The 288,358-nt window shown below is 44.4% G+C and overlaps 2 protein-coding genes across 3 annotated transcripts; both read right to left on the bottom strand.

Annotated features, from left to right (window-relative positions):
• Nucleotides 1-92,115: 92,115 nt before the first annotated feature.
• CAV1 (caveolin 1) lies at nt 92,116-175,301 on the bottom strand. 2 transcript variants are annotated; one of them, XM_073573342.1, is made up of 4 exons: nt 175,146-175,301; nt 144,190-144,351; nt 108,724-108,757; nt 93,646-93,876 (listed from the first exon to the last, which is right to left on the bottom strand). In XM_073573342.1, exons 1-4 carry the CDS (start codon nt 175,173-175,175, stop codon nt 93,872-93,874), a joined length of 231 nt encoding a protein of 76 aa, XP_073429443.1. In that variant the 5' UTR covers nt 175,176-175,301; the 3' UTR covers nt 93,646-93,871. The 2 variants fall into 2 exon arrangements, with proteins under 2 accessions (XP_073429441.1, XP_073429443.1); XM_073573340.1 differs by lacking the exon at nt 108,724-108,757 and having other exon boundaries at nt 92,116-93,876; nt 175,146-175,300.
• Nucleotides 175,302-184,693: 9,392 nt separating this feature from the next.
• On the bottom strand, nt 184,694-199,822 carry CAV2 (caveolin 2). Its single transcript, XM_073573339.1, has 3 exons — nt 199,538-199,822; nt 189,118-189,305; nt 184,694-185,941 (listed from the first exon to the last, which is right to left on the bottom strand). Exons 1-3 carry the CDS (start codon nt 199,679-199,681, stop codon nt 185,788-185,790), a joined length of 486 nt encoding a protein of 161 aa, XP_073429440.1. The 5' UTR covers nt 199,682-199,822; the 3' UTR covers nt 184,694-185,787.
• Between the last annotated feature and the right edge of the window lie 88,536 nt (nt 199,823-288,358).

Here is a 288,358-nt window from a genome sequence, read left to right as displayed (position 1 = left end):
CATTCCTGTCTATGAGTGTTTAGTTGCTAGATTTGTATGCTGTTCATAAAGTTAGAACAAAAAAAAAAAACACCCAGAGGCTCACACAGGGAGAGTATGTAACTGTTTTTCCTGTTTTCCTGTGTCTGTGCATGAGAGAAGCAGCCTGCTGTAGATGCTGCACAGATAGACACACAAATGATTTATTCCTGATCCATTAAGCTTATCATATATTGTTCCTGTTTGTTCCTGAATAAAGAAGCTCTGTTGTCACACGCTTGGAATAATCCGCTGCCAACAATATGGCCCTTCTTCACACCACAGACATAAAAAAAGAAGTTTCTACTCACCTTCTCTTTGCTCCCTAACAGTGTGACATCCTGTTCTAATGTCAGCCGCTGACTTAAGCATGAAAGCAGCATGTGACATCACTGCCATGCTCCCCCATATGCCGAGGTCAGCTGCAGGAATGTTCATTGCTCCCCATGCCTAGGATTAGGGGCGTGGGGAGCAAGGAATATTCATTTTCCTTAATAGCGAACATATGTGATCGCCCAGCAGCGGTCGAAAGTTAGCGGCTGCGGCTAACACATGTGCCAGCTATTAAAGAGAATGAATATTCACTGCTCCACATGCCCACAGCCGGTACTGGCTTCAGTGCATAGAGGTGGGAGGGATTATGGGCATGTGGAGCAATGAATATTCATTTTCTTTAATAGCAGGCACACTGTTAGCCGGAGCCGCCAGCTCCTGCCTCCAGTGATCCTGCTCCTCCTCTTCTGCCATCACTGCTTCCCTTCCATCCTACAGCCAAGCAAAATACAGTATCTTTTTTTGCCCCAAACACCTGAAGTTGCGCAAAACTTTTGCGACAGTTGGTATTTTCACGCCGTTTTCAGGCAGCTCCACCAAAACAAGCAGAGCTAGAATGCAGCTGGTGGGGCAGGTTGTGGCATCGACCACCCTACAACTCACTAAATATAATTGCCTTCATCGTGCCAGAAATGTCACTCCAATCCCTGACTGGCACTACAGTTCGGGCAAAGCACACAGAGGCGCATGCCACTGAGAAGATGTGCAATTCATTAAGTAGCATGCCTATCATTAAAGCTAGTTTCACACTAGCATTTGGCAGAGCTGCGGAGGGCTGCATAGTTCCTCCGTGAAGCTCCACCCACTGCCACACCTCCTCCGTTCAACTCTGACTACGTCTGCATGCAGTCTGCATACCTATCTTTAACATTGGGTACGCAGGCCATGCGGATGCATGCGGATGTGTACGCATGCATCGTTTTGATGGTGCGGCGACCTGCATCGAACGCAACAAGTTGCATTTTCTTGCGGTCGCTGCAGCATCAAAATTATACATTTGGACGCATCCGCATATATCCGCATGGCCTGCATACCCAATGTTAAAGATAGGTACGCAGGCCGCATGCAGATGTAGGCGGAGCTGAAGGAAGAGGAGCAGCAGTGGGCGGAGCTTCACGGAGGAACTCCGCAGCTCTGCAGAATGCTAATATGAAACTAGCCTAAGACTGCTAGTAAGCTTTAAACTAAAAAATATATTCTGTGGACATGATGCTATAGAGAAGGACAAGCTAAATGATGTAAAGATTTGTTGGAAAATATTCAGTATGAGCTAATTGCCTTATTATACATTTTTGTGGGAAAAGATTAACTATCACGTGTATTTTATTAATTTTAATCCCTTTATACAACTGTATGCACTGCTGTCTTTAATTGCTTGGCAGTGAAAATATCCTTTGTGCATGCGCCACTTCCCTGTCACATTCATCTTGACCATGCATATGCAATGATCGTTTATACAACTTCATTAATCAAATTTGTTTGCACATGAACAGTGCATGCCTTAGAATCAACTTTATTGATGAAGCAGGTCTGTGCAAGTGTATTGTATGTCTTTGAACAAAACTTTATCGACATAGCAAGTTTGCCCCTGCGGAATGCTGATTTTGAAGCAACTCCATTAATGATACTCCGCTTTTGTTACAATATACAGCCTATTGGCTTTTTAAGTTTTTTTAATCAATGCTGGGATCGATGCTTTGTTTAGTTAAATAAAGGTGTTTATATGGTGATCACATGGCATTTGCATACTTCTTTCTCTATGTAATCGGAATTGTCTGATATGAGGAATGCAAGCGCTCGGAAATTGATTCCAAAAGTAGTAAGTTTTGTGACAACATAAACCAAACAGGAGTTATTCTGTATTCATGCAGAAAATAAAAGAATAAGAATCAGTATCAAACTTAGAAGAACATATCATGAAAAGAAATAGAATTCAATTTCAAAATGATTTCAGTGTTTATTCTTCAAAATAAGTATATGAATGGATAAGGTGGGACAAATCACCAAGTCAATGGTGAAATGTAATTATCCCAATGAAAAATCTGCATCCAAATTACTTGTCTGTTTCCATAGATATGGATTCATCACATGTGATTCTCAATGGCTCCGATTCAAATATTTTTAAACCACATAACAATTCCATGTATTATAGGAGAAAAACCCAAAGCCATGAACTGGGATATAAACTGGTGTGCATGCAGCGTGTAAGCACACGTTCACACTGGCCACTGAACAGAAAAAAACAAAGACAGAAACAGAATGATAACATACCCTGCAGTAAATAAATAAATTGCATAGTGCATGAGTATAATATACTGTACTTAGTTAGGCCGGTTTCACATTTGCGTTACAGGCCGCAGCGCCGGCCTGTGCACGGCCGCCGCTAAGCTGCACCCCCTGCCGCACCTCCAGCGGTAGCTCAGCCTCTGGGCACATGACGCTGCATGTGTCATGCGTCCCCTATCTTTATTACTGAGGACGCAGGCCGTGCGCAGTATGCGTTTGGCGGCTCCTGCGTCCTTTTGACGGTGCGCCGACCAGCGCCAAACGCAACTTGTTGCAATTTGGTTGCGCTCGGCGCAACGTCAAAAGGACGCAGGCACCACCAAACGCATACTGCGCACAGCTTGCGTCCTCAGTGATAAAGATAGGGGACGCATGACACATGCAGCGTCATGCGTCCGGAGGCGGAGCTACTGCCGGAGGCATGGCAGGGGTGGAGCTTAGCGGCGGCCGTGCGCAGGCCGGCGCTGCGGCCTGTAACGCAAATGTGAAACCGGCCCTAACATGTTTTTTCATCAAAAAATGCAAAAGCCATCCCACCTCTTCACAGTGACCATAATTGGGACAGTCCTGACTCCAACATTATAAACCTTACCGTTTGTCAAGTGAAATGCATGTGAATAAGGGCTGAGAAAGATTGAGCCCAACTAGTGAACACATAGACATAAGAGCCCACATCAGTATGACGCCCAGCTCAAGGAAAGGCAGGCCACACCTTTATGTGCACATGATGCAAACAGACAGAAAAAAATTATATTATGGGTGAAGTAGAAATCGCAGGTTCACAAGAATTGCAAGAGGCGCATAGGAAATACATCAGGAATGACGACCTGCCACTAGGAAATGATAGAAGTAAGAACAGTACTGTTGATGTTTTGAATATTTCTACCAGAACTGTATTACCACGCGCCCATGATCCAAAACTAACAGCACTTTAAAAGAAGAGCATGTTCGCTGCGTCCAAAGTGTTGCCGCCTATTGAATGCAGGTGAGCACATGCGGATTTACCACATTCAATAAATTCTATTGGTGAAAGATCTTGATAGGCGTGCCGCATGTCAGTCTCTGCGGATGATCTACAGGTGACTATGGTCACATAGTGAACATCGGATTTCATGAAATCCCATCCACTATGCTGTAACATCTGTCCGTTACGGGTTTGACGCTGCATAAGTACTCAGCGTCCAACCCGCAGCGTTTACTGACCGTGGGAACATACCTTACATGTGACCAGATTGAAGTCTTATTTTATGGCTTGAATTTTGTACCTGTTGATATCCATATTGAACATTGATAGATTCATGAGAAATGCTACTGTCAAAAGAAATTTTTGGACTCGGGTTCAATTAACACAAGTGAATGATGCTTTTTTTCTAAAAAATTTTCTATAAATGGAAATTTTAAAATGTGACTAAATAAAATTTAGATTGTTATTCAAGGAGCTGTAACAAGCTTTATCTATTTGCATATAAGGCTACATTCCCACGATGCGCTTTTGGTGAGTTTTTGAAGTTTTCAGGTTATCTGCACCATTTATGCACCTATTAACTAAATTAGGTTCCGTGCGTTTTTTTCTTTGTGTTTTTGTGTACACTTTTTTTATATGTGTTGCTGCTTTTTTTTATACTACCTGTTACTTAGCTTTCAAAAAACTTTATAAGTATAGTCATGTGCAAATTATATGGTTTTTTTAATGCTTTTTTTGCCACGGAAACACCCTAAAAATGCATGGGTGTTTTTACCTGCGGATTTTCTGCATCTAATGCAAGTCTAGGGGAAAAAAACTCATCGTACCCTCAAGAGAAGTTGACGTGAAACCTGCACCGCAGGTGAGTTTATGCTGATTAAAAAAAGCACTCCCTCCTTGGCTGAAAAAAATTAGAACTTCAACTTAATATTATTCCATAGCCCATTTATTGTAAAATGATGACGCACCTTCGGTAGTGATGGAGGTTTCAGAGATAGCAAGAATTGGCTCATATTCCACTGCCTTACACAAAACCATTGTAGCGGAACATCGTCTTCGTTTCTTTGTGAAAATTGTTCTGAAAGACATTTCTAGATCTATTTCTGTGAAAAACTATTTTGTAATTGTAAATTGTTTTTAGCATCCTACTTAGATAAAACATCCGCATATAGCGTTTGCAATGGAGTCCATGGACATCAAGCTACACCCCAACACACACAAAAGCACTGACAAATTCTTAAGATAATTTGCAATATTTTTTTAAATCTAATTAAGTAAAACTTGCTAGAATAGCAGTGCAATAGTTGTTAATTAATATAATGTATATACATATATATGTATAGATTATATATAGATAGATAGATACAGTCTTTCACAAAGTGAGTACACCCCTCACATTTTTGTAAATATTTTGTTATATTTGTTCATGGGACAACACTGAAGATCTGACATTTTGATACAATGTACAGTAGTCAGGGTACAGCTTGTACAACAATGTAAATTTGCTGTGTCCTCTAAATAACTCAACTCACAGCCATTAAGTCTAAAACCGCTGGCAACAAAAGTGAGTACACCTCTAAGTGAAAATGGCCAAATTGTGCCCAAAGTGTCAATATTTTGTGTGGCCACCATTATTTTCCAGCACTCTCTTAACTCCCTTAGGCAAGAAGTTCACAGATTGCCACTGGAATCTTCTTCCCCTCCTTCATGACAACATCATGGTGCTGTTGGATGTTAGAGACCTTGAGCTCCTCTACCTCCTGTGTAGGTCTGAACATATGCTTGGCCAGCCCAGCACCTTTACCCTCAATGGATTTTCATCCATTCTTCCTTGGAAAATTCTTCCAGTTCTGTGAGGTTCCTGGGTCGTCTTGTATCCTCTCCTATTTTGAGGTCTAGCCACAGATTTTCAATGATGTTCAGATTAGGGGACAATGAGAGCCATTGTAAAATCTTCAGATTGCGCCTTTTGAGGTAGTCTAATGTGGATTTTGATGTGTGTTTAGGATCATTATCCATTTGTAGAAGCCATCCTCTAATTAACTTCAGCTTTTTTACAGATGGTGCTTGCTTCAAGAATTTGTTAAAATTTCATTGAATATATTGTACCTCAACCTGTGAACATGCCCCCTGCCATTGCTTGCAACACTACCCCAAAGCATGATTGATACACCCACATGCTTAATGGTTGGCGAGTTGTTCTTTTCCTGAAATTCTGTGCCCTTTTTTCTCCATTTGTAGCTTTCATCATTGTGACCAAAGAGTTCTATCGTAACCTCATTGGTCCACAGGACTTGTTTCCACATGGCATAAAGCTTATTTAGATTTTCTCTTGAATACTTCTGATAATGAATTTTATGGTGAGGACACAGAAGAGGTTTTCTTCTGATGACTCTTCCATGAAGGCCATATTCATGCAGGTGTCTCTGAACAGTCTTTTGCAGTTAAGCACAGGTTCTTATTTTCCTCTCTAGCAATCCTACGAGCATCTCTCAATGAAATTTTGCTTTGTCCTTCAGACCTTATCTTGACCTCCAACGTTCCTTTTAACTGCCATTTTTTTAGTTACATTTTGAACTGAGGAAAGGGCAACTTGAAAAGGCTTTGCTATCTTCTTATAGCCTTCTCCTGCTTTTTGGGCCTCCACCATTTTCAATTTCAGAGTGCTAGACAGTTGCTTATTAGAAGCCATGTGTGCTGATTTTTGACACAAGCTAAGAGGAGGCAGGGTTTTTATAAAGCTGGGAAATTTGCATCACCTGGCCCTTCCTAATGATGATCTTGAACAAGACATAACCCTAACAGGCTAATTAAGGTTAGAAACCTTGGTCAAGGTTATATGAGCACACAATTCTTCAAGGATGTCCAAACTTTTGCATGTTTACCATTTTCCTTTTTGTAAATTTTAAATGCAAAAAAGAAATATATATATATATATATATATATATATATATATATATTTGCCTAAAATGCAAAGTAGATTTCTCATCATTAACTTTAGTCCTTTTAGAGATCATTTCATCTTCAACTTCCTTAACTGTTCACAATGGCAGAAATTTTGACCAGGGGTGCACAACTTTTACATGTCACTGTATGTATTAAGCATGATATAAAATGTACATTAAATAAAAGGTTAATAAGTTTACATGCCATAATTGTAACAAATTGTATATGCTTTGTTGCATATAGGATAAAAAATAACAAAATAAAATAGTATTTTACAATAATATCCAGTAGATGGCAGTAGATGCATTACATTGAATTTAAACTTGCGCTTTAGAAGCATGGAGCAGATGCTGGGTATTGTATAGAGGCTACATAGCGGCTTACTATCATACAGTATATTTACATATATAACATAATGAAGTTATTGAAATGGGGTTTAGAACAAGTATGAGTTTTGTAAAACACAACCAATAATTACTTGTTATTTACAATCTACGAATAAAAAGACAAAACCAGTGTAAACAGGGAAGTCTGAGGAGCCAGTCTTGTACAATGCCTTTCTACTTAAAGGTAATTTATCTGTAGAAGCTTTTGGGTTCCATGCTCTAAACAGTAATATCTCATAGGAAACAAACCCTTGAAGCTGCCAACCACCAATAGTGAAAAGGTGACATTCCGATACATTTCTAGACTCTGATTCACAGAGGGTCATAGACTTCTTGTATGATATCTACAGTATATACTGTAATAGGGCAATTTAGCACAATTGCCAGAGTGACTCCCAATCTATTGGAATCTTCTCCATCATGTTATACTTATTGGCCTATTTTAATGAATGGTCATCAAATAAACTATTCATACTACCAAAATAACGCAATTTCCCTCTGGCAAAAACAGCTGATCACCAAGGGTTTCAGTAGCATGATGTGCTAAGCCCGATTGATTAAGAGGTCTGCTGCTTTCTTCCTTCTCTTGCCTTCATAATAAACTTTGCTATTTTTATGTAACTATACAGAAAAGAGCATCCACCTCCAAAAAAGTGTTAAAATCCAGCAAAATCACATCTAAAACTACTCCTATCCTCCCTAAAACTACCTTGAGTTTGCATCCTACATAGGCTCAAACCGGCCATCGGTTGAACAGGTGAATCCCCCGGCAGGCCCCTTTGTAGAAGTGGCCCCCTGTTATGATTGGGTCACCGAGGAGGAGAGCAAGACCAAGCTAAGCCACAGAAAACCAGAGAGGTTGGTAACTAAGCAGATTGCAGACCCCTGATCCTATCCACACAACTAGCAGTAGCCGTGGAGCGTACCTACGATGATCCTAGATGCCTCGACACAGCCGGAGAGCTAAATAAGCCTAAAGCAAGAAAGGGAAAATCTAAACTGCCCCAGAGCAGACCCCAAAGGAATAGATAGCCCCCAAGCATATATTGTCGGTGAGACAAGATGAAAACACAAACGCAGGTAGGAAAATAGACTGAGCAAATTATGGGGCCCACACTAACTAGACAGGACAGGAAAAGAAAGACACTGCAATCACGCAAAAAACCCCGCAAAAAATGTCCTACACGTCTGATAGAAAATTACTGAAGTCGCACGAGAGGTAGGCCAGAAAGCGAATTCACAACAGCCCCCATCCACCTACAGGAGCAGTAATTGGCACAATGCATTTGATTCACTATGTCATGACAAAGGCAGCATCTCATTAGACATTTAGTAATCAACCCAGCTTATTCATATATAGAAGCATAGTTAAATTTGTGAAGGTAATGTAATATTTGCATGTAGCTGAACAGTAGGCCCCAAGAAGCAATGTACCGACACTGATCCTGCCCCTGAGTTATCTTGAGTGCTGGAATCTATTAACTCTGTTTCTGACGGGATTGAGATTACGGCTCTGTGGAGGCCAATCTAGTTCATTTACAATCACTCTTTTAAGGAAGGATCTTACTTTTTGCATTGAGGCTTAGTCAGTCTGTAAAATAAAATAGTGCTCCCTATACTGATCCCACATAGTTGGAAGTATAAAATTAGTTAAAATGCCTTAATGTATTGGAGCATTAAGAACTAAGAGGCCTAGTTCAACTCTTGAAAAATCTATACCATTATTCCAGGCATGTAACATTCTCCTGGCATTCACCAAACCCAGACTTGTCCATCAGAGTTCCATATAGAGAAACACAATTCATCATTCTACAAAACGCTTCTCCAATGCTCAAGAGTCCAGTGGCAGCATGCTTTCCACTACTGTATCTGACGCTTGATGCTTGGTGATGTAAGGCTTATAAGCAGCTTGTTGGCCACAGAAAACCCATTGGCAGCACCCACATAGTATTAGAATAAATTAAACTGAGAGTTACCTGCGCTACTAGTATTTTATCCAAAAAAGGAGTCCAAATCAACAGAGGATATGAGTGCGTTTCATTCTCTATATGTTTCGAATTATTCTTACTTGTTCTTCATGAGAACCACAGAGATTGATGTAATGGCAGATGACATGGCTAGGTACTTTATTTTATACAGAATTGTGCAGCAACCACTCTGACTATACGTGAATTCACTATCGATGCTCTTTTATACTGTCGCCAAAATATAGAAATGGTCTACAAGTCTGTTTTATGTGAAAGGGGAGAGGAGAAGGTTTGTTGTGATGCCTCTTAGCACATTGTGACAACCCCTCTGATCTGTGTCCACAGAATACAGGATCCTTTTGGCAAGATGAGTTGCTTTTGGGGATCTCATTTATTACTGAATTAGTCATGCTTTTAAGGGGAATATGTCACCTCATTTTTGGTCTATGAGATGCGGCCACTGCCATCAGGGGCTTATCTACAGCATTCTGTAATGCTGTAGATAAGCCCCCGATTTAACCTGAAAGATAAGAAAAACAAGTTAGATTATACTCACCCGGGGGTCCGGTCCGGTTCGATGGGTGTCGCGGTCTGGTCCGGTGCCTCCCATCTTCTAGCGATGACGTCCTCCTTCTTACTTCTGCCGCGGCTCCTGCGCAGTCATACTTTATCTGCCCGTACTTTATCTGCCCTGTTGAGGGCAGAGTAAAGTACTGCAGTGCGCAGGCACCGGACGTCTCTGACCTTTCCCTACGCACTGCAGTACTCTGCTTTGCCCTCAACAGGGCAGATATAGTACGCCTGTGCAGGAGCAAGAAGGAGGAAGTCATCGCTAGAAGATGGGAGGCGCCGGACCGGACCGTGACACCCATGGGACTGGACCGGAACCCCGGGTGAGTATAATCTAATTCATTTTTCTTATCTTTCAGGTTACATCGGGGGTTTATCTACAGCATTACAGAATGCTGTAGATAAGCCCCTGATGGCGGTGGCTGCATCTCATAGGCCAAAAATGAGGTGACAGATTCCCTTTAAAGGGATCGATTCAGGTAAGAGATTTAAAGTATTAGAAAAGTGTTAAGAAAGTTATTTCAAAGATGGAGGTTTGCTTTAAGAATTTAATGGCTGTATAAGTCTTAGAAATCTTGATGTGACACATTATAGCACAGAGGTAGTAGGAATACAAATGATACCTTCTATTATTATTATAATCCGCATGCACCAGCACATATACATAACCCATTATACTTACAGCATCATACTGACACCCATCAATATCATATATGCTCAATGCCATTCTGTAAAATCTCTCGTGCTTCAAAATATAGGTCACTCTTTGTAAAGATTTTATATAGCAGAAAATAATAATGGCCAGTATTATCATTCTCTTTTATGTCAGGATCTTATTTTTTTGTACAGAAGAATACTGGTTATTCATGGCCAGGTTTCCTTTGAATTTGACCCATATAAGTATGGCTTTTTTGAAAGAGTTACTGAATATGTCTGTATGATATTTCAATAAAATGGTTTTAAAATAAATACTACAATCCTCAAGTCTGGATAAACATTGAGGTTTTATTCTGACATGAACACGTGTTTGGGGAACAGAAGGTTTCTGCCTTTGAGGATTTCTTTTAAACCTGCACTTGTGGTGAGACACGGCATGAACACGGCTAAGTACCATTGATTTAGGAGCTTTAACATATGATCGCTTCACTATTCCCACATTATTTTCCAGCCCGGTATGATGTCTCATGCAGCGAAGATTTCCGCGCTTAAAAAAAGATTTAACATGAAATATGCTGTTCTAGTGTTGTGTGCTCAGCCGGCATCAAGGAAAATCAATGGGCGGCTCACAGAGTCAATGTCATGCTAGTTGTTTATGGAAACTAAAAATATGTTCACATAAAAAAGGAGACATATGAAAAATAAAGGGAAATTGTAAAATATATTATGATTTGTGGCAGAAATTTATATGAAAACAAGTTTCTGTATAAATATTTGGCACTTTGTATATAATTATATGTTATTTGTATTAAGCGTAAATTTATGTTCAGTTGGTCATGTGTTATAAAAATTATGGAGTTATGATTAGAGATGAGCGGATTATTCGGAGGAGCATTGAGCTTGAGGCAAATTTGCTGAAGTTCTTTGTTTCACACGATTTCAAATTTAAATTTGCTGTTAACGAAAAAAATTGCCCGACACCATTTCCCACTCTGCTGAAGCATCAGAGAGCAGCTAATGTCTTTTTGTGTTGCTGCGATGGCCTCCCCATAATGCCCTGCAGCTATGACATCTTTTGGATTTTCATACCTTGTACAGTGGTGGTCAGTACCTGGGCCATCACAGGTCAGCAGTTCGTGGTGGAGCACAGTTTGTACGGCAGAGTCATTTTCCATCTCCCTGAGTAAGTAAATCTCTTCTGTAGAGTGTAAGCTCTTATGGTCAGTAGGGTCTCCTCTTTCTCTCTCTTGTGTAGAGTGTAAGGTCTTATGGTCAGCAAGATCCTCTCTCATTCTCTCCTGTAAAGTGCCAGCAGGGTCCTCTCTTACCCACATAAAGTGTGAGTGCTTATGACAAGTGGGGTCCTGTCTCTCTCTTTTCTGTAGATTGTCAACTCTTATGGTTAGCAGGTTTCTGCCTCTCTTTCCTGTAGAGTGTAAGCTCTTATAGTCAGTGGTGTCCGCTCTTTCTCTCGCTTGTAAGTGTAAGCTCTTATGGTCAACAGGATCCTCTCTCTCACCTGTAAAGTGTAAGCTCATAAATTCAGTTGCGTCTCTTCTGTAGTATGCAATTTCTTATGGTTTGCGAGAACCTCTACCATCTGCAGAGTGTAAGCTCTTATGGTCAGCGGGGTTGTCTCTCTCTCCTTCTTACGTCTATGAAGTGTAAGCTCTTATTATCAGTGGGATTATCTCTCTATTACTGTTAGCGATGCCCTGTCTCTCCTTCTCTCTCTACTGTACATCTCTGAACTAATCTCCCGATACCTTCCCTCACGTAATCTCCGGTCCTCCCAAGACCTCCTTCTCTCCTCCACACTTATTCGCTCCTCACCCAACCACCTCCAAGACTTCTCCCAAATAGCCCCCATCCTCTGGAATTCCCTGCCCCAACACATCCGGCTATCAACCACACTCGGATCCTTCAGACGGAAACTGAAAACCCACCTCTTCAGGAAAGCCTACAGCCTGCAATGATCCCCACTGCCTACTCACCACTACTGGAGCTACCGCCTCACCTACTGTCTCCTTCCACACCATCCTGTAGCATGTAAGCCCAAAAGGGCAGGGTCCTCTCCCCTCTGTATCAGTCTGTCATTGTTAGTTTGTTTACTGTAAGTGATATCTGTAATTTGTATGTAACCCCCCTTCTCATTTACAGCACCATGGAGCCAATGGTGCTTTATAAATAAATAAATAATAATAATAATACTTTAGAGTATAAACATGTATGGGCACTGGGATCCTGTCTCTTTCTCTCTTGTAGAGTGTAAGCTCCGATGGTCAACGGGGTCTTGTCTCCTGCCCGTAAAGTGTAAGCTTATATGATGAGTTGGCTCTTTTCTCTCTCACTTCTGTAGTATGTACGATCTCATGGTCAGCGGGGTTCCTCTCTCTTTCTTTTGTAAAGTGTAGCCTCTTATTGTCAAGCAGGGTTCTATATTTCTCTCTCGTGTCTCACTTGTATGTACTTTCTTAGCAAGTACAAGCTTGCCAGTATTGAGATTGGTGCAAATGTATTTGCCCCCCAAACATTTGCCAAAGTCAGTGTATTTGAATTTCAAAAGATCCTGTCTTCTCTAGTTATAACCATGAGTATTTTCATAGAACCCTTTTCAATAGGTTTATCTGTATAGCATACCAAAGAGGATCAACCCTTTTATGCCAGAGCCTGTTTTCACTCTTGTGACCAGGCCAATTTTTTTCAATTCTGACCAGTGTCACTTTATGAGATAATAACACTGGAACACTTCAACATATTACACTGACTCTGAGACTGTTTTTCCATGAAATATTGTACTTTATGAAAGTGGTAACAATTGCTCAATATAACTTGCATTTATTTCTGAAAATATCAAAAATTTAGGGAAAATTTAGCAATTTTTAAACTTTTAATTTTTATGCCCTTAAACCAGAGAGCTATGTCAAACAAAATCTCTATATATAAATCTGCATGTGTGTGTGTATCACCAACCAATCACGAAGCAGCAGAGTGGGACACCAACCAATCACGAAGCAGCAGAGTGGGACGTGGTTAAAGAGCAGGGCTGAGGATGGATACAGCAGGACAGTGCATGGAGAGTGGGGCTGTGAGGAAGACAGTCTTCAGGACAGGGGCCGAATAGTGCCGGCACCCTCCCAGCCCTGTCTCGGCTCAGTCGGCGCTCCCCGTCGCCAACTGTGTTATCCCCCCTCTCCCCTGCAGCTTCCCAGCCTAAATTTAGTCCCCGGCTTCTACTGCGGCCTACTACAGCGCTAGGTCACACCCCCGCAGGCCGCTCAATCACACGCGCCCACTCCACCCAGCTCTGCCCACTCTGGCCGAATGAACAATCTGCACACCTCTCTCCTGGTCCCAGCGTCACCGCGTGTGGTGCATGGAGAGCGGGGCTGTGGAGGAAGGAAGACAGCATCGCTGTAAGCAGGGGTGTCAAACACGTGGCCCGCGGTCCGCATTTGGCCCCTGAGGCAGGCATCTGAGGCCCGCGGTGCACCACATGTCTCTCTCCCTGAGGCAGGGGGAAGGCACGCATTCAGGAGCGGCGATGGCATTGGCTGTTCTGTGTGCACACACTGCACAGGACCTGTGATGAGGTCACAGGAGGGGGAGAAGTCAGGGGTCACATGATTAGGGGCCTCAGTGTGTGCAGGACGGACGCAGCTGTCTGTGTGCTGGTTTTCATGGTACTGGATGAAGGTTAGTTTATGCGTGGGGTCAGGAGGGGGTTTACAGGGTGGATGGAGCAGAGCCCTGTGTGTTCGAGGTGTACGGAGCGGAGCCGTGTGTGTTCGAGGTGTAAGGAGTGGAGCCCTGTGTGTACAAGGTGTAAGGAGCGGCGCCCTGTGTGTACGAGGTGTATGGACCACTGTGTGTATGAGGTGTGCAGAACGGAGCCCTGTGTGAACGAGGTGTACGGAGCGGAGCCCTGTGTGTATGAGGTGTATGGAGCCCTGGAGCTGGGGGGCCGCATTCCTTTCAAACTTAATACACACCGTACACACAGGGCTCCGCTTCGTACACCTGGTAAACACAGGGCTCTGCTCTGTACGCCTCGAACACACAGGGCTCTGCTCCGTACACCTCGAACACACAGGGCTCCGCTTCATACACCTCATACACACAGGGCTCCGTACACCTCGTACACACACGGCTCCGCTCCATACACCTCGTACACACAGGGCTCTGCTCCGCACACCTCATACACACAGGGCACCGTACACCTTGTACACATGTATATGGAGTATAGAGGTATGTGGTGTGTGGAGGTGTATGGAGCCGTGTGTGTACGAGGTGTACGGTGCCCTGTGTGTATGAGGTGTGTGGAGCAGAGCCCTGTGTGTACGAGGTGTATGGAGCGGAGCCGTGTGTGTACGAGGTGTACGGAGCCCTGTGTGTATGAGGTGTATGAAGCGGAGCCCTGTGTGTTCGAGGTGTACGGAGCAGAGCCCTGTGTGTTCGAGGCGTACAGAGCAGAGCCCTGTGTTTACCAGGTGTACGAAGCGGAGCCCTGTGTGTACGGGGTGTATTAAGTTTGAAAGGAATGCGGACCCCCAGCTCAAATTTTTTTTTATGTGCAGCCCATTTACTCTGCTGAGTTTGAGACACCTGCTGTAGAGGGAGAGCGTGGGAGAGCAGGGCTGTGAAGGAAGAGAACGGGGCTGTGGATGGAGAGAGCGGGAGAGCAGGGCTGTGAAGGAAGAGAACGGGGCTGTGGACAGGGAGAGCAGGGCTGTGAAGGAAGAGAACGGGGCTGTGGACGGAGAGAGCGGGAGAGCAGGGCTGTGAAGGAAGAGAACGGGGCTGTGGACGGGGAGAGCAGGGCTGTGAAAGAAGAGAACGGGGCTGTGGAGGGAGAGAGCGGGAGAGCAGGGCTGTGGATAAAGAGACCGGGTTGTGGAAGAAGAGAGCGGGGCTGTGGAGGGACACCAGGACATGGATGTAGAGCGCGGCTGCGGAGGGATAGAACGGGACAGCGGGAGGAGAGCGAGGATGTTAAGGAAGACAGCGGGACCCACAGTTAGGTACTATGTCCGGGCAACGCCAGGGTCTTCAGCTAGTAGTTAATAAACAGTTCTCACATGTCTACTTTACATCAGCACATTGCTATAAACATATATATTTTTTTAGTTATAAGGGTTAAATGTTGATCAGCAGTTTCTCATTTTTACAACAAAATTTACAAAACTATTTTTTTTACGGGCCACCTCCATTTAAACTGAGGTTGGGGGGTCAAAATGACAGAAAATACCCAAAAGTGACACCATTCTAAAAACTGCACCCCTTAAGGTGCGCAAAACCACATTCAAGAAGTTATTAACCCGTCAGATGCTTCACAGTAGTTAATGGAATGTGGAAAGAAAAAGTGAAAGTTTTACTTTTTCCCACAAAAATGTTAGTTTAGCCCCAAATTGGCCACTGACCACCCCTTTTGGAACTTTTCGTTGACCAATGATTGTTGAATTTCCTGGTGGTTTCTATTAATGGTCCTGTAAGGATCGTGGATTCTGACTGATAAATTGGGACACAAATACATTTTTTTTGCAGGACAGTATGCTCTAGCAAGCTATCAAACAAATTTAAAAAATTAATTGATCCAAAATCTTCTACTTCCACATTTATACCAGAAATGGCATTCAAATCAGGGATGAATGGAGTAGCTGAATACAAAGCCTCCCATCTGAGAACTGCTACATCAAGTGGCAAAACCATACATTGGCATTCACCAATTTATTAGTGCCCAGAACAGCGCTTGTACTGGACATTGTTCCCTGATTTGCAGATGTTTCTCTAGAAGCGCTATTTACCCATCTTGATTTACTGGTCCTTGTATTTGAGGATGAAGCAGAGTCACTGCTCATTTCTGAGTTATCACTGTCGCCGCTACTACAGCCCTCAAAATCCACATTGCCATCTGACATTGCACTTTCTTCACTGTTAGAACATAAAAGAGCATACACCTCCTCTGCAGTGTATGACTGGTGGGCCATTTTAGTAGTTTTTTTTTTTCCAGAACTAATAGAAAACTCAACAGTATTCGTTATATTTTAGTACAAAGTTCCTATCAAATTATGTATAATTACCTATATTATTTAATTAACAAACTAATTGATGTGACTAATTGACGTGACTAACTGACATGACTACTATCAAATTATTGGTAAAAAATTTACGAACAAGCCTAACTCTAACTTAAAACCTAACCTTAGCCTAACTAAGGACCATCATTCTATCACTCCTCAACATTGAAATTGCAACACCAAGAAGAAAAAGTTGTGTAATTATGGAAATCACATATTAGACTTATTAATTTTCTGCACACCTTGATTTATTCAATATGGAGTATGATCCTCATTTGCGTACTTTCATGCCTTCATATGCTAACAGTGAAGTTATGGTTGTCTGAGGAATGTCACTTGGGTACAGAAATCATCAAGATCTGGTCCTTGCAGATCCCTTTGCAAATGCTAACCAGTAATGTCCTAGATGTGCGTTATGAGAGCCAAGGGACTCTGTAGGTCACTGTAGCATGTTGAGGCCACGAACGCTGCTCACGGTAGCACAAACCTCATGAGGCTTGGTCTTGTCTTGAAAAATGGCTCTAGGAACACATTCATGAGCAGGGGGTTGGACCAGATGGCCCAGGAGGTCCCTTCCAACTCTACGATTCTATGATTCTATGTTCCCTTATGAAGGCCACTTTATGGCATTAGTCACATAGTCACCAGACCAATCTCAAGGATTATGAAATATGAAATTGAGGCAGTTATATTAGCCTCCAAATTTACAGAAAAGGACAATGACCCACTTTCATTTGAGAAAAAACTAAGATGGAGACATAAAATTTACTAAGGGAAGCATTACTTACCTAAACCAACATAAAATCTGGGTGTGTGAATAGTATGAGGAGATCTGGTTTGTCTAGGTGAGAGACTTTAGACCGGGATCCAAAGCGTTATGCTTCTCCTTGTGGAGACTGATGTGCCTATCCTGGATTGCAAATGTGAGGAAGCTGTTAAGCCTTGCAATGCTCCTCTGAGAAATTTAATATGCAAATTGTCTCTTCAGAGAGGAAGCGTATTAAGGCCCCGTCACACACAGCGATATCTCCAGCGAGATCACTGATTTTGTGACGCCACAGCGATCTCACCAGCGACATCGTTGTGTGTGACATGGATCAGTGACTGGCCCCACTGCCGGGTATCGCTGATCGCGCTCGAACGTCCTGGGCCATTTTTTGATCGTTGGTCTCCCGCTGGCCAGCGCGCATAGCTGCGTGTGGCAGCGAGAGACCAGCAATCAGCGACGCTGGGAGCTGGTTTCCAATGTAAACAGCAGGTATCTAAGAGCTGCGCGGCTCTTAGATACCCGCTGTTTACATTGGAAACCAGCTTGCTCGTTGGTCCTGATCGCTGTGTGATATTTTAGGAAGAACTCCCGGAGTGGACCCGCTGGACCGTGGCAACGAACCTCCCACGGGCGAGCTGACCAGGTGGACCACCCTCTATACAGGGAGTGTTAGGGGCAGGCCCGCAGGTAACTATCACCATGGCAGCTGGTACCCTGGGAAGGACACAGGAGTCACGACTGGAGGTCGGAGAGGCTGGCGGGGGATCTCCCCAGAACAGGAGCACAAATGGCGGTCAGGACTGGAATGACGGCAAAGCGGCAGGGACCGGACACGGACTGGAGGACACAGGGACCAGACACGGACTGGAAGACACAGGGACCGGACACGGACTGGAAGACAGCACAGGGTGGAGTGGAGCCCCGGAGTACCAGGACCTAGAAGAGAGAACAGCGGAGAGCACGGGTAAGATATAGGCAGGAGAGCGGGAGCTGCAGGCAGAGGAACGAACGGAGGGACGAGGGGCCAGAATCACTAGATAGGCAAAAGTGATCACCAGGCACTGCCAGGAGGAAGAGGCGGCCTGATATAGGGAGTGTGCCTGGAAATTCTGGGTCATGACCTCCTCCCAGAGCAGAGAGAAGAGGAGGGTGCGCGCCTGCAGGGGGAATGGCGCGTGTGAACGCTCCTGAGCACAGTGTGCGTCCGAGGAGCAGGAAGCCAGGCAGGGGCGCGCGCCCGACAGAGAGCAGGGGACTGAGCGGGAGCACGTGCTGGGTGAGTGCGCCGGGGAGCTGAGAGCTGCGGTGAGGGCCGAGGTGGGCGCGGCAGCGGTGTGGGAGCCGTGAGTGAGTGGGACGGCTGGAGCGGCGGTGAGGGAGCCGGCGGGGACCGCGGCAGCAGCCGCAGCAGGGGCGTGACACGCTGGAGGGTCTGTCTATGTGACAGCTCACCAGTGATCAGCTAACCATTTCCTTGCAATCCCATCCACGTCGGATCGTTGGTGGGATCGCTGGGACATTGCTACATGTAACGGGGCCCTTAGACTCTAGTGCCACCAATTGGAAGAAGCAATCCTAAAAGTCAATATAGACTTGCTGCTTCCAAAAGTTTGCACTGGAATAGATAGGCAGATGAGGTCTGGTTCAACCACAACAAGAGTTACCAACCCTTATGCAAATAGACTAAAGGGGCCTTTACACAAAGCGATATCGCTAGCGATATTGCTAAAGCGTCACCGATTTTGTGATGCAGCAGCGATATCGCTAGCGATATCGCTATGTGTGATACTTACCTCCGACCGGCTCCCCTGCTGTCTGTCGCTGATCGCGTGAGATCGTGCAGCTCCATTTCTCATTGGGAGCTTCCTGCTGGCGCCGACAAGCGACGCGTGGACGCAGGCGGGAGGACGTCAGGATCGCCGCGTCTGAAAGGTAAGTAACAACCGCTGCTGTGTCGCTACATCGCTGTGAGATCTGCCTGCGTGACAGCTCACTAGCGACCATTTAGCGATGCACCAGCGATCCTGACCGGGTCGTATCGTTGTCGGGATCGCTGGTGCATCCCTAAATGTAAAGGGGCCTTTAATCTTTGATGACTTCCCAAACAAAAAGACCTCATCATTGATCTTAGAGAAGCTATTGTTGCTCTACATCAATGTAGAAAGTGTTACAGTTGTGGCCAAAAGTATTGACACCCCTGCAATTCTGTCAGGTAATACTCAGTTTCTTCCTGAAAATGATTGCAAACACAAATTCTTTGGTATTATTATCGTCATTTAATTTGTCTTAAATAAAAAACACAAAAGAGAATGAAGCAAAAAGCAAAACATTGATCATGTCACACAAAACTCCAAAAATGGGCCAGACAAAAGTATTGGCACCCTCAGCCTAATACTTGGTTGCACAACCTTTAGCCAAAATAACTGCGACCAACTGCTTCCAGTAACCATCAATGAGTTTCTTACAGTGCTCTGCTGGAATTTTAGACCATTCTTCTTTGGCAAACTGCTCCAGGTCCCTGATATTTGAAGAGTGCCTTCTCCAAACTGCAATTTTTAGATCTCTCCACAGGTGTTCTATGGGATTCAGGTCTGGACTCATTGCTGGCCACCTTAGAAGTCTCCAGTGCTTTCTCTCAAACCATTTTCTAGTGCTTTTTGAAGTGTGTTTTGGGTCATTGTCCTGCTGGAAGACCCATGACCTCTGAGGGAGACCCAGCTTTCTGACACTGGGCCCTACATTATGCTGCAAAATTTGTTGGTAGTCTTCAGACTTCATAATGCCATACACACGGTCAAGCAGTCCAGTGCCAGAGGCAGCAAAACCCCAAAACATCAGGGAACCTCCGCCATGTTTGACTGTAGGGACCGTGTTTTTTTCTTTGAATGCCTCTTTTTTTCTCCTGTAAACTCTATGTTGATGCCTTTGCCCAAAAAGCTCTACTTTTGTCTCATCTGACCAGAGAGCATTCTTCCAAAATGTTTTAGGCTTTTTCAGGTAAGTTTTGGCAAACTCCAGCCTGGCTTTTTTATGTCTCGGGGTAAGAAGTGGGGTCTCCCTGGGTCTCCTACCATACAGTCCCTTTTCATTCAGACACCGACGGATAGTACGGGTTGACACTGTTGTAGCCTTGGACTGCAGGACAGCTTGAACTTGTTTGGATGTTAGTCGAGGTTCTTTATCCAACATCCGCACAATCTTGCGTTGAAATCTCTTGTCAATTTTTCTTTTCCGCCCACATCTAGGGAGGTTAGCCACAGTGCCATGGGCTTTAAACTTCTTGATGACACTGCGTACAATAGACACGGGAACATTCAGGTCTTTGGAGATGGACTTGTAGCCTTGAGATTGCTCATGCTTCCTCACAATTTGGTTTCTCAAGTCCTCAGACAGTTCTTTGGACTTCTTTTTTTCTCCATGCTCAATGTGGTACACACCAGGGCAGAGGTTGAGTCAACTTTAATCCATGTCATCTGGCTGCAAGTGTGATTTAGTTATTGCCAACACCTGTTAGGTGCCACAGGTAAGTTACAGGTGCTGTTAATTACACAAATTAGAGAAGCATCACATGATTTTTCGAACAGTGCCAATACTTTTGTCCACCCTCTTTTTTATGTTTGGTGTGGAATTATATCCAATATGGCTTTAGGACATTTCTTTTTGTGTTTTTTCATTTAAGACAAATTAAATGAAGATAATAATACCAAAGAATTTGTGTTTGCAATCATTTTCAGGAAGAATCTGAGTATTATCTGACAGAACTGCAGAGGTGTCAATACTTTTGGCCACAACTGTATAAGACTATTTCCAAACATTCTGAGGAAAGATAAATTATTCACAACTAGAAAACAATCAAGACAGTTGACAATCTTTTCAGAAGTGGTCGTCCCAGCAAATTTACCCCAAATGCAGAACATGCAATGCTTAGAACAGGGCTGCACAATCATTTTTGGTCTATGGGCCACATTGTACTACTGAGCTAATCAAGGGGATGCACTAAAGATTAAAGGGACTTTACCCTTTGTAACATTTATGGCATATCGTGAGTATACGAGTATATTATACAATACATGTCTGATAGATTTAAATTCTACTTATAGGACCTTTAACTCTACCAATCAGCACTCTCATGGTACGTTCAGAATTTTTGACAAGGTTTTAAAAATAGGTTCTACGCCTAAATCCATATAAAAAATATGTCAAATACTCTTTGAATAAGTTTCCGACACATTGTAATGGGAAAAGCTACTATAGTGCAGTCTTTGCTTTATTTTTCCACATTATTTTGAACATTTTTCTCACTAAAACCAATAGAACGATTATTCAGAATATTTGAAGCAATTTTTATGTAGATTTTGTAGAAAATTCATATTTAAAACCTCGTAAAAAAGTGTCTGAATTTACCATAAAGAGACGTCATGCATGCACATGGCTCTCTACAGTAGGTTATGGGCTTTGTACTTACTGCCTTATGTTTCAGAACTCCACTAAACTACAATGGAGCCACAGACACTGAAGGCCACCTGTCTAATTCCTACTATTTTCTAAAGTGCAAAAATGGTCTAGAGACCATATTGTCATGTGCGAGGTATCCAGAGATGTCTACACAGGGCACCATTAGCCCTTACCAATCCCTGCTTCCACATTTTTCTATCCATATAGTAGGGGGCTGCACAGAATGGCATCGCGGGCCGCAAGTTATGGTTGAGATAAATTCCAAAAACTCAAGCGTTAGACTCTAAAGGCCTCAGTTAACAAGTTAAATGTTTAAGTTCATGACAGTACAATTAGAAAAAAGACTGAACAAGTATGGTTTGTTTGGAAAGGTTGACTCCTCTTTCCAAAAATAGCATGCCTTGTTGTGCCTGAATAATCTACAAGTTTTATGGAACAATGTTCTTTTCATAGATTAGACCAATGTGGAGATGCTTGGAAATTATGCTCTTCTCCACATTTAGCAAAAATCAAACACAGCATATTAGCACAAACACCTCAAAACAACTGGAGGGGAGATGACATGGTCATGTTTTGGAACTACAGTTCATGGGCACCTTGCAGTCATTGAATCAACCATGAATTCCTCTGTATATCAAAGTATCAGAGGCGTAGTTAGGGGTTTGGTTCAGGGGAGGGGGCGAATCTTCTGAGTGGGCCCCCAATCTGGTATCCCTGATTACAACTATGGTGGCGCACCCTAATAATAGATGCTGGAGAACCTCAGCAGATAACGGCACTGTTTCTAAAAAAAAAACTCTATACAAAGATCAACACTGATATTACTATAGTGACCATATAGTGGTAGATACCAGTGCTGTCGGACATAAAAAAGATTACAGTGTAGTTATAGATGACTTACAGCTGTCATTTTTCTTTGTGGAGTCATTCACTTTTCCCGTGTTTTCCATCTGGCCCAAACTGACATGGCAACTTCTTCCAACCAGGACTCGGCTGTAGAGACTACAACAAAGACACATATGACTTGTAACATTTCCAGCACCGTCCCCATCTATCCTCAACCTGCACATACTGCTTATCTTGCTGAGTTGCAGCATGGTGTCCCTATTACTGCACATATTGGGCGGTATGGTGTGCCTTCTAATTTTCCTTCGACTGGAGCCCTAGATTCCTCTTTCATTGCACTCATTAAGTATGATGTCTACAATGTGTCCACAAACTCTGTGAGATGCCTCAATGGTGAATTCCTACACAGTACCTTCCACACGCACAGTATGATGTCCTTACTGCACCCCACCCCTTTCTGCACCCCTCAAAAGTATGTGGACTCCTGCACAGTATGATCCCCCAACTGTAACCCCCAAACAGCTCCCCATGGTCCTCCATATAGTATAGTGCACACCCCATAGTCCTCCATATAGTATACTGCACATCCCATAGTCCTCCATATAGTATACTGCACTCCGCATAGTTCTCCATATAGTATAATGCTCTCCACAAAGTCTTCCATATAGTATAATGTCCTTCATTTATTATAATTCACTCCCCATAGTCCTCCATATAGTATATTGCGCACCCTTTAGTCCTTCATATAGTATAATGCACCAATTAGTCTTCCATGTAGTATGATGCACCCCATTTTCCTCCATATAGTATAATGTACTCCCCATAGTTCTTCAAATAGTATAATTTACTACCCATAGTCCTCCATATAGTATAATGCACTCCCCATAGTCCTCTACACAGAATAATGCACTCTCCATAATGCTGCATAGTCCAATCCTCCCGAATATGCACTCCTATAAATGAGTGGTTCTGCAGGGGGTGACCACAGACCATTTCTCTGTTCTCATCTTTTTTGGCTGTTGTTTTAGTCATTTTTGCATCTTGTCATTGCTTTCAAAGGTACTGTACAGTAGCAGGAGTCAGTGTCTACAACTCAAAATTTGCTCAAGTAGTGCAGCTAATTAATCCAGGATGACACATCAATGTGAGCTGTGGCAAGAAGGGTAGCTGTGTCTGTCAGCACAGTGTCCAGAGCATGGAGCAAATACCAGGTTACAGGCCATTACACCAGGAGACATGGAGGGGGCTGTAGGAGGGCAAAAACCGAGCAGCAGGACAGCTACCTCCTCCTTTATACATGGAAGAACAGAAGGAGCACTGCCAGAGCCCTTCAAAATGACCTCGAGCAGGCCACTAACATCCACGTGTTTGCTCAAACTGTCAGAAACAGGCTCCATAAGTGTGGTATAAGGGCCCAACGTCCACAAGTGGGTGTTGTGCTTACAGTCTAACACCTGCAGGGCGATTGGCATTTGTCAGAGAACACCAAGATTGGCAGATTCGACATTGGCGCCCTGTGCTCTTCACAGATGAAAGCAGGTTCACACTGATCCAAGAAAAGTAGTGATTTCAAGTAAAAAAAATCTTGTTTTTTCAACACATTAAAATTTGGGAAATCAGTGCCACGCCTTCATTTCTTTTCTTTGATTCCTGATGATATTGTACGTCTGGGGTGCTGCACCTGTATCCGTGACCCCAAAGCGCTACCAGCTTGCCGTGGATCCAACAAGTATGCACACTGTGTTTAGAGTCTCTGTGCTTGTTTTCAGCAGGTTCAGACTGAGCACATGTGACAGAGATAACAGTGTCTGAAGACGCATTGGAGAACGTTCTGCTACCTGCAACATAATCCAGCATGACTGTTTTGGTAGTGGGTCAGTACTGGTGTAGTGAGATATTTCTTTGGAGGGCCACACAGCCCTCCATGTGCTAGCCAGAGGTACCATGACTGCCATTAGGTACCGGAATGAGATCCTCAGTCCCATTGTGAGGCCGTATGTCAGTGGGCTCTGGATTCCTTCTAATGCATGACAAGGCTAAGCCTCATGTGGCTGAAGTGTGTCAGCAGTTCATGCATGATGAAGAAAACGCCCTAATTCAGGATACTATAAGTAAGCTATAAAAATATCACCAGCCAGATTCCCTTTAAGGCAGGCATCACACACAACTTATAAAAAATCGGTCCATTTTACATGGCCGAGAATCACAGAAATTTTCCCTGAACAGTTCTGTATGTCACCCGTGTGCAATGCGAGAATGCAATTTTCTCACATCTAAGCAATCATGTGACATCTGTGTGATATCTGTATGGCGTCCGTATGGATATCTGTATGGCGTCCGTATGGCGAGATTTTCTCACCGGCTTGCAAAATGGACATATAATGGATCCATGTCCTCAAATATTTTTGAAAACATATATACAGTATATATATATATATATATATAGATATATATATATATATATATATATAAACAACGACAAAGCAAAGTCCAGCAATAACGTGAGCAATCGAGGATGCTGTTAAAAAAAATTTTCAGTCCTATCTGCACGACTTTCCTGCATTATTGCTGTTTTGAACTGCTTGGATCATTGCATTTTAATGGATTTATGAATAAAAAGAAAAAAAATTTTAACAGCATCCTGGATTGCTCACGTTATTGCTGGACTTTGCTTTGTCATTGTTCACATTTGTATGGATGGAATCCTACATCCAGATCCGGGCACAGCGGAGTTAACCAGGTCAGCTGAGGTTCCAGGTGGTTCACAGGAGTGAGCTGGTCTACATTGTTGGATTTATATGTATATATACATATATATTGTGATGCAGTGACTGCTGTGACAGCTAGGGGGCGCTGTCTGGGTCATGCACACAGGCATCTCCATTATTGTGATGGAGAAAGGATGGTAAATGACTGTTATGTATCCCAGGGTGGGTGGCCCTGGGATGGAAGCTGAAATATGTGGTAATCAGCAGAGGTAATGCAGAGTGTTTGTTACTATGTATCAGGGAAGGCTTTCAGGTGGCTTGGTGAGATTGGCGGGACCAGTCACCTACAAACCCACCCTGGGCATGTGTCTGAATGCCCAAATATATGTCTGTATGTATGGTTGGGTGTCTGAAAAGGACCTACAATGAGGTCATAGCCATGTGATCACCTGTGGGTGTGGCTATGGACCATATAATGTGCCTGAAATAGGTCACATAGTGAGAGAGTGTGTACCTGAATGGTTCAGGGTGGAAGGTCCTGGAGGGTCTAGGTGTTGGAAGGTGTGTTGCCTTCCTGAATAGCACCTGATGCGACCTTGGACCTGGTGAGGCCAGTGTGTTGGGAGTCCCTGGGAGTAGGGACGGATCCCTGAATAGCACCCAGTGAAGCGTGAGTGTTGGACGGTCTCAGGAGGGGACGGACGTCCTGAGTAGCACCCGCTGAGGCCCTGGACCTGGTGAGAACGGTGTGTTGGGAGACCCAGGGAGTAGGGTCGGATGCCTGAATAGCACCCGGACAGGCCACGTGTGTGAGCAGAGTCTGTGACGGCCTGCATTTGGGGAAGCCACTGCCGGCTGTGGTTCTGGAACTGTGAGGTGGCCTAGTGAACAAGGCACTGTCCGGAATGGTGAGCTCAGTGCGGCCACTTCCCCGAAAGAAAGGACCAACCAAGAGTCAGCGTCTGGAGCAGGAGCTCCTCAGAGGTAACCTGGACATGGGGAAATAACTGTGTTGAGGCTATAGAACCTGTTACTGGACATGGCACAGCCTGTGTGGCCTCAGAACTGAGAGAGCAGAGCTCTAATGTGAACACTGATCTATCTGATAGAAGACTGTTTTCTTTGCGTTGCCTTATATGGTTTATGCCGTTCAATAAACCACATAGACTGTTTAGCCGAAAGTGTTCCTGTGTGATGTGAATGCGCTGCCAAGTGAGTGTCCCCCAATACACTCGGTGAGCGCTGCCTTACAATATATATATATATATATGTATACATATATATATATATATATGTCAGTGAGACATATATATATATTTATGTTTCATACAGAGCTAGATAGCAGAATAGCCGATAACTCAGTTGTCGGCTTCTGTGAAAATCATTACAGAACCCATCAGGATATGAGACATACAGTAAACCATTACAGATTCATTAGATTTATACAGTTGTGGCCAAAAGTATTGACACCCCTGCAATTCTGTCAGATAATACTCAGTTTCTTCCTGAAAATGATTGCAAACACAAATTCATTGGTATTATTATCTTCATTTAATTTGTCTTAAATAAAAAACACAAAAGAGAATGAAGCAAAAAGCAAAACATTGATCATGTCACACAAAACTCAAAAAATGGGCCAGACAAAAGTATTGGCACCCTCAGCCTAATACTTGGTTGCACAACCTTTAGCCAAAATAACTGCGACCAACCGCTTCCAGTAACCATCAATGAGTTTCTTACAGTGCTCTGCTGGAATTTTAGACCATTCTTTTTTGGCAAACTGCTCCAGGTCTCTGATATTTGAAGGGTGCCTTCTCCAAACTGCCATTTTTAGATCTCTCCACAGGTGTTCTATGGGATTCAGGTCTGGACTCATTGCTGGCCACCTTAGAAGTCTCCAGTGCTTTCTGTCAAACCATTTTCTAGTGCTTTTTGAAGTGTGTTTTGGGTCATTGTCCTGCTGGAAGACCCATGACCTCTGAGAGAGACCCAGCTTTCTGACACTGGGCCCTACATTATGCTGCAAAATTTGTTGGTAGTCTTCAGACTTCATAATGCCATGCACACGGTCAAGCAGTCCAGTGCCAGAGGCAGCAAAGCAGCAACAAAACATCAGGGAACCTCCGCCATGTTTGACTTTGGGGACCGTGTTTTTTCTTTGAATGCCTCTTTTTTTCTCCTGTAAACTCTATGTTGATGCCTTTGCCCAAAAAGCTCTACTTTTGTCTCATCTGACCAGAGAACATTCTTCCAAAACGTTTTAGGCTTTTTCAGGTAAGTTTTGGCAAACTCCAGCCTGGCTTTTTTATGTCTCGGGGTAAGTAGTGGGGTCTTCCTGGGTCTCCTACCATACAGTCCCTTTTCATTCAGACACCGATGGATAGTATGGGTTGACAGACACTGTTGTACCCTCGGACTGCAGGGCAGCTTGAACTTGTTTGGATGTTAGTCGAGGTTCTTTATCTAACATCCGCACAATCTTGCGTTGAAATCTCTTGTCAATTTTTCTTTTCCGTCCACATCTAGGGAGGTTAGCCACAATGCCATGGGCTTTAAACTTCTTGATGACACTGCGCACTGTAGACACAGGAACATTCAGGTCTTTGGAGATGGACTTGTAGCCTTGAGATTGCTCATGCTTCCTCACAATTTGGTTTCTCAAGACCTCAGACAGTTCTTTGGTCTTCTTTCTTTTCTCCATGCTCAATGTGGTACCCACAAGGACACAGGACAGAGGTTGAGTCAACTTTAATCTATGTCATCTGGCTGCAAGTGTGATTTAGTTATTGCCAACACCTGTTAGGTGCCACAGGTAAGTTACAGGTGCTGTTAATTACACAAATTAAAGAAGCATCACATGTTTTTTCGAACAGTACCAATACTTTTGTCCACCCTCTTTTTTATGTTTGGTGTGGAATTATATCCAATTTGGCTTTAGGACAATTCTTTTTGTGTTTTTTCATTTAAGACAAATTAAATGAAGATAATAATACCAAAGAATTTGTGTTTGCAATCATTTTCAGGAAGAAACTGAGTATTATCTGACAGAATTGCAGGGGTGTCAATACTTTTGGCCACAACTGTATATGCCCTCACTAAAAATATTATTAGTGTGTGTGTAAAATTTTGGAGCTATAGGTGTTAAATTAAAGGATTAAATCACAGAAAAAACCTGGTGTGGGCTCCGGCGCAATTTTCTCCACTCGAGAGGGAAAGCCAGTGACTGAGGGCAGATATTAATAGCCTAGTGACTACCGCTGACGTCACTTAGGCAGTGCAGACTCCCCGCCTGACCTGAGGTGAACTTGACAGCGTGAGAAAAAGTTCAGAAACTTTCCCACGCTAATGAGTTCATGTGTAGTCAGGCGGGGAGGCTGCGCAGGCAGCTTTTCATTCATTACACAATGGTTTGCGACCGAGGCGGTAGCATTAGCACCGCTCCCGGTTGTAAACTATTTAACCCCTTGAGATCGATTGCAGCGTGGGACTTGACTGTACGGCGGATAGGTATGGGATATTGATGCTTTTTTATTTTTGATTTTTTACAGGAGAACAAGGACTTTGTTTGGATTGGGAGTTTAATAAAGATGGCAAAAATGTGTGTTAAATTATTTAATTAAAAGTCTTTATTTAGTGTGGGTTTTTTTTTAACCCTTAAAGTACATACTATTGGATTAATAATGGATAAGTGACTTATTGACACCTCTCCATTATTAACCCGTCTTAATGTCACCTTACAATAGGAAGATGACATTAACCCCTTATTACCCATATGCCACCCGCTGCAGGGCAATGGGAAGAGAGAGGCTAAGTGCCGCAATTGGCGCATCTTACTAATGCGCCTTTTCTGGGGTGGCTGGGGGCAGATGTTTTTAGCCGGGGGGCAATAACCATGGTCCTTCTCTAGTCTATTAATATCTGCCCTCAGTCACTCAGTCACAGAGAAAATTGCCCAGGAGCCCTTGCCAGTTTTTTCCATGATTCAATTCTTTAACTTTACACCTACAGCTCCATAATTTAACACACACACAGTAATAACATGAGGGACATATATAAATCTAACAGATATGCTATGGTTTACTGTATGTAAACCATGTCTCATATTGTCGGGTTTTGTAATGATTTTACAGAAGCCGATAATTGAATTATCACCTATTCTGCTATCTATATCTCTATGAAATATAAACATTAGTGATGAGCGAATGTGCTGGCCGCACATCATCATCAGGGCTATAAGAGACTGGATGCATTCAGCTACGGATTTAGATAGTGTAGGGAGAGCTGCTGCTGAGATAGGGTCAGATTTGGGGTTTTATTAGTCAGTGTGGGGTCTACCATCGTAAACTACTCAAATCCAGCTAAACAAACAGTTGTTCTAAAGACTAATTCCAGAGTATATAGGTTTCAGTGTTAGGTAGGCAGGGTAGTGTACGTTGCTCTATACACATCAGTGCAAGGCCTGCAGGCTCTGTATGTGTATATATGCATATCATTGCATACATCAAGAGGGTTCATTCCCTTCCTGTGTTCTGGTGTTGCTGCTGCTACCTGTAAGATATATTGGCCGTATATACCTAGCACCAGGTGTAATTGGCTTTGAAAAATTTTTCGACCAGGGCTAATAGAGCATTTTTTATTGCAAAGCAATCCAGAGCCCTTTTTTCCTCCATTTGCTTTTTGACAGTGCACAATACAGCCAGATACCTTTCCTAGCACAGCATGATAATCCAGCAGTTTTAAAGGGGTGCCAAATGTCCCTTTTGAGTGCACAGAGAAATATTTAATTTTTATGTGGTACGGTTGAGTAGATTTTTTTTGAGTGTCTTACACAATTTCTTCAGGTAAAGATTAAGACGATCATAAAGGAGCGCCAGCCGTGTGTGGTTAGGGCGGTACAATGCAGCTCCAGCCGGGTGCCTCAGATGAGGAAAGGTAGTTAAGGAGCTAAGTAGAACCCAGTCAGCAGGAGCGCAAAGACAGGAGAGAAAGTATTGGAAATTCTTCTTTTTATTATTGTATAATCCACAACGCGTTTCGACAGATGATCCTGTCTTTCTCAGGTGGCAGTACACAAGATTACAAAGGGGGCAGGTATTTAAAGGGGCAGTGACCAATAGGAAGTGATAGGTAATTAATTACATCATAATCAATTAAAAACATGGTGAAATAAAATTATAAAAATGTTTACATGACAGATAAAAAAGCAAGCAATCACAATATAATTAAGAAACGCAAAATGAAAACTGTTTAAAAGCAAAAATAAATAAATAAAGAGTACTTCATAAAAGATGCAAAAACAAACGGACCTCAATAAGCTTTCTCAATTGTGAGATTTAACCCCTCTGGTGGCAGTGTGCCCAGTTTAAAAATCCAAAAAGTCTCTCTCCTAATTAAATTCTCATAACGGTTTGTCACGTCATCCCGGATTTGTTCTATGATAGTGAGTTTTAGCGAACTTGGATTTTTAATATGTACAAGCAGAAAATGTTCAGATAAACCATGCAACAAAAACCCGTTTTTGATGTTTTGACGGTGTTTATTAAGTTTATTGTGCATAGACTGGATCGTCCTGCCCACGTATTGTAACCCACAATCACATTCAATTAAATAAATGACATAGCTTGACTGGCAGGTGACTTGGCAATTAATTTTAAAAGTCGTACCAGTGGTACAAGATTTAAAATGTTGCACCCCATTCGAAATGGATGTGCAACAAAGGCATTTAGGGGTTCTACATGCAAAACCCTCTGGGTTATGCGAACCCTGGGTGGTAGGTGGGGGTGAATGTCTGGCGGATGTGTTGCTCGGAGCCACAAACTTACGAAGGGTTTGTTTTTTCCTGAAGATTGTCATAGGTTGTTCCGGTATATGGGCCGACAGAACAGGATCACCATTTAAAATAAACCAGTACTTTTTAATTAGGTTACGTATGGAGGCATGAGATTGATTGAAGGTAGTAATTAGGCTCCATTTCACCAAATCTGAAGGTTCATCCTTCTTTTGAGAATCAGTTTTATTTTTACTTCTGTTTTTAATTTTCTCAAAGCAACTTTTTTGTGAAAAATTGTTAGCCCTAGTGAAAGCATCCTTCAATAATTTTTTAGGATAACCCTTACCTATGAATCGATCCTCCAGGATTTTGGCCTCTTTAAAAAATCAATATCATTGGTACAATTATTGCGGAATCTCCAATATTGCCCATAGGGAATGTTTAAAATCCATTTAGGGAGATGGCCGCTAGAAAAGTTAAGATAGCTGTTAACATCTACTTTCTTGAAGTGAGTTGATGTTGAGATTTTACCATGATGATCAACATTGATCATAAGGTTCAAAAATTGGATTCCTGTGGTGGATGTATTGGAGGAAAACTTGAGACCCCAAGTGTTCAGATTCAAGGACTGGGTGAATTCATGTGCTTCTGACTCCGAACAGGTCAATATTATAAAAAGATCGCCGATGAAGCGTCGATACAGGGCTATCCTGCCAACCGCCAGCGGGGACTGCACAAAGAAAACGGACTCGAATGCCCCCATAAACAGATTGGCGTAACTAGGGGCAAATCTCGTCCCCATCGCGCAGCCCCTCACTTGATGGTAGCAAGTGTTCTCAAAAGAAAAAACATTATTATTGAGAACAAACAGAACAGCCTTTTTTAAAAAATCTTTCTGTAGGAAAGGTAAAAGATCATCGGTCGAGAGAAAATGTTGGATCGCCTCCAACCCCAAATTTTGGGGGATATTAGTGTACAGGGCCTGAACATCAAGAGTTATCAAGAGACAATTAGCCAAAGTAGGCAAGGAGAGTAGAAGGTCGATCAAGTGAGAAGAGTCCTTGAGATATGAGAGTAGATTTAAAACATACTTTTGTAAAAACAAATCTATATAGTGGGAAAGATTGCAGGTAATGGACTTAATCCCTGAAATAATGGGATGACCGGGATTGTTTATGGGGTCTTTGTGGATCTTGGGTAGAAAATAAAAAATGGTAATTTAAATTTAGAGATATTAAGGAATCTATACTCCTTCAAGTTTAAAATCCCAAGTGACCTGGCATCTTTAATGAATGTGGTATATTCTGAAAAAATGGAAGGTGATGGGTCATATGCAAGTTTATCACAGTGTTCTGAATCACTTAATAATCTGAAACCCTCACAATTATAACTGTGTCTGTCCATAATAACCACCCCACTCCCTTTGTCCGCATTTCTTATAATTATGCCCTTGTTAGCTTTAAGTGAATGTAGCGTTATTTTTTAAGCAGGACGTAAATTAGAGGGTTTTTTTAAAAACGGAGGAAAAGGGGCGCAAATCTTTCAATATGAGTTGTTGTAATGTTTCTATGTGTGGGCCTTTGTGGTGGACAGGGTAGAAATTACCCAAACTAGTTTTTGTGTTAACATAAGTGTACAGGTCATGGATGGTTCGTCACATGGGGTTCAGGGGCTGATTTCTTATTTGCCTCAATGAGAAAGTGCCGCTGCACCTTTATTTTTCTAAAAAACTCGTTTAGATCAAGGTAAAGATTAAAAGTGTTCAAAGGTGCATCTGGGCAGAAGGATAAACCCCATTCAAGCAGTGATGCTTCAGAGTCAGAGAGTGCATATTCTGATAACTTAAAAATATTGGATTTTACTGATTCGCCTCCTAGGTCAATGCTGATTTTTTTTAATTATTTTTGGATTTGGTGTTAGACTTCGTTTTTCCCCTTCCTCTACATCCTCTCCTTCTTTTTTCCTTTTTATTTTTGATGAGTGGCCCGGGGTCACCTGAAGAAACTGAGTGATCTTATTTTTATTGTTATTTCCCAAGGTGGCCAGGGAGGTGGAAGGGACCTGGGTCGGTTTGGGGGATTTCAAAGAAAGGAAGATATTATTAATACATGATGAATCCCCCAGATTGTTAATCAGTAGCCCTGTGGCTTCAATTGTCTCGATAATCCTCGATAATCGGTAATGGGGGCGTGGGAGAGAGGGTCCCCGCCGAGAGTCCGGGTCGGAACCAAAGGGACCGTCACCCAGGTTCCGGGGGAAACTGTTTCCGGGGGACAGAGTTCAGGGATGACTGGTAAGAATGACAGACGGGCTGGGAGAGGAGCCGGTATAAAAGGGCGGGGAATGAGAGTCAGAGTGAGTCAGCAGAACGGGACAGAAGGAGCAGGAGACCGTGGGAGCGACTGAGAGCCAGAGATACTCACCGGAGCCAGGAAGGAGGCCAGAGGCAGTAGAGACACATCAGTGGGATGGTGCCGAGATGACCGTCCGAGAACCGCTGTCCCGCATCGACCAGCGGCCGCTGCCGCCTTACTCCTGTCCGCAGCTGCGGCCTGCCCGCGATCACCAGCAGCCCAGCAGCCGCCTTCCTCCAGCCCGTGGCTGCGGCCTGCCCGCGGTCACTCGCGGCCGTTGCCGCCTCGCTCCCGCCTGCGGCTGCGGCCTGCCCGCGGGTCCCAGCGGCCGATGCCGCCTCACGTCAGCCCGCGGCTGCGGCCTGTCCCCTGTCTACCCATCTACCCGTGGCCGTGGCTAGTTCAGTGCCGTCAACGGCCACCACTGTCCTGCTCCAGTCCGCGGCAAGGGCCGGGCCATTGCTCGCCGCGGGTCCTCCGTTGCAGTCGCTGGCTGCGCAGTTGGCCTGCCAGCTGCCACCCCCCCTTGCCGCTGTTTGCCCCGATCCGGGGGCTGCGGCCCATCTGTCCAATGACTCCTCCGGGGCCTGTCGTGCCCCTGCTTCACCGGAGCGTCGGAATGCTCGAAGTCTGCGACAGATCTTCAGCGGCTGGGCCCAGTGGCTGCTACGCCGAAGAACCAACGTCCGGGATGCCGAGGGATGTCGATCCGGTTAAGTGACACTATATAGTTAAGGACCCGTAGACTAGTCAGCCATACCGCGGCCCTATAGTGACCGGCTTTGCCGGACGTAGCCATGTTCTTATATTTCCATGTTTGCTTGTATTGAGTCCCTGCGAGGACAATTCCTGTTATTTTGTTTGGTTGCTTAGACTATCCCTGCGGATAGTTACCTATAAACCTATAAAAGTTGTTACCAAAAACACAAGACCGTCTCGTCACTGCATCTTGCGTACCTGCTAGTACCACATTTGGCATAGTTGGCAGGATGCAGTCTCCGAGCGCAGACAACGGTACTCCCGACCAAAGTGGGGCCGCAGGCACCGCCGATAATGGGGGCCCCCGGTCCAGCATTTTTTTTAGAGGCTATGCTAAGCAACGTGCCTCGGTTTTCCGGCTCCAATACCCTGTTGTGGAGCTGGACAGAGCACAAGCGGGGGCTTTTCCGCATGCATCCAATGACCCATGATTTAGAAGCGGAGGTAGCTCTCATGGCGTTAGATGGGGAAGCCCGGAATTCAGTAATGTTGAGACCCCCGGGACACTGCAACACCTTTGCTAGAGTCTTGCAGATTCTGGAAGAAACTCATGGGGATCCAGCAAACGTGGGAGAGTTGAGGACCCGGTTGTTCAGTCAAGTGCAGGGAGAGGGGGAGACCATCACCCAGTATATGAATGTCCTCCAGGAGTTATACACAGCCAACAGCCAACGAGCGGAAGGATGGAGTAGGGGTAGGACCTATCGATATTACCCTACATGACCTGTTAGTGACTGGACTCCGGGACCTGTTAATAAAACAGGCATTGCGGGAGCAGATCCGAGTGAACCCACGTATAGCTTTCTCTGAGGTGGGGAGTCAGGCCCGGGTACGAGAGCTGGAGCAGGGGATGATGGTCCCCATGGGGAAGGCCTGGGGCATGGAGGCATCCGTGAATGCTGCCAGAGAGCCCCAGTGGATTGAGGAAGTGAGACAGGAGCTGAAGAGTATCCGAGGCAAGCTAGCCGAAGTAAAGAAGAGACCTGAGCCCACGCCTGGGCAGCCTGGCTTCAATGCCCAGGGCGGCTGGGCCTCACAGTCCCGGTGTTATGAGTGCAGAGAACCGGGCCACTTCGCATGAGAGTGTCCACGGCGTGGGAGATACCCACCCCAATAGACATTAAACTAGAGGGCTCTGGGCAGGGGGGACGCCGCTCGGAGCTGGAAGCCACAACAAGGGGTGGTGGAAGTCCCGAAGATCTGGTCGCCAAGTGCCCAGTAGTATGGGCAGAAGTCAAGGGCTGCGCTGTACGGTGCCTAGTGGACATGGGGTCGCAAGTAGCGACCATGCCTGCAACCTACTTTCGGCAGCATTTCCCGGAGGCAGCAAGGCCCCAGTGGGGGTCCATGATAAAGCTGGTAGCCGCAAACCAACTGCCAGTTCCTGTCGCCAGAGTGGTATGGCTCCAAATGACGCTGTGTGGTAAACCCCTCGGCCGCTGGGGAGTGGTCCTGACCCAAGGAGAAACTAACGACCGCCATCCAGTTATCTTGGGTATGAACATATTACGGGAGTTCGGCAATATACTCCTCAACGACCCCACGCTAGAGACCCTGAGCCAGTGGGGTTCCCGCACAGCCCAACGGCAGGTCTTCCAGCAGTTGGTGCGGGAGGCGCGAGTGCTCCAGGATTGCCAGGAGGGCGAGGCGCTGGGCAAAGTCATCGCGCCAGCGGCTCCCCTGCTCGTGCTACCCCCAGGGCAGATGGTGGTGGCCCTGTCGATCCGCGCCCCAATGCCATTGGAGGGCGTGGAGATGCAGGTGGAGCCATGCTGCTCAGAGCACCTGCACCCTGGCATACTGGTAGCTCGCTCCCTGGCCACGGTGCGGGATGGGACCGTCCTGGTGCGTTGCATCAACCTGGAAGACCAAGATAGATATCATCTTGAAGCCCCAAGCCGAAATGGCCAAACTAGTAAGGCCTTTGGAGGAGATGCTGCCAGCCCCCCCGGTCCAGTTGAAGATACAGCCCAAGGATCCTTGGGCAGTAACTATACGGACCCTGCAGACTGCCGAGTCCTCGACCCAGGAGAAAGGTCGAACCGTCCTGGAGAGAATGCGGGCCAAGCTCTCTGGCCTAACACCAGCCCAACTTCTCCAGGTAGAGACACTTCTCGGACAGTATTACAGTGTCTTCGCTAGCCACGAGGACGACTTTGGATGCACCACGGCCATGACGCATGGAATCCCCACGGCAGGAGCGGCCCCCATCCGGGAAAGATATCGGCAAATCCCTCCACAGCTATACCAAGAGGTGAAAACCCTACTAGCCCAAATGCTCCGGAAGGGAGTCATACGAGAAAGCCAGAGCCCCTGGCGGCTCCCATTGTGTTGGTATGCAAAAAAGACAGCACCCTGCGCTTTTGTGTGGACTATCGGAAGTTGAACACCTGCACCATCAAGGATTCGTATCCACTGCCCCGCATAGGAGAGTCTCTGTGTTACGCTACAGGAGATGTGAGCAAGAGTGGACCCACTGGACCGTGACGTCGAACCCTCCCTGAGCGAGCGCACCAGGTGGACCGACCCCTATACAGGGATCGTTTGGGAGCAGGCTCAAGAAGTTCAAACGTCACGGCAGCCAGGACCAGGGGTCGGCTCAAGAGGATGAGCTGCAGGGAAGCGGTGGAGGACCGGCGAGATTTCCGGAATAACCAGGGTCCGGGAGCAGAGACAGCGGAGCGGGCGGACAAGGAAGAGAGAGAGCAGGACCTGGGCGGAGGCAGGAGTACACCGTACTGCAAAAGAAAGACACAGGAAGGGTTAGCAGGGAAGCAGGCAGGCAAGGCACAGGAGCAGGGAGGGCGCGGGCTGGAGCAGACAGCGAGCAGCAGCGCGCACGGCCTAGACTAAGCGAGGAAACTCGACAGTCAGGCGCCTCCCCTAAGGGAGGGCGGCCTGAAGTACCTGCGGGTGGCCACCGATTGGCCAGGTGATGAAACCGGGTCAGGGCATGGTGATAGACGTCCGTGCTGAAGGGACGCGCGGTCTGACCCCCCGGCGCGTGCACGGAGGCAACGTGCGCGCGGCAGAAGGCAGAGGAGGAGCGCGCCGGGAAGCCGCCCGTCGGAAGGGGGGGAAGATTGGAGGCGCGCGCCGGAGCTGGCAGGCAAGAGGGACCCGGAGCGGAAGCAGACGGCGCTGCGGGACCAGCGGTAAGTATGGAGGCGATGGGAGCAGCGGTGCTGACAGTACCCCCTCTCTTACATCCCCCTCTACTGTGTCTGGCAAAAAACCTCTTAAGGATGAGTGGAGCATTGACGTTTTCCCTCGGCTCCCAAGATCTCTCCTCGGGACCAAAACCTTTCCAATCGATGAGAAAAAACGTTTTACCCCTTACCCTTTTAGAGGCCAAAATGTCTCTTACCTCAAAAACATTATCAGCGCTGACTGGTGGGGGAGAGGGTTTCGGAAGCGGGTGGAAACGATTCAGGACAACTGGCTTAAGGAGAGAGACATGGAAGGTGTTGGAGACTCGGAGCGAGGCAGGCAACTCCAACCGGTAGGACACGTTGTTGATACGTTTGAGAATCTTAAAAGGCCCAATGTAGCGAGGTCCCAGCTTGTACGAGGGGAGCTTCAACCTAATATACTTGGCAGAGAGCCAAACTTGTTGTCCCGGCAGATAAGTAGGAGAGTCCAAGCGTCTCTTGTCCGCATGTCTCTTCATGCGCTCTCCGGATCTCTTGAGAGCTTCTTTAGTCTCGGACCAGACCTTGGAGAATTCCATGGCCAAGGAATCTGCTGCCGGCACCCCGGAGGTAGTGGCAACCGGTAACGGGATCCCAGGATGCATCCCAAACACTACAAAAAATGGAGACTTGGCCGAGGACTCGCTGGAATGATTATTGTAAGAAAATTCTGCCCAGGGGAGGAGATGGGCCCAGTTATCTTGGTGGGCGTTAGAGAATAGACGTAGATATGACGCTAGTACCTGATTGACGCGTTCCACTTGCCCGTTGGACTGAGGGTGGTATGCGGAAGAAAAGTCTAATTTGACCTCCAGAAGTTGACATAGGGCTCTCCAAAACCGAGAAGTGAATTGTACCCCACGATCAGAAACAATATGCTGCGGGAAACCGTGAAGGCGGAACATCTGCTGGATAAAAATCTTCGCCAATTCAGGAGCCGAGGGTAGTGCTGGCAGAGGAATAAAATGGGCCATCTTAGAGAAGCGATCGACTGCTACCAGGATAGTCGTGCATCCGGACGAGTTGGGCAAATCGGTGACGAAATCCAAGGCTATATGCTGCCATGGAACCGAAGGGACGGGCAGCGGCAGCAGAAGACCGGAGGGTGGCCGTCTGGGAACTTTGACCTTGGCACAGGACGAGCAAGATGCCGTGAAGTCAATCACATCCTGGCGAAGTGTAGGCCACCAATAGAAACGAGTAATGAGATCCAGCGTTTTCCTGATTCCCACATGCCCCGAAAGTTTAGAGGAATGACCCCAGCGCAGCACCTCTGTCCTATCTGCCTCAGAGACGTAGGTCTTGCCTGGAGGAGGAGTGATGAGATTCACTGGAGCCACTGTAATGATCTTGGCCGGATCGATGATATGAGCCGGTTCCTCCACCAGATCTGGAGATTGCAGAGACCGGGACAATGCGTCAGCCTTGACGTTTTTAGGTCCGGGGCGAAAACGTATCTCGAAATCGAACCGTCCAAAAAAGAGAGACCATCTGGCTTGCCGGGGGTTCAGTCTATGGGCTGTCTGGAGGTACGCTAGATTTTTGTGATCGGTAAAGATGGTAAATGGGTGGACCGACCCCTCCAGAAGATAGCGCCACTCCTCCATTGCCAATTTTATGGCTAACAACTCGCGGTCCCCGATGGAGTAATTACATTCGGCGGGAGAGAACGCCTTTGAGAAGAACCCACAGGTAGCCAGTCGCCCGGACGAGGATCTTTGAGAGAGAACAGCACCAGCTCCTGTGGATGAGGCATCTACTTCCAAAACGAAGGGTTTGTTAACTTGGGGACGGTGGAGCACAGGTGCTGTCGCAAAGGCCTGTTTCAAACTGGAAAAAGCCTCTTCAGCCTCTGGTGGCCAGAGCGAGGGATCGGTACCCCTGCGAGTAAGGCTGGAAAGGGGTTTGATGAGAGATGAAAAATGTGGCACAAATTGACGATAATAATTGGCGAAGCTGAGGAACCGTTGAATTGCCTTGGTACCCACCGGGCGAGGCCATTGGAGAATTGCCGACAATTTCTCAGGATCCATCTCTAGTCCAGAATCCGACACCACGTAACCCAAGAAGGGCAATGAAGATTGCTCAAAGAGACACTTCTCAAGCTTCGCGTAGAGATGATTTTCCCGCAGACGCTGTAGTACCTGACGAACACTCCTTCTGTGCGATGCCAGATCCGGGGAAAAAATAAGGATGTCATCTAGGTATACTACCACGCAGGAGTATAGCAGGTCTCGGAAGATGTCATTAACGAATTCCTGAAACACCGCGGGAGCATTGCAGAGGCCGAAGGGCATGACAAGATATTCATAGTGCCCGTCCCGGGTGTTAAAGGCCGTTTTCCACTCGTCGCCGGAGCGGATGCGAACGAGGTTATAGGCTCCGCGCAGGTCCAGCTTAGAAAAGATGCGGGCTCCACGTAAACGGTCGAAGAGTTCAGGAATAAGCGGCAAGGGATACTTATTCTTGATCGTAATGTTGTTTAATCCCCGGAAATCAATACAAGGACGAAGTGAACCGTCCTTCTTCTTCACAAAGAAAAACCCGGCACCGGCAGGCGAAGAGGACTTTCGGATGAACCCTCTGGCTAAATTATCCCGGATGTATTCGGACATGGCCGCGGTTTCAGCTAGAGACAGGGGATAAATTCGCCCTCTGGGCGGTGTGGTTCCGGGTCGTAGGTCGATAGGACAATCGTACGGCCGATGTGGGGGTAGGGTCTCTGCCTCTTTCTTGTCAAAGACATCCGAAAACGACCAGTATGCAGCAGGTAAGCCCGCAGGGCCCGAGGAGACAGGAGAAGGAATAGCCGGAAGAACGGATCCTAGACACCTCTCTTGGCAAGGATGCCCCCAGCGGAGAACCTCCCCAGAACGCCAATCCAACATGGGTTCATGTGTCCTAAGCCAGGGAAGCCCAAGTAGCAGAGCGTGGGACAGGTTGGGTAGAACGTAGAATGCGATCAGCTCCTGGTGCAAGGCCCCGACTTGCAGACGGACCTCCTCCGTAACCTGGGACACCGATACCTGCAGAGGTCTCCCATCCACAGAGGCGATAACACGTGGAGTCTTTAGGGTAATTACGGGAATCCGGTACTTCCTCGCCTCTCTTAACCGGATGAAATTTCCCGCCGCGCCCGAGTCCACATAGGCCACCTCCGAAGCACGTCTCTGACCAAAAACCAGCTGCACTGAAAAAGTAAGAGGATGAGAGGAGTGGGACACACCTAGGGCGGCCTCTCTTACCTGACCTAGGTGGAGGAGTTTCCCGGTCTCTCAGGACAAGATCGTAGAAAGTGAGACGCGCTGCCACAATACAGGCACAATCCCTCCATCAGTCTCTCCCTCCGGCGCTGTTCCGCCAACTTGACCCGATCTACTTGCATCGGTTCTGGCGCCGAACTGGAAGATGGCCCAAGTGGACGTGGAATAGAGGGCCTATGGAGAGAAGAAGAAGAAGATCTCAGCAGTCTCCTCTCCCTAGCGGCCTCGCGGTTGCGCTCCTGGAACCGGAGGTCGATCCTGGTGGCCAAGGAAATGAGATCCTCTAAGTTAGGCGGGGTATCTCGTCCCGCCAGTTCGTCCTTAATCCTGCCCGAGAGACCACGCCAGAAGGCCCCAACCAAAGCCTCATTATTCCACTCCAACTCAGAGGCCAAGGTACGGAATCGGATGGCGTATTGTCCGACCGTGAGCGAACCCTGAGTGAGGCAGAAAAGGGACTCAGTTGCGGAAGCCAACCGACCGGGCTCGTCAAAAACTTTACGGAAAGTGTCCGTGAAGGTCTGGAGGTTACAAACTATAGGGTCATCCCGTTCCCACAGGGGATTCACCCAGGAGAGGGCCTCTCCCTCCAAATGGGACACAATGAAGGCTACTTTTGCCCGGTCAGTGGGATACTGCTGAGGCAGAAGTTCAAAGTGCAACCGGCACTGATTCAAAAAACCCCTGCATAATTTTGGGTCGCCGCCATACCGTGGCGGTTTACCAAGCCTAGGGGATGGGGCATGTACAGGATCTGGAGTACGAGACGAGTCTCGTGCGGCTGCGGACTGGAGGGAGAGCAGCCGATCATCGACCGAAGCCATATAGGAGAGGATATGAGCCTGGGTATCTCGTTGTTGACCCAGCTCCTGCTGAAGACTGGCCAATTGGGAGGCGTTGCTGGGATCTGCGGCCTGTAGGGCCGACAGGCGGGAGTCCATGGTCTTCATAAAAGACATTATGCGGGTTTGGTTCTCCCGTAAGAATACTAGCTCTTTCTGGGCAGCGGTCCCAGCGGGGTCCATGGCCTGACTGTTCTGTTACGCTACAGGAGATGTGAGCAAGAGTGGACCCACTGGACCGTGACGTCGAACCCTCCCTGAGCGAGCGCACCAGGTGGACCGACCCCTATACAGGGATCGTTTGGGAGCAGGCTCAAGAAGTTCAAACGTCACGGCAGCCAGGACCAGGGGTCGGCTCAAGAGGATGAGCTGCAGGGAAGCGGTGGAGGACCGGCGAGATTTCCAGAATAACCAGGGTCCGGGAGCAGAGACAGCGGAGCGGGCGGACAAGGAAGAGAGAGAGCAGGACCTGGGCGGAGGCAGGAGTACACCGTACTGCAAAAGAAAGACACAGGAAGGGTTAGCAGGGAAGCAGGCAGGCAAGGCACAGGAGCAGGGAGGGCGCGGGCTGGAGCAGACAGTGAGCAGCAGCGCGCACGGCCTAGACTAAGCGAGGAAACTCGACAGTCAGGCGCCTCCCCTAAGGGAGGGCGGCCTGAAGTACCTGCGGGTGGCCACCGATTGGCCAGGTGATGAAACCGGGTCAGGGCATGGTGATAGACGTCCGTGCTGAAGGGACGCGCGGTCTGACCCCCCGGCGCGTGCACGGAGGCAACGTGCGCGCGGCAGAAGGCAGTGGAGGAGCGCGCCGGGAAGCCACCCGTTGGAAGGGGGGGAAGATTGTAGGCGCGCGCCGGAGCTGGCAGGCAAGAGGGACCCAGAGCGGAAGCAGACGGCGCTGCGGGACCAGCGGTAAGTATGGAGGCGATGGGAGCAGCGGTGCTGACACTCTGTCCACCTTAGGAAATGCAACATACTTCTCAACTCTAGACCTGGCCAGTGGGTACTGGCAGGTGCCAATGTCGGAAGAAGATAGAGCCAAGACGGCATTTATTCTTCCCATGAGGCTGTTTGAGTTCAATCGTATGCCGCTCGGTCTGGCCAATGCCCCAGGAACCTTCCAATGGTTGACGGAGCGGTGTCTAGGAGATCTCAACTTTGAAGCCACGCTGATATACCTGGATGATATCATCATCTATGCCACCACGTTCGAGGACCACCTGCAGCGGTTGAGGCAGGTGTTCGGCCGGCTGCAAAAGTACGGGTTGAAGGTAAAGCCCCAGGAAAACCTCCTGTTCCGCAACCAGATCGAATATCTGGGGCATGTCGTCTCGGCAGAGGGTGTTAGACCATGCCTGGAAAAGGTTGCTGCCATCCAGGGGTGGCCTACCCCTGAGATGGTGAAGGACGTGCGAGCCTTCCTGGGGTGGGCCGGCTACTACCGTCGGTTCGTGAAGAATTTTGCACGCCAAGCCCGAGCCCTGCAGGACCTGCTAAAAGGGGCTCCTGCCTGGGCGAATAGGCGGAAGATCCAGTGGCAGCAACTGCAAGAGGACGCGTTCCAAGATCTTAAGGCTGCACTCTCGGAAGCCCCGGTGTTGGCGCATGCGGACTTCTCGCAACCATTCATACTGCATACCGACGGGAGTCTCCAGGGATTAGGGGCTGTGTTGTCACAGGTTCAAGACGGCTGAGAAAAAGTGATCGCCTACGGTAGCCGGTCGCTGCATGACTCCGAATGCAACCCTGACAATTACAGCTCCTTTAACCTCGAGCTCCTTGCGGTAGTGTGGGCAATGACGGAGCGATTCGCAGAGTATCTGGTGGGCTCTGAAGTAGTGGTGCGGACTGACAACAACCCGCTAGCCCATTTGGAGAATGCCAAACTGGGGGTTCTAGAGCAGCGGTGGGTGGCTCGGATGGCTAAGTTCAACTATATGATCATCTATAAGAGAGGGGCTGAAAACGTGCACGCTGACGCCCTCTCCAGGATCCGACACACCACCCCAGGGAAAAATCGAGACGACGAATTGGAAGGAGAAGAGACGCTGTTCGCCCTCACCACCGCCGCGCTTACAGCTGCCGTGCAGGGAGTGCCCCATTCGGGACCCCCCCAGGGGATGCTGGAACAGCCATGAGACAGGTGGATCCAACAGCAGCAGGAAGATGGAGAAATTGGACTCCTGCGCCGATGGGTGGCCACCGGCAAATTGCCCACTGGTTCGCAGAGACAGACTTTGACCCAGGACATATTGCTGATGTTGCGCCAATGGGAAAAACTAGTAATCAGAAAGGGGCTGTTATATCGGAAGGCTGTGTCCCGGACGACGTCTGCTACAGCGTGGCAGGTGGTCGTGCCTGGAGCCCACCTAGGCAAACTGGCGCATGAAGCCCACGAAAAAGGGGCTCACTTCGGTGCTCAAAAGACTTTGCAATGGTTACAACAGATAGTCTACCACCCGCGCTTACACGCCGCTGTGGAGGAAGTTTGCCGAACCTGCCGCCCATGCGAGCTTGCTAAACCACCCGCACAAGGAGCCCCGGTGCAAACAATCGTAACATCAGCTCCCCTTGAGCTCCTCATGGTGGACTATCTGACCATAGTTCCCTCATACCAGAGGTATGAACATTGTCTCGTTATGGTGGATCATTTCACCAAATTCGCCGTGGTCACCCCCACCCGAGACCAAACTGCAGAGTCGGCCGCCTATGCGATTTGTAAAAACTTCATCCAAGTGTACGGCTGCCCGCAACGAATACATTCGGATCAGGGAGCGTGCTTCCTAGGAAGAGTCATGGAAGAACTACATCATCTCTACGGTATCGATAAGTCTCGGACTACACCAAATCACCCGCAGGGGAACGGAGCCTGCGAACGATTTAATCAGACACTAATACAAATGCTGCGTACCCTGAAAAGCTAGCCTGAGTATGTCCCTGAACTGGTGTGGGTTTACAACAACCGAGTGCACCGGGTGACCGGTTATACCCCCTATTCGCTGCTGTTTGGACGAGAAGGCAAAGGGATCACAGAAGTGGAGTTACACCTGGAGGAACCTCATCCCTGGACTGGAGTATCCTCTTGGGTCCGGAGCCACCGGCACCGACTACAAACCCTCTATCAAATCGTCCATACAAAGCTCCAGGACCTAGAACACCAGGAGGGAGCGCTACCGCCACCTATTGACTTTCAAACTGGGAATCGGGTACTCGTGCTAGATCAATGCCCCCCAAAACAAGTTAGAGCTATGGTGGGAGGAAAACCCGTACCGAGTGTTGCACCGAATAAGCCTCGATGGGCCTGTGTATGAAATACAATCCGAAGAAAATGGCGTGCCTGTCACTCGTGTTGTACACCGTAACATGCTACGGCCCTGTGTATCCACTGATCCCCTGCGATCAGAGTCGACCCCTCAGGTCCCCGACCCCCATCAGAGGTCTGGGACCTGGATGATGAGGAGGACTCCCCAGCCTCGTCCGCGGGCCATCCAAGTAGTGATATTGCAGTGGACCCAGCCACTCCACCAGAATCAACCAACCTACCACCTGTCATGATCCAATATGGATCTGACAGTTTAAATGGATAAGTGAACTTTTTTCCTTTGGCTTGGTGCCAAAGTGGGTTGATTGCCCCCGGTGGCCATTAGAATTATTACAAGTGGTGTTGTTCATTCTAAGTTGCCCGGTGGTGGTGAGTGGTATCGCACCTTAGTTTTAGGGTTAATGTGTACGCAGTTACAAATCAGGTGTTAGGCTCTATAAAAGGGAGCCAGGTGGGTTCAATCACTGTGGGTGATATTGATTGTGTGTTAGTCATTCACAAGGAAGCCTGGGTGAATGAAGGAGCTGAACATGAGTCCTGCGCAGAACAGCCAGAGGGGACGAGTGGCAGCTAGGTGGTCTGCAAGAAGGGCTGGCATGGTGTGGTGGAGTCACAGTTTATGGTGTCGGCAGGAGGTGTTTGCATGGCTTTGTGGAGTGGCGTCGATGGTGAGAGTTGCACTCACCATGCTGGACCTGGTTGCTGAGAGCTGGACTCAAGCATGCTTGACTTTTTGGGCAGAAGCTGAACTCATCATTGGGACTCTGTTACTGGACTGCTGCAATTGGTGGTGGACTCTGCTCCAAGGCTGCACTATGGTGATGGATCCGATTATGGTGATGGATCTGGGTGGAGGAGAAGATGCACACAGGTGGTGGGCTCTGTTGCTAGGAGCGTATGCAACAGAGCAAAGCTAAGTGGTGTTTCCCCTGTTTAGTCATCTTTCCTCATGTGTGTTTTAGTGCAGTGGTGGGATTAGTTTCCGCACTGACCAGTTCCCTAGTGAGGGTTTAGGTCAGGACGAGCTAGGGTTTTTAGGTTCCTGTTGCGTGCCCGGTGCGGAACCGGCATAGGGAACATTAGGAGTGCAGGGACACTGGTCAGTGGAGCTCAAGAGGTCTCCACTTCCCTATTCCCTATCGCAGGGCCCACCATTGTTAATGTTTCTCATGTTTCCCTTATTGTTTAAATTCGCCTTACTGGAGGCGGGGTTTCCAGACTTGTATATACGTGTAATGTCTAAATTCGCCAGTTGGAGGCGGTGTATCCAGCTGCACGTGTTTATTATTTAAATTCTCCCCACTGGAGGCGGTGTATCCAGGGTCACGTGCGTCACATGTGTTCGCCTTGCGGTACTCGCTGCGTCCAGACACACGTGACCATGACACCACCATCCACCACCCCAGAAAACTCCACCACAACTGAACTTAGATGCTCCGAGCGGTCAACAACTGGCAAACCCCCTGAACGCTACAAACAGGACCAGTTCGTATGGCAACAAGAACTGTCATCTGAAAAGACTATCTCGAGTCTACTAAAGCCCTCGCCCGAGGACTGGCGAGCATACAGGGTGGGGGAGTGTGGGAGAGAGGGTCCCTGCCGAGTGTCCAGGTCGGGACCAAGGGGACCGTCACCTAGGTTCCGGGGGTAACTGTTTCCGGGGGACAGAGTTCAGGGACGGACTGGTAAGACTGACAGATGGGCTGGGGGAGGAGCTGGTATAAAAGGGGCGGGGAATGAGAGTCAGAGTGAGTCAGCAGAACGGGACAGAAGGAGCAGGAGACCTTGGGAGCGACTGAGAGCCAGAGCTACTCACCGGAGCCAGGAAGGAGGCCAGAGGCAGGAGAGACACTCCCCCTGGACATCAGTGGGACGGTGCCGAGACGACCGTCCGAGAACCGCTGCCCCGCGTCGACCAGCGGCCACTGTCGCCTTACTCCAGCCCGTGGCTGCGGCCTGCCCGCGGTCACCAGCTGCCGCTGTCACCCTCCTCCAGCCCGTGGCTGCGGCCTGCCCGCGGTCACTCGCGGCCGTTGCCGCCTCGCTCCTGCCCGCTGCCCGCCAGCGGGTCCCAGCAGCCGTTGCCGCCTCACGTCAACCTGCGGCTGTGGCCTGTCCCCCGCCACCTGCAGCCGCCTGCTTCTACCCGTGACCACAGCTAGTTCAGTGCCATCGACGGCCACCACTGTCCCGCTCCAGTCCTCGACAAGGGCTGGGCTGTGCAGGTGGCCTGCCAGCTGCCACCCCTCATCACCACTGTTTGCCCCGATCCGGGAGCTGCGGCCCATCTGTCCAAGGACTCCTCCGGGCCCTGTCGTGCCCCTGCTTCACCGGAGCGTCGGAACGCTCAAAGTCTGCGACAGATCTTCAGTGGCTGGGCCCAGCGGCTGCTATGCCAAAGAACCAACGTCCGGGACGCCGAGGGACGTCGATCCAGTTAAGTGACACTATATAGTTAAGGACCCGTAGTCAGCCATACCGCGGCTCTATAGTGACCGGCTTGGTGAACTGAGAGATTCCCCCCTAGATCATCAATCAATGGACCCTGGTCAAGGTTGCACATCCCATGAAATAATTAAGGAGGGTCAATATTTATGGAGGAATCTGGAATGGATTCAACGATATGGGGGTCCTCCGGTACTCCGCCCGGTTTGTCCACCACTGAAGGTGCTATGACAACAGTGGGAGTCATAGGATCCAAGGTGGGAATGGAGGCTTTACTTAGATTAGGCCCTGCAGAGTTAGTACACCCCTTGAGGGAGTCCTTCTGCTGTTGATAATATAGGTTCTGTTGCTTATTTCTAAAATTAACTTCTTTGTTTGCTTTAATGGGGGCCCTCATGGTATTGTGGGTGTGTGTAGGAGAATTGTTGGCCAACTCCATAGGGTCTGCAATTACAGCTAGTGTGTCAACCAAAATGGCCGCCCTATCCCTCAAAAGTTTACCAACCTTTTTTTAATCAAATATTCCTCAAATTTCATTAATTTATTATACAGTTTATCGTCTAAATCCTGAAAATACATAGACGTGGAATAACACTGCAACTTATGTTTAAGGGTGTCTAGTTCAGATAGTGCAATGTGTGCTAAAGATTTCTGTTTAGAAATTAATAATTCCATTAATGCAATGGAGCATTTTAAGCGTATGTTATCCCATGAGTTAGTGAACTCGGGGTCATTTAAGAAGGATGACTGCTGGGCAATCACTAACCCTTTAGGGACCAGGTCCTCTGAAATGTATTGCTGTAAAAAGAGCACATCAATATGGTTAGTGATTTCCACCTTACTAGAATTCTCAAAGGCAGAAAGTAATTTGATGAGGTTTTTTTCTATCCTCATCATCTAATCAGGGTTTTAATGGGGTAGGGGGCACAAGTCCAGATCGTGTCCCTAAAGCCTGTGCAATCCTCTCAATCCTAGAGGACTCAGACCTTGAGTTGACATAATTCATATAGAAAAAAGTAATAAAAGTAAAATATTAAAAATATTGAAAATATTAAAAAACTCCTCAGATACAGACAGGCTAAATAGGGAATTGCATAAACAAAGTTGTGTTTAACAAGAATCATTATGATAGTCCAATTATTTTAGTCCAGCGATGGCTAATGAATTATCACAAGAGGTTACTCCTGGAGTTAGAGTTCTGGGTTGCAGTCTTCATTAGGTGTGGTTAGTTGGTTAGTATGGCCTCAATAATGGGGAGACAAAAAGAAAAAGGCAACACCAATTGAACAGTACCCGGTAAAAGGATATACCAGAAGGGGAGATCATAAACTAACCTTTAATGGTTATGCATATGCGTAACAATGTAAAAAGGCAACAGGAGCTGCACAGTGAAGCTCAATCCACGAAACTTCAATGGTAGTTTTATATCCACACACAGCATGTAGTTGAGCTGCCGTCTCAGTGGTGGCCAATCCGTGGATAAAGCAGAGGGGGACAAAAGCAGACACAGACGCCTAATTGAGCAGTACCTTAGGGTGAAGTCCTGGGGCAAAAAGGGTTTAAAACTACTAACTTTTAAGGGGTTATGCAGCATGCATAACACTGTTAAGGGCGCCAAGGAAACGTTGCCACGATGGGTTAATCTTAGGTCCAATGGGTGGTGGTCCAGGAGAGGACCGGGTCCAATAGTGGAGGAAGCGCCAGTCGGCGTTTGTAGAGACCGTGGTGGTAAGGGAGACTTGTCCAGGAACATGAGTCCAGAGGTGAGCCGGAGCCCAACAGTGAGGGAACGCCAGCCGGCGTGAGGGAAGAGGCTAATTCCAAGGCGCTCGTCGGGTATCACGTGATCGCAGGACCTGCGGGACGTGTGACAGAAGGTCCTTCAGCGTGAGGGAGATGCTGTTCTCCTGGAGCTCATGCCGTCAACCTCCAAAGAGGAAAGTAAAGTTCAGGTAAAGATGAAGATTGTCATAAAGGAGCGCCAGCCGTGCGTGGTTAGGGCAGTACAATGCAGCTCCAGCCGGATGCCTCAGATGAGGAAAGGTAGTTAAGGAGCTAAGTAGAACCCGGTCAGCAGGAGCGCAAAGACAGGAGATAAAGTATTGGAAATTCTTCTTTTTATTATTGTATAATCCACAACGCGTTTCGACAGATGATCCTGTCTTCCTCAGGTGGCAGTACACAAGATTACAAAGGGGGCAGGTATTTAAAGGGGCAGTGACCAATAGGAAGTGATAGGTAATTAATTACATCATAATCAATTAAAAACATGGTGAAATAAAACTATAAAAATGGTTACATGACAGATAAAAAAGCAAGCAATCACAATATAATTAAGGAATGCAAAATAAAAACTGTTTAAAAGCAAAAATAAATAAACAGAGTGCTTCATAAAAGATACAAAAACAAACCGACCTCAAGAAGCTTTCTCAATTGTGAGATTTAACCCCTCTGGTGGCAGTGTGCCCAGTTTAAAAATCCAAAAAATCTCTCCGAATTAAATTCTCATAACGGTTTGTCACGTCATCCCGGATATGTTCTATGATAGTGAGTTTTAGCGAACTTGGATTTTTAATATGTACAAGCAGAAAATGTTTAGATAAACCATGCAACAAAAACCCGTTTTTGATGTTTTGACGGTGTTTATTAAGTTTATTGTGCATAGACTGGATCATCCTGCCCACGTATTGTAACCCACAATCACATTCAATTAAATAAATGACATAGCTTGACTGGCAGGTGACTTGGCAATTAATTTTAAAAGTCGTACCAGTGGTACAAGATTTAAAATGTTGCACCCCATTCGAAATGGGTGTGCAAAAAGGCATTTAGGAGTTCTACATGCAAATCACCCTGGGTTATGCGAACCCTGGGTGGTAGGTGGGGGTGAATGTCTGGCGGATGTGTTGCTCGGAGCCACAAAGTTCCTCAGGGGAAGCCTACGCGAAACGCGCATTGGGGTTGCTGTACACGTGGTACATAAGACCTATTTGGGTGAGAGTTTCCCCTTTTTGTTTGTGCACTTTCATCATTTTTGGTATATGTCACCTGGGGTTTTTGCATTGGACTTTTCTATTGACCAATGGTATTTGTGCACATGCTTCACTGAATTTACACTTATTTTTAATACAAAAAAAATTTTTTGGTGGTTATTTATTGTATAATTCTGCACATTTTATATTTTATATTTTATTTGCACTTATTTACAGACAAAGAATTTTTTGGTGTTCACTTATTGTATATATTGGGGTTATGATGGACCCGGTCTTCTAATTAATATTCTGTACCACTTTACGCACCACTGTTTATTTCCTTTGCAACAATCCCCTTTGTAATCTTGTGTACTGCCACCTGAGGAAGACAGAATAAAAAAAGAGAGAAGCCAGCGCTGCTTGTGGTTAGAACGCATAACATGAGGTGCATATGCACATATTAACATCTAACTGTATTCAAAATGAGACATTTGGCAAAATATTGATCAATAAATTGAGCCACCCCGCCGCGCCAAGGCAATCTCATGTGGGGGGTCCTACTCTACATTTTTATTATTCACTGTGCCATTACGGCCTCCTAGATATTTTAAAAGCAAGACCATATCGAATGCAATCCGTACCTGAGGCATATCTGCATCACTCCCGTGCAGCCAGATGAAGCAAGTGCAGATAAAGGCCAACCAGGTCTGAACATAGACATCTCAGGTTTGACCTCCACACATTGCCTGACCAGCAAACACAGATGAAGGGTGATGCAGGCTCAGACACAGATGCACAAATTAAACAAAGCCTGGGGCAGGGCGGGGCTGCTGTGTGTGTGCACAGCAGCCTAGATCCATCACAATGAACACAGCAAAAATGGCGAACGTAACCCAGCACGCACAGCAACAGTGGTGGTCAACCACAAACCAATATGCAACAAAAAAAGAGAGAAGCCAGTGCTGCTTGTGGTTAGAACGCATAACATGAGGTGCATATGCACATATTAACATCTAACTGTATTCAAAATGAGACATTTGGCAAAATATTGATCAATAAATTGAGCCACCCCACCGTGCCAAGGCAATCTCATGTGGGGGGTCCTACTCTACATTTTTATTATTCACTCTGCCATTACGGCCTCCTAGATATTTTGAATACAGTTACATGTTAATATGTGCATATGCACCTCATGTTATGCATTCTAACCACAGCAGCGCTGGCTTCTCTCTCTTTTTTTGAGGAAGACAGAATCATCTGTCGAAACGTGTTGTGGATTATACAATAATAAAAAGAAGAATTTCCAATACTTTATCTCCTGTCTGCGCTCCTGCTGACCCGGTTCTACTTAGCTCCTTTACACAATTTCTTGACACTATTTTGCTGAACCCCCCAAAAAATACATACATGCCACATATTTTACAGTGTGGTATATCTGTGACACAACTCATCCATCCGTCTGTTAAAATTTTTGGTCTTTTTAGCCCTAAATTCAATTTATTTTTGCTGTCTGTCACTGTACTTATATACAGCACTATTTAGCCAAAAAAAAAAATACAGGCCACACATTTGTCGTAGTGGTATCTCTGTGTCAGCTCATATCTGTGCATGCTCAAAGTTTGGCCAGTTTACGGCGGTTTTCTGTTTTTGTCCTGGGTGTCACTGTCCTTATATACAGCACTATTTAGCAAAAAAATAAAAAAAATACAGGCCATACATTTTTTGGTGTGGTATCTCCGTGCCAGCTCATATCTGTGCGTGCTCAAAGTTTGGCCAGTTTAGGGCAGTTTTCCTTTTTGGTCTTGGGTCTCACAGTACTTATATACAGCACTAGTTAGCCCAAGAATAAAAAAACAGGCCACATTTGTCGTGGTGGTACCGCCGTGCCTGCGCATATCTGTGTGTGCTCAAAGTTTGGCCAGTTTAGGCCGGTTTTCCTTTTTGTCCTGGGTGTCACTGTACTTATATACAGCACTATTTAGCAAAAAATTAAAAAATACAGGACACACAATTTTCGTTGTGGTATCTCTGTGCCAGCTCCTAAACAAAAACTAATTCTAAAATTTACAAATATTTTATTGAAATATATTAAAACCATAAACATACAAGAACACCACGCAAATTATTTGCTGATCCGAATTGTGACCCTGGGCACACATATGAATAGGGTAGGGGGATAAACGGCCTTTTTACCCCTATATGGCCCTTTTCTTCCCCCTGCCTAACAGCGGAGGTTGGCACCCTCTTGAAGCGCAAATGGTGCACCCGCTCCACGAAGGCTATCCCTGTTCACCCTATTAAGTGCTATTCTTCAGGGCAAAAATCATCAAGGTACAGAAATAAGACAAAGAAAATCTGGTCAACAAACAAACATAGTCCTTTAAAGATAATTCCAATAGTCCTAAATCATCCCAAAACAATAAATACTATAAGGACAAGGGTGATGGGTATGCAACCAGTAACCGATAAGCAGACTTGTTTAAATTTATGGGAAAAGACATAGAATTTTGCCTAAATTCCCTATTTTCATCATTCCCTGCCTACCAGCGGAGCTTTTTCACCCTACTTTATACTGGTGCCCCCGCACCACTTCGACTATCCCTCACTTACCCTATATATCTCATATAATGTACAAATCAAATCATAGGGAAATGGGACACGGTACTAAAAGGACTGTTTGACCAGTTTAACTCATATTCATCTCAGATATCTAAATGAGGATCACAATCTATGTAAGGGCTGCAAACCTCCAAATCAGGAAAAATTCCTTTAGTATGTATAAAGGTTACTAGTCACAAAGGCACCAACAGTAAATACACATAGGGGTTAATAACCATAAAGGCACCGAAAACAATTCAAAAACAAATTCACAGTCACTCCCCTATATCTATACATATACTGAGATGATGCTCTTATTGCCATACGCCCTTAAATTGCACAATGCATAAAACCTCCAGATCAGCCAATATATACATCAGATACACTTAGCTTATTGCTGATTTCAATTTCATCTCGCCTCGCCTCGACGCGTTTCTCTCCAATCCTGGGAGTTCCTCAAGAGGCACATAATGATTTTTTTATGCTCACACTGAACATAAGGTATGGCGCCTGGTTGCAGGTATCAATAGGAATGTGGTTACCAGTGGTTTTTTATAGTTCCCACACCATATACATGCGTTTCCAGAGTAGAATAATTTAATACCATTTACCATTTCATGTCCCCATCTCTAGTACTGCGTCTGCTCAACAATACAGACACTAGAGGTCTTCCAATCAAGACCCCTCTGTTTCCTGTTTGTGAGCACAGTGCCTGTGTAATTCCCTCCCACGACCTATTGCACATGTCCCGAGATGTCATAGCAGGCGCTGCCCTACCGCCTATATTAAGCCACAGGTATCCATTCTGCGCATGCCCGGGACCTCACAGAACGCGCGTTCATAGATCACACGGCGCCTGTGACAGGATAGGTCATCTATATCAGACCCACCCACCTATGTCGGGCCGCTAATGCATGCCCGTCTATCAGACTGCGCATGCTCGGGAAGTACTCTATAGCAACAGAGGGGAACAAAACACCCTCACCATATCATACATATCCCATCAATGCTATATTAGGGAAATAACATATGGTATTCTGTGCCACTAGATTAATATCCTGCATATAAGGGATTCAACGTTAGTATATTAAACGCTATTAAATGTCAATCATGACAACCAACACCATGGCTGAGAACTACAAAACCATTTTAAGCATGCGCAAGGAAAACATTTATCTATTTAATGCCATTAAGCCCCAAACATTAACCTCACCCATATACAAGCCCCACGAGGGGGAGGGGTGGGAAAGAAAGAGGGAGACTCTCATATATACAATACAAATCCCTGCACATAAAACCATTTAGGGGGAACAAAAGTGTAACACAACCCATAAAAGCCTATTTCTCACATTCCTAAGTATATCCTATATGGTACCTAATAGAAAAAATAATAGTTTACAAGGGCCTGATAAAACATTCCCCCACAGATTAGCATAGATCACCTCTTAGACCTATGATAGGCTAAAAGGCTCTACTGTATTCACATAAAATGAGGCAAAGTATATATAGAGCTGTCTTAACCTGTACCCATCAGATGAAACAACCATACGTTAATTGATCATTCAAACCCCTAGGGGCCATAGACTCCATTTTAAAGATCCAGCGTGTCTCCTTTTGTAGGATCAAATTATTACAATCCCCCTGTCTTACACTTTGTTTTATAACCTCCAAGACGCAAAAGGAAAGGGCCTCTACATTACCCCCATGTTTCTCCCATACATGCCGAGCCACAGGAGTATCTTGTTTGCTTCTTATATCATCCAAATGCTCGCTTATTCTTTTCCTAAACTCTCTTTTGGTTTTTGCGATGTAATTTTTTGGGCAAGTGCAGGTTGCCATATAGACCACTCCAATAGTCTTACAGTTAGCAAAGTCCCTTGAAAAGAACTTTTTTCCCATTGGATGCACTCATGAAGTTCTTTCCTGGTCTCACATAATTACAGAATGAACAGTTTCCACATCTGAAGGTGCCACAGACCTTCCTGTCCAGTCACGTCCCTTCCTGTCTAGCTCTTTTATAGTGGCTATGAACCAGTCTGTCTCTGATGGAACGGCCCTTCCGAAAGGTGATTGCTGGTTTCCTGGAAACCGAATCTACCAACTGTTCATCCGCCTGCAAGATACTCTAATGTTTATTCAGAATCCTGAATTTTTGATCCACCTGATTATCATATGTACCTATTATCCTCACAGTATTAGTCTCCTCTCTTGGGGTATTTGACTTTAGGAGTGACACCCTCTCGCTTCCCAGTGCATTTCTAAAAGCTGGATTCAGGACATTGTCAGGGTATCCTCGCTAAATCTTTCTCGAAGCTCAAAGGCTTGAGTTCTAAACATCTCTGGGTTTGAGCAGTTCCTCTTAACTCTGAGGTATTGTCCTCGAGGAATACCCCTCTTGAGACGGACAGGATGACAACTCTCCCACCTCAAGAGGGCATTTGTTGCTGTTGGCTTGCAATACACACTCGTCCCCAGGGTCCCCTGGGCGTCTTTTGTTATTCTTACATCAAGGAAAGCCAGCTCCATCTCACTTAGCTCTGAGGTAAGTCTTAGGCCAATAGGGTTTATATTCAGTTCCTGTACGAATTTACCAAATTCATCCTTTGACTCCCCCAGATGATAAACACGTCGTCTATATACCGGTACCAGGTAACAACTTTATCTACCCACCATTCCTCAGCACCAGTAAAGACCATGGTTTCCTCTCACCAGCCCAGGAGGAGATTCAACAAAAAAACAGGCCACAAATTTGTCATAGTGGTAACTCCCTAACAGGCCTCATTTATCACTACCAAAAGTTTGTCCATTTTAGGCCTACACACTGTATGTTTTTTGCAGTCTGTTAATGTACGTATTAAATCTGATAAGGCAAAACACATTTTTACATTATGTCCAGATAGGTAAAAGTGTGGTTTTCCAGCACGCGAATCACATAAAAGTTGCCTCCCAAATCACCCTTTTGTAGTGAACGTGTATAACATTATAGTCCATTTACAATGGGCAAGGCACGTGGCAAGGGCTGGGGAAGTGGAGGTGATGGTGCAGGCCGAGGCCATGGGCAAGCTGAAATTGGCCCACCAAATACACCCACATCTTCTCGCTGGACCTTAGTGTCTGAAGTCCTAGGGGACCGCGGCCCGAGCAGTGTGAAAAGGTTGTTGGTTGGATAGTGGATAATACTTCCAGTTATTTATCCACCAGCACCCTGTCTTCAACACGGTCAAGTCACAGTAGCCGTGAATCTGGACCGCAAATTCCTTACCCTGAACCTCCTTCCTCCCACCATGCTGAGTGCCCTGAGACAAATGATCCCACACTCGGACACTCTGAAGAGCTGTTGAGTTTTCCATTTGGAGATTCATGCCTCTCGCCCGGTTCACTTGAAGCGGGGCAAAATGGTATTCCATGTAGTGATGCACAAATCTTTGAGCAGCCACGGTCACAAGAGGTGGACGATGATGAAACACAATTTCTGGAAAGTCAGGAGGAGGACCAGGGTGGGGAAGTGGAAGATGAGGTGGTGGATGATCTAGTGACAGACCCAACCTGGAAGGAGGACATGCAGAGCGAGGACAGCAGCACACAGGGGGAGGTAGGCGTCACACCACTTCAGGCAGAAAGAAGCAATGTGGTGGCTGCAGACAGAAGACATGCAACCGTTCCCTGTAACACCAACCTGACGGAAGTTGCCAGTCCAACTGTTAGGTCTTCCCAAGTCTGGTTATTTTTTAAAGACTCTACCGATAACTCGAAACAGGCCATTTGCAACACCTGTCATGCCAGCATCAGCAGGGGTAGCAAAACTACCAGCCTTACAACCACCAGCATGATCAGGCACATGGCAGCAAAGAACCCAACTTTGTGGGCACAACCCCATGCTGCAGGAACAGTGTCTGTGGGTGACACCACAGCTTCTTCCAGTGTTGTGCGTGCAAGCCAATCCCCTGTCCACGGTGCATGCAAAGATGCCTCCTGCCCTGTACCTGCCATTGTCCACAATCAAATAGCACCATCATCAAGCAGGTCCACGTCCTCGTCCCAGCGCAGCCTTCAGTTGTCCATACCCTAGTCATTGGAACATAAGCGTAAATACGCAGCCAATGCCCCACAGGCCACAGTACTCAATACTCATATTTCTCATCTGCTTGCGGTTGAAATGCTGCCTTTTAAGATCGTGGAGACGGAAGCTTTCCGCAACCTGATGGCGGCGGCCGTCCCAAGGTACTCGGTCCCCAGCCGCCACTATCTCTCCCACTGTGCCGTCCTGGCATTACACAAGCACGTGTCCCACAACATTACCCCTGCCCTCAACAATGCAGTTACTGGGAAAGTACACTTAACCACGGACACGTGGACAAGTGCTTGTGGCCAGGTACGGCTTACTGGGTTAACGTAGTGGAAGCCGGGACCCAGTCAGACCTTGGGATGGAACACGTCCTCCTGACGCCAAGGAATGTGGGCCCTACGTCAATCAGGGTTGCCCCCACTGTGTACAGCTCCTGCACCTCCTCCTCCTCTTCAGCCTCCATATCGGAAATGAGCACATCAGTCACAAGCTGGCAGCAATGCAGCACTGCCAGAGCAAAGAGGCAACAGGCAGTGTTGAAGCTAATTTGCTTATGTGACAACCGCACAATGCCGAAGAGTTGTTGACAGCTCTGAAACAGCAGGCAGATATGTGGCTGACACCACTGAATCTCCAACCAGGCATGGTTGTGTGTGACAATGGCAGGAACCTGATGGCGGCTCTGAGGCGAGGCGAACTGACACACGTACCATGCCTGGCCCATGTGCTGAACCTCGTTGTACCACGTTTTTGAAAAGCTAACCGGAGCTGCCAGATCTGCTGGTTTAAAGTACGCCGCCTGTGTGCACATTTTAGAAATTCAGCTACAGCTTCAGCCGCCCTTGCCGTGCTTCAGCATCGATTGGATATTCCAGCTCACTGACTGGTGTGTGATGTCCCCATGCGATGGAACTCTACACTGCATATGTTAGAAAGGATTTGTGAGCAGAAGCCGGCAGTTGTTGAATACCAGCATCAACAAGGCCGTCGTTTTTCAGGTTTGACTCGACACATAAGATCTCAGGAGTGGACATGGATGTCAGACATATGTAGCATCCTCCAAAACTTTGAGGAGTCCACCAAGATGGTGAGCGGCGATGACGCCATAATTAGCGTCACCATCCCGCTCATCTGCTTTCTGAAAAGCTCTGTGCTCACAATGAAAGAGGATGCATTGCAGGCGGAGCATGAGGACATGGATCAAGGAACCATACAGGGTGATTACACACAGGCCAGCCTCATGTCATCCCAACGTGGATTGATTGACAATGAGGAAGAGGAGGAGAAAGAACAGGAGCTACTTTCATGCGCTATAGACGAGACTACAACCACAACTGTCACACCGTCTGTTCAGCGTGGATGGCCTGAGGACAGGGAAGAAGAGGAAGAGGAGGAGGACACCTTGGTCAGTCGTACTCTTGGTGAGGACATGGAAGGCTTGCCTTTTACCAGTCTGGCATGCTTGGCAGACTTTATGTTGCACTGCCTTTCCCGTGACCCTCGTATTGTCAAAATATTGGGTATCAGTCATTACTGGCTAGTGACACTTTTAGACCCACGCTAAAAGGATAACTTTCAATCTCTTGTTCCAGAGGCAGACAGGTGTACCAAAATGGTGCAGTAGCATAGGGCCATTGATGCAGAATTATTAAAAAAAATTCCCATCTCAAAATGCTGGTGGCAGAGATAACAGTTCATTGGCCAACCAAGAAGGACAGGCGAGAGAGACACAAGTTCACTCCAGCAGAGGCAGTGGAACACTGGCAAAGTTCTGGGACAGTTTTCTAAGATCCTCCCATCGCCCTGGCACTGAGGCACGGGGTAATCTCATGGGTCGCCCCGTCCCAGGGCTGTGGGGTACTCGGTACCGGGCCGGTGTCAGTGGGATGTGTCACAGCAGCAGTGACCCAGTCCGTGGCCCTGGGCGCCCAAGTAATGGGGATTTGTAATGGTGTAATGGAATAGTTCGTGACGCCACCTGTGGTATTTGGCAAGCAAGATGTTAAGCCAACACTGCGTGCAGATCCTCTGGGGCTGATGGTGTGTTGCAGCATAGATGGTGTAGCTCCCCACAGGTGAAGCTGTAACCCCAGGGCAGTGTATAGGCACAGGCGGTGTGAGGAATGTTGGTACCCAGATGTAGCAGTGCTGACGGCGTTGGCACACAAGTGAATGGAAGACACCATGGCTTGTAGTTCCAAAGCTTTACTTACAGTTCGTGGTACACACTGGTGCCTGCCTCCGTGCCGTGTCCTCTGGGGCAGAGACTCAATCAACCTCCCGGGCAAGTCAGGATTCTCCTCTCCAACACCCCACCAACATGTACCTCTCCTGAGCGACTCCTCTATTGCGCCTTGTAGTGTGAAGAGCTCCAGTACCGTGGTACTCTGAAGTTCCTCCTGTCAGATGTTCCTAACAACTCTCCTTGTCCGACAGACAGCTGTAGCCTACTTCGGGGGCTCCCTTTATCCTGAGTCCCAGATCTCTATACAGATGCTGTTGTGCCCCAAGTCTTGGATGGGAGTAGTGCATTTACAGCCAACTACTCCACCAGTGTCTGCTGTAGAACCATAAGTGTCCATACAACCTCAGGGACCGGGCCCCGGCCTTGCGCTGAGAACCTATAGGCAGGGTTCCTCGTCCAACCCACAACTCCTCTCTGTTCTCCTACTCCTTCATTCCGCGCTGTTCCTTCTCTCTCTTATGGAAGCTTAGGTTGCAGTTCTACGTCTTTCTCCTTCTGTTCCTTTCCCGTGCCAGCTGGCTCAGATCACTGAGGCAGCTGCAGCACTCCATGGGTCTCTCTCGGACCCATCCTCAGTTTCTCCTGACTGACTGTCCTTCTCCCGCCTGACCTCCCGTCAGACTGACCTGTCATTCTAAACCTTCCCAACTCTTTATATATCTCAACTCCACCCACCTCCCAGCACATCTCGTGTTATGAAGCAAGGACCCACGAAAGGTGCTCTGCTATCCTCTAAGCATGGAGCCACAATCTGGTCCATTGCTGAACTATCCTGTGTGTGGGTGCAGGTGCTGGAGTGTGGAAAGGAGTTCCCAGCTTACCTAGTTGGTGGGGCACTACACCTTAGGAGAAGGTGCAGTACCTCTGTGGCGACCGAGCCTGAGGGGCGCCACACTCACAAGGAATGCAATTTTATCTAAGATGCTGATGGAGTACCTTGCTAACCATACCAACGTCCTCCGTGATTCCTCTGTGCCTTTTAATTATTGGGTATCCAAGCTGGACACGTGGCATGAGCTTGCTCTCTATGCCTTGGAAGTCCTGCCCTGCCCTGCCTCTAGCGTTTTGTCAGAGAAGGTTTTTAGTGCTGCTGGTGGCATTATCACAGATAAGCGCATTCACCTTTCAACGGAAAATTCAGACAGGCTGACTCTTATAAAAATGAACAAGGGATGGATTGGGCTTGACTTCTCAATACCACCAAATGAGGACAGCGAAGCATAAACTCCAATGTAGTGTTTTTTTTGAGGTGTATTCCCATGCACCTATTCACAACTAAACATGGGTATACGCTGCCTGATTTTGGCTATTTGGTGTCTTCCTCCTCACCGTCCACCACCATTTGAACACCAGGGTGAATGTATACAGTCATGCTGCGGCCACTCTATGTTTTGGCAAGGTTGTCATCCACCGCCACTAAATCAAAAGGGTTTACATTTTCCATGCAGCTACAGCCAGTGTCGAATTATTAATAAGCGTGGGTGGTTATGCTGTGCATAAACTACTTGTTCTGAAAAAGGTTGAGGTGTACCCCACAGGAGAAATGTTTGCCAGGCCATACACTAAGTGTATAGACATTCCAAGTCTATGAGACCCACTCCTAGAAATTGGGCCTATTTTTTAATCAGGCCTTCCTCCACGCCTCATCATCCATCCCCACTAGATCAACAGGGTTAACGTGTTCCGTGCTGCTACAGCCAGGGTGGAATTCCTAACAAGGGTGAGTGGTTATGCTGTGTGTAAAATACTTGTTCTGAAAAAGGTTGTGGTATACCTCACAGGGGAAATGATTACCAGCTCATATACTTAGTGTATGGGCGTTCCAAGTCTATGAGACCCGCTCCAAGAAAATGGGCCTATTTTTTTAATCAGACCTTCCTCCAAGTCTCATCATCCACCGCCACTGGATCAAAAGGGTTTACGTGTTCCGTGCAGCTACAGCCAGTGTCGAATTATTAACAAGGGTGGGTGGTTATGCTAAAATACTACTGAAAAAGGTTGAGGTGTACCCCACAGGGGAAAGGTTTGACAGCCCATACACTAAGTGTATGGGCATTCCAAGTCTAGGAGACCCGCTCCTTTAAATTGGGCATAGTTTTTAATCAGGTTTTCCTCCACGTCTCATTATCCGAAGCCACTAGATCACCAGCGTTAACGTGTTCCGTGCTGCTACAGCCAGGGTCGAATTCCGAACAACGGTGGGGTTTTTGCTGGGCGTTAAATAGTTGTTATGGAAAAGGTTGAGGTGTACCCCACAGGTGAAAATGTTTGACAGCCAACAAACTTAGTGTATGGGCATTACAAGTCTATGAGACCCGCTCCTAGAAATTGGGCCTATTTGTTAATCAGGCTTTCCTCCACGTCTCATCATCTGCCGCCACTAGAGCACCAGTGTTAACGTGTTTCGTACTGTTACAGCCAGTGTCGAAATCCTAACAAGGGTGGGTTTTTTTTCTGGGTGTTACAGTGCTGTGCAAATTTATTGGGACAAAATATTTTTTTAAGTAAAATCGTAAGTTTATTACCAGTCAGTGATTCAAACCAGTTTTAACTGCTTTGAACAGGTGTGAGTGCCTGTTCAAAGCAGTTAAATCTGGTTTGAATCACAGACTGGTAGCCAACTTAAGATTTTACTTAGAAAATGCTTTGTCCCAATTAATTTGCACAGCACTGTAAATACTTGTTGGGAAAGGTTGAGATGTACCCCACAGAGGAAAATGTTTGTCAGTCCAAAACACTTAGTGCATGGCCATTACAAGTCTAGGAGACCCGCTCCTTTTTAATGGGACATTTTTTATTAAGAGGCCCTCCTCCATGTTTCCTCCAAGGGGGATTGGGGTTATTGGGGTGCATATGACTTGGTAGCAGGGAAGGCCTTGCAGTCAATGCATAAAAAAAACAGAATGGGACTACAAAATGAATAATGTGAAGTGGATTTTCCTGTGCCCATCCAGTACCTGGGTTCAAAGGCATATTGGATTGCAGATTACTTGGCAGCATGGCAGGCCTTGCTGTCAATGCTAAAGAAAACAGAATGGGAGTACAAAATGCATAATGTGAAGTGGATTTTCCTGTGCCCATCCAGTACCTGGGTTCAAAGGCATATTGGGGTGCAGATGACTTGGCAGCAAGGCAGGCTGTTATGAATGAGTCACCGTAGGAGGCAAAAACAGAAATACTAGCTAAGTCCAGAAAACCAGAGAAGTTGGCAGCTATCGGATTGCAGACCCCTGAACCTATCAACAACAACTAGCAGTAGCCGTGGGGGGTTCCTACGGTGCCCTAGACCCCTCGATCACAGCCGGAGAACTAAATAGCCTAAAGACAGAAAGGGAAATCTAAACTGCCCCAGAGCAGACCCCAAAGCAATAGGCAGCCCCCAACATATAATGACGGTGAAGCAAGATGAAAAAACACTCACACAGATAGAAAGATAGGCTGAGCAAATGATGGGGCCCAAGCTAACTAAATAGGACAGGATAGAAAAGCTGCTGTCTGCAATCCGCCAAGACCCTATCAAAACAAGAGCCAACAGACTGATAGGGAAAAAAGCCCTGAAGACGCTAGGCTTCAAAAAGACTATATCAGTACTCAGGTATTTTCTGAAGACAGAGCAAAAAGGAATTCAGCTCACCCCAGCAGGGAATGGCAGAAATCCATTTTGAGGAGCAGGAATCAGACTGGTCTCCTAGAATCCCTCAGGGAAATCACCAGCAAGGCAGAAGGGCGTCGGCTGCCTTATATCCAGTCAGCAATTCCCGTCACCCAGTCATCATCATCCAGCTCAGGTGCTTGGTAATCAGCCTCACTACCTTCCTTCACCAGAAGAGGGAGTTCATCAGACCTCAATGGTGAAGGAGAAAATGAACTCACAACAGCAGGCCTTGCTTTCAATGCATAAGAAAAGAGTATGGGAGTACAAAATGAATAATGTGAAGTGGATTTTCCTGTGCCCATCCAGTATGTGGGTTTAACCCCTTTCTGACATCAGAAGTACTATCCCATCCATGGGACCCGGGCCCCTATGCCCATGGACGGGATAGTACGTCTAGCGCGATCAGCTGCGCTCACGGGAGGAGCGCAGCTGATCGCGGCCGGGTTTCAGCTGGTTATCACAGCTGACACCCGGCACTATGTGTCAGGGGTGGTCACGGACCGCCCCCGACACGTTAAGCCCTTGCACACCGCGATCAAATACGATCGCGGTGTACCGGGGGTTAAAGGGAAGCATCGGCAGGGAGGGGGCTCCCTACGTGCTTCCCTGAGCCCCCCACAGCAGAGCAATGTGCAGCGCTGCTGCGGGGGTCTCCTTCCCTGCTGGTCCCCGGATCCAAGATGGCGACAGGGACCTTCGGGGGCCTGCAGTGAGCTGGTTTTCTCATGCCTGCAAAGCGCAGGCAAGGAGGAAGCCTTCTGCACTGCCTGTGACAGATTGCTGATCTGTCACAGTGATCTGTGATGTGACAGATCAGCGATCTGTCACATGACAGCTATGTCCCCCCTGGGACAATGTAATAAAGTTAAAACAAAAAAATGTAAAAATAATTTTAAAAAAATCGCTAAATAAATAAAAAAAAAATTCCCTAATAAATTCATTTTTTGGAAATAAAAAAAAACAATAAAAGTGCACATATTTGGTATCGCCGCATCCGTAACGACCCGCCATATAAAAATGTCCCATTAGTTAACCCCTTTAGCGAACCGCTTAAAAAATAAAAATAAAAAACGAAGCAAAAAATAATAATTTATTATCATACCGCCGAACAAAAAGTGCAATAACGCGCGATCAAAAAGATGCATATAAATATCCATGATACCGCTGAAAACATCATCTTGTCCCGCAAAAAACGAGCCATGATACAGCATCATCAGCGAAAAAATAAAAAAGTTATAGCTCGCAGAATAAAGCGATGCAAGAATAATTATTTTTTATAAAAAAATGTTTTCATTGCATAAAAGAGCCAAAACATAAAAAAAGACATAAATGAGGTATCGCTGTAACCGTACTGACCCGAAGAATAAAACTGCCTTATCAATTTTAACTGCTCGCGGAACGGTGTAAACGCACTCCCCAAAAGAAATTCTTGAAATGCTGTTTTTTGTTCATTCTGCATCACAAAAATCGGAATAAATAGCGATCAAAAAATGTCACACGCCCGAAAATGGTATCAATAAAAACGACAACTCGTCCCGCAAAAAATAAGACCTCAAATAACTCTGTAGGTCAAAATACGGAAAAATTATAGGTCTCAAAATGTGGTGATGCAAAAACTATTTTTACAATAAAAAGCGTCTTTTAGCGTGCGACAGCTGCCAAACATAAAAACCGCCATAAATAGTAAATCAAACCCCCCGTTATCATCCCCTTAGTTAGGGAAAAATAATAAAAATTTTAAAAAAATGTATTTATTTCCATTTTTCCATTAGGGTTAGGGTTAGTGCTAGGGTTAGGGCTAGGGTTAGGGCTAGTGGTGTGTTGGGGTTAGGGTTGGAGTTAGAATTGGGGGGTTTCCACTGTTTGGGTACATCAGGTGCTCTCCAAACACAACATGGCGTCTGATCTCAATTCCAGCCAATTCTGCGTTGAAAAAGTCAGATGGTGCTCCTTTCCTTCCAACCTGTGCCATGCGCCCAAACAGTGGTTTACCCCCACATATGGGGTATCAGCCTACTCAGGACAAATTGCAAAACAACTTTTGGGGTCCAATTTCTCCTGTTACCCTTAGGAAAATAAAAAACTGGGGACAAAAATATCATTTTTGTGGAAAAAAATATGATTTTTTTATTTTCACGCCCGGATGTTATAAACTTCAGTGAAGCACTTGGGGGTTCAAAGTGCTCACCACACATCTAGATAAGTTCCGTGCGGGGTCTAGTTTCCAAAATGGGGTCACTTGTGGGGAGTTTCAACAGTTTAGGCACATCAGAAGCTCCCCAAATGTGACATGACACCCGCAAACCATTCCATCAAAGTCTGCATTCCAAAACGTCACTACTTCCCTTACGAGCCCCGACGTGTGCCCATACAGTAGTTTTCTCCCACATATGGGGTATCAGGGTACTCAGGACAAATTGGACAACAATTTTTGGGGTCCAATTTCTCCTGTTACCCTTGTTAAAATAAAAAAATTGGGGACTAAAAGATTATGTTTGTGGAAAAAATAGGATTTTTTTATTATCATGCCTGGGCGTTATAAGCTTCTATGAAGCACTGGGGGGTTCAATGTGCTCACCACACATCTAGATAGGTTCCTTAGGGGGCCTAGTTTCCAAAATGGTGTCATTTGTGGGGGGTTTCCACTGTTTAGGCACATCAGGGGCTTTCCAAACGCGGCATGGCGTGCAATCCCAATTCCAGCCAAAAATGTCAAATGGCGCTGCTTCCCTTCCGAGCTCTGCCATGCGCCTAAATAGTGGTTTACCCTCACATATGGGGTATCAGCGTTCTCAGGACAAATTGCACAATAACTTTTGGGGTCCTGTTACCCTTGGAAAAATAAAAATTGAGGGTGAAAAGATCATTTTTGTGGAAAAAATGTGATTTTTTAATTGTACATCTGTACGTTATAAACTTCTGTGAAGCCCTTGGGGGTTCAAAGTTCTCACCACACATCTAGATAAGTTCCTTGGGGGGTCTAGTTTCCAAAATGATGCCACTTGTGGGGAGTTTCCACTGTTTAGGTACATCAGGTGCTCTCCAAACGTGACATGGCGTCTGATCTGAATTCCAGCCAATTTTGCATTGAAAAAGTCAAACGGCGCTCCTTCTCTTCTGAGCTCTGCCATGCGCCGAAACAGTGGTTTACCCTCACATATGGGGTATCAGCGTACTCAGGACAAATTGCACAATAACTTTTGGGGTCCTGTTACCCTTGGAAAAATAAAAATTGAGGGTGAAAAGATCATTTTTGTGGAAAAAATGTGATTTTTTAATTGTACATCTGTACGTTATAAACTTCTGTGAAGCCCTTGGGGGTTCAAAGTTCTCACCACACATCTAGATAAGTTCCTTGGGGGGTCTAGTTTCCAAAATGATGTCACTTGTGGGGAGTTTCCACTGTTTAGGTACATCAGGTGCTCTCCAAACGTGACATGGCGTCTGATCTGAATTCCAGCCAATTTTGCATTGAAAAAGTCAAACGGCGCTCCTTCCCTTCTGAGCTCTGCCATGCGCCGAAACAGTGGTTCCCCCCCACATATCAGGTATCAGCGTACTCAGGACAAATTGCACAATAGCTTTTGCAGTCTAATTTCTCCTGTTACCCTTGGTAAAATAAACAAAATTGGACCTGAAGTAATTTTTTTTGTGAAAAAAAGTTAAATGTTCATTTATTTTTAAACATTCAAAAATTTCCTGTGAAGCACCTGAAGGGTTAATAAACTTCCTGAATGTGATTTTGAGCACCTTGAGGGGTGCAGTTTTTAGAATGGTGTTACTTTTGGGGATTTTCTACCATATAGACCCCTCAAAGTGACTTCAAATGTGATGTGGTCTGTAAAAATAAAATGGTGTTGCAAAAATGAGAAATCGCTGGTTAACTTTTAACCCTTATAACTTCCTAACAAACAAAAATTTTGGTTCCAAAATTGTGCTGATGTAAAGTAAACATGTGGGAAATGTTACTTATTAAGTTTTTTGTGTGCTATATCTCTGTGATTTAAGGACATAAAAATTCAAAGTTGGAAAATTGCAAAATTTTCAAAATTTTTGCCAAATTTCCATTTTTATCACAAATAAACGCAAGTTATTTGAATGAAATTTTGACACTACCATGAAGTACAATATGTCCCGAGAAAACAATGTCAGAATTACCAGGATCCATGGAAGCGTTTCAGAGTTATTACCTCATAAAGGGACAGTGGTCAGAATTGTAAAAATTGGCCCGGTCATGAACGTGCAAACTACCCTTGGGGGTAAAGGAGTTAAAGGCTTATTGGGGTGCATATGACTTGATAGCAGGGCAGGCCTTGTAGTAAATGCATAAGAAAACAGTATGGGAGTACAAAATGCATAATGTGAAGTGGATTTTCCTGTGCCCATCCAGTACCTGGGTTCAAAGGCATATTGGGGTGCAGATGACTTGTCAGCAAGGCAGGGCTTGCTTTCAATGCATAAGAAAAGAGTATGGGAGTACAAAATGAATAATGTGAAGTGGATTTTCCTGTGCCCATCCAGTACCTTGGTTCAAAGGCATATTGGGGTGCAGATGACTTGGCAGCAGGGCAGCTCTTGCTGCCATTGCATAAGAAAAGAGTATGGGAGTACAAAATGAATAATGTGAAGTGGATAATCCTGTGCCCATCCAGTACATGGCATGAAAAGTTTATTGGCAAGCCAGGCCTTGCATTCAATGCAACATTTTTTCTGGAAGCTCTCCTGTACCTCTCGTGAGAGGGGTATTGTGGTGCGTCATAATTCTTGGCAGCCCATCCACTCAATGCATAGGCAATAACAGTTTAGGAGACCCACTGTTTAATAATGGCCCTTTAAGAAGATTAATGCCGCCTGATGCCCCGGTAAAAATAGGCTTTAAGAGTCCCTCCTTAATAAAAGAAACAAGATGTGTCTGCTTATGTGTCACACACCACATGGCCAGCTAGGGTTGTTAAATGTTACAATGACATTTCCCAGTGAATGCATTTGTATTGGTTGAAAGCAATGTTAAAGTGGAAAAACGCTTCAAAAACGCTGCGTCTGAACATAGCCAAAGTGGGGGAGGAACATTTTGGTCTGGGGTTAATTATTTTGCCTTATATACAAGTTATTAACCCGGAAAGTATGTACCTTAACATATTTCACAATAGCAAAATCTATTTTGGTTTCGTTTCGGTATGTTTTTTGGTGCACTGGTAAAAATGGCATGAAACTCTGACAACATTGTTTAAAGCTGTGAATTAGGAGTCAGAAATGCTTCCAGGGGTGATCCCCATGATGTCCCTGTGTCATTTGAGCAGTGTTTCCATCATTTTCAGACATTTTTAGACCTTAAAAGGACTCCCGGGGGGATCGCCGTAAAAATGGGCGGGGGTCTCCCATAGACTTACATTGGGCTCGTTGTTCTGTCCGAGTACCCGAGTATTCCAATTTGCTCGACCTGAGCATTGAGCACTCGATCATTTTAGTGCTCGCTCTTCACTAATAAATATATACACTGCTCCAAAAAAATAAAGGGAACACTTAAACAACAGAATATAACTCCAAGTAAATCAAACCTCTGTGAAATCAAACTGTCCACTTAGGAAGCAACACTGATTGACAATCAATTTCACATGCTGTTGTGCAAATGAAATAGACAACAGATGGAAATTATTGGCAATTATCAAGACACACTCAATAAAGGAGTGGTTCTGCTGAGGGGGACCACAGACCACATCTCTGTACTATTGCTTTCTGGCTGATGTTTTGGTCACTTTTGAATGTTGGTTGTGCTTTCACACATGTGGTAGCATACAATGGACTCTACAACCCACACAAGTGGCTCAGGTAGGGCAGCTCATCCAGGATGGCATATCAATGCAAGCTGTGGCAAGAAGGTTTGCTGTGTCTGTTAGTGTAGTGTCCAGAGGCTGGATGCACCACTAGGAGACATGGAGGGGGCTGTAGGAGGGCAACAACCCAGCAGCAGGACCGCTACCACCGCCTTTGTGCAAGAAGGAACATGAGGAGCACTGCCAGAGCCCTGCAAAATGACCTCCAGCAGGCCACAAATGTGCATGTGTCTGCACAAACGGTTAGAAACCGACTCCATGAGGATGGTCTGAGTGCCTGTCGTCCACAGATGGGAGTTGTTTTCAAAGCCCAACACCGTGCAAATGCTGGGTCGGTTGTCCCTGGGTTCCTCCTAATGCATGATAATGCCAGACCTCATGTGGCTGGAGTGTGTCAGCAGTCCAGATGAAGGCATTGAAGCTATGGACTGGCCTGCCCGTTCCCCAGACCTCAGACCTCAATCCGATTGAACACATCTCGGACATCATGTCTCGCTCCATCCACCGTCACGTTGCACCACAGACTGTCCAGGAGTTGGCGGATGCTTTAGTCCAGGTCTGGGAGGAGATCCTTCAGGAGACCAGCCGCCACCTCATCAGGAGCATGCCCAGGCATTGTTGGGAGGTCATACAGGCACGTGGAGGACACACACACTACTGAGCATCTTTTCCTTGTCACGAGGCATTTCCACTGAAGTTGAATCAGCCTGTAATTTGATTTTTCACTTTGATTTTGAGTATCATTCCAAATCCATACCTCTATGGGATATATGCATTTTGATTTACATTGATAATTTTTATGTTTTATTGTTCTGAACACATTCCACTATGCAATGAATAAAAATGTGCAACTGGAATATTTCATTCAGAGATATCTAGGATGTGGTATTTTAGTGTTCCCTTTATTTTTTTGAGCAGTGTATATACAGTATGTGTGTCAATGACATATATATCTATAATATCACGGGCTAATCGTCACTCTGTCAGAAGCCTTTATAGACTGCGCAAGCGCGATGCACCTGCGCAGTCTGGCTCCAGACAGAATGAGGCATCCAGCAGTGAGGAGTGTGTATGGCGTCGGAGATGGCAGTACACGTACACACTGCATACCGCGATCTCGGGTGCCATACTTACATACTTACCTGAACGGGAGGAGCGTTTCCGTGGTGCTTCTCTTCGGCCGGAGACCGGGGCAGAAGTGTGGCTGGAATCGCGCATGCACATAGCGCGATCCGGCACCATTTTACTGAAGACACATTTGCAGTGTGTCTTCAGCAATATGGCGCCGGACAGCGCTATGGGCATAAGCGTACTCTGGCGCCAGACTTCTCCCCCGGCCTCCAGCAGAACGTGACAGCGCTGGAGCACAGGATAGAAGGGTGAGTATAAATGGGTTTTTTTGTATGTGTGTAGTTTAATAGGGGTGAGGGGGACCATGCATACCAGGAAAGGGGGGTGAGGGGACCATGCATACCACAAAAGGGGTGTGAGGGGACCATGCATACCATGAAAGTGGGGTGAGAGGACCACGCATACCATGAAAGGGGAGTGAGGGGACCACGCTTACCAGGAAAGGGGGTGAGGGGACCACACATACCAGGATAGGGGGATGAGGGGACCATGCATACCAGGAAAGGGGGGTGAGGGGACCATGCATACCACGAAAGGAGGGTGAGGGGACCATGCATACCACAAAAGGGGAGTGAGGGGACCATGCATACCACGAAAGGAGGGTGAAGGGACCATGCATACCATGAAAGGGGAGTGAGGGGACCATGCATACCACGAAAGGGGAGTGAGGGGACCATGAATACCACAAAAGGAGGTGAGGGGACCATGCATACCATGAAAGGGGGGTGAGGGGACCATGCATACCATGCAAGGGGGGGGTGAGGGGACCATGTATACCAGGATTGGGGGGTGAGGGGACCATGCATGCCAGGATTGGGGGGTGAGAGGACCGTGCATACCAGGATTGGGGGGTGAGGGGTAGCATGCATACCAGGATAGGGGGGTGAGATGACCATGCATACCAGGATAGGGGGGTGAGAAGACTATGCATACCAGGATAGGGGGGTGAGAAGACCATGCATACCAGGATAGGGGGGTGAGAGGACCATGCATACCAGGATAAGGGGGTGAGGGGACCATGCATACCAGGATTGGGGGGTGAGGGGGCCATGCATACCAGGATAGGGGGTGAGGGGACCATGCATACCAGGATGAGGAATAGGGTGCCATGCTTACCAGGATTGGGGGGGTGAGGGTACCATGCATACCAGGATAGGGATGAGGGGTGCCATGCACACCAGGATAGGAGGGGGGCAGCACATACCAGGATGGGAGACCATATACCAATAAAAATGCTTGCCACCCGGGCGTAGAACGGGTTCATAGCTAGTATATATATACTGTATATATGTATACGTATACATATATATATACCTATACTATGTGCATACATGTATTCTCTCTCTTCTATTTTAACCTGTCAGTGTGATTTTACATTATAGTGCACTGAATTGCCGGCTTTTCTAAAGGACACCGGTGCATTTTTCTCGCAAGTCACACGCATGGTCCATGTGTAATTCATTTTTTTCTCGCACCCATAGACTTGCATTGGCAAGTCTCAGCCATAATATGGTGCAAATTGCAGCATGCTGCGATTTCTCTAGCATGTATAATACAGGCGAGAAAAAAACGGATGATGGGTGCTGCCCCATAGATTAACATTGTTCCGAGTGCTATGTGATTTTTTATCGCATAGCACTCGTCCGTATTTCCCTCTAGTGTGACTACGGCCAAAACTAGCTGCGTTCTTAAGGGGTTAATAAATGGTAAGTGCAGTGTATTTATATACAAAAATTACAGCAAAGGAATAAAACAGCATCCTATAAATGAATATCCATGTACATACGCTGTTTGAATAATGGACAACTACGGACCCGTGGTAATATAACATAAAGGAGAGGTGTGGAAAACCACACAAAACACGACGTCCAGATTCAAATTATCAGCAAAAATTACTTTATTAGAAAACATGGACAGAACAGGGAAAATGGGGGAGCAAGTGCAGGGGACAATAAAGTGCAACAGTGCTGAAAGACACGCCTAAACTGGCAAGACTCGCACAATATCAAAATAGAAACACAGCAATGTAGAATTAGATTAACAAGTGCCGCCTCAATCAGACCTGTAATGGTCTCCACATATGTATGCACAGACATGTGCGGTACCCATAGTACACATGCATAGGGATAGAATGAATTGACTCACATAACCTTTAAACCCTGGAACTCCCCCTTTCTGTGTGCCTGATATAATTGGGTGACACCTGTGAAAGTATAAAGCACCCAAATGTTTTATTGATACTGCACAGGGCTTAACGATGAGAGGGTAATATAATTATCACCACTCACAGACCTAGCTGCCATAATGTCCATTGTCCCTAGTGAACTCAAGAACATGCCAAATATGAGTGTATGGCTATATGTGCCCAGTGGACATCCCCCACTAGCGAAAGTACCGTAAACTCTCGCAGAACATCCCCAAAAAGAGGAGGGGGAAGAAAAGGGAGAGGAGAGCAAATCTCAATAGTTACCTGTGTGGGTACTGGTGCGGTCAGGCAAGTTGGCAGCGCGTCTCCCCGACACGCGTTTCGGAGCGAGGCTCCTTCGTCAGGGGGCGTGGTAGTGAGGGAAGGGTGCAGATAAAAATACCGCTGACGCATACCGGAAGTGACGCGAGCGTCACCATAGCTACCCAGGACGCAGGGTGCACGCCACGTCATGCAATGGGAGGCGCCGGAAAAATACCGGTGTCCACCCCATGCATAGAGACGCCGCGGTCGCCATACACGCCTAGGGTATGGTGCGCATGCGTACAGGGACTCGTACAGGGACACAGTCATGGTATGTAAATCATTGCCTCTGAGAGGACCGCGATGTGGAATAGATAATGAGGGTATAAACCCCATGAGTGCCTCATAATAGGGAACCATTGCAGTAATTATCAGACATGTTATTATATATGCGATATCAGAAACATTATTAGATGGCATATTACAAAAAAGAGGCAGCATGTTATAATATACAGTATACATAGTAGACAATATATTGAAAACATTGTTAGATGGCATATTACAGAAAAGAAAAACACATTATTATTGAGATACAACTAACTATATCACCTACAAGGCATCCATATCTCACCTGTTAGCAAACAAATAGGACATGCATGCTTCAACAAAATGATAGAAAAAGCTCATAATGTGAAAAGCTAATGGGGATAAACAAGACTCATCAGCCCCATAGGTTCCCGATAGAAAAGGACCATTACAAAATAACAAGTCCTTCACATGAGCTGAAAGGTGGTATTAATTGTCTCCAAAAAAAATAGATATAAATGTCTTCTGTATAGTCCATATTCCAAGAACATCTTTAGAGAAATTCAAAGGTCTTCCAATCCCGAGGGGAAACAGGCTGGAGAATCACAATCACCAGGTCCAGTACAAGTGCAAAACATCAATCCAAAAATAATTAAGAAAACAATGAAAGTTAAAAGTTAAATGATTAAAACCAATGACAGCTCTGCGGCACATATGTCCACCACAACATTGCCCCACAGAGGAAAAGATATCACAAGAATGGAACATAAGACAAATTTTCATTCAGCCCATGTGGATGAACCGTATTGAGGGCCCAAATCCAACATTTGGGTGCCTTATACTTTCACAGGTGTCACCCAATTATATCAGGCACACAGAAAGGGTGAGTTCCAGGGTTTAAAGCTTATGTGAGTCAATTCATTCTATCCCTATGCATGTGTACTATGGGTACCTCACATGTCTGTGCATACATATGTGGAGACCATGACAGGTCTGATTGAGGCGGCACTTGTTAATCTAATTCTACATTGCTGTGTTTCTATTTTGATATTGTGCGAGTCTTGCCAGTTTTTCAGCACTGTTGCACTTTATTGTCCCCTGCATTTGCTCCTCCATTTTCCCTGTTCTGTCCATGTTTTCTAATAAAGTAATTTTTGCTGATAATTTGGATCTGGACGTCGTGTTTTGTGTGGTTTTCCACACCTCTCCTTTACAGTATATATATATACAGTAGAGCTTTCCATTCAAATTGCTACCCACAAAATAAAAAAGGCAATATATCAAATTAATCCAAATTTAAAACTGTAAGGAAAAATTACATTTTATTAAATTACAGAGAACCTGATACTTTAGATTTTACTGTGCTGTATAGTTTTGCAAAACTGACAAAATGAAGTAAAGTTTCACCACATTGTTTGTCACTCCCAAACTAGCATCTCAGCAAGTAAAGTGGCATTGTCTTTTTGCTAAAACATGCTGACAGAACGACTGTGGGTTGTCAGACTCTGAAAAGTTCATTCTGAAATGACAACCAATATGTTGGCACTTCTCATTGTTACTTCTCAGAAAGAGCCACAACTGAACAGAAAAATGGCAATATTTAGGTAGTAAAACAAATATACAGTAATTACTATGCGTGACACTGGTAGCTGAGCTTAGGAGAGACAATTGGCGCACACTTACTGCAAATAAAAAAATATTTTGGAAGTTTACAAAATCTTTTGGAAATACACGTTATTCTGATTTTATTGGCTAAGACCAAGTGTTCATATGATCGTTCTGTTCCCGTATATCATGAATGCTATTGGCTGTGCATCAGGGCAAAATGCTGCTGATGATGTAGCTTTTTATGCCTGCAGAAACAATTGAAAATAGCCACCAAACGAGCATTTTTCTTTTTTTGTTTGTTGACTGGTGACTAGTGTTGAGCATTCCGATACCGCAAGTATCGGGTATCGGCCGATACTTGCTGTATCGGAATTCCGATACCGACTTCCGATATTTTTTCAATATCGGAATTCGGCATCGGAATCGGAAGTTCAGTTGATTGACAGCCTGACGTCATCATGATGCGCGGTGTGTGCGCATCATGATGCGCCGTCATTTCGGGCCTTCCGGGGGTCTCTGCCGGCCTGCCGGGGGGCTGTGCCGGCCTGCCGGGGGGCTGTGTGGACTGCCCGGGGTCTGTACCGGCCTGCCGGGGGGCTGTGCCGGCCTGCCGGTGGTCTGTGCACCCTGTGGGGGTCTGTACCGGCCTGCCGGGGGGCTGTGCCGGCCTGCCGGTGGTCTGTGCACCCTGTGGGGGTCTGTACCGGCCTGCCGGGGGGCTGTGCCGGCCTGCCGGTGGTCTGTGCACCCTGTGGGGGTCTGTACCGGCCTGCCGGGGGGCTGTGCCGGCCTGCCGGTGGTCTGTGCACCCTGTGGGGGTCTGTACCGGCCTGCCGGGGGGCTGTGCCGGCCTGCCAGGGGGCTGTGCTGATGTCCGGGGGTCTGTGCAAGCATCGTCCGATGGGACTACAAGTCCCATCTGGCGATGCCTGCTACCATGACAGTGATTGACACATTAGCCAATGATGGGACAGTAGTAGTCCCATCATCCGGCTAATGTGTTAAATGTTAAAAAAAAAAAATACTACATACATACTACATGCTACATACATACTACATGCTACATACATACTACATATATACTACATACATACTACATACATGCTACATACATGCTACATACATGCTGCATGCTACATACATACTACATACATACTACATACATACTACATGCATGCTACATGCATGCTACATACATACATGCATGCTACATACATACTACATGCATGCTACATACATACTACATGCATGCTACATACATACTACATGCTACATACATACCACATACATACTACATACATACTACATACTACATATATACTACATGCATGCTACATACATACTACATGCTACATACATACCACATACATGCTACATACATACTACATATATACTACATACATACTACATACATACTACATACATACTACATGCATACTACATACATACTACATGCATGCTACATACATACTGCATGCATGCTACATGCTACATACATACCACATACATACTACATACATACTACATACTACATATATACTACATGCATGCTACATACATACTACATGCTACATACATACTACATGCTACATACATACCACATACATGCTACATACATACTACATATATACTACATACATACTACATACATACTACATGCATGCTACATACATACTACATGCTACATACATACCACATACATACTACATACATACTACATACATACTACATGCTACATACATACTACATATATACTACATGCATGCTACATACATACTACATGCTACATACATACCACATACATACCACATACATGTTACATACATACTACATGCATACTACATGCATACTACATACATACTACATGCATGCTACATACATACTACATGCTACATACATACCACATACATACTACATACATACTACATACATACTACATGCTACATACATACTACATATATACTACATGCATGCTACATACATACTACATGCTACATACATACCACATACATACTACATACATGCTACATACATACTACATATATACTACATGCATGCTACATACATACTACATATATACTACATGCATGCTACATACATACTGCATGCTACATGCATGCTACATACATACTACATACATACTACATGCTACATACATACCACATATATACTACATACATACAATACATTCATACAATACATACATAGACATACAGTACATATAACATAGAGTAACATACTTACCAAGGAATCCAATGACGGAAGGTAGGTTTCCCACACAGCAATGGCATAAAGTGAGACTAGGGACTTTTTTTTTTTTTAAGTGGCGGAGGAATACAGTGCGGAAGGATACCTACCTTCCGTCATTGGATTCCTGCAGCCCGTAGAGAATGGCAGCATCAGCTGATGCTGCAGTTCTCTACCCAAGATCGTCGTGGGACACACTCGTGGACTGCTTCGGATCGTGGGTGAGTATTTTTGTGGTTTGTTATGTTAATATTTATTCCGGAAAAGACAATGGCTTCGGGGAACAATGTGACAAGTATTGGTAAGTATGTTACTCTATGTTATATGTACTGTATGTCTATGTATGTATTGTATGAATGTATTGTATGTATGTAGTATATATGTGGTATGTATGTAGCATGTAGTATGTATGTAGTATGTATGTAGCATGCACGTAGCATGCAGTATGTATGTAGCATGCATGTAGTATATATGTAGTATGTATGTAGCATGCATGTAGTATATATGTATGAATGTATGTAGCATGTAGTATGTATGTAGTATGTATGTGGTATGTATGTAGCATGTAGTATGCATGTAGTATGCATGTAGTATGTATGTAGTATGTATGTAGTATATATGTAGTATGTATGTAGCATGTAGTATGTATGTAGCATGCATGTAGTATATATGTAGTATATATGTAGCATGTAGCATGTATGTAGTATGTATGTGGTATGTATGTAGCATGTAGTATGTATGTAGCATGCATGTAGTATATACGTAGTATGTATGTAGCATGTATTATGTATGTAGCATGCATGTAGTATATATGTAGTATGTATGTAGCATGTAGTATGTATGTAGCATACATGTAGTATATATGTAGTATGTATGTAGCATGTAGTATGTATGTAGCATGCATGTAGTATATATGTAGTATGTAGCATGTAGTATGTATGTAGCATGCATGTAGTATATATGTAGTATGTAGCATGTAGTATGTATGTAGCATGCATGTAGCATGTACTATGTATGTAGCATGCATGTAGTATATATGTGTTATGTATGTAGCATGTAGCATGCATGTAGCATGCATGTAGTATGTATGTAGTATGTATGTAGTATATATGTGGTATGTATGTAGCATGTAGTATGTATGTAGCATGTAGTATGTATGTAGCATGCAGTATGTATGTAGCATGCATGTAGTATATATGTAGTATGTATGTAGTATATATGTAGTATGTATGTTGCATGTAGTATTTATGTAGTATGAATGTAGCATGTATGTAGCATGTATGTAGTATGTAGTATGAATGTAGCATGTATGTAGTATGCATGTTGTATGTATGTAGCATGTAATTTTTTTTTTTTTTTTTACATTCAACACATTAGCCGGATGATAGGACTATTACTGTCCCATCATTGGCTAATGTGTCAATCACTGTCATGGTAGCAGGCATCGCCCGATGGGACTTGTAGTCCCATCGGACGATGCCTGCACAGACCCCCGAAGCCTGCACAGACCACCGGCAGGCCGGCACAGCCCCCCGGCAGGCCGGCACAGCCCCCCGGAGCCTGCACAGCCCCCCGGCAGGCCGGCACAGCCCCCCGGCAGGCCGGCACAGCCCCCCGGAGCCTGCACAGCCCCCCGGCAGGCCGGCACAGCCCCCCGGCAGGCCGGCACAGCCCACCGGAGCCTGCACAGACCACCGGCAGGCCGGCACAGCCCCCCGGCAGGCCGGCACAGACCACCGGAGCCTGCACAGACCCCCTGGCAGGCTGGCACAGCCCCCCGAAAGGCCCGTACAGACCCCAGAGAGGCTGTACAAGGGCAGGAAAGGGTTTTTCTTATTCCGATACCGGAAGTCCCATAGACTTGAATGGGACTTCCGGTATCGGAATCGGCGATACCAATACTTTTTTTAAAGATCGGCCGATACCATCCGATACGATACTTTGAAGTATCGGACGGTATCGCTCAACTCTACTGGTGACATGTTTACATACCCTTACAATCTGTAACTAGATCTCTTATGAATGCTTGTTCACTGATTATGGACAGTACCATTACCGTTGTTTTACATTTTTTTTTCATAAGTCAATAGTATACATGAAGATACAAATCTCAGTAATAGATCTTATCAGACAAATCTGCTTCTTTCTCCTTCTGTGCTGATCTTTCAATATCAATTCATGAGTAAAATCTGTCAAATCTGTGTTGAGTGAAGACAGATTTTACCCCAGAATTGAGAATTTTGAGAATGAATGATCAGTCCTGGCAGAGAAAGAAGTAATCAGGCTCCTTGCATCTTCTCGCCCTACCACTTGCAACAGTGACCCCATCCCACCACATCTCCTCCAGTCCCTTTCCCCTGATGTCACCACTCACCTAACAAAAATATTCAACCTCTCACTCTCTTCTGGTATCTTTCCTTCCTCATTTAAGCATGCCATTATACAGCCATTACTTAAAAACCATCCCTTGACCAAAACTGTGCCGTGAACTATAGACCTGTCTCTAATCTTCCCTTCATCTCTAAACTCCTGGAACGCCTGGTCCACACCCGTCTTATCCGCTATCTCTCAGAAAACTCTCTCCTCGACCCTCTCCAATCTGGTTTCTGCTCTTTACACTCTACTGAAACTGCCCTCACTAAAGTCTCTAATGATCTTCTAACAGCTAAAGCTAATGGTCACTACTCCATGCTAATTCTCTTGGATCTCTCTGCAGCATTCGACACTGTGGATCTTCAGCTCCTCCTCACTATGCTTCGTTCCATTGGCCTCAAGGACACGTTCTCTCCTGGTTCTCCTCCTATCTCTCTGACCGCTCCTTTACTGTATCTTTTGCTGGCTCCTCCTCCTCTCATCTTTCCCTTACTGTTGGGGTTCCTCAAGGATCGGTTCTAGGCCCCTTCCTCTTCTCTTTGTATACTGGCCCTATTGGTCAAGCAATCAGTAGATTTGGGTTCCAGTACCATCTCTATGCCGATGACACCCAATTATACCCTTCTTCTCCTGATATCACGCCTGCCTTTTTGGAAAACACCAGTGATTGTCTTACTGCTGTCTCTAACATCATGTCCTCCCTCTATCTGAAACTGAACCTGTAAAAAACTGAACTCCTTGTGTTTCCTCCCTCTATTAACCTACCTATGCACAACATTGCCATTTCCGTGTGTGGTTCCACCATTACTCCCCAGCAACATGCCTGCTGTCTTGGGGTCATACTTGATTCAGAGTTTTCATTCACCCCCCACATCCGATCACTGGCTCACTCTTGTTATCTGCACCTCAAAAACATTTCTAGAATTCGACCCTTTCTTACTTTTGACTCTGCATAAACTCTTACTGTTTCTCTTATTCTTCTCCTCTGGACTATTGTAACTGTCTACTAATCGGTCTCCCTCTTAACAAACTCTCCCCTCTCCAATCCGTCCTGAATGCAGCAGCTAGGATCATATTCCTCACCAATCATTATACCGATGCCTCTACCTTGTGCCAGTCCTTGCACTGGCTACCCATCCACTCCAGAATTCAGTATAAACTTATTACCCTCACCCACAAAGCCCTCCATGGCTCAGCACCACCCTATATCTCCTCCCTTGTCTCAGCCTACCACCCTACCCGTGCCCTCCGTTCTGCTAATGACCTGAGGTTAACATCCTCATTAATCAGAACCTCCCACTCCCATCTCCAAGACTTTTCACGAGCCGCGCCAATTCTTTGGAATGCACTACCCAGGCTAGTACGATTAATCCCCAAACCCCACAGATTTAAGCGTGCCTTAAAAACTCATATGTTCATACTGGCCTATCACCTCAACACATTAATGTAAATATCCCTGTGTGGCTCATTTCTAAATTTTTTACCATAACCAGGTTACTCGCATCATGTTCTCACATGCTTTATGCATTTAATAGCCCTCTGTGTCTGTACTGTTACATATGTAGACTGTTAACTGGTTCATGCAGCAACAGGAACACCCGATTCTTACACTAGGGAAGGGACAAACCATAAAAACAATAAAAGCAATTGTTATCATCCACCTTTCGTGTCTCCCCTTTTCCCTTATAGATTGTAAGCTTGCGAGCAGGGCCCTCATTCCACTTGGTATCTGTTTTGATCTATGTGTTTATTGCTATGCTATGCTGTAATGTCTATTGTCTGTACAAGTCCCCTCTATAATGTAATAAGTGCTGCGGAATATGTTGGCACTATAGAAATAAAATTATTATTATTATTTCTCTGATAAGATATATTACAAGCTTCTTATTTTAATCTCTTCCCGACCTTGAGATTTTCCGTTTTTTGTTTTCATTTTTTCCTTCTTCCAACAGCCATACCTTTTTTTATTTTTTCATTCATATAGCCGTATGAGGTCTTCTTTTTTTGTGGGATGAGTTGTTCTATTGAATGACATCATTCATTTTATCTTGTGATGCACTGGAAAGCGGGAAAAAAATTCAATTGCATTGAATTTGCTAAAAAATTACAATTTCACAATTTTTTTTGTTTATTAATTTACCATGTTCGCCTGGAAATATGATTGTCTAGGTCAGTATGATTGATTACGCAGATACCAAACATGTATAGTTTTTTTTATTATTTAAGTGGTGAAAAGTGCATGAATTTGTGATAAAAAAAAATGTCGCCACTTTCCGAGACCCGTAAGGTTTTCATTTTCTGGGATATGGGATTGTGTGAGGGCTTATTTTTTGCACCCTGAGCAGAGGTTTTTACTGAAATCATTTTGGGGTAGATACGATGTTTTGATCTCCTCACTGCATTTTATTGCAATGTTGTGGCGGCCCAAAAAATGCAATTCTGGAGTTGTTTTTCATTACGACTTTTACTAATTGGGTTAATTTATTTAATATTTTGATAGATCGGACATTTTTGAAAGTAGCAATGCCAAATATTTGTAGTTTTACTTTTTTTTAATTGTTTTATTTTCAATGGGGCAAAAGGGTGGTGGCTTGAACTTTTTGTTAAAAGCTTTTAAATGTATTTAATAGTACTTGAAGCATTGATCACATGATTGCTCGGGCTATACGTAGTAATGCATCAGTGTAGGCCGGGACTCAAGCCCAGAAATTCCTGTACATCAGGCAGGAAATCTCAAACTTGTGCTATTGACCTATCTGGATAATTCATTTCTAATTCAGATACCAGTACCTGTGTTGTCCCTGAGTGGCTCCAGAGCATTACTGCCCTTACTGGCGTATGGGGCTCGGAGAGCAGAGGGGGCCTAGATCAGGCGCCCTCTCTTCTGCTCATCAGGCTCCAGTGGCACGATTCTGCTGCTTGAGTAATTGATCGTGCGCCCTCTAACGCACATTCAGTTAAAATCTATTGCCACGCAGGAGGTTCCTCCCGCACGGCAACAGTTAGCAGCCAGTCAGTCACAGGCCGGCAGCAGATGTCAGCGCTCACGTCGCCGGCGTATGACGTAACTGCCATATGCCGGAACGACTGTCCGCACCTCAGATATATTGAGCAGAGGACACCACTAGACCTTGGCCAGGTAAGGAGAAACTTTTTTTTTTGGTAAAGCCGCACTATGGGGTGCATTATACTATTTTGGGGGCATTATACTGCTATGGGGGTACAATATACTGCTATGGCGGGCATATACTGCTATGGGGGTGATTATACTACTATGAGGGTGCATTATACTGCTATGGGGGTGCATTATACTATGGGGCTGCATTATACTACTATAGGGATGCATTATACTACTATGGGGCTGCATTATACTTCTATGAGGGTGCATTATACTGCTATGGGGGTATTATACTGCTATCGGGTGCATTATAATACTATGGGGGTGCATTACACTATTATGGATGACTATGTGGTGCATTATACTACAATGGATGACTATGGGAGCAATATGGAGGGCCATGTGGACAATATGTTGGGGGTATGGGGCAGTATGGATAGACATGAGGCAAAATGAGAGGACACTTGGGGTCCAGAAAGGGAGGACACATGGGGTCCAGAATGTGGGATATTATTACTGTAGGGGCTAATTAAAGGGTATTATTTTTGAGGATATTGTTTTCAGTATAGGGGAGGAGAGGTCCTGATACTGTGAAGGGGGACATAGTTGCTTTTTTTCTTCATCTGGTGTAATGTAGATGTTGGGGAAAAATTGGGGAATATGCTCTAGATAACTCTGTGATTTTCTGCAGAGACGAGTCCTGCCTGGTAAAAGTGATGGTCGTGTGTGCTGGATGAAGATGAAGGATTTCAATTAGAGCCATCACTGGTGAGTCAGTGTGTTACCTGTACACTGACACTATACACTGTGTACTATATACAGAGGTCCAAAGTATAATATCATAAGCTCAATGTGGACAAATCTGAGATAATTATCTTTCCTCCATCTCACATACCTTCCCTACCTGATCTATCTATCACAATAAATCGAATCACACTTTCCTCTGTTCCGGAAATCCGTTGCCTCGGGGTAACCCTTGACTCTGCCATGTCCTTCAAACTGTACATCCAAGCTCTCGCCATCTCCTGTCACCTTCAGCTCAAAAATATTTCCAGAATCCGTCCTTTCCTCAACCCACACTCTACCAAAATGCTTGTACATGCCCTAATCATCTCCCACCTCGACTAATGCAGCATCCTCCTCTGTGGCCTACCTTCTAACACTCGCATACCACCAGTCCGTCCTTAACTCTGCTGCCCGACTATTTAATCTCTCTCTCTCCTCGCTGCACTCCTGCTTCTCCTCTGTGTAAATCCCTTCAATGGCTCCCAATTTCCCAGCATATCCAGTTTAAACTACTAAGGCTATGTGCACACGTAGTTTTTAGTCTCTGCGGATTTTGTAGAGAAAACCGCAGGAAATCCGCAGGACAAAGTGCTGCGGTTTTTCTGCGGTTTATCTGCGGATTATCTGCGTTTTTTCTGTGGTTTTGCCCTGCGGTTTTACACCTCATAATGGATGAGGTGTAAAACCGCAGCGTTTCTGCACCAAACAATTGACATGCTGCGGATTGTAAACCGCAGCAAAACCGCGCGGAAAAAAATGCAGCATGTGCACAGCTATTTTTTATTTCCATAGGAAATAAAGGTACTGTACAACGCAGCAAAATCTGCTGCGTTTCTGCAGAGCCAAAAACGCTGCGGAAACGCAGCAGAATCCGCAGCGTGTGCACATACCCTAACACTGACCTGCAAAGCCATTCATTACCTTCCTCCTCCGTATATTTCCAAACTAATCTCTCAATATCTTCCCTCACGTAACCTCCGGTCCTTCCAAGACCTCCTTCTCTCCTCCACACTTATTGGCTCCTCACCCAATCGCCTCCAAGAGTTCTCCCGAATATCCCCCATCTGGAATTCTGAGCCTTAACACGTCCGGTTATCCACCACATTTGGATGCTTCAGACAGGACCTGAAACCCATCTCTTCAAAAAAGCTTACAACCTGTAATGACCACGCAGCCACCTCAACACCATCGGAGCTACTGCAACTCCCGACCTACTGTCTCCTTCCTCATAATCCTGTAGAATGTAAGCCTGCATGTACAGCACCATGGAATTAATGGTGCTATATAAATAAATAATAGTAATAATCGGTGATCACTGTACTACCTGTACACGATCACACATCCTTCATCTCATATTCCCATGCCCATATACCCATCATATATATCCTCCATCCCATAGTCCCGTGCCCATATACCCGTCATACATATTCTCCATCCCATAGTCCAGTGCCCATATACCCATAACACATCCTCCATCCCATAGTCCCGTGCCCATATACATATCCGCCATCCCATAGTCCCGTGCCCATATACCCATCACACATCCTCCATCCCATAGGCCCGTGTCCATATACCCTTCATACATATCCTCTATCCCATAGTTCCATGCCCATATACCCATCATACATATCTCCCCCATCACATAGTCCTGTGCCCATATACCCATCATACATATCCGCCATCCCATAGTCCCGTGCCCATATACCCATCACACATCCTTCATCTCATAGTCCCATGCCCATATACCCATCATACATATCCTCCATCCCATAGTCCCGTGCCCATATACCCATCATACATATCCGCCATCCCATAGTCCCGTGCCCATATACCCATCATACATATCCTCCATCCCATAGTCCAGTGCCCATATACCCATCACACATCCTCCATCCCATAGTTTCGTGCCCACATACATATCCACCATCCCATAGTCCCGTGCCCATATACCCATCACACATCCTCCATCCCATAGGCCCGTGCCCATATACCCATCATACATATCCTCCATCCCATAGTCCCATGCCCATATACCCATCATACATGTCCTCCATCCCATAGTCCCATGCCCATATACCCATCATACATATTCGCCATCCCATAGTCGAGTGCCCATATACCCATCACACATCCTTCATCTCATAGTCCCATGCCCATATACCCATCATACATATCCTCCATCCCATAGTCCTGTGCCCATATACCCATCACACATCCTCCATCCCATAGGCCCGTGCCCATATACCCATCATACATATCCTCCATCCCATAGTCCCATGCCCATATACCCATCATACATATCCTCCATCCCATAGTCCCATGCCCATATACCCATCATACATATTCGCCATCCCATAGTCGAGTGCCCATATACCCATCACACATCCTTCATCTCATAGTCCCATGCCCATATACCCATCATACATATCCTCCATCCCATAGTCCCATGCCCATATACCATCATACATATCCACCATCCCATAGTCCCGTGCCCATATACCCATCATACATATCCTCCATCCCATAGTCCAGTGCCCATATACCCATCCCACATCCTCCATCCCATAGTCCCGTGCCCATATACATATCCTCCATCCCGTAGTCCCGTGCCCATATACCCATCACACATCCTCCATCCCATAGGCCCGTGCTCATATACCCATCATACATATCCTCCATCCCATAGTCCCATGCCCATATACCCATTTATCAACACCATAAATATTATCCTACTTGCCGCCACACCAGGCCAAGTGGGAACATCCGTGCAAAGCACCAGAATTGGTGTATCTTATAAGTGCGCCTTTTCTGGGGTAGCTGCGGGCTTCTATTTCTAGACTGGGGGGCCTATATCCATGGCCTCTTACCAGTCTGAGAATACCGGCCCCCAGCTGTTTGCTTTAGCTTGGCTGGTTGTCAAAAATGGTAGGGGACTCTATGCCTTTTTTTAATTATTTATTGAAATAATTTTAAAAAAGGCACGTAACCTCTCTATTCTTGATAATCAGCTATGATAACGCTGACAGCTGAGGGTTTCAGCCCTCAGCTGTCAGTTTTGCCTGTGCTGGTTATCAAAAATAGAAGAGACCCCACGTCATTTAAAAAAAAAAAAGCGTACGGTATTTATTTATAGTGCACAGGCACCAGCTGATGAATGCTTCCATCAGTGTTGCCTGCTCTTGATGTTATCAGTGATAGCAGGCGTAGGCTGATGGGAATAGCACTCTTTCATCAGCCAACGCCTGTGACCAGAGGTAACCTTTTTACCACTGGTGACAGCTGCTTGCTCACGATTACATGTGAAGGGTGGGAACCACAGCTCTCTGACCGACGGTAATGATCTTACCGCTGGTCAGAGCTGCCGGTATATCTCGTGCTGTCATACACATGACAGCGTGGCAAACAACGAATGTTTGGGCCCCCCATAATAAAATTTTGGCCTAATAATATACAGCATCATTCTGCTAGCCAGAACATTTTTTTAGTTGATTATATGAGAACCTTAGCCATTATCCTCTATACATGGGACCACTGGCACCTCCAACCATCCTGAGAATTGTGATTATGAAAATCCCAGTGTGAAGGGAGCAGTGGTAGATCATGCGAACCTATATTTACTCTTAAACACCACTGAACATTGTGCCTGGCTATCTATGGTGGTCCCATAAAAAACAAATGGATTAGTGGTGAGCATGATTGATCACCATTTTATTCACACAAGCCTCTTCAGAATAAGAATTCTCAGCATCAGTGGGTCCTAATGGTTAGGCCCCCTAGCAAGTAGACATTACCCCTTGTCACGTTGAGAGGAGATAACATCCAAATCTGGAAAAACCTATTTAACTGAGGCAAATATTTATTTTGTCGCTTTAGCTCTATAGCTAACAACGAGTCAAGATTTGCTTCTTCACCAACAGGAAAAAACAATTTAAAGATAGACTGCAAAGATGGATAAAGAGTTCCTGCTGCTGTAGTAGTAAAAAGCAAGATTGTTATTTAACGTGTGTCAATGCCAAACTGGTGTCTTTTTCAAGTTCAGCATTTATTTTTTTAAATCGCCAAGTCAGCGTTGAAAAGTGTTGTTAAATAAACATAACTATTTTCTATTACTACAGCAGCAGGAACTGTTTATGTTGCCAAAGTGTTTTTTTTTCCTACTGGTTAACTTTATCTGGGCATTATCACCCAGCCACGAGTCAGCAGCGACTGTTATTTTAAGATGGTACCCCATATCCTGCTAAGTCAGCAATCCTTTGTGTAAAATATTTTTTTCGGCTTTAGTAGGGTCATCCTATTGCGTGCACTTTTTTGTTCTACTTCAAGAGCTTCTTCTTGGTTCAAAATGGCACCCTGAAGCTTGGAAGGTTCTTTCCCTCTACCTCTAGAATTGCTTCTTGGCTCATCATTGGCACTCGGAACCTTGTGATCAATGAGTGGTACACGCTGCCACGAGAGGTGGTGAGTTCTCCTTCAATGGAATTCTTCAAACAGAGGCCGGATAGACATCTCTCTGAGAACATTGAGTGAAATCCCGCATTGAGCAGGGGGTTGGACACAATGACCCTGGAGGTCCCTTCCAACTCTTCCATTCCATTATTCTAGCAAAGGGGAAAAAAGACAAATATATATATACAGTATATATATATACACACAGCTTTGGCAAAAATTAAGAGACCACTTTCAAATGTTCAGTTTGTCTGAGTTTTCTCTTTATAGGTATATTTTTTGAGTAAAATGTAAATTGCTCTTTTAGTCTACAAACTTCTGACAACATGTCTCCGAATTTCCAAGCAATAAATTTTGTTGTTTTTTTTCTGAAAAGGAGAAATTGTCAAAATTAAAAAAACAACAACAGTGCTTTCAGACCTCAAATAATGCAAAGAAAGCAAATTCATAATCATTTAGAAACCACAATACTAATGTTTTAACTCAGGAAGAGTTCAGAAATCAATATTTTGTGGAATAACCATGATTTTTAATCACAGCTTTCATGTGTCTTGGCATGCTTTCCACCAGTCTTTCACACTGCTTCTGCCTCAAAAATTTATGCAGTTCTTCTTTATTTGATGGCTTGTGACTATCCATCTTCCTCTTGATTACATTCCAGAGGTTTTCAATGGGGTTGAGGTCTGGAGAATGGGCTGCCCATGACAGGGTTTTGATCTGGTGGTCTCTTAATTTTTTTCCAGAGCTGTATATATACAGTATGTATATACAGTATATAAGCACATGTTGTTTCGCCTTCTTTTGGATATAATATCGTAAATGATCCCATAAGGTATACATATGCAAAGTGGCACTCACATGGAGTCATAGGTGGCTCTTGAGCTACTGGCTAGTACACAAGTGGGGTACACCAATGTCAATGTCAAAAGGTTGATATAGACGACACACATTTCAAGTGTGTATATATAGACATATATATATGCACACTGTATATATATGTATATATACTTGATATGTGTGTCGTCTTTATCAACTTTTAGACATTGACATTGGTATACCCCACTTGTGTACTAGCCAGTAGCTCAAGAGCCACATATGACTCCATGTGAGTGCCACTTTGCATAAGTATACCTTTTGGGTTCATTTACGATATTATATCAAAAGAAGGCGAAACATAACGTAACGGAGCCTTATATTATATGACATCCACGATACAGAAATGTTCATAAAACTTCAATGTATGTTTATGTGCAACAACACATTATACCAGTAATGTGACTTATGGCATTAGTAGTTATTTTTAGTACTGGATTTAGGATATTTGACTTAGGATGACATTAGGCATAAATCTCTAAATGTTATAATAGATATTTGAAGATTTAAAAGCCTATTTAAAAGGAGCATTAAAACATTTTCCTTTCACAACGTGAAGGAAAGTCCTGAAGAACATTGCCATATATGTAGGTTTAGCTCAGCATTTTCTCCTGTGCTTAATACTTGGAAAGTTATTAAAACTAAAGCTTTTGTTAACATAAGTCATCAACCAATCCCAACATGACCATCAGGTAACCCTCTGTGTACACTGTGAATTATTGAAGAGCAGCTCACCTCCCATGAAACAAATAGTACTGACATTTTTACATGACTGCATGTTTCCATACATTTATCAAATAAGTTACTCTAAACACGTTAAACCTTTTATTGTGCATCGCTCCCAGTACACTGAATACATGCCGTATGTGTTTCATTGTAAATATCACCATGTTTCAATCAGAAATGGTTTTACATTGAAAGTAGCAAGCCTATATGACAATAGGGAACTGTGCAAATAGTCTTCCGCAAATCACTACTCATCGACTACATTTGTACTGATGTTTTATACCTATTATGTCTAAAAAGAACATAAAAAAGATGACCTCACATATAGCATGTAGTGGAAACCAGATGCAGAACATCATGGGTTCCCCAGAACTATGATACTGCATGTAGTCCACAATTTATATATATGGGAATGCTGCCCTTACTGAAGTCTACAGGGCACAAATTAGCGGTATGGATATTCGTATAAAAACACACAAATCCTTACAACATGTCTGATCTTGACTTGAAGACTAAAAAGCAACAAATAGTGAACAAAAGAAGTTTTATTACTTTCCAAACCAAATCAAATGAGCCTTTATTGTAATTAAAATATATGAAATGATTCCTACAATATACACATATCAGCAATAGCTATATAACCATTCACAGGTTAAACAAATAATGTTATTTTGTGACAATACAAGCTGTCATCAGATACTCAGTTACTGAAGCTGATTCGTTGGGGCAGGAAGAGTAGGCACACAAAGAGGAGACCTGCGTTTACCAGGGCCAAATAGTGAAGGCAAGGCTGGGTCAGGACATCACCAAATGGTAGGCCTTGTAGGGTGTTACCATTAGCTAGTAGTTAGTGCCTACCAACAGTAGTCCAAAGAAGAGCAACTAGTGAATTAGCAAGGGCTCCTGGGTGTTCAAGACTCACTGATGAGGGTGCGGCGCGAAGGCTAGCCTGTCTGGCCCAGTCTATTAAAGGGCCACTATCTGTAGCACAAGTTGCTAAGAATAAAAGTTAATGCTGAATACCTTAAAGGTCTATTCCTCAATTGGTTAGAGTTGTTTTGGAGGCAGATGCATAATATTATTTAGATTTTTTTTACTTTATTAGTTTTAATTAGCTGGCTTATGCAAGAAAACCAAAGATCTGCAAAATGCATTAAATATCACATATAAAAAGTGAATGTTCAGCCTGTGAATACCAGATTGAGCGCTGTTTGCATTCTGTTGTAATGTGTTCATGTATTTGTATGAATAAAACATGTATTTATTGACAATTGGCATGTGCTTCTACCCCATAACCTCTGTAGTACTTATAAAGTATGACAATGAAATGACAAAAAGGCTAAAATAACCTCTACAAGACATCTTGTCACCTAAAAAAAATGCTATTTACCTCAAATATAGTGGTAATGGGTAGCTACTTTACTGCGACAGTGGCTGCAGGCAGAAAATGAAATAATATTCTCCCAGCAGCTGCTTGCTTCCAGTCATCAGGGCAGTGCAGTGGGCTGTAACAGTGACTGCTTACTATACAGTGATAACTCCCTGTAACACTGATTGACAGTCTGCTTTGCACACACACATACTGCAGAACAGGCTGTCAATCAAAGTGCTAGGGGAGCGATTACTGTGAAGTGAGCAGTAACCGTAATCGCTCTCTGCACCTTCCCGATGGCTGGAAGCAAGTGGCTGATGGAAGGGTATAAATTCATTTTCTCCCTGTGACCGTTGCTCCAGTAAGTATGCCATTTGTAGGTAGGAAAGCTGTAGGGGAACAAAAGCGCACAAAACCATCTGATGATAACCTTCTGGGTGCAAGGAAAGTAGAAGGAAGGTGCTCACCTGAGCTGGTTGTGTGCAGGCACAACTCCTATGAACACCTGAAGTTATCAGCTGCTGCTGCCTCGTGGATGGGGATGATCTCCTCCTTGATAATTGTCCAATTTGCATGATAACATGATATTAGGTTGCGATGATTTAATGAAGAATCCTTAGGATCGAGAGGAGTTGAACGTTTTTTATTTCCACTGGACTGGCTTTATATACTACTTACCTGCAGATTACTACAATATTTGAAGGTAATTTGCATTTCTGGAGGTGATCGGTTCCCTTTAAAAACTATATTCATTCTTGCTGAGAATCTTTTTAAGCTATTTAAAATTCCAAAAGTTGTTCCATCCTACCAGAATACAAAGTGTCCCTTTTCATTTTTCATTGTTACTTATAAAGATGACCTTTTGTAAGCTGTTAAGAAGCCAGACACAGAGTTATCAAAGCTACTGTATATATAGCACTTGCATCTGTGCCTTGATGCCTAACGGGGGCCTGAAGGCCCCTCTAAATCATAAGAGTGCACAAACATTATAGAAGGAATAACGTGTATGCACTTCTACATATTTTTTATTTGGGGGTTAAGCTATGCCTCTGAAATCGGGCAACGAGAAGCGTCCTATAAGATTAAAAATGATGTGACAATTCTTCATAAGACTGTCAAAGCCTAAACTTTCTAAGTAAATCCATTCTCTCTAGTGTGAAAATGCCAACTAAAGTTGCAAATATATAGTACATCAGAAGTACTGTCTATGTTTATAAAAACTAGCACAGGTAAACCAGAGGAGCTACAGCTCTTAGCGGCCAATCAGATGTCTGTATTCTAAGGTAATCTACTCTAACCTACATGAGTATAAAATGATCCACGTAGATTCCTATGCTTATGCTTTTCAGTTCATTTGACCCACAATTCATCCAGGATTCACCACCTAAAACTGTTAAAGGCCACCCAACGCTAATTTCATACTAAAGCAGAGCATGCGTATTTCTGTGCTTATATAATGACCAAAGTCCCCATCTTGACTATTGGTCAGATCACTCATAAAAAGAACATAAAAAAACCCATGATGTTGTTAGTTTGGCTACTCAGAGCCAATCTTGGGCTGGGATCTGCAGTTAAAATGTTTTTGTAATCGGCAATTCCATATTTTTTATATTCAATGGGCCTGATTTATTATTGCATCCTTTTTTTTTTTTTTATGTTTTCCATTTACACCTAATTTTTATTTCAATTTATTCCTTTTCAAAGGAATATTTTTTTTAATTATTGAATTTTAATTATTGAATTTTGATAAAAAAATCCATGCCATAGAAGAAAAAAAACCCATATACATGTAAAATGTTGTGCCCCACTGCCTCCATTGACTGCGGCCTAACCGATACATGTCTATCTCTGCATCTTTACCTTTTTTTTTTACCATTTTTTGATGTTTTTCATTTACACCTAATTTTTCTTTAAATTTATTCCTTCCTAAAGTCTATTTTATGCATTCACCTATTTTCTTCTATGTTCACAGATAGGTTTCCAAATGTTTTCACCTGATTACTATATTTGTGACTTTTCGAAAAATGTTAAAAATAGACACAAATGTACTCCTATGTATACCACCTCCCTTCTCCATCCCCCGCTTCCCCTCTATCTTCTCCTTCCCCAGAAAATGATTACATTACACAATTTTTGCAAAATTTTGCGAAATGTTTAACTTTTTAAGCCAAAAAGGGACAAAGAAGGGTAAAGACAAAAGTGAAGATGAGTTTTTTACTTTGCGCAAATTTTATGAACAGCCATTTTCAAGAATTTGGCACAAAATAATTGAAACAAATACCAAAAGAAGCATGAAAGTGCAAATCATAAATCGGGGTCAACGGGTCTGTCCTTAAAATGTTTATAAGTTTGATTTTGTAGAAACTGATAGCCAACAAAATGAAAAGATAAGAATTTCTTTTAATGTAGTGTAAAGTTCACATAGTCTTTAGAGTCAGCTGAAATAGAAGCAGCATACACCATAGAAAAAGCACTTTAATTCACTTTATCTGTAATATATATAGTATAAGAGTAGTACATAACTGTTCCTAGTAGTAAGTCTTCAGTAGACAGATAAGGCACAATATTCCTCTTTCGGTGTATTAATGAAGGAAGCACATATAGACTTACAGTTGTATGTTACCCAGTTATGTGAATACATTTGTTTTACTTATTTAATGTTAATTTCACTTTATAATTCCAAATATTTCCTAAAATATTAGGACTTTTTACTGTATTGAATGTAACAATGAATGACCACAAATGACACACCAGGAGGGTCCACCATTGGGTTGATAAATCAAGCTCAGTAGATGGTATATTATGGTTAGTACACTACTACATATAAGGCAGAGGCAGGCTTTAATTTGCAGCAGTTATTACATAAATATTCTGCACCATGAAATCATTTTTCAGGTTAGATTTTACAGTGTATGATGATCATAGCAAAATATACATTATTAGAAGTGGCATGGAATCTCACAACACAAAGTACATAATAAGTAGGTATCCTAGGAAAAGACCGGTCTGGCAGTGCATGGATTGAATGAAAACTTATTCATATATGGTTGTTTAAAGCATATACTACACATTATCAGGTGATGTCACAGACGACCAAAATCATTGGCATTCACTATATAGCACACTTATGTTTTAAAATATGTTAGATATCTGATATAGAATTTTTATTATGAAGCAAGAATTGTGTTTGTTATTTTCACATAGGTCACACAGGAGCGCCGTTAAGCATTCTTATTAACATGTCAGATATCCATTTTTTCGGTGACACTGAAAGATGGATCACATAAAACCATGGAAGAATATTTCATTTAGTTAGAACGTGGCCTTGAGCCAGATCTTCTTTACAAAGTTGCAACTCTAAACTAGGCACAGAAACCATAAAAAATGGAGTATACTGAAATCAATAACAAAATATAGTTATTTACAGGTGTTGCCGTATTTTGCTATTGCTTTACTTTTCCCAAAATAGCCTCAATGAAAAATCTACTAGTGTTACTCATCAATACTGCAGAATATTGTTACCAAATAATACTTTTACCATCAGACAAAAACTCTTTTGTAACATTATCATGATTTAACATGTAAGCATATCATATAATATGTGTATAAAAGGAAAAACTGCGCCAAGAAAAAAACTCATGGACGTTAACACCTTCCTTAGACAAAATTCTTCCATATGGGTACAAACTTGTCCCAGAGGACATATTTTAGTGACTTTTTGATTTTATGACGGTGCTCATAAAATGTTGATTTTAAAACTTACACATAAATTCTGACTATCTGCACTTTGTTGAGTGTCACTTATATTTCTTTGCGTAAAGAAACTTGAATAAAGCTGAACATCTTGCCTATGGCTTCAAACAGTGGGTCAAAGAACGTGTGGATGCAGATGGAGTAGATTCGGCTGATGCATTGAATTTCAATCATGTAACTTTTTATGCATGGCACAACAGCCCAGATATGCAGGAATGACAGGATTGCAAAGTAAATGCCCCAGATTAGCGCCAATGGAATGCCCAAGATTGCAGACAGCAAGCGGTAAAACCAGTATTTTGTCACAGTGAAGGTGGTGAAGCTTGCCTTCCAGATGCCATCAAAACTGTGTGTTCCCTCAGGTTCAGCAATCACATCTTCAAAATCAATCTAAATAATGAAAGAATAAAGCGTTAAATACTGAATAAAATAAGTATACAATATTTTTGATTTTCCAACAAATAATACCTTACTTTATGTTTTGTGCTCATGTTGCATTTCTCCCATGCCTTCCATGCATTCCAAAAATAAAGCAACTTTGCAAATAGTATTACCCAAATGTTTCCCAACATTTTGTGTCTACAGCACTCATTCTGGACTATGGCCCAAATTATCATTTGGGAGTCACAGAAGTCATAAAAATGCAGTATAATACATCAATAACAAAATGTACGGTAGTTATTTACATTTGTTGAAAATAATATGGAACACACTGGCGATCGTTGATATAAAGTACCCACACCAGCCGGTATCGAAACAGATTCTGTGCCAATTCTGTCAATAATCAAAAGACCAAAGTATTCAATAAAAGATGCCGCGCTTGAGGGTATATGATCAGGATCCGAGTGTGAATGCTCACTGAGTAGGTATGCCCCCCGCTCTGAATGTACATTCCAAGTGGAGGGCATACCTACTCACTGATACATTCTGAGTGGGGGGCATACTTACTCACTGATACACTCTGAGTGGGGGGCATACCTACTCAATGAGCATTCACACTCGGATCCTGATCATATACTCTCAAGCACGGCATCTTTTATTGAATACTTTAGTTATTTACATTTGTTGCCTTTTTTATCTTGTGATATTCTCTCACATTTTCGGCTCCAGATTCATAAAAATGGCACAAAAAATTCACAAATTTTGTGCAATGTCACAAAATGTTCTTTTAACTGTCTTTAACCATTTGAGCAAAAAGTTGCACGTTTTGTAAAACGATTGTATGTAAATCAGGAATTATCAAGCAATTTTTCAATCACTCCTGAAGGAGACAGGAGTACATTTTTTGACAAATTTTGTAACTTTTCAAAAACTCGTAAATGATCAATAAGGCAAAAACATCTGGAAACTTTAAACCCCACCCACACTTGTGGACTAAAAACAAACAAACCAGGTAAACAGATATAAATTAGATTTCCGAAAAGACGCAAATGGAAATTTAAAAAAATAGAAGCCGCAAATTATATAAACAAAAAAAGGTACAAAACACCAAAGACCTGATGAAAAAAATGTGCATATACCATAATGAATTTGGCCCTATATGTCTTGATGGTTACATTTTACTGAGCTTCATCTGCCTCTTTCCAGTATATAGTAGAATAGGGAGTAGATGGAAGTAACGCATGGCTGCAGGATCGGACTGCACACAGAATTTATCTTTAGTCTTTAATGCAGAGTCATAAAGACCAGTCCAGGACCGGTGTACCCAACATGATGGAAAAAATCTCCATTGAGTTAAAGATCTGTTGCACATCATTATTACTTAGCTTTAAGTCCACAAATTTATAAAAAAATATTCCCGGTTGACTTATAAACTGCCCTATAGTAATCAGATTTCTATTTCCCATCAGCACTCTTATTACAAGATGTGGACATGCAGAAATAAGCTTCCAATATTTATGTTCTCAAGTCTCCTAACTTTACCTTTTCTTCTATCCAACTTGATTCTAAAGTAATATTACAATGACGCTGGCTTAGATGTCGTAGACTTATAGACGGAAGCGTCTCAATTCTCCAATGATAGTCAATATCTGGTGAAATGATTTGGGGCCGTCTGGCAAAAGTAACACATTTAGTTCCGATGACAGTGTCTACACCGTGGTAATGATGGAGCAAATATATTTAGACTTGTACATCAGCTATAAATGTCTTGTAGTTATGTAATTTGAATTTCTCTAGTAAATATGTTAATGCGAAAGTTTGGTCCTAGCACCAGAAACACAAAGTAAGTAACATTTTCTTTTATCTTGGCAGATGAGTAAATACAATATCCGTTGATAAAGTTAACACATACAAACTGGTCAGATTGAGTTCACATTCTCTCTCTAGTGAGAACTATTTCAAAGGTTACAGAATTGCCTATCAAATTATACAGCTAGAAAAATCATTACATTCGTATTGCCATAATAATTTGCAAAGTTAGCTTCATCTGATATTAAATAAGGAAATCTATATCGCAAATAAAATTGCAAATAAGCCACTGTTACACATGGGAACTACTTTCTCCAGCAAATGACTTTCCATCCAATTTTTTAGCTACATCTCTGATGGACCGCTCCAGAATTTACATATATATTTTCCTCCCATCAAATCCTTAGTTTGATAATATTTTTCATGATGAATTACTGAAATGAGCATCCCTCAGTTAGTTAACGAAGATGGCCTAAGGGCCTCACCTCAATCAGCGGAGGTAGTAAGTCATATGTAATCAGAATGAGACGACACATTTTGCCCATCAGCAATGCAAGGGATCTTAGTAAAATTATTTAAGTTTGATGGAGAAATGGAACAGTATAAAACAAGCTGCTATAATGGTTAAGGAAGCTGTCCTTTCCTCTGAATGACATCAAAGGGAATCTTAGATGAATTATTTCTCAGAATTGCTACTGATGTTTTATTAGTATGAAAGTTTTACATTTTTCAATTTATTAAAAAAAAAAAATCCTAATAACATTCAGACATGTCGGGCCATCCGGAAATGTCATCTGCATTTTAATATCCACTTAATGGAACGGAGTAAGTCAATTCCAAAAATAAATAAATATAAACTTATATTTACTTTAGTAGTAATTTACAAATTATTCACTTAGCCCATCTGTGCCGAATATTTAATCACCATGTGCCAGTTGTAAAAATTAGCTAAGGTTGAAGGCAATTTTTGGGGATTATGCAGGGTTGACAATCAAATACAGTTACTCAAAAGACCACTCGAAACCTTATCTTATGAGTGGTTATTTAGTACATTACTAGAAAAGAATAGGAGCTAGTCTGCAGTAGCCAGCAGTAGTTACTAAACAGTGTACTAAGCAGTGCTATTCCACTCAATCGATGGGGGTGCTAAGTGTTGGACCCCAACTGATCTTATATTGATGACCTACCCTAAAAATAAGTCAATATAACGGTAGTTGTTAACCCCCTTTAATGAATGATGCCTACACTGATGGCGGCATATGAGATGACATTAGGGATTCTCTGTAAATACAACATATGCTGAAAGCTTAGTTTAAATATTCGATTTTTAGATATACAGTACTGTGAAAAGATGTAAGCAGGCGTGGAATGTAAGAATGCTGTCAAAAGTAGAACTGGTATTAGTTATTTTTACCAAGTAAGGTTGGCTTCACATTTGCATTCAGGAAGGCTGCGGATGGCTGCCTACTTCCCACTTTCTTCCTCCCTGAAGCTCCGCCTACTTCTGTATGCATCCTGCGTTTCCCTGCGCATGGTCGCCGCATGCGTCAAATTGCCGCATGCGGACGCAGCCGCATACATCGCATTTCCCTGCATACCCAATGTTAAAGATAGGTACGCAGGGAAATGCAGGACACATACAGAAATTGGCGGAGCTTCAGGGAGGAAGAAAGGAGGAAGTAGGCAGCCATCCGCAGACCTCTTGAGCGAAAATCTGAACCCAACCTTACAAAATGCAAATTGAATGAACAATTCAGAAATCTAAACCACATAAATATTTGGTGTGGCCACACTTACCTTTCAAAGTAGTATAAATTCTTCTAGATACACTTGTACATAGGTTTTGAAGGAACTTGGCAGGGAGGTGGTGCTAAAAATTCAGACAGATACTTTTCCATCATGCAGTGCCTTCAGGGTAGCATTGGGATAGCTCCAAATTTATTCTGCAGCAGAACAACGACCACATGCATACAGTCAATGTAACTGAGAACTATATTCATGGTAAAGAACAATGAGTCCCGGAAGTGATGATATCGCCTCCACAGAGCCATGCCCTCAACCATAATAAGTCTGTGTGTGGGATTATATGAGGAGACAGAAGGCACTAGCCTACATCCACAAAAGATCTGCGGTCAGGTCTCCAAGATGTTGGGAGCAACCTCCCTGCCGAATTCCTTCAAAAGTTGTGTGCAAATGTAACTGGAACAACTGATATTTTGATGCTGTTTTGAAAGCAAAGGGTGGTCACACCAAATATTGATGTGACTTAGATTTCTCTATTGTTCAGTTACTTTGCATTTTGTTAAATGCTAAAAATAAACCATTAACAGTTCTAATTTTGAAAGCATTCATAGTTTGTAGGATTTATCCAACATGCGTGTACATATATCTCTTTGGATTCCTATGGAACTTTAAGTAGAAAGGTAAAACTTAAAGGAGTTGTCCGGGCTTTTCACATAATCTCAATGCATATCTGGGCTGCAGAATTCTGACAATAAGTAATTTACCTTCTGTGGCCAGTCTGCAGCGTTTGCTAGATATCAGCTCTTGCTTGTAATAAAAACGTCCAAGGGGGGGTGTTCTGGCATTGAAATGAGAACTGGTCATTTCCTCCTCAATAGTTTCACTTTCCATAGATCACTGTTCATCGTGTGTCTGGGGGAGGAGCAGCTGCTCTCTGCACTGAGGCTGCTAGAGGGGGAGGATTTGTTACTGTGTGAGGAGGGCTTGTTCATGTGGTCGGGGAGGGCCTGTTGCTGTGGAGGGTGGGGTTGTTGCTATAGAGGGCATGTTTTTAGTAGAGTAGGAGGAAACGACCAGTTCTCATTTCAATGCCAGAACACCCCCCCCTGGACGTTTTTATTACAAGCAAGAGCTGATATCTAGCAAACGCTGCAAACTGGCCACAGAAGGTAAATTACTTATTGACAGCATTCTGCAGCCCAGATATGCACTGAGATTATGTGAAAAGCCCGGACAACCCCTTTAATTTTTTTCAAGGCCATATTTATAGAGGTGTTATAGACTCTAACAGGCCAACAGCAGGTAATGTGACAAGGTAAGAATCTGTTTTCAGTCATTCTATCTGGCACCCGTCCAATGATTCCCCCTGGTCTTTGTTCATTTGGTTGCAGTGAGGATGCACCATTTACACATGTAAGGACTGGAGCAAATCACCGGCCTTAGCTGACTTGTGCCATATAGCATTTAGGGGTGGAAATTCTTGTAGTTGTCACAGAACACCATCGCTGCAACCAAGTGAAAAAAGATTATTGGCGAGCAGCAGAGTGGTAGCACTGGCATAGAGGGGATAAGTAGGCAAGTATTGGTTCTTTTGCATTTATCCAAACTAATAAGATTTTGGAATACCCTTTGAAGTGTTGTACAGCACTGTAAAACTTATGTTTTGCATTTCGAAAAACTTAGATCCCATCTGGAAAGAGTTACTCGTATAAGAAATATGTCTGATTTACAGAAAATTAATACTTAAACTGTTTATTTTTCATTGACATTCTGCTGTCATAGCTCAATTCTGTGTTCCTCAGTACACAAATGACTGAGATGAGTTAATAACTATGTTACTACATGCATACACATAGGACACTGACATTTACCTTCTGCAGACACACATCCCAAAGCTTACTCCATTTGTAGCCAATAACTAGCAGTGCACAATAGTGCTGTGGTGTGTCTGTACATGTTCACATCCATTATCACTGGGACACTGGGAACACTGATCTGTTATTACAGGAGAAATCTAGTCAAAATAGTCTTCAGATGTCATAGATAGCTATGAAGATTAGATTTGTGAAGTCTATGATCTCAGACCACCACTGTTTTCTAGAATAAAGTAATTTACAAAGAACTAACACGTCCTTAATGCATAGCATACAGCACAAGGATCTTAGCTAATTGATTATATGTATATAATATATATACCGTATATACTCGTGTATAAGCCGACCCCCATAATTATGTCACAAAAAACTGGGAAAACTTATTGACTCGCGTATAAGCCTAGGGTGGAAAATGCCGAAGCTACTGCCCTTATAATGCTGCACAGTGAGCGGCCCCTTACAATGATGCACAGTTATTAGTGGCCCCTTATAATGCTGCACAGTGAGCGGCCCCTTACAATGATGCACAGTTATTAGTGGCCCCTTATAATGCTGCACAGTGAGCAGCCCCTTACAATGATGCACAGTTATTAGTGGCCCCTTATAATGCTGCACAGTGAGCGGTCCCTTACAATGATGCACAGTTATTAGCGGCCCCTTATAATGCTGCACAGTGAGCGGCCCCTTACAATGATGCACAGTTATTAGTGGCCCCTTATAATGCTGCACAGTGAGCGGCCCCTTACAATGATGCACAGTTATTAGTGGCCCCTTATACTGCTGCACAGTGAGCGGCCCCTTACAATGATGCAGTTATTAGTGGCCCCTTATAATGCTGCACAGGGAGCGGCCCCTTACAATGATGCACAGTTATTAGCGGCCCCTTATAATGCTGCACAGTGAGCGGCCCCTTACAATGATGCACAGTTATTAGTGGCCCCTTATAATGCTGCACAGTGAGCGGTCCCTTACAATGATGCACAGTTATTAGTGGCCCCTTATAATGCTGCACAGTGAGCGGCCCCTTACAATGATGCACAGTTATTAGTGGCCCCTTATACTGCTGCACAGTGAGCGGCCCCTTACAATGATGCACAGTTATTAGTGGCCCCTTATAATGCTGCACAGTGAGCGGTCCCTTACAATGATGCACAGTTATTAGTGGCCCCTTATAATGCTGCACAGTGAGCGGCCCCTTACAATGATGCACAGTTATTAGTGGCCCCTTATAATGCTGCACAGTGAGCGGCCCCTTACAATGATGCACAGTTATTAGTGGCCCCTTATACTGCTGCACAGTGAGCGGTCCCTTACAATGATGCACAGTTATTAGTGGCCCCTTATAATGCTGCACAGTGAGCGGCCCCTTACAATGATGTACAGTTATTAGTGGCCCCTTATACTGCTGCACAGTGAGCGGCCCCTTACAATGATGCACAGTTATTAGTGGCCCCTTACAATGATGCACAGTGAGCGGCCCCTTATAATGATGCACAGTTATTAGTGGCCCCTTATAATGCTGCACAGTGAGCGGCCCCTTACAATGATGCACAGTTATTAGTGGCCCCTTATAATGCTGCACAGTGAGCGGCCCCTTACAATGATGCACAGTTATTAGTGGCCCCTTACAATGATGCACAGTGAGCGGCCCCTTATAATGATGCACAGTTATTAGTGGCCCCTTATAATGCTGCACAGTGAGCGGCCCCTTACAATGATGCACAGTTATTAGTGGCCCCTTATAATGCTGCACAGTGAGCGGCCCGTTATAATGATGCACAGTTATTAGTGGCCCCTTACAATGATGCACAGTTATTAGTGGCCCCTTATAATGCTGCACAGTGAGCGGTCCCTTACAATGATGCACAGTTATTAGTGGCCCCTTATAATGCTGCACAGTGAGACCCCTTACAATGATGCAGTTATTAGTGGCCCCTTATACTGCTGCACAGTGAGCGGCCCCTTACAATGATGCACAGTTATTAGTGGCCCCTTATAATGCTGCACAGTGAGCGGCCCCTTACAATGATGCACAGTTATTAGAGGCCCCTTATACTGCTGCACAGTGAGCGGCCCCTTACAATGATGCACAGTTATTAGTGGCCCCTTACAATGATGCACAGTGAGCGGCCCCTTATAATGATGCACAGTTATTAGTGGCCCCTTATAATGCTGCACAGTGAGCGGCCCCTTACAATGATGCACAGTTATTAGTGGCCGCTTATACTGCTGCACAGTGAGCGGCCCCTTACAATGATGCACAGTTATTAGTGGCCCCTTACAATGATGCACAGTGAGCGGCCCCTTACAATGATGCACAGTTATTAGTGGCCCCTTATAATGCTGCACAGTGAGCGGCCCCTTATAATGATGCACAGTTATTAGTGGCCCCTTATAATGCTGCTGCTGCCTCATTTAAAAAAAAAAAAAAAAACTATATACTCACCTCGTCCCTGCTGCTGCAGCTACTGCTCCTCAGCGTTGCCGGCTCTGCACAGTGACTTTTCAGGCAGAGGGCGCCTGCTAACTACGTCATGGCGCCCTCTGACCTGAACGTCACTGCCAGAGGAAGCAAGACAGCAGAGCGACGCGCAGCGGTGGAACGGAGGACAGGTGAATATGGCTCCTTCCGCTATACTCACCTCTCCTAGCATGTCTCTTGCAGCCCCCGTGCTTATTCCATCTTCTCAGCGCTGTTCTTCCTGCATACAGCGGTCACGTGGTGCCGCTCCTTACATATGCGCATATGTAATGAGTGGCACCACGTGACCACTGAAAGCAGGAAGAACAGCGCCGAGAAGATGGAATAAGCATGGGGGGCTGCAAGAGACATGCTAGGAGAGGTGAGTATGATCTCCTACACCCCCGCCCGGCCGACCCCCAGTATATGACTCGCGTATAAGTCGAGAAGGGGACTTTCAGCCCAAAAAATGGGCTGAATATCTCGGCTTATACGCGAGTATATACGGTGTATATATATTGGAAAAAGATTTAACATAGCCTATAAATTATTCATTCAAATCCATGTGATTTCTATGTTTAGTAGTGCAGTGGGAGGTCCTAGTCTGTGCCTAATAGCCTCCTATGTATAACTGTCTGTACTGATAGCAGTCAATCACACACGCTGGACCCCTTAACCCCCATACTTTTATGGATATAAATGTATAAATTACAGGTAATATTAAATACTTTCTCACAAAACTATACATCAATGTACCCAGCTCCTCCCATCCTATAAAATGCTGTGAGAGGTTCCTTTAAGGAATGAGATAACAATTCATAGAGCCCAGGAATTTTTTGTTATACAGTCCTGATACCTTACACAACTGTATAAGCTAAGCATTTCTGCCTTATCCCTGTGACTATATTACATGATGACCCATACCCAGGAATTGTCTGAATCTGTGCAGCAAGGGATAAGGAAACAGAAGAAGACTTAGACATAGTCATAACGGGAGCTGACTGTTTGTCTTTTTTAAACAATTGTTGGCTGATGATGAAAGAAACTGTAAAGCTATGGCCCCTGTTAGCAATGACTTCCTCCATTTTTTGTTTAGATACGCGCAAATGAGAGCTTTGTTGTTTCCTCCATATCTCATTTTCATTTTATTGTAAGCACACATTAAAAAGAATTGGCAATGACCATCCTTCCTTCACATAAATCACTCAGCTGGAAGCATAGTTTATTAGAAAATATCAAGTAACTTCTCGAGATGCTTCTCCTCATATAAGCCATTAACTGCAATAATTGGCCATATATATACAGTGGGTGAAATAATTATTTGATCCCTTGGTGATTTTGTAAGTTTGCTCGCTGACAAGACATGAACAGTCTATAATTTTATGGGTAGGCTAATCTTAACAATGAGAAATAGATTATCAAAAATAAAATTCAGAAAATCACATTGTATAAGTTATATAAATTTATTTGCATTTTGCAGTGAGAAGTAAGTATTTGATCCCTCTAGCAAACAAGATTAATACTTGAACCCCCCTTCTCGTGTACAGCACCATGGAATTAATGGTGCCATATAAATAAATAATAATAAAAAAAAAATGCTTGTTGGCAATCACAGCATTCAGATGTTTTTTGTAGTTGATGATGAGGTTTGCGCTATCAATAAGATTTTGAGGTTGGCGCTTGGCAACTCGCAGCTTCAACTCTATCCATAAGTTTTCTATGGGATTAAGGTCTGGAGACTGGCTAGGCCACTCCATGACCTAATGTGCTTCTTTTTGAGCCACTCCTTTGTTGCCTTGGTTGTATGTTTGGGTCATTGTCTTGCGGGAAGACCCAGCCATGACCCTTTTTTAATGTCCTGGCGGAGGGAAGGAGGTTGTCACACAGGATTTTACAGTACATGGCTCCATCCATTCTCTCATTGATGCGGTGAAGTAGTCCTGTGCCCTTAGCAGAGAAACACCCCCAAAACATGTTTCCCCCTCCATGGGAACGATGTTCTATGGGTCGTAGGCAGCATTTCTTTTCCTCTAAACACGACGAGTTGAGTTAATGCCAAATACCTCAATTTTTGTCTCATCTGACCACAACACCTGCTCCCAATCACTCACAGAATCATCCATGTGTTCATTGGCAAACTTCAAACCGGCCTGCACATGTGCCTTCTTGAGCAGGGGGACCTTGCGGGCACTGCAGGATTTTAAACCTTTACAGTGTAAAGTGTTACCAATGGTTTTCTTGGTGACTGTGGACTTTGGTCCCAGATGCCTTGAGATCATTAACAAGTTTTCTCCATGTAGTTTTAGGCTAATCTCTCACCTTCCTCATGATCACAGATACCCCACGAGGTGAGATTTTGCATGGTGCCCCAGATTGATGTCGATTGACAGTGATTTTGTATTTCTTCCATTTTCTTACTAGAGCACCAACAGTTGTCGCCTTCTCATCCAGCCTCTTATGGTTTTGTAGCCCATTCCAGCTTTGTGCAGGTCTATAATCTTGTCCCTGACATCCTTATAAAGCTCTTTGGTCTTGCCCATGTTGTAGAGGTTAAAGACTGACTGACTGATTAATTAAGTCTGTGGCCAGGAGTCTTTTATAAAGGTGACTATGTAAGACAGCTGTCTTTAATGCAGGTAACGAGTTGATTAGGAGCGTCTAACTGGTCTGTAAGAGCCAGAACTCTTAATGGTTGGAAGGGGTTCAAATACAAATTTCCCACTGCAAAATGCAAATAAATTTATGTAATTTATACAATGTGATTTTCTATATTTTTGATATTCTATCTCTCATAACATTGAGACTGTTCATGTCTTTGTCAGTGGGCAAACTTACAAAATCAGCAAGGGATCAAATAATTATTTCCCTCACTATATATACAGTATATACGGTCAATTATTGCTGTTAATGGCATATACACTGCTAAAAAAATAAAGGGAACACTTAAACAACAGAATATAACTCCAAGTCAATCAAACATCTGTGAAACCAACCTGTCCACTTAGGAAGCAACACTGATTGACAATCAATTTCACATGCTGTTGTGCAAATGTAATAGACAACAGATGGAAATTATTGGCAATTATCAAGACACCCTCAATAAAGGAGTAGTTCTGCAGGTGGGGACCACAGACCACATCCCAGAACAAATGCTTTCTGGCTGATGTTTTGGTCAGTTTTGAATGTTGGTTGTGCTTTCACACTCGTGGTAGCATGAGATGGACTCTACAACCCACACAAGTGGCTCAGGTAGTGCAGCTCATCCAGGATGCCACATCAATGCGAGCTGTGGCAAGAAGGTTTGCTGCGTCTGTCAGCATAGTGCCCAGAGGCTGGAGGCGCTACCAGGAGACAGGCCAGTACACCAGGAGACATGGAGGAGGCCGTAGGAGGGCAACAACCCAGCAGCAGGTCCGCTACCTCCTCCTTTGTGCAAGGAGGAGCACTGCAAGATCCCAGCAAAATGACCTCTAGCAGGCCACAAATGTGCATGTGTCTGCACAAACGGTTAAAAACTGACTCCCTGAGGATGGTCTGAGTGCCCAACGTCCACAGATTGGGGTTGTGCTCACAGCCCAACACCGTGCAGGATGCTTGGCATTTGCCACAGCACACCAGGATTGTCAAATTCACCACTGACGCCCTGTGCTCTTAAGACACAGATGAAAGCAAGTTCACACTTAGCACATGTGACAGAGTCTGGAGACGCCGTGGAGAGTGATCTGCTGCCTGCAACATCCTTCAGCATGACCGGTTTGGAAGTGGGTCAGTAATGGTGCGGGATGGCATCTCTTTGGAGGGCCACCCAGCCCTCCATATGCTCGCCAGAGGTAGCCTGACTGCCATTAGGTACTGAGATGAGATCCTCAGACACCTTGTGAGACCATATGCTGATGCGGTTGGCCCTGGGTTCCTCCTAATGCAGGACAATGCCAGACCTCATGTGGATGGAGTGTGTCAGCAGTTCCTGCAAGATGAAGGCATTGAAGCTATGGACTGGCCCGCCTGTTCCCCAGACCTGAATCCAATTGAGCACATCTGGGACATCATGTTTCGCTCCATACACCAACATCACGTTGCATCACAGACTGTCCAGGAGTGGGCAGATGCTTTAGTCCAGGTCTGGGAGGTGATCCCTCAGGAGACCATCCACCGCCTCATCAGGAGCATGCCCAGGCATTGTTGGGAGGTCATACAGGCACGTGGAGGACACACACACTACTGAGCATCTTTTCCTTGTCACGAGGCATTTCCACTGAAGTTGAATCAGCCTGTAATTTGATTTTTCACTTTGATTTTGAGGCTCATGGAGGCCACACACGCTACTGAGCATCATTTTGACTTGTTTTAAGGACATTACATTCCACTTTAATTTTGTGTGTGACTCCAAATCCAGGCCTCCATTGGTTAATAAATTTGATTTCCATTGATGATTTTTGTGTGATTTTGTTGTCAGCACATTCAACTTTGTACAGAACAAAGTATTCAATGGGAATATTTCGTTCATTCAGATCTAGGATGTGTTATTTGAGCGTTCCCTTTATTTTTTTGAGCAGTGTATATATTTATATTTGTACAGTCATCATGACCTAAAGTATTGGCACCCTTGAAATTATTCCAGAAAATGAAGTATTTTTCCCAGTAAATTATTACAATTACACATGTTTTGTTTGATTTATGTTTGTTTCCTTTGTGTGCATTGGAACAACACGGAAAAAAACTGGAAAAAGACAAAGTGGACATATTTCACACCAAAAGTGGGTCAGACAAAATAGTTGGTACCCTCAATTTAATATTTGGCTACACATCCTTTGGAATAAATAACAATCAATCGCTTCCTATAGCCAAGAACAAGCTTCTTACACCATTAGCATATTGGACCACTTCTTTTGCAAACTGCTACAGGTCTCTCATATTTGAAGGATGCCTTCTGTCAACAGCAATTTTAAGATCTCTCCACAGGTGTTCAATGAGATTTAGATCTGGATTCATTGCTGGCCACTTCAGAACTCTCCAGCACTTTGTTTCTGTCCATTTCTGGGTGCTTCTGAAAGTATGTTTGGGGTCATTGTCCTGATGGAATACCCTTGACCTAGAAAGCAAAACCAGCTTTCTGACACTGGGCACTACATTGCGAACCCAAATAATTTTTTATGATACCTTGCACGCAGTAAACGCACCCAATTTCGGAAGCAGAAAAACAACCCCCAAAACATCTTTCAACCTCCACCATATTTGATTGTAGGTACTGTGTTCTTCTGTTTGTAGGCCTCATTCCATTTTCAGTAAACAGTAGAATCATGTGCTTTACCAAAAAACTCCATCTTGGCCTCATTTGTCCCAAGATACTTTTCCAGAAGGATTTTGACTTACTCATGTACATTTTGTCCAACTGCAGTCTAGTTTTTATGTCTTTGTGTAAGCAGTGGTATCCTCCTAGGTTTCCTGCCATAGCATTATATTTCATTCAAATGTCAATGGATAGTGTGAGGGTAGACTGATGCACCTTGAGCCTGAAGGACAACTTATCCAACATCCTGACGATCCTACGTTCAGACCTTTCATCAATTTTTCTCGGTCATCCACGTCCAGGGAAATTAGCTACAGCACCATGATATCTCACACTTAAATTTGACTTGCAACTATTTAGCATATGATTAGTTATGCAGATTCTTGTCATGTCACTGCATTGTTACTGTTTTGCTCCTAAAGATCTAAATTTTAAATGTTATTACTTTGTTAGTAAAGCTACCTTTGGCTTTCAACACTTTCTGAATCCTTCTGGGCATGCTCTCGATCAGATTCAAACAGATGTCGGCAAAAATTTGATCTCACGTCTCCAGTACACGTTACCAAAGTTGGTGGCGTTGGGTATGTATACAGTTTTTTCTTCAATTCTACTCACAAGTGTTTGATTGGGTTGAGGTCTAAGGACTGTGGGGGCCATTCCAGCACCTCTAATTCATTGTCATTGAACTATTTATTCGCCAATCGCAACGTATGCTTCATGTTGTTGTCATGTTGGAACACTATGTCACCCTTTTCATGCCCATAGTACTTGAGTGTACGAAGTAACTCATCTTGTAGGATACTCACGTGTAGCTCAGCATTGAGACAACCATCGATCCTGGTCAAGTATCCAATAATTTTGTTTGTGAAACAACCTCATATCATAAGGCTTCCTCCACCGAACTTGACATTTCCTTCAATTTCTCAATCTGTTAGCCCCTTTTTCCCTTTTTTTTTTCAGACCCATTTGCATCTATCAGAGCCTAGTCTATTGACTTTTGGGTTATCGCTCCAAATCACCGGTTTCAAATCTTTAAATGTCAACTTTTTGTACTTGTTTGCAAACTCGAACGAACGCTTCTTATGACAATATTGGAGTTCAGGCTTCTTCGCCTTTTTTCGGGCCACCATTCCAGACTTATGTAACATGTGTCGCACGCTGCTTGCATAGTCCTCTGTGATCCCACTATTATGAAGCATATGAACCACCTCCACTGCCTTGTTTATCGTGCCAGAACTCATAGATCTTGGGATGAGCCGATCTGTTGACTTCAATATTTTGCCTGGTATTCTACCTTTCGACTTCATTTTGTATACTTCCAACTGTCCTGGCACTCACATGATGCAGTTTGACAATTTTCTTGGCCAAGAGACAGCTATCAATGAGCTGGATAACGCGGTTTCTCTTTTCTTGGGAAATCGTCTTCATGGCCGCTCCTCGATTCTAACCAATGACCTTTCACTTCAGAATAATAACACACTGAGCTATTAGGGAATGTGAGAACAGGTTGTATTTTGTAGTATTCAGGAAGAAAAATATTTTTCCACCAGCAGGAGCAAAACAGTAACAATGCAATGATGTGATAAAAATCTGCATAACTAATCATATGCTAAACAGTTGCAAGTCAAATTTATGTATGAGATAACCAAGATGATTTTCTACTAAATGATGGTACTCACGATCAAAGCAGTAGTGGATGATGAGATATGGAGCCTGAAAGTCAAAAGTTCAAAACATTGTTACCCCTTTGCGCTTCACTGTACAATGGTTACCATCATTTTGCTTTCTTCTGAGTAAATATGAGAAGAAATATGTTGAACTAAGGTTATATTTACATTTGGAGAAGAAATACAATGACCCAAAAATGCAACATGCTGATACATGTGAGTTTGGTGAGATCATTAGCGGTGTCCTTTTTACACAAGTATCTGTTGGAAATGCTTCTGTGAAAAATTGTAAATGTAGCACCACATGCATAAGAAACAGTTTCTGAATGCTGCTTTCATGGCATTTTCTCAAATGGGTTAAAAATCACTAGAAATACATGATATACACAGCATCATAAGTGTGTTTGTGTGTGGTGGTAGGGAGAGATATGGAGATACTATCAATGGGCATATCAACGCATCAGTATTTATATTTTTAATTATTTTGTACAGTTTATGGTGTTACACTGGCCTCAGAATGTGCAAAGTATTTCCCAGCATGATGAGGAATATGACCCATGCTACAGAAAATGACTTTTGCCATTGCTTACTGCAATAAACGAGAAGTGGCTGAGAACATTTATTCAATAAGTCACACGCCGAGTTAAAAAAGTTGCTTAAGTGCAGAAAAGGGCAACAGCCCTTTATACATGATTTTTGTTTGCTAAATTCAATTTTTCTGTACCTTTTAATAGACTTTCAATTGCCAACTTTATTTGAATTATTATTGTTTGTTTATTTATCTAATATATAAAGCTCAATGTGGGTGTGTATGTATGTATGTATGTCCGGGATTGGCATCCACACCGTCACAGCTACAGGGCCACGGGCTGGGTCACAGCTGCCGTGACATCTCCCAGTGAAGCTCATCGGGCCCGGTAACGAGTACCCCATAGCCCTGGGAGGGCGACCCATATGTATGTGTGTGTGTATGTATGTGTGTGTGTGTATGTCCGGGATTGCCATCCGCACCATCGCAGTTACAGCCACAAAATTTGGCACAGTCACACGTCTGGACCCAGAGAGCGTCATAGGCTATGTTGTGAGGCCAAATTTTAACCCTGCGCGTTCCAATTCACCAAACAATTTTGCCCCTATCTACATAATGGGGAAAAAGTGTATGTACATATGTATTGGCATCTGCACCGTCGCAGCTACAGCCACAAAATTTGGCACAGTCACACGTCCGGACCCCAAGAGCGTCATAGGCTATGTTGTGAGACAAAATTTTAACCCCGTGCGTTCCAATTCACCAAACAATTTTGCCCCTATCTACATAATGGGGAAAAGTGAAAGGAAAAGTGTTGGAGGCAAATTGACAGCTGCCAGATGTGAACAAGGGAGACTTAAAGAATGAGAGCGATGGCGCCAATCAGTATATACTGTACAGTTGCTAAGGTGGGGCCCTGACATGGGATACTCGCCGCACACTGGGATATGAACACACACACAAAATGTGCCACACACTACCATGTGCTTCTACACATATACCACCCTCAGCACACATTTCACCACACATACACCAACCTCGCCACATAAAAAGCGCAACACAAAAGTCGCCACTCAAAACTCGCCACGCTGTACCAGAGCTGTTTAAAAGATGAAAAATGAGCTGTGATTGGTTGCTATCAGCAACAGTTTTCTTTGTAGACAGTTGTGGTAACTGAGGCCTATTATTCTTATCATTTCTATGGTGTTATCGTCCTTCTGTAAAGCTGGAAATAACACAATTTATTTCTGTGCCAACACAGACCACCCTCTGACACAGACTGCAGGGGGAGCCCAGTATCACACAAGATAGGATTAGATACACGGCTCAGCAGTCAGTATCACACAGGATAGGATTAGATACACGGCTCAGCAGTCAGTATCACACATGAGAGGATTAGACACATGGCTCAGCAGGCAGTATCACTCAGGATAGGATTAGATACAAGGCTCAGCACAGTATCACTCAGGATAGGATTAGATACACAGCTCAGCAGTCAGTATCACACAGGATAGGAATAGATACATGGCTCAGCAGACAGTATCACACAGGATAGGATTAGATACGCAGCTCAGCACACAGTATCACACAGAATAGTATTAGATACACGGCTCAGCAGACAGTATCACACAGGATAGGATTAGATACACGGCTCAGCAGACAGTATCACACAGAATAGGAATAAATACATGGCTCAGCAGACAGTATCACACAGAATAGCATTAGATACACGGCTCAGCAGTAGGATTAGATACACGGCTCAGCAGTCAGTATCACACAGAATAGGAATAAATACATGGCTCAGCAGACAGTATCACACAGAATAGCATTAGATACACGGCTCAGCAGTCAGTATCACACAGAATAGCATTAGATACACGGCTCAGCAGACAGTATCACACAGAATAGGATTAGATACACGGCTCAGCAGTCAGTATCACACAGGATAGGATTAGATACACGGCTCAGCAGACAGTATAAACAGAATAGGATTAGATACACGGCTCAGCAGTCAGTAACACACAGGATAGGATTAGATGCACGGTTTTTATGTGCAATATAATCATTACAATTTGTTATAACTAACCACAGTTGGTTACTATGCCCAGGCAACGCCGGGCTCTTCAGCTAGTGTAAAGATAAAAACCATCTTTTCATCTGGAACAATTTGAGAGAGAGCCACCATTTTTTTCTGGTTACACAATATAGCCAACTGGAAAATTGCTCACACAAGTGAACAGCTGCTCGATTTGTGCACATCCTTGTTCTAGATCCACAGTCAGCTAACTTGATTGCCTCCTCAAACACTATAACAAATAGATCACAGACAGGTCACCAATTGTAATATACGCACTATACTATTCAACTAAAACACAGCCTCTGAGCCTCATGCATGACATTTTCATTGATCATTAATATAGTGGGCATGTAGGTCATAGAAAGCTGAATAAAATGATACCTTGATATCTGTGATCCAATGTTTTATTCCAGAGAAATCCACATTTATGTATAAATGAGCTGTTAAGATCTATGGGTCAAAACATAGATCTCCCTGAGAATCTGACTCCAGAGATTATTGTAAGTTAAAGTGGGCATTACCAGTGTGAGACATGTAACTTGGGAAAGGAGATTGTATGCCGTTACATGTCTCACACTGGTAACTCCACCTTTCATGTAAAACAAGCTATGGAGGCTGATTCTTAGGGAGAGCTATGTCCGGCCTGTAGATCTTAACGGCTCATTTATATATAAGAAAAAAAGTGGATTTCGAAACCGGATCACAGATCTCAAAGTGTCATTTTATTCAACTTCCTATGACCTACATGCCATACAGATGGTTCACTAGGGTTGATCCTACTGACAGATTCCTTTGTATTTGATTCAACAATACTACATTTTATGGAGAAATTAAATAATAAGCGAAAACTTCTATTCATGAAATCTTGAATCTGTGCTCCAGTTAAATATTATTTGTGCATTTTACACTTTTTCATCTGGCCATGTTTCCAAACATGCGTTACGTTCAGTGCCACGTCCATTCATGTGCATTCCTTCATAGGAGCTAATGACAAGTGACAGATTATCTCTTCATTTTCATGTGAATCCGTCTGGTCTGTAACCAGCACAGAACATCAGCATAACTGTACCCTTCCCATAGTCACAGCTCTTCCATCCAACAATACTTCCCACTCACAGATCTGTAGTCTGAATCCCAAAATAAATGCTGCGGCCTGGGAAAACTGTCACACCACCTTACCATCACGCTCAGATGGATTCAGTCCAGTACATCATAACTATTGCTTTACTAGTGCAGATGGAATGATATATACGTGTTTACATTACTTCTCATCTGTTTTATCTTGGTTTAGTCTTGCAGCTCGGTGCATGGCAGATTAAAAGCCATTCGAAGTCCTGTCATAGATTTCAAGGCCTGATGTAAATGTCATATTACGCAAACATTCGAATAGGAACTGGATCAGAATAAATATGGAAAAAATCTTTCACTCCAAACTAGGACAAAGTTTATGCCAGCCATCCGCAGCTTTGTCATCCAGTGTACATAAAGCTGAGCTCTTTCTTACGACAACTAAATATTAGGATGCAGATGGCCACCAGTTTATTGTACGTCAAGTCTCTCAACTCACTAGCATTTGTCCTCCGCAATTCAATACTATCCTACAAGTCTCAGGAAATGCTCTATTTAGCTGGATCTTACAAATTATGGAAAGAAAGATAATCATAGACATAATCTACATGGCTGATGTTATGTAGGCATGACCCCAACTCTAGGCGGTAATGAAAATTAGCCATTATACTGCAGCCAGGGTTGTATTCATTTATTGTATTTTGGCTGAAACAGACTGTCCCCATTGGGGCTCACAATATACACTTATGCCGTTGGAACTTGGAAGGAAAGTGGAGAATCCGGAGGAAACCCACGCAAACACAGGGAGAACATACAAACTCCTTGCAGATGTTGACCTCGGTGGGATTTGAACCCAGGACTAACAGTGCTAACCAGTGAGCCAACATGCTGCCCATCTACAGAATATTCCATGACTGTATGATTGGGGTCCCACCTCTGGGGGCCTATCTCATGCCATTTTGAATGTAGGGAGACATTTATGTAAAAAAATGTGTGAAATTGGAAACATTCTAAGCTGTTATTTCTGGTGATTCTCGTCCTGGGTGATTTAGGGAGGGGAAAAAGAATTAAAGGAAAAATCCACCAAGAATAATCCATTTTCCTTGGAGAACAGACATCTGAGAGAACCCTCTCCCATCAAATACATTTAAGCTTGTTTGCGGATTAAGAAAGAAAAAAAAGACAACAAGGTCTACTGAGAAAAAAGAAAGAAAGCTACCCATTAGAGAGTTCTAGATTTGTTAGACAGTGCCTAAAATTTTGGGGAATCATAGTTGTTCTGCCTTCAGTGGTGATTACACTTCATTTCTTGACTTTATTTTAGTTATCCTCAATTAGGGAATAGCTGATTATAAATGATCTTTTTCTCATTACATAAAAATCAATTCAAGGATTTTATGACCACCGGTCAAAAGTAAAGATTTTACTTGGAAGTAGCACTTAATGACTGTTGTATAAATCAATACCACACATGAAAATAAAATTCTATGGAGAACTGTAACTGTCATTGAAGCAAAATGTCCATGTCTGTCTTGAGCTCCTCCCTCCTTCTCCCTTTCCATAGAATCTTATGGGCACCAACTCTCCTATCGCAATAATGGGGAAATCTGTCTTCACTGAATACAGATTGCACATATTAACTTTGAACTGTGAGCGAGCGTTTTCTCTATGAAATGTTACAAAATTGCTTATTTTCCTGTGCACTACGGATTTCTGAAATAACAATTAGAACAGCACTTACTCTTGAGTAGATGGTTACCCATTGTTCCTATATGTAACAGGTGATGGGAGGTGAAGTACAGTTTTCCAGTATCAACTATACATTACCTATTTATCTGTAAAGTTCTTGATACATTTTTAACATACAGCGTAACATAATCTAGCAATCTAAATAAGGCTGCATTTTCCAAGCAATTGGGGGTTGACATAATTGGGTATTTACTGTTCTCCCAGATTAGACAATTTACTGTCAGGCTACCCTCTGCCCATGACCTGTAAGTGCCAAATTCACTTCTTATCATCTTCCATACGGAATGAAACTCTTTCACCTTAAGCTGTGATTGGAATGTTCCTCCTTTCCATTGTAGATTAGGAGTTTATCAGGAGACAAGCGCAGAAGAAAAATTCTTTCAATGTTTTCATAAATAATATTTTTCTTAGCAACAATGTGAAATGATATAAACGATTGCATAGTGAAGAAGGTTTACTGAACTGGATCCTTAAAACAGCAGAGCCGAGTGCATCAGGTAAAGCCTTCTGGAAATAATCAGTACAAGAGATTTCTGAGTCACAAGTATGGCCTTCAAAATGAGCTACAGAAATAAACAGCGGTGGGTTCTTGTAAAGAACAGGAAAACTCTGTAAATATATCAGTTTGATGATTTGCAGATCACCAAACGTATGTAACAGAACCATATCTTCCCTATCTAGACCAATGGGGACTCATGGATCCCCATTGTAGCCTCTGTCATCTTAGAATAGTTAACTGTCTAGCAGCAAGGGTCTAAAAGTGGTGAAAAGTACCTATACTTGCCTCACCGATCCCGTCACTCCTGTTCCAGTGCTTACTGGTTACTTTTTGGTTCCATGTTAACAAACAGGAAATACCAGGAAACATCCACCCAGCCAATCACTAGCCTCATCGGTGAACCACCTCTGTCAGTGATTGGTTGAGAGATTTTCTGTCATTTGCTGTCTGTCAAAATGCGACCTATAGGACTCCGGTATGCATTAGAACAGGAGTCAGGAGAGAGTAAAGGGGTCATCCAGGACTATTCTATTTTTTCTACTATGAGCCTAACAGGCAGGTAGTTGCTATCAGAGGCGACTACCCCCCAGTTCTACCCAGCGGTGACCAACCTCCACTGCAGGCGATTCAGCCGCTGAATCCTTCTGGTCTGTAACTGCTCTCAGCCAGCAGAGATTAGCGCCAGGCACAACAGGCGGATAGTTAGCAAGTACCTGGCTGTTAGTTCTTAGGCCCTTAGTACAAAAAAAATTATATAGTCCTGCAGCATGAACGCATATAAAATGTGTATATAATCAATACTTTTCTTTAATGTTATCCATAAATTCATTAAAAAAAATCAGTTTAAAAATGGCTCCCGCCGCGCTTGTGCAGTAGCAGCTATTCGGCGATTTGATAGCTGATACTGCTGATGTGCTGGTAGCGCCATCTTGCTAGAGGACAAAAAAGTCTTCACTAAGATGGCGCTGCCGGCGCCTGCGCAGTAGCTATCAGTGATTAGATAGCTGCTACTGCGCAGGCGCTGGTGGCGCCATCTTGCTAGAGAAAAAAAATTGCCTCTTCCAAGATGGCACTGGTGGTGCCTGCGCAGTAGCAACTATCGCCAATAGCTGCTACTGCGCCGGCAGCACCATCTTGCTAGAGAAAATAAATTGTCTCTTCCAAGATGGCACTGGTGGTGCCTCCACAGTAGCAACTATCGCCAATAGCTGCTACTGCGCCGGCGGCGCCATCTTGCTAGAGAAAAAAAATTGCCTCTTCCAAGATGGCACTGGTGGTGCCTGCGCAGTAGCAACTATCGCCGATAGCTGCTACTGCGCCGGCGGCACCATCTTGAAGGTCATTTTTTTCTTTAGCAAGTTGGCGCCGCCGGCGCCTGCGCAGTAGCAGCTGTTGGATTGCCGATAGCTGCTACTGTGCAGGCGTGGCTGGTGTCATTTTCAAACTGATTTTGTTTAAGGAATTTATGAATAACATGAAAGAAAAGGATTACATGCACATTATATGTGAGATCATGCTACAGCGCAGTCTCACACCTCTGGCACCTGTCTGCGAAATAATATTCATTATGTAAACTAGGGGGCAGGTTAGTGAGGGATCAGCGACCTGTCAGAAGCCATACTGATGAATAACTAATCAGAGCACCACATGAAGACCCCCCACAGCCCCACCCCAGGCCAACCCGCAGCACGAGCATATCATTAACTGAAAACTAGCAATACAGATTAAACAACAACCACAAGACGGATTTCATCACCCAGGTATCATTGTAATCAGTATAACGGCGCCAACCTGACACTGTCTGTAGGTTACTGAGCACAATCCTGGTTATGTTAAACAACATAAAAACTGTGTTACTGGTTAGACTAATATTATTATTATTTATTGTTATAGTGCCATTTATTCCATGGCGCTTTACATGTAAGGAGGGGTATAATATACACACTATCACTTCTCTAGCCCCTTGTTTCACAATTTTGTTTTTAATACCTTTATTAAATGATAGATTCATTTCAGTAATTGATCAATTAATATGGGTTACACTTCATAAGAAGTGGATCTTTGTATTTCAGTGTAGAAAACAATTGGCGATGGGGTGTATTACCTAAATGTCTGCTAAAAGGTTCTCCCTAGGCAAACAATATGATGGGCCCATACAAGTTTATGGATAAATTCACGTATAAGAAGTATCTCAGCACACGACAGTGATCTTTCTTTAGTAAGCTGTAGCAGCAGATGATTTTTAGTATTTGATACTTTTTGCTATATTACATAAATCTCTTTAGATACCCGAACATGTTAACTTACTATCTGATTTTTTTTATATAAATTTCACTATGCCTTAAAGGGTTTCATATTTTTGCATGAAGTTAAAAGCTGCAATGTTAGCTCTGTTTCATGTAAAACTTTTTCCACCAAACTGTTTTTCATTACTAAATTTCCATAAACACATTATGCTATTTTCATTTTTTTTCGGACGGTTTCTTTCCTATTGATTCAGGTTCAACTAAAAACTCCAGCACACTTGCCTGCAGCTGCCTAACAACTGTTTGGGAAAAGTCGACTCACATAGATGAAGCTCTGCAGAGGGTTGGAACAAGGAGGTGTAAGTGATTACAGCAGAAAAAAATGGAAACTGAGTCATTTTCAAAGAAAACTATGGCAGAAATATAGCTTGACATATATGAAAGAACTTCTACAAGCACACATGAAAAATTCCTTCAAATCTGTCAAAGCAAGATGAATAGAACGTGTAACACTAGCCATATCCATGGCGCGATTACATTATGTAATCATTTAAAGAGTTATTTCCTTCCATTATTTGATCCGCTCCATTCATTGCCTATGGTATAGCCACATATAGCTTTGGTAGTGTACTCAGCTATCTAGGCAATCCCATAGTCAATAAATGGAGAGGTGGTGTGCATTGCTCCATGGTGGACTTCACGGCATCGTTCTCAGGATTGGCAGGGTTTCCTCATAGCGATCAGCAGTTTATCATTTATCTTCTAGTTATACAAAAATGGTCTTTATCTAACAAAACACTCCACTTATTTCATTCAATTCTTCTAAGGCCTCTTTCACACTTCAGTTTTTTGACATCAGTCGAAATCCGCCCTTTTTAAAAAAAACAGATCCTTTTTTTTTGGCGGAATCTGTTTTTTTTTCCATAGACTTTTATTAGTGGCGGATTGTGACGGATGGTCATCCGTTGCATCCGTTATTTGACGGATCCGTTGGTATTTCAGCGTCCTTGTGTAGCAGACGGACATAATAACATTTTTTTCTCTGCGGCAGACCCGCTTTTTTAAACTGTGCATGTCCGGAAATTGTTCTGTTCATGTAATTTAACCCTAAACGCCGAATGGGCAAAACAAAAATTGGAACAGGACCCTCAGTTTACACAGAACATTATGTTCAGTGATGAGGCAAACTTTTTTGGGTGGGCCAATTATATGGATACACCTAAATAAAATGGGAATGGTGACAGTTTTCTTGGTAACGGTGTCTTGCAGTGAAATCTGCTGCAATCAGGGGTGGGATTCAGCCGGTTCTCCCCGGTTCGGTGGAACCGGTTGTTAAAAAAGCAGCCGGTTCCCCAAACCGGGGAGATTCACAGCTGCGATCCGGAACTGTGTGCGGCCGTGCACTCTGTTCTGTGACGCGGCCGGCAGCAGACACAGCCGCCCACGTCACAGTGTATTGGGCAGGGAGCTGTGCACGGCCGTCACACAGCTGACAACTGCACAACTCCCGCTCCCTCTACTTCCGGGTCAGGTGTTGGGCCTGCGCGATGACGTCATCGCGCAGACGCCGACATGTACCTGGACGCTGGCTGCAGAGAGGAGCTGCTGGGGAGCGGTTGTAAGGTAAGTATGGGAAATTGTTGTTTTTTTTTTTGTAAATAAATTCAGTGGGTGAGGGGGCAGCACACGATGGAGGGGGGTGAATTGGGCAGCTGTACATGATGGAGGGGGGTGAATATGGCTGCACATGATGGAGGGGGTGTGGGGGCTGTACATGATGGAGGGGGGGTGAATGGGGCTGCACATGATGGAGGGGGGTAAATGGGGCTGTACATGATGGAGGGGGTGAATGGGGCTGCACATGATGGAGGGAGGTAAATGGGGCTGTACATGATGGAGGGGGGTGAATGGGGGCTGTACATGATGGAGGGGGGTGAATAGGGCTGTACATGATGGAGGGGGGTGAATGGGGCTGTACATGATGGAGGGGGGTGAATGGGGCTGCACATGATGGAGGGGGGTGAATGGGGTTGCACATGATGGAGGGGGGTGAATGGGGCTGTACATGATGGAGCGGGGATGCACATGATGATGGGGGAGTGGGACTGTACATGATGGAGTGGGGGGAGTGGGGCTGTACATGATGGAGTGGGGCTGCACATGATGAAGGGGGAGTGGGGCTGTACATGATGGAGTGCATCTGCACTTGATGATGGGGGGTAAGGGGGATTGCACATGATGAAGGGGGACTGCACATGATGAAGTAGGGGGTAAGGGGGACTGCACAGGATGAAGTGGGGGGTAAGGGGGACTGCACAGGATGAATTGGGGGGTAAGGGGGACTGCACATGAATTGGGTAAAGGGGACTGCACGTGATGTGGGGGTAAGAGTGACTGCACATGATGATGGGGGAGTGGGGCTGCACATGATGAAGTGGGGGGTAAGGGAGACTGCACATGATGAAGTGGGGGTAAGGGGGACTGCACATGATGAAATGGAAGGGGGATAGGGGGCTGCAAATGATGAAGGGGCACAGCAGATGAAGTGAGGGGTGATAGGGGACTGCAACGGATGAAGTAAGGGGACTTCAAATTAAAGTGGGGGGACTGCAAATGATGATGTGGGGGAGAGGACGGGGGACTGCAAATGATGAATTCAGTGTGAGTGACGGGGCACAGCAATTTAACTCGAGGGGGTGAGGAGAGCAAATGATGAATTGAAGGTGGGGGGTGAGGAGAGCAAATGATCTATCTGGAGAACGAATAAAGAATTTTGAGAGTGGGGGAGTAAGTGATGTATTGAATGTGGGGTAGAGCAGATGATAATGAATAGTGGGTGGGAGAGAAAGACAAGACAATGAATTGAGGCGGGAGGGGCATGTAAATATAATGAATCAGGGTTAGGGTTAGAGCGTGAGGTACATAGTGGAGGGCGTTGAGGTTGAAGTGTCTGGAAATGAATTGGGGGAAAGAGTACAGGTGCTAATTTATATATTAAATGAGGATAAGTGGCATTTATAGTTAGCGGGTGCACAGTGGTGGATTATAATTTATATTTGGAATGGTGGGTGGCATAATAACCAATTGTGTATTAATGGTGGGTGCACGTCTTTATTCAGATGTGTAGTGTAGAAGAAAGGGAAAAAGTGTGGAATGTGCTCTGGAAGTGGTGCTCTAGGTAACTGTGTTATTTCATGCAGAGACGAGTCCTGGCTGGAAGAAGTGATGGCGGTCTGTGCTGGATGAAAAAGAAAAGCAAAGATGAAGGACTTCAGCTAGAGACGTCACTGGTGAGTCAGTGTGTTACCTATACACTGACAGTAAATACAGAGTTCCTGTATACAATTGCACTTAGTATTGTGTTTTTAATTAATGATCAGTATTGTAGTGTTCAGTCACTATCTGGTAGTAATATGTGATCTGGTCATGGTGTGGTGGTATTTGTTCCTTGTATGTGGTATTATTCAGTCACTATGTGGTGGTAATATGTGGTCTGGCCATGGTGCGGCATTATTTGTTCCTTGTATGTGTTGGGTATTATTCTGTGACTATGTGGTGGTAATATGTAGTCTGGCCATGGGGTGGTGCTATTTGTTCCTTGTATGTGGTATTATTCGGTGACTATGTGTTGGTAATATGTGGTCTGGCCATGGGGTTGCGCTATTTGTTCCTTGTATGTGGTATTATTCGGTGACTATGTGGTGGTAATATGTGGTCTGGTCATGGTGCAGCGTTATTTGTTCCTTGTATGTGGTATTATTCAGTGACTATGTGGTGGTAATATGTGGTCTGGTCATGGTGTGGCGCTATTTATTCCTTGTATGTGGTATTATTCGGTGACTATGTGGTGGTAATATGTGGTCTGGTCATAGTGCGGAGTTATTTGTGCTTTGTATGTGGTATTATTTGGTGACTATGTGGTGGTAATATGTGGTCTGGTCATGGTGTGACGATATTTGTCCCTTGTATGTGGTATTAATGGTTGTTTAAAAAAATTTAAATGTATGTGACTCATTCCCTTAAAGAAAAATACATAAATATATATTTATTTTTAATAGTTTAGAGTAGAGTAGGGCCCGGCCCGAAAGAGTCTCCCGTGTCGTGGTATCAGCTTAAAAATTATTTTGGCCAGAACAAAAGCTGCTGGTTATATGAGTGATCTGGTGTTTGATGGGATCTGTTAATATCAGAATGCAGTGTACAGCCTGGCCAGCCGGTCAGTCAAGTGAGACAGCTGCATAAAAATATACAGTATGCAGCTGTCACACTCGGGTCAGGAGAACCGCTAGCCAGAAGGTGCACTGTTCTGATCTCATTCCAATTTATTTTTTTTTCAACTGTTTGACTGCGCCCCTACTTGTATATGTTTGAGGAAAAGGTGTGTGTAAATGGGTGTGGCTTAAAATGGGTGTGACTTAAAATGGGTGTGGTTTTCTTACACATAAACACAGAACCTGTTGTTAAAAATTTGAATCCCACCCCTGGCTGCAATGTGCCCGGGTACTATGTTCACCAGACATCAACATAATTTCTATCCACTCCTCATGTGTTAATCTCTGCGACATGTCAATGGCTGTAAACAAAGAGAAACTTGTAAATAACTCATGAAAGAATAAAGTTACGTTAAACCCAACCACACCATTGATTTTCTTGTGAAATTCTCAATAAGTTTGATGTGTCACATGACCCTCTTCCCATTGAAAAAAATAAAGTTGGATCCAAAATGGCCGACTTCAAAATGGCCGCCATGGTCACCACCCTTCTTGAAAAGTTTGCCCCCTCCTATATACTAATGTGCCACAAACAGGAAGTTGATATCACCAACCATTCACATTTTATTTAGGTGTACCCCTATACATGACCCACCCTGTAGAAACCATACAATAACAGAAGGTATAGGGAGCAAATGGTAGGGCAGAGAAAGACATTTGTAGTTATAAATATGTAAATATTCTGCACCATGATTGTGTGAGCTCATGATACTTTCTTTATATTAAGCTTACTTATTTCAAAAGTAATGGCACGTATAAGATCCTAAAAAACACAAAGAATGATCTATAGAATTGATTGTCAGTCCTAGAGAAGACTGCTCTGGAAACAATCATTTCTCCCGCTGAGGATCTCAGTGCCACGTAGCTGGGAGCAATTTAAAACTTTTGGGAAAGCTTTATTCAGTTCTGTGGAAAACCTGATTCATGGCATGAGTTGTTTAATTGGAAGCATTGTAAATGCATTTATTTCCTATGTTATCCCCTCTGTGATCTCATCATGCAGACATGTTGTTAAGCTCAGCATAGAGAGACAGGAATAAGCATTCCGCCACTGGATGGAATCAATGGGATCAAGGTCTCGATTCTTGCACGGATCTCCAAGTGCATCTTCTGCAAATAGGCACTTAAAGTTCTAGAAGTTATCTATTCATCAGCATTCAACAGGCTTTATTTATGAAAAACATCTTTTTTACCATTGCACATATATATATCTTAAATAGGATGATGTTAAGGGAAGGAGAATTCCTAAGGACACTCACACGTGACCAGGTACGGACTGGGACTGTAATTCAGCCCTGGCATTTAAAATCACACAGGCCCATGTTGTCCCGATCCCCATGAACCAGATGGAATATATTACTAATATTCCCCTGGATGGAGGAAAGGAAGTTTTACTACATGACCAATATTTCTAATGATACCCGTGGCCTGCTGGGATAAGCGATGGAGTCGGTGACTTTGTGCTACGTCACAACTCTTAACAGTATGGGTGTCTTGAGAACACCGATTCTGTTAACAACATAGCAGACCAGGCAGCCCACAGCCAGGCAGGCCCTTCAGGCATTTGCCTGAATTGCCAGATGGCCAGTCCGGCCCTGCACGTGAGTATTAGGGCAGGTGCAGATGAGCATATTTGCTGTCCAAGTGTGACCCGACAATACATCGGATCACACTCGGACCAATGTTCGTCAGACAGAGACTTTGCAAGGAACAAATCCCTGCATGTCTCAGTTTGATTCGATATTTGGATCAGATTTCGCCATGCAAGCCAGTGAGTCCGTGGAAAATATCGGAATGCACCCTGATGACATCTGAGTGTAGTCCGGTTTCTATAGACTGACACAATGGAGAAGATGGAGAAATTTTTTGCTTCACTTTCTCCCCATCAGAGAGAATCGGATCGCACTATACTGACACTCTGATCAAACTGGGATCAGACTGTCATTTGCATAATCAGCCCGATTCCCCCAGATAAGACAGTCTACAGCGGTCTGCGCCTGCTCTAGACTTTCTAAACATGCCGGCAATCAATGGATGAACAAGGCAGACAATCATTCGCCAGGTGCAATGTTTTTTAAGCCATATAGGACTTGAGATTTGCTGCTGATAACATATAACCTTTGCCCACAGAATTGTGGCTGACCTTTCTGCTGAAAGGGACATTAAACGACATTTGATCTGCATGTATGTAGCTGATCAGCAGTCAATTAGTGACTGTCTGTCTCAAGCGCCTTTTTACGGAGCCAGCATGTGAACCCTTGTACCCCTGAAGACACCAGTTCTCGGCAGAACACTTTGGGGAGGACTGGTACGTAAACGCTAAGCAGTTAAGGAGGTAAAAGATATGCAGTTCTGAGGGTTGCTACAAGTAGCATGGACATTGGCTGACTTCAGCTGCAAGCCTTGTCCTGTTTATGGCATATGAACCAAGCTGGATCGCCGTATCGTTGCTGCGTCGTTGAGTAGATCTGCCTGTTTGACAGCTTATTAGCGACCATGTAGCGATGTACCAGCAATCCTTACCAGGTCGTATCACTGTCGGGATCGCTGGAGTGTCGCTATGTGTAATGGGACCTTAAGCGGAAGGAACAATGAGATAAACACTAGTAAGGATACAATTTACCAGAATACTGACCAAATGACACTTGTTACATTACACTTATCCCTGGCATGTAAAACAAAACGCAGAAAAACCTGCAGGTGTGGGATTAATCTGCAGGTTAATACCATTCTGAAGCTGCCCGGTATCTGCGCTGAGAGTCCCACTGCCGGGAGAAATGAACTTTACTCCTCTCCGCAGCCTCAGGCTGTCAGCAAGCGGCGGCAGTAACCGTGCCCCTGGCACTGAGTGACAGCCAGCTCTAATGCATATATATATCATTTTTGATCCAGAATATTGATTACTCTTGTTTTTTGTGCCAATGGATTTCAGCTTGGGGCAGTTGGCAGATGTGGAATGTGACATGAGGACGGCAGAGTGGGAAGCTGACCATACAGAATCCGGGCCCATTGTCCTGGGCACAGGCATGATTACTTATTTAGCACATATTTCCCCTCAATGTCACACTTGTGTAACAGCTCACTTGGAAAGAATGCAGCTAATGAATAAGACAATCTGTACGGCTGCTACTGCTTGCCTGTGAATTAGAAGAGCGATTTCAGATGTATCAGTTCCCTGCTAGATCCCTGTGTGCGAAATGACTTTACTCCACCACTGTCTGCATGGAGGTGCAATACTTGTTAATGACTCGAGGATTTCTCTTACTTGTGGTCTGTAACACCAATGCACACAGCAGCGTATTGAGGTATTTCGCTTACTAAGGGCTCGCTCACACTGGCAAGTAGCATCTGATGATTCTTGGAAATGACCCTCGGCTCAAACTCTCCTGCGAACGTGAGCTGACTGTCATTTTACCGTAATTTGATTGTCCAGCATCAGAGAATCGGATCATGAGTGCAGAGAGGATGGAGAACTTCATTTCTCTGTCTTCTCCATTCTGTATGCCATCATATATCAGACTTCAGAGTTCAGAGTTCAGACTTCAGAGTTCAGTCCGATGTTTTACCTACCCATAGACTTGTATGGGTGCGTGCCGTCCGATATGCACTGCCAATCACAGCATGCAGCGATTGTTTTTCTTATGCCAACTCAGCATGAAAAAATAAACTCTAGAATTTTATCAATCCATAAAATAATGCAGAGCAGTACACAGAGCCCAGAGTTGTACAGTACGTTTCTGAGGCACTGGGTGATGACTACAGTAGAACAGATCGATCCGTGGAGAATCAACTTGGAGTCGAATTTCCAGATATTTGCAGATCCCCTCAAATTTGTGCAGTATGTGATTCCATTTGTGGGAACATATTGCTTAAAAGTCATAGAGTGGGCTAATGCCACGAGGCAGCGTGGGCTCCACCATAATGCCCTGCCGGTATCTCATTACATGGTCAGCCAACCAGGGCCATTTTAGAGACAGAGGGTCAGAGCGCACAGGAGAGGAGCGGTTTTATGTTTATCTTTATTCCATTATTGAATGTAGAAAGTGCCGCTTGTTCTAACAGACCTATTGCCCCTGACAAAGCGGCTGCGTGTGGCGACACATTGGACGTTTATTCTGGGTCGCCCTCACACCCAGGGCTGTGGGGTACTCGGTACCGGGCCCAATGAGCTTTCATGGGAGATATCACGGCAGTTGGGACCCGGCCCCTGGCCCTGGGCGCCCATTGTAAAAGGAGAATGTTCAGTGTGCTTATGGTAGTGAAAGTTTATAAGTGATTCGTGACGCCACCCGTGGTATTCGGCAATAGAGATGTAAGCCGACGCTGCAGACAGATCCTCTGGGACAGATGGTGTGGTGCAGCAGTGATGTTACAGCCCTCCACAGGCAGGGCTGTAGTCCCAGGGCAGTGTAGGTGAAGTGACACTTAGATAGTGTAGTGTCAGGCGTGAGGGATGTAGCAGTGCTGGGCAGGTTGGCGCAGGAATAACTGGAGGACACCAGGGCATGTAGTTCCAAAGCTTTACTCACAGTCTGTTGTACAAACAGGTGCCTGCTTCCGTGCCGTGTCCTCCGGGTTAGGGACTCAGTCAACCTCCAGGCAAGATGGAATACTCCTTTCCAACACGCCGCCAACATATGTGCCTTTTCTGAACGTCTCCTCTTATAGCGCCTTTGAGTGAAGTACTCCTAGTACTGAGTTACACTGGAGTTCCTCCTGTCAGATGTTCCTATGAACTCTACTTGTACGGCAGACAGCTGTAGCCTGCTTCGGGGACTCCTTGCTACTGAGTCCCGGCTCACTAATATGTTGCTGTTGTGCCCCTAAGTCTTGTGTGGGAATAAAGCGGTCACTACATCTATTCCTCCGGTATCTGCTGCAGGACCATTAGTATCCGTACAACCTCGGGGACTGGACCCCGGCCTTGCACTTAGAACTTGAAAAGGGTTCTCCTCTAACCCTGGTCCTTGTTCTCTTATTCTCCTCACGTTCCGTGCTAATCCTTCTTCCCAATGGAGTATCAAGCTTCCTTTCTCTGTCTCCTTCCTGTGCCAGCAGACCCAGATCACTGTGGCCTGCTGCAGCCCTTCCTTCTTCCATCCCTCTCCCAGGGATCTTCTCTGTCTCACACTCTATCCTTCTACATCCTCACTCTCTGACTGAGTTAATGACTGACTGACTCAACTCTTCCCGCTCTTTTGTGCGAACTAAACTCCACCCACCTCCCAGCACGTTTCGTGTTCCAAGCAGGGATGCACCAAGGGGTGCTTTGCTATACTCCAAGTAGGGAGCTGCTGAAGGTGCTTTGCTACACTACTTTGTGGAGGGGGGTGCAGGTGTTGGAGTGTGGTCAGGTGTTTCCACCTTACCTGGATGGTGGGGCACCACACCCCAGGAGGAGGTGCAGTACCTCTGTGGTGACTGAGCCTCAGGGGCGCCACAATTCCATCTCCTTCCCTTCCAGGTTTGGTTAGACTATATGTCCTGATTATCCTTCGCTGTAGTTGAGTTGATGTTGACCTTCTTGTTGAGTCCTTTCCTACACATTAGTACATTATTTATGCTAGGGTGATTTTTTTGTAACCTAGATTTGAATGAAGGGCGCACTGGGTACAACTGGCAGTTCACTGTCATATTCCCTTTAAAGGTGCCCTGGTACACCTCAAGGTTCATAGTTTCATAGTTTTTAGTGTTGAAGGTAGATTTAAGTCCATCGAGTTCAGTCTATAGACCAACATGTTGATCTGGAAGAAGGAAAAAACCCCACGTGGCAGACGCTGATAGCTCCATATTAAGGGAAAAATTCCTTCCTGACTCCACATACGGCAATCAGACTAACTCCCTGGATCAATGTCCTATCACTGAATCTAGTGCCCATAACCTGTAATATTACACTTTTCAAGAAAGGCACCCAGGCCCTTCTTAAATTTTAGTAGGGAATCACTCATTACAACATCATATGGCAGAGAGTTCCATAGTCTCACTGCTCTTACAGTAAAGAATCCGCGTCTGTGATTATGCTTAAACCTTCTCTCCTCTAGATGTAGAGGATGCCACAGAAGTGACACAGCGCTATCCAATGTGTAGCGGTTGTGAACTGCCGTGGCCCTGCAAGCCATCTCCCATACAAGTATATAGTGCGCTTGCAACACTGTTCGTGGGTACGAGGCAACGCATGGAGCTGTGCCACTTCCAGCATGCCAAGGCACCTTCAATCAGCTAAATGATTGGGGTTTCCGTCAGCTTACACCGATGTACCTTTCATTAAATCAACTTAAAAAAAAGTTTTGACAAAGACTGTACTGTTAGACGGGAAAATAGTACTTCAAGAGAGTTTAAAAGATGCGAGAACAGCCCAAAAAATTATGTACGGTAATATGGGACCCTATAGCAAAAGAACAACAAGAGAAAAAAAACCTAAAAACCATATCTTTAATCAAATAATTCTAAAAAGATCCTACGCACCTGAATGTAAGCAAACTAACAAACACTATATACACATAGGGTCATATAATAAGATAGGAAATTTGGGGACTAATTAGCCTTGGGCTCTTCCCTGCCTATTAGTGTAAATGGTACCCGAAATTCACAATACAGTGGCCCTACTCAATGAGAACTATCCCTCTTTGACCCTGTCCTCTAATGCTTTAAGTAATATATAAAGTGACAATACAATACAAATTTCCTCCCTACATAAAGTGTATGTCCCTCATGGTGAACAGTAAACACAACGATGAATGACGTTACAATCCAATTTTCATCCCTACAATATGGGCATATGTCCCCCCATGGTGGGCAGCAGCCACAGTAATAGATAATATGAGAAAACTCAAATGGAGCCAGTATGGCCTGGGTAAAGAAGTACTTAGCTTGAGAAGCTGCTAGGTGATGGACATCATTCCAGCAGGATCCCCAAATTCCCGACGCGCTTACCCCCTCTTCTGGTAATGCAGGGGATCATAAGGGATATCCCACAGTGGGGGAGAAAAAGATAGGGAACATTGCTAAATTGGATGCAACTACTCCTCAGACCATAAATGGGATAAATGTGTGTATGTCGCTTCAGCTAGGTGAGATGTACGGTATATGCTCACTCACCAGCTGCTTGTGCTCCAATCTCTGACTCAGTGTGTTTGCATTTTTGTGCTTCCAGCACGCCACCGGAAGTGCGCCGTCACCGGATATGACGCCGGTACCCAAGTGGAACACACCACCCATCTATATATTCTGGCACACCTACAATGTTGTAACATGAGCATCCTTTGATAAAAACAACATGTCAGGGCACATTCAACCTGTGGTGCAGGAATGACACTTAATTAAACAGCCTTGTGACAAATACATTTGTTTTAAAAATTCGGCAACATTTCGGGTTTGTCCATTCTGGGACTTATCAGTGGAACATGCCAAAATGTCCAAACTCATCAATATTTGGACGTCCCATAGAAAGGAGCGGAGAGAGCCAGGCATGCGCAAACATCTTTCATAGAACACGTGCTGCGACCCACTCTCGATGCCAGGGCAGGTCCCAGCACTGGGATTCCCACCTATGGTACATTTATGGGATTTCTTTGCAATATGCTACATATATTCATAATGACAATTTTGCACTAAAATACACACAGGAAAGATAAATTATAAAAAAGAATGGGTTTAATGATCAATCCTGCATATTGCTTATTGATATTGTCCCACATCTAATTCTGCTACACTCTCTTCATGTTTGATCATTTGTTCGTACAATTTCTGTGGTTTTGTTGATTTCAAAGCTGCAAAACTAAAAAAATTGGTCACTTTCTGGTGGATCACCTATTTTTTAGAAAGTAAATACCATAGCATTAACCCCCCTACTCCATCCATATTGTAACAAACAGAGTTATAGATCTTAGCTTCCTGGGAGACCGTTCGTCAAGAGGGTGAAGAAGAGGGCTAACTGCAGCAAAGCCTGAATTTGTGTCCTGTCATCACATTTCGTGATACCATTTGCATTTATTATTAAATATGTCTTAGACCTGATGAGACTGACTACTTACATTTGAATATCCCTGACACAATGGCTGTATAATGCTTTATTAAATCTTTCCCGTATGATAATAAAATAAGCAGCTTGAAAGTCCAAACTCAAAAAATGCTTATTGCAGTATCAGGATGTTACAGTTAGAGTTGAGCGACTTTGGTCGGATCGGGTTTCGTGAAACCCGAATGAAACAAAAATTTGAGTCGGATGAAACTGGTCCAACTAGGGCAAAAAAAGTCGGAGTTTCGTCCGAAACCCGACCCCAAAGCAAGTCAATGGGGAATAAAAGTCGGCATTGAGTGGTAAAATGTCACCCGCTCAATGCCGACTTTTATTCCCCATTGACTTGCATTGGGGTCGGGTTTCGGACGAAACTCCGACTTTTTTTTGCATAGGCGGCCCAGTTTCATCTGAAACAAATATTGTTTCATTCGGGTTTCACGAAACCCGATCCGACCAAAGTCGCTCAACTTTAGTTACAGTCATTCCAGCATGGATTTCCATAGTAAGTACACCAGCCTCATCAGGTGTAAGGGATCTAATTAATAATGTATAGGGCCCAACTCATGAAGATTTTTTACGCCACAATTCTGCTGCAAAATACCTTTAAATGTCACAATTTTCTTTTTTTGTAATACTAAAAACTGCGCAAAATCTTTGCGACTTTAGGTATCTTTACAGCCCCGGCCAGCATCTATAAAGTGGGCTAGGGCAATCCGACTAGATGCATCCGAACTCTGTCAGTACACTTGCACTGATCGAGGCCGCACACGTCTAGTCGGCATGTGACAGCATATATGCAAATCACATACTTGCGGCCATGTGCTCGCTGTTCCTGGCTCCAACACCGGAGGATCCTCACAGTGTGCACTGTGCGCATTGTGAGGATTGACAAGTATGCCGTCACACAGAGTGACTGCAGACTTGAACCACTCATGGACCACCCCCTTTAAAATTCATGTACTTTTGTGTCCATCTCACTGTTCAACAAGGATTGATATAAGAAGAAAAATGTGCATTGTCCTATCATGGACTAGAGCTGCACCCAACCTCAATATTAACCCCTTCTCACCTCAAAATGTATTGTTATGTCATGTACCAGATACGTATGTATGGAGAGGTCCATGAGCACTTCCTCTCAGGGCAGGCGCTGGCTGTGTTTTTCTCCCTGCACCTGCCTCTAACAGCAGCGACTGGAGCTAGCTCCGATCACTGCTGTATAAACGTTGAAATGCTGCTGTCAATCTCTGGTCTTCGTAGGAGACCATGATTTGAACTATATATGACAATGCCTAAGTATTGCAATATACAGTACAAGTGATCGCAGGATTAAGGGATTAATAAACAGTGTAAAGTAGAAAAAAAATAAAAATATATATTTTTTAAAAGAAGCAAAAAAAAAATCAAACCATTCCTTTTTGCCCCATTTAATAATACAGAAAATAAAAAGATATAAAAATACACATTCACTAAGATTAAAAGTCTGATCTATCAAAATCTAATGTTATTTAACCCATAAGGTAAGCGAAACACCACAAGTGCTATTTTTTCTGCCTCTGCAAAAAAAATGAAATAAAAGACAATAAATGCACTGTATGTAAAAACAAGACCGTGTGCAGCTCCATCCACTGAAAAACAGAAAAGTTATGGGTCTCAGGAAGTTTGGTATCGCCTCAATCATGTCTGGAGAATCATGTCAGGTCATTTTTACCTAACAATAAACTCCCTAAAATCAAAACTCAGTGAACAATGGTGCAAAACACAACCAAAAAGAAAAAACAAGTAAAAAAGTTATAGCTCTTGGAAGAAAGGAAGGGAAAAAGTAGAGTGCACAAATGAAAAATGGCTCCATTGGGAGAGGGCTAATAGCCTGAGTGCCTTCAGTTTACACTTCTTGAGATAAATGTAATATTTTGTATCCTGACATACCGAGACGATCCAATTCACAACATGGGATGTACTACAAGTGACATGGGTTCTTCATGAGGTAAAAGCAGAGATATTTGCCTAATGCCCCTAGTGGCCAATATCTAGAATGGCAGGCTTCCCAAAAGTGTGAGGAAATCACCAAAACAGGGAAAAAAGGGAAAGGCATTACTAGCACATTCCTCCCATAATGTGGTGCCAAAACAACATTGCCTTCCTTTATATTTCACCGTCACACTGAACTCTTGGATATTGGCAAGCAGCAAGGGAAATATTGAGAGTACTGTGCCTCCAGTCACACTGACCCTAGGGTCACTTTCCTAGGCCAAGCCCAGAGGTGCTGCATCTCTCTGGTGAATAGGCCGAGCCCAGAGGTGAAGCATCTCTCTGGTGAGTAGGACGAGCCCAGAGGTGCTGCATCTCTCTGGTGAGTAGGCCGAGCCCAGAGGTGAAGCATCTCTCTGGTGAATAGGCCGAGCCCAGAGGTGAAGCATCTATCTGGTGAGTAGGCCGAGCCCAGAGGTGAAGCATCTCTCTGGTGAGTAGGCCGAGCCCAGAGGTGCTGCATCTCTCTGGTGAGTAGGCCGAGCCCAGAGGTGAAGCATGTCTCTGGTGAGTAGGCTGAGCCCAGAGGTGAAGCATCTCTCTGGTGAGTAGGCGGAGCCCAGAGGTGAAGCATCTCTCTGGTGAGTAGGCCGAGCCCAGAGATGAAGCATCTCTCTGGTGAGTAGGCCGAACCCAGAGGTGAAGCATCTCTCTGGTGAGTAGGCCTAGCCCAGAGGTGAAGCATCTCTCTGGTGAGTAGGCCGAGCCCAGAGGTGAAGCATCTCTCTGGTGAGTAGGCCGAGCCCAGAGGTGAAGCATCTCTCTGGTGAGTAGGCCTAGCCCAGAGGTGAAGCATCTCTCTGGTGAGTAGGCCGAGCCCAGAGGCGAAGCATCTCTCTGGTGAGTAGTCCGAGCCCAGAGGTGAAGCATCTCTCTGGTGAGTAGGCCGAGCCCAGAGGCGAAGCATCTCTCTGGTGAGTAGGCGGAGCCCAGAGGCGAAGCATCTCTCTGGTGAGTAGGCGGAGCCCAGAGGTGAAGCATCTCTCTGGTGAGTAGGCCGAGCCCAGAGGTGAAGCATCTCTCTGGTGAGTAGGCCGAGCCCAGAGGTGAAGCATCTCTCTGGTGAGTAGGCCGAGCCCAGAGGTGAAGCATCTCTCTGGTGAGTAGGCCGAGCCCAGAGGTGAAGCATCTCTCTGGTGAGTAGGCCGAGCCCAGAGGTGAAGCATCTCTCTGGTGAGTAGGCCGAGCCCAGAGGTGAAGCATCTCTCTGGTGAGTAGGCCGAGCCCAGAGGTGAAGCATCTCTCTGGTGAGTAGGCCAAGCTCAGATGTGGTGGGACGAGTGCACAGACCTGAGAGTGTCCCATCCCGGGTAAGAACCAGAAAGTAACACAGAAAACAAGTCCGCTAGTTACACTTCTAAACACGGCGTCCTCAGCTCAAGTTTACTGTGACTGGCTACAACAGCAGCTCCTTCTTATTACAACAGCCGGAGACAGCGTTCTCTAGGCTGAGCTGTCACTAACTACACCCAGCCCCCCCATACCCTCCTGCAGGGGGATTCATGTGCAGAGCAGATGCCATCAAACATGGGTTATGGTGCCCAGCACACAGCATTGTGGGCACCCATTGTCAGCAAGGAGTCAGTCTGGCACTTGTAGTTCTACATCAGGTGGAAAACCACATGTTGCCTAAGTGCATAGCAGTAGATGTGTATGTGCACTCTTCACAGCGCTGCAGAATGTGGGACTTGTTAATAACATTGGATGTATGAGTATCTAAGCAAACTGATGAGATACACACATAGCATTGGTCTATGTATATATGAGTATCTAAGCAAACTGCTGAGATACACACTGCTAGTATAGTAAAAGTCTATGTAAAAGTATCTAAGCAAGCTGCTGAGATACACACTGCTGAGATACACAATGCTAGTACAGTATAGGTCTATGTATATATACAGTCATGGCCAAAAGTATTGACACCCCTGCAATTCTGTCAGATAATACTCAGTTTCTTCCTGAAAATGATTGCAAACACAAATTCTTTGGTATTATTATCTTCATTTAATTTGTCTTAAATGAAAAAACACAAAAAGAATTGTCCTAAAGCCAAATTGGATATAATTCCACACCAAACATAAAAAAGAGGGTGGACAAAAGTATTGGCACTGTTTGAAAAATCATGTGATGCTTCTCTAATTTGTGTAATTAACAGCTCCTGTAACTTACCTGTGGCACCTAACAGGTGTTGGCAATAACTAAATCACACTTGCAGCCAGTTAACATGGATTAAAGTTAACTCAACCTCTGTCCTGTGTCCTTGTGTGTACCACATTGAGCATGGAGAAAAGAAAGAAGACCAAAGAACTGTCTGAGGACTTGAGAAACCAAATTGTGAGGAAGCATAAGCAATTTCAAGGCTACAAGTCCATCTCCAAAGACCTGAATGTTCCTGTGTCTACCGTGTGCAGTGTCATCAAGAAGTTTAAAGCCCATGGCACTGTGGCTAACCTCCCTAGATGTGGCCGGAAAAGAAAAATTGACAAGAGATTTCAACGCAAGATTGTGCGGATGTTGGATAAAGAACCTCCACTAACATCCAAACAAGTTCAAGCTGCCCTGCAGTCCGAGGGTACAACGGTGTCAACCCGTACTATCCGTCGGCATCTGAATGAAAAGGGACTGTATGGTAGGAGACCCAGGAAGACTCCACTTCTTACCCTGAGACATAAAAAAGCCAGGCTGGAGTTTGCCAAAACTTACCTGAAAAAGCCTAAAACATTTTGGAAGAATTTTCTCTGGTCAGATGAGACAAAAGTAGAGCTTTTAGGGCAAAAGCATCAACATAGAGTTTACAGGAGAAAAAAGAGGCATTCAAAGAAAAGTACACAGTCCCTACAGTCAAACATGGCGGAGGTTCCCTGATGTTTTGGAGTTGCTTTGCTGCCTCTGGCACTGGACTGCTTGACCGTGTGCATGGCATTATGAAGTCTGAAGACTACCAACAAATTTTGCAGCATAATGTAGGGCCCAGTGTGAGAAAGCTGGGTCTCCCTCAGAGGTCATGGGTCTTCCAGCAGGACAATGACCCAAAACACACTTCAAAAAGCACTAGAAAATGGTTTGAGAGAAAGCACTGGAGACATCTAAGGTGGCCAGCAATGAGTCCAGACCTGAATCCCATAGAACACCTGTGGAGAGATCTAAAAATGGCAGTTTGGAGAAGGCACCCTTCAAATATCAGGGACCTGGAGTAGTTTGCCAAAGAAGAATGGTCTAAAATTCCAGCAGAGCATTGTAAGAAACTCATTGATGGTTACCGGAAGCGGTTGGTCGCAGTTATTTTGGCTAAAGGTTGTGCAACCAAGTATTAGGCTGAGGGTGCCAATACTTTTGTCCGGCCCATTTTTGGAGTTTTGTGTGAAATGATCAATGTTTTGCTTTTTGCTTCATTCTCTTTTGTGTTTTTTCATTTAAGACAAATTAAATGAAGATAATAATACCAAAGAATTTGTGTTTGCAATCATTTTCAGGAAGAAACTGAATATTATCTGACAGAATTGCAGGGGTGTCAATATTTTTGGCCATGACTGTATGTATCTAAGCAAACTGCTGAGATGCACAGTGCACACTGCTAATACAATATAAGTCTACGTATAAATGAGTATCTAAGCAAACTGCTGAGAAACACGCTATTAGTACAGCATAAGTATATGTATATATGAGTATCTAAGCAAACTGCTTAGATACACACATAGAATTGGTCTATGTATGTATGAGCATCTAGGCAAACTGCTGAGATACACACTAGTACAGTATAAATCTATGTATATATGAGTATGTAAGCAAACTGCTGAGATACACACTGCTAATACAATGTAAGTCAATGCTGAGATGCACACTGCTAGTACAGTATAAGCCTATCTATATATGAGTATCTAAGCAAACAGCTGAGATGCACACTCCTAGTACAGTGTAAGTCTATGTAAAAGTATCTAAGCAAGCTGCTGAGATACACACTGCTGAGATGCACACTGCTAGTACAGCCTGCTGAGATGCACACTGCTGAGATGCACAGTGCTAGTACAGTATAAGTCTATGTATATATGAGTATCTAAGCAGACTGCTGAGATACACACTGCTGAGATGCACACTGTTAGTACAGTATAAGTCTATGTACATATGAGTATCTAAGCAGACTAATGAGATACACACTGCTGAGATGCACAGTGCTAGTACAGTATAAGTCTATGTATATATGTTTATCTAAGCAGACTGCTTAGATACACACTGCTGAGATGCACACTGTTAGTACAGTATAAGTCTATGTATATATGAGTATCTACGCAGACTGCTGAGATGCACACTGCTAGTACAGTATACGTCTATGTGTATATGAGTATCTAAGCAGACTGCTGAGATACACACTGCTGATATGCACACTGCTGACTGCTAGTACAGTATAAGTCTATATGAGTATCTAAGCACACTGCTGAGATGAACAGTGCTAATACAGTATAAGTCTATGTATATACGAGTATCTAAGCAGACTGCTGAGATACACACTGCTGAGATGCACACTGTTAGTAAAGTATAAGTCTATGTACATATGAGTATCTACGCAGACTGCTGAGATACACACTGCTAAGATGCACAGTGCTAGTACAGTATAAGTCTATGTATATACGAGTATCTAAGCAGATTGCTGAGATACACACTGCTAAGATGCACAGTGCTAGTACAGTATAAGTCTATGTATATGAGTATCTAAGCAGACTGCTGAGATACACACTGCTGAGATGCACAGTGCTAATACAGTATAAGTCTATGTACAGTGGGGAAAAAAAGTATTTAGTCAGTCAGCAATAGTGCAAGTTCCACCACTTAAAAAGATGAGAGGCGTCTGTAATTTACATTATAGGTAGACCTCAACTATGGGAGACAAACTGAGAAAAAAAAATCCAGAAAATCACATTGTCTGTTTTTTTTTCATTTTATTTGCATATTATGGTGGAAAATAAGTATTTGGTCAGAAACAAGCAATCAAGATTTCTGGCTCTCACAGACCTGTAACTTCTTCTTTAAGAGTCTCCTCTTTCCTCCACTCATTACCTGTAGTAATGGCACCTGTTTAAACTTGTTATCAGTATAAAAAGACACCTGTGCACACCCTCAAACAGTCTGACTCCAAACTCCACTATGGTGAAGACCAAAGAGCTGTCAAAGGACACCAGAAACAAAATTGTAGCCCTGCACCAGGCTGGGAAGACTGAATCTGCAATAGCCAACCAGCTTGGAGTGAAGAAATCAACTGTGGGAGCAATAATTAGAAAATGGAAGACATACAAGACCACTGATAATCTCCCTCGATCTGGTGCTCCACGCAAAATCCCACCCCGTGGGGTCAGAATGATCACAAGAACGGTGAGCAAAAATCCCAGAACCACGCGGGGGGACCTAGTGAATGAACTGCAGAGAGCTGGGACCAATGTAACAAGGCCTACCATAAGTAACACACTACGCCACCATGGACTCAGATCCTGCAGTGCCAGACGTGTCCCACTGCTTAAGACTGTACATGTCCGGGCCCGTCTGAAGTTTGCTAGAGAGCATTTGGATGATCCAGAGGAGTTTTGGGAGAATGTCCTATGGTCTGATGAAACCAAACTGGAACTGTTTGGTAGAAACACAACTTGTCGTGTTTGGAGGAAAAAGAATACTGAGTTGCATCCATCAAACACCATACCTACTGTAAAGCATGGTGGTGGAAACATCATGCTTTGGGGCTATTTCTCTGCAAAGGGTCCAGGACGACTGATCCGGGTACATGAAAGAATGAATGGGGCCATGTATCGTGAGATTTTGAGTGCAAACCTCCTTCCATCAGCAAGGGCATTGAAGATGAAACGTGGCTGGGTCTTTCAACATGACAATGATCCAAAGCACACCGCCAGGGCAATGAAGGAGTGGCTTCGTAAGAAGCATTTCAAGGTCCTGGAGTGGCCTAGCCAGTCTCCAGATCTCAACCCTATAGAAAACATTTGGAGGGAGTTGAAAGTCCGTGTTGCCAAGCGAAAAGCCAAAAACATCACTGCTCTAGAGGAGATCTGCATGGAGGAATGGGCCAACATACCAACAACAGTGTGTGGCAACCTTGTGAAGACTTACAGAAAATGTTTGACCTCTGTCATTGCCAACAAAGGATATATCACAAAGTATTGAGATGAAATTTTGTTTCTGACCAAATACTTATTTTCCACCATAATATGCAAATAAAATGAAAAAAAAAACAGACAATGTGATTTTCTGGATTTTTTTTTCTCAGTTTGTCTCCCATAGTTGAGGTCTACCTATGATGTAAATTACAGACGCCTCTCATCTTTTTAAGTGGTGGAACTTGCACTATTGCTGACTGACTAAATACTTTTTTTCCCCACTGTATATATGAGTATCTAAGCAGACTGCTGAGATACACACTGCTGAGATGCACAGTGCTAGTACAGTATAAGTCTATGTATATACGAGTATCTAAGAAGACTGCTGAACTGCACAGTGCTGAGATGCACAGTGCTAGTACAGTATAAGTCTATGTATATATGAGTATCTAAGCAGACTGCAGAGATACACACTGCTGAGATGCACAGTGCTAGTACAGTATAAGTCTATGTATATACGAGTATCTAAGCAGACTGCTGAGATACACACTGCTGAGATGCACAGTGCTAGTACAGTATAAGTCTATGTATATACGAGTATCTAAGCAGACTGCTGAGATGCACAGTGCTAGTACAGTATAAGTCTAGGTATATACGAGTATCTAAGCAGACTGCTGAGATACACACTGCTGAGATGCACAGTGCAAGTACAGTATAAGTCTATGTATATACGAGTATCTAAGCAGACTGCTGAGATACACACTGCTGAGATGCACAGTGCTAGTACAGTATAAGTCTATGTATATACGAGTATCTAAGCAGACTGCTGAGATACACACTGCTGAGATGCACAGTGCTAGTACAGTATAAGTCTAAGTATATATGAGTATCTAAGCAGACTGCTGAGATACACACTGCTGAGCTGCACAGTGCTAGTACAGTATAAGTCTATGTATATATGAGTATCTAAGCAGGCTGCTGAGATACACACTGCTGAGATGCACAGTGCTAATACAGTATAAGTCTATGTATATACGAGTATCTAAGCAGACTGCTGAGATACACACTGCTGAGATGCACACTGTTAGTAAAGTATAAGTCTATGTACATATGAGTATCTACGCAGACTGCTGAGATACACACTGCTAAGATGCACAGTGCTAGTACAGTATAAGTCTATGTATATACGAGTATCTAAGCAGATTGCTGAGATACACACTGCTAAGATGCACAGTGCTAGTACAGTATAAGTCTATGTATATGAGTATCTAAGCAGACTGCTGAGATACACACTGCTGAGATGCACAGTGCTAATACAGTATAAGTCTATGTATATATGAGTATCTAAGCAGACTGCTGAGATACACACTGCTGAGATGCACAGTGCTAGTACAGTATAAGTCTATGTATATACGAGTATCTAAGAAGACTGCTGAACTGCACAGTGCTGAGATGCACAGTGCTAGTACAGTATAAGTCTATGTATATATGAGTATCTAAGCAGACTGCAGAGATACACACTGCTGAGATGCACAGTGCTAGTACAGTATAAGTTTATGTATATACGAGTATCTAAGCAGACTGCTGAGATACACACTGCTGAGATGCACAGTGCTAGTACAGTATAAGTCTATGTATATACGAGTATCTAAGCAGACTGCTGAGATACACACTGCTGAGATGCACAGTGCTAGTACAGTATAAGTCTATGTATATACGAGTATCTAAGCAGACTGCTGAGATACACACTGCTGAGATGCACAGTGCAAATACAGTATAAGTCTATGTATATACGAGTATCTAAGCAGACTGCTGAGATACACACTGCTGAGATGCACAGTGCTAGTACAGTATAAGTCTATGTATATACGAGTATCTAAGCAGACTGCTGAGATACACACTGCTGAGATGCACAGTGCTAGTACAGTATAAGTCTAAGTATATATGAGTATCTAAGCAGACTGCTGAGATACACACTGCTGAGCTGCACAGTGCTAGTACAGTATAAGTCTATGTATATATGAGTATCTAAGCAGGCTGCTGAGATACACACTGCTGAGATGCACAGTGCTAGTACAGTATAAGTCCAGGTATATATGAGTATCTAAGCAGACTGCTGAGATACACACTGCTGAGATGCACAGTGCTAGTACAGTATAAGTCTATGTATATATGAGTATCTAAGCAGACTGCTGAGATACACACTGCTGAGATGCACAGTGCTAGTACAGTATAAGTCTATGTATATACGAGTATCTAAGCAGACTGCTGAGATACACACTGCTGAGATGCACAGTGCAAATACAGTATAAGTCTATGTATATACGAGTATCTAAGCAGACTGCTGAGATACACACTGCTGAGATGCACAGTGCTAGTACAGTATAAGTCTATGTATATACGAGTATCTAAGCAGACTGCTGAGATACACACTGCTGAGATGCACAGTGCTAGTACAGTATAAGTCTAAGTATATATGAGTATCTAAGCAGACTGCTGAGATACACACTGCTGAGCTGCACAGTGCTAGTACAGTATAAGTCTATGTATATATGAGTATCTAAGCAGGCTGCTGAGATACACACTGCTGAGATGCACAGTGCTAGTACAGTATAAGTCCAGGTATATATGAGTATCTAAGCAGACTGCTGAGATACACACTGCTGAGATGCACAGTGCTAGTACAGTATAAGTCTATGTATATATGAGTATCTAAGCAGACTGCTGAGATACACACTGCTGAGATGCACAGTGCTAGTACAGTATAAGTCTATGTATATATGAGTATCTAAGCAGACTGCCGAGATACACACTGCTGAGCTGCACAGTGCTAGTACAGTATAAGTCTATGTATATATGAGTATCTAAGCAGACTGCTGAGATACACACTGCTGAGATGCACACTGCTAGTACAGTATAAGTCTATGTATATATGAGTATCTAAGCAGACTGCCGAGATACACACTGCTGAGCTGCACAGTGCTAGTACATTATAAGTCTATGTATATATGAGTATCTAAGCAGACTGCTGAGATACACACTGCTGAGATGCACAGTGCTAGTACAGTATAAGTCTAAGTATATACGAGTATCTAAGCAGACTGCTGAGATACACAATGCTGAGATGCACAGTGCTAGTACAGTATAAGTCTATGTATATACAAGTATCTAAGCAGACTGCTGAGCTGCACACTGCTGAGATGCACAGTGCTAGTACAGTATAAGTCTATGTATATACAAGTATCTAAGCAGACTGCTGAGATACACACTGCTGAGATGCACACTGCTAGTACAGTATAAGTCTATGTATATATGAGTAGCTAAGCAGACTGCTGAGCTACACACTGCTGAGATGCACAGTGCTAGTACAGTATAAGTCTATGTATATACGAGTATCTAAGCAGACTGCCGAGATACACACTGCTGAGATGCACAGTGCTAGTACAGTATAAGTCTATGTATATATGAGTAGCTAAGCAGACTGCTGAGCTACACACTGCTGAGATGCACAGTGCTAGTACAGTATAAGTCTATGTATATACGAGTATCTAAGCAGACTGCCGAGATACACACTGCTGAGATGCACAGTGCTAGTACAGTATAAGTCTATGTATATACGAGTATCTTAGCAGACTGCTGAGATACACACTGCTGAGATGCACAGTGCTAGTACAGTATAAGTCTATGTATATACGAGTATCTAAGCAGACTGCTGAGATACACACTGCTGAGATGCACACTGTTAGTACAGTATAAGTCTATGTATATACGAGTATCTAAGCAGACTGCTGAGATGCACAGTGCTGAGATGCACAGTGCTAGTACAGTATAAGTCTATGTATATACGAGTATCTAAGCAGACTGCTGAGATACACACTGCTGAGATGCACAGTGCTAGTACAGTATAAGTCTATGTATATACGAGTATCTAAGCAGACTGCTGAGATACACACTGCTGAGATGCACAGTGCTAGTACAGTATAAGTCTATGTATATACGAGTATCTAAGCAGACTGCTGAGATACACACTGCTGAGATGCACAGTGCTAGTACAGTATAAGTCTATGTATATACGAGTATCTAAGCAGACTGCTGAGATACACACTGCTGAGATGCACAGTGCTAGTACAGTATAAGGCTGGTTTCACATTAGCGCTTTTTAAGCGCACGCACGGCCGGGGGTAGCTCCGCCCCCGAGCCGACTCTCTGCCCGGCGTGCCCGCCCCTTGCTTGTAGCGCCGCCTCCTATCGCACAGCGGCGCCTGCGATCGGCGCACCCTATCTTTAGCATAGGGTGCGCAGATCGTGCGCAGGCCGTGCGCTAGTTGCGCTTTGACCTGCGCTGCGCACTTTTGACGGTGCGCCGTGCGCGCCAAAATCCGAAAAGTTTGATTTTGGCGCGCACGGCGCACCGTCAAAAGTGCGCAGCGCAGGTCAAAGCGCAACTAGCGCACGGCCTGCGCACGATCTGCGCACCCTATGCTAAAGATAGGGTGCGCCGATCGCAGGCGCCGCTGTGCGCTAGGAGGCGGCGCTACAAGGAAGGGGCGGGCACGCCGGGCAGAGAGCCGGCTCGGGGGCGGAGCTACCCCCGGCCGTGCGTGCGCTTAAAAAGCGCGAATGTGAAACCAGCCTAAGTCTATGTATATACGAGTATCTAAGCAGACTGCTGAGATACACACTGCTGAGATGCACAGTGTTAGTACAGTTTAAGTCTATGTATATGCAAGTATCTAAGCAGACTGCTGAGCTGCACACTGCTGAGATGCACAGTATAAGTCTATGTATATACGAGTATCTAAGCAGACTGCTGAGATACACACTGCTGAGATGCACAGTGCTAGTACAGTATAAGTCTATGTATATACGAGTATCTAAGCAGACTGCTGAGATACACACTGCTGAGATGCACAGTGCTAGTACAGTATAAGTCTATGTATATACGAGTATCTAAGCAGACTGCTGAGATACACACTGCTGAGATGCACAGTGCTAGTACAGTATAAGTCTATGTATATACGAGTATCTAAGCAGACTGCTGAGATACACACTGCTGAGATGCACACTGTTAGTACAGTATAAGTCTATGTATATACGAGTATCTAAGCAGACTGCTGAGCTGCACACTGCTGAGATACACACTGCTGAGATGCACAGTGTTAGTACAGTATAAGTCTATGTATATGAGTATCTAAGCAGACTGCTGAGATACACACTGCTGAGATGCACAGTGCTAGTACAGTATAAGTCTATGTATATACGAGTATCTAAGCAGACTGCTGAGATACACACTGCTGAGATGCACAGTGCTAGTACAGTATAAGTCTATGTATATACGAGTATCTAAGCAGACTGCTGAGATACACACTGCTGAGATGCACAGTGCTAGTACAGTATAAGTCTATGTATATACGAGTATCTAAGCAGACTGCTGAGATACACACTGCTGAGATGCACAGTGCTAGTACAGTATAAGTCTATGTATATACGAGTATCTAAGCAGACTGCTGAGATACACACTGCTGAGATGCACACTGTTAGTACAGTATAAGTCTATGTATATACGAGTATCTAAGCAGACTGCTGAGCTGCACACTGCTGAGATACACACTGCTGAGATGCACAGTGTTAGTACAGTATAAGTCTATGTATATGAGTATCTAAGCAGACTGCTGAGATACACACTGCTGAGATGCACAGTGTTAGTACAGTATAAGTCTATGTATATGAGTATCTAAGCAGACTGCTGAGATACACACTGCTGAGATGCACAGTGCTAGTACAGTATAAGTCTATGTATATACGAGTATCTAAGCAGACTGCTGAGATACACACTGCTGAGATGCACAGTGCTAGTACAGTATAAGTCTATGTATATACGAGTATCTAAGCAGACTGCTGAGATACACACTGCTGAGATGCACAGTGCTAGTACAGTATAAGTCTATGTATATACGAGTATCTAATCAGACTGCTGAGATACACACTGCTGAGATGCACAGTGCTAGTACAGTATGTCTATGTATATACGAGTATCTAAGCAGACTGCTGAGATACACACTGCTGAGATGCACACTGTTAGTACAGTATAAGTCTATGTATATACGAGTATCTAAGCAGACTGCTGAGATACACACTGCTGAGATGCACACTGTTAGTACAGTATAAGTCTATGTATATACGAGTATCTAAGCAGACTGCTGAGATACACACTGCTGAGATGCACAGTGCTAGTACAGTATAAGTCTATGTATATACGAGTATCTAAGCAGACTGCTGAGATACACACTGCTGAGATGCACAGTGCTAGTACAGTATAAGTCTATGTATATACGAGTATCTAAGCAGACTGCTGAGATACACACTGCTGAGATGCACACTGTTAGTACAGTATAAGTCTATGTATATACGAGTATCTAAGCAGACTGCTGAGATACACACTGCTGAGATGCACACTGTTAGTACAGTATAAGTCTATGTATATACGAGTATCTAAGCAGACTGCTGAGATACACACTGCTGAGATGCACACTGTTAGTACAGTATAAGTCTATGTATATACGAGTATCTAAGCAGACTGCTGAGATACACACTGCTGAGATGCACACTGTTAGTACAGTATAAGTCTATGTATATACGAGTATCTAAGCAGACTGCTGAGATACACACTGCTGAGATGCACAGTGCTAGTACAGTATAAGTCTATGTATATACGAGTATCTAAGCAGACTGCTGAGATACACACTGCTGAGATGCACAGTGCTAGTACAGTATAAGTCTATGTATATACGAGTATCTAAGCAGACTGCTGAGCTGCACAGTGCTGGCACACCCTAACCCTAGGTCCCACCCCCTGTACCCCCGTGGATCCGTCAGTCAGAGCAGCCTCCACCCACCTTGACCACCTCGTCGTTCAGGTGCTTGGGGTCTCTGTTCACCAGGTTGATCTCCTTGGTGTGGACATCCTTCTCGTTGACGCTGTCCTCTGCCATGACCTTGTTGTTGGGCTTGTAGATGTTGCCTTGGTCTCGGATGATGGGAGTCGTGTACAGGACACCCTGGAGTGTGCCCGGCAGTGATGGGAGAGGGAGACAAGAAGAGAGAGACTTTTAGCCAATGAGCGGCAGCACAGCCGGAGGACGCCGTCAGTGTGCAGCAGCAGGACCCTTCTCCAGCCCCGCTCCCAGTGAGGCTGGGTATATAAGAGCCCGTGCACACCACACCCCTCTGTACCACCGCACCGCTCTCTCCAGCAGGGGTCATCACATCGGGAAGATTCCTCATTCCTCGGGGATTCCGAGCCCCCTCACCCCTCCCAAAAAGGCAATCCCTGCTGTCACACCCTCACAGTTTCCATGTGAAGCAAGAATTTCTCCAGCTATTAACCCTTGGGTTCCCCCAGGAAAAGTGTGCAGCTTGTGATTTACTAGTCATTATTACAATGGAAAGGTTTCCTGTAGTTCTAAGCCTCAGACCCCAGACCGGCACAGAAGAGGGCCCCTGTGTAAGAACAGTATATGGGCCCTTTGGAGCCCAACAGATCATCTTAATGCACAGTTCCACCTGCTTTGGAAGTGTAAATGGGCCCCGTTACCTCGGGCCCCTGTGCTGCTGGCTTCTCTGCCATAAGAAAGATGGACCCCAGTACTTCATGCCAGGAGCCTCATTGTAAATCAGTGGGGTCCACCATGAATCTTTATTATCCATCAGGGGCGTAACGATCGAGGTCGCAGACGTCGTGACTGGGCCCGTGCTGACGACAATGCAAAATTCAAATGGATGTGTGTCTACACATTTAGCTGGTGTATTGCGGTGCACAGACCCGCCAGGTCCGTGCCCTGCAATACACAATGCCGGCCAACCAGTGACATCATGCGCTCCCATCACTAGCGCACTGAAGTTAGCAGACAGCTTCAGAAGACGCCGTGAGGTGGGGGGAGCGAAGGGGAGGTGAGTAGAATCATTTTTTTTTCTATGCATTAAAGAACAGCGGCAGAGTGGAGGACATATACCAGGATGGGTAGATATGTACCAGGATGGGAGATATATGTATGCCAGGATAGGGCCCAGGATAAGGGACATATATATATATATATATCAGGATAGTGAACATACATGAACAGTCTATAATTTTAAGGGTAGGTTCATTTTAACATTGAGAGATAGAATATCAAAAATAAAATCTAGAAAATCACATTGTATAAATTTATTTGCATCTTGCAGTGAGAAATAAGTATTTGATCCCCTACCAACCATTAAGAGTTCTGGCTTCTACAGACCAGATAGACACTCCTAATCAACTCGATACCTAAATTAAAGACAGCTGGATTACATAGTCACCTTTATAAAAGACTTCTGTCCACAGACTCAATTAATCAATCAGACTCTAACCACTACAACATGGGCAAGACCAAAGAGCTTTATAAGGATCATAGACCTGCACAAAGCTGGAATGGGCTACAAAACCACAAGAGGCTGGGTGAGAAGGAGACAACTGTTGGTGCAATAGTAAGAAAATGGAAGAAATACAAAATGACTGTCAGTCAACATTAACCTGGTTCACCATGCAAGATCTCACCTCGTGGGGTATCCTTGATCATGAGGAAAGTTAGAGATAAGCCTAAAACTACACAGGGAGAACTTGTTGGGGCCTCAATCGCCATGAAAACCATTGGTAACACATTACGACGTAAAGGTTTACAATCCTGTAGTGCAAGGTCCCCCTGCTCAAGAAGACACAAGTGCAGGCCTGTCTGAAAATTGCCAATCAACACCTGGATGCTTCTGTGAGTGATTGGGAGAAGGTGCCATGGTCAGATGAGACAAAAATTGAGCTCTTTGGCATTAACTCAACTCGCCATGTTTGAAGGAAGAGAAATGCTGCCTATGGCCAAAATAAAACCATCCCCACTGTCAAGCATGGAGGTGGAAACATTATGTTTTAGAGGTGTTTCTCTGCTAAGGGCACAGGACTACTTCACCGCATCAATGGGAGAATGGATGGAGCCATGTACCGTAAAATGCTGAGTGACAACCTCCTTCCCTCCGCCAGGACATTAAAAATGGGTCGAGAGTAGGTCCTCCAGCAAGACAATGACCCAAAACATACAGCCAAAGCAACAAAGATGTGGCTCAAAATGAAGCACATTAAGGTCATGGAGTGGCCTAGCCAGTCTCCCGACCTTAATCCCATAGAAAACTTATGGAGGGAGTTGAAGCTCCGAGTTGCCAAGCAACAGCCTTAAAAGCTTAATGATTTAGAGATGATCTGCAAAGAGGAGTGGACCAAAATTCCTCCTGACATGTGCGCAAACCTCATCATCAACTACAAGAAAGTCTGACTGCTGTGCTTGCCAACAAGGGTTTTGCCACCAAGTATTAATTCTTGTTTGCCAGAGGGATCAAATACTTATTTCTCACTGCAAAATGCAAATAAATTTATATAATTTATACAATGTGATTTTCTGATTTTATTTTTGATATCCTATCTCTCAATGTTAAAATTAACCTACCCTTAAAATTATAGACTGTTCATGTCTTTGTCAGTGGGCAAACTTACAAAATCAGCAAGGGATCAAATAATTATTTCCCCCACTGTATATACCAGGATGGTGCCAGGATGAGGGTCATATATACTAAGATGGGGAACATATATATCAGGACAGGGCAAGAATGGGGAAAATATATACCAGGATGGTCCCAGGATGTCAAGGATATGTAACAGGATGGGGCCAGTGATGGGGAACATTTATGCCAGGATGGAGGTCATATATATAACCCCTTTACCCCCAAGGGTGGTTTGCACGTTCATGACCGGGCCAATTTTTACAATTCTTACCACTGTCCCTTTCTGAGGTAATAACTCTGAAACGCTTCCATGGATCCCGGTGATTCTGACAATGTTTTCTCGTGACATATTGTATTTCATGTTAGTGGTAAAATTTCATTCATATAACTTTTGTTTATTTGTGAAAAAAACAGAAATTTGGTGAAAATTTTGAAAATGTAGCAATTTTCCAACTTTGAATTTTTATGCCCTTAAATCACAGAGATATGGCACACAAAAAAATTTAATAAGTAACATTTCCCATATGTTTACTTTACATCAGCACAATTTTGGAACCAAAATTTTTTTTTGTTAGGAAGTTATAAGGTTTAAAAGTTGACCAGCGGTTTCTCATTTTTGCAACACCATTTTATTTTTAGGGACCACATCACATTTGAAACCACTTTGAGGGGTCTATATGATAGAAAATACCCAAAAGTGACACCATTCTAAAAACTGCACCCCTCAAGGTGCTGAAAACCACATTCAAGAAGTTTATTAACCCTTCAGGTGCTTCACAGGATTTTTTTGAATGTTTAAAAAAAAATGAACATTTAACTTTTTTCACAAAAAACTTACTTCAGGTCCAATTTTTTTTATTTTACCAAGGGTAACATGAGAAACTGCAAAAGTTATTGTGCAATTTGTCCTGAGTATGCTGATACCTGATATGGGGGAGGGGGAACCACTGTTTCGGCGCATGGCAGAGCTCAGAAGGGAAGGAGCGCTGCTTGACTTTTTCAATGCAAAATTGGCTGGAATTCAGATCGGACACCATGTCACGTTTGGAGAGCCCCTGATGTGCCTAAACAGTGGAAACCCCCCACAAGTGACCCCATTTTGGAAACTAGACGCTCCAAGGAACTTTTCTAGATATGTGGTGAGAACTTTGAACCCACAAGGGCTTCACAGAATGATCTTTTCACCCCCAATTTTTATTTTCCCAAGGGTAACAGGACCCTAAGTGTTATTGTGCAATTTGTCCTGAGTACGCTGATACCCCATATGTGGGTGTAAACGACTATTTGGGCGCATGGCAGAGCTCGGAAGGGAAGCAGCGCCATTTGACTTTTTTGGCTGTAATTGAGATCGGTCACCATGTCGGCGTTTGGAAAGCCCCTCATGTGCCAAAACAGTGGAAAACCCCCACAAATGACACAATTTTGGAAACTAGACCCCCCAAGGAACTTATCTAGATGTGTGGTGAGAAATTTGAACCCCCAACAGCTTCACAGAGGTTTATAACGTACAGCCGTACAATTAAAAAATCACATTTTTTCCACAAAAATGATCTTTTCACCCCCAATTTTTATTTTCCCAAGGGCACAGAACCCTAAACATTATTGTGCAATTTGTCCTGAGTACGCTGATACCCCACATGTGGGGGTATACCACTATTTGGGCGCATGGCAGAGCTCGGAAAAGAAGCAGCGCCATTTGACTTTTTTGGCTGGAATTGGGATTGGACACCATGCCGCGTTTGGAAAGGCCCTGATGTGCCTAAACAGTGGAAACCCCCCACAAATGACACCATTTTGGAAACTAGACCCCCCAAGGAACTTATCTAGATGTGTGGTGAGCACTTTGAACCCCTAAGGGCTTCACAGAAGTTTATAACGCCCGGGCGTGAAAATAAAAAAATCATTTTTTCCACAAACATGATCCTTTAGTCCCCAATTTTTTTATTTTCCCTAGGGTAGCAGGAGAAATTGGACCCCAAAAGTTGTTTTCCAATTTGTACTGAGTATGCTGATACCCCATATGTGGGATAAAACTACTGTATAGGGACACGTCAGGGCTCGGAAGGGAAGTAGTGACATTTTGGAATGCAGACTTTGATGGAATGGTCTGTGGGTGTCATGTCGCGTTTGGAGAGCCTCTGATGTGCCTAAACTGTTGAAACTCAGTGACCCCATTTTGCAAACTATACCCCCCATGGAACTTATCTAGATGTGTGGTGAGCACTTTCAACCCCCAAGTGCTTCACAGACGTTTATAACGCCCAGGTGTGAAAATAAAAAAATCATATTTTTTTCCCACAAAAATGATATTTTTGCCCCAATTTTTTATTTTCCTAAGGGTAACAGGAGAAATTGGACCCCTAAAGTTGTTGTCCAATTTGACTTGAGTATGCTGATACCTCATATGTGGGAGAAAACTACGAAGCGAAGGAGCACCATTTGACTTTTTCAACACAGACTTGGCTGGAATTGAGATGAGACGCCATGTTGCGTTTGGAGAGCACCCGATGTGCCCAAACAGTGGAAACTCCCCAATTCTAACTCCAACCCTAACCCCAACACACAACCCTAATCTCAGCCCTAACCCTAACCCTATCCCTAACCCTAACCCTAATGGGAAAATGGAAATAAATACATTTTTTTAATTTTGTTATTTTTCCCTAACTAAGGGGGTGATAAAGGGGGGTTTGATTTACTATACTTGGCGGGTTTTTATGTTTGGCAACTGTCACACGCTAAAAGACGCTTTTTATTGTAAAAATAGTTTTTGCATCACCACATATTGAGAGCTATAATTTTTCCATATTTTGACCCACCGAGTCATGCGAGGTCTTATTTTTTGCGGGACGAGTTGACGTTTTTATTGGTACCATTTTCGGGCACGTGACATTTTTAATCGCTTTTCATTCCGATTTTTGAGACGCAGGATGAACAAAAAAAAGATTTCAAGAATTTCTTTTGGGGGTACGATTACACCATTCCACGTGCGGTAAAATTGATAAAGCTCTTTTATTCTTCGGGTCAGTATGGTTACAGTGATACTTCATTTGTCTTTTTTTATGTTTTGGCGCTTTTATGCAATGAAAACAATTTTATATAAAAAATAATTATTTTTGCATCGCTTTATTCTGCGAGCTATAACTTTTTTATTTTTTTGCTGATGACGCTGTGTGGCAGTTCATTTTTTGCTGGACAAGATTACGTTTTCAGTGGTACCATGGATATTTATATCTGTCTTTTTGATCGCGCGTTATTGCACTTTTTGTTCGGCGGTATGATAATAAAGCATTATTTTTTGCCTTGTTTTTTTTTTTTTTTTTTAAAGGGGTTCGCTAAAGGGGTTAACTAATGGGACAGTTTTATAGGGCGGGTTGTTACGGACGCGGCGATACTAAATGTATGTACTTTTATTGCTTGTTTTTTTATTTCCAAAAAATGAATTTATTAGGGAATATATACATATATTTTTAATTTATTTAGCGATTTTTTATAAATTATTTTTACACTCTTTTTTTTTACTTTATTATACTTTCCCAGGGGGGACTTAACTATCATGTGTGAGATCGCTGATCTGACACATCACAGATCGCTGTGACAGATCAGCGATCTGACACAGGCACTGCAGAAGGCTTCCTCATGCCTGCGCTTTGCAGGCACTGAGGAAGCCGGCTCTCTGCAGGCCCCTGAAGGTCCCTGCCGCCATATTGGATCCGGGGACCTGCAGGGAAGGAGGCCCCCGGAGCAGCGCAGCACATCGCATCACGCTGCTTCGGGGGGCTCAGGGAAGCACGGAGGGAGCCCCCTCCCTGCCGATGCTTCCCTAAACCCCCGGTACACTGCGATCGTGTTTGATCGCAGTGGCCCAGGGGTTAGCATGCCACATAGTGCGCCGCTGATCGCTATGATGTACTATCCTGTCCATGGGCATAGGGGCACTGGTCCCATGGACGGGATAGTACGTCAGATGTCAGGAAGGGGATAAAGGAGGATGGGCAGGACGAGAGACATATATACCAGAATGGAGGACATATATGCTAGGATGGGCCCAGGATGGGGGTTATACAGTGGGGATAATAAGTGTTTGATAGCCTGACAATTTTGCAAGTTTTCGCGCCTACAAAGAATTGAGAGGTCTGTAATCTTTATTGTAGGTATACCATAAATAAGGGCTTCCATAACACATGGTGCAGTACCAGGTAATGACGCTCTATGTGATGCCCATAGTACAAAGTATGAATAAAAAAGTGCTTTAAAGTAAAGAAACAAGGGTAGGAAGAGCTTACCAAGTGTTGAAGGGTTAAGAGAGGGGACCCCCACTCCAGATATAGCCCCAACGCGTGTTTCGCTGACCTAACAAGCAGTTTTCTCAAGGGAAAGAAAGCTGCGTGTTAGGTCAGCGAAACGCGTGTTGGGGCTATAACTAGCATGGGGGTCCCCTCTCTTAACCCTTCAAATTCTTGCGCTTTGAATCTAGAAAAATGAGCTATTTAGGTACCTTTGGGATGTTCCTGGAAACATGTATCATGTCTTTGTAATATCTGTGTGCTTTTATAATGTATTGTGTCCTTAATGGATGACTATGGGCTGTACAATATACTACATGGATAACTATGGGCTGTGCATTATACTACATGGATGACTATGGGCTGTGCATTATACTACATGGATGACTATGGGCTGTGCATTATACTACATGGATGACTATGGGCTGTACATTATACTATGTGGATGAGTATGGGCTGTGCATTATACTATATGGATGACTATGGGCTGTGCATTATACTACATAGATGACTATGGGCTATTCATTATACTACATGCATGACTATCGGATGTGCATTACACTATACGAATGACTATAGGTTGTGTATTATGCTTGTCATGGATTTACCATGACAGAGCGGAGCCAGAACACTGTAGTGTCTAATTTCTCCTACTCCTGCACTGATTTGGAGCACTTCACCTTCATATTTAACAGTGTAAATATCTTTTAGAAGTGCAGGGGTTAATCTGCTCAGTTGATAGCTCCTGGAAGCTTTCCTGCATTAAGGCTCTCAGCTCTGCACTGTTAGCCACTCCCATCTCCTATATAATCTGGTCCCTGGCTAGCACTCATTGTCAGAGTTAGCTTATGCTGCATTGCTGGATATTGTTGGTGGTTATTGTTGGAGAAGGTGTTTGGTGGATTTATCTGTGCCTGTTGCATGTTTTGGTCACTTTTGAATGTTGGTTATGCTTTCACACTTGTGGTAGCATGAGACGGACTCTACAACCGAAAAAGTGGCTCAGGTAGTGCAGCTCATCCAGGATGGCACATCAATGTGAGCTTTGGCAAGAAGGTTTGCTGTGTCTGTCAGCGTAGTGTCCAGAGGCTGGAGGCGCTACCAGGAGACAGGCTAGTAAACCTGGAGACATGGAGGGGGCCATAGGAGGGCAACAACCCAGCAGCAGGACCCCAACCACCCCCTTTGTGCAAGGAGGATGCATCCTTCGCCTCAGTGTGGCGCCAGAGTCAGCACGTGCGCACTGCATCGGAGTCAGTGCGTGCACATACTGCACTACGGAGCCATTTTATTAAAGACATTGTGTATGCGAATTCGCAGATACAGTGTCTTAAACAAAATGGAGCCAAAAATCTTGGTACCTGCTCGCATTGACTCTGGCACTATTTTATTGAAAAATTGTACTAATTGTACCATTGCCATTATCAATATGGTCAGTGCGTGCTCATTGCTATGTTGACTGCGCAGTGTGGCGCCGGAGTCAGCACGTGCACATACCACACTACAGTGCCATTTTATTGAAGACAATTTAAATGTGAATTCGAAGACACGGTGTCTTAAAAAAAATGGCGCCGGATAGCACTAACTCCAGCGCCATTTTATTGAAGCATTCTACTGCAACGTAAAAATAGCAGTGCACACATGCCGGCCATCGCCATTATTCCTATGGTTGGACGGGTGTGCACTGCTATGTTGAAATTGTAGTACATTACTTTAATAAAATGGCGCCCGAGTCAACGCATGAGCAAACTATGATCTTCGGCACCATTTTATTGAAGACACTCTATATGCGACTTTGCAGACACAGTGTCCAAAAAAAGGCGCTGGATAGAGCAGTAGTCCCACGTGCTGACTCCAGCACCATTTCAGTGAAGAATTCTACTACAACGTCAACATTGCAGTATTAAAATAGTGCGGGAGTTAGTGCATCCGCATACTATGATCTCCGGCGCGATTTTACTGAAGACACTGTATAAATGTACCAATAAAAATGCTTTCCACTCACCATTGCCAGCCACGCGGTCACCCCAACAATGACAGCTGCAGAACTCAACACCAGCAAATGCAATCAGAGTTCTTACTCTTATCCATGACAGATACCGTGATAGATATTGTGTAGACAGCCGCTCTTGGCTTGATAAATTTTATTTTGGGCACCTGCATTTCTTTAAACTTGCATGCCTAAACAGATACTTTAGTCCTTTAGGTAATGTGTCTAAAGGGTTACATTTGTATTCTGATAGGAGAATGACAGCCTGATTACAACAGCAATATTAATAGTTTGTGGGAGAGTGAACTGATGAAAGTTACCCTTCTTCTTGTTTTGCAATTGTAGATACAGAAATGTAAACTAGGATCGGGCACTTGACTAAAAAAATTCCGCAAAGTGAGAAATGTCCAACTGCACCCCAATTGTGAAATTAACAGATCATCAATATATGTTGACAGGTTGATGTCAAGATTATGACTGGATTATTATCTGAAAACAATATTTATCACCTCCCACCAACAAATTCATGAAAAGTCAATTAAACATACAGTCATATGTAAAAGTTTGGGCACCCCTATTAATGTTAACCTTTTTTCTTTATAACAATTTTGGTTTTTGCAACAGCTATTTCAGTGGCAGGCCAAGAAAAATATCAGAAAGGCAGAGAAGAAGAATGGTGAGAACAGTCAAGGACAATCCACAGACCACCTCCAAAGACCTGCAGCATCATCTTGCTGCAGATGGTGTCACTGTGCATCGGTCAACAATACAGCGCACTTTGCACAAGGAGAAGCTGTATGGGAGAGTGATGCGAAAGTAGCCGTTTCTGCAAGCACGCCACAAACAGAGTCGCCTGAGGTATGCAAAAGCACATTAGGACAAGCCAGTTACATTTTGGAAGAAGGTCCTGTGGACTGATGAAACAAAGATTGAGTTGTTTGGTCATACAAAAAGGCGTTATGCATGCGCTGTATTGTTGACCGATGCACAGTGACACCATCTGCAGCAAGATGCTGCTGCAGGTCTTTGGAGGTGGTCTGTGGATTGTCCTTGACTGTTCTCACCATTCTTCTTCTCTGCCTTTCTGATATTTTTCTTGGCCTGCCACTTCTGGGCTTAACAAGAACTGTACCTGTGTTCTTCCATTTCCTTACTATGTTCCTCACAGTGGAAACTGACTAGTTAAATCTCTGAGACAACTTTTTGTATCCTTCCCCTGAAAAGCTATGTTGAATAATCTTTGTTTTCAGATCATTTGAGAGTTGTTTTGAGGAGCCCATGATGCCACTCTTCATAGGAGAATCAAATAGGAGAACTACTTGCAAGTGGCCACTTTAAATACCTTTTCTCATGATTTGATACACCTGGCTATGAAGTTCAAAGCTCAATGAGGTTACAAAACCAATTTAGTGCTTCAGGAAGTAAGTAAAAAGTAGTTAGCAGTGTTCAAATCAAGAAAATGATAAGGGTGCCCATACTTTTGCACCGGTCAAATTTTGTTTAAATGCAGATTGCATATTTTCTGTTAGTACAATAAACCTCATTTGAATCCAGAAATATAACTGAGTCCATCTGTTATTAGATATATGAAACTGAAATAGCTGTTGCAAAAACCAAAATTGTTATAAAGAAAAAAGGTTAACATTAATAGGGGTGCCCAAACTTTTACATATGACTGTAGTATTGAAAGCGAACATAATTATTCCCATACTGAGACAAACTACACTAAATGATGTAGAATTGCTGAATATGGAAAAACCACCCCAAGCCAGAAATGTAACAAAGGTACAATACAACAGGCTGAGGAAGGAAACAATGCCTCTGGTATTCTCATTAGGAGACAGTATTCCCACTGTAAGAAGGCAGCATTCTAGTGAAGATTATTGTTTATACACTTTAGGGACATAACTACAGTATATTTTGAGAACCCCACCAATCACTCAAAAGACTGTACAAAAGTGCACAGTTCAGAAGGCTGAAGCGCTCAGAAGAGTACAAACACATAAGCTTTTATTGAGCTATTACTCCCACTGGTAGAGTGCCAAAACTGCAGTAACTGTCTCCTTGTACTGCAATTGTCTGCCTTTTTTGAGGTATAAAAACAAAAATTGTGACCGCAAAAGGTAAAAATATATTTAACATTTTAACATTTAAAGAGTACAGGGACTTTTTTCAGCATCAAGCAGTTTTTATTATCTCTTCTTCATATAAAACAAAAATGTTTTTTACACAATGTAGGAGATCTCTTTCGGGTTCTGTGTCTATTTCCACTCACATTATAGAGTCCTAATCCATTGAGTCTATTAGAGTCTGTAGACCAGGGGTCCTTAACCTGTAGCTCGGTAGCCACATGTGGCTCATGGTCCTGTCACGGGGTTACTGTGACAGTGTGGAGCCAGAAGATCGCAGGATTACTGTGACAGTGTGGAGCCAGAAGACCGCAGCGTCTGATTGCTCCTACTCTGGTACTGAGAAGAAGCACTTCCGTGTTTATTCTTTCTGACAGAACAGGGGTTAATCGGCCATGTTGGAAATCCCTGTGCTCACAGCTGAGCTCAGTTAGCCAATCCTTTCCCCTTTATAATATGGGCTCTGTCACAAATCCTTGTCAGAGCTAGCATTTGTTGTATGGCAAATGGAGGGAGAGTAGTTCTTACGAGGAGAGTTTGAGGAGTTATCTGTGACTGTAGCTTGGTTTGAATGTGTTGTAATTCCCTATCTTTTTTCTATTTTGATTTATTCCCCCTACCTCTACGCACCAGTCCATTCCTCTGTTATATGTAATGTGAATGAATATTATAAATACCTTGATTTTCCTGTTAACCCTTGTTTGTGTTGCCTTGTTTGTCAGGTTGGTGTACTACGGTACACAGAAGCACCCCTCTTACCTGAGTGGGGGAAGGGAACAGACAGAGGCCTAACTCGAGATAAGACAAGGGTGGAGGCATCTTCACCTTCAGAAGTATCCTGGGGAGTAGGGCGAGCTAGGGCGCCCCCAGTGTTAGGGCAGGGAAGGAGCCCCAGGTCCCAGGTCATCCGACAGCTGTGTTGTGACAAGTCCCATGAATTGTGGCTTGCGTCTGTCTGACAGCTTGTTGCATTAGCTCCAGGACTAACAAGGAGGTATGAAGAGCACATCTCAAAATAGTGAATTTTGTGAGGAGCCCTTCACAGAAGAGCAGATGTGGATGCACATATACTGGTCTTAGGTTTAGAGATAATTTAAGTATGGTAAGTTGGAGACAGGATGATACTAGCTGTCTGAGGAGATGCTTCAACCTTGATGGGACAGTGTGTTGGAAGTTCTTGATAGGAGTATAGTGAATGGTGGTATTGTGGGAACCTATGGAAATAGGGTGATTCAGGGCAGGGTGATTTATGTGAAAAAGCTTTGGTTATCATTATATCCATAATGGGGGCTTTGGTTGCCACTTTGGTGAGGGGAGTGGGAGCTGCATGTGGTTTATGACCCTCTTTCAGAGCTGAATATGGCTCTCAAGGTCAGAAAGGTTGGGGACCACTACTGTACATGCAACCTAAAACACCACTCTTCATTTTTTTGTAATGATGCTTGAAATGTAGTTCTCCTGCCCCCTTGTGTCATACTCATCTGCCACAACCTTCATCCTTTTCCAGTGTCACTGACGTCGGTCTCCAGCGAAAAGTAACCTGCCAGCAGCTCCAGTGTTTTATGGAGTGCGCCAGAGGTCACTTTCCAATACATGTCTTTGAGTGCCTCGTTCTGGCTCTCATAGACTTGCGTTGAGAGCTTGTGATGTGGATTCTAACTTCCAGCCAGTCAAGATGTCACCACGGGATTGGGGAGCAATGTCGGTAAAAGGTGAAGTCTCCGGAAGATGGGTGTAAAAATGGGTGCAGGGGGGCTTACATTTAAAGTGCCACTCCAGTGGTGGAAAAAAAACCCGCTGCAGTGGTGCTTTAACTCTTGCTTTTCAATGTGTTTTCTAACTTCGACGACTTTTTCCCAAAAATTTGATTAGTAGAGAATAGTGATGAGCGAGTATACTTGTTACTCAAGTTTTCCCGAGCATGCTCGGGTGATCTCTGAGTATTTGGATGTGCTCGGAGATTTAGTTTCTGTCACTGTACCTGCATGATTTGCGGCTGCTAGTCAGCCTGTCAGCCTGAATAAATGTGGGGATTGCCTGTTTGTTAGGAAATCCCCACATGTATTCAGGCTAGTAATGTACTGCTAAAGTAACACTCAAGTGGTTTAAGGGGAAATGTGTAAATGTTTTGGAGTGACCTATTCAAAGCCCAAACTTTAATCCAATTGTGAATCTGTGGTCAGACTTGAAGATTGGACTTCACCAGAGGAAACCATCTAACTTGAATGAGCTGTAGCAGTTTTGCCTTGAGGAATGGGCAAAAATCACAGTTGCACAGTTGCAAGATGTGGAAAGCTCATATAGAGTAATCCAAAGAGACTTGCAGCTGTTATTGCCACAAAAGGAGTCTCCATAAAGTGCTGAATTTAGGGAGGTGAATAGTTATGCACACTGAAGTTTTCAATTATTTTATCCTATTTGTTTTTTGCTTCACAATAAAAAGAAAAACAAATGTTCACAATTGTTGGCATGTTCTTTACATGAACTAATGGAAACTCTCAAAAACACAATGAAATTCCAGGGTCTGGGTCAGCAAAACAGCTAAAATGCCAAGGTTACATAGTTACATAGGTTGAAAAAAGACCTAGGTCCATCAAGTTCAACCTTTCTCTAAGATGGGTAGTCTATTGCAAGCCACTGTTTATCAGATAAGAGGAGTTCAGCCAAAGACAGATTAAAGACTTACAAACTCCCTGTCGGACTGTGATGACAGGGTGACTTACAGATTTTCTGTTAACTTGTTGTTCTGTTCTATATATTGGTGGGTTTAGCCGTCAGTTTAATGCTTATAAGGGCCTCCTGACATTCCCCCCAGCAGATAATATCAGTGGAGAGAAAGATCAAGCATGTCCTATTTTGGACTGACAATCCTTTTATCCATTGCAAGTTATGGCTCCGCATCTGGCAATGATTCTCTCATAGAGAACACTGCGAGAACTCATAGGAGTCGTGAGAGATGGCTGAAAGATCGTTCAGCCAACATCTATCTATTGTGTATGTGGCATCTTTCAGATACTCTACAGCAGTGAATGGTAGAAATTTGTGCTGAAGACTTGAAGACTATTTGGTGGGTTAAGTTTGTGTGACACCCCAGAGTCCGGTTGTCACAGTGACATTACCTCCCTCTAATGGGTAAAGTCATGCTTGGAGGCAGAAAGGGGCCCCCATGCCAGGTAATAAATTTAATCACAATTTTCTGCTGCAAGTCAGAAAAGGGAGATGCCTTATAAATTCTGGCCAGCAGAGGGGGTTGGTGAGTCAGCTAGAAATCAGCTGAGGGGGTTGTCTTGGAAACGAAGCAGCTGTGAGCTGTGAGGAGAAATGATGAAAGTTAAACGTGAGGTTGTGAGGTAAAAGGATCTTTCTGGAAGATCCTGTCAGAAGAAGACAGGGAGCTGATCTGTGAAGAAGGAATAGGACAAGAGCAGAGACTGAGAGACCCTAGGGAAGCTAAAATATTGCATATAGCAGACCCTGAGTGAAGCGCTAATAAAGAGAAAAGGGACATCAGAGTCCTAGGCTGACAGGAACTGTACGCCCTGATAGCCGAATCTGAAAGTACAGGGGATTGTAAATTCCTGTGCACATTAATCACCTGAGGGCACGGCAGCGGATCAGGAGCCCGGGGCCGACGGTGAAGAGAACGGTACCCATGGAATAGGCTCTCGCTGACAGCCATACAGGTTAGTGAAACCATCACGAATAGAGGGTCGTAGCATAGTTATATACAGCGGAGACGCACACACAAAGCGCAGAAAGGAAGGTCCTAAATCCCCACCTGGCAAGGTGGATCCCCTGAATGCCTCCAGGCGAGCCGGACTCATTCCATCAACTGTATGTGGTACTCCGGACTGCAACCTATTACCAGTAAAAGGTAAAGAAACTGCACCTCTCTGTGTCTTTCTCTCATTTTTCTGCATCCCAACGTTCACAGCCATTTTTACTATTTATCTAACATCTTTGCCCTGGGACTACAGCCCTACCTGTGGAGGGCTACAACATCATAGCTGCGCCCAACATCCATCCCAGAGAAGCAACACCGCAGCGCTGGTCACCTCTGACTAGAAAACCACAGGTGGCATCACGTATTTCACCATCTAATAACTTTATCTTCATTTTTACCACATAAATACCACACAACTTTCCCCTATTTTATTACTGGAGGTCTCTGGGCCACGGATCGGGTCGGCGCCGCCGTGACACCGTCCCCGATTGAAGTCGATGGGCCCGGTAACGAGTACCCCCAAGCCCCACTGGGCGCTCCATTTGCAGTTTAGATTTCAGAAACAAAAAAACTTTTTTTACGAAAGTATACATAGCCTTTATCGTGGAGAAGTAAGATCTTGAGGTGCAAAGGACTAACATCACAGGGATTCAGCAGCAAATTAATCATCCAGCCTGCCAAACATAGCTGGTAGATGACACACACTTACCATCCAAAATTCTCAAAGTTTAGCTGCAGTAAAGCCTATAACCACAAATTAGATCTATTTCTAATCACTTGCGTTCTATGGCTTGAATGTTTCTTATTGTAAAGAGTAGGCTCAACAAAGTACTATTATAGTAGAAGAAACCAAAAAATACTTTAGTCTTTTAATACAAAAAGGTAATTTATTCTTTTGTGCCTGATGACTTTTACAATATTACATAGCAGGTGTAGAAATAATAGTTCAGAGTATCATGGGGCAATTTGGAGCCAAATGATTGTTCAAAACGTTAGTGAACTCGACAAGTGGATATTTCACCATTAGGATTTGTTCACACTGAATTTTCTTTATGTGGGTTTTGAAGAGGACTTTCTTCAAAATGCACATCCAAAACCACTTCAGCTATTCTTTGAATGCTCTACCTATTGATTTCCATGGGAATTCAACAGTATTGTTCATACAGCAAACGTTTTTCTGAGGGCTTTTTCCAACAAAATTTTGAAACCTTGAAGCAAAAAAAAAAAAGAACTGATGTCACTTCTTTAAGGCAGATTCCTCATTGAATCTGCTCCAAAGCTGCAAAAAGTGTGAGTAATAAACACTTCAAAAACCTCTTCAAAATGATTTCAAAGCCGAGTTGAAAAAACTCTTCAAATGTAGTATCTGAAAACCTCATCAAAAACCACATGGATTCCTGACAAGAACTTCTCTTGAAAACCACATCCGATTTGTCTGCCTCAAAAAAAATCCATGTTAACATACTGCTAAGGTCATAAATATAGATTTGCAGATGTGGTTATTTTTATTTGGTGTAATAAGTCAATCTCATTCCAATTACTAAAACATCAGTGGCTCTAACATTGGGAACCAACATTCTTGTAGAGCTCAACCATATGCATTTGAAATGCCACATGCCTACTCAGGTCATCACGTTCTTCTGTCAAGATGTAGTTCCTGAGTTTCCACAGTACAATAAAACTGCAAATGACCCACATTTTGGGTGGTGTTCTGCACTTATCAGATTTGTAAGGAATGGGGAATTGTTGTATGGGATTGATATATGGGCTATAAAGTGATGTCTATAGACGCATGACATATTATGTGCAGTCAGTCTATTGTGGCAGTCTGCCAGAAACAGCTTTTTGCTTTGTGCTGACGGATACACAAGGTAGTGCCGTGTTCACGTGTGATAGTTGTTTCAATTGTTCTGATTCATCATAGGAACAGAACAAAAAAAATAACACATCGGCTGGATCCCTGACATGACAGATACCAACCTCACTTTAGGGACTCAATAAAATGTCAGGCTGCCATCATGGTGTCGGTCATTTCACCAGAGAAAAATAGTGTAGTATTTTGGCTGTAGCCGGACATGAGTGACTTACAGGGTGGAGCCCAGCAGTCTCGTGCATTGCTTAGTGCTGCCAAGAACTGTTATGTATATCGCCCTCAAGTGACTCCCCCGTTCAGGTTTATAACTTGCTGCTTCAAGTACGCAAAGTATGGGGCTGGTACATTCAACCCCATACATCGCTTACATCTAGATGCTGCCAGAGCAGATTTTAACCAATCAGTAGGGATACCGGGTTCCGGTACCCCACTGATCTCAAATTGCTGACCTATCTTTCGGACAGGTTTTAAATAGTTACGTCCCAAACAACCCCTTTAATATACAAAGGTTCAGAGACGACTGTGTTTTGGAAATTTTAAATTACTTTCTTCACTATTTTAAAATGTGTGTGATTTAATACCTATCTCTTTCATGTTTCCTAATAACACAGTGTTTACAGGATATGTCATTTCTCTGTAAATGTTTTATTATTTTGCAGGCCTTAGATCCTCTTTTCATGTTTTCACAAGTAAGAAATTCTTGGCAGATTAAACAATCTACCATTGGCAGCCACCCTTGTCAGTAATTTCTTACATAGCTATAGGCAAAAAATTGAAATATCACAAAGAGGGCATTATAGAAAATACAAGGGACCTCTTATTAACTAACGCAATAATGTCATCAGAGTTTACATGGTTCACAACTGGACACATTTAGTATGAATGTGTGAGTTTTAGTAGTCAATGCATGATACCCAGGTGATGTGTCCCCGAAGGGTGCCAACAAATCCCCATAGCTTTATGTTTTAAAGAGAAGCTCTCATCAGATAGTTACCTAGGTTTTTAGGTTAAATTTATTTATTTTTTAATGTTGGCAACCTCATCCCTCAGTAAGAGCACTGAAGGTGGGTCGTGGCTGGGTCTTCCATTATGATACTGACCTGAAATGCATAGCCAGAGCAACTAAGGAGTGGCTCCATAAGAAGCATTTCAAGATCCTGGAGTGGCCTAGCCAGTCTCCAGACCTGAACCCAATAGAAAATGTTTGGAGGGAGCTGAAACTCAATATTGCCCAGTGACAGCCCTGAAACCTGAAAGATCTGGAGAAGATCTGTATGGAGGAGTGGGCCAAATCCCTGCTGCAGTTTGTGCAAACTTGGTCAAGAACTACAGGAAACGTCTGACCTCTGTAATTGCAAACAAAGGTTTCTGTACCAAGTATTATGTTCTGATTTTCTATTGTATCAAATACTTATTTCATGCAATAAAATTCAAATTAATTATGTAAAAATCATACAATGTGATTTTCTGGTTTTATTTTTAGATTTTGTCTCTCACAGTTGAAGTGTACCTACGATAAAAATTACAGACCGCTCCATACTTTGTAGGTGGGAAAACTTGCAAAATCAAATACCGCATTTTTCGGATTATAAGACACACTTTTTTCCCCCCAAATTTAGGGGGAAAATGGGGGTGCGCCTCATAATGCGGATATACCTTACCGGACGCAGGCTGGGATGAGGGGGTGTTCAGATGTGCAGTTTGGCACTCTGCTGTGGGAGCTTTGCCAACATCTTGTGAAAGCCCAGAGTCCCCGCAGTTACCGTATATACTCGTGTATAAGCTGAGATTTTCAGCTCATTTTTTTGGGCTGAAAGTCCCCCTCTCGGCTTATACACGAGTCATATACCTGGGGGTCAGCGGGGGAGGGGGGCGGGGGTGTCACAGATCATACTCACCCATCCTGGCAATCTCTGCAGCCCCCTCGCTTCTCCACTGTCTCCCTTCCTGCCTTCAGAGGTCACATGGTACCGCTCATTAAACTCATGAATATGCGCATATTCATGAGTGGTAATGAGCGGTATCACTTGACCACTGAAGACAGGAAGGGAGACAGTGGAGAAGCGAGGCTGCAGAGACGTTCCAGGATGGGTGAGTATAGCGATATTCACCTGTCCTCGTTCTCACGCTGCTCACCGCCATCTGCTGCTTCCTGTGTTCATGATGTTTAGCCAGCAAGGGGAGCGGTGACGTGGTTAGTGCGCGCCGCGCCCTCTGCTGGCTGAAAAGTCACTGACAGAGGACGCGCAGACAGTGGTGAGCAGCGATGGACCCCGAACAGGTGAATATCACAGGTGCCGGGTCCTGAGCAGGAGAGGTGAGTATGGCATTTTTTTTTTGCAGCAGCAACATATGGGGGCATAATATATGGAGCAGCATATGGGGGCATAATCTATGGAGCAGCATATGGGGGCCTAATCTATGGAGCAGCATATGGGGGCATATTCTATGGAGCAGCATATGGGGGCATATTCTATGGAGCAGCATATGGGGGCATATTCCATGAAGCAGCATATGGGGGCATAATCTATGGAGCAGCATATGGGGGCATAATCTATGGGGCAGCATATGGGGGCATAGTCTATGGGGCAGCATATGGGGGCATATTCTATGGGGCAGCATATGGGGGCATAGTCTATGGGGCAGCATATGGGGGCATAGTCTATGAAGCAGCATATGGGGCATATTCTATGGAGCAGCAAATATGGGGGCATATTCTATGGAGCAGCATATGGGGGCATATTCTATGGGGCATATTATGGGGGCATAATCTATGGAGCATTTTATGGGGGCATAATCTATGGAGCATTTTATGGAGGCATAATCTATGGAGCATCTTATGGGGGCATAATCTATGGAGCATCTTATAGGGCCATAACCTTTATGGAGCATTATATGGGGCATATTATTCTATGGAGCATCTTATGAGGCCAATATTAACCTTTGTGCAGCATTATATGGGGTGTATTTTGTATGGAGCATTATATGGGGCTCCAGATTCAATATGGATATTCAAAAACATTTAACCTACTGATGTCTCAATTAATTTTACTTTTATTGGTATCTATTTTTATTTTTGAAATTTACCAGTAGGTGCTGCATTTTCCACCCTAGGCTTATACACGAGTTAATAAGTTTTCCCATTTTTTTGTGGCAAAATTAGGGGGGTCGGCTTATACACAGGTCAGCTTATACACGAGTATATACAGTACATGGTCTCCTATGTGGTGGACTGGACTCCCGGAAAATGGCTGCCGGCCGGGGGTGGCGAGGAGATCTCGGTACCAAGATCTCAGGAGATCAGTTTATATAGCTGTATATATATATATATATATATATATATATACGCATACACATATATAGCTCTGCTCTGGCAAAAATTAAGAGACCACTGCACAGTTTTATAAAAAATCAGCTTTTCTACATGTCTGACAGCCATTCCATTCCAGTGTCAGCTGAATTCCAACCAGAGTACACCTCATTCTACTTAAAAACCCTGCTGTGGTGTTCACAGTCCTCTTGCAATAGGTCAAGCTGGATGACAAAACAAGTGCTAGTAATATCCCAAAAGTAATAGGAATGAAAAAATAACTTTTAACCATGCCAAAGAAGTTGAAAAGAAAAGTCTTGAGTGAGGAAAAGAAGGGCTAAATTCTGGCTTTACTGGCAGAGGGATACAGTGAGCGTGTTGTTGCCTTCATCCTTAAAATTTCTATGATGGCAGTCCATTACAACAAGGTCAAGCAGCAGACATTGGGGACAACAAAGCTACAGACTGGCAGAGGGTGAAAACGACTCTCCACTGACCGGGATGACCATCATCTTATTCGAATGTCACTCAGCAACAGCAGGATGACATCAAGTGACCTAAAAAAGGAACGGCAAATGGCAACTGGGGTGAAGTGCATGGCAAGAACAGTTCGTAACAGGCTCCTAGAGGCAGGGCTCAAGTCATGTAAAGATAGAAAAAAGCCTTTTATCAATGAGAAGCAAAGGAGAGGATTGAACCATAGACGACTGGAGTAAGGTAATCTTCTCTGATGAGTCTAATTTTCAGCTTTGCTCAACACCTGGTTATCAAATGGTTAGACGGAGACCAGGAGAGGCGTATAAGCCACAGTGTCTTGCACCCACTGTGAAATTTGGTGGAGGATCGGTGATGATCTGGGGATACTTCAGCAAGGCTGGAATTGGGCAGGTTAATCTTTGTGAAGGACGTATGAATCAAGCTATATACAAGGTTATCCTGGAAAAACAGTTGATTCCTTCAACTTAGGCAAAGTTCCCCAACTCTGAGGACTGTTTTTTTCCAGCAGGACAATGCGCCATGCCACACAGCTAGGTCAATCAATGTGTGGATGAACGACCACCACATCAAATCCCTGTCATGGCCAGCCCAATCTCCCGACCTGAACCCCAGTGAAAACCTCTGGTATGTAATCTAGAGGAATATGGATATTCACAAGCCATCAATCAAAGAAGAACTGCTTAAATTTTTGTACCAGGAGTGGCATAAGGTCACTCAAAAGCAGTGTGAAAGACTGGTGGAAAGCATGCCAAGATGCATGAAAGCTGTGATTAAAAACCATGGTTATTCCACAAAATATTGATTTCTGAACTCTTCCTGAGTTAGAACATTAGTATTGTTGTTTCTAAATGATTATGAACTGGTTTTCTTAGCATTTTTTGAGGTCTGCAAGCACCTCCTTTTTTTTGTTCTTTTGACCATTTCTCATGTTCTGAAAATAAATACAAAATTTAGTGCTTGGAAATCCGAAGACATGTTGTCAGCAGTTTATAGAATAAAAGAGCAATTTACATTTTACTCAAAAATATACCGCTAAAGAGAAAAATCAGACAAACTGAAAATTTTGCAGTGGTCTCTTAATTTTTGCCATAGCTGTGTATATATATTAGGGACAAGAAAATCTGTTGGGGATCGGTAAAGTGAATATTACTCTTTTTGTATTTTTAAGCCATTGTAAGTTGCTTCTAGAAATTCAAGGGATTGGACAGCTCTTAAAGGGAACCTGTCACCCCCCCAGGCGGTGTTAAGTAAAAGAGCCACCTTGTGCAGCAGTAATGCTGCATTCTGTCAAGGTGGCTCTTTTATTTAGCGTCCCTTCCACCGCAGAAATAATCATTTTAAAAATTGGTCAAAAATACATGAAGTTTGACCGGGGGGCAGGTCTTTCCCCCTCTGACACAGACGCCTCACATTCATCAGTCATTTCTTCCTTGAGTCTTTGCTCCACCTCCTCAGCGTTCTTTTGAAATCCTGGCGCCTGCGCTGTACTATATTTTCTTAGGCATGCGCAGTTAGCGCTGCCTGTGCTCTCACATCACATCCTGGCCTTCCCATCGTGCCTGCGTGGATGCACGGCCACAGATCCCGCCCCGCAGTCGCTTATGATTTATTCACACTGCGGGGCTATGAATCTTGGGCATGCGCAGTAGTTCTCTGTGCCTCTCATGCCCAAGATTCTCAGAAATCAGTAACTTTCTAACCTACTCCAGAAATCTGATCTTCTCACATGTACAGTATTTATGACAACTCACAAACTGATTTTAGCTACATTTCCCTTTTAAACTATTCTTTCTGTAGTGTTGCGTGATACTTGCACTGATTTTCGTAAAAAAAAAAAAAATTATGTAAATTCCACTGACAGCTGTGTTTTCTCTAAAGTTACAAAGCTAACCTTTGTACAATAATTCCATTTGTCCAGTGGAAAAATTAGCATTAAAGTGCAAAGGTCTTGACAGTTTAGTTGAAACAGTGCAGCCATTTTACATGCTACATATGGTTGACTTACATCACTGAAAAAAAAAATCAACACATTCCTTCTATAACCTACAGTGTCGTATTTAAGGTAACACTTGGCCATACTGGAAAATTAGAATTCTTTCAAATGGCTTTGCACAGGAACACAAAAATTCATCATAAAGGTGAGAAAAAAAGTCGTATTTCCCATATCCTCGTCCACAGGAAAACTAGTCCCATTGGTGAAGTGAGAAAGGAAATACAAGAAACAATAGGTACAGAGGTACGTTTCCAGAGGTCAGTCATTTTTATGTTAATTCCTTATTCTGATGTTAAAAGGAATTAAGAAAATGATTTACGATAACTTGTCATTTGTGAAAAAAGCTTTAATTTTTACTAATAAGGAAGAGAACCTGTACCAGCTTCAAGGTCAGCCACGTCATCCAGGGGACTGGAAATCTCCAGTGGGAGCACGTACGAATAAGAGAAATAAGAAAAGTGACCATAAGGTCCATTCAGTAGATCGGAGAAAAATCCTAGCTTTAACTGTGGAGAGGGATAGACGGTTCGACTTATATTTATTCCATCTAATATTCAAGATTTTATAGGTGAAGTGTGCTATCTCTAAAATTGGAAACACAGGTTAAAAAATTATTAGAAGTAGACCATACTTACAGTATTGTACAGCTAGACATTTTACACTAAGAAAAAATGTCTCTAGTAGGCACAAATCTAACAGTGACCTTGGTTCTCCCTAGTTTTTGGTGACATGTAGCTAGAACACAATTTTCACAGATATGATAGCTGGACTTCTGATATAGAAACTTAGGGTACCGTTACACCTAGCGACTCACCAGCGATCCCAACCAGCGATATGACGCGGTCAGGATCGCTGATGAATCGCTGGGTGGTCGCTAGTGAGCTGCCACTCAGGCAGATCTCACCAGCGACATCGCTGGGGACGGGGATCGCTACTTACCTGTCTGACGCGGCGATCCTGCGTCCTCCCGCCCGGCTCCACGCGTCGCTCGTCGTCACAGCAGGAAGCGCCGCAGGAAGTGGACGACGAGGAATGGTCCAGCAGCTTCTCGCGCGATCAGCGATAACCAGCGGGGGAGCCGGTCGGAGGTAAGTATCACATGCAGCGATATCGCTAGCAATATCGCTGCAACGTCACAAAATCGGTGACTTTACAGCGATATTGCTAGTGATATCGCAGTGTGTAACGGGGGCTTTACTTTACTCATTTAGTATTTATTCTAATGGTACATAGCATTTAGGACTCCGATTAGAAGACATAGGAAAGGTAATTTGAGCCATATTTTTGATCATAATATTGACCTGCAGTACAGATAGTGAGGGTCAGGCATCACCTTGGTCTATTTGGTAAACTTTCCTGCAGAAAAAGTTTGAGTAGCCCCGATGTAGTCAGCTTGACAGACCTTCCTCAGGCTTGTCTTTTGTGTGGTCATGTGTTTGTATTATATAGATATATAGGTTGAAAAAGGACTCAGGTCCACCAAGTTCAATCTTTCTCTACATTACCTACCCACAATGATATTTCTTGTGTGAAAAGCTTCCAGACCTTTTTTAAATTTTGTTATAGTTTATGCCATTACTATCTCTTCTGGTAGGACAGTCTACAGTCAGACAGCTCTAACTGCGAAGAACCCTTTCTTATTTGGCTGCCGTAATCGCCTTTCCTACCCCCCGTAATGAGTGCCCCCTGGTCCTAGGTATAGTCTTTGGTTGGAATAAATCATGCACCAGTCCTTTGTATTGACCGCACATGCACTTATACATATAATTGAGATCTCCTCTGAGACATCTTTTTTCTAAGCTAAACAAGCCCAACTTTTCCAATCTCTCATCATATGAGAGGCCTTCCATCCCTTGTAATGATCTAGATGCCCGCATTTTTGTGTTGCTTCTAACTTCCTTTTGTAAAATGTGGAGCCCAAAACTGGATCTTATATTCAAGATGTATATGCTGTGCTAGTTTCTATGTATATAACAAAATGTTACCGTACTTTTAAATATAAAATACAAGCAAAAATAAAGCCAATGTAAAAGACAGATTTTATTTTTACAATTATTTAATTTTTTTTTAAATTTCATTCTCACTTTTACACTTTGTCCCAGTATGGGACACTCATTTTGTGCAGGCTGATCACTTCCATAGCATGCAGATCTGCATGCTATAGAAGCTGTGAGCACTGCATGGATTTTACACTGACCTGAGAGACTTCCTGACATCAGTGCGCATGACAGGAAGTCTCTGAGGACTGGAGACCTGGATGTCGTTATGACGACATCTGGTCTCCATGGCAGCGATCGCGACCCCGCATCATGCCGTGGGGTCCCGATCCAAAGGCAGAGGGGCTCTCAGCCCCCCTGCTGGCTCCGGAACGCTGCGATCTTGTTTGATTGCAGTGTTCCGGGGGTTAAAGTGCCAGGAGAATCAGCTGACACCCGGCCGTGAGCGCGGCTGATCACCGTTGAGGTACTCTTCCATCCATGGGAATTAAGTACCAGGGCACATGCACGGAATAGTGCGTCTAATGTCAGAGAGGGGTTAATCATATTGCTGGTGACGGTCCAGATTCTGACTCTGTTCATTTTAAGTGTTTTAAATTGTGCTGTTTTTCTTAATGTTATAATAAAGATTTATATTGGATGTGTGACCATGTTTTGCATGCTTTGTGATTTTAGTATACCTTCTTCATGTATATGAGATGAATAAGCACATCATATACATGCGGTACCTGCTCCTTTACTAACATTGTTAAGTTTTACCTCCCCTCCATCTATACAGTGCACAGTGTGACAAGGTATCAGACAATACTTATAGAGGTGTGAGAAGACATTACTTTATAACATATCATCTTCACATCCCAGAATTCCACATTTTCATTTTCAAGTTTTGACTTGACTTTAATTTTATGGAATATGCATTGATTTTCTGACTTAAAGGCTATGTATACTTTCACACAGATTTTTTTTATTGTTTCTTTGCTTCGTAGCAACTCTCAAAATGGTTACATAGTGTCTGTTAGCCCTTTATATAGCTGAGTCCTTTGCAGAAATGTTACAAATCCATGAGAGCTGCTCCTGATAGCTCTTTTCTCTCTGCTCTCCTCTCTTCTCTCAGTGGTTAATGATAGCAGGAGGGGGGAGGTTCGACACAAATGTGCAGTGGACAGGGGAGTGAGTATTCCAGGGGGTACAGAAAACAGGATACAGACAAAGAAGAAATGGCATGTAGAGGAAATAAGTACAATACTTGGGCAGTGATGACATAGTAGTAGTGAAGACAGTGGCACCCTGGAAGAATAAACCTCACATCCAACCTATATTACAGGGAATGCAGCCTATATTACAGAGAAAGGCACTCCCACAAGACAAAAATCTGAAAGTTAGATCAGGTTGAAAACTGCATGTCAGGAGCTCAGGAAATGAATGAAATTTACAAACTGGACATATATAAAACTATTTTTTTTGTATGTCAAAGGTGCCCATAGTCCTTAAATGTTTGATTGATGGTAGTTAGACCAACAAGACTCTCACCAGTCCTGAGAACAGGTCTCGTAACTTACACGCACCATGAAAGTGAGCATTAATATAAGATAATTCAGCTGTTCTTGCTGTTCAGCTGTTAGGCTAAGTGCACACGTAGCAGAAAATTTCTGCTCAAAAACCTGACTCCCTTCCCAGAAACCGCGCCTTTTTTGTCTTCGCGTTTTCCACGCGTTTTCGTCGCGTTTTTTGCTGTTTTGATGCGTTTTTTTCTGACGCGTTTTCAAAGCGCATAGAACTAGCCAGAAACGCAGAAAAATCCGCGAAATTAATGAGCATGCTGCGTTTTTTACCACGATGCGTTTTTTTCGAGGTAAAAAACGCAACAATGTGCACAAAAAGTGCAAAATGCATAGAAATCAATGGGAAGCTTCTTTTTCACGTTTTTCTGTGGATTTTTTGGCAAATCCGTGGGAAAAACTGCGAAAAAAACGCTGTGTGTGAACACAGCCTTAAAGACTATTATGATCACAAGTTCTCTGCTGAAGTGAGCAGAATATTAAAAGTTTATTTTACTGAAAACAGGAAGTGTCAAAATTTGTAGTCTTTGACTGAATTATAGGCCTCAAATCAGTTCTTGGAGTCCACTATACACATGATGTTTTTTTAATAAAACTTTATTTAAAACATACCAGACAATTCTTTTTAGTAAATTACTGTCTTATCTTTAACCACTTAATCCCATGTGGCGTACTATCCAGTCTTTTAGCGTGTGACAGCTGCCAAATATAAAAACCCACCATAAATAGTAAATCAAACCCCCCATTATCACCCCCTTAGTTAGGTAAAAATAATAAAATTAAAAGAAAATGTATTTATTTCCATTTTCCCATTAGGGTTAGGGTTAGGGATAGGGCTAGGGTTAGGGCTAGGGTTAGGGCTGAGATTAGGGTTAGGGGTGTGTTGGGGTTAGGGTTGGAGTTAGAATTGGGGGTTTCCACTGTTTGGGCACATCAGGTGCTCTCCAAATGCGCCCAAACAGTGTTTTACCCCCACATATAGGGTATCAGCCTACTCAGGACAAATTGCAAAACAACTTTTGGGGTCCAATTTCTCCTGTTACCCTTAGGAAAATAAAAAATTGGGGGCAAAAATATCATTTTTGTGGAAAAAAATGATTTTTTTATTTTCACACCCGGGCGTTATAAACTTCTGTGAATCACTTGGGGGTTCAAAGTGCTCACCACACATCTAGATAAGTTCCGTGGGGGGTCTAGTTTCCAAAATGGGGTCACTTGTGGGGAGTTTCAATAGTTTAGGTACATCAGGGGCTCTCCAAACGCACATGACACCCGCAGACCATTCCATCAAAGTCTGCATTCCAAAACGTCAGTACTTCCCTTTCGAGCCCCGACGTGTGCCCATACAGTAGTTTTCTCCCACATATGAGGTATCAGCGTACTCAGGACAAATTGGACAACAACTTTTGGGGTTCATTTTCTCCTGATACCCTTGGGAAAATAAAAAAATTGGGGACTAATTGATCATGTTTGTGGAAAAAATACGATTTTTTTATTTTCATGCCCGGTCATTATAAACTTCTGTGAAGCCCTTGGGGGTTCAAAGTGCTCACCACACATCTAGATAAGTTCCTTAGGGGGTCTAGTTTCCAAAATGGGGTCACTTGGGGGGGTTTCCACTGTTTAGTTACATAAGGGGCTCTCCAAAAGCAACATGACACCCGCAGACCATTCCAACCAAGTCTGCATTCCAAAACGTCACTACTTCCCTTCCGAGCCCCGACGTGTGCCCATACAGTAGTTTTCTCCCACATATGAGGTATCAGCGTACTCAGGACAAATTGGACAACAACTTTTGGGGTCCAATTTCTCCTGGTACCCTTGGGAAAATAAAAAAAATTGGTGACTAAAAAATCATGTTTGTGGAAAAAATACAATTTTTTTATTTTCACGCCCAGGCATTATAAACTTCTGTGAAGCACTGGGGGGGGTTTCAAAGTTCTCACCACACATCTAGATAAGTTCCTTGGGGGGTCTAGTTTCCAAAATGGTGTCATTTGTGGAGGGTTTCCACAGTTTTGGTACATCAGAGACTTCACAAACGCAACATGGTGTCCGATCTCAATTCCAGCCAAAAACGTCAAATTGCGCTGCTTCCCTTCTGAGCTCTGCCATGCGTCCAAATAGTGGTTTACCCCCACATGTGGGGTATCAGCGTACTCAGGCCAAATTGCACAATTACTTTTAGGTTCCTGTTACCCTTGGAAAAATAAGAATTGAGGGTGAAAAGATCATTTTTGTGGAAAAAATATGATTTTTTTAATTGTACGGCTGTATGTTATAAACTTCTGTGGAGCCCTTGGGGGTTTAAAGTTCTCACCACACATCTAGAGAGGTTGCTTGGGGGGTCTAGTTTCCAAAATGGTGTCATTTTTGCAGGGTTTCCACTGTTTTGGTACATCAGGGGTTTTCCAATCGCGACATGGTGTCCGATCTCAATTCCAGCCAAAAACGTCAAATGGCGCTGCTTCCCTTCCGAGCTCTGCCATGCGCCCAAATAGTGGTTTACCCCCACATGTGGGGTATCAGCGTACTCAGGACAAATTGCACAATAACTTTTAGGGTCCTGTTACCCTTGGGAAAATAAAAATTGGGGGTGAAAAGATCATTTTTTTTGGAAAAAATATGATTTTTTAATTGTTCCGCTGTACGTTATAAACTTCTGTGAAGCCCTTGTGGGTTCAAAGTTCTCACCACATATCTAGATAAGTTCCTTTGGGGATCTAGTTTCCAAAATGGGGTCACTTGTGGGGGGTTTCCACTGTTTAGGTACATCAGGGGCTCTCCAAACGCGCCATGGTGTCCGATCTGAATTCCAGCCAATTTTGCATTGATAAAGTCAAACGGCGCTCCTTCCCTTCTGAGCTCTGCCATGTGCCTAAACAGTGGTTCCCCCCCACATATCAGGTATCAGCGTACTCAGGACAAATTGCACAATAACTTTTGCAGTCCAATTTCTCCTGTTACCCTTGGTAAAATAAAAAAAATTGAACCTGAAGTATTTTTTTTGTGAAAAAAAGTTACCGTAAATGTTCATTTTTTTTTTTAAATATTCAAAAAATTCCTGTGACGCACCTAAAGGGTTAATAAACTTCTTGAATGTGGTTTTGAGCACCGCAAGGGGTGCAGTTTTTAGAATGGTGTCACTTTTGGATATTTTCTATCATATAGACCCCGCAAAGTGGCTTCAAATGTGATGTGGTCCTTAAAAATAAAATGGTGTTGCAAAAATGAGAAATCGCTGGTCAATTTTTAACCCTTATAACTTCCTAACAAAATAAAATTTTGGTTCCAAAATTGTGCTGATGTAAAGTAAACATGTGGGAAATGTTACTTATCAAGTTTGTTTTGTGTTGTATCTCTGTGATTTAAGGGCATAAAAATTCAAATTTGGAAAATTGCAAAATTTTCGCCAAATTTCCGCTTTTTTCACAAATAAACGCAAGTTATTTGAATGAAATTTTACCACTAACATGAAGTACAGTATGTCACGAGAAAACAATGTCAGAATCACCGGGATTCATGGAAGCGTTTCAGAGTTATTACCTCAAAAAGGGACAGTGGTCAGAATTGTAAAAATTGGCCCGGTCATGAACGTGCAAACCACCCTTGGGGCTTAAGGGGTTAATGGGATAAGCAATTTTTGCATTAAAGGGTTTTTCTGCTTAGCATTTCCATTGTTCAATAAATGTATATGTGATACACTTTTATAGGACACAGTGGTGTAAAGTATAACCATGCATCTTCAAAGAGGATGTTTTTTTTTTTTAATTTAAACTGAGTACCTCCTCCACTTAGTGCTGCACCCTGATTCTAGGAATAAAGAAGCAAATTTTTATTTCCACCCACTGGGCTGTACCATAGAACTTTAGTCATAGAGGTGAAAAAGCAAATGCCTACAGAGATGTTCTCTGGTATACGCCCAGTTGGTTGAAAAGAAAATGTGCTTCTTTATTCCAGGGGTGCAAAACTTTGGAACAGAGAGACACAGAAAAAAAGGAAAAAATATGTCATAATCAGAGGAGCAGTGGTAATTAGAGGAGGTACATGGTTAATAAAAACAAAAACAGACAGGTCCTCTCTAAGATGAGCAACAGCAAAAAAAGACTAACCGGAGGCAAACCTCGCCCACAAATAGTAGGTGAGGGATTAATTCCTATGGTGTGAGAGCATTTCAGCTACTGTCACTGTCCAAGATCAAAAACTGAACCAATACTATTTAAAGCATTACTCCTGATGAATCTTTAATTAACCTTTCCAGTCTGAACTTACTAGTACCGATGGACTTAAACCACCTCAATCCTGAGTGAAAAAGGGAGAGACACACTATTATGTTCCTCCTATAAAATGGACTTTGATGGCTTGCAGTATTGCCAGCGAAACCCTGTAATTTGGGTTTCTTAGAAAATTCAGTTTGTTGTTTTGCGCTCACACAGTTAGCAGTCACTCTCTGTACGTATTTGGTGAAATATATCTATAGAGTTCACTATGGGATCAGTGCACCTGTGCTAAAGGCACATTTTTCCCAGACACCTTTTCAATACACCAATCAGTACAAGAATGCCAAGGATTCAGAGCAACATACCCAGTGTTAGAGAGCCAACGTTGCATTCCATTCGCTACTCCCCCAAGCAAAGGTTATAATTGCTTAAATATAGTTTCGAAGAGGCAATAACCCAGTGTCAGGCATATCAGCCAAAAATGATCCATCCCAGGGCAGTACCACCTAGAAAGCCTCCAACCTTCCCCACGAAGCCCTGATAATCTGCATATTTTCATGCCAGCTGGCTCGTAGATCATTTTGATTTTATTATTTGACAGGTAAATGTAAACGTAAAGATTCCCAGAGATTACACAGAAGGTGTCTGACAGAGTAACTCCTCAAAATTCCCAAGCCACAGTATTTGCACATGCACGGAGCAGTCCTACCTCTTCATCTATGTATTTGCCACCAGACATGCTGTCCGTCAGTTGCCAGGAGCTCTGATTGAGATTTCAGTGAGGTATGATTTAAGGGAGGAAGATCCTGCATTGTGTAAAGGCACAGCTCCGAAAGGAGGGGAAGGAGGTGGCTGAGAGCATGATTATTGCTGGCCCACTTCCAATGTTTGTTCTGCTTGGTTTTGGCTTAGATGACAGCCGTGTTGAACTCAGACACATCCCTAGGGCTCATGAAACACCAGGAAAAGAAATAAGGTGCTGTGAGCCACAAAAGTTTTTATCCTCAACAAAACAGTGATATGTATGCACACATTGGCTCATCTGGCTGACATATTACATGTTTCGTCACCTCAACAGAATAGTTCTTGGGAATTTTTAATTTTGGAGAGTTTAAGAGTGCTGAATATGTAGAAATACGTTTTATAAAGAACAGATAAAAAAACTATTATCATATGGAAGGAAGTAGTTACAATGGAAATAAGTGGAGAAAAAAAACAACTCACAACTTAGGCCAGGTACACCCGTCCGTGATATGAGGCCTATGCACGAATTGCAATACATTGCCCAAACGGAAGGTCTTCTGACCTGAACCAACTATCTCATACATGCATATGAAGCAATTCAAGTCAGGAGACCTGCCGGTTGGGCTGAGTGTTGTGATCCAAGCACAGATTTGTCTCAACCACAAAGAGGCTGAACCCAATCTGTCTAAGGAGAATACATTTTATTATTATTATTATTTATTGTTATAGCGCCATTTATTCCATGGCGCTTTACATGTGAGGGGGGTATACATAAAAACAAGTACAATAATCTTAAACAATACAAGTCATAACTGGTACAGGAGGAGAGAGGACCCTGCCCGCGAGGGCTCACAATCTTCAAGGGATGGGTGATAATACAGTAGGCGAGGGTAGAGCTGGTCGTGCAGCGGTTTGGTCGATCGGTGGTTACATACATACATGCGCCTAAACACTTAAGGTGAGCATTTTACTTCTAACTCTTAATTTTATTCTAAAATTTTGCACAAACACCGCTCCCTAATTTTACTTTTACTTTCCAATTTAGAGGCTTTCCATCATAGAACTGGGCAAATGATCGCTGGGTAAGCAACTGGGTATCTTACAATAAGAGCTCATATGACCTTTGTGTTGTACAGGGCTATAATTGCACCATGAGGCCGCAACTGTTTCTCTGTACATCTTCAATTTCACATGGAGGTTATTCCATCAGAAAAAAATGGTGGCTTTGCAGGAAATTGTATGTTTCAAGGTATTTATTGCCTTTTGAAAGCATATCCTTTAAATGTAAGGAGTACAGTTTGTGCAAATCGAATTACAGATCTGTGGTCACCAGATGTAAGTCGTAAAAACTGTCTCTTACCTGATGGCATCCGCGGCTCTTCTTTAGGTTAGCTGACCTGGCATGTGCGTCAAGCCACACAATGATGACACGCCAAGCCACCTAATCAATGGAAAAGCCGCGGATGCTGTAAGGTAAGGAGCAGTTTTCAGGGCTCCTGCCCGGTGGCCACAGAATACTGTCACGCATTGTTCATGTGGCACTGCCGTAGAGCTATCGTGCCAGGGAAAACATGCCATATTTGCTCAAGCTTAAACTTGATGTGAACCGTTGCCATTTTTTCATCAATTATTTTACAGCAAAAAGAACCAAAACCCACATTTGTGAAGCCAGTCGAATACCGGACATTCCTTATCAGGCTGCATGGTTCCAAGCCCACTTGGGATCCATATCTGACAGATCCCTAATACGATATCACTGCAGTTTAATAAGACTAAACATGACATCGTGGTAAATGGATGCAGAAGAACAGCAATGTAGTGTATTTTGGACAGAGCACTCACTTAGAAGCACTAAATTCAGACAATACAGCAATAACTTTGCACAGGCTTGTGTGCGAGAGTTGCAGAGGCATGTAGAACTTATCAGATAAAATTATCCTTGGCAAGCAAAGTGACCTAAAGCATAGAGAACAAATTAGAGCTCTTATAACCACTGTGGAAAAGTAAGGGTTAGCTTATTCTATAACATGCATTCATAGCAATTCTAATATCATTTTAAATCCACATATGGAAAATTCTTGAAATCATGGCAACTACTGCTAAGCATTCATATAAACAGAAAGTTTCCATGAAAACATTTCCAGTATTCCATTCTTTTTCTAGGATGGTCCCGGAGTGTAAATTACACGGCGCAGCGCTGGCTAGGAACCCTTTGCCTTCCTTGCTCATAGATCTATGAATGTAGCGTGAGATATAAGCGCATTGCTCTGTACAAAAGGCTTGATGCTACTTACCAGAACAAGTGAATGAAGTGGATTCTTAGAATATTACTGTGGTTTAACCGACCATGTGAAATAATAACACACTGCCTATATTACAAGGGAAAGGACGGATCCAGAGAAATCTTGGCAGCCCTTCAACAATTGGCCTTTTTTTGTAGAACAGTTTGATAATGTGCACTAAAAATAGTCACTTTTCACTAAGTACAGATGTTGAATTGATTCTTACCAAAAAAGGCAGAGGGATAAAAAGATTGTAAAACAGAGATTTATTATGATTGTGGTCTGTAAAGCTTAATATTAAAAATTGTGACTAAGCGATGAGCAAATCTACTAAGGTTCAAATTCTGGAGACTGGTGGTTCTCCAGGAGAAACTGATGGTTCTCCTGAAGAAACTGGTGATTCTCCAGGAAAGACTGGTGGTTCTCCAGGAAAGAATGGTGGTTCCCCTGAAGGGAGTGGTGGTTCTCCAGGAGAAACTGGTGGTTCTCCTGAAGAGACTGGTGATTCTCCAGGAGTGACTGTTGGTTCTCTTGAAGAGACTGGTGATTCTCCAGGAAAAAATGGTGGTTCTCCTGGGGGGATTAGTGGTTCTCCAGGAAAGACTGGTGGTTCTCCTGAAGGAGTTTGCTAACTTGGAAACACATTAAGAATAAGGGGTACTTCACACATAGTGAGATCACTGAAACGTCACAGGTTTTGTGACGCAACAGCGACCTTGCCAGCGACCTCACTACGTGTGACACATAGCGGCGACCGGCCTCCCGCTGCTGATCATGCTCGAATGTCCTAGGCCATTTTTTGATCATTGGTGTCCCACTGGCCAGCATGCATCGCTGTGTTTGACACCATAACAACAACAAGCGACCTCGTTGGCTACTCTGAAGCACGCCTATCGAGGTCTGATGTCTCAGTCATCAGAATAGCTGCTGTGTGACAAGGTCCCAACGACTGCCGAGGTCGTTATACGGATCGCTGTATTGTTACTGCGTCGTTGAGTAGATCTGCCTGTTTGGCAGCTTACTAGCGACCATGTAGCAACGTACCAGCGATCCTTACCAGGTCGTATCGTTGTCGGGATCGCTGGAGCATCGCTATGTGTAACGGTACCCTAAAACTGCAAAGACACTTTGATGCCGCATCTTGGATCTTTATTGGTATAAAGAACCAGCAGTGCAGATCATCAACTTTTTTTGCACTATTTGAGGTTCAAATTGGCAGTTCAATCGATTTTGCAGAAAATTTGATTTATGTGATATAAATTGAATGTACGTTATTATGCTCTCAGGCCTCTCTAGAGCTCAAATTGTAACATACATACTCCAGATCCAAATCGTAACATACATAAATAATTAAAAAAAAGTTACACTCACCCAGCCCTCTCGTGTCTGGTCGCGCAGCCCCTCTGCAGTGTTCACTGGACCAATAAGGGCTCTACTAGAACTCAGCAACTTCAGCATCTACGTCTCTGACTAGGCTATGACATCATGATGTCAAGCGACACCTACCACATCACGCCATCACAGGACGGCTAGGTAAAATATAATTTTTTTAAATTTTTCCAAACCCCTTCCTGGTTCTTTATAACCAAGCAAACTGGCGACCGTCCAATGGACATTTTACTGGATTTGTGAAAAAAAATAGATTCTGGCAAATCTGAATTTTTTTGTGAACTTTGAGTGGACTGATACATTATTTGTGACTTTTGTTAGATTCTGCTCATTTTTCTTTTTCAGCAATGACCATGATAGGACATGTTTTGAGAGCAGTCTGTTTTCTTTTCCATAGAATTTGCTACAACTATTCCGTTCTGTAAAACACTAGGCATCTCAGCTATAAAGTTTGTTAGCTATGTAATGAGTGACATTATCTGTCTTCCATATGTTTCACTAAAGTATTCACCCACATGCTTTGAATGATTTACTTATGTTTGTTGCCATGGCATCATTACGAAATTTAAGGCACAACAGGAACACATTACTGGTTCCTAATATATTCTATATATACTAAAATATAAAAAAATCTAGGCTCTCTTTGAACTAAAGCATAAAATATAACACTGCCATTAACTCTTTTATCATATTTTCAAGTCAAAATGGCTGCAAAGCATCCAATCTAATTTAAGTTGTTTGGGAAACGAAGAGGATGATGTGGTTAAAGGGCTGTTCTAATAACTTTAAAGAGTGCACTGCTCCCCTGCCTTTCAGTCTCCTGTTTGCCTGGAAGAGGTGCACTCCTGAACATTGACAGTTCACACCATTGGTCTGTCCTGAGTGCTCTTCCAGGTTGCAAGCAAAGGCCATATTTGCCTCCACATCATGGGAGAAGCTGCAGTTTCGCTCAGCTCTCATAGTGCTGTCAGCTCTGCTGCAGAACTGTGCCTGACTACAACTAACACTTCATCAGACAGCACTGCAAGAAGAGAGCTACAGCTGCAGCTGTTTGTAATGAGACAAACTCAGTTCTGCTGTACTGTGTTAGTTATCACACACAGCTCTGCAGTGAGACCAGGAGAGCAGTCTGTCAGTCGTAACATATCTCAAACTGGTAATGCCTCCTTTTATTTAAAATAAGTTCTGGAGGTATATTCTCAGGGAGATCTGTTTACGGCCCATATATCTTAACAGCTCATTTACATGTTAAGAAAAACATAGATTTCTTTAGAATAAGTTGTCTTATTTCAGGGTTGAAGGTATCACTTTATTTAGTTTCCCCATGACCTGCATGCGCATATAGACGTCTTAGGCTGGTTTCACATTTGCCTATGGAGGAGCTGTGGAGGGATGCGGACTTCCTCCGTGAAGCTCCGCCCACTGCTGCACCTCCTCCGGTCAGCTCCGCCTACACTCGCATGTGGCCTGCGTACCCTATCTTTAACATTGAGTATGCAGGCCATGCGGATGCATGTGGATGTCTCCGCATGCGTCGTTTTCACGGTGCAGCGACCGCATCAAAATTCCAACTTGTGTTGGACGCGGGTTACTGCATCGTCAGAGAGATGCATGCGGAGGCATCCGCACGGCCTGCGCACCCAATGTTAAAGATAGGGTAGGCAGGCCGCATGCGGACGTAGGCGGAGCTGACCAGAGGTGTGGCAGTGGGCGGAGCTTCATGGAGGAACTACGCAGCCCTCGCAGCTCCTCCACACACAAATGTGAAACTAGCCTTAGGGGGTTGATCCTACTGACAGATTTCCTTTAAAGTAAACCTGAAAAAATGGTTTTACATAGGGCACTAGTGGTATAGATGTATTGGCACATGCCCTTCGCTATAAAAATAACAGTTTTTTAAAAGTTCTAATGAGCCACTTATAAGAAATCTACTGCTCAAGTCATAAGATAATCTGGTGGACATTTCAAAGGGGATCTCTCGAAAAAAGATATTTTTATTGGGGTTTATGTGCTCATACCACTACTTCAACATGTAAAAATATACTGAGGTTCCTTTTAAGAAGTTAAAAGAGTATTTCCATCTTAGGTATCCAAATGGGTTATCACATGATCTCATCTTTCCAAATTCTCCTGTTCCGGTCTTATCACCCAAATCCCTTTGTTACACAAGGGAAGAGGGAGCGGTTTTCTCTTTGTCGATATAACAGGACTCCGGGACTTCTGGCACACTGAAAAGATGGCTAAAAGGATTGGAGGTAGTTGACATTTTTAATAAAGATACATTGGACATATGTATATTTTAATGTCAACTGTGTTCAAGCCCATAAGGAGGAAGTACATCATAAAACTCTATTTCCATGGATTATCCACACCTCGGATCTCTAAGCGTTTCACTTTATTTGCCTTCTCTGTTTTCTTATTATAAAAATGCTTAGGTGCGGCAATGACCTAGATAAGTTGGAAAATGATTTTTGCATCTGTGAATCAGTTAAGGTTTTACCTTTTTAGCTCATAATTTTGTTGACTTTAAGTATATTTTCTAATATAGGGAGGGAAAATATTTGGAATACTAGAACTGGAAAACAAATTAAGTTGAAACATATTTAATTAAATTATTTGTATAATTGTACGACTTCCTATAGCAATTATTCGTCAGGAAACTACTGGGAGTTTCTAATTGACAAGTCAGAAGACATTGCTCCTAGAAGGTCTACTGTTCAGAATCCCAGAAGGACTCGAGTGGGCTGGATTTAGTCTCTCTGAAATAGAACACATCTGTTTGGTTAACTGGATCGGTTTGGATCCTAGCGCTCTGACCCTACTGATTAACATCTTCTAGTGTGAAAATTCTTTAAAAGGGGAACCCTAGTCCCAATAAACCGCCACCATGTCTCTACTTCACCCTATTTAATCTTTCTTCAAATCATCCACAAACCGGAACTAAAGTTTGCAAAGCAGAAGTAGCTAAAGTAAAAAAAAAAAATTAAATTCATTATTGCATAAAGTAGATTGTCCAGGATTTATATAAAGAAGAAAAAATATGCATATTATCAGTCTATAACAGGGATGGGGAACCTCAGGCCCCAGGGCCATTTACGGCCCTCGATGACTTTATCAGGCCCCTGGGCAGATTCTCAGGGACCGCATTCTTGGGCAGGGAACTGTATTTTGATTGCCACAAACTGATTAATTTCTTCTTGCTCTGTTAGCACACACACGCAGTGTCCACTAATGAACACTGAAGGGTATGCAATGAAAGTTTACATCCTGACACCTGTGCCAGAGTCAGGATGTGATTTGTGGGCGGAGTTTGTACTGCCCCCGAAGGATGGTATAAATATCCAAATGGCCCTTGGCAGAAAAAAGATTCCCCACCCCTGGTCTATAAGGTCAGGAATTTATCAATATAAAGCCGTACCCCCATGTAGAAGGTATGAGAAATATATAGTGGAATACTCCTGAAAATTGTAAACAAAGAAGAAAAAAATGGAGTAGGCCAGAGCAGAATAAAAAAATAAGTTTATTAAGTAAGATGCAAAACAATGAAATAACATTACTGACATAGGAAAGGAGGAACCACAAGTAGAAGGGGGTGTTCTTAGCCATCAAAGATATCCTACATGGGAACAAGAGATCACCAAGTACTGAAGTCATGTACAGAGGTGACAGGTGTATATATCTAGAAGTTCATGAATATAAAATGTTTGCAAAAAATTCAGCTCACAGGAAGACTCATGAAAGTAAAAGAGGGAATAGAAATAGTAACCATGAATGTGTCAGCATGATATGAACTACAAGTTACACCAATTTTGTGAATTCACAAAGAGACGTCAGACAGTCAAAGCGCAAAAGTGCCCATGTATGTAATAATTTCACTCATACTCACAGATCAATATTAAGATCCTTCACTTACCCATAGTGTATGCAGATGGAACGCCCCACACTACCCCGACGTGCGTTTTGCTTTCTCAATAGGTGACTTCTCCCCTTGAGAAAGTGAAACCGGCTAGAATAGTGGCCTTCGTAGTCATCTGACTTACTCCTAATAGAAAAACGTTCATAAGATTTGAAGAAGGCGGTTTCAAAATGCAAACTCAAGAATAGTGGTGAACCGGAAGCTATTGACCATGAGGAATATGTCTGGCCGTGCAGGACATTTGCAGCAGATTATAACACCCAGGACATCTTCTGAAACACAGCCCTTGCAGACTTGAAATATACTTGGGATCACTGTACCGATGGAAGGTCTAATGATTAGAGATGAGCGAACCCAAACTTAAAAGTTCGGTGTTTATACTGGACAGTTAGTACCCGGTGCTAAATGGCAAGCATAGACTTCTCCCGGATGTCCGTTGCTCTGTTCTGAGTTCTGGGGGAAGTACTGGAGGAGAGATAGAATTTTGCAGTTCAAAAGTTCGGGTCTCCATTGTTTTCAATGGGATTCACGTTCTGGTTCAAGTTTGGGTACAGTTCCGGTACCTGAACCCAACTTTTGAATAAAATTCACGTAGGGTACCAAAACCCAAGCTTCCATAGTTCCGCTCATCCCTACCAATGATGCCCAAGCTTCAGCTTCCTCACAAAAGGCAGGTTTTTGGCCACCTGCATCCTCAGGAATCTGGTGGTAGATTGTGACTGCTTCCTCTGTCATGTCCAGGTTGTGTAGCCAGAGTTCCTGTATCTTTGAACATGTGAACCATGCTTCCATCTGTATCTTTAGAAAAATTCAATAAATCTGCAAATTTTCAAATCCTTTCCTGGTTTCTACAGGTCAATGATTTACACTTAACTTTTTGGACCACTCAACTTTCCCATATTTCCAACATGCAATCAAACGTCACAATCAACAAGCCCATCCAGGTATTTGATGCATTTTATCTCAAGCAAACCTGATACAACTAATGAATGCTGGAAACAACACCTGATTTTCAAGTGTATACTCATATGAGGGATTCTATTCAGGGGGACTAATAAGGCCGCATTGTGGGTGCCATGGTCTACGATTCACGGACGACTGGGAGCAGGTATCTCAAGTCAAACTCAACAGCCTTATAAATGATGCTGTCAAGTTTGAGTTGGGAAGCCCACAATCAGTCAAAAGTGTGAACCCAGACTAATTCTGAGACTGCGGTAACCATTAAGGCTGAGTTCATATGTGATTTTTTGCTGAAATCAATATCGAAAAACCGCTCCAAAAACACAGTAGTTTTAAACAAGGCAGATAAAAAAAACATACTATCTGAACACATCCTATAAGTGACATTTTGTGCTGAATTTGGAGATATGAGAAACGTTTTACTAATCGTTTTGAGCGATATAAATTGTTTTTGATTGCCGTTTGAACTAAACCAAAAAATTTGACAATTTTGTTAATAAGTCTTATGTGGTATGGAGGTTGAAAAAGAGTTTTAGATGAATGTATGTTTTTTTGCCCTCGGAGGAGAGATTCAAACGTTTACTTGTAATTACGGCAGATTTATTACAATAGCGTGCCCTTGCATGTCACTCGATGTGTTGGTATGCACATGTTCTAACACTGAATATAATGGGATAATTGGGGAGAGACCAAGATGCTCTTCAGAGCTGGAAACCTTACACACACATAGCAGCATCCACTTACATTCAGCTACATAGTTAACCTACGATGAACGCAAGAAGGGAGAAGAGGTAAAGTAAGGCATCTTCTATAAATGTAAGCTGGCACTTAGTTGCCAATATTTCTGGATTACGTCAGCAAAATAGTGTCCTTTAGGCACACTATAGGGGTTATAGAACAAACACTGGGAAATTTAGATTGATAGTACACCGCCTGACAAAAAAAGCATACAAATTACACACTCTATACTAGAAGGACAATCTTTCATATTTATTTAAAATATACAAGCAAATATTTCAGTGTGTTCAGTTAATATACATGAAAATATGATTGTTCTTATTAATGTACATGGAAACAGTGTTCTTGGCGAATCACTATGTAAAGCATACAGGAATAAGTGATTCCATCATGTAAAGCTGTGCAGAAAAAAAATGGCTATTAAATACGTCGTATAAATCTGCTGCTTCTTTATACAAAAATGCAACATAAACGTAAAATGATTATTTATGTGCATCCAGAGACAATTTACAAGTTCTCTATTGTTAAGGCTTTTTCTTATGATCAACACTCCCCTTCCACAATATATACTGTGTATATATATTAAAAAAAACAATAGTGTGTAGTCAGGGCAAAAACATTTATTTATATTATGATATTTTATGTATTTTAAGCACTGGATAGGTGATAAATGCTAGTTTTGTGGGATCTGACCACACGGTCCCAACCAATCCTTAGAATGGCGACTGTCGAACCCAGCTGATGACTACCGCAAGAATCAAATATTTTTGGCTGGAATCCTTGTCTAATCTTTCCATAATGCAGCAAGTATTCAGCGTATCTAACTCTAAGTCTACTAATACAGATTAGAGAAAAAGTACTCCATAAAAAATGGTTATATATAACTCGTGGTCATGTGCTTAGTAATCAAGAGAACTTCAAAACACGGCCAGATGATAACTTAACCAGAGGCTTGGAAATTACTTAGAAATTTTCTAGTTTGGGGAAAAAAAACTTTTTCAGAAAGCTCCCCGGATAAGGAACCTTAATTACATAAAGCCAAAGTTGGGACAAGATTGGATGTTTATGGGTATACCATTATGTAAGAGAACATTGGGATTAGGAAGCTGATGGATGAGGGTTTCATTCTGTAGAAGGCACCCCCCCATTGTTTTTCTTCCAATCCCCGATTCCTATAAAAAATGCCCTAGCCTGTGGTGTAATGTCCACAAGGAGATGCTAAAGGCAATTACTGTGAACTGAGTCTATTTGGTCAGGGTAGCGAAGGATAAACTACATTTATTACTACGTGCTTTCATATATTCTTGCATCTCATCACTGGGTTAAAAAGGCTGATCCACTCGAACGCTGACCGTAGAAAAGCAGCGTCCCATACTGGCAAACAGCGGGGCTACAAAGCTGTCGGTAAGTCCCCTCCATATTGCTTGTACAGATGGCAGCAACATTAGACTGGTTCTCACAAATGGCATCACGACCCTGAAAAACAAAAGTTAACAAATTACACATGGAAAATAAATTATTTTATCAAATAAAACATACTCATATCTGCTCTATATCAGATTTGTCCAGGGAGATGTTTATTCTTCTATAACCGCACCTCTAATTGTCTATCACACTCCGCACTTCTCTTAAATACAACCTCCTGTTTTCATCCCTTCAGCCTCCATCTTGATTCCTAACTTTCATCTCACCTTATTCTTCTGTGCGCTGCTATAAATCCCATGTTGCATCTGCACAGAATCACATGGCCAGCTGAAACCAGTAACATGTCTGCCTGCTGTGGCGACAATGTGATTATCCTTCCCTCTAAATTATTCTATATTAACTAATAGATCAACAGTATACAGTCAGGAGCCTGAACTGTGCCCTTCTACATGATAACTCTGTGACAGTAGCTGTGCAGTCATCATCATTATATGTGATATAAGCTTCTGTTAACCTGTTCCCCCAATGATGTAGGAAATGCATCTTCATCATACAAAAACATCTATTGACTGAGAGGCTGACCCCTTCAGAAATCATAAAGACATGGAATGAAATTACAACATGGCCACTACGTGATCATATGGTCTGAGGTGAGACTGACTGAATCATATATGTTGGAGGACTAGTAATAGTTTCTATGGCTAAACAAAGTTATTTAACACTGGATCCTCTTGATATCATGATCACATGAAAACTATGAACCGAAGCTGAAGTGCTTCTTTTTTGGATAGTTCTCCGAGAGTGATAACATTACATGTAGACTTTCAGCCTCTGGATAAAGTAAGTGTCCCACACGAAATACAGAATGGCCTATTCAGTTACCAACTTCATTTAATAAGGGCTGACAATAAAACGACTGCTGTTGTATGCCAAAAAGCAAACGGTATAAATCAATTGCTTCTTAACTGGAATGTGATCTCTTTTAGGTTCAAATATAGTTCAATGTTAACGAGCCTCTGCATATTGTCTTCTGAGGCATAGAAGGGCTGTCAGCGCTCGGTGCATCATGGCGTGGCCAAACTGTTCTGTTCACCTTCCCACCTGCTTATTCTCCAGCCCCTCTTCTTAGACTGACAGCTCTGGCTTCATAGAGACCGAGAAGGGTGGAGATAGATGAAAATGAAGCAAGAGGGAAGGTGGCCCCGCCATGGTGCACCACACGCCTGTACTTGGTTAGGACAGAGGGACTCCCTTCAGCCATTGGGTATGTGCACACAATGTCTTTCACCTATCAGAAAATGACACAATGAATGAATGCCTTTTAAACGGCTTGAAGAACTGAACCCCCAAGAGGTTAAAAGAAGTCATGTGTCTATTCTAGAGTTTTAAGCTTGGAAGACACTATATTTTACAGTACCAGTTACTGGGAAAGCTCAAGAGACATCTTTTAGAGTGTTTTGCCATCATTTTAACTTTTGATTCTGGAGTAACCCTTTCAGACAGAATAAGGAATTAACCTCTGTGTAATATATTGATAAAGCTCCAGCAGTGCACACCTATAAGCTCTCCATGGGCCCGGTAACCACACAAAGGCGATCCCTTCAGTATCCGGTCTGTTGTGTTGGTATACTCCAGAATGCCTTTATTTTTACGTATAGGAAAGATCTATAGGCGCCATATGCCACTGTACACACCGTTACATGTCAGGGTCTTATGCTGACGGCGTGTCTGGAAATCCTCCCAACATATGCAGCTGACAAGCGCTATGTGAGCAGAGACTACACATGTGTTATTCACACTACTACGAGGCTCCATTCTTCCCTTTCGAGTGTGCTGATATATCCTCTTCTGCATGAAAAGTTAATGACATCCATTCCTTTATATCATTTTGGGACAGGCCAGTGGCCAGGGCTGTAATCCCTCAAGTGGAGCATCAGGGTAGCTAACCCCCTCCAAACTTGATCATAATAGAACCAGGAACAAAACTGGCACAGGACACAGTTGTCGCTAATGAATGACTTACCTGCCTTTGCTAAATGGAATCTGTCACCAGGTTTTTGCAGCATAATGTAGAGGCTGAGACCCTGACTCCAGCGATGTGTTACTTTCTGGGCTGCTTGCTGTCATTTTGAGGCAATCACTGTTTTCTTTGCTGTAGATCTAGCAGTGCTCAGAATGCTGAGCTCTGTATATCCCTGCTCACACCTCTGATTGGCAGCTTTCCGTGTTCACTGCACATTGAGAGAAAGCTGCTAGTCAAGGACAGGAGCGTGGTTACATAGAACAGTTGACTAGTAGACACAAGACACCTAGTCTTCTAGTGATAATCCCATGCGGGTAAAACACTGATTTTATTGAAACCGCAAACTGCTACAGCATAGTAAGTGATACATGGCTGGACTCAGGGTCTCTGATCCTACAACATTCTGCTCTCAGATTACATAGCAAAAACTTGCTGATATATTCTCTTTAAAGAGGACCAGTCACTTCTCCTGACATCTAAATCCTTGTATTCCTCATGAAATAATAATTCTGAATAATTATTTTTTTGTATTACTTCAAATTTTTTCCCTTCGTCTGTTATTCCTCTTGCAAGTTTATAAATAACTTAAAAAAGGGGTGTTAGTGATCGCCTTTATTAATTGGGTGTATTCCTACATCAGCACAGACACTAGACGCACCATTAACTCCTAGGGGAGGAGCAGGACAATGGTTAATTGTAAAAAAAAAAAAAACACGGCGCAGAATGGTTTTGCTATAAAACATGGACGCCATGTAATAACAGAGACATTTTGTGTTAAAAAATAGACTTCTTTTCTCCACCTCCCCAGGTCCAGAGAGGAGTCTTTGTTGTTAGTACAACTGAGCTCCATGACTTTGCCTGAATTGACATTATGAGCCGCAAAGCTCACTGATTGTCTGCAGGGTCGATACGATAGCAGCACTGCAGACAATAACAGATATAGTGACTCAGCGCTGGACCAGGGGAGAGTGAGTAAAGTACTTTTTTTAAAAAAAGCTAACTCCATTAGGGGAAAAGACGTTTTCTGAAACTGGAAAACCCATTTAAGTGCCATGATGGTGAGATCTTCCAATAATGATACAACAGGTAGTGAGAATACAGACCCGCCAGCCGCCATCACCCACCACGGGCACAGGATTTCTATACGGCTGCTGGAATTTCTTATCTCTATGTGGAATTTACATTTCCATAGTATAGAGTTTACCAGATGTGCAGGCAGCTGAGGATGGCGAAGAGTAGTCCGAGGATGAAGGCCAGCGGGATGGCGAGGAGCACAGTCAGCAGCTTGTAGATGAGGTATTTACTGATCTCAAACAGGGCGGTGCTGCAGATCCACACTTTATCAAAGCTGTGAGTGCTGTCCGGCTCGGCGATCACATCCTCGAAGGAGAGCTGCAACAGAGATGGGGCACACAGCAGGATGAGAGCAGCTCTATAACAGGGGCCGCGCACCCTCCCAGAGGCCTCGCTCATCAGTGTCTAGGTGCAATGTTACTCTAGGTCTCTAGGTGCTCGTTCACACTGGCTACTCCGCTTTATTACAGGGGCAGTGCACCCACCCCGAGGCCTCGCTCATCAGTGTCCGGGCACAATGTTACTCTAGGTGCTCGTTCACACTGACTACTCCGCTCTATTTCAGGGGCTGCGCACCCTCCCGAGGCCTCGCTCATCAGTGGCCAGGCACAATGTTACTTTAGGTGCTCACTCACACTACTCCGCTCTATTACAGGGGCCGCGCACCCTCCCGAGCCCTCGCTCATCAGTGTCCGGGCACAATGTTACTCTAGGTGCTCGTTCACACTGGCTACTCCGCTCTATTACAGGGGCTGCGCACCCTCCCGAGGCCTCGCTCATCAGTGGCCAGGCACAATGTTACTTTAGGTGCTCACTCACACTACTCCGCTCTATTACAGGGGCCGTGCACCCTCCCCGAGGCCTCGCTCATCAGTGTCCAGGCACAATGTTACTCTAGGTGCTCGCTCACACTGACTACTCTGCTCTATTACAGGGGCCGCGCACCCTCCCCGAGGCCTCGTTCATCGGTGTCTGGGCACAATGTTACTCTAGGTGCTCGTTCACACTGGCTACGCCTCTCTATTACAGGGGCCGCGCACCCTCCCCGAGGCCTCGCTCATCAGTGTCCGGGCACAATGTTACTTTAGGTGCTCACTCACACTGACTACTCTGCTCTATTACAGGGGCCGCGTACCCTCCCGAGGCCTCGCTCATCAGTGTCCGGGCACAATGTTACTCTAGGTGCTCGCTCACACTGACTACTCCGCTCTATCACAGGGGCCGCGCACCCTCCCGAGGCCTTGCTCATCACTGTCCGCGCACAATGTTACTCTAGGTGCTCGTTCACACTGGCTACGCCTCTCTATTACAGGGGCCGCGCACCCTCCCCGAGGCCTCGCTCATCAGTGTCCGGGCACAATGTTACTTTAGGTGCTCACTCACACTGACTACTCTGCTCTATTACAGGGGCCGCGTACCCTCCCGAGGCCTCGCTCATCAGTGTCCGGGCACAATGTTACTCTAGGTGCTCGCTCACACTGACTACTCCGCTCTATTACAGGGGCCGCGCACCCTCCCGAGGCCTTGCTCATCACTGTCCGCGCACAATGTTACTCTAGGTGCTCGCTCACACTGGCTACGCCGCTCTATTACAGGGGCCGCGCACCCTCCTGAGGCCTCGCTCATCAGTGTCTAGGCGCAATGTTAATCTAGGTGCTCGTTCACACTGGCTACTCCGCTCTATTACAGGGGCCGCGCACCCTCCCGAGGCCTCGCTCATCACTGTCTGGGCACATTGTTACTCTAGGTGCTCGATCACACTGGCTACTCCGCTCTATCACAGAGGCCGTGCACCCTCCCCGAGGCCTCGCTCATCAGTGTCCAGGAACAATGTTACTCTAGGTGCTCGCTCACACTGACTACTCTGCTCTATTACAGGGGCCGCGCACCCTCCCCGAGGCCTCGTTCATCGGTGTCTGGGCACAATGTTACTCTAGGTGCTCGTTCACACTGGCTACGCCGCTCTATTACAGGGGCCGCGCACCCTCCCCGAGGCCTCGCTCATCAGTGTCCAGGCACAAAGTTACTCTAGGTGCTCGCTCACACTGACTACTCTGCTCTATTACAGGGGGCGCACACCCTCCCCGAGGCCTCGCTCATCAGTGTCTGGGCACAATGTTACTCGAGGTGCTCGCTCACACTGGTACGCCGCTTTATTACAGGGGCCGTGCACCCTCCCCGAGGCCTCGCTCATCACTGTCTGGGCACAATGTTACTCTAGGCGCTCGATCACACTGGCTACGCCGTTCTATTACAGGGGCCGCGCACCCTCCCCGAGGCCTCGCTCATCGGTGTCTGGGCGCAATGTTACTCTACGTGCTCGATCACACTGGCTACTCCTCTCTATTACAGAGGCCGCGTTCATCACTGTCTGGGCACAATGTTACTCTAGGTGCTCGCTCACACTGACTACGCCGCTTTATTACAGGGGCCGTGCACCCTCCCCGAGGCCTCGCTCATCACTGTCCGGGCAAAATGTTACTCTAGGTGCTCGATCACACTGGCTACTCTGCTCTATTACAGGGGCCGCGCACCCTCCCCGAGGCCTCGTTCATCGGTGTCTGGGCACAATGTTACTCTAGGTGCTCGTTCACAATGGCTACGCTGCTCTATTACAGGGGCAGCGCACCCTCCCCGAGGCCTCGCTCATCGGTGTCTGGGCACAATGTTAATCTAGGTGCTCGTTCACACTGACTACTCCGCTTTATTACAGGGGCCGTGCACCCTCCCGAGGCCTCGCTCATCACTGTCCGGGCACAATGTTACTCTAGGTGCTCGATCACACTGTCTACTCTGCTCTATTACAGGGGCCGTGCACCCTCCCCGAGGCCTCGCTCATCAGTGTCCAGGCACAATGTTACTCTAGGTGCTCGATCACACTGGCTACTCCGCTTTATTACAGGGGCCGTGCACCCTCCCCGAGGCCTCGCTCATCAGTGTCCAGGCACAATGTTACTCTAGGTGCTCGATCACACTGGCTACTCCGCTTTATTACAGGGGCCGTGCACCCTCCCCGAGGCCTTGCTCATCAGTGTCCAGGCACAATTTTACTCTAGGTGCTCGATCACACTGGCTACTCCGCTTTATTACAGGGGCCGCGCACCCTCCCCGAGGCCTTGCTCATCAGTGTCCAGGCACAATGTTACTCTAGGTGCTCGATCACACTGGCTACTCCGCTTTATTACAGGGGCCGTGCACCCTCCCCGAGGCCTTGCTCATCAGTGTCCAGGCACAATGTTACTCTAGGTGCTCGATCACACTGGCTACTCTGCTCTATTACAGTGGCCGCGCACCCTCCCCGAGGCCTCACTCATCAGTGTCCAGGCACAATGTTACTCTAGGTGCTCGATCACACTGGCTACTCTGCTCTATTACAGGGGCCGTGCACCCTCCTGAGGCCTCGCTCATCAGTCTCCAGGCACAATGTTACTCTAGGTGCTCGATCACACTGGCTACTCCGCTCTATTACAGGGGCCGCGCACCCTCCCCGAGGCCTCGCTCATCAGTGTCCAGGCACAATGTTATTCTAGGTGCTCGATCACACTGGCTACTCCGCTTTATTACACGGGCCGCGCACCCTCCCCGAGGCCTCGCTCATCAGTGTCCAGGCACAATGTTATTCTAGGTGCTCGATCACACTGGCTACTCCGCTTTATTACAGGGGCCGTGCACCCTCCCCGAGGCCTCGCTCATCAGTGTCCAGGCACAATGTTATTCTAGGTGCTCGATCACACTGGCTACTCCGCTTTATTACACGGGCCGCGCACCCTCCCCGAGGCCTCGCTCATCAGTGTCCAGGCACAATGTTATTCTAGGTGCTCGATCACACTGGCTACTCCGCTTTATTACAGGGGCCGTGCACCCTCCCCGAGGCCTCGCTCATCAGTGTCCAGGCACAATGTTATTCTAGGTGCTCGATCACACTGGCTACTCCGCTTTATTACACGGGCCGCGCACCCTCCCCGAGGCCTCACTCATCAGTGTCCAGGCACAATGTTATTCTAGGTGCTCGATCACACTGGCTACTCCGCTTTATTACACGGGCCGTGCACCCTCCCCGAGGCCTTGCTCATCAGTGTCCAGGCACAATTTTACTCTAGGTGCTCGATCACACTGGCTACTCCGCTTTATTACAGGGGCAGCGCACCCTCCCCGAGGCCTTGCTCATCAGTGTCCAGGCACAATGTTACTCTAGGTGCTCGATCACACTGTCTACTCTGCTCTATTACAGGGGCCGTGCACCCTCCCCGAGGCCTCGCTCATCAGTGTCCAGGCACAATGTTACTCTAGGTGCTCGATCACACTGGCTACTCCGCTTTATTACAGGGGCCGTGCACCCTCCCCGAGGCCTTGCTCATCAGTGTCCAGGCACAATTTTACTCTAGGTGCTCGATCACACTGGCTACTCCGCTTTATTACAGGGGCCGCGCACCCTCCCCGAGGCCTTGCTCATCAGTGTCCAGGCACAATGTTACTCTAGGTGCTCGATCACACTGGCTACTCCGCTTTATTACAGGGGCCGTGCACCCTCCCCGAGGCCTTGCTCATCAGTGTCCAGGCACAATGTTACTCTAGGTGCTCGATCACACTGGCTACTCTGCTCTATTACAGGGGCCGCGCACCCTCCCCGAGGCCTCACTCATCAGTGTCCAGGCACAATGTTACTCTAGGTGCTCGATCACACTGGCTACTCCGCTTTATTACAGGGGCCGTGCACCCTCCCCGAGGCCTCGCTCATCACTGTCTGGGCACAATGTTACTCTAGGTGCTCGATCACACTGTCTACTCTGCTCTATTACAGGGGCCGTGCACCCTCCCCGAGGCCTTGCTCATCAGTGTCCGGGCACAATGCTACTCTAGGTGCTCGCTCACACTGGCTACTCTGCTCTATTACAGGGGCCGTGCACCCTCCTGAGGCCTCGCTCATCAGTCTCCAGGCACAATGTTACTCTAGGTGCTCGATCACACTGGCTACTCCGCTCTATTACAGGGGCCGCGCACCCTCCCCGAGGCCTCGCTCATCAGTGTCCAGGCACAATGTTATTCTAGGTGCTCGATCACACTGGCTACTCCGCTTTATTACACGGGCCGTGCACCCTCCCCGAGGCCTCGCTCATCAGTGTCCAGGCACAATGTTATTCTAGGTGCTCGATCACACTGGCTACTCCGCTTTATTACAGGGGCCGTGCACCCTCCCCGAGGCCTCGCTCATCAGTGTCCAGGCACAATGTTATTCTAGGTGCTCGATCACACTGGCTACTCCGCTTTATTACACGGGCCGCGCACCCTCCCCGAGGCCTCACTCATCAGTGTCCAGGCACAATGTTATTCTAGGTGCTCGATCACACTGGCTACTCCGCTTTATTACACGGGCCGTGCACCCTCCCCGAGGCCTTGCTCATCAGTGTCCAGGCACAATTTTACTCTAGGTGCTCGATCACACTGGCTACTCCGCTTTATTACAGGGGCCGCGCACCCTCCCCGAGGCCTTGCTCATCAGTGTCCAGGCACAATGTTACTCTAGGTGCTCGATCACACTGGCTACTCCGCTTTATTACAGGGGCCGTGCACCCTCCCCGAGGCCTTGCTCATCAGTGTCCAGGCACAATGTTACTCTAGATGCTCGATCACACTGGCTACTCTGCTCTATTACAGGGGCCGCGCACCCTCCCCGAGGCCTTGCTCATCAGTGTCCAGGCACAATGTTACTCTAGGTGCTCGATCACACTGGCTACTCCGCTTTATTACACGGGCCGTGCACCCTCCCCGAGGCCTTGCTCATCAGTGTCCAGGCACAATGTTACTCTAGGTGCTCGATCACACTGGCTACTCTGCTCAATTACAGGGGCCGCGCACCCTCCCCGAGGCCTCACTCATCAGTGTCCAGGCACAATGTTACTCTAGGTGCTCGATCACACTGGCTACTCCGCTTTATTACAGGGGCCGTGCACCCTCCCCGAGGCCTCGCTCATCAGTGTCCAGGCACAATGTTATTCTAGGTGCTCGATCACACTGGCTACTCCGCTTTATTACACGGGCCGCGCACCCTCCCCGAGGCCTCGCTCATCAGTGTCCAGGCACAATGTTATTCTAGGTGCTCGATCACACTGGCTACTCCGCTTTATTACAGGGGCCGTGCACCCTCCCCGAGGCCTCGCTCATCAGTGTCCAGGCACAATGTTATTCTAGGTGCTCGATCACACTGGCTACTCCGCTTTATTACACGGGCCGCGCACCCTCCCCGAGGCCTCGCTCATCAGTGTCCAGGCACAATGTTATTCTAGGTGCTCGATCACACTGGCTACTCCGCTTTATTACAGGGGCCGTGCACCCTCCCCGAGGCCTCGCTCATCAGTGTCCAGGCACAATGTTATTCTAGGTGCTCGATCACACTGGCTACTCCGCTTTATTACACGGGCCGCGCACCCTCCCCGAAGCCTCACTCATCAGTGTCCAGGCACAATGTTATTCTAGGTGCTCGATCACACTGGCTACTCCGCTTTATTACACGGGCCGTGCACCCTCCCCGAGGCCTTGCTCATCAGTGTCCAGGCACAATTTTACTCTAGGTGCTCGATCACACTGGCTACTCCGCATTATTACAGGGGCCGTGCACCCTCCCCGAGGCCTTGCTCATCAGTGTCCAGGCACAATGTTACTCTAGGTGCTCGATCACACTGGCTTACTCCGCTTTATTACAGGGGCCGTGCACCCTCCCCGAGGCCTTGCTCATCAGTGTCCAGGCACAATGTTACTCTAGGTGCTCGATCACACTGGCTACTCTGCTCAATTACAGGGGCCGCGCACCCTCCCCGAGGCCTCACTCATCAGTGTCCAGGCACAATGTTACTCTAGGTGCTCGATCACACTGGCTACTCCGCTTTATTACAGGGGCCGTGCACCCTCCCCGAGGCCTCGCTCATCACTGTCTGGGCACAATGTTACTCTAGGTGCTCGATCACACTGTCTACTCTGCTCTATTACAGGGGCCGTGCACCCTCCCCGAGGCCTTGCTCATCAGTGTCCGGGCACAATGCTACTCTAGGTGCTCGCTCACACTGGCTACTCTGCTCTATTACAGGGGCCGTGCACCCTCCTGAGGCCTCGCTCATCAGTCTCCAGGCACAATGTTACTCTAGGTGCTCGATCACACTGGCTACTCCGCTCTATTACAGGGGCCGCGCACCCTCCCCGAGGCCTCGCTCATCAGTGTCCAGGCACAATGTTATTCTAGGTGCTCGATCACACTGGCTACTCCGCTTTATTACACGGGCCGCGCACCCTCCCCGAGGCCTCGCTCATCAGTGTCCAGGCACAATGTTATTCTAGGTGCTCGATCACACTGGCTACTCCGCTTTATTACAGGGGCCGTGCACCCTCCCCGAGGCCTCGCTCATCAGTGTCCAGGCACAATGTTATTCTAGGTGCTCGATCACACTGGCTACTCCGCTTTATTACACGGGCCGCGCACCCTCCCCGAGGCCTCGCTCATCAGTGTCCAGGCACAATGTTATTCTAGGTGCTCGATCACACTGGCTACTCCGCTTTATTACACGGGCCGCGCACCCTCCCCGAGGCCTCACTCATCAGTGTCCAGGCACAATGTTATTCTAGGTGCTCGATCACACTGGCTACTCCGCTTTATTACACGGGCCGTGCACCCTCCCCGAGGCCTTGCTCATCAGTGTCCAGGCACAATTTTACTCTAGGTGCTCGATCACACTGGCTACTCCGCTTTATTACAGGGGCCGCGCACCCTCCCCGAGGCCTTGCTCATCAGTGTCCAGGCACAATGTTACTCTAGGTGCTCGATCACACTGGCTACTCCGCTTTATTACAGGGGCCGTGCACCCTCCCCGAGGCCTTGCTCATCAGTGTCCAGGCACAATGTTACTCTAGATGCTCGATCACACTGGCTACTCTGCTCTATTACAGGGGCCGCGCACCCTCCCCGAGGCCTTGCTCATCAGTGTCCAGGCACAATGTTACTCTAGGTGCTCGATCACACTGGCTACTCCGCTTTATTACACGGGCCGTGCACCCTCCCCGAGGCCTTGCTCATCAGTGTCCAGGCACAATGTTACTCTAGGTGCTCGATCACACTGGCTACTCTGCTCAATTACAGGGGCCGCGCACCCTCCCCGAGGCCTCACTCATCAGTGTCCAGGCACAATGTTACTCTAGGTGCTCGATCACACTGGCTACTCCGCTTTATTACAGGGGCCGTGCACCCTCCCCGAGGCCTCGCTCATCAGTGTCCAGGCACAATGTTATTCTAGGTGCTCGATCACACTGGCTACTCCGCTTTATTACACGGGCCGCGCACCCTCCCCGAGGCCTCGCTCATCAGTGTCCAGGCACAATGTTATTCTAGGTGCTCGATCACACTGGCTACTCCGCTTTATTACAGGGGCCGTGCACCCTCCCCGAGGCCTCGCTCATCAGTGTCCAGGCACAATGTTATTCTAGGTGCTCGATCACACTGGCTACTCCGCTTTATTACACGGGCCGCGCACCCTCCCCGAGGCCTCGCTCATCAGTGTCCAGGCACAATGTTATTCTAGGTGCTCGATCACACTGGCTACTCCGCTTTATTACAGGGGCCGTGCACCCTCCCCGAGGCCTCGCTCATCAGTGTCCAGGCACAATGTTATTCTAGGTGCTCGATCACACTGGCTACTCCGCTTTATTACACGGGCCGCGCACCCTCCCCGAAGCCTCACTCATCAGTGTCCAGGCACAATGTTATTCTAGGTGCTCGATCACACTGGCTACTCCGCTTTATTACACGGGCCGTGCACCCTCCCCGAGGCCTTGCTCATCAGTGTCCAGGCACAATTTTACTCTAGGTGCTCGATCACACTGGCTACTCCGCATTATTACAGGGGCCGCGCACCCTCCCCGAGGCCTTGCTCATCAGTGTCCAGGCACAATGTTACTCTAGGTGCTCGATCACACTGGCTTACTCCGCTTTATTACAGGGGCCGTGCACCCTCCCCGAGGCCTTGCTCATCAGTGTCCAGGCACAATGTTACTCTAGGTGCTCGATCACACTGGCTACTCTGCTCAATTACAGGGGCCGCGCACCCTCCCCGAGGCCTCACTCATCAGTGTCCAGGCACAATGTTACTCTAGGTGCTCGATCACACTGGCTACTCCGCTTTATTACAGGGGCCGTGCACCCTCCCCGAGGCCTCGCTCATCACTGTCTGGGCACAATGTTACTCTAGGTGCTCGATCACACTGTCTACTCTGCTCTATTACAGGGGCCGTGCACCCTCCCCGAGGCCTTGCTCATCAGTGTCCGGGCACAATGCTACTCTAGGTGCTCGCTCACACTGGCTACTCTGCTCTATTACAGGGGCCGTGCACCCTCCTGAGGCCTCGCTCATCAGTCTCCAGGCACAATGTTACTCTAGGTGCTCGATCACACTGGCTACTCCGCTCTATTACAGGGGCCGCGCACCCTCCCCGAGGCCTCGCTCATCAGTGTCCAGGCACAATGTTATTCTAGGTGCTCGATCACACTGGCTACTCCGCTTTATTACACGGGCCGCGCACCCTCCCCCGAGGCCTCGCTCATCAGTGTCCAGGCACAATGTTATTCTAGGTGCTCGATCACACTGGCTACTCCGCTTTATTACAGGGGCCGTGCACCCTCCCCGAGGCCTCGCTCATCAGTGTCCAGGCACAATGTTATTCTAGGTGCTCGATCACACTGGCTACTCCGCTTTATTACACGGGCCGCGCACCCTCCCCGAGGCCTCGCTCATCAGTGTCCAGGCACAATGTTATTCTAGGTGCTCGATCACACTGGCTACTCCGCTTTATTACAGGGGCCGTGCACCCTCCCCGAGGCCTCGCTCATCAGTGTCCAGGCACAATGTTATTCTAGGTGCTCGATCACACTGGCTACTCCGCTTTATTACACGGGCCGCGCACCCTCCCCGAGGCCTCACTCATCAGTGTCCAGGCACAATGTTATTCTAGGTGCTCGATCACACTGGCTACTCCGCTTTATTACACGGGCCGCGCACCCTCCCCGAGGCCTCGCTCATCAGTGTCAGGGTGCAATGTTAGTCTACTCCAGGTCTGAGGGGCACAAATAGGGAACCCCACCATACTCTGCTCCAGTTTACACAGCTAACTATTGCAGGCGGCTCTGTACCCCGCTATAGTGGGCACACTTGGCCAGCCATGTCCCCAGTTTGGCCGCCTGACCGTGACGGACAGCAGTCTGACACACGGACGCACCGTGCCACCCAGGTCATACGCCGTCCATGCAGGGTGAGTGACACTGAGCCGCTAGTGGGGTCACATGGAGGAATTTTTTTAGATTTTTAAATTTCTCTACAGAAATATTTTAAAAAAAGCAGATAAGACATGTATGAGGGCTTGCTGTTACTTGTAGTTCAGACCCATGTGTTATGCCCACAGGAGACAGGACCAGGTACGCACCGTGCCCTGGCACACACAGGTGAGGCAGAGCTGCACTTGGATGGAGTTTGCCATAAACACGCTCGGCTCTGCTGTACCTGCGCAGCCCTTACCTTCAGGTGCCCGTTCAGGTCGTGCGGGTCCCGGTCCGGCTGACTGTCATACGATTTCTCCGTCAGCATCGGGGCAGAGGAGCGGTTAAACTCGTCCTCGTCCATGAAGATGCGAGCGTCGGCTTTCTCCTTCTCCAACCCCATGCTTCCTCCGAATGGGGGAGACCCCGGGACTGCTCCGAGCTGCGGTGCGAGAAGACGCTTCCTGGATGGTGCAGCCGCTCTCCGCGCCCCCCTCCTACCCGGTGTGAGTTGGTGCGGACTCAATATTCCGGGTGCAGGATGCCGGGCACGCCCCGCTCTCCACACCCTCAGCAGCCGGGAGAGGGGAGTCGGGGCTGTGCGCGCCTGTGCTGAGGACTCGTGCAGGGAGCTCATAGTGGGGCTCTGTGTGCGGTGTCCTAGTGAGTACCACCAGCTCTAGCTCCTGTACTTAGGGTCCATGCAGGGACCTCAGAGTGGGGCTGTGTGTGCGGTGTCCTAGTGGGTACCACCAGCTCTAGCTCCTGTACTTAGGGTCCATGCAGGGACCTCAGAGTGGGGCTGTGTGTGCGGTGTCCTAGTGGGTACCACCAGCTCTAGCTCCTGTACTTAGGGTCCATGCAGGGACCTCAGAGTGGGGCTGTGTGTGCGGTGTCCTAGTGGGTACCACCAGCTCTAGCTCCTGTACTTAGGGTCCATGCAGGGACCTCAGTGGGGCTGTGTGTGCGGTGTCGTAGTGGGTACCACCAGCTCCGGCTCCTGTACTTAGGGTCCATGCAGGGACCTCAGAGTGGGGCTGTGTGTGCGGTGTCCTAGTGGGTACCACCAGCTCCAGCTCCTGTACTTAGGGTCCATGCAGGGAGCTCAGAGTGGGGCTGTGTGTGCGGTGTCCTAGTGGGTACCACCAGCTCTAGCTCCTGTACTTAGGGTCCATGCAGGGAGCTCATAGTGGGGCTCTGTGTGCGGTGTCCTAGTGAGTACCACCAGCTCTAGCTCCTGTACTTAGGGTCCATGCAGGGACCTCAGAGTGGGGCTGTGTGTGCGGTGTCCTAGTGGGTACCACCAGCTCTAGCTCCTGTACTTAGGGTCCATGCAGGGACCTCAGAGTGGGGCTGTGTGTGCGGTGTCCTAGTGGGTACCACCAGCTCTAGCTCCTGTACTTAGGGTCCATGCAGGGAGCTCAGAGTGGGGCTGTGTGTGCGGTGTCCTAGTGGGTACCACCAGCTCTAGCTCCTGTACTTAGGGTCCATGCAGGGAGCTCAGAGTGGGGCTGTGTGTGCGGTGTCCTAGTGGGTACCACCAGCTCTAGCTCCTGTACTTAGGGTCCATGCAGGGACCTCAGAGTGGGGCTGTGTGTGCGGTGTCCTAGTGGGTACCACCAGCTCCAGCTCCTGTACTTAGGGTCCATGCAGGGAGCTCAGAGTGGGGCTGTGTGTGCGGTGTCCTAGTGGGTACCACCAGCTCTAGCTCTTGTACTTAGGGTCCATGCAGGGAGCTCAGAGTGGGGCTGTGTGTGCGGTGTCCTAGTGGGTACCACCAGCTCTAGCTCCTGTACTTAGGGTCCATGCAGGGAGCTCAGAGTGGGGCTGTGTGTGCGGTGTCCTAGTGGGTCCCACCAGCTCTAGCTCCTGTACTTAGGGTCCATGCAGGGACCTCAGAGTGGGGCTCTGTGTGCGGTGTCCTAGTGGGTACCACCAGCTCTAGCTCCTGTACTTAGGGCCCATGCAGGGACCTCAGAGTGGGGCTGTGTGTGCGGTGTCGTAGTGGGTACCACCAGCTCCGGCTCCTGTACTTAGGGTCCATGCAGGGAGCTCAGAGTGGGGCTGTGTGTGCGGTGTCCTAGTGGGTCCCACCAGCTCTAGCTCCTGTACTTAGGGTCCATGCAGGGACCTCAGAGTGGGGCTCTGTGTGCGGTGTCCTAGTGGGTACCACCAGCTCTAGCTCCTGTACTTAGGGCCCATGCAGGGACCTCAGAGTGGGGCTGTGTGTGCGGTGTCGTAGTGGGTACCACCAGCTCCGGCTCCTGTACTTAGGGTCCATGCAGGGAGCTCAGAGTGGGGCTGTGTGTGCGGTGTCCTAGTGGGTACCACCAGCTCCGGCTCCTGTACTTAGGGTCCATTCAGGGACCTCATAGTGGGGCTGTATGTGCGGTGTCCTAGTGAGTACCACCAGCTCTAGCTCCTGTACTTAGGGTCCATGCAGGGAGCTCATAGTGGGGCTGTGTGTGCGGTGTCCTAGTGGGTACCACCAGCTCTAGCTCCTGTACTTAGGGTCCATGCAGGGAGCTCAGAGTGGGGCTGTGTGTGCGGTGTCGTAGTGGGTACCACCAGCTCTAGCTCCTGTACTTAGGGTCCATGCAGGGACCTCAGAGTGGGGCTGTGTGTGCGGTGTCCTAGTGGGTACCACCAGCGCTAGCTCCTGTACTTAGGGTCCATGCAGGGACCTCAGAGTGGGGCTGTGTGTGCGGTGTCCTAGTGGGTCCCACCAGCTCTAGCTCTTGTACTTAGGGTCCATGCAGGGACCTCAGAGTGGGGCTGTGTGTGCGGTGTCCTAGTGAGTACCACCAGCTCTAGCTCCTGTACTTAGGGTCCATGCAGGGACCTCAGAGTGGGGCTGTGTGTGCGGTGTCCTAGTGGGTACCACCAGCTCTAGCTCCTGTACTTAGGGTCCATGCAGGGAGCTCAGAGTGGGGCTGTGTGTGCGGTGTCCTAGTGGGTACCACCAGCTCTAGCTCCTGTACTTAGGGTCCATGCAGGGACCTCAGAGTGGGGCTGTGTGTGCGGTGTCCTAGTGAGTACCACCAGCTCTAGCTCCTGTACTTAGGGTCCATGCAGGGACCTCAGAGTGGGGCTGTATGTGCGGTGTCCTAGTGAGTACCACCAGCTCCAGCTCCTGTATTTAGGGTCCATGCAGGGAGCTCAGAGTGGGGCTGTGTGTGCGGTGTCCTAGTGGGTACCACCAGCTCTAGCTCCTGTACTTAGGGTCCATGCAGGGAGCTCAGAGTGGGGCTGTGTGTGCGGTGTCCTAGTGGGTACCACCAGCTCTAGCTCCTGTACTTAGGGTCCATGCAGGGACCTCAGAGTGGGGCTGTGTGTGCGGTGTCCTAGTGAGTACCACCAGCTCCTGTACTTAGGGTCCATGCAGGGACCTCAGAGTGGGGCTGTGTGTGCGGTGTCCTAGTGGGTACCACCAGCGCTAGCTCCTGTACTTAGGGTCCATGCAGGGAGCTCAGAGTGGGGCTGTGTGTGCGGTGTCCTAGTGGGTACCACCAGCGCTAGCTCCTGTACTTGGGGTCCATGCAGGGAGCTCAGAGTGGGGCTCTGTGTGCGGTGTCCTAGTGGGTACCACCAGCTCCAGCTCCTGTACTTAGGGTCCATGCAGGGAGCTCAGAGTGGGGCTGTGTGTGCGGTGTCCTAGTGGGTACCACCAGCTCTAGCTCCTGTACTTAGGGTCCATGCAGGGAGGTCAGAGTGGGGCTGTGTGTGCCGTGTCCTAGTGGGTACCACCAGCTCCTGTACTTAGGGTCCATGCAGGGAGCTCAGAGTGGGGCTGTGTGTGCGGTGTCCTAGTGGGTACCACCAGCTCTAGCTCCTGTACTTAGGGTCCATGCAGGGAGCTCAGAGTGGGGCTGTGTGTGCGGTGTCCTAGTGGTACCTCCAGCTCCAGCACTTAGGGTCCATGCAGGGAGCTCAGAGTGGGGCTGTGTGTGCGGTGTCCTAGTGGGTACCACCTGCTCTAGCTCCTGTACTTAGGGTCCATGCAGGGACCTCAGAGTGGGGCTGTGTGTGCGGTGTCCTAGTGAGTACCACCAGCTCCAGCTCCTGTACTTAGGGTCCATGCAGGGAGCTCAGAGTGGGGCTGTGTGTGCGGTGTCCTAGTGGGTACCACCAGCTCTAGCTCCTGTACTTAGGGTCCATGCAGGGACCTCAGAGTGGGGCTGTATGTGCGGTGTCCTAGTGAGTACCACCAGCTCCAGCTCCTGTATTTAGGGTCCATGCAGGGAGCTCAGAGTGGGGCTGTGTGTGCGGTGTCCTAGTGGGTACCACCAGCTCTAGCTCCTGTACTTAGGGTCCATGCAGGGAGCTCAGAGTGGGGCTGTGTGTGCGGTGTCCTAGTGGGTACCACCAGCTCTAGCTCCTGTACTTGGGGTCCATGCAGGGAGCTCAGAGTGGGGCTGTGTGTGCGGTGTCCTAGTGGGTACCACAAGCTCTAGCTCCTGTACTTAGGGTCCATGCAGGGAGCTCAGAGTGGGGCTGTGTGTGCGGTGTCCTAGTGGGTCCTACCAGCTCTAGCTCCTGTACTTAGGGTCCATGCAGGGAGCTCAGAGTGGGGCTGTGTATGCGGTGTCCTAGTGGGTACCACCAGCTCTAGCTCCTGTACTTAGGGTCCATGCAGGGACCTCAGAGTGGGGTTGTGTGTGCGGTGTCCTAGTGGGTACCACCAGCTCTAGCTCCTGTACTTAGGGTCCATGCAGGGACCTCAGAGTGGGGCTGTGTGTGCGGTGTCCTAGTGGGTACCACAAGCTCTAGCTCCTGTACTTAGGGTCCATGCAGGGACCTAAGAGTGGGGCTCTGTGTGCGGTGTCCTAGTGGGTACCACCAGCTCTAGCTCCTGTACTTAGGGTCCATGCAGGGACCTCAGAGTGGGGCTGTGTGTGCGGTGTCCTAGTGGGTACCACCAGCTCTAGCTCCTGTACTTAGGGTCCATGCAGGGAGCTCAGAGTGGGGCTGTGTGTGCGGTGTCCTAGTGGGTACCACCAGCTCTGGCTCCTGTACTTAGGGTCCATGCAGGGAGCTCAGAGTGGGGCTGTGTGTGCGGTGTCCTAGTGAGTACCACCAGCTCTAGCTCCTGTACTTAGGGTCCATGCAGGGACCTCAGAGTGGGGCTGTGTGTGCGGTGTCCTAGTGGGTACCACCAGCTCTAGCTCCTGTACTTAGGGTCCATGCAGGGAGCTCAGAGTGGGGCTGTGTGTGCGGTGTCCTAGTGGGTACCACCAGCTCTAGCTCCTGTACTTAGGGTCCATGCAGGGAGCTCAGAGTGGGGCTGTGTGTGCGGTGTCCTAGTGGGTACCACCAGCTCTAGCTCCTGTACTTGGGGTCCATGCAGGGACCTCAGAGTGGGGATCTGTGTGCGGTGTCCTAGTGGGTACCACCACCTCTAGCTCCTGTACTTAGGGTCCATGCAGGGACCTCAGAGTGGGGCTCTGTTTGCGGTGTCCTAGTGGGTACCACCAGCTCTACCTCCTGTACTTAGGGTCCATGCAGGGGGCTCACAGTGGGGCTGTGTGTGCGGTGTCCTAGTGGGTACCACCAGCTCTAGCTCCTGTACTTAGGGTCCATGCAGGGTGCTCACAGTGGGGCTGTGTGTGCGGTGTCCTAGTGGGTACCACCAGCTCTGGCTCCTGTACTTAGGGTCCATGCAGGGAGCTGAGAGTGGGGCTTTGTGTGCGGTGTCCTAGTGGGTACCACCAGCTCTAGCTCCTGTACTTGGGGTCCATGCAGGGAGCTCAGAGTGGGGCTGTGTGTGCGGTGTCCTAGTGGGTACCACAAGCTCTAGCTCCTGTACTTAGGGTCCATGCAGGGAGCTCAGAGTGGGGCTGTGTGTGCGGTGTCCTAGTGGGTCCTACCAGCTCTAGCTCCTGTACTTAGGGTCCATGCAGGGAGCTCAGAGTGGGGCTGTGTGTGCGGTGTCCTAGTGGGTACCACCAGCTCTAGCTCCTGTACTTAGGGTCCATGCAGGGACCTCAGAGTGGGGTTGTGTGTGCGGTGTCCTAGTGGGTACCACCAGCTCTAGCTCCTGTACTTAGGGTCCATGCAGGGACCTCAGAGTGGGGCTGTGTGTGCGGTGTCCTAGTGGGTACCACAAGCTCTAGCTCCTGTACTTAGGGTCCATGCAGGGACCTAAGAGTGGGGCTCTGTGTGCGGTGTCCTAGTGGGTACCACCAGCTCTAGCTCCTGTACTTAGGGTCCATGCAGGGACCTCAGAGTGGGGCTGTGTGTGCGGTGTCCTAGTGGGTACCACCAGCTCTAGCTCCTGTACTTAGGGTCCATGCAGGGAGCTCAGAGTGGGGCTGTGTGTGCGGTGTCCTAGTGGGTACCACCAGCTCTGGCTCCTGTACTTAGGGTCCATGCAGGGAGCTCAGAGTGGGGCTGTGTGTGCGGTGTCCTAGTGAGTACCACCAGCTCTAGCTCCTGTACTTAGGGTCCATGCAGGGACCTCAGAGTGGGGCTGTGTGTGCGGTGTCCTAGTGGGTACCACCAGCTCTAGCTCCTGTACTTAGGGTCCATGCAGGGAGCTCAGAGTGGGGCTGTGTGTGCGGTGTCCTAGTGGGTACCACCAGCTCTAGCTCCTGTACTTAGGGTCCATGCAGGGACCTCAGAGTGGGGCTGTGTGTGCGGTGTCCTAGTGGGTACCACCAGCTCTAGCTCCTGTACTTGGGGTCCATGCAGGGACCTCAGAGTGGGGATCTGTGTGCGGTGTCCTAGTGGGTACCACCACCTCTAGCTCCTGTACTTAGGGTCCATGCAGGGACCTCAGAGTGGGGCTCTGTTTGCGGTGTCCTAGTGGGTACCACCAGCTCTACCTCCTGTACTTAGGGTCCATGCAGGGGGCTCACAGTGGGGCTGTGTGTGCGGTGTCCTAGTGGGTACCACCAGCTCTAGCTCCTGTACTTAGGGTCCATGCAGGGTGCTCACAGTGGGGCTGTGTGTGCGGTGTCCTAGTGGGTACCACCAGCTCTGGCTCCTGTACTTAGGGTCCATGCAGGGACCTCAGAGTGGGGCTGGGTGTGCGGTGTCCTAGTGGGTACCACCAGCTCTAGCTCCTGTACTTGGGGTCCATGCAGGGAGCTCACAGTGGGGCTGTGTGTGGTGTCCTAGTGGGTACCACCAGCTCCTGTACTTAGGGTCCATGCAGGGACCTCAGAGTGGGGCTGTGTGTGCGGTGTCCTAGTGAGTACCACCAGCTCTAGCTCCTGTACTTAGGGTCCATACAGGGAGCTCAGAGTGGGGCTCTGTGTGCGGTGTCCTAGTGAGTACCACCAGCTCTAGCTCCTGTACTTAGGGTCCATGCAGGGAGCTCAGAGTGGGGCTGTGTGCGGTGTCCTAGTGGGTCCTACCATCTCTAGCTCCTGTACTTAGGGTCCATGCAGGGACCTCAGAGTGGGGCTGTGTGTGCGGTGTCCTAGTGGGTACCACCAGCTCTAGCTCCTGTACTTAGGGTCCATGCAGGGAGCTCAGAGTGGGGCTGTGTGTGCGGTGTCCTAGTGGGTCCTACCAGCTCTAGCTCCTGTACTCAGGGTCCATGCAGGGAGCTCAGAGTGGGGCTGTGTGTGCGGTGTCCTAGTGGGTCCCACCAGCTCTAGCTCCTGTACTTAGGGTCCCTGCAGGGAGCTCAGAGTTGGGCTGTGTGTGCGGTGTCCTAGTGGGTACCACCAGCTCTAGCTCCTGTACTTAGGGTCCATGCAGGGAGCTCAGAGTGGGGCTGTGTGTGCGGTGTCCTAGTGGGTACCACCAGCTCCTGTACTTAGGGTCCATGCAGAGAGCTCAGAGTGGGGCTCTGTGTGCGGTGTCCTAGTGGGTACCACCAGCTCTAGCTCCTGTACTTAGGGTCCATGCAGGGAGCTCAGAGTGGGGCTCTGTGTGCGGTGTCCTAGTGGGTACCACCAGCTCTAGCTCCTGTACTTAGGGTCCATGCAGGGAGCTCAGAGTGGGGCTGTGTGTGCGGTGTCCTAGTGGGTACCACCAGCTCTAGCTCCTGTACTTAGGGTCCATGCAGGGAGCTCAGAGTGGGGCTGTGTGTGCGGTGTCCTAGTGGGTACCACCAGCTCTGGCTCCTGTACATAGGGTCCATGCAGGGAGCTCAGAGTGGGGCTGTGTGTGCGGTGTCCTAGTGGGTCCCACCAGCTTTAGCTCCTGTACTTAGGGTCCATGCAGGGAGCTCAGAGTGGGGCTGTGTGTGCGGTGTCCTAGTGAGTACCACCAGCTCTAGATCCGGTACTTAGGGTTCATGCAGGGAGCTCAGAGTGGGGCTGTGTGTGCGGTGTCCTAGTGGTACCACCAGCTCTAGCTCCTGTACTTAGGGTCCATGCAGGGAGCTCAGAGTGGGGCTGTGTGTGCGGTGTCCTAGTGGGTACCACTAGCTCTAGCTCCTGTACTTAGGGTCCATGCAGGGAGCTCAGAGTGGGGCTGTGTGTGCGGTGTCCTAGTGGGTCCCACCAGCTCTAGCTCCTGTACTTAGGGTCCATGCAGGGCGCTCAGAGTGGGGCTGTGTGTGCGGTGTCCTAGTGGGTACCATGTTACTTCTTTTTTTGCGGAACCGCAGCTGCAGTGTACGTTCCGGGACATATCAATCAATCTCTCTCATCCACGTTGATAAACCGCACTAGAATCTGCATCAAATCCGCTGTACACATGCTAGGAATCCGCAAGAAAAATTCATGTGTCTTACCCTGCGGTTTCTGCCAAGAGATATGGATTCTCTGCAGAAAAAGCCGCAGACTAATCCGCAACGTATGCGCACACTCTAACAGATCACCATACAGTATCATATTATCAGCAGCACATCTACAGTTTACACCCCATAGTCCTCCATATTATGTAATCTGCCCCATAGTCCTTCATATAGTATAATACACTCCTCAGTCCTCCATATAGTATAATACACTCCTCATAGTTCTCCATATAGTATAATGCACCGCCATAGTCAGCCATGTACCGTATATACTCGAATATAAGCCGAGATTTTCAGCCCAAAAAATTGGGCTGAAAGTCCCCCTCTCGTCTTATATTCGAGTCAAATACAAAGGGGGTCAGAGGGGGAGGGGGGGCGGGGGTGTCAGGTCATACTTACCCGTCCTGACGCTGTCTTTTGAGCCCCCAGCTTCTCCGCGCGCGCTCTCCCTGCCTTCAGCGGTCACGTGGTGCCGCTCATTAAAACTCATGAATATGCGCATATTCATGAGTTTTAATGAGCGGTACCACATGACCGCTGAAGGCAGGAAGAGAGAGCGCGGAGAAGCTGGGGGCTCAAGACACAGCGTCAGGACGGGTAAGTATAGCGATACTCACCTGTCCTGCGTCCATGGCTGCTTGCTGCTGTCTGTCATCGGTCAGTGACTTCAGACAGCAGAGGGCGCGGTGACGTGGTTAGTGCGCGCCGCGCCCCCTGCAGTCTGAACGTCACTGATTGATTACGTGCGGATAGCGGTGAGCAGCCATGGACGCAGGACACGTGAGTATCTCAGGTGCCAGCAGTGACACCGGCACCTGACACCCAGCGACGGAGAGGTGAGTATGTCTTTTTTTTTATTTTTACATGTAGCAGCAGCAGCAGCATGGGGGCAGCATATGGGGGAACAATCTATGGAGCTTCTTATGGGGGCAGCATATGGGGGGAACAATCTATGGAGCTTCTTATGGGGGAATAATCTATGGAGCATTTCCCACCCTAGGCTTATACTTGAGTCAATAAGTTCTCCCAGTTTTTTGTGGCAAAATTAGGGGGGTCGGCTTATACTCGGGTCGGCTTATACTCGAGTATATACGGTAGTACAATTCACTTCCCATAGCATAATGCACCCCATAGTTCTTCATATAATGTATTCCCATAGTCCTCGATACAGTATAATGCAGCCCACATACAGTGGGGCAAAAAAGTATTTAGTCAGCAATAGTGCAAGTTCCACCACTTAAAAAGATGAGGCGTCTGTAATTTACATCATAGGTAGACCTCAACTATGGGAGACAAACTGAGAAAAAAAAATCCAGAAAATCACATTGTCTGTTTTTTTTTCATTTTATTTGCATATTATGGTGGAAAATAAGTATTTGGTCATAAACAAAATTTCATCTCAATACTTTGTGATATATCCTTTGTTGGCAATGACAGAGGTCAAACGTTTTCTGTAAGTCTTCACAAGGTTGCCACACACTGTTGTTGGTATGTTGGCCCATTTCTCCATGCAGATCTCCTCTAGAGCAGTGATGTTTTTGGCTTTTCGCTTGGCAACACGGACTTTCAACTCCCTCCAAAGGTTTTCTATAGGGTTGAGATCTGGAGACTGGCTAGGCCACTCCAGGACCTTGAAATGCTTCTTACGAAGCCACTCCTTCGTTGCCCTGGCGGTGTGCTTTGGATCATTGTCATGTTGAAAGACCCAGCCACGTTTCATCTTCAATGCCCTTGCTGATGGAAGGAGGTTTGCACTCAAAATCTCACAATACATGGCACCATTCATTCTTTCATGTACCCGGATCAGTCGTCCTGGCCCCTTTGCAGAGAAACAGCCCCAAAGCATGATGTTTCCACCACCATGCTTTACAGTAGGTATGGTGTTTGATGGATGCAACTCAGTATTCTTTTTCCTCCAAACACGACAAGTTGTGTTTCTACCAAACAGTTCCAGTTTGGTTTCATCAGACCATAGGACATTCTCCCAAAACTCCTCTGGATCATCCAAATGCTCTCTAGCAAACTTCAGACGGGCCCGGACATGTACAGGCTTAAGCAGTGGGACACGTCTGGCACTGCAGGATCTGAGTCCATGGTGGCGTAGTGTGTTACTTATGGTAGGCCTTGTTACATTGGTCCCAGCTCTCTGCAGTTCATTCACTAGGTCCCCCCGCGTGGTTCTGGGATTTTTGCTCACCGTTCTTGTGATCATTCTGACCCCACGGGGTGGGATTTTGCGTGGAGCACCAGATCGAGGGAGATTATCAGTGGTCTTGTATGTCTTCCATTTTCTAATTATTGCTTCCACAGTTGATTTCTTCACTCCAAGCTGGTTGGCTATTGCAGATTCAGTCTTCCCAGCCTGGTGCAGGGCTACAATTTTGTTTCTGGTGTCCTTTGACAGCTCTTTGGTCTTCACCATAGTGGAGTTTGGAGTCAGACTGTTTGAGGGTGTGCACAGGTGTCTTTTTATACTGATAACAAGTTTAAACAGGTGCCATTACTACAGGTAATGAGTGGAGGAAAGAGGAGACTCTTAAAGAAGAAGTTACAGGTCTGTGAGAGCCAGAAATCTTGTTTGCTTGTTTCTGACCAAATACTTATTTTCCACCATAATATGAAAATAAAATGAAAAAAAAAACACAATGTGATTTTCTGGATTTTTTTTTTTCTCAGTTTGTCTCCCATAGTTGAGGTCTACCTATGATGTAAATTACAGACGCCTCTCATCTTTTTACGTGGTGGAACTTGCACTATTGCTGACTGACTAAATACTATTTTGCCCCACTGTACAATATAATGCAGCCACCCCATAGAGCATAATGCAGCCCCGCCATACAATATAATGTAACCTCCATAGAATATAATGCAGCCCCCCTCTTATAGTATAATGCAGCTACCCCAGAGTATAATGCAGCCACTCCACAGAATATAATGTAACCCCCCAATAGAATATAATGCAGCCCCACCCCCCATATAGTATAATGCATCCCCTCCATAGAATATATGGCATCCCCCTCATGGGATATAATGCAGCCCCTTATATAGTATAATGTAGCCCCTCCATGGAATACAATGTAGCCCTCCTCATATAGTATAATGCAGCCCCCATATAATATAAATATAATACAGCACCCCATAGAATATAATGTAGCCCCAATAGAATATAATACAGCCCACCTCCTCATAGAATATAATGTACCCCCCCATATTATATAACACAGCCTCCCCCTATAGAATATAATGTAAAATATACCCCCCATGGTATATAACACAGCTGCTTAGTATATAGCCCAGCAGCACATGGTATATACCCCAGCCCACCATGGTATACAGCACAGCATGGTATATAGTCCACCATGGTATAATACAGCCCACCATGGTATACAGGCTGTATACCATGCTGGGCTGTATATCATGGTGGGCTGTATAATACAGCCCAGCATGGTATATAGCCCCCCCCCAGCATGGTATAATACAGCCCAGCATGGTATAATACAGCCCAGCATGGTATATAGCCCCCCCAGAATGGTATCATACAGCCCAGCATGGTATATAGCCCTCCCAGAATGGTATAATACAGCCCAGCATGGTATATAGCCCCCCCAGCATGGTATAATACAGACCAGCATGGTATATAGCCCCCCAGAATGGCGTAATACAGCCCAGCATGGTATAATACAGCCCAGCATGGTATATAGCCTCCCAAAATGGTATAATACAGCCCAGCACAGTATAATACAGCCCAGCATGGTATATAGCCCCCCCCCCAGAATGGTATAATACAGCCCAGAATGTTATATAGTCCCTCCCCAGAATGGTATAATACAGCCCAGCATGGTATATAGCCCCCCCAGAATGGTGTAATACAGCCCAGCATGGTATGATACAGCCGAACATGGTATGATACAGCCGAGCATGGTATATAGCCTCCCCAGAGTGGCCCCACAGTCCAGAACTCACACTGATTTAAAAAAAAAAAAAAACACTCCTCACCTTCTCCTGGTGCCTGAGCTGCTGGCTGCTTCTGTCTCCTCCTGCTCTGTCTGGCACACAGTGAGAGCGCGATGACGTCATCGCGCCCCGCTGTGTCAGAGGCAGAGCGGGGAATGATGGGAGAGGGAGCGTCAGCTGACGCTCTCTCCTCCATCACTGCCTCCTTCAGTGCGGCGGCAGGAGTCGGCGCTGGGGGCAGGCGGGCCCCCCTGCCTCACAGGGGCCCCATAGCGGCTGTGTGATGTGCCGCTGGCTGGGGGCCACTGGAGGAGCGGGGGCCCTAGGCAGCTGCCTGGTCTGCTTGCCCCTAACGCCGGCCCTGGCTGTGTGTGCACTAGTGGGTACCACTAGCTCTAGCTCCTGTACTTAGTGTTGGTGCGGGTATCACCGACGTGGGCAGATATGTGTGGTGTCCTAGTGGGTACCGCCAGCTCTAGCGCTTGTAATCAAGTTTGGTACAGGGACCAAAAAACAACTGTGGAATTGCACTTTTTGCAATTTTACCACCTGGAATTTTTTTCCCGTTTTCGAGTACACGACATGGTAAAACCAATGGTGTCGTTCAAAAGTACAACTTGTCCCACAGAAAGCAAGCCCTCACATGGCCATATTGACGGAAAAATAAAAAGTTATGTCTCTGGAAACAAGAGAAGCGAAAAACGGAAATACCTCTGGTCGTCAAGGGGTTAAACAAACTGCGGTCAGGGTGAAAGCCTCCTCCACGCTCCATGAGGCTGTGTGCACACGTTGCGGATTCTGCTGTAGAATTTTCTGCGTGGATTTTGCAAAATCCGCAGGTCAAAAGACCTGCGGTTTATCTGCGGATTAGCCTGCGGTTTTCCCCTGCGGTTTGACACCTCTACAATGGAGAAGGTGTGAAACCGCTGCGGATGCCGCACAAAGAAGTGACATGCTGCGCATTGGAACCCGCAGCAAATCCGTGCGGAAAAATCCACAACGTGTGCACTGTGGCTTTTGATTTACATACAGTTAGGTCCATATATATTTGGACAGAGACAACATTTTTCTAATTTTGGTTCTAGACATTACCACAATTAAATTTTAACCCCTTTCTGCCATTAGACGTACTATCCCGTCCATGTGCCCTGGGATTTAATTCCCAAGGACGGGATAGTACGTCAAATGCGATCAGCCGCGCCCACATGGTGAGCACCGCTGAACGCGGCCAGTTGTCAGCTGATTATCACAGCTGACACCCGGCACAATGTGTCAGGGGAGTCACGGACCGCCCCCGACACGTTAACCCCTTGTACACCGCGATCAAACACGATCGCGGTGTACCGGGGGTTAAAGGGAAGCATCGGCAGGGAGTGGGCTCCCTCCGTGCTTCCCTGAGCCCCCCACGGCAGCGCAATGTGCATCGCTGCTGTGGGGGACTCCTTCCCTACGGGCCCCCGGATCCAAGATGGCGACCGAGGCCTGTAGGGAGCTGACTTCCTCACTGCCTGCAAAGCGCAGGCATGAGGAAGTCTGCAGAACTGCCTGTGATGTCCCACCTGGGACTATGTAATAAAGTAAAAAAAAAAAAGTGTAAAAATAATTTTAAAAAAATCGCTAAATAAATTAGTAAAAAAAAAAAAAAATATTCCCCAATAAATTCATTTTTTGAAAATAAAAAAAAACAAAACAATAAAAGTACACCTATTTGGTATCGCCGCGTCCGTAGCGACCCGCCCTATAAAACTGTCCCATTAGTTAACCCCTTTAGCGAACCCCTTAAAAAATAAAAACGAAGCAAAAAATAATGATTTATTATCATATCACCGAACAAAAAGTGCATTAACGTGCGATCAAAAAGACGCATATAAATATCCATGGTACCGCTGAAAACATCATCTTGTCCCGCAAAAAACGAGCTGCCATACAGCTTCATCCGCAAAAAAATAAAAAAGTTATAGCTCGCAGAATAAAGCGATGCAAAAATAATTATTTTTTATATAAAATTGTTTTCATTGCAAAAAACCGACAAAACCTAAAAAAACTACATAAATGAGGTATCGATGTAACTGTACTGACCCGAAGAATAAAACCGCTTTATCAATTTTAACGCACGCGGAACGGTGTAAACGCACCCCTCCAAAAGAAATTCATGAAACGCTGGTTTTTGTTCATTCTGCGTCCCAAAAATCGGAATAAAAAGCGATCAAAAAATGTCACGTGCCCGAAAATGGTACCAATAAAAACGTCAACTCGTCCCGCAAAAAATAAGACCTCACATGACTCGGTGGGTCAAAATATGGAAAAATTATAGCTCTCAATATGTGGTGATGCAAAAACTATTTTTACAATAAAAAGCGGCTTTTAGCGTGTGACAGCTGCCAAAAATAAAAACCGCCATAAATAGTAAATCAAACCCCCCGTTATCACCCCCTTAGTAAGGGAAAAAAAATAAAAAAAATGTATTTATTTCCATTTTACCGTTAGGGTTAGGGCTAGGGTTAGGGCTCAGATTAGGGTTAGGGGTGTGTTGAGGTTAGGGTTGGAGTTATAATTGGGGGGGTTTCCACTGTTTGGGCACATCAGGTGCTCTCCAAACGCAACATGGCATCTGATCTCAATTCCAGCCAATTCTGCGTTGAAAAAGTCAAATGGTTCTCCTTCCCTTCCAAACTCTGCCATGCGCCCAAACAGTGTTATACCCCCACATATGGGGTATCAGCCTACTCAGGACAAATTGCAAAACAACTTTAGGGGTCCAATTTCTCCTGTTACCCTTAGGAAAATAAAAAATTGGGGGCAAAAATATCATTTTTGTGGAACAAATACGATATTTTTATTTTCATGCCTGGGCATAATAAACTTCTGTGAAGCCCTTGGGGGTTCAAAGTGCTCACCACACATCTAGATAAGTTCCTTGGGGGGCCTAGTTTCCAAAATGGGGTCACTTGTGGGGGGTTTCCACTGTTTAGGTACATCAGGGGCTCTCCAAAAGCAACATGACACCCGCAGACCATTCCATCAAAGTCTGCATTCCAAAACGTCACTACTTCCCTTCTGAGCCCCGACGTGCGCCCATACAGTAGTTTTCTCCCACATATGAGGTATCAGCGTACTCAGGACAAATTGGACAACAACTTTTGGGGTCCAATTTCTCCTTGTACACTTGGGAAAATGAAAAAATTGGTGACTAAATGATCATGTTTGTGGAAAAAATGCGATATTTTTTTTTTTTTTTTAATTTTCATGCCCGGGCGTTATAAACTTCTATGGAGCACTGGGGGGTTCAAAGTGCTCACCACACATCTAGATAAGTTCTTTGGGAGTTCTAGTTTCCAAAATGGTGTCATTTGTGGGGGGTTTCCATTGTTTTGGTACATCAGGGGTTTTCCAATCGCGACATGGTGTCCGATCTCAATTCCAGCCAAAAAGTCAAATGGCGCTGCTTCCCTTCCGAGCACTGCCATGCGCCCAAATGGTCATTTACACCCACATATGCGGTATCAGCGTACTCAGGACAAATTGCACAATAACTTTTAGGGTCCTGTTACCCTTAGAAAAACAAAAATTGGGGGTGAAAAGATCATTTTTGTGGAAAATATATGAGTTTTTAATCGTACCGCTGTACGTTATAAACTCGTGTGAAGCCCTTGTGGGTTCAAAGTTCTCACCACATATCTAGATAAGTTCCTAGGGGGGTCTAGTCTCCAAAATGGGGTCACTTGGGGGGGTTTCCACTGTTAGGTACATCAGGGGCTCTCCAAACGCGACATGGCGTCCGATCTGAATTCCAGCCAATTTTGCATTGAAAAAGTCAAACGGCGCTCCTTCCCTGCTGAGGTCTGCCATGCGCCGAAACAGTGGTTCCCCCCCACATATCAGGTATCAGCGTACTCAGGACAAATTGCACAATAACTTTTGCAGTCCAATTTCTCCTGTTACCTTTGGTAAAATAAAAAAAATTGAACCTGAAGTATTTTTTTAGTGAAAAAAAGTTAAATGTTCATTTTTTTTTTAAATATTCAAAAAATTCCTGTGACGCACCTAAAGGGTTAATAAACTTCTTGAATGTGGTTTTGAGCACCTTAAGGGGTGCAGTTTTTAGAATGGTGTCACTTTTGGGTATTTTCTATCATATAGACCCCTCAAAGTGGCTTCAAATGTGATGTGGTCCGTAAAAATAAAATGGTGTTGCAAAAATGAGAAATCGCTGGTCAATTTTTAACCCTTATAACTTCCTAATAAAAAAAAATTTTGGTTCCAAAATTGTGCTGATGTAAAGTAAACATGTGGGAAATGTAACTTATCAAGTTTTTTGTGTGCCGTATCTCTGTGATTTAAGGGCATAAAAATTCAAAGTTGGAAAATTGCAAAATTTTCAAAATTTTCGCCAAATTTCCGTTTTTTTCACAAATAAATGCAAGTTATTTGAAATTTTACCACTAACATGAAGTACAATATGTCACGAGAAAACAATGTCAAAATCACCGGGATCCATGGAAGCATTTCAGAGTTATTACCTCATAAAGGGACAGTGGTCAGAATTGTAAAAATTGGCCTGGTCATTAACGTGCAAACCACCCTTGGGGCTTAAGGGGTTAAACAAAACAATTCAGGTGCAGTTGAAGTTCAGACTTTCAGCTTTCATTTGAGGGTATCCACATTAAAATTGGATGACGGGTTTAGGAGTTTCAGCTCCTTAACATGTGCCACCCTGTTTTTAAAGGGACCAAAAGTAATTGGACAGATTCAATAATTGTAAATAAAATGTTCATTTCTAGTACTTGGTTGAAAACCCTTTGTTGGCAATGACTGCCTGAAGTCTTGAACTCATGGACATAACCAGACGCTGTGTTTCCTCCTTTTTGATGTTCTGCCAGGCCTTCACTGCGGTGGTTTTCAGTTGCTGTTTGTTTGTGGGCCTTTCTGTCTGAAGTTTAGTCTTTAACAAGTGAAATGCATGCTCAATTGGGTTGAGATCAGGTGACTGACTTGGCCATTCAAGAATATTCCACTTCTTTGCTTTAATAAACTCCTTGGTTGCTTTGGCTTTATGTTTTGGGTCATTGTCCATCTGTAGTATGAAACGACGACCAATCAGTTTGGCTGCATTTGGCTGGATCTGAGCACACAGTATGGCTCTGAATACCTCAGAATTCATTCGGCTGCTTCTGTCCTGTGTCACATCATCAATAAACACTAGTGACCCAGTGCCACTGGCAGCCATGCATGCCCAAGCCATCACACTGCCTCCGCCGTGTTTTACAGATGATGTGGTATGCTTTGGATCATGAGCTGTACCACGCCTTCGCCATACTTTTCTCTTTCCATCATTCTGGTAGAGGTTGATTTTGGTTTCATCTGTCCAAAGAATGTTCTTCCAGAACTGTGCTGGCTTTTTTAGATGTTTTTTAGCAAAGTCCAGTCTAGCCTTTTGATTCTTGATGCTTATGAGTGGCTTGCACCGTGCAGTGAACCCTCTGTATTTACTTTCATGCAGTCTTCTCTTTATGGTAGGTTTGGATATTGATACACGTACCTCCTGGAGAGTGTTGTTCACTTGGTTGGCTGTTGTGAAGGGGTTTCTCTTCACCATGGAGACTATTCTGCGATCATCCACCACTGTTGTCTTCCGTGAGCGCCCAGGTCTTTTTGCATTGATGAGTTCATCAGTGCTTTCTTTCTTTCTCAGGATGTACCAAACTGTAGATTTTGCCACTCCTAATGTAGTAGCAATTTCTCAGATGGGTTTTTTCTGTTTTTGCAGCTTAAGGATGGCTTGTTTCACCTGCATGGAGAGCTCCTTAAACCACATGTTTCCTTCACAGCAAAACCTTCCAAATGCAAGCACCACACCTCAAATCAACTCCAAGCCTTTTATCTGCTAAGGCTTCTTTCACACTAGCGTCGGCCGACGGACGTCGCACTACGTCGTCCCGACGTACCGTCGCACGTTGTGAAAGTTTTGCACAACGGGGGCAGCGGATGCAGTTTTTTAACGAAACCGCTGCCCCATTGTAATGACCAGGGAGGAGGGGGTGGAGTTTCGGCCGCGCATGCGCGGTTGAAAATGGCGGACACGACGCACAAAAAAAGTTACATGTAACGTTTTTGTGTGCGTCGCGGCCGCCAAAACACGACGCATCCGTCGCACGGCGGATGCGATGTGTGACCACTCGGCGGAGGCGATGTGTGGCCATACGTTGCAATGCGACGCTAATGCAAGTCTATGGAGAAAAAACGCATCCTGCGGGCAACTTTGCAGGATGCATTTTTTCTCCAAAACGACGCATTGCGACGTACGTCGCCCGACGATAGTGTGAAAGTAGCCTTAATTGAGAATGACATAACGAAGGGATTACCCACACCTGTCCATGAAATAGCCTTGGAGTCAATTGTCCAATTACTTTTGGTCCCTTAAAAAACAGGGTGGCACATGTTAAGGAGCTGAAACTCCTAAGCCCTTCATCTAATTTTAATGTGGATACCCTCAAATGAAAGCTGAAAGTCTGAAATTCAACTGCATCTGACTTGTTTTGTTTAAAATTCATTGTGGTAATGTCTAGAACCAAAATTAGAAAAATGTTGTCTGTCCAAATATATATGGACCTAACTGTAGATTATAATGGTACTGTACACCGCAGCAGAAACTGCTGCGGATCCACAGCACAATCCACAACGTGTGCACACACCCTGACATACGTTTAGGGTGTTTGGCGACTATTCACACAGGGCGGATGCCAGCCGTATGATATTGTTGGTATCTGCCTCTGAGTGCTCTCTTCCAGCTGCAATGCAATCGGACGAGTGTGCTCCGATAAAAAATCAGATTGCACTCACCCCAATGTTACACTGTGTTGCAGCTCACAGCTGCGATTATTTTCTCATGTAGGTTTGGCATGCTGCGATTGCACCCTAGAACCTCATAGCACACACCGATATCTTAAGTCTACGAGTGCATGTGAAACATCACACTGCACTCTGATACCACCCGAGTGCAGTGTGATTCCCACCGTCAGCAGAGGAGATGGAGGAATTACTATCTCCGTCTCCTCCGCAGCTGTGATTCTCTCTTGCGAGAGGATGGGGTCACAGAGCACTGACAGAGAGGGAGCAGAGTTCCATTAGCATATGGCATCTGCGCTTCCACCAATTACTGCTGTTCACCTCCTCAATGTCAGTCTTATGACAGCTGGGAGTCGGCTGCAGTCCTCCATGCCCATCATGGTAATCTTCCTGTGATGTCCTGTGGCTTCATAGGAGTCTGTGATTTCTGCTGTATGTAGCGATACTGGGCTATTGAAATGTATAGTAAGAGCTATCAAACAATTCCAGGATCAAGTCCCCTAAGGGGACTAAAAAATGGGTAAAAAGTAAAAAAAATCTAAAAAAGGAATAAAAACTGTAATTGCTCCCTTTATCCCAGTTAAAAATAAAAAATAATTTGAGATATTCGGTATTGCTGCGTTCGTAAATGTCCCATCCATATAGTCTGCAGACCCCGTAGCAAGTTAATAATAAATAATCTTTATTTTTATATAGCGCTAACATTCCGCAGCGCTTTACAGTTTGCACACATCATCATCACTGTCCCTGATGGGGCTCACAATGTAAATTCCCTATCAGTATGTCTTTGGAATGTGGGAGGAAACCGGAGTACCTGGAGGAAACCCACGCAAACACAGGGAGAACATACAAACTCCTTGCAGATGTTGTCCTTGGTGGGATTTGTACCCAGGACTCCAGCGCTGCAAGGCTGCAGTGTTATCCACTTGTCCCACAGGTATTGACCTTACAGAGTCAAGGGTCATGTCGTTGAATAGAATAGGGGTCATCACTTCCGGTGTTAGCAGAGGCCAATGGAGCACCACATATTTCATCACCATGGCCGTTGGCCAACAATCTGGATAGAACGATGAGTAATATGTTAGTCCTGTCCCCATGCAGCCAACATCATGGAGTTGGCAGCACATCCTATGTCCACAAACGGTAATGTGCTGCTGATTTTTTTTTTTCCCCCCGTCTGACAAGCAAGCGTTTTGTTCCATTTGTCAGCTGATTGTCGGCATGTTTGCAACGTTGGATAATCAAGATTAACTGTTCCTACACACATGTCCAGATCTGCTAGTGTAGCTGCTCCATAAGGCTTCCATTACTGTATAGCCATAATGGTCTCTACGAAACCCTAATGGTTTTTGTTCGGATACAATTTTACATTGAGGTGTCATTTTCCTTTGGTTTTATATGATGTTGGTATTCTGTACATTTCTGTACTATGGAAAAAATGTGGCAGTATATAAGGATCAGTACACTGGCTTGCAAACATATTCACTCCTTTGGCTTTTTACTTTGTTCCATTACAACCGTGGCTTAAATATTTGTGTAATCTGATTTGCGTGTGATGCATCAGCACTAAATAATCTAAGTTGGTGAAGTGAAAAAATATATGTGATTAAATAGCTAAAAATTGTCATGTGCATATCTGTTCACGCCTTTTGCTATGATGCCTCTACAAATTTCTGGTGCAAGCAATTAGCTTCATAAGTCACATGATTAGTGAAAGGATGTCCACTTGTGTGCAATCTAAGTGTCACATGGTCTGTCAGCAGGGTTGGACTGGGGTGTCTGGGGCCCACAGGGGTAACTGACTCTAGGGGTTCACCCTACAGTTATATAAATAGAAATACCTGTTAGGCCTGTTTCTCACATCACTTTTTTCAAATCAGTCAAAATCCGCCAAAAAGTGAAAATGGCGGATCCGCTAAAATGTGTAAAAACGGATGCAAGCAGATGGTACGGATCCGTTTTTTGACGGATCCGCTAGACTGATTTTTGTACGGATCCGTCAAAAACCGGATCCGTTCCATCAGCTGGCATCCGTTTTTGCCATCCGTTGGATCCGTTTTCTGACGGATCCGTTTTTCCACACCTCCAAATATGATTGGCTCTTGGAAAATGCTCCCAAATGTGATTGGATACTGGAAACTAGGGAAACCTATATCTATGGTGTTGTAAAACAATTTCTTTGAAAGGATTTAGAGCTAGTGGCAGCGATGGAAGGAGTTATTGCGGGTATTAACAGCTTCTGTGTGGAATTTGATTTTCACTGCAATCGGTTGGCAATTATTGCTCTCCAGAGGGAGAAAAGAAGACTGCAAATCCTGTGTTGGAGAAGGAAGAGACGATGGCAGTGGATTCATCCGATAAATGCACAGAGGTTTACCCTTGGCGTGTTTTCTACACTGTATCTTGAATTGAGGGATAACTCGGACAAGTTCTTGAACTATGTGCGCATGAGACAGGACCTGTTCGAGATATTGGTGGAGCGTGTTGGAGCGCACATCCGGAGACGGGATACCTACATGCGCTTTTCTATTTCACCGGCGGAGTGTTTGATGGTGACCCTTCGGTAAGTAATCTATTTTTTAAAATGTTTCAGATTCTGCAGACTTTTATTGTTATGTTATGGCTTGTAGTTTGCATAAATTTTACTTTTTTTCCCTTTTTTTTACCAGATTCCTGGCAACTGGAGGATCCTTCACCTCCCTCCATTACCAGTTCCAGCTCGGGATTTCAACAATATCTGGAATTGTCCTACAGACCTGCCGGGCATTGTGGGATTGTCTACATGAGGAGTACATCCCACAGCCAACACAGGAGAGGTGGCTGGAGATTGCGGACAACTTTGAACAAATCTGCCAGTTTCCAAATTGCGTTGGTGCAGTGGATGGGAAGCATATTAGGATTGTGAAACCCATTGGATCTGGATCAGAATTTTTCAACTACAAGAAATTCTTTTCAATTGTACTTATGGCCATTGCAGACGCCAAATGCAAATTTATTGCCGTGGACATTGGTGCGTATGGTCGTTCAAATGATTCTCAGGTCTTCAAGATGTCCACAATGGGCCGTCGTTTGTATGGAGACAATTTTGATTTCCCACCTCCAAGACCACTCCCTGGAACAACAGGCCCACCAATGCCATTTGTGTGTGTTGGTGATGACGCATTTCAGCTGTCCAAACATCTTCTCAATCCATATGGTAGTCATGGATTGACACACGGGAAAAAAATATTTAACTTTCGATTGACCAGAGCGTGAAGAGTGGTGGAGTGCGCTTTTGGGATTTTAACTGCAAAATGGAGAGTGCTGTTGACGGCCATAAAAATGAAAACTGAGACTGTGGATGAGATGGTAAAGACATGTGTTATCTTGCACAATGTTGTACTTTCAAAGGAACCTGTTTCCATGGAAGAAAATGTTTGTGAAACCACCTTGTGGGATTATCAGCAGACAAGTGTTCGGAGTACTGGGTCAGTGTCAAGAATGAGGGACACATTTGCGGATTATTTTCTCTCACCAGAAGGAAGATTGGAGTGGCAAGATGACAAGGTATAATTTTTTTTTTTTTACCAAGGTTCCTTTTTTGGATAAGAAAAACTTTAGTAATTTTTCCTTTTTTAGTTTTGATACCTTTACAAAAATTTTGGGTAATAACAGTGTTGTGTTTTATTACCTGTACACCACCAGTGTAATTTACCAAGTGTTGTGTATTTATATCTGTACACCACCGGTGTACTTTGAAATGTTACCAAGTGTTGTGTATTTGTATCTGTACACCAACGGTGTACTTTGAAATGTTACCAAGTGTTGTGTATTTGTATCTGTACACCACCGGTGTACTTTCAACCTTTTTCCAAGAACTTAAGAAAAAAAGGAAAATACACAATAAAATTCTTTTGAAACAGAAACATGTTTATTTAGTATTTTTTTTTCAAAATTATAAACTCTTTTATTATTTTTGAGAAAACTGTTTTTTTTCCGGAAAACTGTTTTTTTTTAAATTTTTTTTACATATATAAAGATTACAGATTCCGATATTGTTGGTTGGAGATATCAGCGGAGGAGTTAACAGGGTTGACCACATAGAGGGGGGGGTGGAGGACTGGGAAGGGAGTTGCTGAGGATCAGAAGTAGAAGGGGGGTTGAAAACTTGAGGTTGGGATGGGACTTGATGAACAGAGGAGGTTTGTGGGAACATTGAAGGTGTGTGTGGGGGTGGGCATGGTGAGGGCATTGGTGTATAATGCAATGGGGAAGGAAGGTACTGGGAACAATGGAATGGGGAATAGAGAAAGGAGAGGGAGTGGTAGGAGGATGGATGGTTGTAGGATGATGGATGGTGGCGGAAGGATGGATGGTGGAAGTATGGACGGGGGAATGATGGACAGAGGGAGGATGGACAGAGGGAGGATGTGATGGAATAGGTGCATGGGTAGAATGGGATGCTTCGGAGAGTACAGCCACTAGAGCATTGTGACAGGCTTGCATCACATGGATCTGCTGGTGAGTACTTAAACCTTCCATTTGCCGGACAACTGACTGAAAAAAAATGTCTCGGCGTCTGGTTTGACTTTGCATTCATCCATTCCATGTAGCTTCTGAGCTCCATGATACTTTGATTTATCATGTTCAACCCAGAAGCTAACTGTTGTCCATAAGTGTGGAAACCATTCTGGACGGATGAGGTCAGACAAGGTCATCCTTTCCTGACCTCTCAGACGCTGCCGACCAGAACCAAAAGTAGGTAGAGATGTTTTTGTGGCAGTGTCAAAGGGGTGGGGTAAAGGTACTGTAAGTTGTCACCAGCAGCTTCATGTGATGAAGTCTGCCCTGCTGCTGCAGTGCTGGTGGAGGGGATAGAGGGACAAGACAAGAGGGAAGGTAGAGAGGGGTCGGATATCTCGATGTGGTCACCGGTGGCGGTCTCCAAAGGAATCCCTCCAGAGGGAGGCAACTCAGAAGCAGGCTTCCGAGTGCTGCAGACGGTGCTAAAAAAAGAGAAAAAAATATATATTAATATATTTATATTTCATTTAAAATTGCTGAAAAAAAAAAATAGGTTAAACATGTAAACATTTGTACTACAGAAATGGTGTGTGGAATATTTACCTTCTGCTCACCATCGTTGACCGGAGGAACGACAGGGTTCTGTAATGTTTATATTGGGTGCTCCTGCGTCCTCCCAATCCACTCGGGGTCTGCATCTCCTTGTTGAAGTTCCTCTTGAAGCAATCCCTGAGCCACCGCCACCGTATGATAACCCTGTCACCTGTGAAGGAAAAAAAAAAAGTAGTTAGTATTCAACACTTCACATGCTGGAATATAAGTTACTGAAATTGGAATACTTACGCACAAAATCCCTGACCCTCGCATCGAGCTCCTCCCAGTTCTCTACAACCTCCGAACACATCTCATCCCATAGCCGTCGGGTGGTTGGTTGGTCGGCATGTAAGCGGTTTGCCATGTTCCACAGTGGCTCCCGTGGTTGGACAACCCCAATGAGGAGGTCAACATCAATAACAACAGCCTCTTCCACATGTCGTTGGGGAGCACGCTGTGAAACCTGTGAAAAAATAAACAAAAAATAATGATTACATTCAAACACATGAGGTTCATTAATCAATCACCCAAATAAAGTGTTACCGCTCACCGGCCACCAGATGCAGCACCTCGACGTTGCTGGGATGTCCTGGGAGTCGCTCTAGTGCGGGCACCGGATTCTGAAGACTAAAAAAAAAAAAAAAAATTTTTAGGGTTGTATGGATGCGTAGTTATTGTGTGTGTGTGCTGTGATGAATGTTTGTGTTGGTTGTAGCATTATGTATGTATGTGTTTTTTTTTATCTGCTAAACTTACACTCTGTGCGCCCCCTCCTTGCATTTCTCCACCCTGCATGTCTCCTCCTGGAAGCTCCTCAGATTCAGCTTCCTGTGAAAACATAATACATGCATATAGGGTTAAAAAAAAAAATGAAAAAAAAAAGAGTAAAAAAAATAAAGTTTTTACCTCAGTTCGCTGATGCTGTGAGGGGGAGCTCCCAGAAGAAGACATATTAAACTGCTGCGGGTCTGCTGCGGAATTGCTGGCGGTTCTGCTGCAATCTTGCTGGCTGGATCTGTAAGTATAAAGACACATTTTTAGCTACTATACAAAGGATTAAATAAACTTTCAGGCCTTTATACTTACTTGGAAAACTGAAGTGTTTTCCTAGGATGCTCTGCTGCAACCTTGCTGGCGGGTCTGCTGCAACCTTGCTGGCTGGATCTGCAAGTATACAGACACTTGTTTAGCTACTATACAGATGATTAAGCTTTCAGGCCTTTATACTTGGAAAACTGAAGTGTTTTCCTAGGATGTTCTGCTGCAACCTTGCTGGCGGCTCTGCTGCAACCTTGCTGGCTGGATCTGCAAGTATAAAGAGAATTTTAGTAACATAAAAAAATTCTTCATTGGTATTAATGTGTGTAATTCCCTGAAACTCACTGAGAGTATATCCAAGTGTTTGCATGTGTGTAATTCCCTGAAAGTCTCACTGAGAATATACCCAAGTGTTTGCCCTGAAACTCTCACTGAGAGTATACCCAAATGTGTTTGCATGTGTGTAATTCCCTGAAACTCTCACTGAGAGTATACCCAAATGTGTTTGCATGTGTGTAATTCCCTGAAACTCTCACTGAGAGTATACCCAAGTGTTTGCATGTGTGTAATTCCCTGAAACTCTCACTGAGAGTATACCCAAGTGTTTGCCCTGAAACTCTCACTGAGAGTATACCCAAGTGTTTGCATGTGTGTAATTCCCTAAAACTCTCAATGAGAGTATACCCAAATGTGTTTGCATGTGTGTAATTCCCTGAAACTCTCACTGAGAGTATACCCAAGTGTTTGCATGTGTGTAATTCCCTGAAACTCTCACTGAGAGTATACCCAAGTGTTTGCTTGTGTGTAATTCCCTGAAACTCTCACTGAGAGTATACCCAAATGTGTTTGCATGTGTGTAATTCCCTGAAACTCTCGCTGAGAGTATACCCAAATGTGTTTGCATGTGTGTAATTCCCTGAAACTCCCTCTGAGAGTATACCCAAGTGTTTGCATGTGTTAATTCCCTTACAATCTCTCACTTGAGTATAACCACACTTGTAAACCAAAAACCAACACTTAATGTAACCTTTTTTACATGTATACCCATACTTAATTTTACCTGGTTTTAAAATAATACAACGGACAGTTTTTAAAAACATTTTTTATTAAAAATTTTTTTATTATGTTTCACAAGTAGGAGCTACTCTGCTCTTTATTTTAAATACCACAATAAATGAAAAATAAAAAAACAGTAATATACAACAGAAACACCACATACAACACCACAGTTACACCACATACAATACACAACACAATTGCAAATATGGAAATAAAATTACAGTACTAAGAAAATAAAATTCAGTACACATGCAACAGAAAAACAATGTATGAAAAAAAAGGCATAATAAATATACACATACACACACGCACAGACATGCAACACTGGGAGGCCACGAACATACATGCCGGAAGGCAGACCACACACACAGGCCACACAACACAATCCCAGCACAATTGCAAAAATGGAAATAAAATTACAGTACTATGAAAATAAAATTCAGTACACATGCAAAAGAAAAACAATTAAAGTATGAAAAAAAGGCATAATAAAAATACACACAGACATGCAACACTGGGAGGCCACGAACATACATGCAGGAAAGCAGACCACACACACAAACATGCAGGCCACACACAGGCAGACAAGCCACAGACATGCCCCACACAAATAGTTTAAAACTCACACAATTGCAGGCTTTGGTAGCAGGCCTCTCCGTCCTGGCTTGGTGCTGGGCAGGTGCTGTCAGGCCTCTTGCTCCAGGAATCTTGCAGCTGGGGGTCTTGCTGCTGGGCAGGTTTTATAGCTCAGCTGGGGGTCTTGCTGCTGGGCAGGTGCTGTCTGTCTGTCGGGCTCTGGCTCTGTCTCTTCAGTCTGGCTGGTGCTGGATGTCTGGGCCCAATGATTAATTAGCCTACCTTATATAGTTTTTGGACTGTCTGGAAAAGTATCTTTTTTCCTGAGCATGCAAAATAGCGGATCCCGGCGGATCCGCCGCCCATAGGCGCCCATTCTACCGCATGGTGGATGACGGCGGATCCACCATCTCCCGCCATTTTGATGGCGCCAAAAAACGTTACCAAGTCCGTTCACCTCAGACAGAATCTGCCAGGAATCTGGCGTATCCGCCGAATAGCAGACGTAACGGACGACCATCCACCAAAATCCACCATTAATGTATCTCTATGGGAAAAAAAGGCGGATCCACAACAAGAAAAGCGGATCCGCCATTTTCAGATTTTGACTGATGGTGAAAAACTGATGTGTGAGACAGGCCTTAGCTGTTGTCCCCATTATAGTAGAGCATCGACTGTAAAATGTACGTGCCTTCTGTATATCTACTCTGCACACATCATGACTGGGATGTACAATTACAGTTTGCATTAAAGATGTTATTTAGTTAAAAGAAGTTATAATAATACCATATATAAGGGACAACTACCGTAAAAACATGATTGGACTACATATTCCTCCACATAGTGACCAAATAATACCACATACAAGGGACAAATACTGCCACATCGTGACCAGACTACATATTACCACATACAGGGAACAAATACCACCACACTGTGACCAAACCACATATCACATACAGGGAATAAATTCAGGGAACCCAATAGTGACTGAATAATACCACATACAAGAGAGAAATACAACCAAACCATGACCAGACCACATAGTGACTGAATAACACCACATACAAGGGAGAAATACATACAAACCAGACCAGACCACATATTGCAACCACATAGTGGCAGAAAACTACAATACTGATCATGAATAAAAATTACAATACTAGCAACACTGTTATTACCACCAGAGACATTATACACAGAAGTGGAAAAGTACAGAGTTCTTAAGCAGAGACTGGAGTATCTGTCCATACGACTACAATAAGCCGTTCACTCAATAGAGGTGGCCTTTATGGAATAGTAGGCAGAAAAAAGGCTTTACTTACACACAAAAATTGTACGGCTCGTTTTTTATTTGCCAAAATACATGTGGGTTACTCCCCAAATGTATGGAGGAAGGTGCTGTGGTCAGATGAGTCAAAAAATGTTACTTTTTTTTTTTACATTATAAGGTTGACTGGTTTGTATCATTTACATGGATAAAGATGGCTCCAGAACATTCTATGGGAAGAAGGCAAGCCAGGAGAGGCAGCATTACAGTGGCAAAATTTCAATGAGAGCTGGTTGTTGGATTGCTAGAGAGGCAAACAGAACCCCTGCTTGACTTCAAGTCCTTCTGAAACATTTAACGGACTCGAGTTGTGATACATTGTTGTACTGTTCAGAGACACCTGCACAAATATGACCTTCATAGAATAGTCATCAGAAGAAAACCTCTACTGCATGCTCACCATAAAATTCAGCGTCAGAAGTATGCAAAAGAACATCTAAACAAGCCAGATGCATTTTGGAAACAAGTTCTGTCGACCGATGAGGTTAAAAATGATCTCTTTGGTCACAATAATCAAAGGTATGTGTGGAGAAAAAAGGGCACAGAACTTCAGGAAAAGAACATCTTGCCAACCATTAAGAATGGGGGTGGGTCAATCATGCTTTTGGGTTGTGTTGCAGACAATTGCACGGGAAACATTTCACAGGTAGAGGGAAGCATGGATTCAATTAAATTTCAACAAATTCTTGATGCAAACACATAACACTATCTGTAAAAAAAAAAGCTGACGATGAAAAGAGGATGGCTTCTACAAAGGGATAATGATCCTAAACACACCTCAAAATCCACAATAGACTACCTCAAAAGGTGCAAACTCAAGGTTTAACAATGGCCCTCACAGTCCTCTGATCTTAGCATCGTTGAAAATTTGTGGCTAGACCTCAAAATCGCAGTGCATGCAAGACGATTCTGGAGTCTCACAGAACTGGAAGAATTTTTAAGGCAAGAATGGAGGAAAATCCCTCAAACAAAAATTGAAAGACTTTTGTCTGTCTATAAAAAGTTTACAAACTGTAATACTTTAAAAAAAGGGTTGCTACTAGGTACTAACCACGCAGGGTGCCCAAACTTTTGCATCAGTGCATTTATCTTTTTGTAATTTATAAACTGTAAAAGATGAATATATATATATATATATATATATATATATACACATATATTTTTTCCTAAAATACAAAGGAAATGTGTCATCTTTAACTTTAGGCCTTTTAGAGATCATTTCATCTTCAACTTGCTTAACTGTTCACAATAACAATATGCATACTGTACTCAGAGTGTCTTTCCACTTTGCTTGGTATAGCTCTGAGAAATATTGGACCAAAAAAATTTGCATTTTTATTTTTTTCTCCTGAAAAACATCTCCTGATAGCAATACTCTATCAGGAGATGTTTATACTTTGTGTCTGTATGTGTCCAAAAAGTGATTGTGGTGTGCTTTACAGACGGTAGGGGGGTTTGCTAATAAATTAATTCAAGATCAGGTTGCAAAAATGAATACACCTTAATAAAGGTCTTAGGAGCAAAGCTAAAGTTTAGATGACAACATTCTAGTTAACAAAAATTTAACCACAGGTAAGTCTAATTATTAAGTAACCCCTTTCTGACATTGGGCGTACATTTACGTTGATGTCGGACTCCCTTTGACGTGGGCTCCGGCGGTGAGCCCACATCTTTCCTGGGACACGCGATCCACCCGCAGCTATTAACCCATTAAAAGCCGCTGTCAAATGCTGACTGCGGCATTTAACAAGCGTTTTCGGCAATTGCTCCTGAAATGCCCTCACCAGTGACCCATGTCACGTGATCGCGGGTTGCCGGTGTGTCAGCATGACAGCTGGAGGTCTCCTGGAGACCTTTATGGTTGTCACTGCCAACTTGCTGTGAGCACCACCCAGTGGTCGGCGCAAGTAATTCTACAATATGGAGGCGAACTGATCATCGCCTCTATGTAGCAGAGCCGATCGGGCTGTGGCAGTTTCTAGTCTCCCATGGAGATGGACTATTGAAGCATGCCAAAAGTGAAAAAAAAAAGTTTTTAAAAATATTAAAAAATATATAAGTTCAAATCACCCCCTTTCACCCCATTCAAAATAAAACAATAAAAAAATCAAACATACACATATTTGGTATTGCCTAAAAAAAGGATTAACCCGATCTCCAAATGGCGTAACGAGAAAAAAAGTCAAAATGCCAGAATTACTCTTTTGGGTCGCCGCGACATTGCATTAAAATGCAATAACAAGCAATCAAAAGATCGTATCTGCACCAAAATGGTATCATTAAAAATGGCAGCCCAGCACGCAAAAAATAAACCCTCACCCATCCTAAGATCATGAAAAATGGAGACGCCGTGGGTATCAGAAAATGGCGCAATTTTTTTTTAACAAAGTTTTTTTTTCACCACTTAAATTAATGTGAACTTAGACATGTTTGGTGTCTATGAACTCGCAATGACCTGTAGAATCATAATGGCAGGTCAGTTTTAGCATTTAGTGAACCTAGTAAAAAAGCCAAACAAAAAAACAAGTGTGGGATTGCACTTTATTTTACAATTTCACCGCACTTGGAATTTTTTTTCCTGTTTTCTAGTACATGACGTGATAAAACCAATGGTGTCGTTCAAAAGTACAATTCGTCCCTCAAAAAACAAGCCTCACATCGCCATATTGACAGAAAAATAAAAAAGTTATGGCTCTGGGAAGAAGGGAAGCAAAAAACGAAATTACCTCCGGGGGTTAAGGGGTTAAATAGGAGTCCAGCAGACAGGTGACTATAAAATGGCTTACTTAAGGGCTCATGCAGACATCTGTGCAAATTGGTACAGTCTTGGACTACATTGCACGGAATTGCTGCACTTTTCCCAATGCTAGTATCATAGCTTCAAGTACCGTATATACTCGCATATAAGCCAAGATTTTTAGCCCATTTTTTGGGGCTGAAAGTTCCCCTCTCGGCTTATACGTGAGTCATATACCAGGGATCGGTGGGGAAGGAGGAGCGGGGGTGTCAGATCATACTTACCCCCTGGCACATCTCTGCAGCCCAGCTTCTCCCAGGGTCTTAGGCTACTTCCTTCAGCGGTCACGTGGTACCGCTCATTAAAGTCATGAATATGTGCATACTCATGACTTTAATGAGCGGTACCATGTGACTAAATATGCAGCAGCAGCATATGGGGGCATAATCTATGGAGCAGCATATGGAGGCATAATCTATGGAGCAGCATATGGGGCATAATCTATGGAGCATCTTATGGGGCAGCATATGGGGGCATAAACTATGGAGCAGCATATGGGGCATAATCCATGGAGCATCTTATGGGGCAGCCTATGGAGGCATAATCTATGGAGCAGCATATGGGGGCATAAACTTTGGAGCATCTTGTGGGGGCATAAACTATGGAGCATCTTGTGGGGGCATGAACTATGGAGCATCTTATGGGGGCATAATCTATGGAGCATTATATGGTTCATAATCTATGGAGCATCTTATGGGGCATAATCTATGGAGCATTTTATGGGGTATAATCTATGGAGCATCTTATGGGGCCATAATCTTTATGGAGCATCTTATGGGGTCATTATTAACCTTTGTGCAGCATTATATGGGATGTATTTTGTATGGAGCATTTTATGGGGCCATCATGAACTGTATGGAGCATTATATGGGGCTCCTGATTCAATATGAATATTCAAAAACATTTAACCTACTGATGTTTAATTTTACTGTTATTTGTATCTATTTTTATTTTTGAAATTTACGAGTAGCTGCTGCATTTTCCACCCTAGGCTTATACGCGAGTCAATAAGTTTTCCCAGTTTTTTGTGGCAAAATTAGGGGGGTCGGCTTATACACTGGTCAGCTTATACACGAGTATATACGGTACTTCTGTATTGCTGTCATGCTCTGGTTGGAAGACCCTGGCCAGTCCGTGAATTGCGGCCCAAGATTGTACCAATTTTCATAAATGTCTTTATGAGCCCTAACAAAGAAAACTATATTTCAGGCTGTCAGCAATGGCACGAAATAGAAAAGAAAAATGTCACGATACCTGAGAAAAAATTTTTTTTACACAAAAAAGTGAAGGTTACAAGACGATCAGTCAGAATATTGTAGAAAGGTTGATAAACATTTAACATAGATGGAATTGCAACCATCTCACAGACGTCCAAGCCAACCACGGAAGATAATACCTAAATAGAACCGTCTTCTCAAGAGATGTGTTGAAGGAATTTCAACATACAAGTTCAGTGCAGTTAACTAAAGAAGTAGGAAGCCAAACCAGGGTGAGTGTTTCCTGTGATACACTATGGCGTACACTGAAGAGGAATGGCATGCATGGGTGTTGTCTACGAAGGAAACCTCTTCTAAAGCCCATGCCCAAAAAATGTCTGCTAGGGTCTATGCTGAAAAATATGATGGACTGGGAATCTATACTCTTGAGTTATGAGACCAAGATGAATGCTTTTGGAACTGATGGCTTTAAAATGATATGACGTCATAAAGGTGAGGAGCACGAAGAAAAATGCCTGGTTCCTACAGTGAAACATGGTGCTGCCATCATTCCGTGTCCTTTGTAGTCATGCAGATTTCTGTAAGCACACCCCGGCGCTGTATAGCTGGCTTGGTACAGATGCAATGTAGAAACGGCTGTCAGTCTGTGCCAGTACATGCTTACAGCTGCTGCTCTCTGTGCCGTGAGTGGTGACTATAATTACTCCAGACACGCCTGTATGACTGGCTGCCGGCGGCTCCCTGGAGGAATAAAGTTAATTTTCTCCATTTTCTCCAGGGTGCTACACTTTCAGAAAAGCCAACAGGTACTTTCATCACACTATTCAGCTGCAAATTAACCACAGGATAATAGGGCTATTGGACATGACAATTTCTTTTAAAAAATCCCTCCCATCCACATTTTTATTCTCAATATTGCAATTATTTTATATAGCACTGTGTACTTACAATTACTCCTTTTTCCATCACGTCTATGACATCACATGGTCAAAAACTGACTAGCTGAATCCTTCTAAGCTCTATGTAGAAACAGGAGGTCAATTTTCCCCGTATGTATGGGAGGAGCAGCTGGGTCAGTAGGTGAAGAGGGGAATGATTTCTGCAGGAACAGGAGACTTCTACATAGAGCAGACAAAAGAGAAAAAAATATCTGGGTAGAAGGGCAGAATGAGCAATTGTAAGTACATAGTGCTACTGGATAAAATATGACAATATGACTGCAATATATTAAGAGATGAAACCTGTGATGGGAGTGCTTCTTTATATAGCATAATGCTTTACACCAACACTCGGATTGGGACAGGATTTTGGCCCTTGAATTGAAATAATGACCGTTTCTGTCCATTGACTATAGGCTATTTGCATGCTCCCTGAATAGGGGTTATAGAAGGGGAATTGCTAAATGTGGTAACTATGTTACGAAGTTGGATTACATCTTTCTTGTACAGTACTTGGTGTGATATAAGTGACTTATTATATTGTGCATGACTGAGCAATCACCTGTAAATTGTCCTTTGTGCAATCTGTCTATGGGTAATACACTCGGGGACTTCAGAAAATAAGGGGGTTCGTACTTTTTTTTGCTGCTGCTCAGAAATATGTAAGAACAGAATGATTTTTAATAATGAATCTCTGTAACAATTGCTGCTCCAACTTGTGCTTGGCCTTCTGGCTAGACTTCCATTCTGAATAATAATTTCTGCAGCTAGATTTAGACAGTGACATGTACAGCACATCAGCTTACCTCATTTTGGAAGAAAAATCTTGACCTAAATTCCTCTTTCTGTTTGTGCTAATGAGTTCATGGCCGTACATAAAAAGTGTCTATATACTCAGTGTACCCTACATGCCGCTCATTCACTTCATGAAATAATGGGAGGTTTCATCAGATTAAGGATTTTTTGTTGTAGTACCTTATAATAGCAAGTTACATTGCAGATTGAGTATTCGCTTTATGCCATTTTTTCTAAAATATGTTAGTGTCTACCTTTCGTGTCTCCCTTTTTTCCTCGTAGATTGTAAGCTTGTGAGCAGGGCCCTCATTCCTCTTGGCATCTACTTTGGTCTGTATTTATTGTTATGCTGTAATGTCTATTGTCTGTAGAAGTCCCCTCTATAATGTAAAGTGCTGAGGATAATGTCGGCGCTATAGAAATAAAATTATTATTATTAGTAGAGTTGAGCGACTTTTGGTTTTTTAGGGTCGCGTTTCGTTTCGTGAAACCCGACTTTTCCAAAAGTCGGGTCGAGCAAGATCGTCCGATTATAGGGAAAAGTCGGGGTCGTCCCGAAACACGAAACCCAATGTAAGTCAATGGGGAATAAAAGTCGGCAGTGAGAGGAGGACAGGAAACACACCTACAGTGCCCATTTGAATGCCAAAAGCATCAATTCTTCTTACTTAAGCTTGTCAACCTTAATTAACTTCATAATACAAGTTACGCACTGAAAAATGGGGGTTATTTGGCTAAAGTTGTGGGGGGGGGGGGAGGGCTGGCTGCAGGTTTTCATGTGCCCTGGGCGAAAGAGCGCCCCTTTAACACATACCACAACTCATCATGCTCCGATACGGCAGAGAAATAGCGGTATAGTACAATGAAAAATACCTCACTTTTTACATCTCATGACGAGGCCCATCTATTTCTCCATACAAAATCATTGGTCCCATATAATGTTTGAAACAGTATATGATGAGCTCCACATAATGCTACAGTATATGTTGGTCCCCATGGATGAAGCTCCACTGTCTTATGGGCCCAAATAATGCTCCAAACATAATGGGCCCCATTTCTAATGCTCTAGTGTATAATGGGCCCTGTAAATGCTGCTCCAGTGTCTGATGTCCACCTTTGGAATGTTCCAGTGTATGGTGGGCCCCATCTATCATTCTCCAGAGTATAGTGCTCCCCAAAAATTGCTGTCCCAACATTGAAAACAATCAAATAAGTCTCCTCGCTAGGGAATCCCTGTACTTGTCTGGACTCCTCGTCGTCCCCATCTTCCATCTCACTGCACAGTATTTCAACTTTGCAAGTGCTGTGATCCTGAGCAAGCAGGGGGGGCCCACTCATTGGCGACGGCACTGGCACAGGGCCCCTGATAGTACGGTGGTGTGTCTGATGGCGGGTGGGCCGAACCTGCACTTTCATCTGCAGCTTCCTCTTTGTCACCGTGTAAGATGGAACTGTATATGGGAAGGGTAACCTGAGTTTCATCAGGGTCAGATTCAGGTCGTGTAGCATGCGAGGGGAATGTAGTGGTCTGGGTCAATGTACCAGCAGATTCATCGAGCAGTGGCTGGGCATCAGTGCACTTGTGTCGCCCCCAGGAGTACGGTCGCCACAGTGGCATTACCTTCTTCCTAGGGAGTGTGATGTCATGCTTGGGAGCAACGAACAATCTCTCTAGCAGGTTAACTGATTGGGCTGCGTTATTCCCACGAGTCATGACCCTCCAAACAGCGTTCATGAAGGCAAAGTGTTTGTTTTATGTGGGCAGTATGGTTGCAAAGCTGAACCTTAAAGGAATGTCCAGAAGGGCACCACCAGGAGTGGAGCCTACGGTTAAATTCGACTCCACCTGGGAAACCTCAACCATGCCAGCTACAGAACAGATGCACACATTGCAAGCTTAATTCCGTTAACGAACGAGACTCCGTCATGCCCCGCGGTCCGAGTCCGGCTTACTAGAGGGACACGTGAGGCTCTGGCACATGAGATTGGCCAATAACTGGTGTGTCATGCCCTTACATGTCCGTGGCTGCATGTGCGCTACACTGAAAAGGCCAGCGTTTGTCGCTTACAGGTGCAGATAACCCGCTGAACAACGTTAGTGATGGGGATCACTGATTACAATTATTACCCGCGAACAATGATTTCCCAGTAAGTGCAGGTCAACCGCAGTTCCGGAATTAGGCCTAACCGTCATTCCTGAAAAAATGAAAAACTTACGTGTGCAAACCACAGGTGCTGTAGCTTGCTTAACAGCTCGCCAGCCGTTCTCACGCCCAGTATGGATTACACGTGATTGCACAAAGGTGAGAAAGGGTACCGTATCCCCAGATAACATGTATGGATAGCGTACACATTCAAAATATATGTCTATACATCAGGTGGCAGGCTCAGACGGTGTTAGGCCCAGTATGGATTGCACGTGATTGCACAAAGGTTAGAAAGGGTACTGTATCCCCGGATAACATGTATGGATAGCGTACACATTCAAAATATATGTCTATACATCAGGAGGCAGGCTCAGACGGTGTTAGGCCCAGTATGGATTGCACGTGATTGCACAAAGGTTAGAAAGGGTACCGTATCCCCAGATAACATGTATGGATAGCGTACACATTCAAAATATATGTCTATACATCAGGAGGCAGGCTCAGACGGTGTCAGGCACAGTATGGATTTGACGGCCCAGACTACACAGCGGAGGAGCAGGGAGAGGTAAAGATTGCAAATGCTGGGGCCCTGCCCAAGCAAGGGGGGCCCACTCATGGGCATCGGTACTGGCACTGGGCCCCTCATAGTACGGCGGTGTGTCTGACGGCGGGTGTGCACCACCACCGTCAGAGACACTTGATTGCACTATGAAGGACCCTGTGCCAGTGCCCGCGCCCAAGAGTCGGCCTACCCACCTGTCCAGGGCAACGGCACTCGCACGGTGTCGTGCGCTAGGTGGTGACCCCGGCCATGGGGGGGGGAGGCAGCACAGGGAGTTTTAGAAAGTGGCATATGTTGATGTTGGACATTCAGCTGATGCAAAAGGTGAAATAGGTCAAGTCTCAGGAAGAGGTGGACCAAAGCAAGCCATTTTTCTGTCACCCTATGTGTCATCAGGGGAAGGTGGGACAAAATCCTTGGAAACCCATGCGTGGTTCATTTTAATGAAGGTTAGATCATCCACATTTTGGGTTGACAGACGGGTCCTTTTTTCTGTCAGGATTGATCCAGCTGCACTGAAGACTCTTTCCGATAGCACACTTGCAGCTGGGCAAGCGAGCTCCTGTAAGGCATATTGTGCCAATTCAGGCCAGGTGTCCAGTTTAGCGGCCCAATAGTCAAAGGGGAATGACCTGTGCGGGAGAACATCGATATGGGAGGAAAAGTAGTTTGTAACCATAGTTGACAACTGCTGTCTCCTGTCACTTTCCATCGATGCAGTATTACCAGTTGTGTGAGCGGTACTTGAAAAATCAGTCCACAACATTGTCATGAAACCCCTGTCTCCAACGCCACTTCTGCTGTGTGCACCACGAACACCTCTGCCAAGCTGCCCCCGGCCCGTACGGCTCGTGTGAGAACCATCACCGCTGCTGTGTGCTGGGAATGCCTCAAGCAACCGATTTACCAGAGTTGCTTGTTTATTAGCCAATATTAGGTCAAGGTTCTCCTGTGGCATGATGTTTTGTAATTTGCCTTTATAGCGTGGATCCAGGATGCTGGCCAACCAGTAGTCGTCATCGTTCATCATTTTGGCAATGCGTGGGTCCCTTTTTAGGATCTGCAAGGCATAATCTGACATGTGGGCCAATGTTCCCGGTGTCAATGATGCACTGCGAGTGCTGGTTGGAGGAGCACTTTCTGGCAAATCCACATCCCTCCAGTCACGCACAAACCCTGTACCAGACCTTGCCACGCCAACATTTTCACTTGCCCCACGAGATGCATCCTCCTCCCCTAAGTAATCATCCCCATCATCCTCCTCCTCCTCCTCTTCTTCCTCCACCTCGTCCAGGAGAGGTCCCTGAGCAGACAATGGCTGAATGTCATCAAGGATTCCCTCCTCCTCAACATTGGCTGCAGACGCCTGCTCCTTAAGGTGCGTCAAAGTTTGCATGAGCAGACGCATAAGTGGGATGCTCATGATTAGGGTGGCGTCGTCTGCGCTTACCAGCCGTGTGCATTCCTCCTGTCGGGATCCCTCAGATACCTCTTTCATCTGAAGGACCGATGTTCTTGGGTGTAAGGCACCATATGTCTCTAATTGATTGCTCCGTCGAGAAGAATAACACAGACACAAGCTGTATGATACAACTCGGGATGCCTGCTGAGCGCCTCTCTCTCCTCAGTCAAGCTTTCCCCTTTTTATCGTAAAGAATTTAGATATTTACAGACATGCGCAATAAAGAAAAGAAAAATAGTTACACAACTTGTTCTCCCACCACAAAAGTCACATAGGCAGGGAGTATTTGACCTTGGTTAACAAGGGAAAATGGCTGAGTCATATCCCTGAAGAAAAATAATGTCCAGCAGAATTTATTTAACTCATTCAGTTCTTATCATTCCCCCCCTTTGACATCTTCATTTTCCACAATCTGGAACACTGGATCCTGCAACAACAGCGTATAGTGGCTCGTTCACCAGGTACTATCCCAGGCCGACGGGTTGCCTGAGTGAGACAGGTCTTCTACCTTCTCCATCCCCCAGATACTGAAGCCACGTCCATTATTGCAAGAGTACGCTCCTTCATGCCAGAAATGAGATGTCAACCTAGGACTCAAGGAAATAATAGTTAAATTCTTGTTGTTTACAGTCAAACTTCCTTATCTATTTCTGCATCTTTTCTTGCATACAGAGATACACCAAAAAACAAGTATCAATAGCACATATATTTCAAGGAGACAAACAGCAATACGTAATAAACTTAGTATGATCCCAGCTATCCAGCCTCCAATACCCTTAAACCAATTAGCTGGATTAAGAAAAGAGAAGGTGTCTGACCACCAACTGTCCTTAGTACGATCATTGTCTTTATCATACTGATCTCTAAGTCTTTGAACATCCTCTATTTTTAATCTTAACTTTAAAGTACTGTTGGGATCTATATAATGACAGCAAGCGGGTCCGATGACTTGACACATACCACCTTGCGCTGCCGTTAAATAATCTAATACTATGGTATGTTGATTAGTGACTATAATAAGCTGATTTTGGACAGCAACAGTGGTGTTTAGTATATCCAGTATATCCCAGATTTGATCGTCCAAATAATCTGTAGCCCTAACCAATTTATCTCACATCTGAGTAATCATAGGATAAATAAAAATAGAGCTGACAATTTTATTGGCCACACTCATCTGCACTATATGTGGTCTCCCAGAGAGGTGAGGTGTATTGTCAGCGGCTCTTTTGTATAGCGTGTGTTTAGGTATACTCTGAGTATTCAACTGGTCGTTCGGAATAACAAAAGTAGCTGGAGTCAAACGACCCAGAGTACAAGCACCTCTTACCCCTACTGGCAGCCATTTATATGCATTGTCTCCACATACCCAGAACATGTCACTAGGTAAGTCCCATAGGGCTGAATGTTGGAGTACCAGTCTATGCACTAAATCTATGAACGCAGATGCATTCTGGAGCATGCACCAAGGTGGAGATTGTCCTAGAGGACTACAATAGCCTGCATCAGGATTTCCACAAGGGGAGGTTCCTTTCTTATATTCCGAGGACTCGTTACAAGGCATATTACCGGGAACATTAATACAAGTTTTGTTAGTGCCCTGGGGAAATAAATTGGAGTACTCCCATGACATATTATGTAACCTTCTTTCTAGCAACATGGTTTGAAAGCGTCAGTAGAATGAGAAGTTACATTAAAGCTAACTTGTAGACCATACGTTGGAACTTGCCCCAGGTAGGTTAATCGAGTTCTATTCTTGGGTACCCAAGCCCCTCCTTTATATGCCAAATATTGAAGGTGTGTACTACTTCCTGAAAGGTTACCCTGCCACCAAGGGTATCCTACCCATCCCACAATGGGTATACCAACAGACATATTCCATAACTTCACATTATTTGTGGCATTATTAGCAAGTGTATCAGAACAATTGGTCCAGGCAAATAGTTCCTCGGGTGGCACAGGAATAACAAGGAACGGAATACTAGTGGCTGATACTGGTGAATATGTGCAGATCCAGCAATCTGCTGGAGACTGAGTGTCATTTGACCAATCATTCAGTAATTTTTCATGATGTTGTATAAACTTATTATTCAAGGACATTGGAGAATTTAAACTGTCCCACGCAGCTACTATCATTAATATAGAAGATGTAAAACCAAACCAAAGCATTATGCTCTTTTATGTATTGTTAACTCCTGTGGCTAGTTTGCAATGTGATGCGTGGATCCAGGTTGGTCGTCCTTCCAACTTAACAGAAGTAGGCGTTGTTAGGAGTACTTGATAAGGTCCTTGATATCGGGGTTCAAGAGTCTTTCTGGAGTGTTTCTTGACATATACGTAATCACCAGGTTGTAGGCAGTGAGTTCCTTCCACACTGTCTTGATCTGTAATGGAAGAGAAAACTAGAGAATGCATTTGAGTTAAATGCTTTTGCAACTGGATTACATAATTCGTCAAATTATCCACATTAAGTGTTAAGACCTGTGGGTAGTACAACCCTGTGTTTGGTGGTCTTCCAAACAATATCTCGAAGGGTGACAGTTTAGTTTTCCCCGTGGGCGTGTATCTTACTGAGAATAATGCTAATGGGAGACACTCTGGCCATGGTCTATGGGTTTGCTCCATGGTTTTCTGTATTTTCAATTTCAGTGTCCCGTTCATTCTTTCTACCTTCCCTGAACTCTGTGGGTGGTAGGGTGTATGAAATGCTTGTTCTACACCTATCATTTGCGTTACATTTTGCATTACCTCAGCAGTAAAATGTGTGCCTCTGTCTGATTCAATTGTTTCAGGGACACCGAATCGTGGTACTAGTTCCATCACTAGTTTTTTTGCAGTGGCTCGAGCTGTAGCCTTTTTCACCGGGTAGGCCTCTGGCCATCCAGAGAACATGTCAACACACACCAGAACATACTCATATGGTCCACTTCTGGGGAGTAGTTGAATGTAGTCGATTTGAAGTCTCTGGAAAGGATATAACAGCCTAGGACTGTGTTTCCGTGGAGTCTTCACTACTTGTCCAGGATTGTGTGCTAGGCATATGGGACAGGTGGTACAGTGTAGCTGCGCCACCTTCCCAAACCCAGGAGCAATCCAAACCTTCGTGACTAGGCGTGTCATTCCATTGGCGGACATGTGAGTTGGAAGATGAACTACTTCTGCCATCCTTGGGTACAAAACCCTAGGCAAGCAGTACTTCTGATCTTTCTTCCATATTCCGTTCGTTTTTTCAGCACCCATCTTCTCCCAAGTTTCCTTGTCCGTCTGGACGGAATCTTCTTGGAATTTTTGTAAGTCTGTAAACAATCCTGATGCATCCTGGTGCACTATGTTTACCTTTTCTGGAGTCCCCAAGGCAGCTTGCTTCGCCGCCTGGTCTGCTTTTTCATTGCCTTTCGCTTCCATGTTGTCTTTTCTGGTGTGTGCTGGCACCCTCATAACGGCCACCCCCTGTGTCTGGGCCACATTCTCGAGGATTTCTCTGATCAGTGTGGCATGTTTTATGGGTGTTCCTGCTGCTGTCATGAAACCCCTTGTGCGCCACAAGACCCCAAAATCATGTACTATCCCAAAGGCATATCTTGAGTCAGTGTAGATATTTGCTGTTTTTCCTTTGGAAAGTTTTAATGCCTCATTTAGAGCTGTTAGTTCAGCTTCTTGTGCAGACATATGGGGTGGAAGTGCCTTTGCTACAACAGTCTCATGTGGTGACACCACAGCATATCCTGTGTGGAATTTTCCACTTTCATCGGCATATCTGCTGCCATCCACAAAAAGTACAAAGTCTGCATTTGACAATGGTGTGTCAGTGACATTGGGCAAGCCAATAACTTCTTGCTGCATCAGTTCTATGCAATCATGCTCAACCTCGTGTGGGGGTTCAAAAGAAAGTGATAATGTGTTCTCACCCACATCCCCCCTTCAGAATCTGCAATTGGCAACAGTGTAGCCAGATTCAAATTCTGAGTTTTAGTAAACGTAACATTAGGAGGCATAAGCAAAGCACATTGCAATCTGAGTTGTCTGGCCATAGAAATGTGTTTAACAGAAACCTGATTCAGGATACCATATATATCATGTGTGGTACAGACAGTTAGTGGGTTGTCCAATACAATGTCAGAAACTTTGTCAAGTAGTAATGCAGTTGCAGAAACTGCTCTAACACAGGATGGTGTTCCTTGTGCTACAGAGTCTAATTTGGCAGAATAGTATGCAAGAGGTCTATTCTTTTTGTCATGTTTCTGTGTCAAAATGCCAGTAGCATGTCCTCTAATTTCAGCGGCCGTAAGTTGAAAAGGTATATCATAGTTGGGTATACCTAATGCTGGAGCTGACACTATAGCCTTCTTCAGGTACTGAAATGAGGTGCGTGCGATGTCAGTCAATTGGAAAGGTGTTGTGTTGATGCAATCATACAGTGGCTGCATGTGTTCACTAGCATGTATGACCCATTGGCGGCAGGAAGAAACTAAGCCCAAAAATGCTCTCAACTGCTTATGGGTTGTCGGTTCCTTCATTTGTTGAACAATTGTAATTCTGTCACTAGTTAGGTGTCGGGTACCATGAGACAGGCAATGTCCTAAAAATATGACTTTTGGTTGACAGAACTGTAATTTCTCTTTGTTGACCTTACACCCATTGTCTGATAAGAATATCAATAGTGATTTTTCCTGATTTTGTGTCTTTTATTTCTTTCCATTTGTCTTCGTTCAAAGCCTCTCTCCCTTCCACTTTGAATTTCTTTAATACCTTTTCTAGGTCCCTTGCTGCACTTCTTCCATATCTATCCTCAATTATATCACATAACCAATTTCCCTCCTCAGGTGTCTTTCCCTGACTGTTCCCCATTTCTTTATCCTGTTTCTCTTGTTCCTTCCTGTTAATCCTCCCTTCCTTAGGTGGTGTATTGGGTAAGCTCAAGACTAGGCTCTACTATACCTCGTTACCTTCTTCCTAAGGTGCTAACAGGCTAAATGGGGTGTCTGTTCCTCGTTGTACTACGTGTTTCGTGTACTTATATGCTATGTAACATCCGAACAGAAGCACTCCCACAACACACAGGATTGTAAACAAAGTATCCATCTATCGGGGTTCTTCAGTCATATCTTGTCACAGGCTCATTTCACGGTCCTGTGCTCATTCGATCACACTCTTATCTGTCACAAGGTTTATTCGTAAAGGGTGTTGATTTAAGCTTAGGCGGTGACCTCCCCGAAAGGACGCTGTCACATAACCCAGTTAGGCAATATCACCACTCTTTGAACGAATACCTACTGTGCAGCTTATTTTTCTACTTTCCACAACCTTTCAAATCAAAGTAACCACTCAACAGCCTCCTCGATTCCTAACGCGGAATCGTCTGTTATGAAAAACTTGTCCGTCGGGGCTTTGTAATATGAACTGATCATTAAACATTAGCCTACGTAATGTCTGACCTCTCAACGTGTTATTCAATGGGATATGTGTGTTATATGCCAACAACATCCACCAGTCATCTCCTTTACGTACGTGTTGGAATTTTTGTATATTCACGCCTGGGACTGTTCCCGCAAACGTCCACTCACCATATCTATTCTGATTTATATCAGATCTTTTTCTAAAGATGGCTGTACATAGACAGAACCTACAGTAACCTCTCATTCGACCAGAATCTACATATGTGTGTCACACCCGATTTCCTCAGAGTTCTTATATGGACCTGATCTTATGACCCCCTCCTCTACTAGATTCCCCTGGATACGGACCTTAGTTATAATGATATATTATGAAGAGCAGAAAAGAGAAAAATTGATCTCTTACCTGGCCAGGTGTTTAGGTCTGCTGTTCACAATTTCATCAGTAACCGGAGTGGTCTGTAGATCGGGTAGTCTCGGAGAGGTGTCTGTATCAGGTCCCTGTTCAGGTGCCAGGAAACTGTCGGGATCCCTCAGATACCGCTTTCATCTGAAGGACCAATGTTCTTGGGTGTAAGGCACCATATGTCTCTAATTGATTGCTCCGTCGAGAAGAATAACACAGACACAAGCTGTATGATACAACTCGGGATGCCTGCTGAGCGCCTCTCTCTCCTCAGTCAAGCTTTCCCCTTTTTATCGTAAAGAATTTAGATATTTACAGACATGCGCAATAAAGAAAAGAAAAATAGTTACACAACTTGTTCTCCCACCACAAAAGTCACATAGGCAGGGAGTATTTGACCTTGGTTAACAAGGGAAAATGGCTGAGTCATATCCCTGAAGAAAAATAATGTCCAGCAGAATTTATTTAACTCATTCAGTTCTTATCACTCAAAACACTGAAGGACTTTACAGAGGTCTTTCAGCTTCGACCACTGCACACCTGTCAACTCCATGTCTGCTCTCAAAGTGCCTGGCCGTGTATCCTCCCACAAATGCATTATGGCCTGCCTCTGCTCGCACAGCCGCTCCACCATGTGCAGGGTGGAGTTCCACCTTGTTGCAATGTCGATAATGAGGCGGTGGTTGGGAAGGTGGAGCAATCGCTGCAGCTTCTGCATACGAACTGAGTGTACAGGCGACCGGCGGATGTGCGCGCACAGTCTTTGCACCTTCTGGAGCAGGGCTGTTAACTCCGGATAATTTTTGAGGAAGCACTGCACCACCAGGTTCAAGGTGTGAGCCAAGCAAGGTATATGGCTGAGTTTTGAAAGGGCTATGGCTGCCACAAAATTACGGCCGTTATCACTAACTACCTTGCCTGCCTCAAGATGTACACTGCCCAGCCATGACTCAGTTTGTCGCTTCAAGTACTCGGCCAGCACCTCGGCGGTGTGTCTGTTGCCCAAACACATCATCTGCAACACAGCCTGCTGACGCTTTCCACTAGCTGCTCGATAGGGGGACACATCGTGTGCAACAGTGGCAGCTGCAGATGGAGTGCTCGTACGACTGCGCTCTGTGGACGAGCTTTCGCTTCTGGAGGAGGAGGAGGAGGAGGGTCGAACGCCTACAGCCAACTGTTTCCTATACCGTGGGCTAGGCAGCACTGTCTCACCACCGCTGTCCCCTGTGGACCCTGCATCCACCACATTAACCCAGTGCGCAGTGATGGACACGTAACGGCCCTGGCCATGCCGACTGGACCATGCATCAGTTGTGAGGTGCACCTTTCCGCTCACTGACTGCTTGAGTGCATGGACAATGCGGTCTTTCACATGATGGTGGAGGGCTGGGATGGCTTTGCGAGAGAAGAAGTGGCGACTGGGTAGGTCATAGCGTGGTACTGCATATGCCATGAGTTCGCGGAAAGCTGTGCTTTCCACCAACCGAAAGGGCATCATCTCAAACGAGATTAGTTTGGCAATGTGGGCGTTCAAACCCAGTGTACGCGGATGAGAGACTGAGTACTTTCTTGACCTACTCATAGTGTCTGGGAGGGTGAGCTGGACTTGAGAGCTGCATATGGTGGAAGTAGCGGTGGACAGGGCGGACTGAGAGAGGGTTGATGATGGTGATGGAGTTGGTGTTCTTTCTGATGGCCTAGAATCAGTCTTTCGTTGATATAACAGTGGGATTCCCTGACTGCTGTGGCCTTGCAACGACACCTCAACATTTGCTGCTGTGCTAACCCGTGGGCTTACAGTGGGGGAAACAATGTAGCGTTGCTGACTACCTTCGTTGTGATCAGTTGCACATGTGGCACTTGAGGTTTGGTGTTGTGTCCACGCTTGCAAGTGCATGCTGGTTAAATGTCTAAGCATGCAACTGGTATTCACATTTTTCAGATTTTTCCCTCGGCTAAAGGTCTTTGCGCACTTCTTACAGATAACCTTGGCCTGATCATGAGGATTTTGGTCAAAAAAGTGCCACACTGCACTCTTCCTACTTTGGCAGACATTTTGCGGCCTAGCACGCTGTGATCTTTTGACCCTCTGGACAAGCTGTCCAGCAACTCTTTTGATGTTTGGAACCTGTCTTTGGAGTGCTCCGGGCCTGCCAGATAACAGCTGTTGCGATGTCGATGTCTGCTGTGGATGCTCCTCATCTGAGCTATTGGAAGCAGCACCCTCTTCCCCCAATGGATGCCAATCTGGGTCAACAACTGGGTCATCCATCAACTCCTCTTCTATGTCATGTGCACCTTCCTCTGTGTCACCGTGTATGGTGGTATAGTGTGCGGGAAGGGGCACCTGAGTCTCATCAGGGTCAGAATCTGGCTCTGTACACTGCGAGGACAATTTAGTGCTCTGAGTGAATGTACCAGCAGAATCATCCATCAGCGGCTGTGCATCAGTGCACTCCATGTCAGATTCATCTTGGCCTGGGTAATTCACCATTTCACTTGATAATCCAGGCATGGTATGTGAAAACAGCCCCATGGAGTAATCAGTAGTATGGCCTGCGTCATCCTTCAATCTTGGTTGGGGTGAAGGACACAAGGAAAGGTGTGGTTCATGAACATGAGCCTCCAATGACGACTCAGTGCTTTTACTTTTTACAACTGAAGAAGAGGAGGCGATAGAGCTGGAGGCTGAGTCAGCAATGTAAGACAAAACTTTTTCCTGATGCTCTGGCTTTAAAAGCGGTTTGCCAACTCCTAGAAAACTAAGCGTTCGAGGCCTTATGTAGCCAGACGATGACGCAGGCTCAACACCTCCTGCATTCGGTCCTATTTTGCTCTTGCCACTACCATCAGATCCAACACCATCATTACCAGCTGCCAACCCCCGCCCAATTCCACGGCCTCTTCCACCAGCCTTCCTCATTTTTGGTAGAAATGTAGACAAAATCCAACAAACTATATAGTACTGTAAAACAAGGTACAAGGTGTCTATAGGACAGGGGAGATTTTGAATTTCTGCAGACACTTGTGGACACTGGACACTTTTGGATTGTGTGAGGCCCACTGATATCTGAGCGCTATGTCACAGGCTCGATGGCACAGCTGTGACAAAAGTGACGAGAGGATAAGGGAGATTTTGAATTTCTGCACACACTTGTGGACACTGGACACTTTTGGATTGTGTGAGGCCCACTGATATCTGAGCGCTATGTCACAGGCTCGATGGCACAGCTGTGACAAAAGTCACGAGAGGATAAGGGAGATTTTGAATTTCTGCACACACTTGAGGACACTGGACACTTTTGGATTGTGTGAGGCCCAATGAATATCTGAGCGCTATGTGACAGGCTCGATGGCACAGCTGTGACCAAAGTGACTAGAGGATAAGGGAGATTTTGAATTTCTGCAGACACTTGTGGACACTGGACACTTTTGGATTGTGTGAGGCCCAATGAATATCTGAGCGCTATGTGACAGGCTCGATGGCACAGCTGTGACCAAAGTGACTAGAGGATAAGGGAGATTTTGAATTTCTGCAGACACTTGTGGACACTGGACACTTTTGGATTGTGTGAGGGCCACTGATATCTGAGCGCTATGTCACAGGCTCGATGGCACAGCTGTGACAAAAGTGACGAGAGGATAAGGGAGATTTTGAATTTCTGCAGACACTTGTGGACACTGGACACTTTTGTATTGTGTGAGGCCCACTGATATCTGAGCGCTATGTCACAGGCTCGATGGCTGTGACAAAAGTGACTAGAGGATAAGGGAGATTGGATTGCTTTTAAAAAAGCAGTTTGCAGAGCAGTGGGTAAACAGCAATGCCAGCCTGTCAGGAAGCCTTAAAAGGCAGCCCAACAACCAACACCACTGATACACCACAATATAGCCTCCCCTTGCACTGCACACACAGTGACTGGTGTGTTGTGCAGGCCAAATCGCTAGCAGCAGAAGCAGTTTTTTTTTCTTCTCAGCAGGACAAAAAAAAAAAAAAATTGGGATTGCTTTTAAAAAAGCAGTTTGCGGAGCAGTGGGTAAACAGCAATGCAGGAATGTCAGGAAGCCTTAGAAGGCAGCCCAACAACCAACACCACTGATACACCACTATATAGCCTCCCCTTGCACTGCACACACAGTGACTGGTGTGTTGTGCAGGCCAAATCGCTAGCAGCAGAAGCAGTTTTTTTTTCTTCTCAGCAGGACAAAAAAAAAAAATTGAGATTGCTTTTAAAAAAGCAGTTTGCGGAGCAGTGGGTAAACAGCAATGCAGGAATGTCAGGAAGCCTTAGAAGGCAGCCCAACAACCAACACCACTGATACACCACTATATAGCCTCCCCTTGCACTGCACCCACAGTGACTGGTGTGTTGTGCAGGCCAAATCGCTAGCAGCAGAAGCAGTTTTTTTGTCTTCTTCCCTGCCTAAGGCTCTCCGTACAGAATCAGCAGCAACCTCTCCCTATACTGAGATCGGCAGAAGTAAGATGGCGGTCAGCGTGCACGCCCTTTTATACCCCCTGTGACGCCCACCAAAGCAAGCCAATCACTTGCATGCCCTTCTGAAAGATGGTGGTGACCCCTGCCTATGTCATCACGTTGCCCACAGTGTCCGTGGATCCTGATTGGCTGAAAAAGAGCGCAAAACAAACTTTTGAAACGCGACTTTGGCGCGTAAGTCGCCGACCTCGTGGCCGACCTCATCCTAGGGTCGGGTTTCGTTTCATGAAACCCGACTTTGCCAAAAGTCGGCGACTTTTGAAATTTTTCGACCCGTTTCGCTCAACTCTAATTATTAGTAATAGATATGTTTGAATCTGACAAGATTTACAGAGAAAATCAATTCAGGGAAATTTTTCTCTATGAATTGCTTGTTCCTTATGCTCCGGGGTCTATAGAGACCCCAGAGAACAATGTATGTAGCATGTAAAAAAAAATGCTCACCTCACTACTCACCTGTTCTGTCATCCTCGAATCCCACCATCTATAACTCCTCAACTTTTTTTTTCCCATCCTCTTCTGCCTCTTCAATCTAGGCCATGGCTTCCAGCTTGATTAGACCTCTGATGTCCCTGAACGAAATGCTGTCACTTGGGCGATGCATATTATATCATGACGCCACAACGTGCCCCGTGATGTCATGGGCCTCATCTAGCTTGAAGCCACAGCCTGGATTTAAGAGAATGCACATGACAGAGGAGGGGGAAAAAAAGAGGCACGGAGGATCTGTGGGGATGGTGGGATAGGTGAGCGGTTATTTTTTTTCTCACGGTTTCCATGGCTTTCAATGGTTCAGCAAAATGGCGGCAGCAGTTGGATTGTCTAGAGTGAATTGGAAAAAATCTATATCCTGGAGAATACAAATTTTTGTAAAATTTGAAGAGAATTTAATTTGAGGAGATTTTCCTTTGCTGGAACTAAGGTGCTTAAGACAACCTCTGAAACACATGGATACACATGATGAGATACACATGATGAGAGCATTATACTGCCTCTATACAAATCTCTGGTTAGACCGCACATGGAGTACTGTGTACAGTTTTGGGCACCGGTGCTCAGGAAGGATATAATGGAACTAGAGCGGGTACAAAGGAGGACAACAAAATTAATTAAGGGGATGGGGGAACTACAATACCCAGAGAGATTAGCAAAATTAGGATTATTTAGTCTAGAAAAAAGACGACTGAGGGGCGATCTAATAACCATGTATAAGTACATAAGGGGACAATACAAATATCTCTCCGAGGATCTGTTTATACCAAGGAAGGTGACGGTCACAAGGGGGCATTCTCTGCGTCTGGAGGAGAAAAGGTTTTTCCACCAACATAGAAGAGGATTCTTTACTGTTAGGGCAGTGAGAATCTGGAATTCCCTGCCTGAGGAAGTGGTGATGGTGAACTCAGTCGAAGGGTTCAAGAGAGGCCTGGATGTCTTCCTAGAGCGTAACAATATTGTATCTTACAGTTATTGTTAGGTTCTTTAGAAGGACGTAGATCTGGGTATTTATTCTGACAGAATTTTATAGGCTGAACTGGATGGACTAATGTCTTTTTTCAGCCTTACTATGTTACTATGTAAACCAATCCTATAACATTATCTCATATACAGTGGGTATGGAAATTGTTCTGACCCCTTTAAATTTTTGAATCTTTGTTTCATTGCAGCCATTGGTAAATTCAAAAAAATGTCATTGTTTTAACTCATTAATGTGCATTCTGCACCCCATCTTGACTGAAAAAAACAGAAATGTAAACATTTTTGCAAATGAAATATTACATGCTATATTATTTTCCCAGAGGAGCGTTGCACGGCGAATAAGTCTCCTTACCTTGACAAGCCAGAGCTGGCATGTCACTCTCCGCAAGGAGAAACCTTACCTCTTAGACCTCAGTCCAGAGCCTCTCACCTAGCTAAATCAGATCTCATACTTTGCACTGACGAGAGCCAAGAGCTCGAAACACCGTGTCTGCAAATTGAGATTCTGATTTGGCTTTTATCCTAAGTCATATTGCAAGACTCGTTAAAGGGTTGATTGTGACTTGTAGGATCGCTACTACCAATAGGTGGCGCTGTAGAGTAAAAGTCCTCTTTCTTTCTGAAGAGGCAATTTGCATATTATTTTCCCAGAGGAGCGTTGCACGGTGAATAAGTCTCCTTACCTTGTCAAGCCAGAGCTGGCATGTCACTCTCCGCAAGGAGAAACCTTACCTCTTAGACCTCAGTCCAGAGCCTCTCACCTAGCCAAATCAGATCTCATACTTTGCACTGACGAGAGCCAATAGCTCGAAGCACCGTGTTTGCAAATAGAGATTCTAATTTGGCTTTTATCCTAAGTCATATTGCAAGACTCGATAAAGGGTTGATTGTGACTTGTAGGATCGCTACTACCAATAGGTGGTGCTGTAGAGTAAAAGTCCTCTTTCTTTCTGAAGAGGCAATTTGCATACATGCTCATAAGTATTCAGACCAAGTTTTGAGCTAGTACAGCCTTGAGTCTTGTGAATGATTCAACAAGTTTTTCACACCTGGATTTGGGGATCCTCTGCCATTCTTCCTTGCAGATCCTCTCCAGTTCTGACAGGTTAGATGGTGAACATTGGTGGACAGCCATTTTCAGGTCTCTCCAGACATTCTCAATTGGGTTTAAGTCAGGGATCTGGTTGGGCCAGTCAAGAATGGTCACAGAGTTGTTCTGAATCCACTGCTTTGTTATTTTAGCTGTGTGGTTAGGTCATTGTCTTGTTGGAAGGTGAACCTTCAGCCAAGTCTGAGGTCCAGAGCACTCTGGAAGAGGTTTTCATCCAGAATATCTCTGTATTTGTCCACATTCATGTTTCCTTCAATTGCAACCAGTCATCCTGTCCCTGCCGCTGAAAATCTCTCCCATAGCATGATGCTGCCACCACCATGTTTCACTTTTGGGATTGTATTGGGCAGGCGATGAGCAGGGCCTGGTTTTCTCCACACATACCGCTTAGAATTATCACCAAAAAGTTCTATCTTCGTCTCATCAGAACAGAAAATCTTATTTCTCATAGTCTGAGAGTCTTTCATGTGTTTTTCAACCGAACAAGTTTTCACTGCTCCAGAGACTATTTGTGACGCACTTGACATTACTCCATCCAATAAGTGGCATTGTGCTTGGTGATGTACAACTTGCTTGTAGCTGTTTGGCCATGGAAAGTTATGCCATTAAACTCCTGGAGAGCTTTTTTGTGCTAAATTTGATGCCAGAGAAGGTTTTGAATTGTGCAAATATATGATCAGCAGAGTGATGGAGTCTTATACACTGTGTTCCTCAGCTCCCTGCTATGTAATTTTATATGGTCTCCACTTCTAGTTGCTATGACTCTTAAATACTTCAACTTCTCAATCTCCAGAGCTTGATAAAGGCCCAATTATAAATGAGCCAAAACGTTGCCACCATGCACTCTGCCAAATAAACCATCAGTTTTTTTTTCATCAGAATTACCTGGAATACAAATTGCCGTATATACAGATAGAATAAGTAAAATCAGTAGTACTGTAGGATGCAATCATTTAAAAGACCACAAAAATATATAAAAAATGATCCTATGGCATGATAAATTTGATTTTCAATCATTTTTAAAGTTTTTTTTTTAAACCACTTATTCTGCCGGATGATATTTAGGCTGGAGATATGTGCGACATTACGAACAAGTTATGCAACTTGTTTTGGTGACTATTTGGGGCTGCGATTTTGTCAAATCGCATACAAATGGTATGTAAATCACATACAAATGGTATGTAAGTCACAGTCGCATGCAACTTAAATTGAAGTTGCTCTGTAGCCTAATAAAAGCACTACCATGAAGTTTTTTTTAAACTAAATCTGTGGTATACAGCTCCTCTTCTCTTCTACGTGACGGCACTGCTTTTCAGACTATCCAGATTGGGTTTATGCTTGAGACAGAAGTCTCTCTTACAATGTGAACCCATGGAGCCTCGATCTGAAGCCACTTCTGGGTCACACAGAGTGCAGTATGACATGGAGGGTCTTGAAGAGTGATGATGTCACTGAGAAGAGGAGCAGAGCAGGATACCAGGTAAGATGGAGATAGGTGAGTATATAAACACAGTACACTACATGCAAATATATACAGATTTAGTAAAGAAAACTTCATGAGAGGGCTTCTTTAAGATAAGATAAGATAATACTTTAATCGTCCCACCATGGGGAAATTCAGAAGTTCAGGAACATGTTTTTGAAATATTTTCTGATTTTTCCAACTTTGTATGAATTTTATTTGTGCTTGAGAATTTTCAAAACTGTTGAAATTGTGATAAGAATTGTAAAAATTGCACACACCATAGGGTAGGTTATTAAGTGTCTCCCATGGATAAAAGAGATTAGTGTGAGTTCCACATACACCTTCTTGACAAAGGCAGCATTCACTCCCACATTTTATAACACAATCTCTCTGCTATATTACTAATTATAGATGCTCTCATGGAAGACAAATTGCCTGGTAATTATGGTGGCCGCCTAGGATTAGCTATTGGATATTGAGTTATATTAGTGTTTATATCTATTTCCATTTTGTCTTTATAGTAAATAATCCAAAGTCAATGCTTCCAATTATTGAGGCCCTTTTCTTGTACCTGCGTGAAGAAGCCAGACCACATTTGTAAGTATGGGTGGAAACTTCTCTGGGTGAGGAGCCATAATCTGTAATAAAGTGTTGAATCGCTTGCTAAAAATCTTAGAACTATGTATGTTGTGAATACTGGGCAGTTCCTATTTTTCAAGGGAACCTGTCACTTGATTAATGCTGCCCAAACCATGGGTGGCATGAGTCAGAGCCTGACTGTATGGTTACAGACCAGTATGTTTTTTAGTTTGAAGGGAGTGGCTAGCGACTACAGAAAGATGTGTTTAGCATCAGTCCAGGCCGGCTTTTCTCCACTCCGCTCTAGGTGATTAACAGTTCTCGCCATGTGCCTTTCTGAGAAAAATATACCTGGCTAAAATTATGCAGACAGACTCGGATTGAAGCTGCTCATGGCTTGCACAGAATTAATTGAGTGGGAGGTTCCTTCTAAACTAAGGTCCATGGCAAACTGCAACACTAATGCCGGCATCCCTGTGTGCTTCCTTCTCCTCCCATCAGGGATGCCAACATACACATCGCCTCGACCATGCAGTGTTTTCTTTGTTCCCCTGGGCCTACACACGCTGTGCAGGGCTCCCCGATTGTTAAAGAGGCATCGCGCCTACTTTGGAAATGCCCCCAACCAATATCTGCGAGTCATCAAGTGTATAAGACACTCAGGGTAGGGAGGTGCCTGAGACATGTTCTCCATTTAGTAGTTATGAGCAATTAGTCAGTTGCCAGGTCTCTGTATCCCATTTTGTATGAGTCTGAACCTTTTTCTATATCCCGTGTTGTGTGGTCCAGAACCCTGAAGCCACTTCGGCGGTACCTGAGCCTGACACCACTCCTGCAGTACCTGAACCCTGTAGCTGCTCCGGCGGCACCTGAGTCATACACCGCTCCTGCTGTACCTGAACTCTGAAGCTGCTCCCACGGTACCTGAACCTGACACCACTCTTGAAGTACCTGAACCCTGAAGGCGTTCTTGCTGTACCTGAACCTGATGTAGGGAAGGTGACCTGACGGACGGACTTGTTAGTAGGAAGAAAGGACGCGTTGCACACTTTGGACGGATGTCAGTTATGACAGAAGGGAGACAGCTAGAAAAGTGTAGATGGAATGCAGTACCTTGGGTTGACCACAAGATGGCAGGGGAGAGTGTAAGTTCAGGACTTGACAGCAGCTTAGGGCTTTAGAAACCGTTGGTCATGGGGGGCGGAGTTACAGGGAACCGGGAAAGTTATAAATTTGACAGGAGGGTTCCAGAAAGTTCCAGTTCCCAGGAGGAGCTCAAAAGAAGAGGAGCCTGTGGCAAAGTGGGTGTTGTGAGAAAAGCTCAACCAGGGGACTGAGGAGAGAGAAAGTCAGGGGGGTGGTCCTGACACGAAGTACCGCAGTACAGATGAGGCCCCGGAGGAAAACATACCAAAATGACGACGACCTCTGATCAGTAAAATTGCTGTTGGTGTACAGGCCTAAGGCGGCCACAGTGACCGAGCTGGCGGGAACGTCACTGAGATAAAAAGAAGGGCGGTGTGTGTATCAACGTCTCAAGTGAAAAGTACGGTGTGTGTACCGGGGCCTGGAAACAGAGAGCCGGGGAAGAATTGCGGTGTATTACTGGGGCCGTCAGACAGACGGCTAGAAATAAACTTTTACCTGTTGCACCCGAAACCTGCCTCCATTTTGTGTCTGTGACATCTTTGTGCGGTAAGTGAGGGACCACCCCCCAGTCCGGCCCTCGACCCTACACTGACACCACTCTAGTGGTACGTGAACCTGAAGGCGCTCAGGTGGTACTTGAACCTGTAACCGTTCCAGCTATATTTGATCTATCACCAATGTCCTGTCATGGTTAGCGTTCCAGAGTCCGTACTATTGAAGCCTGTTCTAGTATCCGAATTCTGTCCTGCCAGTGTCTGAGCCTGTTTCTGTTTTGCTCAGTGACCCAAAACCTGTGTTGTCTGAACAGTGTCCAAATCCTGTCCTGCCAGTGACCCATGTCCATGTCTGGAATCGTGACCCCTGGGGTCAGCAGCTGCAGTTTCAGGCATGCTAAGGAGTGGTACCTAGTGGCTACCTGTAGCTCACGTCTTACTCCACCACCAGGAGATCAAGTGAAAAATAGGTAGCCGCTTAGCCACGCCCCCTCCTATTTAAGCCCTGCATGTGGCGCAGTGGGTCCACAATCCATGTGTCTGACATAAACATTGCAGGATGGATTCATAAAAGTTTTATGACAAACTAGTAAATTCTTAAAGGATTTTTCTAATATTTTATTTTCAGAAGTGCAACATTTATGGCACGTTGGTATAATATTTAAAATATAAAATATAACCTTTAATTAATTCCTTTAAAAACGTATATTAAACACAGAGATACAAAACGAATATAACCATGTGCCAAAGTGCAATTGTGCAGTGCTCTATTAAAAACAAACCATGTTGTACTTTCCAGGTATCATATGGCCCAGGACAATGCCGTATTATTATATGTCCAGGTGTCCCCTCATACCTAGAATCTAAGACCATATGACCCTTAAGTATTTGTAGTTATGTATAGACCAGGCCTTTATGTCGTAAATAATATTGTTACTTTTATAGACATATACATCCGGCCCATATACATTAGCTCAACATATATACAGCGTCGGTTAAATGTATCAGGATATATAACACCTCATATAAGCATAGTATAACCATTTCATAATACCACTATAGATACTGAGACCGCTGTACTTATCTTTAACGCTTCTGTAAAAAACAGATGACCGAGTAGGGACCGTCTAGAAAGCCCAAAATCATGACCCGATCTCCGCGCTTGTCAACCAACGCGTTTCGTCATTGCCTGACTCATCAGGGGTATCTTATTCTGGCGCATACCACGCCCGCTGTAAGACAGCTGCCTTTTATAAATCGCGGCATACCACGGCTTACTGCCATTTCCAGTTGCCTCGTATAGTACTTCCGGTTTGCGCATAACGCCGGCATCTGTTCAGGTAGCTTGCCCCACTTCCTGGGTTTACCAAACAGCCGCCGCGCGTCATGTTTAGACAGGAACTGGCCATACCTATGCCCCACTTCCTGGGCGTTACCAGGCATGTCAGTCTGAATACCACCATATTACGTGATTGGTCTAGGCAATCACCTGACCATCACGTATCCATGGAAACCGCTCGCTTTATCTTATTGCATACGATCTTCTATTGCGGCTTCATTTAGAATAATCATAGATGCCAGTTGCGTCCCCCTATCATTATTTATACGGGACCCAAATTTTTAGGCCATTTTATGATTAATAAAAGGCGTTATGAAATATCCAAAACGCCAAAACCCATTTCATGGACCTTGTCAGGGATTACCTTGTGAATGAAAATAAATACTTTACACCCTATCAAGGGAAAAAAAAGCAGAAAAAAGACTCAGAGTAGCAACTAAAAAACAAATGTAATAATGACATTAATTTTAACTCAATCTGGAAAATAGTTTTGTTGCATGCATATAGGAGGATACCACCAACCTCCATATGTCTGTAGGAATTATAGATAGGGTGCCCGCTAAATCTGGCCCTATAGGTCCCTAGCTAGCTGTTCCCTACCTCACGGGGAGGTTGGCACCCTAAATTCCTGCGCAAGTGGCGCCCCCACTCCTCGGCGGCTCTCCCTAAACTAGATAGCCCTATTAAAAACTCCCTACAAGAAGGAAGAAAAGGATAGTGTTTCATTCAATCCTTTGGGATATATAGATTGTAGGGAAAAAATCCAATAAGTTTCTCTTTGGAGTATACGTTTGTCCCAATCCCCTCCTCTTGGATTTTGGGGGACCTTTTCTATGCCCATGAAACTGACAGCCTTCACATCCCCCTTGTGTCTTTGATTGACATGGATAGCTACCGGTGTATCCCGTTTATGAATTATGTCTCTGTGGTGTTCACCTACCCTGACCCTCAGCTCCCTCTTGGTCTTGCCAACGTATTCAAGGCCACATCTGCAGGTGATCTTATATACCACTCCTATTGATCTACAGTTAATAAATTGACCAATAGGGTAGATCTTTCCTGTGACATTACTCTGAAATTCCTTGCTCTGTTGAATATAGGTGCAATATTTGCAGCTACCACATCTAAAGCAGCCCTTCGGCTGTGTACCTAGCCATGTTGAGCTATATGAGGTTTTCTGGGTATAATGGCTGCGGACCAACCTTTCCTTTAAGGAACGGCCCCTTCTAAAGGTGATTTGTGGATTGTCCGAAATCAAGCCTCCAAGATCATTGTCCATACGTAATATAGGCCAATGTCGGTCCATAATGGCTCTTAGCTCATTTGACCCATTTGAAAAAGTGGTGATGAACCTTACGGTATTATCTTCATTGGTTTGCTGTTTAGGTATAAGTAGTTCTTTTCTTTCCTTCTCTACTGTAGTCTTATAGGCCCCTTTGAGAATATTGTCTGGGTATCCTCGTTCATGAAAACGAGATCTAAGGTCATGTGCTTGTCTCTTAAAATCTCTCTGATCTGTACAATTCCTTTTCATGCATAGATACTGGCCTTTAGGAATACCTTTTTTCAAGGGGACTGGATGACTAGATTCCCATCTTAGAAGGGAGTTCGTAGAGGTAGGTTTCCTATACGTTTCTGTGACTATACGGTCATTCCCTCCCCTCTTGATGACTATGTCCAGGAAGGGTAGTCTGTTGGCACTAGCCTCACATGTAAAGCTAAGACCAATATCATTCATGTTAAGATCTTTCACGAAAGTTCTAAAACTGTTCTCATCACCCTTCCAAATAACAAATATGTCGTCGATGTAGTGGAGCCACAGGACTATTTTGTCCTCCGCCACATCGACATGCTCACCAAAAATGACATTTTCCTCCCACCAGCCCAGGAGCAGATTTGCGTACGAGGGCGCACAAGGGCTGCCCATCGCAGTGCCCCTGAGCTGATGGAAGAACCTGCCATCAAAAAGAAAAAAATTTCTTGTGAGGCAAAATTCCAAGGCCTGCATAACAAACAGGTTATGTCTCGTATATTGGAGGCCTCTTGTTTTAAGGAAATAGTCCACAGCCATCAGACCTTTGTCATGGGGGATGGATGAATACAAGGCTTCTACATCTATTGAACCCAAGATCATATCGGTGTCCAATTCGATGTTGTCAAGTTTCAATAAGAGGTCGGTGGTATCCCTTGTGTAGGAACTAAGTGATACAACAAATGGTCTTAAAATTTTGTCTACATATATACCCAAATTTTGGGTTAAACTTCCTATTCCCGATACAATCGGTCGGCCTTTCAATGGCGAGAGGCCTTTATGAACTTTAGGCAGGGCATAGAATGTTGCCACAATTGGGTGTAGTGGAATCAAAAAATCTTTCTCATTTTTATCAATGAGTTTTGCCTGAAAGGCCCCATTCACCAACTTCTTAAGATCATTTAGAAAGATGCTTGTGGGGTTATGTTCCATTCTTTCATACCCCATGGACCTATCTAACAATGAGTAGCACATAGTTTTATACTGTGCTACATCCATCAACACTATATTCCCCCCTTTATCTGCGGTTTTCACTATTATAGTGTTGTCTCTCTCAAGCTCAAGAAGCCCATCCATCTCAGACTTGGTAAGGTTATGGAATCGTCTTTTTTTTATATTACCTAATTCCTTAATATCCCTAGACACCAAGTTAACAAATATGTCAAGGGCCCCTATATCATTGCCAATCGGTGGCATCTGTTTACTTTTGTTTTTTAATTGTGTGAATGGTCCCTCACCCAAATCATTGGGATTCATATCCCCCAAATTGAACAAAAATCTCACATCATTAAGTAGATCTTCCTCTATACCCAAATCAGCGCAGCTTTTTTTATCTATATTTATAAAGTGTTTTTTCCACTTTAGTTTATGGATGAAGAGATGTAAGTCCTTAATAGTTTCAAAACATTCAAAGTCAGATGTTGGGACAAAAGACATCCCCTTACTGAGAACCGCCATCTGTTCTTTACTGAGAGATTTTGAGGAAAGGTTAATTATATGATTGTCTAATTGGGGTTCCTGCCGTTGAACCTGTTTCTTAGTGGGTAACTTGTGTCTAAAAAATGATCCCTCTGTGGGGAACCTCGACCAGATCCTCTCCCTCCACGTGGACCCCCCCTTCCCCTTGCTCTCCCTCTTCCTGTTTTATATCTTGTTTCTGAATCTGAAAATTCTGCCTCTGAAGACGATATATCCGTCTCCTGCGGTCTACTAGTTTTACCGTGATTTACTGAGTATACTTTATTATCCCGGAATTCTTGTAGATCCCGAATAAAATATTTATGTTTCCTTTCTTTAAGGTGATATTGAAATTTTTCTATAATGTTTTGTAAACTAGATTCTTTCACCGTAAACTCGGCCTCTGCGGAAAATTTCTTAGTGACCTCTATCTGATCTCTCAGACGTTCATTAATGTTAGTTAACATAAACTTCTCCTCTTCAAGGAGTACTTTCATCAATTTAAGCGAACTATCAGTTGCTTCCTTCTCTAGTTTGGCCAATAGGGTTGTGTTCTTATATCTATAACCAAAGTTAATTGATATTCTAAGATGGCGGGGGACTATTCCTGCTTTTATATAGCTCTCCAAACTCTGTACTTCCCACCACGAAGTAACTTGTTCTTTATAAACCTTGGTCAACTCTTTAAAAGCTGCACTAAAAGAGGGTATATGCTTTTTTTGTGTAAAGGTACCATCTGAAAATACGTCTTTCGCTTCACTCATCCATTGATTGGTGTCTATTCCTGTAGCAAGGAATCCTGCCATGTCCAAACAATAGTAACTATATAGCGGGGGTATCTCAAACCAATATCAGATCAATAGATGTAGCAAATTGGTATAATATTTAAAATATAAAATATAACCTTTAATTAATTCCTTTAAAAACGTATATTAAACACAGAGATACAAAACGAATATAACCATGTGCCAAAGTGCAATTGTGCAGTGCTCTATTAAAAACAAACCGTGTTGTACTTTCCAGGTATCATATGGCCCAGGACAATGCCGTATTATTATATGTCCAGGTGTCCCCTCATACCTAGAATCTAAGACCATATGACCCTTAAGTATTTGTAGTTATGTATAGACCAGGCCTTTATGTCGTAAATAATATTGTTACTTTTATAGACATAAACATCCGGCCCATATACATTAGCTCAACATATATACAGCGTCGGTTAAATGCATCAGGATATATAACACCTCATATAAGCATAGTATAACCATTTCATAATACCACTATAGATACTGAGACCGCTGTACTTATCTTTAACGCTTCTGTAAAAAACAGATGACCGGGTAGGGACCGTCTAGAAAGCCCAAAATCATGACCCGATCTCCGCGCTTGTCACCCAACGCGTTTCGTCATTGCCTGACTCATCAGGGGTATCTTATTCTGGCGCATAGCACGCCCGCTGTAAGACAGCTGCCTTTTATAAATCGCGGCATACCGCGGCTTACTGCCATTTCCGGTTGCCATATCTTTTTCTTCCTTCTTGTAGGGAGTTTTTAATAGGGCTATCTAGTTTAGGGAGAGCCGCCGAGGAGTGGGGGCGCCACTTGCGCAGGAATTTAGGGTGCCAACCTCCCCGTGAGGTAGGGAACAGCTAGCTAGGGACCTATAGGGCCAGATTTAGTGGGCACCCTATCTATAATTCCTACAGACATATGGAGGTTGGTGGTATCCTCCTATATGCATGCAACAAAATTATTTTCCAGATTGAGTTAAAATTAATGTCATTATTACATTTGTTTTTTAGTTGCTACTCTGAGTCTTTTTTCTGCTTTTTTTTCCCTTGATAGGGTGTAAAGTATTTATTTTCATTCACAAGGTAATCCCTGACAAGGTCCATGAAATGGGTTTTGGCGTTTTGGATATTTCATAACGCCTTTTATTAATCATAAAATGGCCTAAAAATTTGGGTCCCGTATAAATAATGATAGGGGGACGCAACTGGCATCTATGATTATTCTAAATGAAGCCGCAATAGAAGATCGTATGCAATAAGATAAAGCGAGCGGTTTCCATGGATACGTGATGGTCAGGTGATTGCCTAGACCAATCACGTAATATGGTGGTATTCAGACTGACATGCCTGGTAACGCCCAGGAAGTGGGGCATAGGTATGGCCAGTTCCTGTCTAAACATGACGCGCGGCGGCTTTTTGGTAAACCCAGGAAGTGGGGCAAGCTACCTGAACAGATGCCGGCGTTATGCGCAAACCGGAAGTACTATACGAGGCAACCGGAAATGGCAGTAAGCCGCGGTATGCCGCGATTTATAAAAGGCAGCTGTCTTACAGCGGGCGTGGTATGCGCCAGAATAAGATACCCCTGATGAGTCAGGCAATGACGAAACGCGTTGGGTGACAAGCGCGGAGATCGGGTCATGATTTTGGGCTTTCTAGACGGTCCCTACCCGGTCATCTGTTTTTTACAGAAGCGTTAAGGATAAGTACAGCGGTCTCAGTATCTATAGTGGTATTATGAAATGGTTATACTATGCTTATATGAGGTGTTATATATCCTGATACATTTAACCGACGCTGTATATATGTTGAGCTAATGTATATGGGCCGGATGTATATGTCTATAAAAGTAACAATATTATTTACGACATAAAGGCCTGGTCTATACATAACTACAAATACTTAAGGGTCATATGGTCTTAGATTCTAGGTATGAGGGGACACCTGGACATATAATAATACGGCATTGTCCTGGGCCATATGATACCTGGAAAGTACAACACGGTTTGTTTTTAATAGAGCACTGCACAATTGCACTTTGGCACATGGTTATATTCGTTTTGTATCTCTGTGTTTAATATACGTTTTTAAAGGAATTAATTAAAGGTTATATTTTATATTTTAAATATTATACCAATTTGCTACATCTATTGATCTGATATTGGTTTGAGATACCCCCGCTATATAGCAACATTTATGGCACCCAGTTTCCTGCTGAAGTGTAGGGAAGTTGGACTGATGGACAGACTTGCCTGTAGTGAGAGGCAGAGATGTAGCACAGTGTAGGTGTGAAACCGCTGAGATAAAGAGAAAAGGGTGCAGCATGATAGTTTGACCATTAGAGGGCAGTGGAGAGTGTAAGAGTGGGACTGAATAACTGCCATTAGTCAGAAAAACTGTCAGGTGATAGTGGGCGGAGCTACCAGGACTGGGAGTATAAAAGGCTGAGGGAAGGTTCTGGAAGGTTCAGTCAGCAAGGGGAGCACACTAGAGAGGAAGTTCTGCTGAGGAGATAGAGACAGTAGAAAGGCTCCAGAGAGGACTGACAGTTGAGGCGGTCACAGGGGTGGCCCAGAGGACGGTAGCTGCAGACGAAGACGGCCTGGAGGTATTGAACGGATGGTGTACTCAGACTGGTGAAGCGCTGTGGTGGATGGGCCTAGGGCAGCCACAGTGAAAAGAGCCACAGAGGACGCCACGATTATAGTAACAAAGGAAGTGAAGGTACCCGGGCCTGTAGACAGAGAAGTGTGAAACTGCTGTGATGAATTGCTGTGGTCGACAGAAGGACGGCCAATTAAAACGGACCTGTTGAATATAAACTCTGTCTCAGTCTCGTGTCTGTCTGCGGCAAGAAGCGGGTCGCCCACCATCCTTGTCGGTTAAACTTTCCCCTATCCTACAGAAGATTGACATAGCAGTCCAGTGGCATGGTAGTATCGCTGCTCCTAACTGGGTCCAAGAAATGCATGGGAAAGCACCAGAGGACTGAGGCTGATCAGATTTACCTATTTTAGAACTTGAAACAACCCCTTTAAAGGTCACAAAAATGTCTCAAAAATAACAGCCACAGGGTTGTAAGAGGTGTGTTGATTTCTTTGTCACTGCATCTCCATGGAGATATTCTACTAAAAAAGGAAACCTCCAACTCTAGTGGAAATGCTTGCAGGGCAGAATGCCAATTATAACATGACACACCATGGAAAATGCATTTTTTCCCTGCAGATTAAAGAGAACCTGTAAGGATGCTAAAGCCCCAGAACCTGCCCAAGTACAATTTAGATTGGGAATCCAGCTTCTCAATCATTTTTTATACTTGAGACTATAGCTGTTATTATTGGAAATATAAACTTTTAAAAGTAATCTGTCCCTGGGATTTTGTTTCCCCCATGTGAGAGCAGCGTGATATAGGGGCAGAGACCCTAATTCAGGTGATGTGTCATGTCATTGTAATAAAATCACTGGTTTCTCTGCTGCAGATCTACCAGTTCTCTGAATGCGGAAGTCTGTTTAACCCCTTGCACACCACTGATTGACAGCTTTCTGTGTACACTGTGTATAGGCAGATAGCTGCCAATCAGTGGTGGTGGCGGGGTTTTACAGAGCTTATGAATATGGAGGACTACATGGCAGCACATTTGTTATTCCTCTAATGATAATCTCCTACAGATAAAACAGTGGTTTCATCCAAACTACAGTGAGCAGCTCAGTAAGTGACACATTGCTGGACTCAGAGTCTCTGTCTCTACATAATACTGCTCTCTGATTAGGTAGCAAGAATTTGTGGACAGTTTCCTTTTAGTGCCACCTTTGTCCAACTCAAGTGTACCTGGATAGTCCAGGGTTTCTTCACTGAGAGCACTCTGATTTCACACATTGTAATCACACCTATCGCAGCATGATCGGATATCCTCTTGACTCACTGCATCTTCTCTTCTGTGTTTGAAGTCTAGTCTATGCTTATTGTGTCTTTCCTTCCTAGACATCCAAGAGAAGACAAAGTGGATCAAAATTATGCGCAGGGGGCATGATTACAGCTTGTAAAGCCAAACTGCTCCTAGTAAAAAAAGCCCTACCCAAACCTAGGGACTAGTCAGGTATACAACGGCGCACAAAATGGTAGCAGTGTTTTGAACCTTTAACTTTAAAGGGCCTGTCACACTAAGCAATATCGCTAGCAATATCACTATAACGTCACTGGTTTTTGTGACGTAGCAGCGATATTGCTAGCGATATCGCTATGTCTGATACTTACCTCCGACCGGCTCCTCCGCTGATTATCGCTGATCGCGCGAGAACGTCCTGGACCGTTTCTCGTTGTCTGCTTCCTGCTGGGCTTCCTGCTATGGCGAGGCGTGGATGCGTGGAGCCGGGCGGGAGGACGCAGGATCGCCTAGTGTGACAGGTAAGTAGTGACCCCCGACCCCTGCGATGTCGCTGGTGAGATCTGCCTGTGTGGCAGCTCACTAGCAACCACTTAGCGATGCAGCAGCGATCCTGACCACGTCTTATCGCTGGTCGGGATCGCTGGTGCATCGCTAAGTGTGACAGTACCTTAAGGCTCCATATCTCACCATCCACTACTACTTTGAACATGAGACTACCATCATTTTATAGACGATCATCTTGGCTATCTCATACATAAATTTGACTATTTAGCATATGATTAGTTATGCAGATTCTTGTCATGTCACTGTATTGTTACTGTTTTGCTCCTGGTGGTGGAAATTTTTTTCTTACTGTATGCTACAAATTTCTGTTCTCACATTCCCTAATAGCTCAGTGTGTTATTAGGTTGATTCCCAAGTGAAAGGTCATTGGTCCGAATCGAGTTGGAGCCATGAAGATTTCCCAAGAAAAGAGAAACCTCATTATCCAGCTCATTGAGAGCGGTCTTTCGGCCAAGAAAATTGCTAAACTGCATCATGTGAGTGCCAGGACAGTTGGAAGAATACGAAATAAAGTTCGTCCATTCAGAAGCCAAGATGTGGTCGTCCGGGCAAAACATCAGAGTCAACAAATCAGCTCATTATAAGGTTTATCAGTTCTGGTACGACAAACACAGGCCTGTATGCCTCATAATAGTGAGATCTCAGACGTCCATGCAAGCACTGTGTGACGCACACACGCATATCAGACCGGATTCGGCCCACGGGCCTTGAGTTTGACACCTCTGGTCTACGGTATCACAGACATTATTGTGAAGATGGATCCATGTTCTAAATTGTACTGGGGCTAGTTTCTGAGACTTTGGTGACCTAACTGGCTCTCTTTAACATCTTGTAACTCTAATAGAATTGGATGCACACATATTATAGATGTACAACACAGGTCCATGGCAATGTGCATTTGGCCTTAGACCTGTGGTCCGCATTGGTTTATATATCTCAGGTTACTTTAAAATATGCTAATCATGTTGAGACCCACTCAATAGTAAAAGTAAAGAATTCTACTAAAGAGATTACTTAGTGAGATGGTTTTTATTGTGGCTTTCACAGTACCTTGTGGTTCGCAATGCAACCTCATTCCCCTGCAGTTCCTTGCTATCGAGCAGTGACATACAGCAATTTTTTACTGTACAACCAGTGTTGTAGCCAAATGTTCCATGTGGCTCCAGCAATATTTTGTAAATTGCATGGAAATGTGTGTCCTTGAGCAGAAGCTATATACAATATCTTTCTGTGTTAGGATGATGTAAGATAAAGCACAGAGTGGAACATTCCTCTGCAGCACATAAGAACTTAATGCAGTGCAGATACTTAATCAATAAACATCATTAATAATAGTAAGAGAGCTTTTAGGGAGTACGTCAAACTTCTGCATGTGATATCCAAAAGCTGTACCTTTACAAATGTGAACCTTCAGTGTGGAGGTACTGCAAATAAAAAGAAGGACTTCAACAATTCTTCTTACATATTGTACTGCTTATAACATTAGTGACCTTACACTTTCCATAACTACTAGAAATGTATTTATTTATTTTACCCATTTATACAGCGCTATTAATTTCACAGCGCTTTACAGACATTATTGCTAGAAATACCATCTACCTTAACCAAAAACTCTTCAAAATCAGCTCTGGATATTGTTCTTTAATTCTTTTTCCTATTATTCTGTACTATTTTTTCCCAGGTTCATTCAAGTGAGATACATTGTTTTCATCTAGTCATCTGATCATATCCAAGTCTTCTACAATTATAGAGAGAAATATAATCTGAATGCTCTTGACTTTTTCAAAGTTGTTTTATTTTTTTGCAAAAAATGGAATGAAAAAACATCTTACAGCTTTCTCACAGTTCACTAGTTATTATGTTTTCTTAGTTCATGGCAAGTTATAAAATCTATGCAATGTCGATATTCATTACATAAATGCCCGATTAAGAATGATTTACCAAGTTTGGGTAGCACATTAACAAAACTCAGATTGGGGTTTAAACGGCTATGCTTAGCAAATGGTTCTACTTTTTTGTGCCACCCAATCCTTTTTTCATTTGCCACCTTCTTTGTAATGTGTATTAAAGTTTAGGTGGTTATGTCAAAAAGACTGTCATGGGGTTACCGCCATGGAGAGGACCCGGAAGACCACAGAGTCTAAATTGCTCCTACTCCTCTAAAAAGAAACATTTCACCTTTTTAAATGGTGTTAACTTCTTTTGGCACTATAGGGGTTAATCGGCCATGTTGGGAGCTCTGGGAGTCTGAGCTCGTTTAGACACTTCTATCCCCTATATAATCTGATTCCTGATTGAAACACATTGTCAGAGCTAGGGTATGCTGCATGGCTTGGAGGAGAGGTGTTTTGGTGCTCATGAGAAGGAGTTTGGAACAGTTATCTGTGACTGTTGCATGGTTTGTAAGTGTGATAATTCCCTTCCCTGTTCTTATTTTGTTTTTTTTCCCCATCCTCCACTCCCCGGTGCATTCCTATGTTATATGTGAATGAATATTTGTATGCCTGGTATGTTCAGTTATCCCTTGTTCGTGTTGCCTTGTTCATTGGGTTGGTGTACTGCAGTGCAAGGCAGCTCCCCTCTTCCCTGGGTGGGAGAATGGAACAGACGGAGGGCTGATTCAGGAGATAAAGCAAGGGTGGAGGCCCCGGCATCTTCAGAAGTACCCCTGGGAATAGGGTGAGCTAGGGCACCTCCTAGTGTTAGTGACAGGGAAGGAGCCCCTTGTCCCGGTTCACCTGACAGCTCCATCAGGACAAAGACAACCCCAATCCATGAGCCTTGTTAGGGCTAAACACTGCCAGACTCTTCTGGTGATGGCTTATCTTCTGGAAAATTAAAGGATTGAACATTGAAATTTAGCAAGACCAAGCCTTCTCCTTTTGGACATCATTATTTATGTTGCGAGGCCCCCAACACATTAGATGGTCAGCTACAATCAGCCAAAATCAGTATGTTTGGTCAACTTTTATCTAATGTGTATGGTGCATAACGGGAAAGCTAACCTAAAGGCCATGCTAAAGTCTATTAGAGAAGTCGTCCAAACCCATACACTTTAAACTGACTAAATGCTTATTTACACTGGCTGATAACTAACGGCCACAACCCATCGTTCACAATAATTGTGTAATGTGAATGAGTTGAGCAACTGAGCGATGTGTACATTAACATGCATGAAAACGTTTAGGAGAGCGAATAAATTCTCGTTCAATTTTCACAAATTGTGCAATGTGATGCAGCGATTTGATCCACAAAAAGGAGGAGTGGAAATTCAACTCCTAAGTATGCTTGACTATGTTCCGAGGCAAAACTTAGTTCAGTAACAGTCGAAGCATTAGAACAAGTACATAATCGCAGATAGAGCCAGGACATATTCACAATTAGCGAAAAATAATTCGCTTTGTTAATATAATTAAATATTCTTTTTACAGTATCAACAGAAATGTTTGTACAATACTTCGCAAATTCATCTACTCAAAATAATTAGTTTCACTTATGGGATTTGAACGTTGAGCACAAAATGCTCCAGATTATCTGTCTATGTGATCACAGCACACAATGTTCAATGTCTCGATGTAACAATGACTACTTAACCATTTCATGCACGATTCTCGCCCTGTGTACCCACGTGTCTGACATCGTTTGCTTGTTGTGAGTTATGTTCAAATTGTTCGTTGAAATAGTTATAAAAAAATTGTTCTATTAATAATTATAAGCAGATTATTAAAAGAACACTGAGAGTACTTCATGTGACTTAATTCTTAGATAAAAGTGTATGTTGTGCACTTTTTCTACACAAGCAAATGGTATATCTGTGAATGTTTTATACAAAATAGTAATAAAAGACACAAGCAGAAACAGATGTTAGAGTTGGTGTTCCAGAACTGTGCTGGCTTTTTTAGATTTTTTTTTAGCAAAGTCCAGTCTAGCCTTTTGATTCTCTGTGCTTATGAGTGGCCTGCACCGTGCACTGAACCCTCTGTATTTACTTTCATGCAGTCTTCTCTTAATGGTAGATTTGGATATTGATATGCCAACCTCCTGGAGAGTGTTGTTCACTTGGTTGGCTGTTGTGAAGGGGTTTCTCTTCACCATGGAGACTATTCTGCGATCATCCACCACTGTTGTCTTCCGTGAGCGCCCAGGTGTTTTTGCATTGATGAGTTCACCAGTGCATTCTTTTTTTCTCAGGATGTACCAAACTGTAGATTTTGCCACTCCTAATGTTGTAGTTGTAGCAATTTCTCAGATGGGTTTTTTCTGTTTTTGCAGCTTAAGGATGGCTTGTTTCACCTGCATGGAGAGCTCCTTTGACCGCATGTTTCCTTCACAGCAAAACCTTCCAAATGCAAGCACCACACCTCAAATCAACTCCAGGCCTTTTATCTGCTTAATTGAGAATGACATAACGAAGGGATTGCCCACACCTGTCCATAAAATAGCCTTGTAGTCAATTGTCCAATTACTTTTGGTCCCTTTAAAAACAGGGTGACACATGTTAAGGAGCTGAAACTCCTAAACCCTTCATCCAATTTTAATGTGGATACCCTCAAATGAAAGCTGAAAGTCTGAACTTCAACTGCATCTGAATTGTTTTGTTTAAAATTCATTGTGGTAATGTCTAGAACCAAAATTAGAAAAATGTTGTCTCTGTCCAAATATATATGGACCTAACTGTAACTGAAAGCTGTAATTCAAACAAAAAGTATTAGAAGTTACAATGCTATATAGTATATGGTATGTCTGAAAAATGAATGTCAGATAAAGATACTTCACTAAATAATCCCATTCCCATCACAATTCCATCAATGCCATGATAGTTCAAATAGGGACACTTATAAAGTATATTTTTCCCGTTATGTTATGATGAAGGCTTAGGAAATTTACATTATACTCCAAGACAATTCATTTTTTTACAGGAGTCTCTGTATGTTGTACATGTCACTCATGTTTCTAAGGAAAAGGAAGGGCAGAACCACAACCATTCCAATGAGTACAAGTCACCTAAGTCTCATTACAAAGTTATTTCACTGCCCTATCCATAAACAAAGGAAAATAGAAAAAATGATATCTTAATAATGCTATATTCATGCACCATAATAATAATCACAATAATCTACTAGGGCTATTCAATTATATTTGTATGTGGACTCCTCATAATTCAGATTCACGTTTGCTTATACATTCTAGTAATAACGCATTGGTCTTTAGACTTCTTGAAAAGTATTTGCCTATTATTTTTTTTACTCTTAATCGTTGTAGCTTTACCTCTTTTTCACCCAGACTTAAAGAGAATGCTATTTTTGTGACTATCTTGATGGGTAACTTCGTCATCTTTATTTTTACTTGTGTTTATTAAAAATTTTTGCCATCTTATACTATGGGCAGCACGGTGGCTCAGTGGTTAGCAGAGTTACTTTACAGTGCTTGTGTCTTGGGTTCAAATTCCACCAAGGACAACATCTGCAATGAGTTTCTATGTTCTCCCCATGTTTGCGTGGGTTTCCTCCAGATTCTCCAGTTTCTTCCCAAGCTCCAAAAACATACTGATAGGGAAAGTAGATTGTGTGCTCCATCGGGGACAGCGATGATAATGTATGCAAAGCGCTGCAGAATATGACGGCACTATATAAGCAATACATAATAATGCTTTAGCTTGTGTACCCTCTAGAGATGTGCAAATCGATGGAATGCATTTGGAAAATTACCCACACAGATGCAACTGTCAGCCGGGTCATGGGTGATGATTGTGTATTGGACAGGACCTGTGAACCAGATTAGAAAGATGTTGAGTTGATATCATTAGAGAAGTAAGGTGGTGGCAATAAAGTGGAGATCCAATGTTCATCCAAAAGATCTAAATATTCCAGGGGTATATTTGCTTCTACTGAAGTTTGCTCAGGAGCAGATAAAGCTACTGCTTATGTTGGAGTAGTAGGCTCAAAAACTCCTGAAAGCTCTGGTTGTGGTGGTGTGAATATGTGCTGACATTTTGAGTGTGAAAATATTTTTCCTTTGTTGCCAGAAGACCAATTTATTGCAATGTGCATGATCTTCAGCCACAAAATAGTCCATGGACATCCTGTGCAAAGTGGCTAGAAACGATGGTTTTCCAACAGCACATGAAGCAGCATCACCTGCTCATGTGAGAACAACAAACTCACTTGCACTATTAGCAAATTTCAAGCTAATTCGCATCTCCACCAGAGCCTGCTCCTGCGACGTCTTCTTTTGTCACGTGCCGTATTCACTTTTCAGACAGCACTGGTGATAGAAGAGATGATTGAAGCAGAAGCCCTGAAATGTGCAGGCTCTGTCTAGCCAATAAGATTAGGGTGGCTTGGACATGCAATGGCTATGAGTGTGTGAGCTGTTCCAACTGAAGTTATCAGCTCAAAACAAAACCTACATTTTGAATGACCGCACTAGAATAAAATAAACTTTATTGAAATAAAATACAGGATAAAATAGCATAAAATGTCAAAAGTGATCCAGGATTATCAATTGTATTTAGAGTGGGCGACATGTGCTTGGTTATCTGTAAATGTGCCAATCACCACTTGTAAACAATTGTAGAAACACTTCCCTCATAGCTACATCATGCCAAGGACATACTAAGTAAAGTGCAAAATCTTCATCTTGAACAAAACATGTTTCTTTTTGACGGGCGATATAGAATCTCTTTATACAAAATGCAGATGGACGCCAAGCGGTAAGTTTCTTTCTTCGTATGTCAAACTTGGAGAAAAAAATTGGTGAAATTTGTTTTACAACTTTTGGAATTTCTATTGACTCACAATTTTTTCTTTAAGTAGACTGTGGTATAAATGTGTATACCTATACCCGCATCACTTTAATACTGTTCCTGTTGTAAATAGATTTGTTCATCTGCAGTAATGTTTTCACAAGATCGCATTGTTGCCTAAGGATGACTGAAAGACTGTAACCTACATACTGAATATCAGAGGTGGAGCTACAATCTGAGGTGATATGAAATACAGGAAGATGAAGTGTGGCCATCTTAAGGGCAGTCTGCAGTTATTGAGAAGAGGCAGAGGACGTGCTTGAGGGGAATCCAACGACATTCTCTCTTGCAGGCATCCCACCGAGACCAGTGCAGCAGCAGAGTGATGCTGATCATGTCCGTGACAGAATCTGTCCAGATGTAAGGATATTTCTGACAAAAACGCTGCTGAGAGGAGGAAAAGGCCTGGAGGTGAGAGGCACCGTGAGAGGTTTTGGATGACGCTGAGGAGTTAAGTCGCAATTAACATCCATCCATATATACCGATTGTTTGTCCGAGGCAGACACGGATCAGTAAGAAAACTAAGGCCCACTGTGCTGCCGCCACGGTGGATAACAGTATACCCATCTCAATACATTCTGGTGCTAAAATACTCAAGGCTGAGATAGAGTGCATAGTTAGATAGATAGGCATATTGACTGTTTCAGGCCATGTTTATTGCCAAATTCAGCGTCCGATACTTCTGGATTTGCTGCCACGTTTCCTGTTTGATCAGTAATTAAGAATAGACACTGTTTATGGCTAAATATTAGATGGGCATGGCACCAGGAGATGGAACAGGATCCTTGATGCTAACAACTGGCTAAGATGATGTTGCAGACAACAAGGATTCGTATTCCTGGACTTCGGTGTGAATTACCTGTATGATGGACTCCTCACTACACTTCAACAAACCTGGGAAGCACACATTCGCCAGAAGACTTGTTACACTCATCAGGAGGGTGTTCGACTAGAAGAAGAGGGGATGGGAAGAAAAACATTAGACTTGAAAATGAAGCCAGAAAACATACTGATGAAAGATATGAGGTGCTGCAAAGAAGACCCAAGACAACATACTCGGAAGGGAGGTTAAATAATTTCTAAAACAATCCACAGGGAGGAGATTGGAACAAAACAAAATCCTCTAAACTACATGTTCGCAAACGACAAAAGTCTGACAAACAAGATGAAAGAACTAGAAGCAGAAATGTCTACAGGTAACTATGACATAGTGGGAATAACCGAGACATTGTTAGATGAAAGCTATGACTGGGCAGTAAACTTACAGGGATACAGTTTGTATAGAAAGGATCATAAAAATCGAAGAGGAGGAGGGGTTTGTCTTCATGTAAAGTCTTGTCTAAAGTCCATTTTAAGGGAGGATATCCGTGAAGGGAATGAGGATGTCGAGTCCATAAGGGTCAAAATACATGGAGGGAAAAATAGTAGCAAAATTCATGGAAAGTCTACTACTAAGGCAGATATTGTAGATGAAGCTGCAACCCATAATGAGGTCCTTGATATGGGGGACTTTAACTACCTGGATATTAACTGGGAAACAGAGACCTGCGAAACCCATAAAGGCAACAGGTTTCTGCTATTAACCAAGAAAAATTATCTCACAATTGGTGCAGAATCCAACCAGAGGAGCAGCACTTTTAGACCTAATACTATCTAATAGACTTGACAGAATAACGAATCTGCAGGTTGTTGGGCATCTAGGAAACAGTGACCACAATATTGTACAGTTTCACTTGTCTTTCGCTAGGGGGACATGTCAGGGAGTCACAAAAACACTGAACATTAGGAAGGCAAAGTTTAACCAACTTAGAGATGCCCTTAACCTGGTTGACTGGGGGACATTGTCCTCAGAAATAAGAATACAGACAATAAATGGGAAATGTTTAAGAACATCCTAAATAGGCACTGTAAGCAGTTTATACCTTGTGGGAATAAAATGACAAGAAATAGGAAAAACCCAATGTGGCTAAACAAAGAAGTAGGAGGGGCAATTAACAGTAAAAAGAAAGCATTTAAACTACTAAAGCAGGATGGCACCATTGAAGCTCTAAAAACCTATAGGGATAAAAATACTTTATCTAAAAAAGTGTAGTCCTCTTAAAAAATTGTGAGGAAAGAATGGTTGTAGATGGCGAGGAAGAAGCTAATATATTAAACACCTTCTTCTCCACAGTATTCACGGTAGAAAATGAAATGCTAGGTGAAATGCCGAGAGACAAAGAAAACCCTATAAGAGTCACCAATCTATCCCAAGAAGAGGTGCGAAACCAGCTAAAAAAGATTAAAATAGATAAATTTCCGAGTCTGGATGGCATACACCCACGAGTACTAAGAGAACTAAGTAATGTAATAGACAAGTCATTATTTCTTATATTTAGGGACTCTATAGCAACGGGCCCTGTTCCACAGGACTGGAGCATAGCAAATGTGGTACCAATATTCAAAAAGGGCTCTAAAAGTGAACCTGGAAATTATAGGCCAAACATCTTCTCCACACGATTTGTCAGCCAAATAGCTATCTCATTTGACTCCTGCCAACATATGTGTGCTCAGCTTGATCAGGAACCTCCTACAAGTCAGAACGAAGACCCGTCCTGTACAAGTAGCTTATATTGTGGTGGACAAGAGCCATGTCGGTATTACAAAGTTGGCTATTCATTTTAATGGCCACCATGTAATACTAACAGTTCCCTGAAGATTAAATTCCTGGCTGCCTGCAGCTTTCCTCTCCAAAATCTGCAACTTGCCACGGTTGTGCTGAGCAGAACCCAGGGGGAACACCTAAACACTCTGTGGGCTTCATTCTATAAGGGGTTGAGTCTGATGAGACACTATTAATGGTGGCTGTAATGTTCATTTAACTTTAAGGTTATAAATCCTGTATAAAAGTAGCATTGAAAGTCACTAAAATGATAAGAATGTTGTAATAAATGCCAATGAGAACTTGTGTTTTTAATAGCTGGAAATATTGGATGTGATTTTCAGACACTACTAACATGCCAAGCAAGTATATAAGACAGCTCACTCTAAAGCAGACTAGCTGCCAATGACTGGATGATAATGAAAACACATAAAACATCTGTTACATTATTTGTCTGAAAAATCTAAAGAAACAATCTATCTGCATTATTAACCTATCAACACTTTCATGCTGCCCTTACCACAGACAACATGATTTAGCGACACGTGCTTTTGTACATTATGGGGAGCATACTTACAAAAATGTGCCAGAATTAGATCTCAAAGTAAAGTCGCACTCCCACGAAAAATTTTAATTCTCTACTTCTGTGCAAATGTATATGTTATCTGGTGTTAGGGTGATAATATACTCATCAATATCTATCTTCCCAGACTCCCAGTTGCACTCCTGTACTCTTCTACTCTTCTGATTCTCATAACTGAAATTCCAACTTGCTGGAAGCCGCTAGTACGATGTAACTCTAGAAAGGCTCGTTCTGTCGCTCCTGGGCCCTATTTATTAGTGTTTTTTGACACTTCCTGTGCCTTTGTGGACAATAGAAAACACCTAGAATAGTGTGTATGGCTAAATGTGTATATACAGTAGTAGTAGAATATAGCACTCCTATAGGAAAGTGAAAGTGCTAGGTCAAGATCCCAATCCATAAAACCAAATAGTAAAGAGAATCCGGCACTCTAGGTGTGAATGGTGAATAATAATTTTAATTCAGTGGTCCACTACATGATGCATTTAAAATGTGACGTTTTGGTTGTATGACCTTTAGCAAACACTGATAAAAATGAAAGAAGCAACAAAATAAATAGCAGAAAAAATGACAAAATAGGACTAAAAGTAGATTAGATTTGGAGCCACTTGTATGGACTGCACAGTTTTTGTCAGTGCAGCCACACTTTTGGTCAGTTCCTTGTCCTGGAGACGTAGGTCTGCAGCAGAGTCATCATCTTGGGTCGGCATGTCGGTCTCCATAGGGGTCTGGGGAAAGGATGCTGCCTCCTGTTGGTATGTAATTGCTGGGCGCCTAGAGGGCTCTGTGTCGCTAGGATTTGGTTCACGCAGCACCCGGATGGCCCTATCCTTCAAGTGTGCAAAGTCCAGGTCAGGATTTTGTAGGGCCATTATGCGCAGCTGTGTTCTTTGATTGTTAAACAGGAGTCCCTCTATAAACTGCTCCGTTAGCAATCTGTCTTCTTCTTGCACGCTGTAAAGGTCAACCTGCTTTACGGCCCATAGCGCCTCCTGAAGGTTAAGGGCATAGTCCCATATACTGTCCTGCATCCTTTGTTTGCACCCGAAGAATCTCATTTTTTATCTCTGCTGCAGCGCGGGTGCCAAAAGTGTCCTTAAGTCAGGCCAAGATTTGTTTGACAGTTCCTTTATTAGTGTCCGGCCAGGACTTTACTTCTCTCTGGGTCACACCAGTTAACTGGCCAATGAGGATACTGACTTTTTGACTATCAGACAGGGGGTACACTTTGAACAAACTACATAGCCTTTCCTTAAAGTCACTCAGGGTGTGCAACCAGGCCGCTCCTGGTATATATCACATTGATAGCGGCATTATAGAGGCTGTGGCTGCGGCCGCCGCTGGATCTTGCTGCACCATGGGGGCTGCGACTGCGACCGCCGCTGAATCTCCACCCGAGTTGGGCATTTTCTTCCCCTCTCAGTGAACCTCAGCCTAGCTCCATTTACCTTTACCGTTGTCAGCAGCTGCTTTTCGACAGGCTGGGTTGTGCTCCTCCTCGTCTCCAAGTCGGGACTTCCTGCTTTTCACTCACTCACAATCGAGCACAGCTCCAGCTTCACTTCGCCCGCTGATGTCAGAGCGCAGACAGGGCTTTGCTTCGTGTTCTTTTTCTGGCTCCGCCCATGATGGCACGCCCCTCTCTGCTCGTGCACACTGTGTGACGCAGTTATTACGGTGATTTTGAAAAATCAATAGCGCTCACCGTGTGACGTAGTTATGTCAGTGATTTGAAAAAAAATTAAAGTCTCTGGCACACAGTACCCAGCTATGCCAGGCTCTGAAAATCCTGTTTGTGATGCCAAAAATGACTCGCCCACCAGGGCCGTGGGGTACCCAGTATCGGTCTGGACAGTTCCATGGGGGAGGTCACGGGGCCGTGATCCATTTCCTTGGCCCTGACCGTGTCATAAAAATAGAGAATAGTTATGTGGTGTTTAATCATGACACCACCTGTGGTGTTCAGCAATGGGTGGCCGACGCTGCGGTTTTGGTCCACTGGGGCTGATGGTAACGCAGCAAAGATGGTTGAGCTCCCCAACGGGTAGAGCGGGGCCCCAGGGCAAATATATTTGAGTGTTCAGATGGTGGTGAACATTGGGTTGCAGAGAATAAGTGAAGGACACAAGGAGGTGCAGTTTTACTTGAAAGTAGATGCAATCTGGGGTACCAATTACAGATGACAGATTGAGTCCGGTTTGCCTGGAGGCATTCAGAGGATCGACCCTGCCAGGTGGGGTTGGGGATTTTCCTTCTGCGCTCTCTTTTTGGGTCCCTGCTGCTTGTAGCTAAGCTGTGGCCCTCTCCTGCATCATGGTTTCCAACCTGTATGGCAGACAGCGTGAGTTTATATCACAGGCACTGTCCTTTTCACTGTAAGCCCCGGGCTCTTGGTCTGCTGCTATGCCTTCAGGTGTTTGGTGTGGCCAGGGAGCTTATAGTACCCTGCCCTCCAGATTCAGCTGTCAGAGCATACAGCACCTGACCAGCCAAGGACTCTGGCATCCCTTTTTATCAGTGCTCCACTCTGGGGTCAGTTATATGCAATTTTTGTTCCTCAGAGCCTTTGTCTCTTCTCCTGTCCCTTCCCTCTCCACAGACCAACTGCCAACTCTCCTCCCTCACTGTCCTGTCACAAGCTCCAGCTAGCTCCCATTTCCATAACAACTCTCCTGTTTACTCTCTCAGGTGACTTCTTTCTGACTCACTAACCCCACCTGCTGGCCAGAATTTATAAGGAAGCTCCTGTTTCTGGCCTGGAGCAGGAATTGACATTTACACTGTGTTACCTAGCATGGGGACCCCCTCTGCCTCCAGGCATGACATCACCCCTTAGGCCTGTTTCACACATCAGTTTTTCACCATCAGTCAAAATCCGCCAAAAAGTGAAAATGGCGGATCCACTAAAAATGTGTAAAAACGGATGCCAGCGGATGGTACGGATCCGTTTTTTGACGGATCCGCAATACGAATTTTTGTACGGATCCGTCAAATACCGAATCCGTTCTATCTGCTGGCATCCGTTTTTTCCATCCGTTGGTTCCGTTTTCTGATGGATCCGTTTTTCCATACCTCCAAAATGGGATGCTCTCAAATATGATTGGCTCTTGGAAAATGCTCCCAAATATGATTGGCTCCTGGAAACTAGGGGAAACTATATCTATGGTGTTGTAAAACAATATCTTTGAAAGGTTTTTGAGCTAGTGGCAGAGATGGAAGGAGTCATTGCGAATATTAACAGCTTCTGTGTGAATTTGATTTTCACTGCTATCGGTTGGCAATTATTGCTCTCCAGAGGGAGAAAAGAAGACTGCGAATCCTGCGTCTCCAACGCATGAAGAGACGACGGCAAAGGATTCATCCGATAAATGCACAGAGATTTACCCTTGGTGTGTTTTCTACACTGTATCTGGAATTGAGGGATAATCCGGACAAGTTCTTCAAATATGTGCGGATGAGACAGGACCTGTTTGAGATATTGGTAGAGCGTGTTGGAGAGCAAATCCGGAGAAGGGACACCTACATGCGCTTTTCTATTTCACCGGCGGAGCGTTTGATGGTGACCCTTCGGTAAGATATCTATTTTTTAAAAGTTTTCAGATTCTGCAGACTTTTATTGTTATGTTATGGCTTGTAGTTTGTATTAATTTTACTTTTTTCCCTTTTTTTTACCAGATTCCTGGCAACTGGAGAATCCTTCACCTCCCTCCATTACCAGTTCCGGCTCAGGATTTCAACAATATCTGGAATTGTCCAACAGACCTGCCGGGCATTGTGGGATTGTCTACATGAGGAGTACATCCCACAGCCAACACAGGAGAGGTGGCTGGAGATTGCCGACAGCTTTCAAGAAATCTGCCAGTTTGTGAAACCCATTGGATCTGGATCAGAATTTTTCAACTACAAGAAATTCTCCATTGGACTGATGGCCATTGCAGACTCCAAATGCAAATTTATTGACGTGGACATTGGTGCGTAAGGTCGATCAAATGATTCTCAGGTGTTCAAGATGTCCGCAATGGGCCGTCGTTTGTATGGAGACCATTTTGATTTCCCACCTCCAAGACCACTCCCTGGAACAACAGGCCCACCAAAGCCATTTGTGTGTGTTGGTGATGACGCATTTCAGCTGTCCAAACATCTTCTCAAGCCATATGGTAGTCATGGATTGACACACAGCAAAAAAATATTTAACTATCGATTGACAAGAGCGCGAAGAGTGGTGGAGTGCGCTTTTGGGATTTTAACTGCAAAATGGAGAGTGCTCTTAACGGCCATAAAAATGAAAACTGAGACTGTGGATGAGGTGGTGAAGGCATGTGTCATCCTGCACAATTTTGTACTTTCAAAGGAACCTGTTTCCATGGAAGAAAATGTTTGTGAAACCACCTTGTGGGATTATCAGCAGACAAGTGTTCGGAGTACTGTGTCAGTGTCAAGAATGAGGGACACATTTGCGGATTATTTTCTGTCACCAGAAGGAAGAGTCAACTGGCAAGATGACAAGGTATAATTTTTTTTTTTTTTTACCAAGGTTCCTTTGACAAACTGTAGTAATATTTCCTTTTTTAGTTTTGATACCTTTACATCAATTGTAGGTGATAACAGTGTTGTGTTATTTGTACCTTTACAACACTGGTGTACTTTGAAATGTTACCATGTGTTGTGTATTTGTATCTGTACACCACCGGTGTACTTTCAACCCTTTACCAAGAACTAAAGAATAAAAGGAAACTACACAATAAAATTGTTTTGAAACAAAAACATGTTTTTTTTTGCATTTTTTAAAATACTGTTGTTATTTTAATTTTTGATAAAAAAACTGTTATTTAAATTTTTTAGAAAAATGTTTAATTTTTTAACAAAGCTAAAGGTGCCGGTATTGTTGGGTGGAGATATCATCGGAGGGGTTAACAGGGTTGACCACATCGAGGGGGGGTGGAGGACAGGGAACGGAGTTGGTGAGGTTCAGAAGTGGAAGGGGGGTTGAAAACATGAGGTTGGGACGGGAGTTGATGGACAGAGGAGGTTTGTGGGAACATTGAAGGCGTGTGTGGGGGTGGGTATGGTGAGGGCATTGGGGTATAATGTAATGGGAACGAAGGTACTGGGAAGAATGGATTGGGGAACTAGAGAAAGGAGAAGGAGTAGGAGGATGGATGGTGGTAGGAGGATGGATGGTGGTGGAAGGATGGACGGGGGAAGGATGGACAGAGGGAGGATGGATGGTGGAACGAGGTGATGGAATAGGTGCATGGGATGCTTCGGACACTGCAGTCACTAGAGCATTGTGACAGGCTTGCATCACATGCATCTGCTGGTGAGTATTTAAACCTTCCATTTGCCAGACAACTGAATGAAAAAAATGTGTCTCGGCGTCTGGTTTGACTCTGCATTCATCCGTTCCATGTAACTTCTGAGTTCCATGATACTTTGATTTATCATGCTCGACCCAGAAGCTAACTGCTGACCATAAACGTGGAAAGCATTCTGGACGGATGAGTTCAGACTCAAACAGTCAGACAAGGTCATCCTTTCCAGACCTCTCAGACGCTGCCGTCCAGAAGCAAAAGTTGGTCGAGATGTTGCGGCAGTGTCAGAGGGGTGGGGCAAAGGGTACTGTAAATCGTCACCCTCAGCTTCATGTGATGAAGTCTGCCCTGCTGCTCCAGTGCTGGTGGAGGGGATAGAGGGACGAGACAAGAGGGAAGGTAGAGAGGGGTCGGATACCTCGATGTGGTCATGGGTGGGATCCCTCCAGAGGGAGGCAACTCAGAAGCAGGCTCCAGAGTGCTGCAGACGGTGCTAAAAAAAGAGAAAAAAAATATATTAATATATTGATATTTCATTTACACTGCTGAAAAAAAAATAGGTTAAACATGTAAATTAGGTTAAACATGTAAACATTTGTAATACAGAAATGGTGTGTGGAATATTTACCTTCTGCTCACCATCGTCGACCGGAGGAACGACAGGGCTCGGTAATGTTTATACTGGGTGCTCCTGCATCCTCTCAATCCACTAGGGGCCTGCATCTCCTTGTTGAAGTCCCTCTTGATGCGATCCCTGAGCGACTGCCACCGTATGATAACCCTGTCACCTGTGAAGGAAAAAAAAAGTTGTTAGTATTCAACACTTCCAATTTCAGTAACTTATATTACAGCATGTGAATACTTACGTGCAAAATCCCTGGCCCTCGCATCGAGCTCCTCCCTGTTCTCAACAACCTCTGAACACACCTCATCCCATAGCTGTCGGGTGGTTGGTTGGTCGGCATGTAAGCGGTTTGCCATGTTCCACAGCAGCTCCTGTGGTTGGACATCCTCAATGAGGGTGTCCATAACTATGATGATACCCTCTTCCACATGTCTGTGGGGAGCACGCTGTGAAACCTGTGAAGAAGAAAATAAACAAAAAAAAATGATTACATTCAAACACATGAGGTTCATTAATCAATCACCCAAATAAAGGGTTACTTACCGTTTGCCAGCCACCAGAGGCATCACCTCGACGATGCTTGGATGTCCTGGGAGTCGCTCTAGTGCGGGCACCGGATTCTGAAGACTGTAAAAAAAATAATACATTTTGGGTTGGATGGATGCGTTGTTATTGTGTGTGCTGTCATGAATGTTTGTGTTGGGTGTAGCATTATGTATGTATGTATGTATGGGAGTTTTTGTATATGCTAAACTTACACTCTGCACGCCCCCTCCTTGCATTTCTCCACCCTGCAAGTCTCCTCCTGGAAGCTCCTCAGATTCAGCTTCCTGTGAAAACATAATCCATACTGTATAGGGTTAAAAAAACCAAAAAAGTAAAATAAGAGTAAAAAAAAAATTATTTACCTCAGTTCGCTGATGATGTGAGGGGGAGCTCTCAGAAGAAGACATTGCTGCGGCCTGGCTTGTGGGTCTGCTGCGGTGTGGCTGGCGGGTCCTTTCTGAACGGATCTGCAAGTATAAAGACACTTGTTGAGCTACTATACAAAGGATAGCAAAAGCTTTCAGGCCTTTATACTTACTGGGAAAACTGAAGGTTTTCCTTTGTGGCTCTGGTGGCTCTGCTGCGGCCTGGCAGGTCCTTTCTGAACAGATCTGCAAGTATGAAGAGAATTTTAATAACATTAAAAAAAATCTTCATTGGTATTAATGTGTGTAATTCCCTGAAACTCTCACTGAGAGTATACCCAAGTGTTTGCATGTGTGTAAATTCCCTGAAAATCTCTCACTGAGAGTGTAACCACACTATGATTGGATGTGTGTAATTCCCTGAAACTCTCACTGAGAGTATACCCAAGTGTTTGCATGTGTGTAAATTCCCTGAAAATCTCTCACTGAGAGTGTAACCACACTGTGATTGGACGTGTGTAATTCCCTGTAACTCTGACTGAGAGTATACCCAAGTGTTTGCGTGTGTAAATTCCCTGAAAATCTCTCACTGAGAGTAACCACACTGTGATTGGATGAAGTATACCCAAGTATTTGCATGTGTGTACATTCTCTGAAAATCTCTCACTGAGAGTAACCACACTGTGATTGGATGTGTGTAATTCCCTGTAACTCTCACTGAGAGTATACCCAAGTGTTTGCATGTGTAAATTCCAATCTCTCACTTGAGAGTATAACCACACTTGTATACTAAAAACCAACACTTAATGTAACCTTGTCTGCACGTATACCCATACTTAATTTTACCTGGTTTTAAAATCTTGCTACGGACAGTTTTTATTAAAAAAAAATGTTTTTATATTTTTTTTCACAAGTAGGAGCTACTCTGCCCTTTATTTTAAATACAATAAATGAAAAATAAAAAAAGTGATATACTACAGAAACACCACATACAACACCACAGTTACACCACATACAGTCATGGCCAAAAGTATTGACACCCCTGCAATTCTGTCAGATAATATTCAGTTTCTTCCTGAAAATGATTGCAAACACAAATTCTTTGGTATTATTATATTCATTTAATTTGTCTTAAATGAAAAAACACAAAAGAGAATGAAGCAAAAAGCAAAACATTGATCATTTCACACAAAACTCCAAAAATGGGCCGGACAAAAGTATTGGCACCCTCAGCCTAATACTTGATTGCACAACCTTTAGCCAAAATAACTGGGACCAACCGCTTCCGGTAACCATCTATGAGTTTCTTACAATGCTCTGCTGGAATTTTAGACCATTCTTCTTTGGCAAACTACTCCAGGTCCCTGATATTTGAAGGGTGCCTTCTCCAAACTGCCATTTTTAGATCTCTCCACTGGTGTTCTATGGGATTCAGGTCTGGACTCATTGCTGGCCACCTTAGAAGTCTCCAGTGCTTTCTCTCAAACCATTTTCTAGTGCTTTTTGAAGTGTGTTTTGGGTTATTGTCCTGCTGGAAGACCCATGACCTCTGAGGTAGACCCAGCTTTCTCACACTGGGCTCTAAATTATGCTGCCAAATTTGTTGGTAGTCTTCTGACTTCATAATGCCATGCACACGGTCAAGCAGTCCAGTGCCAGAGGCAGCAAAGCAGCCCCAAAACATCAGGGAACCTCCGCCATGTTTGACTGTAGGGACCGTGTACTTTTCTTTGAATGCCTCTTTTTTCTCCTGTAAACTCTATGTTGATGCTTTTGCCCTAAAAGCTCTACTTTTGTCTCATCTGACCAGAGAACATTCTTCCAAAATGTTTTAGGCTTTTTCAGGTAAGTTTTGGCAAACTCCAGCCTGGCTTTTTTATGTCTCGGGGTAAGAAGTGGAGTCTTCCTGGGTCTCCTACCATACAGTCCCTTTTCATTCAGATGCCGACGGATAGTACGGGTTGACACCGTTGTACCCTCGGACTGCAGGGCAGCTTGAACTTGTTTGGATGTTAGTGGAGGTTCTTTATCCAACATCCGCACAATCTTGCGTTGAAATCTCTTGTCAATTTTTCTTTTCCGGCCACATCTAGGGAGGTTAGCCACAGTGCCATGGGCTTTAAACTTCTTGATGACACTGCACACGGTAGACACAGGAACATTCAGGTCTTTGGAGATGGACTTGTAGCCTTGAGATTGCTCATGCTTCCTCACAATTTGGTTTCTCAAGTCCTCAGACAGTTCTTTGGTCTTCTTTCTTTTCTCCATGCTCAATGTGGTACACACAAGGACACAGGACAGAGGTTGAGTCAACTTTAATCCATGTTAACTGGCTGCAAGTGTGATTTAGTTATTGCCAACACCTGTTAGGTGCCACAGGTAAGTTACAGGTGCTGTTAATTACACAAATTAGAGAAGCATCACATGATTTTTCGAACAGTGCCAATACTTTTGTCAACCCTCTTTTTGTGTTTGGTGTGGAATTATATTCAATTTGGCTTTAGGACTATTCTTTTTGTGTTTTTTCATTTAAGACAAATTAAATGAAGATAATAATACCAAAGAATTTGTGTTTGCAATCATTTTCAGGAAGAAACTGAGTATTATCTGACAGAATTGCAGGGGTGTCAATACTTTTGGCCATGACTGTACAATACACAACACAATCACAGCACAATTGCAAATATGCAAATAAAATTACAGTACTATGAAAATAAAATTCAGTATACATGCAACAGAAAAACATTTAAAGTATGAAAAAAAGCATAATAAAAATACACACACACAAACATGCAACATTGGGAGGCCACGAACATACATGCAGGAAGGCAGACCACACACACACAAACATGCAGGCCACACACACAGACAGGTCACACACACAGGCAGACAAGCCACTGACACACACAGACATGCCCCACACAAATAGTTTAATACTCACACAATTGCAGGCTTTGGTGGCTTTGGTAGCAGGTCTCTCCATCCTGGCTTGGTGCTGGGCAGCTGGGCAGGTGCTGGCAGGCCTCTTGCTCCAGGGGTCTTGCAGCTGGGGGTCTTGCTGCTGGGCAGGTTATGGCAGGTTATGACTGGCTGGCAGGCTCTGTCTGTCTCTCTCTTTCTTCTCAGCTGGGGGTCTTTCTGCTGGGCAGGTGCTGGCTGGCTCTGTGTCTTCAGTATGGCTGGTGCCGGATGTCTGGGCCCAATGATTAATTAGCCCACCTTATATAGTTTTTGGACTGTCTGGAAAAGTATCTTTTTTTCTGAGCATGCTCAGTGCGATTTGGCGGATTCCGCCGGCGGATTCCGCCGAATAGCGGGTCCCGGCGGATCCGCCGCCCATAGGCGCCCATTCTACCACATGGCGGACGACAGCGGATCCGCTGTCTCCCGCCATTTTGACGGCACCAAAAAACGTTGCAAAGTCCGTTCACCTCAGACAGAATCCGCCAGAAATCTGGCGGATCCACCGAATAGCGGACGTAACGGACGACCATCCGCCAAAATCCGCCACTAATGTATCTCAATGGAAAAATATGGCGGATCCGCCACAAGAAAAGCGGATCCGCCATTTTCAAATTTTGGCGGATTTTGACTGATGGTGAAAAACTGATGTGTGAAACAGGCCTTAGAGGGAAGCAATGTCACCTTGGCAACCGGACTCTATAGTTAAAAAATATCTTCCTATTGTTAATCAGGATGAGAAACTATGCAAAATTGTTGCTGATGGTTGTAATTTTGTAGCCAGAAGGGGCTATAGTTTGGGCAATGCTTTGTCACTGAGTCTTTTGAAACATGAGTCTCCATCTGGAACGTGGTTGTCTGCGAAGGCTTTTTTTAAATTCGCTAGTAATCGGTGTAACGTTAGCGCTTTTGCAGTTGACAAGACTAAGTTCATTAGTTCTTTTTCAGGCTTGTCATCAGCTATTACATCATTTTTGAATTGTGATACACAGTACGTAATATATTGCACCTGTTGTGTTCCATGTCAGATGCAGTATATTGGCTGTACAACCAAGAAAAATAAAAAAACGCATAGATGAACATATTACCAACACACAAAGTAAAAATGCGTCTTATTCTGGCGCCTTAAAGCATTTTGTGAATGTTCATCATGGAGATGTTACTAATTTTTCCTTTTATGCTTTTGAGAAAATCTGCAGTCCCATACGGGGTGGAAATAAACAGAAAATGTTAACTATAAGAGAGGCATACTGGATTCTGAAATTGGACACCAGGATTCCAAGAGGAATGAATTCAAGAAACGATTTGTTTTATATTTATTGAATGGATTTGTCATTTTTGTGTTTGCACATGTTCATGCATAATTTAGTAATTGTTAATCAATTTTGATTGGCTGTGTAGTTATTGTGACCATTGTTCTATGAGTGTATCCCATAAGTAAGGGTGAGTTTATGCACCTGAAACGCATCAGGTTTCCTCATGTTTTTTAATCATGGCTTGATTGCCGAATAAACTTTTTTTTTCTTATTGTTTTTTTTGTGTGCCGTATTCCTTTTCTATTTCATTGAAATGCTGTGGTTTCCAGCTAACACGTGCACCAACCGGTTTCTTTGATTTGGCTCAACCTATATGGTTTTCATTTTGGATCTCGTGGAAGCTTGCACACTCCTCTCTCCTGCACATTTATAACCACTCTCTGCTTTCTATCGCTAAGCTAGTTACTTATCCATTTACACACATTTTCCCCAGACCCAGCATTCTCATTTTGTGCACCAACCTCTTGTGTGGCACGGTATCAAACGCTTTAGAAAAATCAAGATATACCACGTCCAATGACTCATCTTAGTCCAGTCTATAGCTAACCTATATAACCTTGAAAGGAGCGATTCCTCGTAAACCCATGCTGATATGGAGTTAAACAATTATTCTCATTGAGATAATCCAGAATAACATCCCTCAGAAACCCTTCAAATATTTTTCCAACAATAGAGGTTAGACTTATTGGATTCAAACTTATAAATGCCCAGAATAATTAAATGGATTTAATAAATGTAAACTCCACATTGAATATTCAAAAAAGAAGAAGAAAAAAGGAAGACTATTAGGGTGACCGGATCTCATATGGGGGGGAAAAAATGTCAGAATCTTGTCTGTCTGGACCCCACAAAACGATTCCCCTTTCCAGATATTGAGAGAGCCAAAATTTGAGCCCGATCAAACGACGTTAACCCGTGCCGCTCGTCGCTCAAAGTTTTAAAAAAATCCAAATTGAGGTATTTTAAGATTTAGGTATTTTGCATAGTCTGTTAGACTATAAAGAATGTGACAACAACATTGCAGAAATAGCCCTGACCAAATTTTCGAACCATTTGTGGTATTTGAATGCAGAGTTGGTGGGATTATCATTTTTTGATCCCACCATTACAGACAATGAAAAGTTGTTAATGGCTAATAAATTGCTCAGTAGCATAGATGAACCATCAGAGCACGCTAACCTACATGAGTTGATAATTTTACATAGTTAGCTAATCTATTCTAGAGCTTTTGTTAAAGTAGTTTTTGAAACGTCAGAATATAATGCTCGGCATTTGCTTACAACTTGCAGGACATATTGCTTTTGTTCTTCATCTTTTGTCAGAAGGTCGTTAAAGTCGGTTACTTCCTACCTCTTTTAATTTTTCTTTCCTAACTTTTGGATTTACAACCCTAGCGTGCTCTGATGGTTCATCTGTGCTACTGAGCAATTTATTAGCCATTAACAACTTTTCATTGTCTGTAATGGTGGGATCAAAAAACGATAATCCCACCAACTCTGCATTCAAATACCACAAATTGTTCGAAAATTTGGTCAGGGCTATTTCTGCAATGTTGTTGTCACATTCTTTATAGTCTAACAGACTATGCAAAATACCTAAATCTTAAAAAACCTCAATTTGGATTTTTTCAAACTTTGAGCGACGAGCGGCACGGGTTAACGTCGTTTGATCGAGCTCAAATTTTGGCTATCTCAATATCTGGAAAGGTGAATCGTTTTGTGGGGTCCAGACGGACAAAATTCCGACATCGATTTTTTGCGGTCACCCTAAAGACTATACATAAAAAAATTTTCAAAAAAATATATATTTATTTGTTACAAATACATGTATGTAGTACCTAAAATGCAATAAATACAACACATATATATATACTAGATTATGGCCCGATGCTATCGCATCGGGAGGATGCGATAGCATCACACCTCTTGCCATGTTAACCCTCAACACACACACTCCTCAACACACACTCCTCTCACCTTTCACCATCTCCACTTACTCTTTCACTCCACATACGACCCCTTCTCTCACTCCGTCTCTCATACTCACGCCGTCATCGCCGCTGCTCCACGATCCCCGACATCTTCTTCCGCCGGCGCCATCCTGGATCCAGACGTTGTCCACGCCGGCGACATGTTCTTGCGGCGACGCCATCTTGAGTATCGTGAAATCCCGCGATAGTCAAGATAGCGTCGCCGGAAGAACATGTCGCCGGCGTGGACGACGTCGGGATCCAAAATGGCGTCGGCGAAATCTCGCGAGTTTTCGCCGACGCCATTTTGGATCCCGACGTCATCCTCGCCGGCGACATGTTCTTGCGGCGACGCCATCTTGACTATCGCGGGATTTTGCCGATCCAAAATGGCGTCGCCGCAAGAACATGTCGCCGGCGTGGACGACATCGGGATCCAAAATGGCGTTGGCGTAATCTCGCGAGATTTCGCCGACGCCATCTTTTTGGATCCCGAGTCGTCCACGCCAGCGACATGTTCTTGCGGCGACGCCATCTTGAATCTCGCGGGATTTCACGAAATCCAAGATGGCGTCGCCGCAAGAACATGTTGGCGGCCTGGAGAACGTCTGGATCCAGGATCGTGGCGGCGGAGGAAGATGTCGGGGCAGCGACGATGACGGTGTGAGTATGAGAAACGGAGTGAGAGAAAGGAACGTATGTGGAGTGAAAGAGTGAGTGGACGTGAGTGGAGATGAAAGGTGAGAGGAGTGTGTGTTGAGGCGGTGTGGTGTGTTGAGGGTTAACATGTGCGTGTGTGTGGTGACGTCACCGGTTACAACTGGACGGAAGTTGTTACAACCGGAAGCTGGTTAGGGCATTTATTATTATAGATGATGAGGAAGAAGCCGTCTGTTGTTGGCGGTGATGGCGTGTAGAGGCTTCTTCAGCCAATGTAATAGATTTAGAGTTAGGGGATTCGTGTGTGAGACGACGGCGTTTATAAGCCTTAATCTTGTCAAGTCGATGCTGTTTTTCCTCAGGAGTCTCATTAGCTCGGCGTTGTTTTTGTCTTAGTGCTAAAGCTGCTTTCCTTTCACTGGCATTGGCATACTGTGCATCGGTATTGAATGGTGGTATTGATAGGGCAGAAACAGATTGCTGATTAGTTATGTCAGTGAACGGCATATGGGATGAAGTGTAGCAGTAAATTGTTCCACATGCTGATGTGGAAGCATCCTGTTGTGAGTCTAATAATAATGATGAGGAAGAGGCCGTCTGTTGTCGGCGGTGACGGCGTGCAGAGGCTTCTTCAGCCAATCTTAT

The sequence above is a fragment of the Dendrobates tinctorius genome, unplaced genomic scaffold (assembly GCF_039654945.1).
Source record: "Dendrobates tinctorius isolate UK_male_01 unplaced genomic scaffold, ASM3965494v1 ptg000035l, whole genome shotgun sequence".
NCBI lineage: Eukaryota > Metazoa > Chordata > Amphibia > Anura > Dendrobatidae > Dendrobates > Dendrobates tinctorius.
The sequence above is the reverse complement of the archived record's forward strand: the minus strand, read 5'-3'. Positions and strand labels throughout refer to the sequence as shown.

What these genes read in the sequence shown, in the direction of transcription:
- CAV1 (XM_073573340.1), bottom strand. Translation starts at nt 175,175, where the DNA reads ATGTCTGGTGGCAAATACATAGATGAAGAG. An exon ending in GCAAATACATAGATGAAGAG is followed by an intron (nt 144,352 to 175,145) that starts GTAGGACTGCTC and finishes GGCACACTCCAG; the next exon opens with GGTGTCCTGTACACGACTCC. An exon ending in TGAACGACGAGGTGGTCAAG is followed by an intron (nt 93,877 to 144,189) that starts GTGGGTGGAGGC and finishes TTCATTATTTAG; the next exon opens with ATTGATTTTGAAGATGTGAT.
- CAV2 (XM_073573339.1), bottom strand. Translation starts at nt 199,681, where the DNA reads ATGGGGTTGGAGAAGGAGAAAGCCGACGCTCGCATCTTCATGGACGAG. An exon ending in ACCTGAACGGGCACCTGAAG is followed by an intron (nt 189,306 to 199,537) that starts GTAAGGGCTGCG and finishes TCTCTGTTGCAG; the next exon opens with CTCTCCTTCGAGGATGTGAT. An exon ending in CTCAGCTGCCTGCACATCTG is followed by an intron (nt 185,942 to 189,117) that starts GTAAACTCTATA and finishes TTTGTTTTTCAG; the next exon opens with GGTCGTGATGCCATTTGTGA.